The sequence below is a fragment of the Mastigoproctus giganteus genome, chromosome 13 (assembly GCF_048544385.1).
Source record: "Mastigoproctus giganteus isolate SK-2022 chromosome 13, ASM4854438v1, whole genome shotgun sequence".
Lineage (NCBI taxonomy): Eukaryota > Metazoa > Arthropoda > Arachnida > Uropygi > Thelyphonidae > Mastigoproctus > Mastigoproctus giganteus.
In genome coordinates this window covers 83,585,461-83,873,818 of record NC_143587.1, presented here as the reverse complement: position 1 = coordinate 83,873,818, position 288,358 = coordinate 83,585,461, and the positions used below count along the sequence as shown (strand labels likewise).

Sequence of the window (288,358 nt, the reverse complement as noted above, 5' to 3'; positions counted from 1 at the left end):
CAAAACTAGATAACAATTTATGTTCATTACCTCTACATAAACCAACCAGTATATTTACAAGATTAATTCTAAGCTGATCGCAAACCGAACAATCAAATAACACATGGTCCCAAGTCTCTAAAGACTGACAAACACAATACGGGTCAGACTCTATCCCTAGCTCGTACAACTTGCCCTTCAAAGATCCATGACCAGTTAATAAGTAAGAATTCTCTATTCTCAAATTAAACCACATGTTCTTCTTCTTCTTATAATCTATATTAAAAGTTACATCAGGAATAAACCTCCTGGTCACAGCTCCAGTTTTACACTGGAATTCCATCTTTCCTGCCAAATTTCTATTAGTTTTGATATAATATTCCTGTTAGATATCTTTCGATAGCAACTGGCCAACATTTCCTGGTAAAATAACAAAATTCCCTAAAAATTATAAACAAATCCAATGGAAGAGCACGCAATAACCTGTATTGCGTTCGTGGATACCGTTTTACACACCCGTAATATTGTTAATAACATAGATCTTTGTAATGAATTTAACTTAGGAATATTACTGTTAAATATTCCTAAATTTAACAGTAATTACTCGCAAAAACCAAACAGATGAAGCATATGACACAATAGGCAAAAATATAGCTTTGTAGTACAAGGAAAGAACTCTTCTATTCAATCCCCAGTCTTTTCTTGTAATTCTGACAATAGAGGCTGTAAAATGTTTAACCTTACTAGCTAAGTATTCTAAATGAGCAGTAAATGTAAATTTATCATCCAAAACAACTCCAAGATATTTAACCTGAGGAACAAGAGGTATCTGTTTATTATCAATAACTACCTTCGGTGGACGATTGTAATCAAGCTTACCTTTCGTAAGCGTCATCACTGTTTCAGAAGGAGAAATCTTGAGGCTTGTTATTCGAAGCCCAATGAACAAGACCGTTCACCACTATCCCAATTTTATGTTCATTTTGTTGTCTAGATTTACCCTCTACCGACAAAACCAAATCGTCCGCAAAAGCTATCTTATGACACTCAGACTTATCAAAGGCTAACTACAAGTTTAAAACCAAGTTTCAAAAAACCGGGCCCAACACTGATTCCTGAGGACATCCGCGGTTTATAACCCTCTCATATTTCAAATGCTGAGACCTTAATATGAATTTCCTGTCACTTAAATAACTTCTTATTATTTTATGTATCATATCCGGGCATTTTAATAATTTTAATGTTAATAGAACATTCTCTCAAACCAAACAGTATCGAATGCTCCTACAAAATCAACAAATATAGCCAATGCACTATGTGTATACATACTTGCTATTAGATTGCTTACTGAAATTCACTAAATCATTGATGGTGTCCTCAGTAGAGCAATCCCTTTTAAAACCATACTGAAACTTGAATTCGAAATTTCTATCCAAAAATAGATTCCAATCTTAATAGTATTAATTTCTCAAAAGCGTTACCTAAATTTGCTAATAATGAGATTGGGCGAAACCCGTTGGGATCAGTTAAAGGCTTTCCCGGTTTCTGAATCAACTTCAATAAAAGCAATCTTCAAAAATGAGGGAAAAATCCCTTCAAAGAAACATTTATTAAATACATTTAATAATATTCCTGTTAGATATTGTAATTTAAAGTAATTGTATTATTAAAGTCACAGAGTTGTGTGGCTTTAATAATACAATTACTTTCAATTTCATCCAACCCTGGGCTGTTATTTATATTTAACTTAGAGCACACAACCATTAACTCACTTAAATTAAACAAGTGTGTCGTTAGAACCCTGATAAGCTCTATTTCCCCCACCCCCTAACCATAGCCTGATACGTAGTATCTTATGCTTCACAGTCAGTTAAAAATAACTGATCAGTAATAGACTTCATAGTTGTATACCAATCACAGGATTCCATATCATCAGTTATGACAGTACTTATCAGATTATTAATATTAAATTTGTTTCTGCATATTTTAAATAATAAACCCCATGGATCATTATTCCCAACATACAACATTAAATCTTGCCATGCCTTGAGTTTATGAGAATAGATTGCCTTATGATACCTTTTCCTCGGGTTAAACATCTCTGATCTTAATATAGATAACTCATCAGGCCACCATGGTACATTGTATGCCCTATCTCTTCTCCTTCTTGCAGCAAAGCTCAAGGCATTATGCATAACTGATTGAAAAAATAAACTAACTCAAGTGCATTAAATTTATAGAAACTGAGTTTAACTTCATTTGTAATATTACTCCTAAATAAACTATCAAACCTATTCCAATTAATTTTCCTGAAATTAAACCTTGAGCACTCCTGCAAATGGGTCTCGACCAACTGTCCATCCATCAAATTAACATAAAACACAATTGACCTATGATCACTACTAGTAAAATTAGTAATTACATCCCAATGAAATAATCTCCTACTTAATTGGTAAGAAGCCAAGGTTATATCAATATTAGAGCTCCCATGAACATTATCAAAAGTGTATAGTTTGTCGGGTAAATTTAATATATTCAAATTCTGACCCAGAATAAATTCCTCCATTTGAACTCCCATAGTATCAGCTGTGTTACTATACAACATATTTAGCATCCATAGCTAGAAGAACATTCCCTCCAGCAATAAAATCCATAACACTTTCCAACAGGTGGATGAAACAATCGATACTCACACTTGGAGGACAATAAGCTGAGACTATATAAAAAGTTTTAGGCTTGACCCTCTTGGTATGAATCACATTGGCAGTTATTGGAAAACCTGTCAACCTATATGAGCCAGCAAATACTCCAACATAAGGCTCCTGAAAACACAATATATCGAAACTGTTTTCAATTAGGATTACCCTGGCCTCATCCATAACAATTCGAGCTCTCTGTCCATTTAGTTGTATACATTTCAAATATACTTCTGGAATATCATAGCTAACATTTACTGAATTCAAACTACTCATTACAGATACGCGTACTTGCAACCTCCATAGCTCTGAGAAACTCGGGACATTTGGGATCTCTAACAGAATGATCACTTATCTTTCCACGTCTTTTACAATTAATGCAATTTACTGGCTAATCCTTACTCTGGCAATCCTTGTAACAAGTTGGTGGTCATAATTCAATGATCACCCAGTGTAGTAGTTTACATCAGCTAATCTTAACTAGGCAGCAGTTTCTTTCATATATTAAGATATCACTGCTGCCGCCCAACAGGTAAAATATCTCTGATGACATATTGGGGGCTCAGATTAGTGATTATCTTAACACTGAAAATGCACTCGAACCACAGACTTTCCCTTACTTTATGAACACCGAATAAAAACAAATACTTATTAAAATCAGAAAATTTATTTAAATAAATTATATATATAAAACAAAAATAAAACTGACGTGATATCTGATTTAATTCCACAGACCTTGTTATGAGAAGTACATTGTGAATGGACCTTTCAATTTACCCCATCACTGCCTTCTTGTTAATGCCATTGCGGAAGATGAAGAACCTCTCGTTCAAATGTACGACAAAGGTAAATTTAAGTAGTCTGTATAGTTGAAAAATTATATTTATAAAGGTAACGTTTATTTTCTTATTGAAATAATTTTAAAATGCATTTCTGCAATCTCAGCGTAGCCCCATTAGTTCTGTAGATGTTTTTAATTCCAGAAGTCATAAAATTAAGTATTGAATGGAAATTAAACATACAGTACTTTCTTCAGAGAATGTCTTAGAATAGAATCAACAACATAATTCGATTATTTTGAATAAGTGCCAAGTAGATTAAGGCTATGAGGCCTCAATGATTTATATCTGAAAATTTTGTGTATTAATCTCTTTAACTGGTTTGCTGGAAGAAAAACCCGAATTTCTGGAGAAAACCGTGCACCTGTCTGTTGAGACCGGCTAAGTAGGCTACACAATGAACATGAATAAAACAAAGCCTACAAAAATTCCTTCCACCTTGAGAGATTCCAACCCAGGTCTTTCCTGCACGGTGTGAGGAGGCCAGCGATCGTAGGCAAATGTGACAAAATTAGGGTTTTTAACTTCAGAAACACTGGGTCCAGCAAAATAAAGACAAAATACATTGACACCTCATAGCCTTAACTGCTTTGAAGCAAAAGCCAACTCCCTTTTATCTTTAAAATAAATAATGCACTTGCACTGAAGAATATGCTTCGCTGATTTTTAATTTCAATATCGTTAAATGAGAAGAATTGCTTTATAGAAGTAATTGTAAATTAGAAATGCTTTCAGGAAATTTTATTAATACCAGCTTATTGTTGTGAATATACTATATACAGACATGGAAATTGCCCTTAACTTGCATCGTGAGGAATATTTTAATATAAAAGAAACACCATTGGTCTTCATGGCTCTACATAATCCTAGATTAAAGAGTAATCCTTTTGAAGATGGCTTCGGAATGGAATCTGACCTCCAATACAAATTCCACTTACAAGAGGTAAGAAATTAGAATATTTTAAATGTAGTTACCCTTCATTAGTGCTATAACCTTTTTTTAAAAAAATTTAAGCAACACACCTATTTTGTAACACATTTGCTGCATACAAATATAGCCGTTCAATGTACATGTACGCGAAATACGGGGGGGGTTACGAAAGTAATGCCTCCTACTTTTTAACTCAGAAATTTAAGTCCTAAAACTATGCCTTTTACATCAATTAATCCTCAATCATTAATAAACACGCTGTTATTTTTCCACAAAGTCACCCCCGGCGCCTCCGTAGCCAGGCGGGCTGGCGCAACACTGCGTAGCACACGCTTCTTGATTAGATCGGGGTTCGAGCCCGTGACCACTAAATACAGAGGATGCAGAAAGGTCAGGGAATGACCAGCGCATATCCCCGGAGCAATATGGCCTTGGTTGCTAATGCTCCTAAAAACCAAATAACAACATAACAACAACAACAACAAAGTCACCATCATTTTCTATTCACTCTCGCCATCTCTGAGTCAGACGCTGTATTCCATTTCTGTAAAAGTCCCTACTCTTGCTTCGGAAGGCTTCGCGAACAGTATGCTTAAGCTGGTCGTCGCCCGCAAAATGGGTTCCACGGAGTGCATCCTTCAGTGGGGCAAAGAGCTGATAGTCGGAAGGTGTAAAATCCGGGCTATGAGATGGGTGAGGAAGAACAGTGCATCCCAGTTTTGCATGGCCTCCATCGTGCGCAGACTGGTGTGGGGTCCTGCGTTGTCATGGAGAAGAAGAATCTCATTAAGGTTTAGAGTTACCTAATCGCATCCGTAGAGTTATCTCATTAAGGTAATTCTACGCATGCGGACTTTCAACTTTTTCAACGTTTCCACATATCGATCTGAGTTGATTGTGGTGCCACGCTCAAAGAAGCCCACAAGCAAGACCCTATCTTTGTTCCAAAATATTGTCGCCATGGCTTTACCGACACAATGCTGTCTTTTGAACTTCTTGCGAAGTGAATTTTGACGGTACTACTCCATCGACTGTCTGTTTTCGTTTCAGGGTCATAATGGTGGACCCAGGTTTCGTCACCTGTGACTATGCGTGAAAGAAAAATCTCTCCTTCACCACTCTTTGCTTGATACGTATATCTGTAACATCGACTATTTTGAACTATCCGTGTGCTGCACTCACGCGACCGATCACAGCGCCACTGAATATGGTGAAACTAGAGACCTCTTGTGACCATTAGCATTAGCATTAGCATTAGCATTAGCATTAGTAGAGGCATTTGATGCAAGAAAGCAAGCTTATGCAGCATCAGCCAAAAAAAAAAAAAAAAAAAGTAACATAAATAAATAAAAATAACCACTTCCACTTCACCCCTCTGTTCGTTCGAAATACCTGTCCAGCTGAGCCTTAAACTTATTTAGGCTATCAACTTCCACGACAAGGGATGGAAGTCTGTTCCACCCACCAACCACCCGCTGGCTAAAGGCAAATTTCCGCACATCTATCCTACATCTGTCTTTCCTCAATTTGAATTTATGCCCTCTCAGGTGATTTTTCTGAGCTAGAGGAAGAATCCCATCAGCATTGAGCATGCTCAAACCATTCAAGGCTTTGTACACCTCTATCAGATCACCCCGCTGGTGCCTAGTTTCCAGACACTGTAATTTGCAAAACTTAAGCCTTTCTTCGTAAGAGAACCCCTTTGTCCCATTCACCAATCTAGTTGCCCTTCTCTGTACTCGTTCCAGCAGCTCTACATCCTTCCTGAAATGAGGCCTCCAGGCCTGTATACAGTACTCTAGGTGTGGCCTGACCATTGCCTTATACAAGGGAATAATCACCTCCTTATCCCTGCTAGAAAAATTCCTATATATCATTGACAATACACCATGAGCTACTCTTGCAGCTCGTCTGCACTGCTCAGAGAACTTCATATCTGCCTGCACCACCACCCCCAGGTCCCTTTCATTCTCTACCACTGTCAGTGTAGTACCACAGAGTTGATACGTTGCTCTGGGGTTGCTGTTTCCCATATGTAGTACTTTACATTTGTCAATGTTAAACTTCATTTGCCACCTCGAAGCCCATCTGCTCAACCTTTCCAAATCCTGTTGCAGCAGCATAGTGTCAATAGTGTCCTTGACAACCCTGCCAACCTTCGTATCGTCTGCAAACTTGGACATTAAGCCTGATATACCATCATCAATATCATTTATAAATACAGAAAACAATAAAGGCCCCAATACTGAACCCTGAGGGACTCCACTAATAACATTAGTCCACGATGAGCAGTGTCCATTGATTACCACTCTCTGTCTTCTCCCCCTCAACCACCCCTTTATCCATAGCAGCAACTTGCCTCCAATGCCACACTGCTCCAATTTGTGCAGCAGTCTTCCATGTGCAACAGTATCAAAAGCCTTTCTAAGATCCAAGTATATAATATCAAAGTTATTCCCTGCATCCAGTTCTTTTGTGACTGCATCATAGTATCCAATCAAATTGGTCAGGCAAGACTTCCCCTTAACAAAACCATGCTGTGTCCTAGCTATAACTGAAGTCTTGTCTAGATGATCCTGCAGTGCTTCTTTCACCAGTGCCTCCATTAATTTTCCGGGAACAGAAGTTAAACTCACAGGTCTATAATTACTTGTGTCAGCCTTTGATCCCCCTTTGTGAATTGGGGTCACATTTGCACATCTCCAGTCAATGGGTACCTCCCCTGAGTCCAAGGAAGCTCTCATAATTATGGCTAAGGGTTTGCTTACCTCCTTTGCTGCCTCCTTTAATATAACTGGATAGATCCCATCCACCCCAGGTGCCTTTCTTGTGTTTATCTTCAACAATTTCTCCTCCACTTTGCTCTCAGTTATTACAAGATTCTCTAGCTTACTGCTAGAGTTGAATACACCTCTGGCATTCCCCTTGCTGAATAACTCATGTGTGAATGTCGATGCAAAATATTCATTTAGTTTGTTAGCTACCCGAGCAGGGTCATCAACAGTTGACCCATCGATCTCAAGTGGACCAATCTGATTCATCCCCTTCCTTCTAGAGTTTACATAAGTAAAGAACTCTTTGCTGTTTTTCTTCGCATCCCTTGCCAAGGATCTCTCGTAATCTGCCTTCGCCTGCCTAACCTCCTTTGTAACTTGGTTACAGATCAACTTGTATCTATCATAGGCGTCCGTGTCACGTGTTAATTTGTATGTATCCCATGCATTTTTCTTCTCTGCCATATGCCTCATTAGTTCATCTGACAACCATTTAGGCCTAAACCTTGAACAATATTTCTTAGTTGGTATGTAAAGCCTAGTAGCTTCCACGATAAGTTCTTTGAATGCTTCCCATTTTGAATTTGCTGTTGGCAATATCATCAGTTGATCCCACTGTATAGAATTTAAATACTGTCTCAGTCCATTGTAGTCGCCTTTACGAAAGCAATACCCCTTCCCTTTACCCCTAATGGTAGTTACCTCTTTGAGTAACTCCCACTTCAGCACACTGTGATCACTGCCACCAAGTGGTTCATTTATCTGCAGATTCTTAATGCATGAAGAATCACTACTGATAATCAAATCAAGAGTATTACTCCCTCTAGTTGCCTCCCGAACATGCTGATGTAGAAAACAATCATCCAATAAATCCACAAAAGCCTTGCTACTGTGTGAGTGACCAGCCCCCAAATTCCAGTCAATATCTGGGAAATTAAAATCCCCCATTATAAGACTCTCTGATTTACTGGCCCACTCTATTTCTCCGAACAGTTTCTTATTATACTCATCAGAGTCATTAGGCCTATAGCACACTCCTACTCTCAATTTTGATCTCCCAATGCTTATGTCACACCAAACTGACTCGACACTGCACTGTCCAGCGATGTCGACTGGCTTCACTTCCTTGGATTTTATGTGTTTTTTAACTAATAGCATAACCCCTCCTCCCTTCCTATCCTGTCTATCCTTTCTGTAGACATTGTACTCCCCAAATTCCAGTTCTGCATTTCTTATATCTGTGTGACACCACGTCTCTGAAATCCCCACAATATCTGCCTTTGATGTTTTGAGCAATACCTCAAATTCATCAAATTTATTTACTAAACTCCTAGCATTGGTGTACACACAAGTATACATGCACCTGTTCTTTTTCTTAGCTACCCTAACACAACCCATGTGTTTACTTGTACCCCAATGATTCCCAGCAGTCTCTGAAATATCCTGCATCTTATTTTCCAGGCTGCGGCTCATTCCAATAGAAGCAGTGCAAGAATCACTTTCACCTCTGCCAGTGGCTACTGTTAATCTATTAGTCCTTGTATCCCCCCAATCTAGCAGTTTTCCACTCAGTGACATGCGAAATGATCTACGGCGCCACATTTGAAAGTAAAAAATCATGGGGCATTACTTTCGTACCTGTCCTCGTAGGTAATTGCATACCCAATGATGGCATGCATTGCACATACTGCAGGGAAATCAATGCAGCCTTGCTTCATGGTCACGTAACCCTGACATAACCTATTCAACGAGTTTTTTTTTTTTTTTTAGTTCAATAGAGTTTCTGGTATGTTAAGAATATGTCGAAAGGATATTCTCAAGCAGTTGTAGCCAGATGGACAACCTTGAACATGAAGTTATCCACAAACCTTGAAAAAGGATCCCAGAATCAATGCGTGAATGCGAGCTGCAAAGCAACTAAGGCTATAAGGCGAAGTATATTATATATGAATATTGCCTGTATTCCTTAGTCGATTTAGTTTTTTTTTTTTTTTTTTCCTCACGATTTTGGCAAGGAGTGCATGGTTTCTCTCCGGTGAAACTTCAATTTTTCATTCTTCAGAGCAAGGGCCATACAACTTTTGTTTCTTTAAATTTAAGCAACAAATAACAAAATACATTTGTCATTTGTTGCCAAAATATTGCTATCTTACTTATCGTGAACCTACTTGGAAAAGAGAAAATGCTTTGCACTTCTGCAGTAAATATACAACTGGTATCACTTCATATTTTGTATCTTAAATATATTCATTTAACGGTGTTTTTTCTGTTTTGTAAAAGATTAAATATTTTATTCAGACACGCAAACACCTTCTGGAAGCACCCTATCCCACCAATTGTACCGATTACGTCAAGCGCAGGAAACTAACAGGATACGGACCGGTCTCATATGAGGTAAGGTTTATCCCCTCATTTTGGTACCCACACAGATTAATCAGTTTAATTAAAGGCGAAGATGGCTGAATTCCAGATTATCGGTACACAATGTCACCGCGTTGCGGGTATGGCTAAATTCTGGAGGGATTCAAGAAAAAGAAGTATGGGTTTTTTAATATACTTTCATTTTTGGCTAGTGTAAAAAGGTTATGTTAGTTTACGCCAGTAATTAGGGACGGATTCAAGCAAAAGAAGCTAATTCCTCCGGAGGTGTATCCATAATCTGGAGTGTAACAAATGTTCTTTTTTTCCTGGGGCCCCAGACCCCGCTAATATTAAGAGAACCTGATACTAGCAACTCATACAATAACTGCGAAACAAATCAAATAGTCAAGAAACAACTTCAATACAAAAAACAACTTGCCTCATCAGTTATCGCATGCCGGCTGGTACACTTCACGAACATACTGTGCAACGTTCTCTCAGTCACTCACTCCATTGGGGTTGAACACGGAATAATAAATGAAAAAAGACGAGGAAAAAGTGACAGCCGCAGAGCACAATAACCGAGAGCAACGGTGCAGCCTGACAACGCACAACAAACAAAGCATATGATAATTTCGCATTTCCCACTAAAATCAGAAAAGTCACAAATGAATATGCATCCAATCAAACAATCAGAATCGCACAATGAGGCAAATTACCAATAATCAGCCAATCATAGAACTTGACTGGACAATCACTCCGTTCTTCGGCTACCCCCGCAAAGTGGTGAATCGCGCGGTGGGGAGAGGTACCCATGTTCTGGAGTTCGGCCATACTTTGTTTTATGAATTATGACGTACAAGGAAGTCAGTAAATAAGCCACAGAGCAATAAAAAAAAAAGTATGAAGGATTGGCCTATACTTAAAAATTTAGTTTTCAGCATAACCGCCAAAATAATTATACACTTGTTCCATCGCTTTTTCAAATTCTAGTAATGTAATGCGTAGAAAGACATCGGTTGCTTTCTTAATCAGAGGCAGGGGGGGCTCAAAAGTTACCTACCTCTGCAATAAAAAACAACATAGCCTGTGGTTTTTTCTCAATATATATATATCCCTGGTATTCAGTACGTTTTCATTTTGGAGACAAAAGGAAATACCTGAAAGAAGAAATACCCGAGAGAAATACCCTGAGATTATCATCACTTCACAAATGGTGCTCCACGGTTCTTTTCAGATTGTTTGAGAGAAAATAATCACTAGTGTCCAAACACATCGCGAGCCTCCTCTCGCCTCTTATAGGTAATACATCTCACACCGTTAAAAACAGCAGTGAATTTATTAACATCATTAAGGACATTTCTATCCCTGACAACTCTGTCATGGCATCATTTGACGTGGTCTCTTTATTCACCTCGATTCCCGTCCAACAGGCCGTGCACTGCGCCAGAAGGCTCCTTGAGAGCGACTTAAGCCTCCAATCCAGGACGTCACTATCCACTGATGACATCTGTACCGCCCTCAACCTATGCCTCTCTAGCAGCATCTTCACCTTTGAAGACTCACTCTACAAACAAGTACATGGCACTGCTGTGGGTGCCCCTGTCAGTTCCGTAGTAACTAACATCGCCATGGAAGATCTAGAGGAGCAGATACACCAGAACCCACCTACACCTATTACAACGTGGTGTAGATGCGTCGACGATATTTTTACCATAATACCACGTGTTTCTGAAACGGTACTACTAGAACACCTCAACTCCCTATCCAATTTCATCAAGTTTACCGTAGAATCAGAGGTGAACGGTTCGCTCCCGTTTCTGGACGTACTAGTGCATCACGTAGGCCCACGTCTAGAAACCTCAGTATACCGCAAACCCATGTGGTGCGGTCAATTCACCAACTACGGGTCCGGCCACGCTCCAAGCCATCTCAATAGCACTGCCCGCACCCTGTTCTCCAGGGCCTGGAGCCATTCCAGCACCGACACAATTAGACGTAACGAGATCTCCCGTGTGAAGGCGGACCTAACCAGATGCGGTTATCCATCCCATGTACTAAACAGATGCTTGTTACAGGCAGAAGAACTTACATTCAACCCAAGACCTCCGAAGCAAGTCGGCATATCGTCCGCCTACATTCCGTACTATCCAGGAGTGTCAGGACGTATCTCGAAGATCCTTAGAAGTTACAACATCAAATGTGTACAATTACCCGGTAGGAACCTACGTTCACTTGTCTCCAGTGTGAAGACCCCTGTCACACCTGTCTTACGCAGCAATGTAGTGTACCGTATCACCTGTAAGGCCTGTAACAGTTGCTACGTAGGTGAGACATCGAGACGTCTCCAGGATCGCCTCACGGAACACGACAGAGCAATCCGGCTTGCCGAAACTGACCAGTCCGTGCTCGCAGAACATTTTTGGGCTACCAACCACGATCTTGACCCCAAGCGCGACTTTGAGATAGTGGACCACGCGCGACACTTTCGCCACCGCCTATGGCTAGAGTCACTAAACATAATAAACAACCCTAAGGCATTAAATCGCCAGAAAGGCATGCGTATACATCCCATCCTAGAGACAACCGTTTTACTGATGGATGATCACTGGCGTAAGGCAGCACACGTCCGTGCTACAACAATGACGCATGATTAACGTGCCACACTTTGCTTGTAGTGTATTCAAATTTTATATTAACTTATCAGTTGATAAAGGGACACGTGTTCCGAAAGCTACTGGTTTTTTGTACTTATATTTTATTTTATTTGTACTTTATTTGTTAATAAATATCTGGGTATAACTGTATATATCTGTATTTGAAAATAATCACTGGAGGGCAGATCTGCAATGAAAACCAAATGGAAAGCCATTGACATGGTTTGAAACGAGTGGTTTAACACCTGGAATTCTCTCTCTCTCTCTCTCTCTCTCTCTCTCTCTTTCAGAGCAGCAGCTGCTTTATGGAAATTGTGCAGGAGCATTGTTAGGAAGAAATAAGACACCGTGTAAATTTCCCTCTTTTTCTGTTCTTTCCTGGCCCCCTTAAATTTTTGGGAACAGCAGCATGCACATCTCCACTGATTGTTTTCTTATGAGGCATGCAGCGTCTCAGAAGTATTTCTTCCATATCTTAAAAATGGTGACTAGGATCTTCCCAACGAAGGTTTAGTCCTAAATCTTTTGGGCAATGGTAACCTAGGGTGTTTCCATTACCCCCCTGAATCCACCTTTCATCGCCAGTTCCACAAGACCTTTGTGGATCTGTATCATGTGTAAATTTTCCTCACAAATTTGAACCATTCACTGCTTCAGAAATAGGTGTGAGCATTCTTTGTACCCAGAGAAACTGGCCTTTCTCAAGGCCTAGTATTAAACGGATGATGAGTAGAGGGTGGTGAGTATTGACCTCTTAAAAATATTACTTTCTCTAGCAATCATAGACACTTTAATACGTCTGTCCTGCATAACTAGGTCTTCAAATTTTTGGCTCAATTCTGGAGTTATTTCCGTTGGTCATCCCGATAGGGAGGGGTCCTCTTCTGCGCGTTCCCGATCCTATTTAAACTGTTTAGACCAAAATTTTTATCTGTTATTCAGAAGTGACAGCCTAACCATATATAGCTGTCACGTGTCCATAACTTTTAGTATGTTCCCTCTCTTCTTTTGTCGACTGACGCCCCAATTTCATGACATCCGTGTTTTTCATTAGGTTCTTTAAATCTCTTCTATTGTTTAAAATTCTTCCATACTTCGCTGTGTTGAGCTGGACTTAGGCAAATAAGATGCAGATATTTGTAAGAATATGATAAAACTATTGTTTTTATATATCAAGCATATTTATAGAAGATGCATAATTTATTGACTGTTTCTCGTAGATCCTTTTCAACACCAGCATGATTGGTTAGAAAAATTGCCATCAAGCTGTTATTTAAACAGACAAACCAATAGAAATCCCTAAGGATAAATTCTAAGAACAGCCTTAAACATGTTTGTTGGAGACGGAGGTGAAAAAGGATAATTCTGAGCGCAAAAAACACTTTTTATCACTGTGCAAAAAATTAAAATCACACCGAGCTATGTTTTTTTGTGATCTAAGTACTAATTCCCCTCCCCCGTACTATACGTTAATTAGTCGGTGTTCGATTGAGGGTTAGATGATTTCTCCCTCTGAAATTCGTGGGTTTCATCCACAGAGCAAACAAATCGACCAATATACCGCGCTCCATGGTAAGTGGTAAGCAGAAAGTGGATTTTCCTATTCGCTAGTCAAATTGTCAATCTCTGTCGACATATCCCATTGATAGCCTATTTTCTAGATAAGAATATCCGACATACTTGAAAAGATTACCTTCATTGCTTGCCAAAGACAAATAACTTAACAATTAGCCAATAGAATATTTTTGGTAAACAAAATATAAATGATAAAAATTTATTTAAAAAAATATTTTGTTACACTCAAATATTCAAGTAACGTTCAAGCGATAAACATTTTAAAAGATTCTTTAAAAAATAATTTCATTTAATAGCTGATTTTAATGACATTATTTCTTGCAAACAGGACTGTCTCCAACGCTGCGAAAAGTCTACTCCGGTCAGCAGAGAAACAAGTGAGCATGAAAAAATCTCCAAAAACAGCACTTTTGAAAGTAAGCAAACCTCAACTATTATTTTTCTGATATTCATGAAAATAGATAACAAATATTATCTTACATTATTAATGTACACCCTGTACATCCAGTCTGCTCATTATATCACCTCATCCTCAGTGGGTGAGGTGAGGTGATATACGAGATCCTGTAATAATTCGACCATCCTTTCATCCTGTAATAATTCGACCATCCTCTTCATCCTTTAATGATTCAACCATTCTCCATGAAAGACATTCACACATGATTCTATATTCTTGGTGAAATCCACAAGAAGGTTTTGAGAGATGACTTTGTTTTTAAAACATTCCTGTTGGATGTTCAATACTTTTAGGAGGTCGAGCACTATCTTATGCGAAGACCACATAAGATGCTGTACCTTATGCGAATTCTATGTATTTCTCACAGTGCTGGAAGTGTCACTGATCAGATAGTAGTACTTTTCAATTATTCATACGGTTAAGATGATAATTTCAAAAAACTGATCCGTATTGAATAATTCGTACACTTTTCCAACTTTTAAATAAGGGCTTAGGGGGAATATATCCTTTGTTCCTGAATTAGAGGAAAATCTTAATCAGTTATGCAGAGTTAGTAAGGATTTTGGACTAAAGATGAATATGGCTAAAACAAAAGTAATAATGAACAAGAAAGGGATATAATGGATGAAGGAGCAGTAATTGAAAAGGTGGAGTCATATACTTATCTGGGACAAGTCATTAGCTGTAATAATGATAAATGGTTGTAAGTCAAAAGAAGAATAAATTTTGGATGGATAGCATTCAGGAAATATAGTCACATACTGAAGAGCAATATCCCAGTTTGTCTGAAACGGAAAATAATGAACCATTGTATACTCCCCACCATGACCTATGGAAGTGAAACTTGGGCACTCACCAAAAGAATGGAAGAGAAGCTGAGAACTATACAGCGAAGAATGGAACGAATTATATTGGGAATCAGACTGTTAGATAAGAAAAGAAACACATGGATTAGATAGAAAACTCAAGTAAAGGACATTCTTATCAAAACTAAAGAATAAAATAGTCTTGGGCAGAACACATAGCTCGAAGACATGATGACAGGTGGACTAAGAAAATAACAGAATGGTACCCAAGAGGAACTAAAAGAAAACCTGGAAGACAACGGCGGAGATGGATAGATGAAATTCATGAGTTTGTGGGTAGTAAATGGATGATCACTGCACAAAACAGAAGGAACTGGAAAGTTACTGGAGAGGCCTTCATCCTACAGTGGATTGAAAATGGCTGATGATGATCCTTTGTTCCAGAAAAGCTTTGGTGTAACAGTTTGAAAATGGAAAAAATATAATGATAATGATGAAGTCAGAAATGTTACACATTAATGACTCATTTACTTCCGATTTTTAAAAAAAGAGTATAAGGGAAGGCTTTTATACCAGGAAAGCTTTTTGGGTAATAGTTCAAAAAGGGAATGATGATTTCAAAATTGTTCCGCATTAACGGTTCATTCACTTTTCCGATTTTTGAAGAAGAGTATAAGAGAAGGGGATAAATATAAATATATATTGGTATTAACTGTCCCCAAGCGTGCACTCCTGACCATAAGTGTATTAAGTCTGTAGAAATGTGTGCTCACGGTCGATTTGAATGTTGTGAGGGATGAAAAACCGGGAATAGCTCAATCGGTATAATCATCGTGCATGGTTTTTTTTTTTTTTTTTTTTTGGAAACTCCGGTTTTTTCATCCAGCAAACAGGAAATCGACCACAGAATACAACCACGCAGTTTACAGGCATAATATATATGGCGCAATATGGTCTAAGTTGCTGATGCGCCTTAAACCCAGCAACAACCAGTGATATACTAAAACCGACCTATTAATATTCTGGCTTTCAGGAGGCCCAGATTTTCAAAGATTCTATGAGATGATAAAAGACTTCCTATGATAAAGTCATGCAAAATGTGCATAACGTCACACATAATTGTGGACATCTCAAATAGACATTTCGACTTTCCCCAATAAAGGTATTTGGTTACAATTAAGGGCAAATGGGGGGGATAGAGAGAGAGAGAGAGAGAGAGAGAGAGAGAGAGAGAGAGAGAGAGAGAGAGAGAGAGAGAGAGAGAGAGAGAGAGAGAACTATAAAGAAGTACGTCGGCATATTTCTCAGTAGTATCATTAGGTGTTGTCAGTACAATGAATGCCCATTTTTCCTGACAAAAAGTGCCATTGAGGAAATGGTGACTGCGTTTACCATTTCCTCAGAACTCAGAGCTTTAATGGGTGCATCAACGATATATGTCAATGTGTTTAGCTATTGGGTATTGTGGTCCACTTATAAGGATCCAACAAAACATTCCCACACCAGTGATGTGCGCTCCTATTCATAATGTGCTCGCTATACAGTATAACCAAAAATGAACTCGCTAACTGGGGTAACTACTTTTCACATAACTACTTATGAAAGTTATTTCACATAACTACTTGAGAAAGTTCCTCGAGAAAACTATCTAAAATCTAAAAGCAGGCTCTTGCGAGCCAGAAGTAATTACAATCCCTAGACCATGATATTACCACTGCTAACCTGTAGTCTTGAAAGTGCACTAAATTTCCTAGATCCATGTAGTTTTGTTGTTGTCGTAGAGTTTTAAGAGTAATAGCGACTAGGCCATATTACTCCGTATATACTGTCTGTAAATTGCGTGTGTTCTGTGTTCGATTTTCTGTTTGCTCGACGAAACAAACCCGAGTTTCTGGAAGGAAAAAACCATACTACTCTCGCCTGAGACAGACTAACTCAGCCACGTTGTGAAAAAGGCCCATAAAAATTCTTCACGTTATCGAAGGAACTCGAATTCAGGTCTTTTCCATCCGGTTGGGGAGGATGGCGATTCTACCAACTGTAATAAGCTTGATGAAAATGATAACTTGATTCAAGAAGTTTGAGAATCGTTGACGCCAAACAGCCTCTGCTTTCTGTGATCTTGGATCAAGCTGCAGTTGTCGTACACTCCTAAACGTCTATCGCTCTTCTAAATAAATGAATAATTTCCATTTTTGCTGCTCGAATTGGATACTAGGGGTGCTATATACTTAGTCTTCCTCTATTGGTAGCACCAGAGGAACCACAGCCAATATTTTCCAAAATTTATTCTCCCATGGAGTGAACTTCCACTTCCACCATATCACCTGTGACTGCTTCACGTTCTACAGTCAGTTTGCGAGTTCCTATAGACTTCTTTCCAACAACTGTGCAGAAAGAATTGACCATCTCTGTAGTAGCGCATTTAAGCAGTTTTACCTCTAAGGCACTGCGGCCCCTTCCACTGCAAAACTTCGTGTATTTGGGTGTACGTTTCAAGCTCTAGAGGCGGTTGCAATCGCTGTTCTCCCATACCGGGTCGGAAAGGCCTGAGTTAGAATGCCTTTAGTGGTGCGAAGAACTTTCATGGGCTTTATGAGCAATATGCCGAGTTAACCGGTCTTAGGCGAGAGTCGTAGTTTTCTCTCGAAAACTCTGATTTTTCGTAAGCGAACAACACACCGACTTAAGAATACATGCAATTATAGATACAATATACTGTTGCCTCATAGACTTCGTTACTTCGGCGCTTAACACACACCTAATATGTATATTTCAGCTTTTCAGGGAGCACCCAAAAGTGAGGGCTTCAGGCGCTTCCTGGGGTCCTCATCAAGTGAGGGCCTCAGTAAACGTGCCAATACATCTATGTTTTCTTGCCGATAGTGCCTGAGTTGCCAAAGGCTAACGCGTTAAATGCCAATTATTCATGTTTCAATGTCAGTTATGTATGTACGTTCAAATTCCATTAAGCATTTAAAATTTTATATCCAACAGATTTTGTTATCACGAAGGATGAATACAACAGATGTGTCAACAACTGTCGCCCAGACTGTATGTAAGTAATATTTTCTTAACTTCTCCATTCTCTGCATTTTATAATTGCTAATAAATTTTTGTTATTTCTATTTACATTTTGCCCAACACTGATTTACTTCACAGCCTTTTTTTTATTATCTTTATCTTAAGATCTCGTCATTTTATTCACGAAATGCGGGAAGGTCTGTTAACAAAACGAGAGGTAAGTAGTTTTAAGAATTATCTCTCCTAAAGCACTATACTCACTGGTCAAAAAATTAGAAATCTTTTGCAACCGGTGTCGATAATTAAACGTATAGTATGCAGTTATCAGCTGTCACATGGTATTATTAAAAGTTTCTTAGTACTAGATAAATACTATACACGTTCTTGGGGCTTCTTAGCCGATCGTCATGGGGAACACAAGTGATCCAATTTTCATATTTTCCAATTTCCATAAAAGTGTTATTGTTCGAGCAAGTTTAGCAGGATCGACAATTGAAAAAAACAGAGGAAATCACTGGTGTTTCGAAAGCAATCATCTCAAAAGTACACAATGAATGGAAAATGGAAGGAAAATGCAACTCTAAAAGGAAGAAATGAAGCATAAAGTCAATGTTCGAAGAAAAACACCGTAGAAATTTAAAACAAGTGACTCGAAAATCCAATTTAGGAAAGAAAGGTTCATTTCCAACCGAACTATTCCGTAGAGTTCAAGAATCTAGCATTTAATAGTCGTGTGCCCATAGTCGCTTCTTTCTTTAAAAATGGAAAGATTCGACTGCAGCTGAGCAGCTACGCCAAAACTGGACTGGAAACATAGAAAAGATCATGTGGTCTGACTTTCGATTTACGTTTTTTTTCGCATCGATAGCAGGATGAAAGTGTGGCCCGAACCTCGTGAAGCCATTCATTCAGACTGTCTCATATCTACTGTTCAAACGGATGTAGGTGGTAACACGATACTGGATACGTTCTGTTGGTTCGGACTGGGTCAGCTCATATTATTAGAAATTCATATTACCTCCAATGAATATCTTTCTGTTGTATCGGACCAACTTCACCCTGCAATGCTTCATTTTTATCCGAACTGCGACAGATTGTTTTCAAAACGACAGTGCAACTAGCCACTATGAAAAAATTGTATCTGAATGGTTCGGGGAACATTTCCAAGATTTCCGAGATCTATCCTGGCTGCCTAATTCTCCAGATCTGAATCCGATTGAGAATATCAGGGGCATGTTTGTAAAGGGAAGTTCGGTTTCGCAGTTTTCTTACCAAACACAACAGAACAGCTGACAGATATCTTGATGGAAGAATGGTAAAATCTAGAGACAGACTCCTTCAGGCACTCTAGTGGAATCCATGGCATGTGTATTGGCTGTGATTCGGTCAAAAGGTGACCCTACTAGACACTGATCAAGTGTATCTAATTTTTTGGCCAGTGAGTATACCTATTGTTTTCTGAGAAGGAATTTCTCTATCATGAATATAACAGATCGTAAGCTAATAGTATCAAAAAAAAATAAATAAATAGAATCATCAAAGAAAGACATAAAAACAATTGCCGCGACACCGGAGTTTAAAACATCCACTTTAAGCATTTTTCAAGAAAACTGAAAAACTGTTCCCTTACAAAAAATGCAGGTGAAATAATCCCTGACAATCCGATTCACGTTTTGATTTATTTCATAACTAGTACCAATGCAATACATAAAAAGGAATGTAGACATTTAAAGCTTTTGTATCTTTTCTTGATGATTCGGAAAAAGATAAAACTTGTGGAAATTTACTAATGTCTCGTTTATGCTATTGGGAAGAAAAATCTATTTTCTCTAATTTCACTGATGGCATTACTCTTAAATTATATAAATTTGAAGACTCCTTCATTTATAAGTGGTATTTATTTATATTTGAAAACATGAAAAATATAAACTGGTTAAATGTCTTACAGGCTAAGTGCTTACTTGATAAGAAATACGCCAAGACAGAGTAAGTACATTTCTGAATTTTTATACAGATTATTTATAAAAAGGTAATTTAAAGACAGAAAAATAAAAAAAAAATTGTAATTATCACTGATAAAAGATAATTAATTATTGTTGTAATTTAGAATTGATAACCATCTGTGATGGAATATTATTACTTCATTCACCAGAACTAAACCACTAGTTGAACACGTAGAACTTAAATTAAAATATACAGTGGTGGACAAAAAAAACAGCATCACCTTAAAAAAAGTAACATTTGTAGTGAAAGTATAAGATATTGTTTGATTACAGTCATTTTGCTTGTCGCAAAGGAAAGGTATTACGTCAGATAACGCTTCTATTGCATCAGACAGTAATTGCAGTGTATTGCATCAGCCGTTTTTATAAATACGGCGTTGGAAGGGTATACACACTCATTAGTATCCCGTTTTGCGGAGGTGTAAGCATGGCTCCGTATGTTCAGTTGACACCAAGAAAAAAAAGTGTAGCTGTTGCTCAGTCCCAGGAAGGGCTTTTTACGCGTGCTATCGCTGATAAAAATAGGCTGCCACCAGTCAACAGTATCCCGGGTGCTGAAATTAAAGCGTGAAACCGGTGATGTGAAGAGAAGACCTGGATCAGGCCGTAAGAGAGTAACTACGCCTTCCCAATATCAGCCCAAGAAGAAGCCTTTGTTGACCCAACAAATGAGGAATAAACGACTTGCTTGAGCTAAAACGCATCTTTCCTGAAGAATCGAAATTCAACCTGCATGACATGTAGAGATGTATAGTATCTTATGTAGGACAGCACCTGAACAAAAGTTCAACTCCGCCTTTGTACACTGTGATAATTACAGGGCACTGAAAAGGCCAGAAATGTGCGTAATTTTATGTTTGTGCAGTGTGTGTTGTTTAGTTGTTTCTGGCCGTTTTGTCACCAGGCAAGCGATCACCTGGAAAGCCTGCCCAGTGTCTGTCTACACCACGGGGAGGTAGGCCACAGCTACTCATGTAACCTTGGCCAACCTCAACAGTCACGCACTGAATGTCCAAAGAGAATTTGGAATCACTCAAAAGAACCCCCGTGCCAGCAAGCCGGCAACAGCGCGCGCGCGCGCGCGCACACACACACACACACACACACACACACACACACACTCCCCCAGGAGATAGGACAACAAAAGATGAATAAATTAGCATAAAGTAAAAAAATAATAATGAATAAATAAAAAATAGATGTCTTTATCCATGTCTTTGTCCACGTTTTTATCCAGTGCTGCCCAAAGTAGTCCACAAAGAGAAAGGTGTACAGTCAAACAGCAGTAGTAATGTCATCCAAAAATAAGAGATGCAAGGCAAGAACAAGTTCTAGATATAAATCTGTCCTGATAACCTGGAGTGGTATCAGAAATCACTGGCTGATGACGGTATCACTGAGCAGAGGAAGGATTTAGTTGTAGACGACAGACTAGGCAACAGGCTGTATTGTGATTTATGATGTGTTATCAATTTGATTTCTTGAATTAGTATTGAGGTTGAAAGTCTTGCGATTTAAAGCAACATTGCAGAAGGTTTGAAGGGCCTGGAAATTATTGATAGATATGAGTATCTCCTCACATCCAGGAGACGAGTTTGGAACTGTTGCCTTAAGAGCCACTCTTAGGTCCTCGTAAATGGAGCATTTAAAAGGATGTGAGGAGAGTTTTTCGATAGCCAACATCGACAGGAGATCGTATTAGAAAGTCTGAATTGGTAGAGTTTTGTGTTAAGAGAACCATGTCTAGTTAGTATGTAAGAGATAAACAGTGAGGGTGAGAACAATTTTCTGGTGGATGATGGAAGTAGTGCAGTTACGTTAGGAACGAATTTTTTTGTAATGGCTCCTTTTTCGGTAGAATTCCATCTATTCTGCCAGCTGTTGACTAGCAAATTCCAGGATCGGGTTCGTTCAGTTTTGGGATCAGCCTGAGGATTAACAACGATTGCCTGAAATTCCATAGAAATGCCTCTGTGGATGTAAAAACAAAGACCTCTAAACACAACATGCAGGTCAAACAGTATAGTGCATTCAAGAGTCTGTAGAGCTGGAGTTGATACTGTTCAGCAAATGTGAAGTAGGCCAAGGAGAGAGCAACGTTGAATTGTGGATAACTTAGTTTGTACAGTTCTGAGTGCAGTACGTCTAGACCAAAGACTGGCAGCATAGGTTGTAATTGGGATTATGGCATTATAAAATAGATGTAGGGTTTTGGTATTCAATCCCCAGTCTTCTGGTAATTCGGAGCAGCATTGCGGTAAAACTCATAATTTTGTGGAGAGATGTTGAATATGTGCAGTAAAGGAAAAGCGGCCGTCGATGATGACTCCTAAAAATTTGGTGCTTCGGACAAGTGGAAGTGATTCTTGTCATGTTTTACAACTGGTGGTCGGCCATAGTCTAATTTGTGTTTAAAACCATAACCTTCGATTTGGTTGGGGATAATTTAAATTTGTTCTTAGAGGACCAGGACGATAGTTGAAGGAGTACCTTATTGGGATAGAGTTCTAAATCAGATCTTGAGTTACCATTCACCAAAATGACAAGGTCATCTGCAAATGCAAGTTGTTGCACATTTTGAAATTCAGTCGTCCTAAGCAGCCATATATCAAGAACTAGGTTCCAAATCAAGGGACCCAAAATTGATCCTTGGGGAAAACCAGGGGAGACATATCTGTGAATCTGCATGCTTTTAGTGATGACGGTGATTTAATTACTTTGCGATCAGCAAAGTAATTTCTAACAAATTTATAAAGCTGAAGAGAGCAATGATTGTAATAAAGTTTAATGAGGACGCTCTCCCACCATAAGGTATCAAAAGCGCTCTCAAATTCCATAAAGATCGCCATAACGTACTTGGAAGTGAAGTTATCAATAAGGTGGTGGTTCTAATAAGGCTTTTTTGCATCCAAGCCCTTGCTTAAAACCATATTGAAGAGAGGATTTGGAGCTTGTAGCTCCCTGCAGTGTGGTTATTTTTTATTTTATTGGCGATTAGTCTCTCTAAGACTTTTCCAAGATGTAGAATCTGGCAATTGTCCAGTGGTTTACCAGGTTTATGTAAAATCTTAAGAATGGCGTGTTTCCTTGGTTTGGGAAACGTTCCAGTATTTATGCAGTTGTTGAATAATTTAAGTAGAACTTTGGGCCTGAGGTCATATAAATGTTTGATAAATATGTTATCAATCAAGTCATCACCAGGACATTTGTTTGACTGAATTTTATTCAGGATTGAAGTCAGTTCCTCTGCAGTGAATGGACTTGTTTCTTCTAAAGGAGGGCATTTTTGGTTACAATCTCGAATGGATAGATGGTATGAAGTGTCAATAGTGAGATCATTGCAGCAGTTGGTCCAAGATGGCATTTGTGGAGTCTGTTAATGAAAGAGTTTCCATACTGTTGGAGGTAATGGAGTTAAAATGTTGCCTAGGATCATTTTAGTTTTAGCAATTTTATAAATGACACCCCAAGGATTATTATTCCCAGATGTACGGAGAAAATTGTGCCAGGATTGCAATTTGCTTTCGTAAATCAATTTTACGTATTTTCTTTTGAGAGTTTTGTACTCATCATGTAATCTGTTAACTTCTTCTTGAGGCTAAGTACGCTATTTGCACTAAAAATTTCTCCTGGCTTTATGTACAAGTTTCCGAGTAGAAGAAAGTTCGTTGTTCCACCAGGGGGTGCAGTTAGTTTTAGCTTCTTTTTATGAGTAGATTTCTGAATTGCAGTAATGATAATGTTTTGAATCTGCAGTGCTAATTGTTCAGCGGTAAGAGAATTAAAATTTTCTAGGTTGTCTTCAGGCAAATCAGAGAGAACGGAACGATTAAAACGATCCCATTTTATGTTTCTAAGAGAGTAACGCCACTTCTCTGGTTTTTGATCGATACCAATTTCTCTATAAAGACAAATGAAATCAAAATTTGATTTTGATTACAAAAATTCTGGAACAGTCAGAAAACGCTCATCCTGCATAATACGAGGGAGCGACTCGTGGATGCAGTTAGCAATGTTTTGCTGAAAGGCATTGCAACCAACCCAAGCCTGTTTTAATGATATATGGACCAAACATGGTGGATATGTATGTTTGATCCATACATACCCACTAGTTCAGGGCCGACTCCAGGGATGCAGAAGTTAGGCACTTGCTACAAGCCATCTAAAATATGCGCCTCGTCACACTGCATATATATGCAGTGTTAAGATACGATATGAATTAAGAGCATTACAATATTTTGTCTCAAGCGCCACAAATGCTAGCGTCAGCCCTGCATTAGTTGGTGATGATTTGTGCCGTTTAGTGTCCCTAACAAATCAGATAATGTTTCTAATAGTTCCGCCAACTTGCAGTTTACACTACAGCGATACATGTAGTGCAATCTCGTGATAGCGAGATTTCACTACAATAGAGAGACAATGGTTGCCAGAGTATGTTGAGCTGTGTGTAGTCGCACTTGGGAACCCAATTCCCGCAGGCATTCTTGTGCTGCAATTTGTAAAGAATCGATAGTTTAGCCAGATCCACAAGTGATATCCAGCTCTCTGCCAACATCAACTGCAATACACCGATCTGCCCTAATGATATTGTCTGCCAAGGCAACACGCTTTTGTGTGACTTTGCACTACACAAGAGACATCCTGCCTAGTTGTTTTGCGATAATGATCTACCTATTCAGACACTCGTATTCAATTGTCGGTGCACACCTTTTCCACGGCCTGTGAATTTCTGCTAGAGAAACTGCTGTAAATATTTTAATAACGCTGCGTTGTGTTATCTTGGACACACTCACCACTGTAAACGTCATATATCTGCTACTGCATATCGCTCCTCTCCCACACCCACAACATGCTCTTGTGAAACAGAAGAAATTTACACCCATATCAGTATGCATTTACATTTAGACAATCGAGACTTCATTTTCATTTATTTACCCAAACTAAACTCTACTAAAAACAAATATTTGCTCTATATTAACATGACTATTTTTATATTTTCTGCAGATGTTTCGATTTAAAGATATCTTTGGTCTTTAAAAACATGGAACTTACAGAATATTCCTACAAACCAAAGTATGAGGTAAGTAAAACATTATTATTTCAATAATCATTTCATGATCTGGTTAGCAACTCCTTTTAAGGTGGAGAAACGCGGTAGCCAATTTGCTAAATACTAAACTGTTAATAATTTGTTTCCAGATAGCAGCACCTAACAGACAATTTGCTAAATGTTAACCAGATCGATTTAGCATTTTCAACCATTTGAATGGTTGCTTAGAAAATAGGTATTATGCACCAGGCGACTTGGCCATCAAGTCGCTTCGCGGAGGCGAATACAGCTTTCACAATTTCTTCCCAGTCCAAAAAATCTCAAAATCTGCGGTCGAAGGCAGAAACTGCACTATGGCCGAAAAGTATGGTAACGTTCCCTTACCTTATTTTATTTTCTATTTCTGTTTCAGGTATTATTCGGCTTATACATCAAAAAGCGACAACTGTCGTTCGATAAATTATTGACACAGAATAGTGTTCTTTCATTCTTATGTTACTTGCATGGGGAACGTTGTCCGAAAACTTTTATACACTGTATTACATTAAAATTGATTATCCAAATATGACAACATCACATTAGGTAATCAAAACTCAAGTCTAAAAGCTGCACTACTCCACAATGCAAACATGTATATAATCAGTGATCGCTGAATTGAGACTACCTAATATCAATGCTGATGGGATTCTTCCTCTAGCCCAGATTAATCGCCTGAGGGTACATAAATTCAAATTGAGGAAAGACTGTTGTACAGAAATTTGCTTTTAGCCAGCGGGTGGTTGATTGCTGGAACAAACTTTCATCTGTCGTCGTAGAAGTTTACAGCTTAAATAAATTCAAGGCAGAACTAGACAAACATCTGGAGCGAATGGATGGGTGAAGTAAAGTAAAGTAAAGTGAATTTAGTGTCAAACGGCACGAGAGGTTTCCTCATCTCCGCATTGCTTTCATTGTAGGTGTACCAGTTCACTGGTAAGGCCAGAGATTTAAAAGTGTATGGATATTGTATGAGTTTAGTGTTGTGTATCGTTGTTCTTCTGGCCATTTAGCCCCTAGACCCCTGCTGGAGCTCAACGTTACCCACACTTGGCCCCGTGGAGGCAGACCAGGTACACCAGTATTGAGAAATTATTTACTTTGGCAAGCCCTGCCACCTAGTTTCCATGGCTAAGGCCTATGATAAGGAAAAAAAAATGGATGTGTGAAATGGGAAGGGTATTTTTTTTATTAGTTAGTGCTAATACCATGTTGGTCCCTTGTTCAGACGACTATCAGCCGCTGTTTGCCTAGGCTGTTGTAGTTGGGTTTCAGGAGCATCAGTCACTGAGACTATATTGTTCCAATATGCTGTCTATAAATTGTGTGTTCTGTGGTCGATTTTGTTTGATAGATGAAAATTGCAGAACACAAAGGGGAGTGTTCTTCACTAGACAAACACTCTCTATGTGTTCTTCTAGTGCTTGCGGGAGTGTTCTTCTACTGAAGAATACTCCTGGACTGGTGTCCCCTGAAAGCACTGCCACAACTACTAACTGGGAAGAACCACCTACTTCGGCCTCTCTGCCTGGGAACCTCTCCAGAGGGACATCAAACAAGGCAATCTTCACTGCACTGGACTGACCTTTATGAACAAATTTAACCGACAGTCACCAGACTGACAAGTGGAAGACGACGCCAAATGGTGTCTCACCTGTGCACCCTCTCAGAGTCACTTTTATTTCCACTCCCACCTTCTCCTTTCGCTTGATGGGAATTACTACCCATTGTAGATAAGAAAAATAATATTCACAAAAAATAAGTATGCTATCCAGTATATCGTAAGACAAAATTAGTCTACTAACCATTAAATCGTTTGGACCAATGAAATAGTCGCAAAATTACCATACAGCCAAATCGCTAAATTGGAGAATGGGATGTACAGATACTTCTTGATGATCTCAATCGACTTCGCCTGGGCTTTTGACACCCTATGGTGCCCAAACGTTCTCGCCGACTTAGACAAGCTAACCTATCCAGCAACCTATATAGCATCTATCTAATAGAAAAATCAGAGTGAACGCCCCATTTTGGCAACTTACCAGAAAAGTCCATCACGGCTGCCCCCAGGACCCCATCCTGTGGCCGCTGTTATGGAAAATTGTAATGGATTACTTCTGGCCTTCGACCTGGGGGAGGTCCGGTCACAAGCTTTTACAGCCGACCTCATCCTGATGATGGCTGCAAACTCCAGGGTGCAGCTTGAGACTCTGGCACACAATTCACAACAGCAACTTCAAGTCTGGGCCAAAACGACCTTCTTAGTGTTTCACCAACTAAAAAACCAACTCCATCCTTGTTAAGGGAACATTGAATATTACCAGACATTCGCAGATCAAGTTTAGAAACAAATTTGTCAAACTCTCTGAACAATTAAAGTATCTTGGCATGATGCTTGACAAGAATCTATTCTTCCAGCCACATTTAAAATATATTAGAACCAAGATTAGGAGCTACACTGCCCTAAGTGTTGTTCTATCTCCCATCGGGATTTGGACTCAAACAAGTGAACCTTTTTGCTTTACTATAAAGCAATCTTCATACTGGCTATCGCATATGCAGCCGGTGTCTGGTATGCAAAGGCAACATCAGATGTTAATAGATGACTTCTGGACACCAGAAGTCTTCTTTATTACTCTCCATTTCTCGAGCTTGTAGCACAGTGACCACCCATTCCCTTCAGGTCTTGGAGGGGGGGGATATCGCCCTGGACCTGGAGGTGGTACATCAGAGGCTGCTCCACCACCTTTCTAAGGGTGCAACTAAGGAATGGTCTCGGTTTCACACTAGATCGAACTAATAACCTAAAAACAGAGAAGAAAACACTTGACTCCCATCTGCTGCAGGTGTGGCAGAGGTGCTGGACCGATTCAACCAAAGGTAAAATCAAGAAAACTCATCCCAGACATCTGTAAAGTTTATGCCAAACCTCCCCATGGTTTGCGCCAGGATTATACACCACCAACATCTTAATGGGACATGGAGCAATTAAGGCCAAGCTCTGTGCTCTAGGCATTTAAGATCCTACATGCTCCTGTGGAAGCCTAGAAAGCTGGCAGCACATTATGCATGATTGCCCACTCTATGATGACTTGCATTCGCGACTCACTGAAAATAGCAGGATAACAACAAAACTAGCTGACATCTCATACTTCGTGGGATATAAACTTACACAGCCACCGCTGTAATCTACAAATAATTTGTGATGTCAATCCACCTAACAAATAAGAAGACAAATCCTGATGTTTCTGTTAAGGGCACAAAACAAGGCCTCATGACTTGCCCACCTGGACAAGATTCTGAAGTCAAAGTATAGTTGATAGACCTGACATTACTGGATTGAACTCTGATTCAACTCGTATTCTAAGAACAGGAATATTTGAATGCCAACTTACGACCTGGACCTGGTTTTTTTAGTTCAGATGAAGAGGAGAAAAAAATGCTTTGACCTAGATCAGCAACAGTGCTGTCCTGCAGCGTTGCCGCCACAGTGCCTTAAGGCGATCTGAACTGGGAACCTTTTCCCAGCTCTCTGTTCATCCCATTCCCTTCGGCAGGAGAGCAGGTCCTTGCTTTCCCTACCCCCTGTTTCGCCTGGTGTGGCTTGTCCCCACTTACCGCCTCGGGGATGCTTACTCTATTGTCTGTCCCCCAGTCTTCAGTCCCTTCCCCCCACTCTAACTAAATCGACAGTGTACGACCCTAACTTAACGTGGCTAAATTACTAACTTGTGCCCAAATTTAACCTCACTCTCATCAAGCCATTTCGGCCTAATGTACACTGGTGTTCAAAGAAAGTGCATCACCTAGGAATTTCACATTTCTAACCCTTTATCGCGATGGTATGTTACATTAATGACTAGCATCACAAGTAGAAATATAAACAAAAGATATTTATTAATAGTTAAGTCAAAGCTAAGTAATATTTGACCAGTGCTCTCAAAATATTCCAAAATGAGCATTAGCAACCTTTATACAATAGTTTTGGTAAACACGACAATTATGACTGAAATATTATAAGCCTTCAATTTGCTTCAGTTTATCATTTTAAATGGAAAACAAAATGAAAAGTTCACCTGGTGCAAAGTAATATTTAGTTGAATCACCTCCAGCCCTGATGACAGCAGCACAGCATCGAGACATTGACAAGATCAATTTCTGAAGATAATCAACTGATAGTTTATGGTTCCAAACACGAATTATGGCTTCCTGAAGTTCACGAAGGGTCTTTGGTTTCTTTCTGGCAAATGCAGATTCCATACGCTGCCAACAGTTCTCTATAGGATTCAGGTCTCGGCTGTTTCCTGGCCAGTTAAAAGTTGTAATGGACCGTTTCCAACCATTTTTTCACCTGTAACAAATGTAAACATTACTGTCGAACCTCTAATGCAGAAATTAAGCTAAAGTAACTAGAGAAGTGCCTACTTACACTTTTCGCCCGATGACAAGGAGCAGAGTCGTCCTGAAAGATGCAGTTACTTGGCAGGTTGAAATGATCTCTAATGGTTTGCAGTAATTTGCCTTCCAATTTAGCCAGGTATCCATTGGCATTTATGGAACCTTTTATGAACTGCAGGTGATACGAAATGCACCCCCATGTCATTTGCCTGGTAGCGAATTTCACTGTAGACAGTCTGGATTATATTCTTCACTACGTTTACGGCGAATCATTTGTCTCCCATCAGAGCCATGCAGGTTGAATTTCTTCTCATCCGAGAAAATAACTGACCTCCACTGCGCGGGGGATCCATTTGACATGCTCCTTACACCAAATTAACCGGCCTTTTTCATTTTTTGTGTGAGGAGGGGCTTCTTCTTAGGACGACAGGCTATAAGTCCATTTTTGAACAGGCGTCTTCTTACTGTTACTGCACTTGCTACCATTCCTGTGTTCTTCCCATTCTCTTTTCAGCTCAGACGAAGAAGCTTTACGGTTTTTAAGGCAAAAGCGCTTCAAAACGCGGTCCTGTTTTGGCATAGAGACTAGTTTGTGCCAGGTTCCTTTCTTCCTATCAGCAGTATACTTGAGTTTGGAAAGAAAAATATACTCACTGTCGACTGATTACAAAACACTCTATAAGCAATATGACAGGAAGAACATCCTTCCGCACATAAAGCAACAATAGCACTCTTTCTTTGTGGTGTCAACTGCATGTAACTCGCCATCCTGACACAAGCAAGGAATAACTGCAACTCTTGCAGAGAATGCTTATACAGGGTGTCTCAAAAATATTGATATAAACGTTTAGGGGAGGTAGGTAACGTCTAAAGGAATGTGAATCGCATAGCAACCCATAACCGGAAATGTCACCGTAAGTCAGTAGACGGCGCTGTTCGTCAGTTCGCAAGAGGGAAAATTTCTGGTTTACTCATTCAAGCAGTAGCCGCCACACGAACATCATGCATCGATATACGAACTGTGAGCTGGCAGACATGCACCTAGTGTATGGATTAGCAGAGGGCAATGGACGAGCCGCTCAACGAATTTATGGAGAACGCTTCCCAGACAGACATGTACCGGACCACCATTTGTTTCCGTGTGTGCATCACAATTTGTGCGATGATGGGTCATTTAGAGGTAACAGGAGTAGTGTGGGCAGACCACGTTCAACACGAACTCCCGCCATGGAAGAAAGTGTGTTGAATGCCGTCCAGAATAATCCTACTACCAGCACACGTGCCGTTCTCTGCCTTAGGAGTGTCTCGTTGCAGTGTACAGCATGTCTGGCACGACGATTCCTTACTACCCTTTCATCTCCAAAGGGTTCAGTTACTGCTCCCCAAGATCATCCTGCACGTGTGGCTTTTGCTCAGTGGTTTCTCCAAGAAAGTGTTCAAGACTTGAATTTTCCAGCCTATATTTTGTTAACGAATGAGGCTTATTTCACTCAGGCTTATTCAATCAGCACAATGCTCATGTGTGGGCTCACGACAACCCACACGGTGTGTGCCTCCATGCAGCACAACATCGCTTCGCAATAAATGTGTGGGCAGGTATGGTCGGTGACTGCTTAGTTGGCCCATACCTGTTACCATCCCGCATGAACTCCGCAAAATATCGGATCTTTCTTGAACAAGTTCTAGCAGTTACTTGACGATGTTCCAGCAAATGTGAGACACATTTGGTTTCATCATGACGGGGCGCCTGCCCATTATGGAAGGTGTTCGTGACCATTTGAACAGGCGTTTTGGGCGTCGATGGACCCGTTTCCTGGCTCCCCCGCTCACCTGATTCATCGAGCCTTGATTTCTTTCTGTGGGGGACCCTCAAATCTATCCTGTATGAATCACCTGTGGAGATGGAAATGGATCTCATGGCGAGACTCGTCTGCCTGCTGCTGCTACTGTCAAAGAAACTCCAGATGTGTTTGACCGTGCCTGGCAATCCATGCTGCATTTGTGTTATGCATGCATCGCGTCTCATGGTGGAACCTTCGAGCATCTGTTGTAACATCATGAAATATATTCATCTCATACTCCATTGTTAACATTATGTCAAATAAATGTTTGCCACTAATTACTGTCTTGTGTCATTTCTTCTTCTTGTGCCTCTGCTACTACTACTTTCCCGTGACGTTTCCGGTTATGGGTTCCTATGCGAATCACATTTCTTTAGATGTTACCTACCTCCCCTAAACGTTTGTACCAATATTTTTGAGACACCCTGTATAGCTGAAAGTGATGCAATATACGTCATCACCAACGCACGTCAGTCTTATGTGATGCAATCTGTAAGAAATATTGCCATGTACTTACGTTATTCGGACAACAATTACAATGTTAAGGGGTGATGCACTTACTTTGACACCAGGGTAACTTCTAGCGTTTACCCAATTTTTTTTTTTTAATAGACCCTTGCCACTGAAATCCTTGGAAAGTAGGTGGCCGGGTCTGCCAGAGTACTCAAATAATCTATTGGGTTGCCTGACCAGCCTCAAGGCAAAGTGTGAGCAATGGGGGACTAAAACATCTGAGAGACAATACCCTCTACACTTTTGTAAAATCTCTAGCCTTCACAGAATTGTTACACAATGAGTACACAACATGGAGATGGGAAAACCCCTGGTGCCGTTAGACCCAAAACACTTTACTTTCCTTACTAATTGTACAACGTAAGACAACCCTGTAATCTATTCGAGACATAACTGGCTTAACTATTGAAATATGCAGCACAGTTCCTACTCTGGACGGACTGCACAAACCTAGGAATAGCTCAAAGCTCGACAAGCCTTCATGGTCGTTACGACCATGAAGGCTTGTCGAGAATCTCACAAAAATGATTCCATTTTAACATTTTCGATGAGCAAGTTTCATTTATTCTGCTATTCTCATCTGCCCCAATTGGATATACTGACAGAGGAGCTCATTTCTCTGTGTCCATTTCTACTGCAAAAGCCTCTGGTAATATCAAACTCATAAACATAGTTTTACTTGTTTGAGTTTGGAAGCTCCATTTATGCAATCACAATAATTTTCATTCCAATGCCAAAAGCACACTCGACAAGTTAAGTATAATGCTGAATACAAAAAATCGTGGAAGAATCTAGAGGACAACGAATATACTAGCATCGATCACTTCTTTAAAGAAAATCACATTCATTCGGAATCATATATTGATTTACTTCAAGCTGGTATTACTTGGCCAAGTCTTTCTGAACTGAGAACCTCATCAAAAATGGCATAACCCATTTAATCCTTTAGTGTTTAGCGTTTTAAAGTCTAACATGGACATTCAATTCATCACAGAATATTCTTGTGCTGCTTATATTGTCAAATTCATAAATAAGACCAATCGTGGGATTAGCAATTTACATAAAATTATTGAAATTATGAACGAGTATCCTAAGTTTGGCATCATTTAAATTACAAGAAAATTAAGCATTGACAGGCTCAACTCTGTTGAAATTACTAGTCAAGAGGCTGCATGGCATTTTCATCAACCAATGTCTGAAAGTTCAGTTGTTGTAATTTATAAACCAAAGGGTGACTTATCAAGCGACAGCGGAATAGAAAATCAAACGAAGAAATGGAACAAGAAAACAATGATGACTCTACCGAAATCTGGAAAGAGAATTGGTTTGATAAGTATGAGAAAAGGTTGAGGAACAAGTTCAAATGGGCCAGAATTGGTAACAACTTTGACTTTCCAATGATAAGTAGTGAGCTCACGCCCTCTGCTTACTCTACCAAATCAAAGTTAGTGACCGCACTGACATCATTTACCTCATTTCAAAGATGTTTTCACATAAAATATCTGTCATGCGTGTAGGTACACACAGGCTTATTTTATTCATTTTTTTTTTTTCACATAGGCTCTTGCCACTGAAATCTCCAGAAACTAGGTGGCAGAGCCTGCCAGAGTACTTATAAAGTCTATTGGGTACCAGACCTGCCTCCCCGTGCCAATAGCTAAAAGGTCAGAAGAACAACACTACACATTTACCACTCCCCACACTTTTTTTAAAATCTCTGGCTTGCATCAACAGTGTACTGTGACACACAGTGTATATGCCTATATGGTGGAAACCCCTGGTGCCGTTAGACAGCAAATATACTTTACAGAACAGATTGGGGGAAATTTGCCTTTAGCCAGAAGGTAGTTGATTGCTGGAACAAACTTCCATCTGTTGTGGAAGTTGATAGCTTCAATAAATTCAAGGAAGAACCAGACAAACTTTTAGGTTGAATGGATGGGTGAAATGAGGATTTTTTTTTTTTCTTGATTTTTTTTTGGAACAATGCTGTATAAGCTTGCTTTCTTGCATAATATGCCTCTACTAATGCTAATACTAAACCTGAGTTTCTGGGAGAAAAAAAACTATGCTGCTTCATCTGAGAATGACTCAGCCACATTGTGTCAAGTCCATAAAAATACCCCACATCATTGACGAGATTCAAAATGAGGTCCTTTCCACCTAGTGTGGGGACTGTGATTATACCAACTGTGCTACCCATGAGGACTTTGTCTAAGCACAGACTCCACTAGATATTTGAAGACATCCATAAGGATCTGCAGCAATGCTGCCCAATGTCAGAACAGATGATGGCTGTGTCCATATGCCTCATTTTTCATTCCAAAACATCCCACATGGATATTTTGGAAAGGGAAGTGAGGTGTAAGTGAATTGTTGAGGTCAGGCAAATCTGGAGGCCAATCATGGTGATATCTTTGTGTTCATCAGGCCCACACCTTGCCACTCCTGTACAGTGCAGACCCAATGACACTACACATTATCATCTTGGAAGATCCCGTTTCTGTCCAAGGGGGGGGGGCAACATGGCAGGATGCACATGGTCTCCTGCCAGTAGACCCCACTAATGAAACTGATTTGCTAGCAAAAACTAAGATCAGGGGTTAATTCTTGCCAGCAAAATACATCCCACATTAAGCAACCACTGCCACTTATCTGGCTAGTGGGCACCACACACGATGAGTCCACAGACCCTTGTTGCTTGCACTGCATGAAGCCTGGATGGGTCCAAGCATTTGGATGAGTCCAAATGCTTGGACCCATCACACCATAGCATTCACTATAAATGATCAGCAGTGAGAGTGTCCCCTGGGTAATCTTCTGTGGAACCCCATACATCTGTGCAGTGCATCATCACTTGAGATATTGTCCTTACATTCCCCATATCATATTGCAATATTCTTTTGCGCAGACAAGCAACAATATGTACCATTTCCAACATGGAAGTGACCAATGCATGAGCTCCCACAATCATGCCCTTTTGAAACTCCACAATCTTTACTATGCTCCATAACTGCTACTTTTATCATTTTGACTTGCACGATCAGATGATGCAAATTACCACTGCTTTAGTGCATGAAGTTATTCAGCATTTTATACTGTGAGCTACGTGGCATAGTCCATTAAGGATGGGGTAGTCACAATTCAGTGATCACTGAGTGTACTTCTAAAAGTTTGTGGTCCAAATATTCAGAGTTTATTTGAGGAGTCTGGTAGCAGGTTACTTTTCAAAATAGTCTTCTTTGGAGTCAATATACATTTGCAACTGATACCTTGGACCATAGCTGTGAATAAAATTTTCTCTTTGCGCAACTCCAAGAATGCATCCATTGGGTGTAATATCACTGCCAGTAGGAAAATGGCTGCCAGCCATGCATTTTTTCAAATTAGGAACAAGTGAAAGATGGACGGTGCTAGATCTGTAAAAACGCATGGAACAGTTGAAGATTTCAGGGTGCACTCGTGAAACGCAAGTTTGTTTTCCACTGAAAATAAATTTTCAGTGGAAAACTGAATGAGGTGATATAAATGAGAGAGATATATATATATATAAAAAAAAAAAGTCACCAGGAAAGGAATTCAGTGATTGAATAAACTAACCACTGATCAATTAAACTGGAACCTAATTTTTAAAAAGTTGACTTTATTGAATATTTGAGAATTTGTGCTGGTAAATATTAGAAATTATAAGAGTAGTTATTCAATACATGCTGTGTGAGAGCAATTATTAAGTAGTGCAAGCCTGACAATTTTATTTCATTTAAAATTCTTCCTTTTAAAGTACCGTGATAAAAGTAAAATGCTAAGGAAGCTATAAGTATTTAGTTTAAAGGAATACTATTAAACATCTAATAAAAGCAAAATTGCTGCTAGCATTTTGAAAATTAAGATTAATTAAGAATATGGTTTTTATTTGCAGGATATAGAGGTGTTTAGCTACATTGGGGGATACATTGGTGTTTGGCTTGGAATATCACTGGTTGCTGTCTGTGACTTTCTGGAATTAGTGACAATACTAGTTATACAAGTTTGCAGAAAGTCCAAAGGGCACAAATTTAAGTAATATGCATTTTCAATATATTTCCAAAGTAAATTATCAATCCTTAAAATAGCATATAAGTACTTAAGAAATGATGGTTAATTAATGAACTATTTTAATCAAATTTATAGAAGACTGTAAAAGGTTTCAAATCATTTGTGAAATAAAGCTATGTGGTATCAGGTATAATTTCTGCAATCAGCAAAAACAAAATACCAATTTCCCTGGAGTTTTACCTCCAAGATGCAATAAATTCACAACTACAAATTACAGTAAACTTCTCTAGTTTTAAAAAATAAAATAAAATACAGCAGTCATGATTGATACACGACTGCTCATAAAAACATAATACACATATATGTATTATGTTATTTAATATTACATGCCCTGTATATGAATTAACATGTATATTTCAGTTTACCCTGGAGCCTCAGGTTAATATGAAATCTTCCATAGCTTCAGCTAAATAAACATGCCACTCACACAGACAGTTATAGACAAAATGAAAATAAACTGATTTCCCCATAATGAATTTAAAATTTTAATGCTCACGAGCTAACTAGCATGCAGCAATCCAAATTGAAATCTAAACTTTACATATAGGCTGCTTATAAGTAAATCTTGAAATATATACACAGTAGAGCGTGGAATATCCAAACACCAATAATTCAAAACGTCACTAATCTGAACAAGCTAGCGTTTATTTATTTTTTTTATGCTGATTCCATAAAATAATTACAGTAAGCACCGGTTATTGTGATCAAATTTGCAAATTGAATTTTGATTCTATTAAACGGCAATTCTAATAAGTGAAAATTGGAGAAATATTATCCAAGGGCTATAAATATGAAGATATAAAGCACCAATTTACACTTTTATTACCTTACCAATTAACAAAAGTAAATGATACGTGAAAATTGGCAAACTGAATGCTGTCCAACTTAACTACTCTTGCTGAAAAGAGTGAGAGATCTGGCAATAAAGAAACAAAGTTTTAAAATGATGCAGCAGCAAAAAACAATTATTTTCGTTGAAGGCCTATACATGTGTGTTATTGTGGCTGAAAGTTCCATTTGTTTTGTTACCTATGAATAAAAATACCAAGTACAACTCAGTGGTTGTATTTCTAAACTTACTATTGTGGAGACTAAAAAAAAAGAAAAATTTAGTCTCTAGAACAGTATTTTTGATAAGTTCAAAAATACTAACTATCCCCGGTCCCAATTAGTTTGGATTATCAATGCTCTACTGTATATACACACACACACATATACATGTGCAACATTTCTCTGCATGCAAAACTAATTATTAAGTTATTATTCAGCCTATGGTGAGCTCTCTTTTTCTGGAAGATAGTAATTCCAACTTCATTGAGAATACCGAAATACAAACTAAAATAAAGTATCACCATGGTGGGAAGGGGTTGGAGATGTTTGGGCTATATCAAGTGGCAGCAAGAGAAAAAGGTACGTTTACCATACAGAAATTTCGCTCAGAACAAAATAACTAGCAGTCAATTTGTGTTGGTTTAATGATGGGTGCTAAATAAGTAGCCTTGAGAGCAATTTTTGGGCAATACAAGCCAAGCATTTGGAAAGGCTAGATATTAAAGGTGACCAGTACATTAGTGCCTTTTTTTTTTTTTTAGGTAACATCAGCACCTTTATATATTGTGTCAGGCCAGCATAGGTCTAAAAGTTCCATAACAGATCTGGTGTTAGAAATTCGAAAAAAAGTCTCCTTGTATAGTAGACTTATCATTACTTAAGAAATAAATCTAAGATCTAAACAGGTGAAATATTTACATTCCTCCAAGATATCAAATGCACTGGATGCTGCAAAGTAGTCAGAATCAAAAGGGAATACCAAATATTTTTGGGAAAAAAAAATAAAGTTTATCATAAGAAGTTGATAAAATGGATTAAATTAAGCACTGGGATGTGACTAAATAATGTGGGTATACAAATCAACCCATCTAAGCAAAAGAAGGCAGTATCACCGAATAATCAAGTTCTCAATAAGCCAATTAATAAAATCTACAAAGAGGGAATAGATTTCAAATAGATTAGTACTTTAAATTGGACAGATTTAGGTCACATTACATTACATTACTCCCCTACCTTTTTTTTAATGAAATAATAGCAATTGTCACTTTTATCAAACAGATTGCTTTTTTTGAGGGCTACTACTTGACTTTTTAATTATTTAAAAATCGCTGATAGTTGTTATATTTTTGTTTAAAATTAGTACACACTTGACCAGTGTTTATCTAATAAAACAGGCCTACGTGCTCTGGATTCATAATGCGAAAATTTATTTTTATTTTGTTACACAGAGCATTAAAAACTACGATAAATGAATTAGCTTTCGGCTGGGTGGCAGCCTTCATCAGATTAAAATACTTTGAATGGCAGTTGGAATAGAGATGCACTGCCAGGATGGTGCGTGAGGCACGTGGTTAATTGTTTGTTGATGTTTGTGGCTGTGACGTATGGTGGTGACGTGGCCAGCATTACTGCTTCTGTGATGGGGTTAAGTTGACAACCACTGTTCCTGTTCAACGAGGTATCCGAGCATTTTATACTTAACGATTCCAACCAGGTGCGCCTTAGGTAATGGTGGGACTTGTCCACAACCACGACATCGCGGTGTGGGTCGATGTCGTGGTGGGTTGTCCAGACATGCTCGGCAATAGCTGAGTGTTCTACATCCGCCAAACGGATTGCCCTTTTATGTTCTGAGAGGCGTTTCTCGAGTCGACGTCCAGTCTCTCCAAAGTAGCAGCTCGTGCAGTCACGGCAAGAGATGCGATAGACCAAACCACTCTACCCACCATGACATCGACCCACACCGCGATGTCGTAGTTGTGGACAAGTCCCACCATTACCTAAGGCGCACCTGGTTGGAATCGTTAAGTATAAAATGCTCGGATACCTCGTTGAACAGGAACAGTGGTTGTCAACTTAACCCCATCACAGAAGCAGTAATTCTGTCCATAGACAAACGCTGGCCACGTCACCACCATACGTCACAGCCACAAACATCAACAAACAATTAACCACGTGCCTCACGCACCATCCTGGCAGTGCATCTCTATTCCAACTGCCATTCAAAGTATTTTAATCTGATGAAGGCTGCCACCCAGCCGAAAGCTAATTCATTTATCGTAGTTTTTAATGCTCTGTGTAACAAAATAAAAATAAATTTTCGCAGTGTTTATCTAATTAATCTGGTTAATTTGTTCTTTACTTGGGTTTTGGAAATTGCTTAAAAACTAAAGTTGTAGTCTACTGTCATTGTTACTATATCAATATAAGAACAGCATAAACACAATTTAGTAATATTCTATGTAATCCCATATTACAACCCATGTTTAGTCTCCAGAGCTAAGTTCCGGTCACCCCTTCCCTTACATCATGCAGTATGACTGATGACTTTTGAGGTTATGATAGACATGGCGAGATCCAATCTTCCTTACATATTGAGGGTACGTCTCTAAAATGGTGTTCGCAAGTCAGTAAACCGGACCAAACCAATTTGTAACTCTTTAGGAGGCTTCTAGATCAGCTAGTGTATAAGCTTGCTACCTCTACTCTGCCAGATAGTGACTATTCAAAGTATTTTATTATTTTTTTTGGCGGGCTCCAGGGTTTCCCCTATTCGCTCCTATTTCCCCTATTGCCAGATAGTGACTGGAGGGAGTCCAAATAATGTGTATGCGGGGGACATTTTCAAGGCCACATTATGTCAAGGAGCTGGGTATATTCTTACCATGTGCACGCCATATCCAAAAATTTCATTACTTCATAAAGCATGTCCCCCCACTCCACTTTTTCTTATGTATTGAATACACCATGAATTGTCAAACTAATAGAGTAAGCTTATCTGCAAAGAGATCTAAACCTCCCAAATACTTCCTAGTTCATTTCACAAATATATATATGGTCTCAGTTCTAATCTCAACGCTGTCCATTTCCACTTGCAGTCTGCCAAACCCATGTACTTTTTCTGACAGAATCTCAGTTATCGGTTGATTCAACTACTGCTCATCTCAGTTGCCCAAATTATTTGCTGTATGATTCCTTTTGCCTCAAAGATGGTACTTGTGCATATGTCCATTCCGATATTCCCTGTCAGAGACTTGGTAATTTGGAATCTCCTCATTTCGATCTTCTCTGGCTTAAAATCTCTCTACTTCATTGTGTCAAATTCATCTGTTGTCTCTACCATTCTCCCAACTCCACTAATCACTTGGAGCTGTTTGACTTCCTCTCTTTGCAACTGGACTTTGTCCAATCCAACTTTACTAACAGTGAGGTAATTTTCCTTGGTGATTTTAATGTTCACAATTCCAGCTAGCTTCAGTTTTCTAGTCACACCAACCCAGGTGATCAAGATGCTGAGGCTTTTGCTATTACTAATGGCCTTGCACAGATTATTCATTTACCTACAAGAATACCACACAATCTTAACCATACAGCCAACATGTTTGACCTTTTTCTCACAAACAACCATTCTAAGTACAGGGTCGAAGCGAGTAGTCCTTTAGGCACTTCAGATCACAACTTGGTGATCGTCTCTTCCCAATGAAGCCTTTATGTCATGGCTTTTCCCAACCTCATGTTGTTTTGGATTACAAGAATGCAAAATGGGATGACCTGCAAGATTTATTTTCTTCTTATCCTTGGTCGGATTACTGTTTCCAAACTTCTGATATCAACATTTCCTCAACTGTGTCAGTGAATTTATTCTTGTAGGAATGGAATCCTTTATCCCACACTCCACTTTAAAATCTCATCCTTTATCTAAACCTTGGTTTTTCAATAAATGTGCTAAGGCTGTTCAACAGAAGAATGTTGCATATTGTAATTGGCTTGTTTCCAATTCTTCTCTTTCATTTTCTGCCTACACCAAAGCCCGCAACATTTGTAAAGCAGTTATTAATCAGTCCAAACTAGATTTTGAACAGGCTAAGAGTAGAAAACTTGCTTCTTGCCTTAATGGTAGCCGAGCATTCTGGTCTCTTGCCAAAGCTATTGGCCACAACTTTTGCCCATCTCTGCTACCACCTCTGTCAAAACCTGATGGTTCTGCTGTCACTTCAGCCAAGGATAAAACTCACCTGCTAGCATCCCATTTTTCTTCCAACTCATGTATTAATGATCTTGGTAAAATACCTCCCACCATTCCCAACACACTCCATTCGATGCCACCTGTGGTCTTCTGTCAAAAGGATGTCTGAAGGATTTTGACGAATCTTGATTCTAAGAAAGCTCCAGGTCCTGATGGTATTTCTCCACTTGTTCTCGAAACCTGTGCTCCTCAACTTACTCCTGTTCTTTGCCACCTTTTTTCACTATCTTATTCCAAAGGTGTTTTTCCTTCTTGGAAATTTGCTCATATCCAGCCAGTTCCTAAAAAGGGTGACAAATCCCTCCCATCCAATTATCGTCCCATTGGAATTACTTCTGCTCTTTCTAAAATAATGGAGAAATCAATTAACCGCCAACTCTTAAACCACCTAGAAACCTTCCATGTGATCAAAGATTGCCAGTATGGATTCTGCCAGTGTCGATCCACTGGTGATATTCTAGCTTATGTTACCCATTTATGAACAAATTCAACGGAAAAGTTCGGTGAAACACAAGCAGTTGCTCTTGATATCTCAAAGGCTTTCGATCGTGTTTGACATAAAGGTCTTCTAAACAAGCTTCCATCTTATGGTTTGCCAACTGTTTTTTGTAATTGGTTATCCAGTTTTCTCTCTGATCGCTCACTGAGGGTGATGGTAGATGGCTCTCTATCCTCTAACTTCTCCACTGATGCTGGTGTCCCCCAACGTTCAGTACTTTCCCCCATTCTTTCCTCTTGTTCATTAACTACCTTCTTCCATTGACTATAAATCCTATCCATAGTTTTGCCAATGATAGCACGAATCTTGCATTCCACTTTCCATTTTGAAAAACCCTGCCCTGTTTGTTTGTTTGTTTGTTTTTTGGTTTTTAGGAGCATTAGCAACTAAGGCCATATTGCTCCAGGATGTGCGATGGTCATTCCCTGACCTTTCCGCATCCTCCATATTTGGTGGTGACAGGCTTGAACCCCGGTCTAATCAAGAAGCGTGTACTATGTACTACTGCTCCTTCCCACCTGGCTACGGAGGCGCCTCCTGCCCTGCTCAATAAGCTTCAACTTCTCGAATATCCACTACCAATTCCTTAAATACCAATCTCCAGGTAATTCTCCAGTGGGGCAAAGACAACTTAGTTGATTTCAATCCTTCTAAAACTCAGTCTTGTCTTATATCTCGCAAAAAGGATTCTTCAGCTCCTATGCTTATCTTTATTGACACTCCGATTTCTAGGCAAGGTGATATATCTCTTTTGGGGATTACCCTGATATCTAATCTCTCTTGGCAAGCACATTACAAATATTGCTTCCTCTGCATCCAAAGTTTTCTCTTTCGCTGTCACTCTTCTTCCAAACAGCTGTTCACTCTGTATAAATCACAAATTCACCCTACCATGGAATATTGTTCCCACATCTGGGATGGTGTCCCCCAAAACCTTTCTCAGGCTTCCAGATTCCATTCAGAAGAGGGCAGTTAGGCTAATTAATGACTCGTCTATAACAGAGTCTCTCCACTTGCTGTCTCATAGATGTACTGTTTCTGCCACATGCCTTTTCTACAGATACTGCCATGGGTACTGTTCTTCTGAATTGCCTTCTATAATTCCCACTGTCTCTTTCAAATCAATCCGAATACATGCCGCTACCAGCGAACATCCATTTGCTGTTGAACTTCAAACTCAAAGAACCAACTTTTCATCTTCCTTGTTTATTCATTTAACTGCCATTTTATGGAACATACGTATTTCCTGAAAATTACAGTCTACTGAAGTTCAAGTCTAATGTCAACAAATATATTCTTTTGTCTTCTCAACTGCCAATCCAAGCACGGTACTAAGTACTATAGATTCTAATACTTTTGTTTGGGATTTTCATTAAAAAAAAAAAAAACATAGAAGAGGAGTACAGTTGGTAATCCATTAGTCTTGCCAGCATGAATGTCACTCTATTTGACTATTTCTATGCTTTATGAGTACTTTCAGTAATTCAAAATAATATTTTTTAAAATACTTTTAACATTTTTAATTTGAATATCTATTTGTCCATCCCTATGCTGGAAGTTAAACTTGCTATTGTTGAACATGCGTGTTGGAATCAACCACCCACTTCCTCATACAAACAATCTCGTAATGTAATTATATCATTTAGTACATAATATAACTTAAAATAGAATAGTGAGTACTGCTGTTGAATAATCCAATACAGTATACAATTGCTATACTCATATCTCAGTTTTGTGCAAAATTCTAAAATCAACTTTAGATTATAATCATGTCTGAGACTAGAGCAGCAAAGCAAAAGGCTCAAAGCAATGGGAATTCTTTGGCTTGGAAGAGAATTGCCAATGGCAGTTCTCTTATGAATGGGGGTTTTATGATGTATTCTGCTTGTTATCACTTCGCAAAAGCTAGCTTTAGTCAGACATGATAGAGCCAAAGAAGGGGAATGTCTTTGTGTGTGTTCATTGTAAAGAGCATGAGGAGGTGAAGTTGTTTTAATAAGGTTCCTTGCCTATTTCAATGATATCAGTTTTGCACTGAAGAGGGGTTTAGAAAGTGAAGGGAAGTTAAAGTGAAATGAAATGCTGTACTGGAGCTTAGAATGGAATTATATGAGGGCCTGAAGAACAAGGTTGATGCCCTCAAAGGAATAAAAGAGAGGGACCCATCAAGCACTCAGCTGTCAATGCTAGGGTTTACACTTGGACAACAGATAACATCCACATCAGAGATCTCAGTCCCCATAGGAGGTAGCAGTTGTTGGTAACTATTGTTAGGAAAATGGGAAATATATTATGTAAAAAGGATAGGTTGAATAGGACCTAGATATGTCTGCTAGGGGTTAAGGTTGATGTCCTAGAGCAGCTATCATCATTTAAGGGCAAAAAAGGTGTACACGTTGGTATTAGTTACATTAAGGTGATCTGAGGAAATGCTTAACAAGGACAGGGCAATGCTGAGAAAAAGTCAAGTTGGAAATAAATTTGAAAGTAACTACAAGTTTATGATTTTATACTTGGTATATAAGTAGACTATTTTTAGTACTTCCAAAAGTCTTATGTGCCAGTGGAAAAAAGAAGGGGAATAACAGAAGGAATTTTCACTGGAATAAATTATCTACCACAGTCAAAGCAGAGAATTTGGTCAATTTTACAGTGGCACTGGATAGCCACTTCTTTGTAATAAGTAAAGCATAAGTGGTTCAGAATTGTTTTTTTTTTTTTTTTTTGGCAGAGGTAGAAAGATCCCCTTTCTAGTATTCTTTAGCCACTGTAATACTAATATATGGTGATTTTTATATGTATTGTACATAAAATGCATTTATATTAGCAAGAACTTATGTACACTCTTCTCTCTCTCTCTCTCTCTCTCTCTCTCTCTCTCTCTCTCTCCCATTTTAAAATGTATACCTAGACCAAGTAACAAAAATAACATTTTCCTCGCTTAAATTTTCCTTACTTTTTTCTTTGTATTGCTTAGAGAAATATGAAGATTAGTGTGAATCTAAGCTCTAGTATAGCATTTCATTTCACTTTAACTTCCCTTTCTAAACTTTTCTAAACAATCTTCAGTGCAAAACTGATATCATCTGGAATAGGCAAGGAACGTTATTAAAACAACTTGTTAAATGAATTAAACAAACATAGTTAAATATAGGACCATCCTGAAAAAATTCTGCAAATTAGGTAAGAACGTATATGTGATTTATTAAGGGAAGTGCAATTCTTTACAAACAAAACAATAAAACTGCACTATGGCCACAAGTTGCACTGTTGCCTCACAATTACACTTCTCAAACACCATCTCACTTTCAGGAAATATTAAGTAATGAAGTGCCACTATGTAATACTTCAATGGTACTGTCATCTCTTCAGAGGATGAACAAACATTAAGTCTACCCAATAAACAACTGGACAGGATTAATGTCGCTCCATGTATGTTAGGAATGGCTAAACTACACAGGCAAAATAGATGGATGACAAGGAACATGTGCAATTATGCTGTGATGTAGACCTAAAAAAAAAAAAAAAAAAAAAAAAAATCCAACCCATTACCAACATTAAAACGTGACTAAAAATTTGTATGTGTAAATTCATCTAATCAAGAGTTACTCCAAAAGCCCACAATTCTTCCATAAAGTTTCAGCCTCAATCACTGACATTTGTACCGTACCTACCTGTACGAAAGAGGCAGGAAAGTCATATTTATACAGTGTACAAGTAACAGTGCTATGTTCTACGGCACTGTTACTTCTACACTGTATAGATAGAGCTTTCTGACTTTGATGATCTAGGAACATGCCCTATATTTTTATGTAATTATCATCATGCTTAATCACCTTGTGCTATCTTGGAAGTGTGAATACTTTCACAGTCAAATTCTTATTCTGCTTTTCAGCCACTGGTCCAATTGTTTCACTATTTTGCACATGCTTGTTTCCCTAACAGTTATATGTAACTGCTATGCTGATATTCACCTTTTTTGACACTGACATTTGACCTTGTTGGTTGTAACTTACAACTGAGAGGAGAGATGCTGATTAGCATATCTATCTTCTGTAGATATTATCTATGTGCCCCAGTAATCAACTGTTCTGCAGTCATTGACATCATGCCTTTTGAAACCACTTATAGATGTTTCAAATAAGTCTCCAATAATGTGAACTACCTTCGGCAGACATTCATGAAGGCAGTCTTTTTGATTACTGCTACAGAAATGTCACCTGTAGAGACGATGGTATTAGAATAATAAGAGACAGGAAAGTCATATCTATATGGTGTACAAGTAACGGTGCTATGTTCTACAGCATTGTTACTTCTACGCTGGTTAGATAGAGCTTTCTGAAAAATTGTTCCACAACCTGTTTTCAGAGAGCAGCCTTCTTTCTGAAAAAAATTGGGGCATCACTTTTGGAATGATCCATATTAAATTCTCATAATTACACTGGTATGCGTGATTTCTGCTGACTGGAAACTATAACAGTTTTCTTCCTTACCTGATGGGACTACTAAAAAAAAACTAAATGACTCTTTTCTGCAAATCAGTTTTCAAAAAAAAATATATATATCATATTCCTGATGTACTCATATCTAATAAGAAAAGCAGCGCTTTAGTGTTTTATTTGTTAATTTACCATTAACATGTCTTGTTGTTATAATTATTAACAATGTAGTTTCCCCCCCCACACACACACAATGTTGTCTTCAATCCTGATTCCTTTTGAAACCTATGAAAATTTTATGTCATGAAATTAAGGACAAATAACTGCAAATTTTACAATAAAACATATCATGCTTATTCTGGTGTTAGATCTGGCACCTGCCACTTCATTTGCTTAATACAGGGAAAATTAACTCACTCTCTCTCATTTCCTCCTAGGTTGTTGACTTGGTGCTTGTGCACAAAATTCTATACCATTTTGTGCTAAATGCAGCAGAGGTGTTTTTAAGTTGGCTCCAGCAGCTTAACTTAAGGGGATTAAAATCAAGTGCTTGGCAGATAATGTTTCATTTAAATTTAATTTCTGTAATTTTTAAATCTTATTTCAGCAATTTTGTGAAATTAATTTCTACAATATTTTGTAAATTTAATTCTTAACTTTTCTAAGGCATTTCTATTAAGTTAAATTCTTTTTTATTTCAGTAGCTTAATATTAACTTCACCAATGGCTAAAGTTTTGGCAACAATTCAATTTATGTAATAAATTGAAAATTTAAATTTTGTAATCTTTCTAAGTTCAAACTTTAACTAAATAATGGTTGCTACAAGATCCAGTTTCAATACATTGTCCATAGACACTGTGACTCAGAAGGAAATGTCTGTCGGCATTTTCAGTATGAGCCATGAGTTTGTCACTTGTATAGCCTGTGGCATGTATCCAAAGGTCTCTCCAGTAGACAAACCATGCTCAACTGAAAATTCTTTTCTTTGCACCCAATGTAAGGAACATACAATCTCAAATTAAAACTTGGTGCATTACAAGAAGAATTTGAGTCACTGGTCAAGCGGGTGCTTGCCCTAGAAACAAATGTAACTGATAGCTCATAAGGGACTCGAGTATCTGTGACCAGCCAAGTAATGTACTCCCGATTCAGTTGTCCCAGAACAGTATACTCAAATGCATACTGCTCTGGTTGAGGAAGATATAGTTTTATTAGAAGACTATTGTCAGGGAAATGGGTAACATTTTTTGAAATAAAGATAAGTAGACCAGAAACCAGAGTGTGTTTGCCAGGAGCAACAACTGATGATATTAGCAACAGATTGTCAGATTTTGGGAGGAGAGAAGTAAAGAGAGCATTATTATTCATGTGAGGACTAATGATATTAAATGAACACAACCTGATGATTTGTTGGTTAAATATAGGACCATGCTGAAAAAATTCCGTGAGTTAGGTCAGAATGTGCATGTGTCTGCAATTCTGCCAGACATGACAGGACCGATATGCTGAAAGCCTATTGGATTAACACAAGAACTAAGGGCCTCTCTGCAGGGCTATTAGGGAGAAATTTTATCAGCATGGTCCACACTTGTAGGTAGGAGGAATCTATTTTGTAGAGATCATTTTGTATTCATTTAAACAAAGGTGATGCCAGGGTTTTTGCCAATATTTTTGAGGATAAGTTCAGGGGAACTGCTAGTTGGGTGGATAGCATAATGTAGATATGCATTTATCTCATGATATCTGATATCATGTCAAAGTAATGTGTGCACACATCTCAAGAATTCTTGTTTGTTGCTGTAATGGCTGATGTTGGCAAGATGTTTTGAGGGTGTGAAGGTTTCAAATAATCAGAAGATAAAGCTAGGGAAACAAGCCTAAATAACTTCAAGGGGTGTGACAGGGTGGTAAACTATAGAAGAATAGTCAGTCTACAGTAATATCATAAGTGTTCTAATAAAATAGATGAACCCCTAGTTAGGAAAACTATGGTGGCATAATAGGGGTAACAGAAACATGGTGGCAGGCAGAAATTGGGGATGACAAGTTCCACTGTGGCATCTATAATGGAATTTAGGAAGAATAGGAAAAACAGAAGGGATGAGATGATGGGATCGTGTTCTTATCAAAAGCAGCAGCCCGAGTGCAAAAAGAGCTTTTGTATAGCACAAGGAGGATGAATGAATATGGAGCTGGCCAGCTTAATAGAGCAGAAAAAAGTGGAATGGGAAAGTTAAAAAAAAAGTACTGCAACCTACAACAGCTACAAGCTAGTCTGTAATAGTATCACATATAAGAATAAGTAGAGAAAGCACTAGCTAAGAGAGCAAAGAATGGGGACAAGGAATTTTTCTTGTATGTGAATATAAAGAAGAAAACAAATAAAATCTGACCCTTGTGTAATGGGTGTGAGAAATTCTCGGATAACCCAGCTGATGTATTGAATAGGTGCTTCGTTTTCAATCTTTACCAACAAACGATTCTTTATGGCGAGGCGAGGCAGTGTGGGTACACCTGAAACATAAGAAATTAGCAATTTTGAAATTACAGATGACTGTTTATTAGAAAGGCTTTTGAGCCTTCTAAGTTTATTAAAAGCTTTGGACTTCTGGAGTTGATGGCCTATACTCAGTAATTTTAAGGGAGGCAGCCAGAGAGTGTGTTGAACCATTCAGGTTAATTATGAAGGGCATCACTGGATTAAGGAGATATTCCTTTGGAGAAGTGGCAACCTATTGCCAATATATAAAGGCAGTTCTAAGAGTGAAGTCAGTAACTACAGACTGGTTAGTTTAATTTTAGTGGTAGGAAAAATCTTAGCAGCAATGATTAAGAGTGCAATCCAGGGACATTTAAATATAAATGGCATTCTGATTAATGCACAACGTGGTTTTGTTAAGGAAAAATCATGTTTAACTAACTTGGTAAGCTGTTTTGACACAGATACTCATGAGTTGAATATAGGGAACCATTTAAAAATATTTATTTGGATTTTAACAAGGCATCTGATTCAGTCCCTTGTGAGAGGTTGCTGTATAAGCTGGAACATATTAGGATTACTGGAAAGATTCTAAGGTGGATTACAGGGTGGCTGCAGGGCAGAAGGCTGTGATTAATGGATATTATTAAGATTGGTTATCAGAAATGGGACTCCTCACACGGATCAGTTCTCGGACCACTGTTTCTGATTTCCAGAAAAATATCAAAGAAGGGATAAAGGGCAGGATGACAAAATTTGTAGAGGATGTAAAGATTGGAAGATTGTTAATGATCAGTGCCAAGCAGTGCTCCTTCAGAATGACCTGAACAGGCTTCAAGAATGGTCATAAAAGTAAGTTTTAATGTAGCAAAATGCAAGGTCTTACACTTTGGGAATAGCAACATCAAAATAACTTGCTGTTATTTTGATGTTGCTATTTTTAAGAAAGGGATCTGAGAAGAAAGGGATCTGGGAGTTATGATACAGGCAGATATGAAGTTTTCTGAGCAGTGCGGTCAGGCCGATGGTATCCTCTCAATGATTTATCAAACAACATCCTGCACAGATATGGAAGTCATAATCCCGCTGTATAAGGCTACATTTGGAATATTGAGCCCAAGTATGGAGACAGCATCTGAAAAGGAGACTGAGCTTCTTGAAAGGGTCCAAAGATGGGTATCTCACATGTTGAGATTGGCAAAAGGGCAACTGTATGAGAAAGATTGATTATGTGGGCTACAGAGCTTGGGAACGAGGCAATGTACAGAGAACCAGATTGAGGTTTATAACACTCTGAGAGGGGTTAGAAAAATGAATGAAGGAAGAATTTTCACTGTTATAAAGAATTCCAGAACTAGGGAGTATAAATTCAAATTACAGGGGAAGAGGAGGAAAGTTTTCTTTTAGTTGAGGCTATCAGTTTGAAGAAATTCAAAGGTCAGCTGGTTAGTTTACTTTGTATTTTCATATCTACTTCCCCACCTTCCCACCCAATGCAGCAAAAACCTGTGGCTAATGTCAATACTAATACTCCAAGGAAGGATTTTATGTTCTCTACTGACATAAATGGCTTAATCAATGAGCTGAGTGGTATGATCAACTAGAATGGAGATTCTCCACAAACAGCACCATGACAAGCTACATAGGAATTCAGACTATGGTTGGTGTTTGAAAAGGGATTTATATAATGTGCACAAGCATTTTGAAAAAGTGCAAATTCATCAACATACAAAAACATGTATGAAATCAATAAATAAAATAGTGATTTAGTGCATATTACCATTTCTTTTTAATACTCTATACTGAAACTGTCTGATGAACATTTGATATATATATATATATATATTTTGCTACAGATAGTACATTTTTTATTTTTCATTTTGTGCAAAAAAATTGACATGATAGAGCAAAAGCAATTACAGATTGGAATTAGTACCTAAAAATTGTACAGGTTCACCTATTTACATTAAAAAAGCAGAAAATTTAAAATAATACAGGCAAACATTTTTAAAAATGCACGCCTGTATTATCAGTACATGTTTGCATAACTAAACCAATACTAGTTTAAAATTATAATGCGCTTCAAAACCAACACAATGCCAATGAAGTAAAGAACTTGTGAAAAATATATATATCTGAGTATGATATTCATATGCATTAAGGAAGTAGTAAATCACAATAAAAATGTCAATCAAATAACATTTTCAACAAATCATGATCTCTTCTCTTCTCTTCTCTGATAAAATATGAATTGAATAATTACCACTTTCATATGAGAAATAAGCAAGTAATCTGAAGTTAGATCTGAAAACAAATTAAACCCGCATATTACAGTATAACCATAAAGGATAGTGAATAAGACTATTATATAAAAAAAAAACATAGCCAAATAAATTATTATTAATAACAAACGACGGAAGAGGAGAAGAGAAGAGAGGAGAAAGACTAGTCTTGCTTATAAGATGTTTGAAATCAATGACTAATTTTTTATCATATGTTAATTCATAATTACCCTCTACTCTTCATTATAATAATATATAGATCTGACAGAACATCAGTTCTATTGGATTTATATTCAAGAATTAAGGAGAACTAAAAGCATGTTTGTAAAGAATAGCACTCTTAACACACAGTCAGCTAAATATGAATGTACACTAGTTATTCAAGCCCACCATTCACAGTAAACTGCTTTAGGAGAACAGCTGTAAACATTCATGTTTGTTATATCAAATTCCACAATGGGAAATGTTCCTATAAAAAGGACTATTTGTAAATAAATTTATTAAGAGTACACAGTATACAATTTTTTTTTTCCTTTTTTTTTACAATTGCTTGCAAATATTCCTATTATAGTTATCATGTACATTTCATGGAATATGTCATCCTCCTGTAACTTCCGCCATCTATACAGTACTTCAGATCTACACTCAAAAATCTGAAAATGGAGGGGGGGGGGGGAAACAGTTATAAAAAACTGTAAATGATATATACTTGTAGTACAGTTTTTATACACTAGTTATACAATGCTCTCAGCAGTTATTATATATTTTAAAATAAAATAACAGTAATAACTGGGCAATATTCTAGAATAGTACATATCAGTAAAAAAGAAAAAAAAAAGTACTAACCTATGCACGAAGTATAGGAATATTGTTTGTGTATCCTTTAGAAAATTCTAAATGGAAAGAAACTTTCCATTTTGGATCCCTCATTCACTATCACATAATCTCAGAATTTATTTGAATTTCCTGTTTCTTTAGAAGAAATTTCGGCAAAGGTAAAGAAAGCTTGCACGAGAAGCATGCAAAAGTTCGATTAAATTTACTGGTAAAAGTACTTTGCTGTAACGGCATTTGTATTGGTGCTCGCTCGGTAAACAGACAGTGGGTGTTATCAGTCAGGAGTAGAAATTGAATCCCATGGGAGATTGAAACCCTCCCGAAGTGGAGAGGGTAACCTGACCTTTTTTCTTTAGAATCACTGGTGGACTAGTGGATAAATTGTTTATTAAGAAAAAAAAAGGCAAAGGAAGCCCACATGAGAAGCATGGCAATTTTTGAAAAGGTTTACTGGTGAAACTATGTTACGAACATTTTTTACGACACCAGAACTTCCAATATGACTCTGTTCGTGATTCAATTAGTGGTTCTAAAGAAAAAAGGTCAGGTTATCCCCCCTCCACTTCAGGAGGGTTTCAAGCTACAGTGGGATTCAACTTCTACTCAAGACCAATAACACCCACCATCTGTTTACTGAGCGAGCAACAATACAAATGCCGTTACAGAAAAGTACTTTTACCAGTAAATTTCACTGAACTTGTGTGTGCACTTCTAGTGCAGGCTTTCTTTACTTAGGCGAAACTTCACATATTTCTTCTTTTCTAGATTCTTTCCACAATTTTCAGTCTTTAACAAAAACTTGGAAATAATGTAAATTATTAAATAAATCTTTTATTTAGTATTAGCAAATGATGAGAGGAAGAAAGCTTACTCAGCATCAGATGTGTGTGTGTGTGTGGGTGTGAGAGAGAGAGAGAGAGAGAGAAAAATGCCCTTACAATGCTTGCAGTAATGTGTGGCAGTAGTACTTTTCTTTAATAAGTAATGAAAGCCAGCTCTTCTCATTCAATAGCTGAAATTTGTTCCCTGATCCTAAGCTCTAAGTGGTTCATTAGTAAAATGAAAAATAAGCTAAAACCAAATACCACTCCTCTACTACAAGGTAGTAGGAGAAAAAAGTTTCCCATTCCAATTTCTGAATCTCGGGCTCAACAAAAACTATTAACACCACTACTGTAATAAAGATTCCCCTACCTATCACTATCCCAGATATTTTGAAATGCTTACAGTCACTGCAACTGATTACTGTCCTAACATCTACTACTGAATTAATCACTCACTTCCTTTGAACTTCATAAAAATCTCCACATATCATAAATTACTATATACTCATCACAAACATTTATCCATATTACATCTACATTGTGTACATAATTATTTATATTATTCATTTTTATCTACTGAAAAGCATAGTTTAAATGCAGGTAGGTGATAATATTGGTTTAAAACCAACACAACATTTCTTTGCAAGTAAATGGTTCATTACACTAGATTATATATCAAATAATAAACACAACTATCATACATTCCAACTTCTTTGTGGGTGTTCCTTAGTGGATACAGAATAAAATAAAACATATTATTCCAATGTTTTGGAGTTTGTAGGTTATAGGGTCTACAAACCTCAAACCATTGTACTATGTGACTGCAAACTTAATGTAATGATCAACCTTTTTAACCTGTAATCTAATGAAATGCTAAGAGTTAAATGTTTTTATTAATTAGTTTTTTTTGGAAAGTAAGTAAAAGTTTCTCTTTAATTGGAAATCCACTGAGGAAGACTTGCAAAGGGGTCAGTACATGTGGAGTTCTCTAAATTTAAATGTTAATTTTTTGGAATCTATAATCCAGTTTAATAAAACATTTTTAAACAACACAGCTAAAGTGTATCCTTTGCAAATTGTCCATTTCATTTAAGCCTTCATAAGTATTAACTAGTCATTCATGCTTCATACTTAATAAATAATGTGGTACAAGACATTTAATAACTGTATGGATTGTAATTATGTTCTAATTAAAAGTTTATAAAATATCAATATAAAAAGTACACTGATGGGAACAAAAAAAAAAAGGGCTGTCTGATCAAGAATATAACCCAACTTTGTTACATTATTTTTTTACTTGTAGTAGTAGTAGTAGTAGCACTTGATGCAAGAAAGCAGTGTAGGAGCTTATGCAGCATCAGCCAAAAAAAAAAAAAAAAAATCACACCATACCCTCCAATTGCCTGTCCAGTTCCTCCTTAAATTTATTTAACCTATCAACTTCCACAACGACAGATGGAAGTTTGTTCCAGCTATTAACAACCCGCTGGCTAAAGGCAAATTTCCGCACATCTATTCTACATCTATCCTTTCTTAATTTGAACTTATGTCCCCGTAGGTTCGTATTCTGAACAAGTGGGAGGATCCCATCAGAATTCAGCGTGCTCAACCCATTCAAGGCCTTATAGACCTCAATCAGATCACCGCGCAGGTGCCTAGTCTCCAGCCACTGCAATTTGCAGAACTTAAGCCTCTCTTGGTAAGAGGATCCCATCATTCCCCTCACCAATCGTGTTGCTCTTCTCTGTACACGCTCAAGCAAATCTACATCCTTCCTAAAATGAGGCCTCCAGACCTGTACGCAGTACTCAAGACGTGGCCTGACCATTGCCTTATACAGAGGGACAATCACCTCCTTTTCCCTGCTAGCAAAATTCCTATATATCATTGACAAAACCCCATGACCTGCCCTAGCAGCCTGTCTACATTGCTCAGAAAACTTCATATCTGACTGCACAATTACTCCCAGGTCTTTTTCATTTTCTACCACCTTAAGTGTAGTACCACACAGTTGGTACGTTTCTCTGGGGTTACTTCTACCCATATGCAGTACTTTGCATTTGTCAAGGTTAAACTTCAGTTGCCACTTCTTAGCCCATTTGCCCAAATTATCTAGATCCTGTTGCAGTAGCACACTGCCATTACTGTCATTAACAACCCTGCCAACCTTCGTGTCATCTGCAAACTTCGACATTAAGCCTGATATACCTTCATCAATATCATTGATAAATATACAAAACAACAGTGGCCCCAACACCGAACCCTGTGGGACTCCACTAATAACATTAGTCCACGAAGAGCAGCACCCATTGATTACCACCCTCTGTCTTCTCCCACTTAACCATCCTTTGATCCATTGCAGCAACTTACCCTTAATACCATTCTGCTCCAATTTGTACAGTAGTCTTCCATGCGCAACAGTGTCAAAAGCTTTCCTGAAATCCAAGTATATGATATCAAAATTATTTTTTGCATCCAGTTCCTTTGTGACCACATCATAATAACCAATCAAATTTGTCAGACAAGACTTTCCCTTAACAAACCCATGCTGTGTCTGAATTATTGCTGCAGTCTTGTCTAGATGATCCTGCAATGCATCTTTAACCAGTGACTCCATTATTTTACCCGGAACAGAAGTTAAACTAACTGGTCTGTAATTATTCGTGTCACCCTTCGAACCTCCTTTGTGAATTGGGGATACATTTGCACATCTCCAGTCCGTGGGAACCTCTCCTGAGTCCAAGGATGCTCTCATAATTATGGCTAAGGGTTTGCTTAGTTGCTTTGCCGCCTCCTTTAATATAACTGGATAGATCCCATCCGCCCCAGGTGCCTTTCTTATGTTTAACTTCAACAATTTCTCCTCCACTTTGCTCTCAGTTATTACAAAATCATTAAGCACACTGCTACAATTTGATAACCTTCTTCCATTTTCAAACTGTAATGATTCCTCACGTGTGAATGTAGATGCAAAATACTCATTCAGTTTGTTTGCTATCTGAGCAGGATCATCAACAGTCGAACCATCGATGTCAAGTGGACCAATCATATTCAGCCCCTTCCTTTTAGAGTTTATATAAGTAAAGAAATCCTTGCTGTTTTTCTTAGCATCTTTTGCCAAAGATTTCTCGTAATCCGCCTTTGCCTGCCGAACCTCCTTTGTGACCTGATTACAGACTAGCTTATATCTGCTACAGGCTTCTGCGTCGCCTGATAATTTATATGCATCCCATGCATTTTTCTTCTCTGTCACGAGTCTCATTAGTTCATTTGATAACCATTTAGGCCTAAACCTTGAACAATATTTCTTCATCGGTATGAAAAGTCTAGTAGCTTCCACGATTAATTCCTTGAATGCTTCCCACTTAGAATTTACTGTTTGGAACATCGTCAGTCGATCCCACTGTACAGAATTTAAAAACTGTCTGAGACCACTGTACTCCCCTTTACGGAAGCAGAAACCCTTTCCTTTACCCCTGACGGTAGTTACCTCTTTGAGTAAATCCCACTTCAGCACACTGTGATCACTGCCACCTAGTGGTTCCTTTATCTGCAAATTCTTAATACACGAATGATCACTGCTGATAACCAGATCAAGAGTATTACTTTCTCTGGTTGCCTCTCGAACATGCTGCTGCAGAAAACAATCATCCAATAAATCCACAAAAGTCTGACTAGTGTGTGAGTGACCAACCCACAAGTTCCAGTCAATATCTGGGAAGTTAAAATCCCCCATTATAAGACATTCTGATTTACTGACCCACTCTATTTCTCTGTACAATTGTTCATTGTACTCATTCGAGTCATTAGGCCTATAACACACTCCTACTCTTATTTTTGCTTTTGCAGTGCTTATGTCACACCAAACTGACTCAACAGTGCACTGTCCATCTATATCAACTGGATGCACTTCTCTTGATTTTATGTTTTTCTTAATTGTAGTTAAGTATCCTTGAGTTTTATCTTTATACAAATTGTACTCTTAGGAACATTTCTTGAAATACACAATGCATTTCAAGTTATCACAAATCTGTAACCAACCTCTTAACAGGGCTGCAAGGAATTTTTTTAGAACTATGCAAGCTATTTGAAATTTTTTTAAAGAAATTTTTAGAATGTGATTTATTTATTCTTAATTTGTATTACAACCTTTATGTCTTTAAAGAGTTAAAGCAATCTAACTAGGACTGTTAACTTATAGGTAGTTAATATAATACTGGGAGATTTTTTGTAGTTAAAAATAATAAATAAAATGACACGTGAACAATGAAACTAACTTTATTTACATAACTATTTATATCTCTAATTTTTATTGTTATAGTATTGTAAACTATTGTATTGTAATAATAATGAACTCTTAATACTAAGAGCTGAAAGGAGTGCAAAGGCAAGTCAAGGTCTAAAATGCCATCCCCGTCCCACTAAATCAGGCCTGGCCAAGCCGCAGCCCACCACATTATTTTTTATGGCCCGACTGATGATTTTTAATGGGAAATCATTCACTAGCTGCACTAGACACAATAAATAACAAGAAATATAATACTAGACCAGCTGTACTTTTAAAATCACCACCACTTATTCCCTTCTTTGAACTGGAAACTCTGCAAATGGAAGTAATTGATTTACAGCACAAAAATGAATTAAAACACATTCACACCACAACATCAAAAATCAACTTTTACATGTATCTGACAGCAGAAAAGTACACAAAATTAAGATTTTTTGCGGAAAAAATTATGAGCACCTTCGGATCCATATGTTTGTGAAACTTTCTTTTCAAAAATGAAATTTATTAAAAGTAAATCTCGAGATTCAATGAGAAATCTTTTTTTTTTTTTTTTATGAAAACCCCAAACACAAGAGGTATTAGAACCTATAGTACTTAGTACCGTGCTTGGGCTGGAAGTTGAGAAGACAAAAGAAGATATTTGTTGACATTAGTAGACTTGAACTTCTGTAGACTGTAATTTTCAGGAAATACGTATGAAGGATGGTTGTTCCAGAAAACAGCAGTTGAATGAATAAACGAGGAAGATGAAAAGTTGGTTCTGTGAGTTTGAAGTTGGACGGTAAATGGATGTTGGCTGGTGACGGTATGTGTTTGGACTGTTTTGAAAGAGAGCGGGAATTATAGAAGCCAATTCAGAAGAACAGTGCCCATGGAAGTATCTGTAGAAAAGGCATGCAGCAGAAAGAGTACATCTATGAGTTAGTGAATGGAGAGACTCTGTTAGAGAGGAGTCATTAATTAACCTAATTGCCCTCTTCTGAATGGAATCTAGAAGTCTGAAAGAGGTTTTGGCGCCACCGCCCCAGATGTGGGAACAATATTCCATGGTAGGGCGGATTTGTGATTTTTACAGAGTGAACAGCTGTTTGAAAGAAAAGTAATGCCGAGAGCGAAAGAGAAAACCAAGTTTTTTTAAAAGCAGAGCAAGCAATATTTGTAACGTGCTTGTGCCAAGACAGATTAGAAGTCAGGGTAATTCCCAAAAGAGATATCATTTTGCCTAGAAATCGGAGTGTCACCAAAGATAAGCATAGGAACTGAAGAATCCTTTTTGCGAGATATAAAACAAGGCTGAGTTTTAGAAGGATTGATATCAACTAAGTTGTCTTTGCCCCCACTGGAGAATTACCTGAAGATTGGTATTTAAGGAATTGGTAGCAGATATTTGAGAAGTTGAAGCTGATTGAGCAGTGTGAGGTTTCTCAAAATGGAAAGTGGAATGTAACGTGCTATCATTGGCAAAACTATTGATAGGATTTCCAGTCAATGGAAGAAGGTCATTAATATACAAGAGGAAAAGAGTGGGAGAAAGAAATGAACCTTGGAGGACATCAGCATTAGTGGAGAAGTTAGAAGACAGAGAGCCATCTACCATCACCCTCAGAGCGATCAGAGAGAAAACTGGATAACCAATTGCAAAAAACAGTTTGCAAACCATAAGATGGAAGCTTGTTTAGAAGACCTTTATGTCTTTTTTTTTTTTTTTTTTTTTGATTTGGTAGTTGTTGGCGCATCGGCTTCTGTGGCCATATTGCACCTCCCAAGGTTTTTGCAGTACTTTGATCCAAGCCCAAGGCGGGAATCGAACCCGCGACCTTTGGGTTGCCAGGCAGGTACTTTACCCACTCGGCTAGCCCGGTCGGCGACCTTTATGTCAAACACGATCGAAAGCCTTTGAGATGTCAAGAGCAACTGCTTGTGTTTCACCAAACGTTTCCATTGAATTGGTCCATAAATGGGTAACATAAGCCAGAATATCACCAGTGGATCAACATTGTCAGAATCCATTATGGCGATAGTTGATCGGACGGAAGGTTTCTAGGTAGTTTAAGAGTTGGCAGTTAACTGATTTCTCCATTACTTTAGAAAGAGTAGAAGTAATTGCAATGGGACGATAATTGGATGGGAAAAATTTGTCACCCTTTTTAGGAACTGGCTGGATATGAGCAAACTTCCAAGCAGAAGGAAAAACACCTTTGGAATAAGAAAGTGAAAAAAGGCGGCAAAGAACATGAGTAAGTTCAGGAGCACAGGTTTTGAGAACAAGTGGAGAAATACCATCAGGACCTGGAGCTTTCTTAGCATCAAGATTCATCAAAATCTTTTTGACATCCTTTTGACAGAAGACCACAGGAGGCATTGAATGGAGCGTGTTGGGAATGGTTTGAGGGGTTTTACCAAGATCAGTAATAGATAAGTTGGAAGAAAAATGGGATGCCAGCAGGTCAGCTTTATCCTTGGCTGAAGTGACAACAGAACCATCCGGTTTTGACAGAGGTGGGCAAAAGTTGTGGCCAATAGCTTTGGCAAGAGATCAGAATGCTCGGCTACCATTAGGACAAGAAGCAAGTTTTCTACTCTTAGGCTATCCAAAATCTAGTTTGGACTGATTAATAATGGCTTTACAATTGTTGCAAGCTTTGGTGTAGGCAGAAAATGAAAGAGAAGAATTGGAAACAAGCCAATTACAATATGCAATGTTCTTCTCTTGAACAGCCTTAGCACATTTATTCGAAAACCAAGGTTTAGATAAAGAACAAGATTTTAAAGTGGAGTGTGGAATAAAGGATTCCATACCTACAAGATTAATTTCACTAACACAATGAGATAAAGGCTCCATTGGAGAAGAGACAACTGCCAAGTTGTGATCTGAGATGCGTAAAGGACCGCTCACTTCAACTGTGTACTTAGAAGGGTTGTTTGTGAGAAAAAGATCAAGCATGTTGGCTATATGGTTAGGATTGTCCAGTATTCTTGTAGGTAAATGAATAATCTGTACAAGGTCATTAGTAATTGCAAAAGCCTCAGCATCTTGACCAGCTGGGTTGAGATGTGCAACTACCAATATTGATATTGAAGTAGATTTTTAAAAATTTGAGTGATCGCAAAGAAAAGCAAATGTCTCATTGATGTAGATATATAATAAAAATGAATGAATAAAATAAATTTTTATTGCATTTGATTTTTTATTTTAAATGATTGTTTTATTTTATGTGTGGCCCGCAGAAAATTTGTTGTTCATCAAGGTGGCCCGCAGAATGATTTGTGTTGGCCAGGCCTGCACTAAATGAGGACTTGGTAAAAAAATTTTTACCACTTCAAAGCCAGCGCTTGTATGTGGTTACTTCTAAAATTCCTGTAAGCACAGTCCTGAAGGGATGTATCTAGACTGAATTAATTCCATTAGAGGTGGCAACCATAAATCTAACCAGAACATTCCTGTTAAAACTATAATTATGATTTGTGTATATGGCCAATTAATATTATAGTTAATATATAATGTTTTACAAAAACACTTAATAACTGTATGGAATTGTAATTATGTTCAAACTAAAAGCTTATAAAATATCAATACAAAGAAGTATACTCATGAAAAAAGTCAGACTGCCTGATCCAGAATACAACTTATATTATATTCTATGGATTGACAATTAGATAAGTTATAGGATTTCTTAAAGTACTGATATGATTGGACTCAAGTTCAAATAGCAAAGCTTAGAAAACGGTACTCACCTTTTAAAGAGAAGGTGAGTACCATTTACTAAGCTTTGCTATTTGAACTTGATTCTATGGATTATTATTTCTGAGATACACATTTGTCTTCTGCACTGATCTCCAGGAGTGCATCAATACCATAGTTCAAGGGACACCTGTAATCTATTTTAACCTACAGAAAAATGGTACAAACAGGTGCCTTATATTTCATATATGAAAAGAAATAAAAGTTTAACAAAAATTCATATTGGTTTTTTGATTGTAAAAAGAAAATTCAAAAGAGTGTTCCTTTATATGGTTGGATATTTTCTTTATTGGACCATTTCATTTGGTTATCCTATAGAATAATATCACTGTCAAATGTTATATAATGCAATACGAGTTTTTAAATTTAAGTACATGTTTTATAAACCTAAATATTAACTGCACATACCTGTGAAAGGATTTATCTGGTTTTATTGATAATGATCCATCCACAACCGTATCCTGGCAGGCAATAAAAGGAGGAACATAAATAACACTTTGTTCCCAGTGTGTTTCACTACAAAAAAAAAAAAAAAAAAAAAAAAAAAAAATATATATATATATATATACACACACACACACACACACACTGCATCTAGGGTAAACCACCCAAACAGAAATAAAAAACAATAAGGGAGATTCTCTGTTTCTGTGATAATCAGCATGAAGTATGGCAATACCAATGTTAATAAGGCCTTGAGGTTATGTAAAATGGTCTAATAGTATAATTATACATTTAAAAAATTATAAATTCTATGCATAGCACACATTGATCATCGTTAACCTGACAGAGAACAAAAGGGATAAACTAATATGTAAATTAAGAGATAAGCAGATTTATCACGTTTAAGACAAATAATCATATGTAAACCATAATGTAGCCGAAAAAAGAAACTGAGGAGTGAATAAAGTATGATCTCTAAGGAGGACTGAAAGCGTGGAAAGTGGCAACCCCCGTGTGTTGGACATGGTAAAATATGCATTAATGTGCACGAAAGCCAATATGTGAATTGGTAAGTTCAGGCATAATGAAACTTATGCAACAACAACAAAGTTGTGAAAAAGACTGATGGAGTAGGAAAGACAGAACCTGAACTCCATGAAAGTGAATACAGGTAGTTCTCAACTTTACGAGTTAATTCATTCCTAGTGCGTATAATTCGCTTCAAAACGCATAATTAAATTATACGTTTTGAAGAGAATCGATTCCATTCAATGACAAGTGGATGTGTGCAATCATTTAGAACTGGCAGATTCAACTGTAAGAACAATTATAAAAAAATAAAGAATTAATTTTAGCAGCAGGAAACATGGCTGTTTCACTGCAAACAACTAAATCAGTTATCGCTAGGCCAGCTATTAAAATCGAAATGGAGATTGTTTGTTATTTGGTTTTTAGGAGCATTAGCAACTAAGGCCATATTGTTCCGAGGATATGCGGTGGTCATTCCTTGACCTTTCCGCATCCTCTGTATTTGGTGGTCATGGGCTCAAACCCCGGTCTAATCAAGAAGTGTATGCTACGCACTGCTGCTCCTACCCACCTCGCTACGGAGGCACCTCGAATTGGAGAGACTTCTAAATAATTTTATTGAAGTAATATACAATGCACAATTCCGTTAAGTTAAATATTATTAAATTTAGCCTACATGATGATCTGAAGAAGGTTCACCTTAAAAAAAAAAAAAATGTGGAACCATTTAAAGCTAGTAAGGGCTGGTTCGATAGATTTAAAATTCAGGGAGAAGCTGCAAGTGCAGATCAAGGAGATGCACTTTCAAAGAAGAACTTCTTAAAATTATTGAAGAGAGGTGTTATACTTCTCAACAAGTTTTTAACATAGATGAAACAAGACTTTTTTGGAAACGAATTCCTAAAAGAAGTTTTATATCGAAAGAAGAAAAAAACATGCTGGACTTCAAAGCGGCGAAGGATCGGTTGACTTTATTGTGGAGTGGTAATGCTGCTGGGGGAGAATTTAAAGTAAAACCCCTTTTAGTTTACGAGGAAGAGGGCCAATACAACCCAAAATCGACCAACGATACAAAAACTCGACAGCCCAGGGCCATCGGATTAATAAATTCATGATTTTAATTGGCATTTTAAGTTTAATTTTGACACGTAATCTAGTTACTTACCACATAATTATATACGTATGTAATGGAGAAGATTTTATATGTACAGATTTTTAATATTAAATATTAAAATCTTTCCACTACCGTTTATTATTTACGAGTCGCGGTAGTATAGACTGCAACTTACAAATATATATGTTACATTATGGGAATACGGCGCTCGCTTAGCGCTGATTCACTTAGCGCTCTGTTTTTCCAGAACGAATTATCAGCATTAAGCGGGAGTCACCTGTATACAGTAAGATAGAACAAAACAAAGAGATATATAAATGAACAGTCATACTGATATGTATGACTACTATAAACAATAAATAATGAATGAAATCACCGAATGAAATGTATGAAATGAATAATGAATGAAATGTATGAAAAAAACAATGACCAAAAACAAAACTAGGTTACTTGAAATACACTGTATGTTGCTAGCCGATGGGTACTAGTTTTCAAGACTGTAATACCAAGAAAGCAAAGTGTATACTATATACAATATATAGTATATAGGGCAGCCTATAAATTAGGTGGCAGTTTTTTGAAATTTATAATATTTATGTTATGAACCTTGTAAAATGATAATTTAGATATGGGATTGGGAAATTATAACCAGTTTGTAATACAAAGCCTTGATATATACATGTAGAACTTTTTATGCAAATGGATGCAATCCTGAGACATTGGGATAACACGATATTAAAATTACTAAGATCTATATTAAATATGGGTCTATATTAAAGATCTATATTAAATGGGGCTTAGAGGGGAACAGGTATCCTGTGTGTTATCAGACACTCAGCCTAAAACACTGATGGATCCAATATCTCTCTATTACAGAAGATTTAGGAGAAGTCCGGTTGGCCTGCCTCCCTAAAATCCACTCATGCACACCTTCTCGATCATAAGCCCTGTTACGTCACTTAGGTGGCAACGAACATGTAGAGTGGTTCTCTTCAAGACGCCTGGTCAGTGTGAAGAGGAAAAGACCAAACCCTCCAGCATATGACAGCACAACAAAACAAATGGCCCTCAGTCCCCAGCAGCTTTCACTCCCCCTCTTACGGCAGGGAGAGGTTCAGAGTGGAAGCAGAGGGTGCTAAGAATCTCTGGGTACGACCAGGCTGCCATGCACGGAAACTGAACTTAGCCTGTTATAACGTAAGGTCACTCATCGGTGAAGACAGGATATTAGAGCTGGAAAAGGAATTAGAAAATGTGAATTGGAATATCATCGGTTTGGCCTGAACAAGAAGAAGAAATGAATCACTTATAAGTTTATCAAGTGGAAATCTGCTGTACACCAATGGAAACAGTGAAAGGAGTGAAGGTGGAGTTGGGTTTCTGGTCCATAAAGATTTTAAAAACAACATTTTGGAATTCAAAAGCACATCACCAAGGGTGTCAAGACTAATACTCAAGATTTCTAAGAGATACAAGCTAAAGGTTATAATGATTTATGCACCAACATCGAGCCATGATGATGAAGAGGTTGAAGAAATGTACACCGAAATTGAGTCTACTAGATGAGCAGAAAACCCACTACACTATTATTATGGGGGACTTCAATGCTAAGGTTGGAAAAAGACAAAACAGCGCAGAAAGGGGAACTATAGGAAATTTTGGAATTGGTGAAAGAAATGAAAGAGGTGAAAGACTTGTGGAATTTGCAGAATCTCAAGGACTGTCGGTAATGAACACTTTTTTCAAGAAAAGGGTGAACAGAAAGTGGACATGGAAGAGTCCAAATGGATTAACAACTAATGAAATCGACTTCATCCTCACTAACAGAAGATATATTGTGAATGATGTTACCGTCCTGAATAAGGTAAATGTTGGAAGTGATTACAGAATGGTAAGATGTACTGTTGTTGTTGTTGTTGTTATTTGGTTTTTAGGAGCATTAGCAACTAAGGCCATATTGCTCCGGGATATGCGGTGGTCATTTCCTGAACTTTCCGCATCCTCCGTATTTGGTGGTGACGGGCTCGAACCCCGGTCTAATCAAGAAACATGTGCTACGCACTGCTGCTCCTTCCCACCTGGCTACGGAGGCGCCGGTAAGATGTACACTTGATATAGATGTAGGAAAGGAAAGGAAAAAACTGACTCGAGTAAATAATACAAATGTCTTTGGGATAACAGAAGAGGAGAAAAAGCAGTATGTACTGGAACTTAACAAGTTTTAGCTTCTGCAGACTGCTCAGGATCAAGATATCAAGGAGGAATATTACAACTTTCTGAAAGTGATAAAGCCCAAGAAACCTATAGGGAAAAAGAAATCCAAAGAAGAAAAAATTAGTCAAGAAACACTTGTCACAATGAACCGAAGATGACAAATGAAAAGCAAGAAAAACACTGACAGGGAGAAAATTGACTATACTGAGTTATGCAAAGAAAGAGACTCATTAGAAAGAGACCCATTAGAAAGAGACTCAGAGAAGACATAAGAAGATTTAACACAAGAAAAGTAGAACAAGCATTAAGGGAAAACAAAGGATTTAAATCAGCAGCCATGAGCAGTAATGTAATACAGAAAGACAAATGATACTGAAACTGAAGAATAGCAATTGTGTATTTATAAACAGCAGAGAGCGTATAATTCAAATAGCAGAAGACTACTATAGAGAATTATACAAGGAGTGAGGGAATGATGCCAGCAGTGAGGAAGATGGATTGCAAAGTAGCAACACATACGACATACCCGATATTCTTCCTGATGAGGTAGAACATGCATTGAAGAAAATGAAGAATCAAAGCCCCGGGGGAAGATGAAGTTATTGTAGAGTTGTTAAAATTGGGAGGAAGAGACATAACACAAAAACTGGCAAGGCTCTTCACAAAGTGCATTCGAAAAGGTGTGACGCCTAAGCAGTGGAATAATGCAATCATAGTTTTGCTGCATAAGAAAGGAGATAAATCAGAAATTGGAAATTATAGACCAATTAGCTTGTTATCCCACATCTACAAGTTGTTCACAAGGGTCATTACTAACAGATTAGAAAGAATACTTGATGAGAATCAATCGAAAGAGCAAGCTGGCTTTAGGACAGGATTCTCAACTATGGATCACCTTCACGTAATATCACAGCTAATGGAGAAAGCAAATGAATATAAAACACCATTATGCCTGGCATTTGTGGATTATGAAAAGGCATTTGACTCCATACAGCATAAGGCAATGTTTCGGGCACTGGAAAGACAAGGCAGAGATACCCAACATATTATGATTTTGAAGAAAATATACGAGCGTGCTACCTCCTTTATTAGACTAGACAAAGACAGTAAGAAATTTAAAATCGAGAAAGGAGTTCGACAAGGAGACACAATATCTCCGAAGCTGTTTACTGCTGCCCTTGCAGAAGCTTTCAGAAGACTAGACTGGTTTTAGAAAGGAGTCAACGTGAACAGAGAGTACCTAAACCATTTACGATTTGCAGATGACATTGTGGTCATGAGCCACAATCCCAAAGAATTAGAGGACTGTTATGCACAGTTAGTAAGGATTTTGGACTAAAGATGAATATGGCTAAAACAAAAGTAATGATGAACAAGTATGCCACAGAAAGGGAAATAATGATTGAAGGAGCAGTAATTGAAAAGGTGGAGTAATATACTTATCTGGGACAAGTTATTAGCTGTAATAATGAAAAATGGCTGGAAATCAAGAGAAGAATAAATTTTGGATGGATAGCATTCAGGAAATAAGTCACATACTGAAGAGCAATATCCCAGTTTGTCTGAAACGTAAAATAATGAACCAATGTATACTCCCCACCATGACTTATGGAAGTGAAACTTGGGCACTCACCAAAAGAATGGAAGAGAAGCTGAGAACTACACAGCGAAGAATTGAACGAAAATATATTGGGAATCAGACTGTTAGATAAGAAGAGAAACACATGGATTAGGCAGCAAACTCAAGTAAATTCTTATCAAAACTAAAGAACTAAAATGGTCTTGGGCAGGACACATAGCTTGAAGACATGATGACAGACGGATTAAAAAAATAACAGAATACCCAAGAGGAGCTAGAAGAAATCCTGGAAGACAAAGGCGGAGATGGATAGATGAAATTCATGAGTTTGTTGGTAGTAAATGGATGGCCAGTGCTCAAAACAGAAGGAACTGGAAAGTTGCTTGAGAGGCCTTCATCCTGCAGTGGATTGAAAATGGCTGATGATGATATTAAATAACATCATTAAAAGTAACATCATATTCAGCAACACACCAATTATTAATGCTATAAAAAACAACAATATAATACATATACAAACATTTGACTTTAAAAGTCTATTCACCAGAGCTGATCTTATTAATACCCTAAAACATTCTTAACATATAATACACCTACAGGTCATCAACCGTGACATAACTTACTGGAATACACTATCTATTCAGCCTATGTATTTTCAACAATTATGCATACGACAGGACTTCACTTTACGTATAAGTTAAAGGTCCCCCCCATGAAAAGTCTAGCATCATGTATAATTGCAAACTTATACCTATATTCAGCCATAAAAACATTTTCAGATGACCTATTCAGATGCCTGCATGAATTATGTGTCCTTAACTGTCCACACTTCATTAAAAATTTTGGCAACCTATATGTAGAAGAGCTTATTATTGCAGAAACGAACATCAGATAACATTGCTAATTACTTGGATTTAACAAATCAAAATCTTCATCACTACAAAAGATATAAATGTTTATAATTATTATAAATGTTTATAATAAAAGATGGATTCAATTTCGGTATATTCAGTCTTATTCATAAATATCTTGAATTTCTAGAGCTGCTAATATTGAATAGCTAAACAAAGACTGCACTATCTAATATGAATTTACTGCTCCATTAAGCCTCTATCACTCCAGTCCCTAAATGAACACAAAACCTAACATGGAGTCTATTAGACGCCATCCTTTAGGAGTGTTCATATGTGTGGTGAAACCCATGTTTAGTCTCTAGAGCAAAATTTCCGGCATCCCCCTTGCCCCATACTTCTCCTTCAACCCATGCACAGTACTAAGTACTATAGGTTTTGATACCTTTTCATGTTTGGTGTTTTCATATAAAAAAAAAAAAAAAAAATGTGTAGATGGAAGTTGATGAAAATTTATATTTGGGCACTTTTAGAAAGATTTATTGACCCATCCCAAATTCCCTTAAAAATCAGACAAACAGAAATCCACCAATTATTATTTTTTTCATATACAGCCACTCCCCAACTTACGTAAGAGTTGCGTTCTGCAGAACTCTACATAAGTCAAATTTTACGTAAGTTGGAATTTCCCTAAATGCTTATGCAGCACTCGCAACTACATGTGCTGAATTTGATTGAAGCAAAAAAGAAATGTTCAACGAACATGTAAACAGAATGATTTATTCAATTTTTTTTTATCTCATGCGCAGGAAAAATTACAAAAGTGTAGAAAATTTAAAAATTATAAAATTACAAAAAGAGAGGAGACAGACATAACATTAGCAAGTTTTACCTTTCGAGCATCATTGCCAGAATTAACTCTCCAGCTGATAAGCACACCGCTGTGGAGATTTAGAAGGGTTTTTTTCAACACATCACAAAATTTCTCTGCAGCTGCAGAATCGCCACTGGCGACTTCACCGCATACTTTAATGTTTTGGAAACCAGCAAGATGCTGGAACCTATTAAACGAACTGTTGCTTGCCACAAACTTGGCTTGGGGTTCGCCGTACTTATCCTTAATATCTTCATAAATACTTCTTGCTTTTGCTTGAATGGCCATTGGACTTGGGGCACTTGCTTCTGAATCTGATTTTCCATCCATATTATTAATAGCTTTTCGATCTTCAATATAGCAACTGAACACTGTTTTGCAATCACTGCTGCTCTTAAATGCATTGATCCTTTAACATGTTCTTTTATATGTGCACTGTCCTTTAAAACAGTATTCACTGTTGAAGCAGCGAGACCTAATTCTGTGCAATAATTACAAACTTTGTCCTGCTTCATACTTCTTAATTATCTTCATTTCTAAATCAATTTTGTTTCGTTTCCTAGCACTACCAGCACTTGAACTTTCCGTTGGTCCCTTTCCCTTCACCATTATAATAAATAAATAAATAGGAATGAAGAGAGGATTCTGAAAATTTATTTGTTTTTTATATGATTGAAGATTTCAGTGAAAGGGAACTCATTTCACCATGATACCGTAGCATAAAAACCCACACAAGTCCAGTTCTCGGTATTATCGCAAATGCAATAAGATCGAGTTTACTACCCGTTTATAACAGAAAAGCCCAATAAACCAGAAAGTGCAAATTGTTTTTATTATTTTATGGTAGTGACTTCCAGAAATGTGTTTTAGAAAAATATCACAAAGGCATTCAAAACTGATTCTTATAATGGAACATATGATAATGATGAAAGTGTAGTGCAATTTCCATTATAAAAATGACCTTTTAGAGAGATAAAGAGCTTAGTTATATAGAAAAATTTCAACTTCCAAGGTCTTGGAACAAATTACAAAAAAAAAAAAAAAAAAAAAAAAAACACAATGTGTTATTGGGTTCAACATTACAATATTTTCACGATACCTCCATTAATTCCTACAGGATGCAAAATACGTTTCCACATTAAGTTTGCACCGGCTGGCAAAAACTTATGTAAAGTAGAATTTCCGTAGGTCGAGTATTACATAAGCCAGGGAGTGCCTGTACAGTAAACTCCCATTATAATGATTTTAAAGGTGCAGCCCCAAAGTGCACTGTAAATAGCCCTATAAGCAGACCCCTCCACCTTTTGAGGCTATTTTTCATCAATATTTTGATAGACTTTTAGATTTTTTTGCAATTTAGATTGAAAATAATGAAAACCATATTAGTTTTTTTCCCCCCCATTAAATTAAAACAAAGATTTCATTAAATTAAACCAAGAATATCTTGAGTATTACTGCATATGATCAATGTGTATTAATACAATAATAATGCTGTTATTAATAAAATTTACTGATTCCACACTAAGCACAAAAGATACTATTAATTGTACCAGCAAACAATGTGGACAAATAATGTTTAATTTAAAAAAGCTGAGGACAGCATGCAAATGCAACAATGAATAGCTAAACACAGGGTTGTAAAGTTTCAAATTAGTTTAAATTCAATATGAAATAAACATCACTTCCACTCGGTACAATTTCTATAAAGTAAACAAAATTTCCCGTTCAACAATTTCTAGAATTTAGTCTCCATCATTCCTTTCCCAAAGCCAAAATTAAGAAGAAATAGGGATATCTGGGTTTATTTCCATCTTGAGGCAGCAAAAAAAGCAATATATGCAGGGAAGGTACTTAAACTAGAATGCTACCAGTCATTAAAATATGAATGGTACTTAGCAGGATCAACCATGGGACCAAAAGAAAAGAATGTTAAAAGCAGGATAGTACTATAAGGAGGACGGTCACAACCGGTTGTTGTTGTTATTGGATTTTAGGAGTATCAGTAACTAAGGCCATATTGCTCTGCATATACTGTCTGTAAATTGCATGTGTTCTGTGGGTGATTTTCTGTTTTTCTGGACGAAAAACCAGTGTTTCAAGGAAAAAAACCAAGCTACCCTTGCCTGAGGACCAACTAACTCAGCCAAGTTGTGAAAAAGGCCCACAAATACTCCTCTCATCATCATCGATGGAACTCTAACCTGGGTCTTTTCCACCCAGGTGCCTTCGTAGCCAGGTGGGCGGGAGCAGCAGTGTGTAGCACACGCTTCTTGATTAGACCAGGGTTCGAGCCCGTGACCACCAAATACGGAGGATGCGGAAAGCACCACCGCATATCCCTGGAGCAATATGGCCTTAGTTGCTAATGCTCCTAAAAAAAAACCAAATAATAATAATTTTTTCCATCCAGTGTGGGGAGTTACAACAGGAGTTTACATTATATATTACCCATATACTGTTTATTGTGACAAAACAGTGGACAATATGGCAGTTAAGCAGGAAAAAGAAGTATGTACAGTTCCCGCTTTACAAGTTTTTTTTTTTTGTTTTTTCTCTCAAGTATCAACTATCAACAAAATCGAAAATATGAACATTAAGCATTTGTAAATACCGCATTTCAAACCACGCACATAGCTATACAATACAGTGTATCCCACTTTATGATATTAATCCATTCCAGAGACACCATTGTATCGTGAAAATATCGTAATGTGAACCCAATAACACTTTTTTTTTTTTTTTTGGTAATTCGTTCCACACCTCGGAAGTTGAAATTTTCGCTATATAACTCTCTAAAAGGTCATTTTTATAGTGTAAATTGTATTAGTTACCAATTCAAATCATTAAAATGCACTACACTTTCATCGTTATCATTTGTTCCGTCATAAGAATCAATTTTGAATGCCTTTGTGATATTTTTCTAAAGCACATTTCTGGAGGTCACGAACCATAAAACAATTTGCACTTTCCGGTTTATTGGGCTTTTCTGTTAGTGCAAGCAATTATAAAGGGTAGTAAACTCAATGTTATTGCATATGCGAAAATACCGATAGCTGGAATTGTGTGGGTTTTTTTATGTTATTATGGTGAAATGTGTTTGCCCTTTGCTGAAATCTTCAATCGTATAAAAAACAAATTTTCAGAATCTTCTCTTTGTTCCTTTTTTTTTTTATTTATTTTAAGCTTGTAAACTTGTTACTCCACGCAAATCATGTTAGTTGCAATTTGTGCGTTCCGTTAAACAATGCTTATGCATGCTATTAAAATTAAAAAAAAAAAGAGATTATCTTAGAAACAAACACCTCTTGAAGCATTTCGGAAGAAGACTCCTCCTTGTGCAACAAACCAACGTGCGCGAAGCCAATAATGAGTGATCAACGAATGTGCATTTAGTCAGTGATGATGAAGAATAAACATTCTTCAACATTTGTAAGTCAAATAATTTCTTTATTATTATAATTTGCTTGATTTTACAGGCCATTTTTTTCCTTTTTTTGGATAAATCAATCACTGTTTAAACAAACTAATTAGCTAACTAATTTCATTGTTGATAATGTAACCCCTATTTTTAACATTAGGTCTATGGGAAATAAATTACCACTTTACGAGCATGTGCTAGGAACGAATTAACTTGTAAAGTTGGGAACTACCTGTACTCCGTGTTTAAGCACTGAACATATATTATTGTTATTATTTGGTTTTTAGGAGAATTAGCAACTAAGGCCATATTGCTCCGTGGATATGCAGTGGTCACTTCCTGACCTTTCCGCATCCTCCGTATTTCGTGGGCACGGGCTTGAACCCCGGTCTAATCAAGAAGTGTGTGCTACGCACTGCTGCTCCTGCCCACCTGGCTACGGAGGCACCCACTGAACATATGAAAATTGTTTCCAGAAATTTCAGAAACTTGATCAATTAGAACTTGATATGGGCTGGATCTTGGAATTTTATGGATGGTGATAGCAAAGGTCAAGAAAAATATTGCATTTCCTATACAATATAAATTGTATTGCATTTCCTATACTATACAATATAAATAAAATGTAACATATTGTATATTTACTTAAGTACAGTATATATTTTCTTATTTGTTGTTCAGTGCAATCAGTGCTGATTACATTGAACATTGAACAACAAATTTTAGGTCATATCTTGTTATGGGCATAAAAGTAAGTTTATTTTATAGATTTTGGGGTGCTAAACACAGAAATTGAGCGAGCTTAAAATGGCAGTCTGGCTCTTGTTTTCAAAAAAAGTAGTTTTTTTTATATTTATACAAGGTATTTTTTATTTATATGGTAGTAAGGTGTAGCTACGAACATACCTGTATCAAAACAAGGGACCTTTTAGCCTTTCGCTTGTATTCAGCTTTGGGAGCATCTCTTTTCACCATCCAACAATAATCAGCTAACATGGCGGCACTCCATTTGCTTTTGTATCTTTGTTCCATCACTGCGATGTTTTGTGGAAGTACTCAGCTTGTTCGTCACTGATGGTAACACAGTTTGGCAGGAAGAAATCCAGGTGTGAGTGCAAGAAATGAATCTTCAATGACTTGTTGCACCCCAGTTTTTCATAAGTAATGAGATCTTCCACAAGCTGCTTATAGTTGCCAGCTTTAACATTTCCTAGGAAACCAGTTGAAACATTTCGAAAGGCTTTTCCACACTGATTTCTCGCTATCAAAAAGGACACATTCGAACTGTTCGTCTCTGAAAAGTGCCTTATTTGTGGACCAATGAAAACACCTGCCTTAATCTTCTTTGTATTAAGTCTTAGGAATTTCTCTTGCAAATATGTGAATGCAGGACCATTCACTTCTAACACCTTCACAAAATTTTTCATGTGCCCCAGGCAGTTTGATGTGGAGTGGTGGAAGCAAAACTTTATTTGGATCTACCAGAGGTTCAAATGCTATCTTCTTCATTCCAGGTGTTAAATAATTTTTTGTTGAGACCAACTCCTCTTTTCTTGGTGAATATCCTTGGTATGACTGTCCCACTCACATAGAAAGCAATAATACTTAATGTAACCCATTTGTAGTTCTAATAAAATGGCGATTACCTTTAAATCACCACATCTGCTCATACTTCTGATAGTGTACACCTAAGAGGATGTTCTCCATGTTTGTGTATGTTTATTTTTTTGTGGACAGCATATGCAAGAGGTATTAAAGGCAGCATATTTCCATTGTGTAATAACACAGCCTTAAGGCTAAACTTAGAAGCCTCTATAAATAGTCGCTACTCTTCAGGAACATGCCTCGTGTTCATAAGACCATCAACATCCTTACAAACAGTGAGTTCAGCTTCTGTTTGATAAAATTTATCAGTCTTTATTTTGAGTATGAAATGTCACTTTCACAGATTAATCTAGAAGATTCCACTGTTGTAGCCTTGAGGCCAAAAGTTCTGCCTTATTCTTTGTCAGTTCAAGATCCCTGATCAGGTCATTATGCTCCCTTTCTGTGATCTTATGTGGTTCAGAACAATAAAGGTTTGGACAAAATGGTGGATCCCTTGGCGTAGACTGCTGCTGTCCTTCTATGGGTATATCAAGTTGATGTTCATCATTTTCATCAGAGTGTACAGAAAAACGGTCGGATGGATCAGGAATAGGTAGTACTTCACCGTGAGACATGGGATGAATTGCAGATGGCATATTTGGGTACGTCACTGTCCACTTTTTCTTCATTGTCATCCCTTTTCTAATAGGAGGCACCATACAGAAGTAACAGTCAATGAAGTGATTTGTTGGCTCCCTCCATATCATGGGCACTGCGAAAGGCAAAAACATCCCTTTCAATTTACCCATGCATTGAGTTTTAATGAACAGGTAATGTAGCATGTGTGGAGTCCAGTTCTTGTCCTGGTCGCCACCTTTATGAGTTATGATACAGGAAGATATGAAGTTTTCTGAGCAGTGTGAATAGGTGGCCAGGAAAGACCATGATATCCTATCAAACATTATCCTGTAGAGCTAGGGAGGTCATAATCCTACTGTATAAGGCAACTGTAAGACCACATTTGGAATACTGTTCAAAAATGGAGAGCTCATCTGAAAAAAAAAAAAAAAAAAAAAAGACATTGAACTTCTTGAAAGGGTCCAAAGATAGGCAACTCACACAGTAAGATCAGCAAAAGGGCAACCATATGAGGAAAGACTCCAATTATGTGGGCTACAACGGCTTGGCAACCAGGCATCTAAGAGGTGACCTGATTGAGGTTTATAAGGCTCTGAGGGGTTAGTAAAATTAATGAAGGGAGAATTTTCATTGTTATAAAGAATTTCAGAACTAGGAGTCATAAATTTAAAATACAGGGGAATAGGTTTAGATTAGATTATAGGAAGTCTTCTTTTAGAAGCAAGTAGTTGATAACTGGAACAAGTTGCCTTCACAGATAGAGGCTGACAGTTAATAAATTCAAAGGTCAACTAAATAGTTACCTATGTGAGGAGGAAACACATAATTTGTATTTTCTTATTTACTTGGGTAGATTTTTTTTTTTGCCAGTGCAGAAAAGCCTTTTAGCTTCTTTGCACTATATGGCAAATACTATTACTAATATACAGCCCATGCATATACAGTAAAAATAAAATTATTTCCTTTTCCATAATACAAGGTATGGCAATAAAGTTTGGGTTGAATTTGGGATGTGGCAAAAGATTGTCATTTGATCTCAAAATAATGGCTGACGAGTTGGATATGAATAAGGAGACTATTAATCAAATTCTGCACGAAGATTTAGGGTAATGGAAGGTCTGTGTCACACAGCTTCATGGATAAGCAGAAGCAATGAAGAACATCAACATGTGAAGATTTCATCCAGACTTGTCAAGACAATCCCAATTTCTCGACTATATTGTCACTGGAGATGAGTGTTTGTGTTCCAGTACAACTCAGAGACCAAGTGTCAGAGCATGCAGTGGACTTCAAAAATCTTCAATGCTGAATTCTGTGTATAGGTGCTTTAAAGACTATTAAAGCATATTTCCTGGGTGAGGCCGCAATTTTGAGAAAAAGGCAAATGGTTCGTGTTGCACAACAATGCCTCCACCCATTCTGCACTTGTGAAGATTCTGATGAAACATAGCATTGTACAGATCAACCATCCACCCTACTCTCCCAATCTAGGACCAGCAGACTTCTTTCTCTTTCCCAAGGTGAAAACTGCTCTCAAAGGAAAAAGATTTCAGAACATTGAGGACTTAAAGAAAACCATAACTACCAAACTGAACATCATCTCTTTGTACATCTTCACTGTCTCTTTTCAGAAACTTTCAGAATGGCGTAATAAGTGCAATCAATCAGGTGGCAATTACTTTGAATAAAATAAAACAATTTTTGAGCTCCTTCACTATGTTGTTTTTATTGCACCAGTCTAGGAACTTTACTGTCAAACTTGTATACCACTATGAATGGTATTTCACCAAAGTTCTGATATCAAGCATCTTTGAAAATACAACCTTTTTCACAAGAGGTAAGGAATAGTTTATGTCAATGTTGTTTACTCAAAAAAAAATGTATTGTAAGAAGAGCATGTCATTTATTATACAGGAGTATAAACAGTATAGAAAAGAATACCAGCCTGCATAAAATTGTGTGAATTTATTAGAGAATGAATCATGTGGAAAGTAAAATGGAGGGGAGGTTTCCTGATGTTTTAGGAGCTGTCTTACTTCCTTCTTCTGAGGCTTAGAGAAGACATTCCTTTAGAATTATCTAAGAATCAGAAGAAAGGATGCAAGACAGCTACCAAATTACCCCTTCCATTCTATTTTACCTTCTTTGTAATTCATTCTCTAATAAATCCACACAATAATTTATGCAGTCTGGTGTTTATCTATGTGATGCTGTTCACAAACAACAATCTAAAAGTCCTAAAAACATCCACTGAACAGTAAGCATGCTTTGTTTGTTGTTTGGTTTTTAGGAGCATTAGCAACTAAGGCCATATTGCTCCGGGAAATGCGGTGGTCATTCCCTGACCTTTCCTCCTCCTCCTCCGTATTTGGAGGTGACGGGCTCGAACCCCGGTCTAATCAAGAAGTGTGTGCTACGCACTGCTGCTCCTTCCCACCTGGCTACGGAGGCGCCTGTAAGCATGCTTTGTGAATCATTACCCCAAAATAAAGCATATCAAACTGATGGACATGGGCAACCATTAGACAACTGCTCTGTTGTCCCAATTATATCAACTTTCACAGGTTAGCATTTTTAAAGTTACATCAAACTAATGGTAAATGGTGACACTTAAACAAGATATTAATATAAAATTTAAATAAAATTCATAAATTATGTGATCCTTCATAAATGTTGGAGAGAAATATAATATATTTCTCTCCATAATGCCAGTGGTGTGTGATGTGCAGCTTGCTAGCCTACAAAAATATCTTGAATGGTCCATGAGCATTTCTGAGTTTGACACTCCTGGCCTAATTCTTCACATGTGACTCATGCGATGCTTAACTGAATAATCCACCATTAATTATCAATATATCACTAATCTTCTTCCTGAACAGCAATTAGACATTCCATGACTTAACAAATTTCTCAATATTGGAGGAGCATGTAAAAACTTATTTCTCGAGATTAAATCATCACTCACATATTTTTTTGTTAAATAGCCAATCTGCAAAATAAATTTTCTGACTCTTGGGAGGTTTTCAGATTCACCCATTTTCCTAAATACAGCTGAAAAATGGCTGGTACCAAAATAATGGATTGCTAGATATAGGAGATTTGATTCTATTTGTAAATTAAAAATAAATGAATATATGCAAAAGAAAAAGAAAATTCTAGATATTTTTATTTTTAAAAAAATTTTAATACATGCTAAATGATACTAATATTAAATGCCACATTACATCAAGAGATAATTACAAAAATACTGTAACCATACCATAACGTTATCAACTTTAAGATTATGGTGTGGTTACAGTATTTGTGGTCAAATTTCAAAAATGAGTGCCAAGCTTCCCACTCTATCAAAAAGGGAGTTTTTGATCTATCCTTACCTCTTTAATTGATAAATTTCAATATTTCCATATTAGCATCAGAGACTAATATGGAAAATAGATAGCATAGATAGAAATACTAATAGATAGCATAGGAAATCAATCTCATCTCTTTAGAGATGAGACTGATCTATCCACTTCTCAGTGGACTTCAAAATAAAGCTAGTATGGTTTCAATTTATGCTAAACCTTACATTTGATTTTCCTACCTTTTGAGTAGCTAATATATTTATTTTTAGGTGCACTTTGGAACATAGTAGAGAACATAATGCTGAAGGACCAGCAATATTGCACTAGCCATTTATTTGTCTGTAAGTCTAAACAACATCCTTCTGGTGTTTCAGGAAGCTGCCTTACTCCCTTCTTCTGACGCTTAGAGAAGCCAATTTCCTTCAGAATTTGCTAAGCATCAAAGGTGGGGAACAAGAAAGCTACAAAAATGTCAGAGGGCAAATCATCCCCCTCTATTTTAACCTTCTTTTTAATTCATTAATTTGCTACATTTGTCATCTGAAGCTTTAATTAACTGAGAAAATTCAATTTTTGTATACTAAGAACAACTATTGTGTTCATGTTTTTATCCAATAATATTTATTGATGATTATCTGATTCCACTATATATTAATACAGATAGGCACCTATAGTGATGTCTACTTAAACAATACAACAAACAGTTAACATCACTCTCTAGTTATTGTTTGAGAAATGATAGGTAACCTGCTATGTAACTTGAATTATGCAGCTGATATCAAAAGGCACATGATTTGTTATGAAATATACCTATTTATAATGTATAAGTACCGTTTTACATCATAAATAGGTATCCTGTGTATCAACAAAGTATGTGACCTTATGAGTTGTTTCATTTACCTTCATTTGATGTTTGACAGCTAGCCAGACATCAAATAACAGTATTAGATTAGCAATTGGTGGGCTAAAAAAAATTGCTTATTTCTTATTAAGTGCAATGAATTCTGCTTTCTTACCTCCCATAAGGTGATGTCGAAAGAATAATCTTATTAGGGAATTCAACAGAAAACCATATAACAAATCCATGAATCTCCGTGTGGCCAAAGCAATAACATCTAAAAGTGCCCTGTTCCAAAACAAGAGAGAAAAATATTTATAAAAAATTTTTTTTATAAATCACAAATAATAAAATAATAATCACAAATTTTATGAAATTAATTTCACAATTAGTATAATTGTTCAAAACTTCTAAGCTAAAAAAAATTTAGCTACTTATTGACTAAGCAAAAAGTCTAGAAATGTTTCCCAATTTCCTAATTACAGTAGAATGTCGGTTGTCCGGAAGTCAGTTATTCAGAATAATTCGAAAGGCTGATCTTTCTTCTTTATTAAGAGTAATACATAAGTTCTGGTTAATTCAAACTGAATTTTGATTATAATAAGCGAAAGATCGAGTTTACTACTTGTTTATAACAGATTGTACAAATTTGATTGTATAAAACTGAAAACTGCAAATTGGTTTTATTGTTTTATGGTTGTGGCCTCTATCTATGTGACCTTCAGAAATGTGCTTTAGAAAAATATCACAGAGGCTACTGGGTTTTCTCGGAAACCACGAGTGAATTTCAGATGGTTTAGCTCCAGATTCAATAAGAATAATATCGGCCCAAACCTGTGCGATTTATTATTTTTCTCAATTTTTTACAGTAAAATGTGAACGAAAATGCATACATATATATATATATATATATATATATATAATCTTTATTGGGTACAAAAGGATGTATACAATTTACCCATCACGGCAGGAATGCCAGGGGCTTCACATTGGCTGGTGGACAAAGGCCTTGAGGATGGGGGCCCACATCGAAGTTCGGATTTATCCCCCAGGGCCAACAATATAATAAGTTTCAGTTAAATTATTCACAAAAATATTATACAGTATTTTTGACATTATATACAATATTGTACAGACATCCTTTTTAAATTTATTATACTGCCACATTACTGTGCAGTTTGCCTGGTTGAGTTTGGGTCATCAAGGATCTCTCTCTGGTATTTGAGATCCTTGACAAATTTGTAGAGGTCGCCTTCGATTGCTTGGACTGTGATAAGCATCTGCTTGGGGAGAAAGCGGTCGCTAAGGGTTAGTCTATTATGGTTGGCTATAAGTGTTGGAGCTTACTTCAAGTGCGGGTTGAGGGATTCTCCAGCTGCACAGTTCCCATATGTTTGGCTCCGAGATTATTCCAGTGGTCATTTTGACAGTTAGGGCGAGGCATCTTTCCATTATAAGATTTGGCAGTCGGGCAAAGTTCAGTGCGGTTGCCATCGCAGTTGTTCTTTGCTGGGGTGGACGATGATGTTTATGTGTGTGATCCAACGAAGGAGCCAGTATTCGGAGGAGTACACACACTTGATATTCGTGGGGGCTGCATATGCCCATATTTCATAGTTTTAACAATGCAACAAAAAACAGAAATTATTAATAGAATTATAAATGGTGAAAATTTAAGAAATCTCTCCAAAGAGTTTAATGTGGACTTCAACAATTTATGACATCAAGAAAAATTCCAATCCTATAATGATAAAAGGATGATGTCGAAACCTGAAAATTCCTGAAGAGAGAAGTTTAGTGTCTGGCCCAATGTTGTGTGAAAAAGCATTGGATTTTAATCGAAAATTAATAGGTAATGAAGATTTTAAGGCAAGCACAGGTTGGCTGAAAAACTAAACTGAGACACGGTATGCATGAACTAGATATTCAAGGCGAGAAACTTTCTGCAGACGAATCGGCAGCAGAGTCCTTTGAAAAAGGAAGATTGCTTCGGTTATAGCAAATTAAATTATGAGAAAGAAAATGTTTATAATGTTGATGAGGCAGGCTTATTATGGAAAGCATTACTGAGAAAAACCCTAGCCACTAAAAGAGAAATGCCTGCACCAAGTTTTAAGATGAGAAAAAAGAGAGTTACAATTGCTATGTGTGCAAATGCAACTGGGATGCACAGATTGTCCGTGCTCATTATTGGTAAGTCAAAAAAAACCAAGAGCATTTAAAAATCTTTCTAATTTTCCTGTTTTGTATAAAAATGCCTCGATGGATGGTTCTGTTTTCCGAAATTGGTTTATAATTTTTTTTATTTAATTAATCTTATTTAATTGGTTTAATTTATTTAATCATACCAGATTATTTAATCTGGTATGATTAAATTTCAATAATAAGAAAAATTATCCGGAAAATTTGGCTATCTGGAAGAGGTCTGATATCAATTATTCCGGATAACTGATGCTCTACTGTATCTTATTAGAATGAGGATCTCGCAAAAAGGATTCTTCTGCTCCTATGCTTATCTTTGGTGACACTCCGATTTCTAGGCAAAATGATATATCTCTTTTGGGGATTACTTTGACTTGCTCTTGGCACAAGCACATTACAAATATTGCTTCCTCTGCATCTAAAAAACTTTGTTTTCTCTTTCGCTCTCAGCATTACTTTTCTTCCAAACAGCTATTCACTCTGTACAAATTGCAAATTCGCCCTACCATGGAATATTGTTCCCACATCTGGGGTGGTGCCCCCAAAACCTCTCTCAGGCTTCTTGATTCCGTTCAGAAGGGGGCAATTAGATTAATTAACGATTCATCTCTAACAGAGTCTCTCCACTCTGTCTCATAGATGTACTGTTTCCACTGCATGCCTCTTCTACAGATATTTCCATGGGCACTGTTCTTCTGAATTGGCTTCTATAATTCCTGCTCTCTCTTCCAAAACAGTCCAAACACATATCGCCACCAGCCAACATCCATTTACTGTCCAACTTCAAACTCACATAACCAACTTTTCATCTTCCTTGTTTATTCATTCAACTGCCGTTTTCTGGAACAACCTTCCTTCATACATATTTCCTGAAAATTACAGTCTACAGAAGTTCGAGTCCAACATCAACAAATATCTTCTTTCATCTTCTCAACCTCCAATGCAAGCATGGTACTAAGTACTATAGGTTCTAATATCTCTTGTGTTTGGGATTTACATAAATAAAAAAAAATAAAAATAATTAAAAAATTGCTGCAAACAGGTAATCTGAAAACATATCTCCCATTATGCTAAATCCATTAAAAATGACCAGTCAGGGATGTAAAAATAAATGTTGACATTACTAAATTCAATTTTTAACATTTGATAGTGCTATATTAACCTACCAAGAATAACAGCCATGCCACTCTTTTCATCTGCAAATAAAAGAGCTTATTGCGCATTTTCAGCCTAGTTATTCACAGTAAGAATCCAAATCCATATTAGAAGAGATAGCACTTTTTCTACAAACCAAATTTCAAACAAGTCTCACTCACTGCACTGCCAACTTATTTGTGACATGGTGAATACTAATTTATGATTGTTTTCGTGGTGAACTTTTGTACAGAATAATTTTTTAATGATTACCATATTAAATCAAACCACATTTTTTTTACCATATGCAAAATTGCTGCTAACTGTAGTAAGTTATATTTGTGAGGCTCTGCCACTATCTGTACAAACAATCTATAATTAAACAAACTAAACTGTGCAAAATTAATGAGTAAGAGCCAATGAACACCCAGAAAAGAACAGCACAAAACAACAGTTCAGAAGAAAGCAAAGCAACTCCCAAAATGTCAGACAAATCTGCCCCTCCACATTTTATGTTCTGTGCAATTCACTAATTCTCTAATAAATGCATATGATAATTTATATAGTTTGGTGTTCTTTTCTATGCAAAACTGTTTACAAACAACATTCAATAAAGAGTAAATATGTTTAATGAATCATTACCTCAAGGAATGTGCAACAAAAGCAACAATCAGGAAGGAACTTCACATGCACAACCTTAAACTCCACAAAGAAAAATAACAAAAAAAAAGTTTTGGTGAAACCACAGTAACTTCCTAAGAAACACAAAATCTAAGGAAGTGCATCCAATTGATTTGGTGGACAGTGTAATGTTGAGCCTGGTGTGACATAAGCACTTGTAAAGGAAAAATGAGAGTAGGTGTGTGTTATAGGCCTAATGAATCTGATGAGTATAACGAGCAATTGTGCAGAGAAATAGAGTGGGCCAGTAAATCAATGTCTTACAATAGGAGATTTTAACTTTCCAGATATTGACTGGAACTTGTGGATTGGTCACTCACACACTAGCAAGACTTTTGTGGATTGGTCACTCACATACTAGCAAGACTTTTGTGGATTTATTGGATGATTGTTTTCTACAGCAACATATTCAAGAGGCAACCAGAGGGAGTAATACACTTGATCTGATTATCAGCAGTGATTATTCATGCATTAAAAATTTGCAGATAAAGGAACCACTAGGTGGTAGTGGTCACAGTGTGCTGAGATGGGATTTACTTAAAGATGTAACTACTATCAGAGGTAAACAGAAGGATTTTTGCTTTTGTAAGTGACTACAGTGGTTTCAAACAGTTTTTAAATTCTATACAGTGGGACCAACTGATGATGTTACCAACAGCAAATTCTAAATGGGAAGCATTCAAGCATTCAATCTTGGAAGCTACAACACCTTTCATGTCAACTAAGAAATACTGTTCAAGGTTTAGGCCTAAATGGATGGCAGATGAGCTAATGAGACTCGTGGCAGAGAAAAAAAGAAAAAATGCATGGGACACAAATTATCAGTTGACAGACTAAGAAGACTATGGTAGATATAAGCTTATCTGTAATCAAATCACAAAGGACATTAGGCAAGTGAAGGCAGATTATGAGAAATATTTGGTAAAGAAGATTTGGCATCTAGAGTTTACATAAGTAAACTCTAGATGCCAAATTCTAGAGTTTACTTATGTAAACTCTAGAATTTGGGAAGGGATAAATCAGATTGATCCACTTGATATCAATGGTTCAATTACTGATGATCATGCTGAGGTAGCTGACAAACAATGAGTATTTTTCATCTACATTCACAAGAGAATGTTAATTCAGAGAGGGGAATGCAAGAAGTTTATCAAACTCTGGCAGGAAGCTAAATGATTTTGTAAAAACCGAGAGCAAAGTGGAGGAGAAATTGAAGTTGAACATAAGAAAGGCACCTGGGGTGGATGGGATCTATCCAGTTATATTAAAGGAGGGAGCAAAGCAAGTAAGCAAACCCTTACTTAGCCAAATTATGAAAGCTTCCTTGGACTCAAGGGAGGTTCCCATGGTCTGGAGATATGCAAATGTGTCCCCTTCAAAGGGGGTTCAAAGGGTGACAAGAGTAATTACAGACCTGTTAGTTTAACTTCTGTTCCAGGGAAAATAATGGAGTCACTCGTTAAAGAAGCACTGCAGGGTCATCTAGACAAGACTGCAGTTATAGTTCAGACACATTAAGGGTTTGTTAAGGGGAAGTCTTGTCTGACAAATTTGTTTGGATATTATGATGTGGCCACAAAGGAACTGGATGCAAAAAATAATTTTGATATCATATACTTGGATTTTAGGAAAGCTTTTGATACTGACTACTATACAAATTGGAGCAGTATGGCATTAAGGGCAAGTTGCTGCTATGGATAAGGGGATGATTGAGTTGGTTGGTTGGTTGGTTCTTGGGTTTTATTGGCGCATTAGCAACTAAGGCTATACTGCGCCACAACCAGGTGATATATAAAAATTTTTTGTTTCACTGACCTAATTACTTAGGTCACCATGTCAAAATATAAAACAACAAAGGTATAAAATGTAAAAAAGATAAATCAATATAGAAATAACAATAAGAAGTAAATATTAAATACAAGTAAAAACCTTTATTGATTTAAAAAAGCTAAAAATAGCAGACACATGGTCATTGTCGGATAAAATCTGACTGAGTGTATACGGCTCAGTCAGATGATTAAAAGCGGTAAAACGGATATTACTAAAATCTGGACAATCAATTAAAATGTGTCTGATAGTTAAAATTGTGCCACAGGACTCACACATAGGAGGGTCATCAGCCCTCAGCAAAAATGAATGAGTCAAATGACTATGTCCTATGCGGGTCCGGGCAAGAACAACTTCCTCCTTACGATTCCTGCGCAGACTAGACTGCCACGGTTCAACTACAGGCTTTATATGATACAATTTATTCGCAGTCTGTCTATTCTACGAATCCTGCCATTGGGAGTGTATCTTCATGTGTATTATTTGCCTGTAGTCTGTATAGGGGACTGATTGCCTGTAGTCTGTATAGGGGACTGATTGCCTGTAGTCTGTATAGGGGACTGACAGGCAGCGATTATTACTGGGAATTGCTGATTTGGCTGCGGTGTCAGCCAAATCATTTCCCCTAATCCCAATGTGGCTGGGAATCCAGCAGAAGTGGATATCATATTCACGTTCATGGAGAAAGCGAATCTTCTACTGAATACAAGACAGAACCGGATGAGGATTATATCTCACAGATATTAAAGCCTGTAACACACTGAGAGAGTCAGAATACAAAATGAACCGTTGGTATTGGCATTTACTAATTTGATCCAAGGCTAACTCTATATCGTGCAGCTCTGCAGTAAATATGCTGCATTCAGAGGGAATCTGCTCCAATGTAGTGGTGTCTGTAAAGACAGCAGCAGATCCCACATATGATTCTGACTTCGAACCGTCTGTGTAAACTGGCATGAAGTCAGAATGTTCAGCTCTGTGTGCTGAATAAAGCTGCAGGTAGACAGATGATGGAGTGTCCGACTTTCCCCAATTTCTAAGGGACAAGTCACATGCCAGGGTGGAAGGGGTTGCTTCGGTGTTTGGGCAACCTTGTCTACCTTGATATTAAGTTCTATGAGTAGCTCTTGGAGATGAATACCAAAAGGACGATTGGCAGTCTTACGGGTGTTGTACAAATTTTCCCATCGTGGCTCAAAAACGAATGGCCACGTAGGATGGTCTGGCAGGGATTTCAGTTTTACAGCGTACTTTAGAGACAACTGCTTACGTCGAAGCGATAACGGTGGTTCATTTGCTTCGACGTATAAACTCTGGACAGGAGATGTTCTATATGCTCCAGTAGCGATACGGAGAGCCTGATGATGGACAGGGTCCAGCCATCAAAGGGCACTGTCTCTGGCTAAAGAATATGCCTGGGACCCATAATCTAATTTGGATCGCACAGGTGCACGGTAAAGCCGTAGAAGGGTGCATCGGTCTGCACCCCAAGATGTAGAGGAGAGCGAGCAGAGAATATTAAGGCCTTTTGTGCACTTTGTGCGGAGTTGACGGATATGATCCAGAAAGGTCAGTTTTTTATCGAATATGAGTCCCAAGAATTTTGTGGCCGCTGCTACTGGAATAGCATTTTGTCCGAGCCTTAATTCAGGTTCAGGATGAAGATTACGCTTACGACAAAAGTGTAGGCAAACGGTCTTCTCCGGCGAGAACCTGAAGCCATTAGCAAGTGCCCAGGAGTTGAGGCGATCAATGCCTTTCTGCAGTTGTCTTTCAATAATCCTCATGTTGCATGACTGACAGAATATGATAGTCATCAACATAGAGGGCACTGTTTACAGTTGGAGGAAGTTTTTCTGTGATGGAATTTACTTTGATGGCAAAAAGCATGACACTTAATACTGATTCTTGTGGTACTCCCTCCTCTTGGCTGAAGGAACGAGAGAGTGAGGATCCCACACGAACTTGGAAAGATCGATTGGCTAAAAAGTTTTTAATAAAAATGGGGAGTTGCCCTCTAAGACCAAGACTATGCAGATCTTTTAAGGGGCCAAATCTCTAAGTTGTGTCATATGCTTTCTCCGTGTCAAAGAACACTGACACCAAGTGTTCGCGTTTTAGGAAAGCATCCCGGATGGATGTTTCCAATCTAATAAGATGGTCCAAAGTGGATCGGTTCCTTCGGAAGCTACACTGGATGTTGGAGAGAAGGTAATTTGATTCTAAGTACCATATTAAATGAGAATTAACCATTCTCTCCAGGATTTTGCACAGAAAGCTAGTCAGAGCAATAGGACGATAATTGGTAGTGACTTTTGGATCCTTTCCTGGCTTAGCAAAGGCAAGAACGATTGCCTTGCGCCAGGAATCTGGAAACTGCCCTTCAATAAAGATTCTGTTATATAGAAAGAGCAGATAATCCATAGATTTTGGTGAAAGGTGTTTAATCATTTCATAATGGATGCCATCTGGTCCAACAGCACTTGCTTTGGAAAAAGTGAGGGCTCTTTTCAGTTCCTGCATACTGAATGCCCCGTTGTAGGGATAGATGCTCTTAGACTTACAGTTGGATCTGCAATAGTGCATCCATTATAATCTAGGATTGAAGAAGGGTGGGATGTATATTTTCCCTTCATTTTCCAGATTTTATCCCAGACTACCTTAGAGTTGGCAGACTGGTTAATAGATGATGTAAAACGGATCCACGATTCCCTTTGACTCTGACGGCAGATATAGCGTGCTTTGGCTCGTGCGCGTTTAAAGGCTACAAGGTTGGTCGTGGTAGGATATCGTCGGAATACCCCCCACGCTTTGTTTTGAGCCTTTTTTGCTGCTGTGCATTGTGAATTCCACCAAGGTTTGGGAAATGGTGGAAACCGGGCAGATGTTTTTGGAACAGCATTCGCAGCTGCTTGGACGATAATTTCTGTGATGTACGTTACTGCATCATTGATAGGCTCTTGACCAATGGTGCTGAGATCAAAATTTGTCTGATGTTGGAAGGCAGACCAGTCAGCCTGATCAATCTTCCACCGTGGTAACCTGGAAGGAAGACATGGTCTCCCACTGTGTAACGAGGTTATCACAGGGAAGTGATCACTTCCGTATGGATTCTCCTCCACTTCCCAAGTGAGCGAAGGGAGTAGAGAAGGGGAGCAGATAGAGAGATCAATGGCAGAAAAGGTACGGGTAGGCATGTGGAAGAAGGTGTTTGTTTCAATATTTAGAAGGGAAAGGTCATTGTCATTTAGCATACGCTCTATGACTCGTCCCCTTCCGTTGATGTTAGCACTACCCCACAGGGTAGTATGTCCATTAAAATCCCCGAGAAGTAAGAAAGGGGGAGGCAACTGCGTTACAAGATCATCAAGGTCTTCCTGGGAGATGTCAGTCCCAGGTGGCAAATAAAAAGAGCACACAGTTAATAAAAATCCCACTGAAAGGCGAATTGCAACAGCCTCTATGCTGGTTGTAACTAGCAAGGGCTGAACTGGGGTCTGGTTGCCCACAAGGATAGCCACTCCTCCATGAGCAGAACCATCCGCAATTCTATCCTTTCGAAAAAATGTGATGTTATGCATGGTGGGATCATCATTTGCCTTTAGATAAGTCTCCTGCAAGCAAAAGCAAACTGGCTCGTGCTTTTGCAGGAGGGCCTTGATGTCATCAGTATTTCGCCGGAATCCACGACAATTCCATTGTAGGAATTTAGCCATTATTTTGGCTTGGTGGGTCCGTCAGACGGCTTCCGAGGGCTTACTTTTGTCAGTCTTGGATTTATCTTTTTTGGGAAAGAATGGACGCTGTCCGGTGTCCATTTCTTCCTCCACAAAGAGTTCCAAGACTGATTCATCTGGTACCTCCTTGTTCTCTACATCCATTGTTTCTAGTATCACGGATGACTCTTCTGAAGTTTTTGGCTTTTCTTTACCACTTGGTTTTGGTAGTGGTGGAGCACTAGGAGGTACGGATATAGGAGTGGCAGCTGACTGTGTTTTTTTGGTGGGCTTTTGTGAACTCAATAAATAGCGTGCAAATCGGGGTGAATGACTCTCTTGGTAGTATAGTCATCTCAGTTTGTGTACCGATAGTGCACTTAGCAGAAACCTTCTGGGCATATGAAGGTTCCCCGCTATTTATTGGTTGGATACGTTTTCTGGCCTCTGGGTAGGAAATATTCAGCTCTGTTTTCAGTTTCTGTATTTCTTTTTCATCCTTCCACCGCTGGCATGCTCTAGAGTAGGCGGGGTGCTCTTCTTGGCAATTGACACAGATCAGTTTTGGAGCTGAACATTCCTTGCTCTCGTGGTCTTTAACACCACATTGAACACAGGCAGGGTTACCACGACAAGATGTTTGTGAGTGGCCGTATTTTTGGCATCTAAAACACTGCAGTGGGTTTGGGATATAAATCCTCACTGGGCAGTTTAGATAGCCTGCCTTGATGGAACTTGGAGATCGTGGGGTGTTAAATGTTAGGATGAGAACTCGGGTAGGGACGAGATTCCCATCCTTTCTCACTGATATTCTTTTGACAGCCGTCACTCCTTGTTCTTTCAATTCAGAGCAGATCTCTTCTTCAGAAACATGAAGAAGGTCCCACGCTGAAATGACACCTTGTGAAAAGTTCAAAGTTTTGTGGGGGGTTATGACGATAGGTATTCCCCCTATCGATGTCGCTTTCGGGATTTTTTCCGCCTGTTTTATATTTATAGCTTCGACCAAAAGGTCGCCAGAACGCAGTCGTTTAATGGATTTTGGTGAACCTGCCAACCCTTCTAATCCTTTCTGGATAAAGAAGGGTGACATCTTTCCAATGGACTGCTCTCCGGTGGAATGGAGAATGAGGAAAAGCGGTGTCACTGATGGTGGTGCTGTATCCTCAGTCCTGGCTCTTTTTGCAGAGGTGTTATCTGCGTCATGATCTCAGTTAGGTAGGGGCCTTGTTGGGGCCCCAGAAGAAGAAGGATTTATAATACTCATAGGAGTAAGATAAAAATTTCCGATGCCCTAAGTACCTCACCCACCACGGAGCCCTACGAGGGGACGCCCACTCATGAACTAGCAGGTACTGCGTACACGAATGGGACGCCAAGTTAGCTTAGAGGCACCATACCCACGTTTCCAATAAGCCTTGATCCCGTCCCAGGACCAAAGGAAGGGAGACTTATTGGAACGCAGTTGACCCTAGCAGTAAGAACCACCCGCCGATTGATCCCAGTCGGGCCGGTCCGGGACCACCCGTCTTGTCGAAGCAGGGGCCAAAGTGGTGTATTAAGGCTGGGCCCCTCAACCACCAGGATCCCCCTTTCCGAAATCCACGGGTCGCAGCGCACGGCTACACACACCGGATTCCAACGATGTAACCCTGGAACCAAGTTATGGGCGTTTTAGATCCCAGTGATGCTAATCTGGAAGCCCAGCAGCATCACTAGGAGGTCCCCTCACCACGTACAGGTGGCCACGTCGAGGGGGGATGATTGAGTGAGAGAAGACAGAGTGGTAATCAATGGACACTGCTCTTCGTGGACTAATGTTATTAGTGGAGTTCCGCAGAGTCTGGTGTTGAGTCCCTTGTTGTTTTCTGAATTTGTCAATGATAGTGATGAAGGTACATCAGGGTTAATGTCCAAGTTTGCAGACAATACAAAGGTTGGCAGGGTTGTTAATGACAGTACACTACTGCAACAGGATCTAGAAAAGATGAGTAGATGAGCTGAGAGGTGGCAACTGAAGTTTAACATTGATAAATGTAAAGTACTCCATATGGGTAGCATGGCCCACTATGGCCTTAGATACCAATGAACCTAAAAAAATCCCCACACAAACAAACAAGTATATGGGTAGCAATAACCTCAGAGTTTGCTTTGGTTTGGGATTTATTGGCACATTAGCACTAAAGCTATAATGTGCCAAAACCAGGTCAGTAACCCCAGAGTAACATACCAACTGTGTGGTACTACTCGGGGTAGTGAAGGATGTAAAGGACCTAGGGGTAATTGTGCAGTAAGATGTGAAGTTTTCTGAGTAGTGCAGACAGGCTGCAAGAGTAGCTCATGGTACCTTGTCAATGATATACAGGAATTTTTCTAGCAGGAATAAGGTGATTGTCCCCTTGTATAAGGCAATGGTCAGACCACAGCTTCAGTACAGCATACAGGTCTGGAGGCCTCAATTTAGGATAGATGTAGAGCTGCTGGAATGAGAACAGAGAAGGGCAATGAGATTGGTGAATGGAGCAAAGGGTTGCTGTTTGGGATTCTTCCTCTTGCTCAGATTCTGCACCTAAGTGGGCATAAATTCAACTTGAGGAAAGATGGTTGTAGAATAGATGCGCAGAAATTTGCCTTTACCCAGCCGGTGATTGATTGCTGGAACAAAGTTCCATCTGTCGTGGAATTTGACAGGTTAAATAAGTTCAAGGCAGAACTAGACAAGCATTTGGAGTGAATGGATGTGTGAAATGGGAAAGTTTTTTTTTTTTTTTTTTTTTTTTCACTGATGCTACTATATAAGCTTGCTTTCTTGCATCATACACCTCTACTAATGCTAAATGTATATAAATATCTATATCATTGCCACATATACCACTTTTTTCCTTGTATGAAAATTTAAATTAACTAAAAAACTTTTTTTTCAAATGAATCTAGCTTTTTTTTAAAAAAAACATTCTACCTTTAGATAAAAATACATAGTGTTTTCCTTGATTTTTACAAAATGTTAACTTTTACACAAGAGGTTTTTATGTAACAAATAAAATATAATACTGGTGATATTAAGCAGAAACTGTTTTGCAGAATCAACTAAAGTGACAGTGGAAGAAATTAAAGCAATTAGGTGTAATATTAACCAAAAAAATTTATTTTCATTGATATAAAAATACATTAGTGAAACACTTGAACCGATTTTACAGAACATAAACATTTAACATTTGGTTTATATTAGAGAGAGCAATTCTAGGTTCATTATCCAGACCTAGCAAACAGGATCTTTTGTCTTTTTTTTTTCTTTTGTTTATCAACGTTAATGTTGAAAAGCTGAGTTTGCAGAAGTATCTAGTTGAAAATGTTAGTAAAGTATTAGCATTAGTAGAGGCATATGATGCAAGAAAGCAAGCTTATTTAGCATCAGCCAAAAAAAAAAAAAAAAACCTTCCCGTTTCGCCCATCCATTTACTTCAAACGTTTGTCTAGTTCAGCCTTGAATTTATTTAAGCTGTCAGCTTCCACAATAACAGATAGAAGTTTGTTCCAGCAATCAACCACTCGCTGACTAAAGGCAAATTTCTGCATATCTATTCTACAGCCATCTTTCCTCAATTTGAATTTATGCCCCCCTCAGGTGCAGAATCTGAGCAAAAGGAACAATCCCATCAGCATTGAGTTTGCTCAAACCATTCATGACCTTATACACTGCAATCAGATCACCTCGCAGGTGTCTAGTCTACAGATAGAGAGAGAGAGAGCAATATTGCACTCGTGTTTAAGTGCAGGAACATGAGTACGTGAGGTTGCCAAGCTTATGGAAATAATTTATTATTTGCCATTACAGAATTATATTTTTAAAGATTCTATAAAATTATAAATTTTTTTAAAAAATTATATTTTTATTAAAAATATAATTTTTAAATAAAAATTATTTAAAAATTATATTTTTAATAAAAATATAATTTTTTAATTTTTTAAAAAAATATATATTTTTAAATATTCTATATTATAATTTCAAAATTAGTAATGAGCTTGGAAAAATATGTGGCACACTAAGTTACAGCTTGGTGTACCGCATATTTGTCATATGTCTTTTGAAGTTTTTTGTTCTTTGCAACTGGTATGGCACACCAGTTGCAAAGCACTAGTCTAGGGTAATTAGGGTGGCCATGCCATAATTTGCAATACCCCCACCTGTTGTTTAGCTGCTAGAAAGTCCCTGCACAGCTTAGAGCTGTGCTTCAGGTCATTGTCTTGTTGTAATATAAAATTTCTTTCACAAAGTCAAAGTCCAGAAGATATTGATTACTGCAATCTGGTGATGTCACCCACTCCAGAAAACAGAAGCGACCCCAGATAATGATGGAACTACCATCGTGCTTGAATGCAAGCACTAAACAATGTGGCACCATTTTTAATTCAGTTCATCATCTCATGTAAACTATGCCTTGAATCCAAAAATTTCAAATTGGATTTATCCATCCACAGTATGTTTTACCACTCTTCAATTGTCTCTTTGCCCAAGCAACTGTTTCTTTTGATTTTCCAATTTTAATAAGGGTTTTTGGACAGCACGAACATGAAGTCCTTAAGACAAAGTTTTACAGTGGATGTAGACATGGGAGTTTCTCTGTTCCTATAAAACTCAGCTCGAATTTCAGGTGCAATAATTAGTCAAATACATTTAAAAAATCCATGTTACAGTCTTGTCTTGTGCTTCCATTGTTACACGTGGTTGTCCTGATCATGGTTTGTCCTTTAAACTACCCAGTCTCCTTGAATTGTTGAATAGTAGTTTGTACTCCTTTTTTGCCAATACCTCTCATGGAGCAACTTTATACTGAGTTATAATAGTATTTCTTTTTTCAACACTCAGTTCCTTATTTCTTGCCAAGTTTATCATGAAACACACAAAACTTACATGAAACACTCTTTCTGAATGACAGATGTTCAATTTTATAAGTTACAGCTCTTATTCCACAATTTATGTTATTGCAAAACATTCTAGAATCATCTACAATCTTCTATAATATTGAAACAATACTCCAACTTTCGAGAATATTCTAGTATCATCTACAACATTCTACCATATTCAGGAATCTTTTAAATTGTTATGCTACATTCAGGAGTCTTCTACACCTTTCTGTAATATTCTATAAATTTCTTAAATATTATTTAAGTTTTTTTTTATACATAATAAAAAATATTTTAATAAAAACTGGTAAACAAGTTGGTCCTATTTTAATAAAATCTTTGAAGGTTAATAAAAATAAAACATGATTCCAAACGTAGGTGGGAGTGTAAATGCTACATTAGGTTGTATGCCTCTGAAAAACATCAAACAAGTGAGATATTTCTTGGGGAGGGTAAACTTCTATCAGTTGATTTATTCTAAACTGCATTGACATCATAATCAATCATAATCCTCTCTCTTGATAATTCTCATGAAGACAGGAAAGAAATTTCAATGGGGGGAATCTGAAGAGGAAGCATTCAATTTGCTTGAACAGAAATTGGCGACTCCTCCTGACTGGACTGTGTTAAATAAACGAAAGAACCACAGACCAGACACAGTTGGTCGAAATTATTTAGAGAAATATCTTTTCTTAAGTTTAAGTCAAAATGGGTGCAGCAAGGTGTGTGTGTGTGTGTGTGTGTGTGTGTGTGTGTGTGTGTGTGTGTGTGTGTTGTTTACATGTGGTGACCAAAGCAACATTTTACTGGACATCTGTAGGAAGTAATCACTTGATAATTATGCAGTTTGTTTGCTGCTTGTTGTCTCCCCTCCCCTTTTTGCAAATGAACTCTGTGTTGTATGTATGAACAACAACTGGATTAATTTTAGAATGCTAGTGATAGTAGTCTTTTCAAAAAGTGTGCTTTGTTAAATTTTGCCTAATCCTTTTATTACTCAGTTAATGATGTAAGTTGTCACGTAAAATATTAAAAAAGTGCATAGTATGTAACAGTTTAAACTTCATTTAAATTTATACATTTTAATACCAATTTCAATACCAAAATGGTATTAAAAACTGCACTTTCTTCCCTAGCTAACATGCATACTTTAATTTCTGATGTACAAATCTAAATACACTGTCCTGTCAAAATGTTTGTTAATTTCTATACACACATCTCAAATTATCTTTGCCTGAGAAGGGTACACCGGTAAGACTGACAATAATCATGTACCCCCCCCCCTCAAAGGAGGTACATGATTATTTTCAGTTTGAGAAAGTCTTAAACTATGGGTTTAGTATTAGTTTATTTATATTTTAAATCTTATGAGTATTACTTTTTTTAAGCTCATACCTGCACACATTCCAGATCTTTTGGGGTAACCTGAGTGAGATCCATGTTTAAAAAACAGAATGGATGAGACTGCACCTGTACAGGATTTATGGACTTCAAATGAACGCAACCTTTAAGAAAAACAATTGCAATGTTAAATTCAACTTTTATACTTCTCTACAATGAAAAAGTTTACAATGTGATGGAACTAGTTGTAATTAGACTGAAACAATATCAGTTTGAAAATAGTTATATGACTAAAAATGCTATTAAAAATAAAGGAAATTATATATACATAACTGCCAACCTTTTAACTTTCAAAAAGCTGGAGATAAAATTAAATTTCCAGTGCAGCTATACAATTGTTCAGTATAGTATGCTTTTAAACATCAATTTTCCAACATTTTTATGTCTATGGATTTCAGTTTGTATTATCTGCTAGACATCACTGATTTTGATTGCTTCAAGAAAGATACTGAGGCAGACCTTGCACCTCATCAGATGCTGAATCAAAGTTTTATTTATAACAATGGCATTGCTGTTCAGACTTAACTGTCAAGAACATTTTCAAAAATGCATCAAAAAGAGATCTGAAATTATTTATTATTATTTTTTCCTTCTGATTGAATATTCTCTGCCACTCAGCACTGCTATGAGGAATTATTAAAATTAAGAGAATGTCTTGAGATAACTTCTTACATTTCATGCTTTCTTGTGCACTTCTTCAGTTCCCCAACCAAGTTATTATTTATTTATTTTGTTATTTGGTTTTTTTTTTAGGAGCATTAGCAACTAAGGCCATATTGCTCCAGGATATGCGGTGGTCATTCCCTGACCTTTCGCATCCTCCGTATTTGGTGGTGACGGGCTCGAACCCCGGTCTAATCAAGAAGCGTGTGCTACGCACTGCTGCTCCTTCCCACCTGGCTACGGAGGCGCCTCCCAACCAAGTACTACTTTTACATCAATTCTTAATTCTGTCATAATAAGCGTCTGGTAAGTGCTCACAATGAAAATGACAGAAATGATCAGCAAAATATTTACATTAGAACCTCATATCAGGCATGCTTGGGACCCAGCACATGCCAGTGCTGGGTCCCAAGCATGGGTCAGATTTTTTAAAATTCAGGAGTAATTCATAATTTTTTTTTTATTAGATAATACAGTTAGCTCTGATTTCTATAATCCCCAGAGAACAATAGCTGCCAGCATTAAGCCAAAAGGTTATTAACCAGTACTTGCCAGACTGGTCATGTGGATAACATACTTGCCCAAGAAATAATAGTCACAGGTCTCAATGCTGCCTTCAGAATGAAGGTTGCGACTCCATTTTTTTTTTTTTTTAATAGGTATAAAAATATAGGTTTTCTGAGGTATAAATAGCACAGTATTTCTGAAATTGAATCAACTTAAAAAGTAAATACAGATGACTGCATAATAATATGAAGTATGAAAATTTGGGTGTCTGAATATCGAACAAAATGAATGATATCATATATTGCAAATACATAGTAACAATGACACCTGCAGTCCAGCCAGCCTAATTCCCCTGTACTGTCAGCTGTCCTCTGAGAAGTAGTCAAAAATTGCCAAATTTTGGAAAATCCTGGATTTTCCATTATCTACTGTATTTCTTTAGTTTCAATGACATTCAGAATAACTGGAAATTTTTTTGTTTGCAAAACTGATTTGTGTAAATTTGGTTCAAAAAACTTGATGACAATTGGAAGATAAATTGGTTTTCCAAATAAAATTATATTTTAAGTCAAAGTTAAATAATATTTAACTTAACATTTCCAAAAACTTAGATTTGCAAGCTATTCAAAATTTGGAACTAGCAGTCATTTGGAAACACTTTGGAAATTTATAATAGAAAGTCAGCTGGCCACGAAACTAAGTTTGCAATTTATCAAATTTATTCTTAGTCATCAGCTTCTGCTATGAATGCATTAAATATTTGAAATTATAACACCTCAATGGATCATATCAGCATAAAATCACCTCAACAATACAACGTGTATTGTTGAGGCATACATCATTTTTTTTTTACCATATCTAAAGTTTTATCAAATCAACTTGTTTTGATATTCATAATAGATTATCTCTGTACTTGTCTCTTTTGATAAAGGTAATTGACAAAGAAGGTAGCCTTTTACTAATTTATTAATGGAGGTGGTGTTTTGGTTTATATTTCCAGACTATCTGAAATGAGAATTAGAAGCCTGAAAATTTACAATCTATTTTCTTCGAAAATAAATCTGTATTGCTTTCTAATTGAGAGAGGCTATTATTCCCGAGCCACAACATAATGCACTGCACTGGAAATGAAAACTTGCAGAATATATATATATATATATATATATATTTTTTTTTTTTGTCAAACTGTCAATTATAGCAAACTATTTTTATTAGCCTCCAAAGGCCACATACTGTGACAGTCTGCATTTTAAGTAGGCAAGGTTTGAAATGCTTTGATAAAGATACAGGAGAGCCTGGACTGACAGTTTAATTATGGTTTGACCATGATTCGGTGACTTGGACCAATTGGTTATAGTACTTGACCGGACCTATGGATGTCCCGCTCCAGGAGCATCCATCATAACTTGAGTTCAGTGGCATAGTATCTGGAAAATTTGGGTGTCTGAGTGAGCAAAATCAGCCCTGCATAGGGAAGGAGGGGGGGGGGGAAAGAGAGAGAGAAAATGTAGAATGTTCCAAGGTACAACATATCCTTTGCAGATAAGTTAGCAGATGACAGCCCACACTTTATTCTGTGATCAACAGCATGACTTTCATAGCCATTTCAGCAAGACAAGTTTACATCTAGTACAAAGATTATTTTTGTAAAAAAATAAAAAAAGTCAGGCTCAGCAAATCCCAACTCCTGGATGTGAATGAGATATGCAGATGAAATAGAGTAGTGTGGACTGGAAGAATTAAGAAATACAGAGTGATGTTTGTTTATTCTCTTCCAAAACAAACCAGTTTCATCTGAATTAAACACTTGTTCAGGTAGATATCCTTTATCCATAATTAGCTTCTTAATTCATACATAAAACTTTCTGCAGCCACAAAATCTGCCAACACAGAATAATGCATAAGCCTCACACTGTGGAGGTTAAAATGTTTTTCAAAATTTTTTAACCAGCTTTTGATGGATATAAAATCTGTGCCACCACTGCTTCCTCCAGATTCACTGGAGGAACTGTTAATATTTGAGTTTTTTTTTTAATGTTCAAGTACAATAAGTGACCACAACAGAAATTTGTTCTGTAACTGATCTTCAACCCAGAGATTCAACTTTTATATTATGTGCTATAGAGCACATCTTTGCTGCAATATGTGCACTCTCAGAAACACTGCATTGTATCTTTTCGTCGTATTTTTTAATGGATCAGACAGTTGATTCATTGATTTTGTAATGGTTTGCAACTAACACTAAGCTCTTTCCTTTTGAAACTTTATTTAATAAAGCTTGATAAAATCATGACCGTCTCTGATGTTTTAAAAATTCATATTTTAAAGAGTTGATTATGCAAATTTAAACTTCCTAACAGCAAACATGCTTCAATAAATCATAAATGTACACACTCTTATGACAAGTGCACAACATATACTGAGCAAGCGTCAGCTTCTGTGGCCTCGCCTGTAATTCTCTCCCCCAACTCCCTCTCTTGTCAAGCCCACCCCCAACATTAGCCGTGCCCACACTTTCAGTCGTAAGAAGAGGGATTACTATACTTAAAAATCAATGGCAACACATACTTGAAAGAGTTTGTTTATGCATGGGTACTGCACATACATCATTTCTACTACCCAGGTAGTATGAATGCATCGTTTAATTATATCTCATTGTGAATACCTTCACAATGAGTTGCCGAGGTATTATACTGCTTTGAATAAGTAATGCTTCACCAGTGGAGAAGACTAATGTTACTTATTCAAAGCAGTGCAATACCTCAGCAACTCATTGTGTGACGTGCTTAATAGCATAGATTGGAGTGTTAAAAAAAGAAATCATTTTAAAATTTGGTATCCCTAGTAGTATTGTCGCAACCATTCTGGAAAACTGTGTTTCGATTTTCAAACTGTTTGAGGAAATGAGACCCAGTCGGAAGCGTGCAAAATTAAGCCCATATGAAGATGTAGATGAAACCATTTTTAACTGGGTTAAGTTGATTCGAGACCAAAACATACCAACATCATGGCCATTAATAAAAGAAAAAGCTATGGTGTGCATACGCATAAAACATTCCAAGCCAGTTCTGGTTGGTTGGACAAATTTAAAAAGTGCCATGGCTTACTCGAAAAAGTTATTTCTGGTGAAAGTGGAGATGTAATCGAAGAAGACTGTACCCATTGGAAAGAAACAGTTTTGAAAAACAAAAATTATGGAGGACTACGAGCCCAAAGACATATTCAACGTTTATAAAACAGGTCTATTTTTTTTAAAATGTTTGCCAAACAAGACACTGGCCTGCAAAGGAAATAAATGTTTAGGTGGTAAAAATAGTAAAGAGAGAATTAGCCTTGGTTGGCACAAATATAGCTCGTAATAAAAAACTGGAACTTTAGGCAAAAGTAAACAACCCCAATATTTCAAAGGAATAAAATCATTAGAGTACGACTACAACTACAACAAAAATCTTGGATGACAAGTGAAATTTTTGAACAATGGATTTTAAATTTCAATAGAAAGATGATGAAAGAAAACAGAAAAATTGCACTGATTATCCACAACTGCCCTGTCCACCTTTACTCGGTAATTTCGAAACTTAAAAGTTGTGAAGCTTGCTTACTTCCCTTTGAATACTTCATCCAGACTGTAGCCAAAGGACCAAAGCATTATTAAGAATTTGAAAATGCACTATCAAAGGTGCATACTAAAAAAACATATAATGAGAATAGAAACCAACCAACCTACAGATTCTGTTATAAATTTGCAGATGTGCATATCAGAGCATATCAGAGTTGGTGAAAGTGTGGAGTCAAGATGTCGTGGAAGCAACGATTAAGAATTGTTTCATAAAAGCAGGTTTTGCTAAAATGCCAATTAATAGCAATGAGAGTGATGAACTACAAACAAGATATTGAGCAATCTTGGGAAGAACTGCAAGCGAGAGGTTTGATCACTAGAGAAACTGTTCTTGATGAATTTTTAGGAGTTGATAATGATCTCATAGTAGTTGAATATCTGAGTGACTCCAACATTTTGGACAGTATTCAAAGAACTAGCGACAATATCGACAATGAGTAGGATGAAAATGAGGACAACGAAGGGAATATTAAACCTTCCGAACATGAAATGTTGGCAGAATTGAAAACTTTGTGTCAAGGCCTTCAGTGTGAAGTAAATATATGCCAGAAAATATATTTGAATGTTTAAACAAATGCATACATTTTTATGATGCGATTTATTTTCCATCTTTTACTATATTTCTGAACACTGAATTACAGTATTTTTCATTATTGGAAGTCGTATTTCTTTATAATGAATTTTTTCAAGCAAACGATCAATTTCATTATATAGAGGTCCAACTATATATTATACACTTTTGCACACACATGCGAAGCCCAGGTATATTTTTCACTTAATGTTATAAATACATACAGACATGTGACTGCTTGACTAAGGCTATATGCAAGCAATGCCACTTAACATTGACTTTCAAATGCATATCATTAAATACGGTAAAACAGGCCTAACGTAGCTGAGTGGTCAGGGGCACGAGTGCAGTAGCACACGCTCTTTGAATGGACCGGTGTTCAAGCCCACGACTGCTAAATATAATTAGCATTTGTATTGATTGATTTACTGTAAACTCTACTGACCTAGTGGGCATGCCAGAGTGTAAAGAAGAACATTTTAAATCCTTAACTGAAAAAAAATATATTTACAAATAATAAAAATAATATAACTGACAAATAAAAAAAACTTGATTAAGAAAAACTGGAAGACAAACCCTATTAACAGAAAGCTGACTAAATAAAGAATTTACAGTTATGCATCTGTGGATCAGAACGACCAGAACCCTTGCTTTACATCTATCTGATGTTCTTTGATGCATTATTTTGTTCCATCAAAAGCATATATAAAGCAAGACTGGCCTTTTCACACCCCTCTGAGTGCGTGCATACATGCACACACAGGATTAAGATAATTATCATCGTTCTTCTCTTTCTTGATGATTCCCTCCTACTTCTGACTCTTGTTTTTTCTCTCTCTCAGTAATTCAGAATTATTATTATTATTTTTTTTTTTTTTTTTACAGCATAAGCCTCAAGCTTCCTTGCACCATATAACTAATAATAATAATAATAAATTTGTGGAAGAGACTTCCCTCCCTAGCACACAGCCAACCCCAATCTACATATATATTCACATGGCAGCAAGGAACTAAAATCAAGTTTGTCTTGTAAATAATACATTTCTAGAATCTCAAAATTTACAAATATGCTTACAATTTATACATAATGTACATTGTAATCAACTCTGTTTGTTTAATTCTTTGGATCTCTCTCTCTCTCAATTCAAAAAGTAAAGACAATTTGAATTTTTTTTATTACTGAGAGCATACCAGAATGAGATTTGCATATGAAGTTATGCACACTGAGAAAAAATTCATATATAATCTTGGGCTACAGTAACTAGAATATATTGTGTGAAGGACATTATTATTTCAATAAGCAGTTTTAGACCCAGCCAGTAGGCCTTCCACTAGCCTCAAAAGAAGGGTGTAAGGCAACTCCCAAAATACCATGTTAATAATAATCCCCCTTTTCTTCTCTCCCTTTCCAAATCAATTCACGTAAATTATCCTTCAGAATAAATATCCTCATGATTTTCAATGCAGTGCTGTGATTTTTCTTATAGCTATTCTTCTTATACAAGAGTTACAGTATGTTCAGCATATGTCATGTTGCCACAGCTTGAACATGTTGGCACTGCATTCCCATTACAGCACAGTTCAGCAATTCTGAATTTATGGTACGAGGCAATGAAATCCTATAGATTCACAAGCAAATGTTAGTACAATAAAGGGGGAAAAAAATTACACAAAGAAAGGTGAAAAGATTTTAAAGTGGCAGAATTAGTGTAGCCAATACACACCATTCACCATTGTCCAACAATAGTAGTAGTCGCATGTGATGCAAGTATATGAGCTTATGCAGCATCAGCCAAAAAAAAAAAAAAAAAAAAAAATCACACCATTCCCTCCAAATGCCTGTCCAGTTCCTCAATAAATTTATTTAACCTATCAACTTCCACAACGACAGATGGAAGTTTGTTCCGGCAATTAACCACCCGCTGGCTAAAGGCAAATTTCCACACATCTATTCTACATCTGTCTTTTCTTAATTTGAATTTATTAATACAGTTACATGTATTAATTAGTCCAAACTAGATTTTGAACAAGCTAAGAGTAGAAAACTTGCTTCTTGCCCTAATGGTAGCTGAGCATTCTGGTCTCTTGCCAAAGCTATTGGCCACAACTTTTGTCCATCTTTGCTCCCACCTCTATCAAAACCAGATGGTTCTGTTGTCACTTAAGCCAAGGATAAAGCTGACCTGCTAGCATCCCATTTTTCTTCTAACTCATGTATTAATGATCTTGGTAAAACACCTCCCACCATTCCCAAAATGCTCCATTCAATGCCTCCTGTGGTCTTCCGTCAAAAGGATGTCAGAAGGATTTTGATGAATCTTGATGCTAAGAAAGCACTAGGTCTTGATGGTATTTCTCCACTTATGCTCAAAACCTGTGGTCCTGAACTTACTACTGTTCTTTGCCACATTTCTTCACTTTCTTATTCCAAAGGTGTTTTTCCTTCTGCTTGGAAATTTGCTCATATCCAGCCAGTTCCTAAAAAGGGTGGCAAATCCCTCCCTTCCAATTATCGTCCCATTGAAATTACTTCTATTCATTCTAAAGTAATGGAGAAATCAATTAACTGCCAGCTCTTAAACTACCTTGAAACCTTGTGTCAGTATGGATTCCGTCAGTGTCGATCCACTGGTGATATTCTGACTTATTTTACCCATTTATGGACAAATTCAATGTAAAAGTTCAGTGAAACACAAGCAGTTGCTCTTGACATCTCAAAGGCTTTCCATCGTGTTTGACATAAAAGGTCTTCTAAACAAGCTTCCATCTTATGGTTTGCCAACTGTTTTTTGTAATTGGTTATCCAGTTTTCTCTGATCGCTCACTGAGGGTGATGGTAGATGATTCTCTGTCTTCTAACTTCTCCACTAATGCTAGTGTCTTCCAAGGCTCAGTTCTTTCCTCCACTCTTTTCCTCCTGTATATTAATGCCCTTCTTCCATTGATTGGAAATCCCATCCATAGTTTTGCCAATGATAGTACATTGCATTCCAATTTCCAGTTCGAGAAACCTTGCCTGCTCAATCAGCTTCAACTTCTCGAATATCCGTTACCAATTCCTTAAATGCCGATCTCCCTGTAATTCTCCAGTGGGGCAAAGACAACTTAGTTGATTTCAATCCTTCTAAAACTCAGTCCTGTCTTATCTCTCGCAAAAATGATTCTTCTGCTCCTACGTTTATCTTTGGTGACACTCCGATTTCTAGGCAAGATGATATGTCTCTTTTGGAGATTATCCTGCCTTCTAATCTCTCTTGGCACAAGCACATTACAAATATTGCTTCCACTGCATCTAAAAACCTTGGTTTTCTCTTTCGCTCTCGGTATTACTTTTCTTCCAAACAGCTGTTCACTGTGTACAAATCGCAAATCCGCCCTACTATAGAATATTGTTCCCACATCTAGGGCGATGCCCCTAAAACCTCTCTCTCAGGATTCTAGCTTCAATTCAGAAAAGGGCAGTTAGGTGTTAGGTTAACTAATGACTCCTCTCTAACAGAGTCTCTGCATTCACTAACTCATAAACGTACTGTTTCTGCTGCATGCCTTTTCTACAGATACTTCCATGGGCACTGTTCTTCTGAATTGGCTTTATAATTCCCGCTCTCTTTTTCAAAACAGTCCGAACGTGCCACCACCAGCCAACATCCATTTACTGTCCAACATCAAACTCACAGAACAAACTTTTTATCTTCCTTGTTTATTCATTCAACTGCCGTTTTATAGAAAAACCTTCCTTCGTACATTTTCCTGAAAATTACAGTCTACAGAAGTTCAAGTCTTATGTCAAGAAATATCTTCTTTTGTCTTCTCAACCTCCAACCCAAGCACGGTACTAAGTACTATAGGTTCTAATACCTATCATGTTTGGGGTTTTCATACAAAAATAAAAAATTGGCAAAAATCTGAATCCATACATTTCAAATGCAATAAAGTTGAATTTTCATATTAATGACTGAAAATAAAAAATTAAAAAAAATTCAACAAAATTTATGTATCAATATGCAAAAGGTAGCAATGCATTATCTAATGTATTGTATTCTGAACTTGTAATTTTTTTCAAAATTCTATAGAGTGCAATATTTCTTAAGGTACTCTTTCAAAAAAAAAAAAAAGGATTTTTACTTTTGTATTACAGCTTTGTCATTTTACGAGGGGGTACCAAAAAGTTCATACCTGGCTTAGATAAAACATTAGTAGGAAGATGCCGTTTTTAATATAAATTGTCTACATATTCAATAACTAACATGTAAAATTTCATTCCCATAGGTGATTGTACACCAGAGGTAGAGTGCAGAATCTGAGGAAGGACGCTATGGTTGACAAGTGGAGTATCGAGTAGTGATCAAGTTCCTGCATTTGCAAGGTAAGAAAGCTCAGGAAATTGACGAAGAAATGAAGGCTGTGTATGTGCAGAATTGTCCATCCCATGACACTGTAAAAAGTGGATACGGAAGTTGCAGTGCAGTCATACAAATGTCTTTGACGAGCCAAGAGAAGGAAGGCCATCAACATCCACAGACAGTTGGAAAAGTTGAGTTGAGCAGCTGGTGTTGAGTCACAGACGTGTGACAATTCATTTCACTGCAAATGCAGTGGGAATTAGTTATGGGTCTGCCCACAGCATTTTAAATGACCATTTGCACATGTCTAAGGTCTCCGCAGGATGGGTTCCAAGATTGCTGATGCCTCTGCAGAATCAATGTTCTCGCCAGCTGTTGGATTTGTGTAATGCTGATATTGAGAACTTTTTTGATCGGTTGGTGACAAATGCTGGGTGTACCAGTTATGATCCAAAGACTAAAGACATGTCAAAGCAGTGGAAGCACACCTCTTCCCAAAAAGGCAAAGACCACTCCATCTGCAAAGAAGGTGATTTTGTCCATGTTTCGGGATAGAAAAGGGGTTATCCTGACAGATTATCTACTCTGTGGTTCCACATTTACCGGAGAATACTACAGAAATCTTTTGAAAAAGTTACCCAATGCTAATGTGAAAAGGATGGAATGTTAACCAAAGGTGTCTGTCTTCTGTCAGACAATGAACCAGCTCACACAGCCATTGCCAACTTTGTTGCCCAGTGCTACTTCGAACTACTGCAGCACCCACCCTATTCTCCTGACCTAGCACCATCAGACTTCTTCATTTCAAGAAATGAAGAAACCATTGCATGGATGCTGCTTTGATTCATCTCTGGAAGTCATCATTGAAGTGGAATCGTGATTTCAGACAAAAAGTGCAGACCTCTATGATCAAGGCATTGAACAACTGATCCATAGATGGGAGAAATGTGTTACTATACATGAAGAGTACATAGAAAAGGATTAAAGTTCATGTGAAGTTTCACCTTTCTAGGGCTATTATTTCTAGGTACCCCTCGTATTTATACATTATTTTTAAGTCAATATTTTTAAAGTAAAATTAAGCAGAAACTTACTATTAAATACAGGCATACCTCGGTTAACGTTACCTCTGATAACGAAGCCTCGATATAACGAAGTCCGCAATTTCAAGCCCCATTTAACATAAAAAAATATTCCATTTTTGTTTAATCACCTGAAATCTAAACAAACTGAAGAAATTACGGAAACCTTTGGGGCTTCTCGTGGTTGGTTCGAGAAATTTAAAAAACGGGCCAGGATTCATAGTGTAAAATTAACAGGAGAAGCTGCAAATAAGTTTCCAGAAAAACTAAAGGAAATAATTAAACGTGAAAATTTTCCACCAAATTTGGTGTTCAATGTTGACGAAAGCGGTTTGTTCTGGAAACGGCTACCAACAAAAAGCTTCATTTCTATTGAAGAAAAATCAGCTGCTTGGTTCAAAACAGCCAAAGACCGTTTAACGTTACTCTTTGGATCAAATGCCTCTGGCGATTATAAATTAAAATTGTTATTAGTTTACCATTCAGAAAATCCGAGGGCGTTAAAAGGTAACATAAAAATGAATTTACCTGTAATATGGAAAGCAAATAGAAAAGCGTGGGTTACCAAGGAGTTATTTACTGATTGGTTTGTTAACCACTTTTGTCCTGGAGTAAAACAGTATTGTCATAAAAACAAATTTGAAGAAAAAGCTCTTTTGTTGTTAGACAATGCTCCGGGACATCCTACTGATCTTAACACGTTGGACACATGCATTCCTGTCAAAGTTGTGTTTCTTCCAGCAAACACAACTTCCCTGATTCAACCATTGGATCAGGGAGTAATAGCATCATTTAAAGCTTATTATCTGCGTCGAACTTTAAGCAATTTAACTGAACTAGAGGATAAAGAGGAAATGACAGTTAAAACTTTTTGGAAAAACTACACCATTAAAAACGCAATAGAAAGCATTGATAGTTCTTGGAAAGAAGTCACTAAGAAATGCTTAAATGGAGTTTGGCGCAAAATATGGCCAGAAGTTGTACTAGAAGAAGAAAATAACATCCAAGAATTAGAAATGAAGTTATCCAGATGGCTCAATCAAATAGGTTTCGAAAATGTCGATGAAGAGGATGTTAGAAATTTATTGAATTCAGAAGATGATGGTTTTTCAGTGGAAAATTTAGAAAGCCTTGTTAGCAACGAAGACAAAGATAGTGAAGGCGAAGTTAAAGAAGTACCTGCCGAAAAAGTGTTAACAACCAAAGATTTAAAAAGGTGCTTAAATGATATTGAAAACGTTTTAAATTTTTTTAGTGAAAATGATCCTGACTTAGGAAGAAGTGTTATAGTTAAGCGATCAGTGTTAAATGCAATAACTCCGTATAGGCAATTGTTAAATGAAAGGGGAAAAAAGCATAAACAATCAACTTTAACCTCATATTTTAAAATGTGATTTCACTTTGTATGTAAGTTGACTGTTTATTTAATAAAACTTTTCTTTGTTCGAAAAAAAGCTTTTCATTTTCTTTACGTAGGAACGTATCCCTATTCTGGCCATAGTATTTTTACCTCTGAAAACGAAGTTTCGCTTAACGAAGTAATTTCATGGAACGCATCCTATTCGTTAATCGAGGTATGCCTGTATAAGGAATGCCCAATAATAAGTTTTGAGGGCTTCATACATCTACACAAGTTTATTTTACAGAGGTGAAAGCTATATTTAAAATTAGCATTAGCAGAGGCATATGATGAAAGAAAGCAAGCTTATGCAGCATCAGTCAAAAAAAAAAAAAAAAAAAAAAACACTTCCATTTCACCCATCCATTCGTTCGAAATACCTGTCCAGCTGAGCCTTAAATTTATTTAGGCTATCAACTTCCACAACAAGAGATGGAAGTCTGTTCCACCAACCAACTACCCGCTGGCTAAAGGCAAATTTTCACACATCTATTCTACATCTGTCTTTCCTCAATTTGAATTTATGCCCTCTCAGGTGATTATTCTGAGCAAGAGGAAGAATCCCATCGGCATTGACCATGCTCAAACCATTCAAGGCTTTATACACCTCTATCAGATCACCTCACCGGTGCCTAATCTCCAGACTCTGTGTTCTGATAAAGTGGAAAGTCATATAGCAAGTTCAATCCTCTTCTCTGCACAGGCAGGCAATTCCATATTGCCTGACTGTGTGGAGAAGAGGACTGAACTGTGCTTCTGTTTCCATAACAGAGAAGCACAAAAGTAAAATGGTTTCTTGTTAAATAACCCATGTCTATCTATGAAGAAGGTTAGGAAAAATCCTAGGTCTTCTGTGTTTCCAAAAATTCAATCTGTGTTTTTGCACAGATTGAATTTTCATTTTCGGAATACAGGCAGACCTGCCTCAGTTAACGCGATTAATTCATTTCACGAGTGCATTGTGCAAAACAGAAATGCGTTAATTGAATATAATAATCAATAGGAAAAATTATAATTGGTCCATGACCTTCAGGAATGTCCATAAAGAATTTTAAAAATACCTTTTAAATTACTTTTTAACTGTATACCATGTAAAAGATAATGAAAATAATTATAGAATTAAATGTTTATTGCATAAAATACATAATGAGAAACTATTTGTTATGTAAATATTTGAACAGTGTTGGCTTTCTTTTTTTCATCAATCAATTTCCAATAGCCAACAACAATCTTCTCTAGGCCTTGGCAAAATAAATATCGCAGAGAACCTTTCATATCGCAAAGGTTTTCTGTGATATGAAAGATTTCATCTAGTTCTTTTACAGTTATCTCCAACATTTTCATCTGGCTCATTTAAAAATTAATTTTTTTTGCATTTAAAAATTAGAATTTTTGAATGCAAGTCTACATCGTGTTAGGTGTCAATTTGCATTGTGTAAAGTGGTATAATTTTTTTTCAAATAGCAGTACCTGATAAACACGTTAATCAAACTCACATTATGCGAGGCCTGGCTATATACCATTTAAGTTAAAGTATTAGTAGTGACAATAGAGGGCTATGATCATTTTTGTGGCCAAACTAACTTCAACTACATTGCATATTTTGGATTTCTATTCCTTAATGGGAATATCTGACTTCACTTGAATTCTTAAAAAAAAAAAAAAAAAAAAAGTGGTGGTAGATTTTTGCACATGTGTAAACCAAATCCCCAGTACACTACCACTAGATCAATGGATAGCCTGCCAGAATAACCTGAAGAATGGCAATTGAAATAGTACTGCAGACATGAATAATAAAGGATATGCAACAGAAGAATGAAAGTGGCTAAAATCTAATCAAAATGTAACAATATGCCAAAACCAAGTCAGAATACCATGGGTGGCAATATGAATGAATACTCCTTTGTTTAATAGTTCAAACCTTGCATTTAATTCTCCAGTCAGCCCTGTGATTCTGGAAAGTACAGCTACTGCAAAATTCCCTAATGACAGTTTTTTATTGGAATCTTATAAGGTCTCATGGTTGGTCAGAAGATGTTCCAACACTGACATTGAGTGGGCTACTTTTTTTTTCCCCCGAAAGATCATCACAACAGGATACAGCATGGAAAATAAACGTAGCACGGAAAGTTGTACATTTTTCAAGGCCATCACTTTCTCTTTTCCTCAATATTATGTTTTATGACAAACAATGCAAATAGGCATTCAGTATATTCAACACCATTATCTTCACTGAAACACTACATCTATTTTCTCATTTGCTTCTATGCACCACATGCTCATATGCTTATTTGTTTTCAAAATGTCTGATTACATCACATTTCCTGCACTTAAAACTAAAAAATCACATATGTTACACACAAAGCAAATGTGTTCCCTTTTCCCAGATTTTACAATACACAAAAAATCTTGGGCATATCTTTACAATTACATCATGCTTCTTTGGTATCTTATTTAAAAACACCGCTAAATAAAATTTAGCTTTGCACTACAAAGAAAAAATAGTTTAACATATAAAAAATATGTTTAAAAATAGTTTAATATCTAGCACCTTATTTTAATGTGCTACACATTTTTATACAAACACAGAATAACATACCTAACAGACAATTCATTAACAAGAGTTTTTTTTTTTGTTTTTGACTGGTGCAGCATAATAGAGACAATGAAATTTCATGCACAAATTTGGAAAATTCTGAAGTTAACTGCAACTTCTGTGAAAAAGATCAGAGGAAAACTGTTAAGCCTGCAAATATGTGTGTGTGTGAGAGAGAGAGAGAGAGAGAGAGAGAGAGACTCTCCTTGTAAATTCAGACAGTTGGCAACTACAGTTATGTAACTGAGTTGTTTTGACTGGTAAGTGGTGCTTGGATATTGAAGTATCTTGCAGCTACACTGGCAGGCAAGGGCAAAATATGTTAATTCACTGCTGGAAAAAGTAAGACAAAAAAAAAGATAAACAAATTAGTATTTTCTTCAAATTAATAACAATAAGAAATTTATGTTTATACCCTGGGATTTCCACATGTGGTTAGAGGAGTTTATTTAGAAGATAGAGAACATTACCAAGTGGTTAGGTGAGAACACAGTAGTATTCACACTTGCCCACATCAGAAAGGTAATGAAAACCTGAGTTGTGCCATTGCCCAACTTGTCACAAAAACTAAATATGAGTACTGTAATATGCATTTTCAACTTTGTAATAAATTCATTTCTGGTGCTGTAGCTATGCAGCTTGAACCTTTATGAAATTGAATATTGTCCGAAGTGACAATTTCTATTCTTTCCTTGTTATTCCACCTTGGACGGGTTTTGGTGCAAATGCATGTGCAACCATACACATTAAAATTTTTGCTACTCACTGATCAGAATGTGAAAATAACAAATTCAGTATTCTAATAAAATATATCATATACATCAAAATGTACTTTTAGTATTATTATTGGCAAAATTATTCAAGGAAGCAAAACTTATGCAACATCAGCAGGGGAGTGTGACTTTTTACTCACTTAATTTGCCCATTCCCTCTAATAAGCTGCCCAAACGTTCTCTAAATTTATTCAAACTATCCACCAAAACTATATGGAAGTTTATTTAAACAGTCAGTTATCTCTGGCCGAATGCAAATTCCCAAATATCTATTCTGCAACCATCATATATCAATTTGAATTTATAATACTATGTGTGTTAGTTGTCTGACAGCACCAGGGGTTCCCCCATCTCTGCTGTGTGTGTGTGTGTGTGTGTGTGTGTGTGTGTGTGTGAGAGAGAGAGAGAGAGATACTATGTGTATAATACTGTATGTGTGTGTGAGATCTTAAAAAGAATAAAGATGCCATCAGCATTTAGTTTACTTAGCCCTTTTAAAGTTTTATATACTTCAATTAGCTCACCATGCAAGCTCCTAGTTTACAGACACTGAAATTTATAGAACTCCAGCCTTCCTTGGTAAGAATATCCTTTGGTACCCCTAACTAATCTTACTGCTTTTCTGTGCATCCTTTCCAACAGACCTATATCCTTCCTAGAATAAAGTTTCTAAATCTGTATGCAGTTTTCCAGATGTAGCATAACCACTGTTTAATTAATGAGATACCCACCTGGCAAAATTTCTGTACATCACTGAAAGAACTTTGTGAGCTGTTCTAGCAACCTGTCTGTACTACTCAGAGAACTTCGTGTCAGACTGTACAATTACCCTAGGTCTTTCTTTTTTCCTTACCAACAACCTTGAGTTTATCTGGTATTACCTAAATGTTATAACTGCTACCTATATCAAGTACCATGCCTTTGTTAATGTTATAAACTCCAATTGCTATTTTTCAGACCATATACCTAAATTTATCTAGGTCTCAAAGTAGCATACCCATGTCATTAACCACCCTGCCCACTTTGTATCAGCAAATTTAGACAAACTTGAAATTGCTATTTCAATATCATTAATAAATATTACAAAACAAAAGTAAGGAGCCAACACCAAAGTATGTGGCACTCTGCTCATAACAGTAGTGCATGAAGACCAGTCATGCACTAATGTCTCTCTCCTTCCACTTAACTAGCCCTTTATCCATAATAGTAACTTTTCCCTAATACTGCACTGCTCCAACTTATACAAATAGAATAGAATTTGTAGAATAGTACAGAAAGAACAAAGGCTTTACTGACATAATTACATTATGTCAAAATTATTCTTTACATCCAGTTTCTCTGTAATAGCCTCATAAGTAGCTAATCACATTAGGAATGATCTACCTTTAACAAATCCATGCTGATTGCCTTGTGGCTACATGGCATTTTTTTTTATTTTAAAAAAATTAAAATTGCATTTTTAATTAATTGCAATTTTTTAATTATTGACTTCATTATTTTCCATGGCTTCACAAGGGTGAAGATGGTAAGTGCAGTCATATTTAAATGTCTGCATTTACCAACTTCACCCTTGTCAATAGGAAATACATTTGCACATCTAAATCTAGGGGAACTTACACTACGTCCAAAGATGCTCACAGCATTACAGCTTGACTACCTCTTTTGTTGTTTATTTTAATATAATTGGATTCTTCAGCCCAAAGTGCTTTGCTCACTCTTTTAGCTTCAACAATTTTTCTCTTCCAGCATCCTTTCAGTTATCATAAATCTATCCATTGATTAGTACCAGAGAGATATCTTCTAATCCAATCTCTAAAAACTTCATGTACGAATACAGATGCAAAATATTTATTGTGTTTGTCAGAAACTTGTACAGGTTATCAGTAATTATGCCAATGATAAAGTGGGCTAATGTGATTCATCCCTTCCTTCTAATATTAACATAAAGAATTCCTTTCACTCTTAGCCAAATATGCCCTAGCATGCCTAACCTCCCCCAAATAACTTAAATTACAAACAAATTTATACTTGTGTCCCTGACAATTCATAATCATCCCGTGCATTTTTTTTCTCTACCATTAGTGTCATAGTTCACCTCACATGCATTTTAATCAAAATCTTGAACAATACATTTGGCATTTCCATTTTTTAATATCAGTTTATTCCATTGAAAAGAATTAAAAAACTGTCTAAGACTGTTATAATCACCTTTATAAAAGTCAACTCTCTTCCTTTACCCTTGACCATACTTACGAGTACACCACCACATTCACTACCACCTAGTGGTTCCTTTATTTGAAAATATTTAATATACATGCACATATCAAAGTTCTGTTACTCGCTAACCAAACTGCAAAAAAAATTGTAGGATGACACTAAATTCAATATTCTAACAAAATATGTGTTCATTAAAAATATTTACAATTGTGAAATGATCAAAATTAAATTTTCTGTAAAGAACTTCACAGGGTTAAGGCAGAAACATACTATCACTCACATGCTCCCATTTTACTAAAGCACATTTCTGGAGGTCACTACCATAAAACAATAAAGACAATTTGCAGTTTTAGGTTTATTGGGCTTTTCTGTAAGAGAAACTCATTATAAGCGGGTAGTAAACTATCTTATCGCATTTGCGATAATACCAATAGCTGGAATCTGTGGGTTTTTACATTATTATGGTGAAATCTTCTCCCCTTTACTGAAATCTTCAGCAATATAAAAAAAAAACAAATTTTCAGAATCTCCTCTTCGTTCCTATTTTTTAAGCTTGTTACTCCGTATTTCACTTGTGCAATTTGCGCATGGCATGTTTCTTGTTATTGGTTGCTTATTTTAGCTGTTTTAAATTTTAGAATTGTAAAAAAAAAAAAAAAAAAAAAAATGACTTCAATTTTTTTTTTTTTTTGAAATTTCGGACTTATGTGAAAAAAAATTCACATAAGTCCAAAGTTACGTAAATTGGGCTTACGTAAGTCAGGGACTTACTGTACAGAAGTCTCCAATAGTGATAAGGTGGTGGTGATGGTCTTGAACTGAATTTGTGCTACCACAGTGATTTTTACACCCTGGATATTGATGGTGATGAGCTTGAAATAAATATCTTGAATAAAATCAGTTAACATTTTTCCTTTTTTTTTTTTTTCTTGGCAGTCTCATGAAAAATGACTGGCAAATCTGGTTTCACTTAAATGAAAAAAACAAAACAAAAAAAAAAAAAAAAACTATTCCTGACTTGATAACTGTCATACTGATCACACCCTTACTACACAGTTCCCACTGTTTTTCACATAAGGGTTAGACGAACCTTGAATATTCTTCACACCAGCCAGCTGTTTTTCTACTGCGCATAAATTTGTATGGTAGTATTTTTATAAACAAGAGTGGAACCTGGTAAGTATAGGACAGGTATACATTAGAACCCAAAAATTATACCCCTTTGCATACCACTGTTGTACTGCACTATATTTGACAGATTGTGTCTGTAACACTGTACAATTCTTTTTATTCTTTAGATACTATGAGGACTGCCAATGATATGTTTTCTGAATGTTGAACAAGTCACTCTATACTCTAGGGATTGTTTTGTGTGAACATCCCACCAGTACATCAGTGTCTGTGCTACTTGCACTGGCATACCTAGTGATGTCTATTACAATGTCTGCACTTAGTCATTTAGACCATGATTCTGGCCAATTCTTTTGCTGAATTGTGCATACACCATCCCCAAGTATCTGATTACCTGCTTTATATAGCCTGTTAAGCATATGTGACACTATCTCTAATGGAACAGTCAATTCCTTAGATCAGTGGCATACAACCTACAGCCTGTGTGGGCCAGATAAGGCCTGGGAATAATTTTTATATGACCCGCACGGAAAGTGAACTAAAACAGCATTTTAAAATTTTTAAATTATCAACCAAAATTTTCTCATTAAATGTTAAGTTTTGTTCAGTAAATGTTATTGTGTATTATACTTAATAAAGTTTTCGAATATTTTCAATTTTAGGTGTATCATTATATTTATTTAACACTGAACATGTTAAGGTTATTACCTTAACACTGAAAAGCAACGATCATTTCAGGTTGTAATTTTTCTAAAGTAAGCATTTAAAAGCAAGGTAAGGTATTTTTTTAAAAAAATAAGTCATATTTTTATAATTTTAATAAAATCTAAAAAATAAATCACAGACATAGATTTGTTGCACATAAAGGTACTGGGAATTTGCATTTTTTATATATATAGCCTGAAAATAAAAAAGTTAACATGAAAATAGAAACTTCCTGTTACATGTAACAACAAATGGAAAATGTAACGCAATTTTTTTTTTTCAAATCACCCAGTGGGGCCCGCAAAACAAATCTAACTTTGAATATGGCCCCTGTACATGGAAAAGGCTGGACACCACTGCCTTAGATGATGAAGTGTACCTAATAAACTAGCCACTGAGCACAAGTATTCACCCATGAGCATGTTGTGTAATTGAATCCATACACTGTTGCTAAAAGAAACACACAGCCTACTGTTACTTCCCCAACTTCTGGAAGCACAATACTATTATTAATAAAGACAAATCAAAGCAAGGAGGCCAGGCTTATTTGTAGTGGCATATTTTGGTCCTTGAGATTGTCACAGACATTCTCTCAGATATGCCAGACAAGCTGTACAGACTTGCTAGCTGGGAGTCTAAACACTGATGGAACTGATATTCAGGTGACACTCAAGTCAAGTGGACCCAATTTCGGCAAAGTCCAGATGGTCTGTGACAGCCAAATCCTCTGCTTGCACCTTCACGATGGTGGGACTTTAGTAATCCTGGGTATAACCCCATGCACAAGTACAAAGGGTACTAGGAAAGTTTTGCAATACAGCTTTGTTTATTTAATTTTTTCAAAGTAATTTCCTCTACATTCAATACACCTCTCCATCCTCCGAAACCAATCTTTAAACCAGTTCTGCCAAGTTTCACTAGGGAGTAAAGCACACTCGTTGTCCCAAGCCCGTAGAAGGTCCTCATCACTGGAAAACCGCCTCCCTTTTAGCTTCATTTTCACATGCGGGAACAGTGCAAAGTCGCAGGGAGCAAGGTCTGGACTGTAGGAAGGGTGCTCGAGAAGCTTCAGTCCTGTCGTGGTCAAATATTCGGTGCAGGCTTTGGCGCGGTGAGCTGGAGCATTTTCGTGATGGAGGTACCAGGTGTCCATTCTTGACTTTGGCCGCAGGTTCTTCATAGATCCAATGACTTTAGGCAGGCATTGTTCAGTATACCACTTAGCTGTGACTATCTTCTGCGTGTCCAAAACGACACGTTCCACAATTCCACTCGATTTGAAAAATACAGCTATCATTTTCTTCTTTACAGATCGGGATTTTCTGACAATTACGGGTGTGTCGTCATCATCAAAGACCCAAACTTTGTTTTGAGCCTTGGTCGGCAGATCGTAATAGTACAGCCAAGTCTCGTCACCTGTCACGATGTTGTTCACATACCGAGATTGTCCCTTATCAAACTTTTTTAACATCTCCCGGCACCAAGTCACACGTCGTGTCATCTGCTCTTCAGTCAGTTGATGTGGCACCCAGAGAGAACAAAGTTTCTTCACGTGCAAATGATCTTGCAGAATCGAACGAATTGCTGGTGCATTTAGGCCCAAAGTATCCTCTATCTGTTGGTAGGTCACTCGCCTGTTTTCGTCAAGCATTTTCCTCACAGCAGTAATGTTTTCCTCCGTAACTGACGTTCGTGGCCTTCCCGGCCTCTCAGAATCCTCCAGAGTGAAATTTCCCCTTTGGAATTCTCTATACCACCTGAATATCGTTGTACGATGTGGACAATCATCATCTAGTGCAAGAGTCATTTCTTCTAAGCACTGGTCTATGGTTAAACCACGCACGAAATTATACCGCAAAACTGTCCTTATCTCATTTCGTGACCACAATGCCATCGCAAGCACTTTACAGTCTCACTACTAATGAATAACTGAGCCCATCGACTTGACGCGGCGGCTACTATGCACGTATGAACATGTCTCAACATGCAGCAACAAGCAGCTTCCTGTGATTCATTGTTGCGTCATATTGCAAAACTTTCCTAGTACCCTTTGTACATGGTGGATGACAACACAGGTGTGAACCAATGTAAACAGGGGTCAAGGTGTGGCACCCACACCACATGGAGGAATGCCGTCCCTCTATGTTACCAGGCAGTACTAGGTAGTAGATGACTCTCATCAACCGGTGCAATACCACTTTTCTTATTGGAGGCTTGTAGTGATGGAACCCATGTTTAGTCTCTAGACCTAAGTTCCAGTTGACCCTTCCCTACCTCTTCCATCATGCAGTATGATTGATGACTTTTGAGGTTATAATGAACATCGTGGCAAGATCCAATATTCCTTACATTTCGAGGGTACAGCTCTAAAACAGTGTTCGCAGGCCAGCCACTAGATACTACATCAGACCGAACCTATTGGTAACTCTCTAGGAGGCTTCTGGATCAGCTAGTGTATAATCTTACTACCTCTACTCTGCCATATAGTGACTGGAGGGAGTCTGAGTTGTGTGTATGCGGGGGGGGGGGGGGGGGGGGCATTGTCGAGACCTCGTTATGTCGAGGATCTGGATATATTCTTACCATGTGTACGCCATATCCAAAAATTTCATTACTTCATACAGCATGTCCCACCAACTTTTTTCTTACTATTGAATACACCATGAATTGTCAATCTAATAGAGCAAGCTTATCTGCGAAAAGATCTAAACCTCCCAAGCACCTCCTAATTCATTTCACAAATATACGTGGTCTCAATTCTAATCTCAACAATGTCCATTTCCACTTGCAGCCTGCCAAACCCATGTACTTTTACTGACAGAATCTCAGTTATTGGTTGATTCAACTACAGCTCATCTCAGATGCCCAAATTATTCGCTGTATGATTCCTTTCACCTCAAAGGTGGTACTTGTGCATATGTCCGTTCTGATATTCCCTGTCACAAACTTAGCAATTTGGAATCTCCTCTCCTTGATCTTCTCTGGCTTAAAATCTCTCTATCTCACTGTGTAAAATTCATCTGTCTCTACCGTTCTCCCAACTCCACTAATCACTTGGAGCTCTTTGACTTCCTATCTTTGCAACTTGACTTTCTCCAGTCCAACTTTCCTAACAGTGAAGTAATTTTCCTTGGTGATTTTAATGTTCACAACTCCAGCTGGCTTCCGTTTTCTAGTCACACTGACCCAGCTGGTCGAGATGCTGAGACTTTTGCAATTACTAATGACCTTGCACAGATTGTTCATTTACCTACAAGAATACCAGACAATCCTAACTATACAGCCAACACATTGATCTTTTTCTCACAAACAACCCTTCTAAGTACATGGTCGAAGTGAGAGGTCCTTTAGGTACTTCAGATCACAACTTGGTGATTGTCACTTCTCCAATGGAGCCGTTCTCTCATGGCTATTCCCAACCTCCTGTTGTTTGGCATTACACGAATGCAAAGTGGGATGACCTGCGAGATTTCTTTTCTTCTTTTCCTTGGTCGGATTACTGTTTCAAAACTTCTGATGTCAACGTTTGCTCAGATCTTGTCAGCGAAATTATTCTTGCAGAAATGGAATCCTTCATCCCACGGTCCACTTTCGAATCTCGTTCTTTATCTAAACCTTGGTTTTCCAATAAATGTGCTAAAGCTGTTCAAGAGAAGAATGTTGCATATCGCAATTGACTTGTTTCTAATTCTTCAGTTTCATTTTCTGCCTACACCAAAGCTTGCAACAATTGTAAAGCAGTTATTAATCAGTCCAAACTAGAGTTTGAACAGGCTAAGAGTAGAAAACTTTCTTCTTGCCCTAATGGTAGCCGAGCATTCTGGTCTCTTGCCAAAGCTATTGGCTGCAACTTCTGCCCATCTCTGCTCCCACCTCTGTCCAAACCAGATGGTTCTGTTGTCACTTCAACCAAGGATAAAGCTGACCTGCTAGCATCCCATTTTTCTTCCAACTCATGTATTAATGATCTTGGTAAAACACCTCCCACCATTCCCAAAACGCTCCATTCAATGCCTCCTGTGGTCTTCCTTCAAAAGGATATCAGAAGGATTTTGACGAATCTTGATGTTAAGAAAGCTCCAGGTCCCAATGGTATTTCTCCACTTGTTCTCAAAGCCTGTGTTCCTAAACTTACTCCTATTCTTTGCCGCCTTTTTTCACTTTCTTATTCCAAAGGTGTTTTTCCTTCTGCTTGGAAATTTGCTCATATCCAGCCAATTCCTAAAAAGGGTGACAAATCCCTCCCATCCAATTATCGTCCCATTGCAATTACTTCTACTCTTTCTAAAGTAATGGAGAAATCAATTAACAGCCAACTCTTAAACTACCTAGAAACCTTCCGTCTGATCAACAATCGCCATTATGGATTCCGTCAGTGTCGATCCACTGGTGATATTCAACATACGTTACCCATTTATGGACTAATTCAATGGAAAGGTTGTTATTTGTTTGTTATTTGGTTTTTAGGAGCATTAGCAACTAAGGCCATATTGCTCCGGGGATATGCGGTGGTCATTCCCTGACCTTTCCGCATCCTCTGTATTTGGTGGTGACGGGCTTGAACCCCGGCCTAATCAAGAAGCGTGTGCTACGCACTGCTGCTCCTTCCCACCTGGCTACGGAGGCGCTCAATGGAAAGGTTCGGTGAAACACAAGCAGTTGCTCTTGACATCTCAAAGGCTTTCGATCGTGTTTGACATAAAGGTCTTCTAAACAAGCTTCCATCCTATGGTTTTGCCAACTGTTTTTTTGCAATTGGTTATCGAGTTTTCTCTCCGATCACTCACTGAGGGTGATGGTAGATGGCTCTCTGTCTTCTAACTTCTCCACTAATGCCGGTGTCCCCCAAGGTTCAGTTCTTTTCCCCACTCTTTTCCTCTTGTAATTTAATGACCTTCTTCCATTGACTGGAAATCCTATCCATAGTTTTGCCGATGATAACACATTGCATTCCACTTTCCATTTTGAGAAACCTTGCCCTGCTCAACCAGCTTCAACTTCTTGAAAATCTGCTACCAATTCCTTAAATGCTGATCTTCAGGTAATTCTCCAGTGGGACAAAGACAACTTAGTTGATTTCAACCCTTCTGAAACTCAGTCTTGTCTTATATCTCGCAAAAAGGATTCTTCCGCTCCTATGCTTATCTTTAGTGACACTCCGATTTCTAGGCAAAATGATATATCTCTTTTGGGGGATTACCCTGACTTCTAATCTCTCTTGGCACAAGCACATTACAAATATTGCTCCCTCTGCATCTAGAAAACTTGGTTTTCTCTTTCGCTCTCAGCATTACTTTTCTTCCAAACAGCTGCTGACTCAGTATAAATCACAAATCCGCCCTGCCATGGAATATTCTTCCCAAGTCTGGGGGTGGTGCCCCCAAAACATCTCTCTCAGGCTTCTTGATTCCATTCAGAAGAGGGCAGTTAGGTTAATTAATGATTCATCTCTAACAGAGTCTCTCCACTCGCTGTCTCATAGACGCACCGTTTCTGCTGCATGCCTCTTCTACAGATACTTCGATGGGCACTGTTCTTCTGAATTGGCTTCTATAATTCCCACTCTCTCTTTCAAAATAGTCCGAACACATGCCGCCACCAGCCGACATCCATTTACTGTCCAACTTCAAACTCACAGAACCAACTTTTAATCTTCCTCGTTTATTCATTCAACTGCCGTTTTTTGGAACAACCTTCATACGTATTTCCTGAAAATTAGAATCTTCAGAAGTTCAAGCCCAATGTCAACAAATATCTTCTTTCGTCTTCTCAACCTCCAAACCAAGCACGGTGTTTGGTGTTTACATAAAAAATAATAACTAGAGTTGATGGCGCTCAGGGCAAATAAAAAACTTGGCACCACTTGAAAATAAAAAACTGTTCTTTTGAAATTTTTGCATTTTTTAACCATAAAAAGGCATCCTCAAATTTGGCAGCCAGGGCATGTGCCCCTAGTTACACCACTACTTATTTGGCATCAGCCTTAAATTAAGTTAAAAAAAACCACCTGGTTTCATCCAGGTATCTGTCCAACATTTTCTTAAATCACATAAGCTTTCTAAGCTCTCTAAAATTAAATGGTAATTCACTATTTCTTTTTAGCCATTCATACAAAGGGTCATTAATGGTTTGTTCCAATCATCATCGATCATTTGGCTAAAAAAAAAAAAAAAAAAAAAGAGTTTTCTTATATTCAGTTTATTTACAACTCTTCTTCTTTAATTAAGCAAAAGATATCCCATTATTCAATTTACCCAAGCCTTTTAAAGCTTTAACTATCTTGACCAAGTTCCCACATAAATGTTGTCTTAAGACTTCCCATAAAGACAACCCATAAACGTTGTTTCAATTTGCAGCACATTTTCAAATGGATCCACATCCTTTAAATGGGAGTTCTGATAATACAACCCAACAAGAGTTAATATAACCCAACCAAGGCTTTATACAATGGAATAACTCTTTGTCCCTACCAGCAAAATTCCTACTGGAAGAACAATTACACCAAAGTAATTGTGCAGAAGAGGCTTTAAAAGTTTCTTCTGCCAACTCAAACTTCAATAATTATTTTACCTTCTTTATCCTGAAACTGAATTCAGCTAAAATGCAATACATTAACCTCTTACTAATATCAAAATTTTTGACAATTCTTGTCATAGGCCAACCCATAGGTGCATTTTTGGAATTTAAGTTTCTAAGAATCTTTTTAGATTCTAAACTTGCCTTAAAAACTCACACAGTAGCAAAAGAATAGGAAAAAAAAAACTTTTGGCTAATGGAGTAGCTAATGAATTAGTAAAAATTAAAAATATGAACATTACTTTAAAATACAAAAATATTTATATATTTTCTGGAATTATGTATTCTGCCTGTAATCTGAAACATATTTGCTTTCTGAACTTTATTCCTTAAGTGGGTCTGGAAACATTCTAAACTTTCTACCCATAATTGAAGAATTATACAAAAAACCAATGTCCAGACAACAGCCTCTTAATCCCCTGCCCACCTTGCACACTACTTTTTCAGCAGCAAGGTTAATTTCATGGCGAAAAAAATTACAGAAGAATTAAACCATGTTAACAGTTAGGACTTTGCTGAAACTGGGAATCTACCAACCTGTCTCCAGAACTAAACTTGATCTCGATGCAATCTAGTGGTCATAGGAAAAAAAACAATACAAGCAAATTAAAATTCTTCACATAAAAAATGTGAATTATGCTTTCTGTAAAGTTAATAATAATTAATCTTTTAAACTTTTAATTTCAACCTTGATTATCAGACTTCATATGTATAGACTCTGCTGATCTCTCTTCTGGAATCTTCCAGTTGATCTCATGTACTCAACTTTGGATTATTATTATCATCCTGGATTACTATTAACAAAATACAGAACCTTACATTTCCCAAATTGTACTTTAGCTGTCCTTTTTCAAGTCAACCAAACAATTTATTAGCTCTTGTTGAAGTAGCATAACTTGGTTATTATCATTTACCACCCTTCCAACCTTAGTGTCACAACAAATTTTGATATTAAAAATTTAATATCAATGTCATTAACATATAGCCAGCAAGGAATCTGGTATTTAACCCCCCCCCCCGTGCAATACTGCTCAATATACCACTCAGAAAAATTAACATTTATAACCATTCTTTGTCTTATCTTTTAATTAATGTTTTATCTGCCACAGTATCTTCCAATTAACTCTTGTCAAACACTGTTGAAAAATTAGACACCACCTTGATTGACATTTTTTCATTTGGTCAGGCTTGGCAAGAATTTCCAATTTATACAAAAGGGAATTCAGGTTGGGCAGTATCAAAAAAAAGTGTGACCAGTCTAAATATAATGTGCCAAAATTATTCTTTATACAGTTCTTTTATGACAACTTCACGATAACTTATCAGCTTAGTTAAATATTATTTCCCCTAGGTGAACAAGTTAAATGAGTAACAACCCGATTATGAAGTATGACTCCACAACATGAAAGATGCCAGATGGATGAATTAAAATGATGCTTTGCACTAAAATAATGCTGTGAACTAAAAAGATTTCCCATAATCCAAGGCATTCAGCACTAAACTCCTTTTTCGTCTTTACTATCGCACACCATCTGACATCTCTCATTGTGGAGTTACACTTCATAACTGGGTTGTCGTTCTTGTATCATTAGGGTACCAACTTGCCTGCTGATGAGGGGCCAACAAGCTTCAAAACTGTTCTGTCTAGGTGGTAGTATCTGCCAAGAATAAGTAGCATTAGTCTTCTCTACTGGTGAAGTATTGCTTATTCAAGGTAGTAAGAATAAGTAGCATTAGTCTTCTCTACTGGTGAAGTATTGCTTATTCAAGGTAGTAAGAATAAGTAGCATTAGTCTTCTCTACTGGTGAAGTATTGCTTATTCAAGATTGTACAATGTCAGGGCAACTCATTGTGAAGGCATTCAAAATATGAGATGTAACAAAAACTATGCTGTTTCACTACCTCAGTGATTCATTCCAAACTAAAATGATGCTTTGCACTAACTTGCTTCTCTAGTAGATTTTCCATAGTATGAGGCTTTCAGCCCTAAACCCCCTTTTAATATTATTTCCCTTTAATAAACCTACTGTGTGTTCCATAACATTCCTGAGGTTCCTTTAGGCCAATTGCACCAATCTGTCTACTAGAATTATTTTAAGTAACTTTAAATTTTCATAAATTTACCATACCTCTGCATCTAGGAAGATTAGAATTTTGTTATAGAAGTCAATGGTGAGCTGCATTTGGTGGGCCATCTAAAAACATTGAGCTTCCTGAAAGGGTCAAAAGACTGGCAACTGGTCTAGTAAGAATAGCAAAGGGATGCATAAGATGAGAAACTACACAGATATGAGCTACAATGCCTGAAAACTAGGCATTATGGGTTGGGGAGGACCTGATTGAGGTATACAAGATATTGGGGAAGGAAAAATGATGGAATTTTCACAATAGCAGGACACAAACTAGGACCAGCTTGCAGTTAACCAATTGAATAAACTGCTCATCTGAGTTGGAAAAAATTTTTGGGACAGCTGGAGTGATGCATTCTAGCAGTGGGAAGAATATGATGAGGGGATAGGGAATACAAGCTTTTTTTTTTTTTTTTTGACATCTCTCATTTTTCACTGTTTGAAACTTAAAACATACTTAAAACTTTGCTTTTTTCAATCACTATACTATAACAAAAAAGTACAATCAGCTGTTTTATCCTATACCGATTGCATGGGGTTGAGATTTCATCTCAAAGCCATAAAAGCCTCTTTAACACTCCAGATACTTTAAGGTCATGTCACATAGTAATATATATAATACAGTGCTAAATCTTATTTTAGAATCAAAGCAAATTGGTCCTTCAAACCAATTTATGATATGGGATAGTTCACTGATAATTAGCAACAGAGAACAACAATTTCTTATTTCACAGTTTTTACAAAGAGCAACTGACAATGCTTTCACTAATACTGAATTGTTCAGTGAATGCATTATGGCCAAAACAGCTACTTTTAGAATGTGATTTTTGCAAACACTGCAACTTTGATTAATCAGCATTTGACCATTAAAAAAAAAATTAATAAAATTAAGATTGTATGCTCAAGATACTAAACTTCTGAAGTTAGGATGTTTTGCACATTCTCTGCTAAACTTAGGAGTCAAAATGGCAGTTTACTCTGACATTTTAACATATTCATTGTAATTAAGACAAAATTATATACATTAAGTCCCCGATATACATAAGAGATACGTTCCAGGACTTCTTACGTAAGTAGAGTTTTATGTAACTCGACTAATAAAATATTGCTATTATATCCCTGATATGTCAAAATTACAAAAACCACATAACATCCCCAGAAGAATCAAGAAAAATAGTTATATATTTTTAAATTAATAAGTTATATATATTTGTTATATTTATTTTATATATTAGTTATATATATATATATATATATATATAGAAAAATAGTTATATATTTTTAATTAGTTCAATTAAAAACTTTATCTGGGAACAGTGGTGAAGTAGCTGGAGTGACACAAGAAAATAAAAGGAAGAAAAAACGCATGTTATTATGCTGTAAAAACTTATGTATTTCGTAGCCTTGGTTGTTACAGTTGACTTCATTGGTGCCGATCCCTTCACTGATTCTGTCTTTGTCCTTTATTATTGTGTTCACTGTTGACACTACAGATCTAAATTCCGCATGATGTTAATGTTTTATCACTTTCATACATCCTTATTATTTTAATTTTCTGATCCAAATAGATCGCTTTCCTTTTCTTGGTAGATTTACTAGTACCGCTGTCACTTAGTCGACACCATAATAATGGTCAAAATGAAATATTCTGTTAAGAACTTCACAGGGTTAAGGCAGAAACACTATTATCACCCCACGTGACCTCACATTTTATTAAAGCACATTTCTGGAGGTCACTACCATAAAACAACAAAGACAATTTGCAGTTTCTGGTTTATTGGGCTTTTCTGTTAGTGCAATTCATTATAAAAATGGGTAGTAAACTCAGTCTTATTGTATTTGTGATAATACCAATAACTGTAATTCTGTGGGTTTTTACGTTATTATGGTGAAATGTGTGTCTCCTTCACTAAAATCTTCAGTCATAAAAAAAACAAATTTTCAGAATCTTCTCTTCATTCCTATTTTTTTAAGTTTGTTATTCTGTATCTCACTTGTGCAATTTGTTCATTGCCATTGATTGCTTTTCTTTTTTTTTTTTATTCTGTTTTAAATTTTACAATAAAAAAAATAAAAATTTACGTAAGTCGAAGTTATGCAACGCGGGCTTACATAAGTCAGGGACTTATTGTATATATATATATATATATATATTTTTTTTTTATGTGGGATTAATGTTCTTTGACTTTATCTGTACTAAATCTCTCTCTCTCTCTCTCTCTCTCTCTCTCTCTCTCTCTCTCTCTCTCTCTCTCTCTCTCTCTCTCTCTCTCTCTCTCTCTCTCTCTCTCTCTCTCTCAACCTGAGAGAACTCACAGTATGCCCTAAATAGCAATGTAGCAAGCAAGTTGTGTTGTAAGCCTGTACTACATTTTCTTATTTTTAATGAATTTTAAAAAAATGTAAAGAGAAAGTCTGGAAATATAAAAACAAAACAAAAAATCCATTTACTAAATCAAATATTTGCAGAATCACTCCATCAGAAGCATAACCGAAATTAAAAAATACCCAAAGAATTTTAAGAAAGAGAATACAGTTAGAGTATTCAGATAATAATCAAAGGGCACAAACAAATAAAAGTAACAATATTTGAACATTATGAGAACAGCACTAACAAACACCACCACCTCTAAGCAACCAATCAGGATACAACAATCGCACTCCATATTCAAATTAGAACCAATAAATCATCTATGATTTGAAAATATATAGAGAAGACAAATTGGAAAAGAGGCAGTACTTCTAAGAAAGTATTGAAGACACCAATGGCAATGTCAAAGAAGCACAAGAAAAACATTTGAAAATAATGCAACCCTTAGAGCCCACAAGTCAGTTTATAATAGTAAGTGTGCCCATGAACACATCTTTTTGTGTGTGTGTGTGTGCGCGCATGTGTGTGTGTGTGAGAGATGCTTTCTATATCATTAGCATATCAAAAGTTAAGTTGTTAAAATATTTTGAACAAGCAGTTTCTCCAGCAAAAGCTTTTTTATACATTTGAGAAGTTAATCAATAAAAAAAAATTTGCCTAAAACAAATTATGCACCAACTAATGCTGATCATCAGAAAATAGAGAATCTGTATAACTATAGATTATACAAATATGTGTGTGCTTGCGCACGCCAATGGGTAACTGCAAGTACAAGTATATATCATATATTCCCTCCCACACACACACACACACTTCCAATTACCTATTAACACACCTAATATCATTTTTCTGGTGTTTTTAGATCTGAAGATATGGATGGACAAAATGATAACCATTTCTGACAATTGCGTGTGATGGAGTTCCTGTTCAAATCACGCAATCAGTTGCCCACATCTATCCACCAAAAACCCTGGTAGCTTATGGGACCAGACAATTGCTCAAAATAATGTCCAGAGGTGGCTCCAATGGTTTTGGGAAGTTGATTTTGATATAAAGGACAAACCAAGAGCCAGTACACCAAAGTCTGAACATACTGAAGATATGAATGGACAAAATGACAGCCATTTCTGGCAATGGTGTGTGATGGAGTTTCTGTTCAACTTGTGTATTCAGTCGGCCATATCTATCCATCGAAAATTCCTGGCAGTTTATGGGGATCAAACAACTGATTGAAGTAATGTCCAGAAATGGCTCCAATGGTTTTGGGAAGATGATTTGACATCAAAGACAAACCAAAAGCCAGAACACCAATTGCTGCCACAAACAGTGAACACAAAGAACTCAATGACAGCTCATTCAAAATGAAAGGTGTACAACCATCACACAAGTGATGGATGCTGTGAAAATGTCAAAAGGAAGTGCTTTGATCATCATCAACAGAGTGGGGGTACAGAAAAATCTGTTCTCGGGGGGATACCTAAGCTGTTCACACAAGAGATGATGGCTGCGAGGAAAAAGATCTGTGAAGATCTGGAGAGGTTTGGTGCTGGCAGTCCTGAGTGCTTTAAAGAGGTCACCGTGTGATGAAACATGGCTCATCCATTATACCCACAACCCAAATGACAATCCATGAAATGGGCACACCTGACATTACCTGTAAACAAAAAGCCAAAACTTCCCAAATCATTGACTTATGGCCACCTTCTTCTGGGATCAAAATGGCATAATTTTTATCAACTTCTTGTGAGATGGAACAACCATCAACAAAGAAAGATACTGCTTGTCCCTGAAAAAGCTTAATCAAGCTTTGAAAACCAAAATACCTAAATTGAATAAGCAGGACATGAAGTTTGATCAGGATAATGCAAGGCTGCACATAATACAGATGACACTGTCAAAGATAGCCCAGCTGGGATGGAGCATAATCCCTAACCTCTCCCCATCACATTTTTATGTTTTTTGGTAAACAGGCATACCTGCATCATAAGGTGTTTGAGAGTGATATGGAACTCATTTCTGACATTAAACATTTGTCTAAACATCAGAATCCTGATTTTTGCAAACACTGCCTACAAAGAACATTGGAGAAAATGCAGTGAGTGTAGTGGAACTTACGTTGAGTGATATTTTCAAAGTTGAAAAATGTATTTTATGTATGTGAAGTATGGTTACAATAGCTCAGATAATGAATGCATTACAGCTTACAGTGTGTTACTTATTGACCCACCCTTGTATATATATACATATTGTCTCTATCTCCACAACCATATATATGGCTGTGAAGAGACTGTTTAGTTAGCTAATGTCTATGGTCCTCTGGGTAGCAAATGTTGCAAGGCCAATCCACACAATACCACATAAAATACATAGAGGATTCTTAACTATGTATAAAATACTGTGTTAATAGCCGACTATTAACACAGTTAGTACATTAGTTGCCATAAAAACAGTTATAACGAAGCTGTAAACTCCACTTGCTTGTACTGGTGATAATACTAAAGTATAAAAAGAAACAACCAAATTAGAGTATAATTTTAATATTAAATATTATACTATAGGTTTTAATATTACTAATTGCTATATCTTATTTGGTTAACCAAAATTTTTCTACACAACTGTTATCATCTAATTACTAAAGAAGTGTATTAATGGGTCTTCCCATAATAAATATGTGAGGTATCATACATATATACTAAGCTAGTAACTATATGGCATACTAAATTAATTTACCGCTTCTTACTTACGTATGATTTATCCAGGTTTTCAGTTATGCTATGTTTCACTTCATTCATTCATGCAGGCCATTATCATCATGACACTTAGCATGTTTCTGGATATGCACACAACACCTGTAATACAGCTTAATTTAATAACTTTATCTGGAAATTTTTTTAACTTCAATTCCGATATCTGTATACCTATTCTAAAAATCCACTTCCAATTCTTATGATTCCACTCCTGTCCAATAATACAATATTCAAAAGTTTATTTAGAATAACAAGCACAGTGTAATGTTAGCTTTCATTCATTATTAAGAAATAGTTTCTTCTTGAGAAACAGTAAAATTTTCATGAGAAATGATTATTAATTTACGATTTTTTAAATAGTCACTTTTAACTCATCTCAGGCTCTAGTCTATCTTATTAATATCTGCATTATTCAATTTATTTTATTATGTCCTAATCAATTACTACAACTTACTTGAAACAAAATTATGCAAGAAAGCAGCAATTATTAATTTTTTAATAAGCATAAAAACTTCTGCAATTCCATGGCAAAGATATAGAGCAACGATTAAAAAAAAAAGGCAATCATTCCAACAAGCAAATCACAGTCTCTGTGGAATTTATTAATAAAAATATATGAACTCTAACTGTATACATACAGTAAAAAAAAGTTATGAATCAAAGTTATTAACCACTCTCTAGAGAAAAGCTTTTTAACATCACATCGACATTCTACAGATATCTTACAACTCCAATCAAATCTTAAAATACAATGCTCAAAATTTAGTTATGCAACATACAAGGAAAATATACATGCATGCATGCAATTCAAAAGCCAAATATATTCATAAAAACATGCAATCCAATAACCAAATAAATTTGCAAAGGAATGTAAACATGCCATCCAAAAGTCAAATATGTACATATTTATACAAACCAAATGCCAAATTCATTCATTCATTCATTCACACACACACACACACACTCTCTCTCTCTCTCTCTCTCTCTCTCTCTCTCTCTCTCTCTCTCTCAATCTACAAGCAAATTGGTAGTACAGTAGACTCCCGATTTAACCAGATTACAGATTAACCCAGGTATAAAAAAAAATATGATGGGAACATTTTTGTAAAATATTTTCCACCAAATGTGACAATGTTAGTTAATACAACCGATAGATCCAGGGGCGATTCAAAATGTTAAAGAAATTTGTAAAAAAAAACTTGCTACATTAATCAAGGAAGGTAATTCATTGTCATTTTGGAAACATATGATAGTATTGGGTGCAATTTATGAAATTTCAATGTTGTGGACAATGATCAGAAGCATGACATTACAAAAATCTTTTTGGAAAATATTACATGTATCTGCAAAAGATGAAGTTCATAGTGATGAGACTAATAATGATGTATTATACAATTTAAGACAGACTGAAGGTTTTGAAATTTTAAATGAAGCAGTTGTTGGGTAGTTTAATTGAGATAAAAGTTTAATCTGCTATGAAGTGTTATGTGGAAACAAAAGAGCATGGAGGGTTATGAATTTAGAAGAGCCAAAGACTTGGAGGACACTGAAGAAAATCTAAAAAATAAAATCTCACATCATACTGCTTTATCTCATGTGGAGGCTCTGCGTGACTATGCAGAGCAAGATGTTGCATAATTCATGTTCTGCTATTTGTAAGGTCAGTGAAGCAAAGGAACAAACTTCTTTACTTTCTCGATAAATAATAGAACATATGAATACATGTATGCATACAATTTGTGTGTGTGTGTGTGTGTTAATATATTAAATGTATATTGTTTATAATCTCAATTTTTCGCTTATTTTGCTGATTATCTAGAAAATCAATTATCTGGGAAAATTAACTTACTGAAGTCCTTCATTAATCAGGAGTCTACTGTATAATAAATGTTCTCTGCAGAATTCCATGTTTAGTTATTTAGTTGTAACATATTAAATTAGGAAAGCTTTTAGTAAATTTATTAGGAAGGCAGAATAACAGGTACCCAACTGGAGCCATATATATATATATATATATATATATATATATATATATATCACAACTTGTTTCTTCTAAAAATCCATAGTGATGTAACTACATAATTAATTCTCATAACTTTCATCAACTTAACTTGCAGAAGGTTTCATAATTTTATCAGAAAAACAACAGCAGATTGTTGGGAAAAACCTTTTTTTTTTTAAATCCAAAACTTTAAATTTTACTTGTAATATGCACATTTTATATTAAGATAAAATGTTTACTAGTACAGTATGCGTTTAAAAATTACCACAGCTAGGATTTGTTTTTATACAGATTATCTGTTAGACATCACTAACTGATTATGACTGCTTCAAGGAAAATACTGTAAAAGACTGTCCTCTTCAAAAATGCTATTTATTCATAACAATGAACTACTGACTAAACTTGGATTCAAGAGCATTTCCAAACTTTCATCAGTAAGACAAACTAAAACAAGTTTCACTTTTTTTTTTTTTCCCCGTCTACCCAAAAGCTTGGCTTGAGATAATTTTTTGTATTTCGATTTTTCTTCTTCACTTAGTTTCTCAACCAAGAATCAGTGTACACCAATTTTTTTTTGTCCTTTCATAATAGTATCTGATAATTTCTCAGAAATGATACTGCAAAACATCTATTGCTTCATTTATTTCTTTTCAATATTTTTTTAAATGAAACAGATGAGTCATATTTCTTTTCAATCTTTTTCTTTTCTCTCTAATTTTCAATGATACTGAGAAGTGCTGGAAATTGTTCCCCAAAAAATCCCAAACTTAATAATGATGCATTGCCATGCGATAAAACTGGAGCTACTTCTGCATTTATAAGAACATTTTTCAGGGGAATTATGCAAACATGTATTCACATGCAGTAATAATATAGTTCTTTATTAAAAGAAAAGAATCCACTTCTCTTGTTTCAAACTCCCGCCATGACCTTAGCAGTAACAATTCTAGGCTGCTCATTCATCTGGTAGTGTCAAAACTTTTTTTTTTTTTTTTTTTTTGTAACAGCATTGCTTTTCCACAATATCAAATCAGGTAGCAATCTGTACCCAATGATTTAATTTCTAGTTTAACATTATAAAACAGCGACAAAAATGGTTGGGTTTTTTTTAAATAAAGATTTATCTTATTCATTGTGAATAATTACTAACGAAAGAATGTAAGACTAGAAACTGGAACCAGTTTTGCTGTGGCTTTTCTGTCCTGTAGAAATGTCAATGTATAAATGAAAGGGAATGCATTATCAACTAACAAATGCAATATGACATCATTTGACAAAAATACATAGGTATTGTCTCACATAAGCAAAAATTACTTACACCTTGAGATAAATTACACTATGGAAAAAATTAAAGGAAAAAAAGGTTCAGGTTCTTGATGTTTTTCTATAAATATGGGAATATATACAGATTCCAAATTTGACAGTTTTTTTTTTTTTTTTTTTTTTTTTTACATAGCATCAATGATTTTTGCAGAAATGAAAGAAGTTTGTATATCAGATTCACTAAAAATGTTTAATTTAGTACAGAAGAGAGTATTAATCTTTGCTACAAGTAAACAATTAAATAAAAGTATAAAACCTCCTTTGTATTAATCAAAAAAATTTTTTAAAGGAGTACATTTGATCATCGCTATCTTTTGGGACTGGTGTGATCATCCCACATCAAGAACCAGATATAGCTACCCATCAGCCTTCAAGCCCATATTTACTGGTATTTTTTCTCCATTCATTGCATATACTGGTGGAATCTGTCTTGCTGCTCTTCACTAACGTCACCCAGATTTGGAGTGGAAAAAAAATATCCAGGTGAGAATGCATATAGCAAAACTTGACTGACATACCATTTATCTGTAATTTTCAATCAACTTATCAAGTAGTTCATTGTACTTTTCACTGTTAATATTATCAAAAAAAAAAAAAAAACTTTCACTTCAAGGCAGAACAAGTGTCAGGCATTTCACTCAGCATCAGCATTTTATCTTCCAGTTCTTGTGAAGCAAACATCTGCTTAACTTGTGAACCAATAAATATGACGCCTTTCACTTTTGCATCAAATAATTTTGGAAACAACAGATTATGTATGTTTTAAGATGCAACTTGAGGAGACAATGCTCTAACAAATCGTTTGATTAGTCCCAGCTTTTAATGGAATGGTGGAAGCATGACTGTTTATTGGAGCCAAGGGATTGTTTACTACATTGTGTGAAACAGACTGCAACTCTATTCTGGCAGTGTTCTCTTCTTACAAATACTGATCTAGTGGTCCGCTGCCCCAGAGGCAGATAAAGCAAGGGAACTTATTGAAACCACCTTGCCAACTTAAAAAGAACTCCAACATCTTGAGGTCCCCACAGACATTCCATTTATACTAGTTACACTTAACCTTCTCTAACACATGCTTAATATTTCCAGCCTTCTTTAATAGGAATAGAATGTGCAACAAGAATCAATGTGTGTCTACTTCCATTGTGAAGCAGCACAATGTTCAAACTTTTACTTAAACTGTCTACAAAAAGATACCACTCTTCTGATAATATGACTGATATATAAGATATATGGGAGTAAAGAAATTGGAATTATGACATACCAATTTCTTTATATGAGGAGCAACATTGAAAAGTTCGTGGCCTGAGTACAAAGGATTTATTTGAGCAGTCTGGTAACATGTTACTTTTCAACATAGTCCCTTTAGAGTCAATACACTTTTGCCACCAATGCTGAAATGCATTGATTCCAGCTGTGAAGAAAGTTTTCTCTTGCGCCTCCAGAAATGCATCCACTACAGCAATGATGTCACTGCTGATGGGAAAGTGGATAGCAGCCAGGATTTGTTAAGAAACAGATGAAAGTCCAATAATGCTAGATCTGTGAATGTTGGGAGGATGGTCCAAAATTCCAAAGCCACACTCATACAGTGCAGCCACGGCAACGACAAACTTGTGAGCATGTGGCACAAGACTCCTTTGCTGAGTTTTCCTTGCCAATTGTCTTCAATGTTTTCATGCAAATACTTCACAAGGTCTGTGTAATATGCCCCTGTGACTGTCCAGCCTTTCTGAAGGTAATCTACTAGCAACACTCCATCAGTAACCCAAAAAACTGATGCCATCTCTTTGCCTGTAGAAGGAATTGGACTTAGCTTTTGAGCTGTGTTTCTACTGTTTGGACTGCTCCTTTGTCTTTGGTAGAAAGTGATGACCCACATCTCATCCATGGTCATAAACTTTGCAAGGAAATTTGTTGGACCTGCTTGTAAACAATGCAAACATTTACTCGATTTGATAAATATTGTGCATGTTTTGATCTTCTGTCAACAACTTTGAGAACCATCATGCTGAACTTTAGAAACCCATTGTGCTAACACCTTTTTTCATAGTGAGAACCTGTATTATTATGTGGTACACACATTAAGATGAGATGCCCAATATGCTGGAATGTACCAAATTGTCACTTGTTGATCACTCATCACAAGATCACGCACGCTACCAACAAATCCTGAAGTGATGGACGGTGCAAGTCTCCCACAGTGTAAGTGATCTTCCAGGCTCTTCCTCCTCATTTAATTTCTGTTGCCAACTTCTTAACCATAGAATAGGAAAGGGTATCCTGGTATCCTCCTCAATGTTGTACTCATTAGTCTGTTTTTTCACAAATATTGGATGACTGTACATGATTGGATCACTCAGTGACTGATTTTGTCCATCTTTCCTCATTCACACAACTTTGTGAATTTCAGGATCTGAAATTTAAAAAAAGACATTGAAACTGCTTGAAACTTGGTGAGTTACTATTTGAAGTGTTATACATTATGTACAGACATTTTTAACACTGCCCTTTAATACTCCAACCATTATCTTTTCAAATGCCCCTCATAAATACCAATCAAATAAAAAACAACAGTACAGGGATTCTGCAACTGTGTAAAAACAGACATAAGCAATGATTCCTCCCCACTGTATTTTCTGTCAATTTGGGATTCAGAAGATTCACTTTTTTAAATGTCAGGAGTCCTGCAGTGGATTTGTTTAGGCCCCCAGTCCCTCACTAGGTCTTTGACTTCTTGCTGGTAGAAAAATATGGAGCTTTACTCAAACAGGTGTCTGAGGCATAATCCTGATCCTGTTCAGCAGATTTATTATCCAATTCTGAAGATACTTCTCTCGAAAATGGATTGGAAATTGGCAGGCCTTCACTGTGTGACACCTAAGCAATAGAGGATGGCATGTTGGATAAACTACAACTTTTTTGAGCTACAGAGTTTTTTACATTTTGATATATCCACCATATAAAAGTAGCAGTCTTGATGGTTTGTGGGCTCTCTCTCCATATTCAAGATTGGCAAAAGGCACATACTTACAGCTAGCATGAAATCATCCCTGTAATGTTCAACTGCAACTACCACAGCAGACATGAGGTGACAACTTGTCTTGACCACCAATAGACATTCCAAGATAGGCTTCATATGCACTGTAAAACTGATCCACCAACAATGCACCTGTTGAGACCTATATAGATAATATCCACAAACATAGCAGAATGAGTGGAGACAACTTATACATTCATTTGGTAGCCTTAGCAAACTGCAAAAAAAAAAAAAAAATTTTAAAAAATAAAAAATAAATAAATAAATGATATTTTATTTATTTATTTAGATATTATATAGATACTGCAGGCTCTTTTATATTAGTTTTGGTACACATTTATGTCATCAAAATTTCGCTGATCCCTCTCATCTTTGGTCTCTTTCTTGGGGGGGGGTATCTATTTAGTATCTATTCCAAAATTCGTTCGGTCCATCTATTATCAGTTCTTCTTGATATGGAACTGTCCATTTCAAGCACTTTGTTCTTTTGATGATGTCACAGACCTTGGTTTGTTGGCGAATCCATGTACATGTTTTTCGGTGTCTTTTGGTTATGTTCAAAATTCAGTGCTCATTATTTCTCCATGTGACCCCTCAGTCTTTAAAGCTTTGGCATTCAGTGCCCATGTTTCACAACCATGTTAGGACAGGGAGAATATATTGATTAAAAACTTTCGAATGAGACAGAGTGGCAAGTTTGTCTTGAAGACTATAAGCTTTTCAAATGGTTGCCATCCCAATTTTATGCACTGTTCAATTTCTATCATGTTTCCATTTGTTGAAATTTCTTGTCCAACATAAACATACCTTTCCACTTCTCTATACTTCTGATTCTTGTCAATCAGCCATGATTTTCTTTAGTCTTTTTTTCTTTTATGGTGCATTTCTTCAATGTTTTGCTGCAATTCTTCCAGATCATTGACAAAGAAAATGATATCATCTGCAAATTGTAAGTGATTCAGGTAATCTCCATTTATCTTGAGTAGTTTATTATCCCAATTTAGCTTACAAAAAATTTCTTCTAAACAGGCAGTCTGACACCTTTTTCTATGTTGATTTGAACTTTATCATTCACAACTTGTATTGATGCATCTAAGGATTTTCCCTTTACATATGTTGATTGGAAAATATTGACGTAGCTCCGTCTACACTTTGGTTGATTAGGGCATTGATTATTCCATGTTTTGTGACTGAATCAAATCCTTTTTCACAGTCTATGAATACTATACATAATGGAAGGTTGTATTCTTTGTGCCGCTCCATAACATTCTGCACTGTTTGGATCTGATCCATTGTGCTGAAGCTGCTTCTGAAACCTACTTGTTTTTTGGGTTGTGCTGCATCAAGTATTGTATCTATTCTTCTTGAAAGTGTTTTTGTAAAAACCTTGTAGACAACTGGCAACAGGCTTGTTAGTCAGTAGTTTTTTAAATCTGCCTTGTCATCTTTTTTTTTTTGCGCAGTAGGATGGCTTCTGTATTTTATCATGATACAGGTACTTTGTTAAGTAGAAGGCATATTGAAAATAGTCTGGCAAGAGCCTCTACATAACAGCTTGCCTCCAGCTTTCAACATTTCAACAGTGACTTTATCGGGGGCTGCTGTTTTGCCATTTTTCATTGATTTTATAGCATCTTCTACTTCTACCAAAATTTCTGGTACAGCTTCTGCATCTGGTGTTGGATCCAATTGTTGTCCTTTATCCTTATAAAAGATTTAAATAAAATTCTTCCACTCGTTTTAGTATTTGCTAATGAGTTTCTGTTGTTGCACCATTCTCAAGTTTCAAAGCAAACATTTGGCTCTTACGTGTAACCATTTTTTGTTTTGCTTTCTTTAGCACTTGATTTTCTTCTAGCATTCTTCTAACGATATTAATATTGAATTGCACTTACTTATGGTCTTGCCCATGTCTACATATTCTACCTTGTTTCTTATGTTATCATTTTGCTTCATTTCTCATCATTTTTTCAGCATGGCAATTGTTTTGTTTAATAATGGTTGGCTTTTCTTGCTTTACAATAGGTGCCAGGACACAGGCAATGTCTACAATAGTCTCAATGACTTTATCATGATTGGTTGAAGTATGTGTCAGGAAAGTCTTGCTGCATTTATATTAGTATTAGCAATGGCCATATGGTGCAAGGAAGCCTATGGCTTATTCTGCACTAGCCAAAAAAAAAAAAATAAATAAATAAATAAATAAAATAAATAATAATAATAATAAAATAAAATAACAAAAAATAAATAAAATAATAAGAATAAAAATAAAATAATAAGAATAAAAATAAAATAATAAGAAAAAAAATTTAATAAGAGAAAAGGAAATAGACAACCTATGCGTTTCCCTCCTCACATAGACAATTATCCAGATGACTTTCGAATTTTCCTAAACTGTCAGCCTCTACCATTCATGTAGGTAACTTATTCCAGTTAATTTATAACTCGCTGGCTAAAATACAACTTACTGCAATCCAGTCTAAACATATTCCTCCATAACTTAAAATTATGGCCCCTTGTTCTAGAATTATTTATAACTGAAAATTACATCCTTATTCATTTTGCTTATGCCTCTCAAAGTCTCCTCTCAGGTGCTTAGTTTCCAAGCTCTGCAACCCACATATTCAAAGTCTTTCCTCATATGGACGCTGTCTTGGCGATCTCACAAGGCAAATTACCCATCTTTGGACCCTTTTCAGAAGCACAATGGTTTTCTTTAGATGGGTCTCCATACATGAACACAGTATTCCAAGTGCGGTCTAACAATGGCTTTATATAATGAGATTATGATGTCCTTATCTCTACTAGCAATTGTTCAATAAATCATCAATAGGACACCATGGGTCTTCCTTGCAACCAGTCTACAATGCTCAAAGAACTTCATGTCTGACTGTATCATAATATCCAAGTCCCTTTCCTCCATTACTGCTTTAGTTCAACTATGCCAAGTGTATAAGTTATTTTTGGGTTACTGTTCCCCAGGGGCAATACCTTACACTTTGCTGGATTAAAGCATAGCTACAATTTTTCTGACCATCCCTGAAGTCTATCTTCATTCTGAAGAAGATCTGCTTGATGGTGATCATTAACTACTCTACCAATCTTTACATCATCTGCAAATTTAGATATCACGTCCTCTATCCCTTCATTGATGTCATTTATGAATGAGGTCCTAATACTGATCCTTGGGGAATCCTATATCTTACATCAATCCAATCTGAGGAATAACCATTTATCACAACTCTCTGGCTCCTGCACTGAAGCCATTAGATGGACAGCTGAATAGCTATCCATCTAAGGATTTTCCCTATGATTCCAACCTGTTCCAGCTTATAAAGTAACCGCTTATGTGGGACCGAGTCAAATCCTTTGCTGAAATCCAAATAAACAATGTTGAAATTATTCCCTAAGTCCAGCTCTTGAGTGAGCCTGTCAAAATAGTTAACCAGATTAGTTAAACATGATTTTCCCTTTACAAAATCATGCTGAGCATCCTTTAGAATTCCATTTCTATCTAAATGATCCTGAATTCCACACTTGTTCATTGCCCCCATGATTTTTCCTACTACTGAAGTTAGACTAACTGGCCGGTAATTTCCCACATCACTTTCAGACCAGCCCTTATGTATTGGAGATACATTGGCACTTTTCCAATCCAAAGGAATCACTCCCAAGTCCAGTGATGCTCTCATAAATAGCCTTAATGATTCAATGCACTCACTAGCCGCCTCCCTTAAGACTGTAGGGTATATGCTATCAACCCCAGGAGCCTTACTGGCCTGTAGGCTCGAAAGTTTTTTCATTAAATAAAAATATGAAATTTCAACATCATTAATTACATTTTTTTCAACTTCACTCCCATAATTTCTCATTGACATAAAGGGTTTTTCTTCTGTAAATATCAATGCTTTGATTTGATTTAGGTTTTTTTGGCGCATCAGCAACTGAGGCTATAATGCGGCAAATCCAGGTCATGTAAATATCAATGCAAAGAACTGTTGAGTTCATCTGCAACTTCAGCTGGAGTATCTAATACTATCCCACATCCATTACATAAGGGTCTGATCTCATTTGTCCTTCTCTTCTTTGCATTTATATATGTGAAGAATTCCTTATCCCCCCCCCCCCTTTGCTCTCTTTGCCAGCAAATTCTCATAATCTACCTTTGCTAGCCTAACCTTTTCTGTGGCACTATTACAGATCAATTTGTAGTTGTTATCAGCTTCAGTACTTTTTATTGCTCTGTAACTTTTATATTTGATAGTATAAACCAGAGCTATAATGCTCAATACATTCTATGTTGATATCAATATTTGTAAAAGAATAAGAGAAGTTTACCTCAATATGATACATAGAACACTTCCATATGATACTCTCCAGAAATTAAAACGAAAACAATTAAAAAATCGAAAATCTTACATTGCAGTAAGAAATAATTAATAATTAAAAATCAAATGAACACAATTTAAAATCAATTTAATGCAATTAAAATTGAAGTCAAATTAATTTAACGAAAAAAAATTGCAAAATGATTTTGCAAAAACAATTTTTCGCAAAATTGCAAAAGGAAGGAAAATATTTTCCAATTTTTTTTGTTAAATTAAATTTTGAATTAATTTGACTTAAGTGTTCTACATATCATATTGGAGTAGACTTCTCTTATTCTTTTACAAGTAACTTTGATATGTAACTAGATTTATATATTACATATAAATTTATTTACATATTACATAAATGTTTCAAAAATATAAAACCTTCAATTTCTGCCCAAAAATTGATTGTAGAGAAAAATCCATGACATAGTTAGTCAGTACATAAAATACATATCAAAAACAGTTAAATTTAAACAAACCTTTTTTGTTACACAGTGTTATTATTGATAACTCAACTAAACTTTAGTACAGTGTGGCCCTCTGCATGGCCGACGAACAGTTGAAGTGAAGGACATGATTGTTCCTCCTCTCCTCATGTCACATGATGTTTTACCAGGAAAGGCTACATGACGAACAGATGGTCACATGAAGGACATGAACTGAGAAAAATAGTTGCAATTAGAAGGAAAAAAAACACTTACAGGGAGGGTCGTGTTTTTAATCAGTGAAAAAAGGATTTAAGCAAAAGAAGTGTGGGTTTTTTAATAGACAAATTTCAGTGAAACAAGGTTAGGTTAGTTTATGCCACTAATTTGGGATGGATTCACAAAAAAGGAGAGAGAGAGAGAGAGTTTTTTAATAGGCTTTCATTTTAATTTATAAGTTCGTCCCTCCCTTCCACCCTTACTACTTTGTTTCCGGAGAAATGTCACTTGATGAGCAAAAGGTCATGTGTGTGGCTGCTCTCTTGTTCTCCGGAGTTGCAATCGGCTGATTTTTAGGAATGCATAATTTCTTTTAATGCATAATTTCTATAATATGCTTGCGAGTTTAGCAGAAAGTTCATTAGTTTTATTTGACGTGGTTCAGTGTGGATGTCCTCAGGATGACGCCATGAGTTTTTCTTTGGTTGCTTTAGCTTCTTCGTGTAGCTGCAGTGATTCCTTTGCTTCCCTGTATTTGTTCTCTGTTCAACCCTAATGGACTGAGCGATTGCAAAAATGTATCTTTTGCAAAACGATGGTTGTAAGAGTGTATTAGTAGTAGTAGCGATCGAGGTATGTGATGCAAGAAAGCGAATTCATGTAGCATCAGTCAAAAAAAAAACATCCTTCCTAAAATATTAATAAATATTTTAGGAATATTAAATAATAATAATAAATATACACATATACTACATGCATACCCCAAAGTTTACATTCTCCACCCACCCCCAGTGCAAACACTCTGGATTCAACACTGCCCGTGATCGCATACCTAAATGCAGTGATAGTACTTTCCATGTGATGCACAAGGAAACAAGCATATATGCTTAAGTAGCATCAGCAAAAAAAAAAAAAAAAAAAAAAATCAATTTCAAACACCAATTCCCTCTAAAAATTTGTCCGGTTCCTCCTTGAATTTATTTAAGCTATCAACTTCCAGAACGATAGATGGAAGTGTTCCAGCAATCAACTACTCACTGGCTAAAAGCAAATTTCCGCACATCTATCTATAACTGTCTTTCCTCAATTTGGTTTTATGCCCCCCCCCCCCCAGGTTCGTAATCTCAGCAAGAGGAAGGATCTCATCAGAATTGAGCTTGCTCAACCCATTCAAGGCCTTATATACCTCAATCAGATCACATTGCAGATGCCTAGTCTCCAGACGCTGAAATTTGTAATACTTAAGCATTCCTTCATAAGACCACACTTTCGTTCCGCTCACCAATCTTGTTGCCTTCTCTGTACTTGCTCAAGCAACTCTACATCCCTCCTAAAATGAGGCCTCCAGACCTGTATGTAGTACTCAAGGCCTTAAGTACCAAACTTAAGACAATGGAAAATGAAAAATTACCTCTGAGTAATACAGTCCAACACAAAGTACTCTGAGCAGTGCAGATAAGTTGCTAGGATAGTTCTTGAGATTCTCTCAATGACATATAGGGATTTTTCCGGCATGAACAAAGAGGTGATTATTGCATTGAATAATGGTTAGGGTGCTTATTGAGTACTGTATCCAGGTTTGAAAGTGTCATTTTAGGAAGGATGAAGATCTGTTCAAATAAACAGAAGTGCAGCAAAAAGCAACAAGATTAGAGACAAAACGATACCCTTACCAAGAAAGAGTTGAATTCTGTAAATGGTAATTTCATCATATGAAAATTAGGCATGTGTGAGGAGGACTTTTTTTTTTTTTTTTTTTGTAGTTGTTGGCGCATCGGCTTCTGTGGCCATAATACACCTCCCAAGATTTTTGCAGTATTTTGATCCAAGCCCGAGGCGGGATTCGAACCCACAACCTTTGGGTTGCTAGGTAGGCACTTTACCCACCCGGCTAGCCCGGTCAGCTTGTGAGGAGAACTGATTGAATTATTTAAAGCTTTAAATGGGCTGAGTAAACTAAATGCTGAGGACATCCTTACTACTCCTGAGAATTTTCCAATTTAAATTTATGACCAACAAGAGGACAAATTTAGGTTGAAAATGGATAGTTACAGGACAGGCATATGGAAATTTGCTTTCAGCAAAAGAATAATTGATTGTTGGAATAATACTTCCATCTTGTGTAGTGGAAGTGTGCTAGTCTGAATAAATTTACTACAATTCTGCCCAGACACAATAGGAGGGATTATATGCTGAAAGCCTTGTGGATTAACTCAAGACTTGAGGGAATCTGCAAGGCTCTGGGGGAAATATTTATCGATGTGGTCTGCATTTGTAAGCAGAAGGAAGCTATTTTGTAGAGATGATATTCATTTGAACAAAGATTTTTGCCAGTATCATTGAGGATACTTTAGGGGTTCAGAGAAACTGCTAGTTGGAGTAATTTAGATTAGTATTTCTCCGATAATATGGGTCAAAGTAATGCTTGCACTCACCTCAAGAATTCTTGTTTGTTGCCACAACAGACAATGTTGATAAGATATTCTGAGAGTAGCAGCATTTCAAATGAGGGAAAGATAAAGCTTGGGATACAAACCTAAATAACTTCAAGGGTTGTGTCAGGGTAGTAAATGATAGAAGATTACTTAGTCTTAACTGTGTCTACAGTAATGTCAGGAGTGTTGTCAATAAAATGGTTGAATTTGAACTCCTGGTTAGGACAGCTAATACTGACACAATAGGGCTAATAGAAACTTAGTGCCACCTGGAAATTTGGATAACGAATTCCACTATGGTATGTATAATGTATTTAGGAAAAATATGGAAGGTAAAAGGGGTGGAAGGGTCATGTTTCTTATCAACAGCAGTCTCAGCAAGAAAATCTGAAGTTGTGTCCACCACCATAGACTGTGTGGTGTGAGTTAGTTGGAAACAAAGGTTTAGTAATCTATTTTAGTTTAGTTTAGTTTGAGAGTGGCAGTAATCTATAAGCCAGAAGATTGTGAAGAATATGACAAGAGTCTTTACATGCAGATGGAATGGGCAAGAAAGCATGAATGTCTTATTATGAGCGATTTTAATCTGCCCCAGATTGATTGGAATGAGTGGGAGGGACACTCACCATGGAGAAAATTTTTTTAAATAAATTAGATAATTATTATTTGTACCAGCATGTTAGAGAAAGTACTAGGGATGAGAATATTCTTCTCCTCATCATTACTAATTATTCAGATGACATCACAGGGCTTAAAATACAGAAACCATTGTCAGGAAGTGATCATGCAATCATCAGCTGGAAGATGAAGAAAGATGTTGCAGTAATTAAAGGTAAAGGCATGGGTTTTACCTTTAGAAGAGGGGACTTGAACAGTTTAGATGCTGGCATCTATGAATTGCTGAGGAATGACAAATACATTTAAATTATAGAATACTATTAAAGCAAAAATCACAGAAGCCATGAACATATACACACTAAGTATATGTTCATACACATTAAGAAAATATTGCAGGAGGAGAATACCGAAATGGATGATTGTGGAACTAGCTGGTCAAATAGAGCATAAAAAGATAGCACTGGATAGAATCACGGAGCGATGAAAAGTACTGAGCCTACAACAGATACAAGTTGATCTGTAATAGACACAAATAAGCTTGGGAGGCCAGGCTGCATATGAGAAAGCACTGGCTAAGATAGCAAAGAATGGGGACAAGGAATTTTTTATGCATGTCAATACAATGAAGAAGGAAGCTAATCAGATTGGACCCTTGTGTGAATTTCCCACACTGGGTGTGAGAAATTCTTAGATAACCCATTTGACATTGTGGATGAACTGAATAAGTACTTTGCATCGGTCTTTACTGACAAAAGACTCTTAATACTGAGAAGAGGCTGAGCTATATGAAGTAATTTTTAGTAATTTCATAATTTCATAATTATGAAATTATGAAATAATTTCATAATTATAGATAATTGTAGATAATTGTTTATTAGAAAAACTTTTGAGCATAAAGGCAAGCAAGGCTCCTGGAGTTGATGGCATATACCCAGTAGCCTTGAAGAAGACCACAAGAAAGTGAATTGAACCACTGAGGTTAATTATGAGGGCATCTTCAGGACTCAGGAGAGATTCCTTTGGATTGGAGAAGTGCCAACATTATCACCAATAAAAGCAGTTCTAAGAGTGAAGTTGGTAACCACAGACCAGTTAGCCTGACTTCAGTGGTAGGAAAAATCTTAGAGGTAATGATTAAGAGTGCAATCCAGGAACATTTATTAGATAGTTATGGCATTCTGAAATATACACATGATTTTTTTAAGGGAAAATCACATTTAACCAACTTAGTTGGTTATTTGGACACAGTTACTCATGAGCTGGATGTAGAAAACAATTTTGACATAGTTTATTTGGATTTTAGCAAAGCATTTGACTCTGTCCATCATGAGAGGTTACTACATAAGCTTGAACAGCTGAAATTACTGGTAAGATTCTAAGATAGATTGCTGAGTGGCTGACTGCAGCAGAAGGGAGAGGGCTGTGAATAATGGATATTCTTCAGATTAATGTAATGTCAGGAGTGGGGCCCTTCAAGGATCGCTTCTTGGACCATTGTTGTTTGTCATTTTCATAAATGAGATTGAAGGAATAGAGGCGCAATGTCAAAATTTGAAAACAACAAAGATTGGTAGGGCCATTATTGATTAGTGCCAAGCAGCATGCCTTCAGGATGACTTGAACAGGCTTCAGGAATGGTCAGAAAAGTGGCAGCTAAGTTTTAATGAAGCAAAATGCAAGGTCTTACATTTGGAAAAATGCAACCCCAAAATAAATTACACACTTGGTGGAGCTGAATTAAAAACAGTACAGAAAGAACGGGATCTGGGAGTTACAATACAAGCAGATATGAAGTTTTCTGAGAAGTGTAAACAGGGTGCTAGGAAAGCCCATGGTATCCTATCAAACATTATTGTATAGAGATAGGGAGGTCATAATCCTACTGTATAAGTTCCTTGAGGCTGTTGCAGACATTCTCTCAGATAGGCCAGACAAGCTGCACTTGCTACCTGGGAGTCTAAAACACTGATGGAACTGATATTCGGGTGGCACTCAACTCAAGTGACCCAATTTCAGCGAAGTCCAGATGGTCTATGGCAGTCAAATCCTCTGCTTGCACCTTCACAATGGTGGGACTGTTAGTAAACCTGGGTATACCACCCCCATGTGCAAGCACACTGTGGGCTACCACCCAGATATGTGAACCAACGTAAGCAAGGGTCAAGGTGTGGCACCCACACAGAGGAATGCCGGCCCTCTGTGTTACTAGGCAATACTAGGTGGTAGATGACTCATCCACCAACCGGTGCAATACCACCACCACCACTTTGCTTATTGGAGGCCTGAAGTGGTGGTTGAAGTTCCGGTCAACCCCCCCCCCAACCCATCTCTTGATGATGAGGTTATGATGAACACCATGGTGAGATCCAAACTTTCTTACATTTCGAGGGTACAGCTCTAAACTGATGTTCATAGGCCAGACACTAGTTAGTACACCGGACCAAACCTAATGATAACTTTCTAGGAGGCTTTCAGATCAGCTAGGGTATAATCTTGCTGCCTCTACTCTACCAGACAGTAGGGGGGGGGAGCACTGTAGAGGCCATGTTATATCAAGGATATGGGAATATTCTTACCATGTGTACGCCATATCCAAAAATTTCATTACTTCATACAGCATTTCTTCCCCTACACTTTCTTACTATTGAATACACTATGAATTGTCAAACTAATAGAGCAAAAGTATCTGTGAAAAGATACAAACAACCTCTCTAAGTACACAGTCAAAGTGAGTGGTCTTTTAGGTACCTCAGATCACAACTTGGTGACCATCTCTTCTCCAATAGCGCCTTTATCTCATGGCTATTCCAAAGATCTTCTAAACCTCCCAAACACTTCCTAGTTCAATTCACAAATATACATGGTCTCAGTTCTAATCTCAATGATCTCCATTTCCAATTACAGTCTGCCAAACCCCATGTACTTTTTCTGACAGAATCTCAGTTATCAGCTGATTCTACCACTGCTCATCTCAGTTAGCCAAATTATTCACTGGATGATTCCTTTCGCCTCAAAGGTGGTACTTGTGCATATGTCCGATCCGATATTCCCTGTCAGAGATTTGGTAATTTGGAATCTTCTCTTTTCGATCTTCTCTGGCTTAAAATCTCTCTACTTTATTCTTTCAAATTCATCTGTTGTCTCTACCGTTCTCCCAACTCCACTAATCACTTGGAACTCTGACTTCCTCTCTTTGCAACCTGACTTTCTCCAGTCCAACTTACTTAACAGTGAGAGAATTTTCCTTGGTGATTTTAATGTTCACAACTCCAGCTGGCTTCCATTTTCTAGTCACACAGACCTAGCTGGTCGAGATGCTGAGGCTTTTTCAATTACTAATGACCTTGCACAGATCATTCATTTACCTAACAGAATACCAGACAATCCTAACCATACAGCCAACAGCGTTACTTTGCTTGGTCTTTTTCTCGCAAACAATCTCTCTATGTACACAGTCGAGGTGAGTGGTATTTTAGGTACCTCAGATCACAACTTGGTGATTGTCTCTTCTCCAATAGAGCCTTTATCTCATGGCTATTCCCAACCTCATGCTGTTTAGCATTACAAGAATGCAAATTGATATGACCTGCAAGATTCCTTTTCTTCTTTTCCTTGGTCGGATTACTGTTTCAAAACTTGATGTCAACATTTGCTCAGATCGTTTCAGTGAAATTATTATTGTAGGTATGGAAGCCTTTATCCCACACGCCACCTTAAAATCTCATCATTTATTTAAACCGTGGTTATCCAATAAATGTACTAAGACTGTTCAAGAGAAGAACGTTGCATATCAAAATTGGTTGCTTCCAATTCTTTAGTTTCATTTTCTGCCTACACCAAAGCTCGCAACAATTGTAAAGCAGTTATTAATCAGTCCAAACTAGATTTTGAACAGGCTAAGAGAAGAAAACTTGCTTTTTGCCCTAATGGTAGCCAAGCATTCTGGTCTCTTGCCAAAGCTATTGGCTATTATAAAGGAAGTAAGCAAACCCTTAGCCATAATTATGAGAGCATCCTTGGACTCTGAGGAAGTCCCCACAGACTGGAGATGTGAAAATGTATCTCCAATTCACAAAGGGGGACACAAGATTAGAGACCTATTAGTTTTTGACTCTGTTCCAGGGAAAATAATGGAGTTACTGGTTAAAGAAGCATTGCAGGATCATCTAGACAAGACAGAAGTAATAATTCAGATACAGCATGGGTTTGTCAAGGGGAAGTCTTGTCTGACCAACTGGATTGGATACTATGATATAGTCACAAATGAACTGGATGCAAAAAACAATTTTGATATCACATACTTGGATTTCAGGAAAGCTTTTGATACTGTTGCACATGGAAGACTATTATACAAATTGGAGAGGTATGGCATTAAGGGAAGTTGCTACAATGGATAAAAGGTTGGTTGAGTGGGAGAATACAGCGTGATGATCAATGGGTACTGCTCTACGTGGACTAATGTTATTAGTGGTGTCCCTTGGGGTTCAGTGTAGGGCCATTGTTGTTTTGTACACTTATCAATATTTATGAAGGTATATCAAGCTTAATGTCAAAGTTTGCAGATGATACAAAGGTTGGCAAAGTTGTTAATAACAGTAATGACAATATGCTGCTGCAACAGGATCTGTAAAAGTTGGGTTGATGGGCCAAGAAGTGGTAACCGAAGTTTAACATTGACAAATACAAAGTATTGCATATGGATAGCAGTAACCCCAGAGAAATGTACCAACTATGTTGTGTTGCACAGAGGGTAGTGAAGAATGAAAGAGACCTGAAGGTAATTGTGCAGTCAGTTATGAAGTTTTCTGAGCAGTGCAGATAGGCTGCCAGAGTAGGTCATGGGGTCTTGTCAATGATATACAGGAATTTTGTGAGCAGGGATACGGAGGTGATTACCTCCTTGTATAAAGCAATGGTCAGGCCATACCTTGTGTGCTGCATACAGGTCTGGAAGCCTCATTTTAGGAAGGATGTAGAGTTGCTAGAATGAGTACAGGGAAGGATAACAAGACTGGTGAAGGGAATAAAGGCTTAAGTTCTGCAAATTGCAGCTTCTGGAGACTAGGCATCTGCGAGGTGTTATGATTGAGGTGTATAAGACCTTGAATGGTTTGAGCAGACTCAATGCTGATGGGATTCTTCCTCTTGCTTAGATTACAACCTGAAGAGGCATAGATTCAAACTGAGGAAAGACAGTTGTAGAGCAGATGTGCGGAAGTTTGTCTTCAGCTAGCGGGTAGTTAATTGCTGGAACAAACGTCCATCTGTTGTTGTGGAAGTTGATAGCCTAAATAAATTTAAGGCAGAACCAGACAAACATTTCGAATGAATGGATCAGTGAAATGTGAATTTTTTTAAATTTTTTTTTGCTGATGCTGTATAACCTTGCTTTCTTGCATCATGTGCCTCTACTAATGCTAATACTTCCAACCCATGCACGGTACTAAGTACTATAGGTTCTAATACCTCTCGTGTTTAGGTTTTTCATTAAAAAAAAAAAAACTGTAAGACCACATTTGGAATACTGTGTTCAAATATGGAGACCTCATCTGAAAAAAGACATTGAGCTTCTTGAAAGGTACAAAGATGGACAACTTGCATGGTGAGATCAGGAAAAGTGCAACTATACTAGGAAAGATTTTGGATTATGTGGGCTACAAAGCACGTCAACCAGGCACCTTAGAGAGGACCTTCTTAAGGTTTATAAGGCTCTAAGAGGAGTTAATAAAATGAATGAAGGTGGAATTTTCAATGTTATAAAGAATTCCAGAATTAGGGATCATAAATTCAAATTACAGGGGAAGTGGTTTAGACTAGATTGTAGGAAGTTTTCGTTTAGCCAGCGAGTCTTGATTACTGGAACAAGTTGCCTCCACAGATAGTTGGAATGAGGCTGACAGTTTGAAGAAATTCAACCATCAACTGGATAATTAATGTGAAATGAATGAGTGCATAATTTGTATTTTCTTTTCTTTATTTTTTCGGTAGTGCAGCAAAAACCTGTGGCTTCCTTGCACTATATGGCAAATAGTCTTACTATGTTCAGTACACATTCCATTCAATGGAATAAGAAGATTTTCAAGATTGAAGCATGAAAGTAAGGGGACAATAATCAGCTTTATCTTAAGATGAAGATGTAACAAATATATATATATAAAAATATAGCAGAAGTGGAAATATGGATGGAGACATAAGTCAGCCAATAGGTTTGTCAAAAAGAAAAGAAGACTCAATTGCACTTTTAAAAAACTGTTATGAACTTTACTGTAAGCAGAAAATGAAGCAAGAGATCTGTATTCAAGACAAATGCTACATTCTTGTCTTTAACAGCTATGGCATATATATTAGAAAACTATGGTTTGGATACAGGATGAGAGCTTAGAATGGAATGAGGAATAAATCACTACAAGGATAATTTCATGACACCTGAGAAAACATTACAATTAGATTTAAATCTATAGTCCAGCCAATGAAAAAAGGAATAGAAATTGCAACAGATTTTCCCATTTTGCACTTTTTAATGCCAGTTTAGAGGTTGAGAATGATCATGGGGCAGAGGTTCTACTAAAGAAAGGACAATCATTAAGTTGTGATCTAGAGGAGAACAATTCCAGCTGGAACTGAAGAGTTACAACTCCAACATTTACAAATGTTAAAATAAAAAAGAAAATTAATTCTTTTCTTGAAAAAAAAAACTTGAGCTTCAAAGAAAGAAAGTCAAAAAGTTCTAACAGATGTGTAAAGCTAGAAGAACAACAGAAGCAATATATGAATCTAACAAAATGAGATAAAGAAATTTTTAATCAAAGGAGATGACATTATTAAAGACTTCCCCAGTTGGAAAAGGAAATTCCAAGTGGAGAAGTCTTTAATAATGAATATCAGAGCAGACAGGGCAGATATTACTTTAAAGTGGAAGAAATCACAGAGTAAATAATTCTGACAAATATGATGAATGTTGATTGAAGCAACAGAATCACATATAACTGAGATTCTGTCAGGTAAAGTGGGACTTGTATATTGCAGGTGGAAATGAACATTGAGATTGAAAGTGAGAACATGTATATTTGTGAAATGAATAAGAAAGTTTGACAGATTTAGTTCTTTTTACAGATAAGTTTGTGCTATTCATCATGAACAGTTTGCCTATTCATGATGCATTGATGTAGGCAAGGTGGAAAAGTAAGCTATGTTTTAATGTGCTGAAATTCAAGGTCTGACACTTGGAGAAAAGCAAATCCAAAATAACTTACACACACTGAAGGGATTGAATTAAAAATGGTAGAAGAAGAAAGGGATTTGGGAGTTATTATTCAGGTGAATACAAAGTTCTCCAAGGAGTGCCAACAGGTAGCAAGGAAGGTCCATGGTGTCCTATCAATAATTTATAAAAAACAATTACTTGTAGAGACAGGGAGGTTATTATCCCACTGGATAAGGGAATTGTAAAATTGCACTTGGAATACTACATTCAAGACTGAATCCTAAAAAAAAAAAAAAAAAAGAAAAAAAGACATTTAAGTGTCTTCAAAGCTCTCCAAAGATGGGCATTGTCTGATAAGATTGGCAAAAGGGTGCCCACATCAAGTAATGACTTTAAATATGTGAACTTGGCACAAAGAGGCCTAACTGAGAGGATGAAGTAAAATGAATGAGGATGAAAATTTTAGTCATAAATGATTTTAGAACCAGGAGCCATAAATTCAGATTGCAGGGGAAGAGGTTTAGAATGGATTGCAGGATGTTGCCTCAATGGATGATCAAAACTGATAGGTTTGGGAAATTCAAATTAGATCGATAAGCACCTTATAATAAAAAAAATGCCAAATAGAATTATATATTTTTTAATTAATTATAAAATTTTATTAAATTTTTTAGGTTGAGTGGTACAGCAAAAGCATTGGGCTTCCTTGCACCATATAGCTAATACTAATATTTCACCGCTTAACCAGGTAGTACGGTGGAGGAAGTCTTTCTGGCATCTTATTTACATCCATACTAAGCACCCTTCAATATGAACAATCAAGACATCATATTCTATGCTAATGATTTGAGGATACTTAACAGAATCAATCCAGAAGCAAAGGGAGTTGGATATCACCAATAAAAAACTTGCAGACTTCCATATGTATCTTATTTCCTTCAGGTCTCAAAGCAACCCAGCCAAATCTGCCTACATTGGTTTTCTCCTGAAAACAAGAACCCACATATGTAGAGGCAAACAACTATAGGCACCTTAATAGCTAATGTGCACCTGTTCCACACCAGATTGACTAGATGCTGGCAAAATTTCTCCCACTGCAATATATGGCCAAGAACAAACTCCTTCATGATCAAGATCCAGGGATTGTGGGCATTACATTCTTACATGAGGTGGCAAAGGAAGTAAGCAAACCCTTAGCCATAATTATGAGAGCATCCTTGGACTCACGGGAAGTCCCCACAGACTGGAAATGTGCAAATGTATCCCCAATTCACAAAGGGGATCTAAAGGTGACATGAGTAATTACAGACCAGCTAGTTTAACTTCTGTTCCTGGGAAAATAATGGAGTCACTGGTTAAAGATGCATTGCAGGATCATCTAGACAAGGTTGCCGTGATAATTCAGACAGCATGGGTCTGTTAAGGGATAGTGTTGTCTGACAAATTTGATTGGATAATATGATGTGGTTACAAAGAACTGGATGCAAAAAATACCATATACTTGGATTACAGTAAAGCTTTTGACACTGTTGTGCATGGAAGACTACTGTACAAATTGGAACAGTATGGTATTAAGGACAAGTAGTTATAGTGGATAAAAGGGTGGTTAAGTGGAAAAGACAGAGTGATAATCAATGGACTCTGCGCTTCATGGATTAATGTTATTAGTGGAGTCACCCAGGGTTCGGTGTTGGGTCCACTGTTGTTTTGTATATTTATCAATGATATTGATGAAGGTATATCAGACTTAATGTCAAAGTTTGCAGATGATACAAACGTTGGCAGGGTTGTTAATGACAGTAATGGCAGTGTGCTACTGCAACAGGATCTAGAAAAGTTGGGCAGATGCACTGAGAAGTGGCAACTGAAGTTTAAAATTGACAAATGCAAAGTACTGCATATATGGGTAAAAGTAACCCCAAAGAAATGTACCAACTGTGTGGTACTACACTTAGGTTGGTAGAAAATGAAAAAGACCTGGGAGTAATTGTGCAGTCAGATATAGGTTTTCTGAGCAATGCAGACAGGCTGCCAGAGCAGGTCATGGAGTATTGTCAATGATATACAGAAATTTTGCTAGTAGGGAAAAGGAGGTAATTATCCCTTTGTATGGTTAGGCCACACCTTGAGTCTGCATACAGGTCTGGAGGCTTTGTTTTAGGAAGGATATAGAGTTGCTTGAGCGTGTACAGAGAAGGGCAACAAGATTGGTGAGAGGAACGAAGGGGGTCCCCTCCTACCAAGAAAGGCTTAAGTTCTGCAAATTGCAGTAGCTGAAGAATAGGCACCTGCAAGGTGATCTAAATGAGGTGTATAAGGCCTTGAATGGATTGAGCATGCTGAATTTTAATGGAATTTTTCTGTTTGCTCAGATTACAAACCTGATGAAGCATAAATTCAAATTGAGGAAAGACAAGTTGTAGAATAAATGTGCAGAAATTTGCCTTTAGCCAGCGGGTAGCTGATTGTTGGATCAAGCTTCCATCTGTCCTTATGGTAGTTGATAGCTTAAATAAATTCAAGGAGGAACTGGACAAATGTTTAGAGGGAATGGATGTGTGAAATTGGTTTTTTTTTTTTTTTTTTGCTTATGCTACATAAGCTTGCTTTCTTGCATCACATGCCTCCTCTAATACAAGACTGTTTCTTTCCATCTACTTAGTTGCCAACCACTGTCTTTTAGAAAGTAACAGATTTGGGAATATTTATCAGAAAAATGCAGGGTTTTTTTTTTTTTTTTTTTTATTTTTGTTCCTTAAAATTACATTTCATGTAAATGAAATGTAATTTTAAGGAACTACACTTAGGTTGGTAGAAATATACAAAGTTATTTACCAGTGGAAAATTCTTTCAAAAATTAGTGCACCCAGAATGTTTTTTGGATCGCCTGACAAACACTGCCAAGTGATTACCATTACTTGACAAAAGATATATTGCAGACTTGTCTCCTTCAGAAATGCTAAGTCATAGTTTTATTTATAAAAATGGCCCCACTGCCAACATTTGGCTGTCAAGGACATTTCCAAAGTTTCATCAGAAAGAGATCTAAACTAGGTTTTTGTTATTTTCACCTAGCTGAATATCCTCTCACACTCAATACTGCTATGAGGAATTTTTAAAATATACAAACATGACTTGAGATAATTTGTGATATTTCAAGGTTTCCTTCTGCAACTGCCAATTACCTAACCAAGAAAAACTGTAAATTATTTAAATTTTTTTCTTTTCTTTCATAATAGCCTCTAGTTCGGTCAAAATGCTGAAGCTGATAGAACTGCTTCATTTATTTCTTTACCTTGAATGGTATTGAGAAGTATACTGTAAACATGCATAAAATATTTCAAATTTGAAAACAAAGCACTGCGAATTAATGAAATATGTCCTATCTCAGCATTTATAAGAACAATTTTTTTGGTAGAAAATTATTTAGAAGACTAAATGCACAAGGCATAATACGTTATGGGTTGAAATTAACTATATAATATTGGTGTAAATACACCATAGTTTACCCATAAGTTTAACTACATAAGTAGCGTTAAGTCATTGTTTGATTTTATCTTGACAAGACACCAGGTACTGCACTACTTCGAATAAACAATGCTTCTCTAATAGAGGACACTACTGTTATTTATTCTCAGTGGGCACCGTTTCGGAGTTTGTTGGCTCACTTATCGATGGCTCACTCATCGGTGGGCCTTGTTGGCTCACTCATCACAAAGATAAAATCAAACGATGACTTAACACTACTTATGTAGTTAAACTTATAGGTATTTACACCAATATTATATAGGTAAAAATTATATAACATGTAGTTACATGTAGCAAGTATTTCCCTCTTGTTTTATGATGTTACAGTGATAGGCATCTGGAAGTACAGATGCCTATGACTTAGTCATAATCATCCTGATTTAGTGTGTTATAGTAATCAATTTCCAAAGTGGAAGCAGTAGATTTAAGAACTGTTGGTCCAACAAATATACACACCACATTCTTGAACCTCAGTGGGACATATTTAACTGAATTATAAAATACTGGCATTTAAAAGGCATAAGAAAAAAAAGCAAAATATTTCATTCAAGCTAGAAGAAAGGAACATGAACAGCTTTTCCACATACATGAAGAGTTATCAATTGCTTCAACTGTTTAGAAATGCATGCACTGAAGTTTATGGGTCCTTGAGGCATTCATTAACTTGTCTTTTTTCAAAATTTCTTTTGGATTATGAAATGAATTTGGACATGAGTTAGCACCACTGACTAGTGATAGTGATTACTTGTTGCATTTTTCAATTTGTTAACTTTAAAATATGTTGATATTGCCTTTCTCAACATAGTTTTTTTTTGTTTTTTTTTTTTTTTAATTTTCGAATTTGACTAACCATAGTTTTACCCTTTTTTTTTTTTTTTTTTTTTGAAAAAGATTGAGGAAAAACTGTTAGGATGGCAAGCAAGAGAATGGGTAAAAAAGAAAAGTCTCCATCACAAAGCTGGAGAGTTAGTTATTCTCCATGGCATCAACTCCCCAATCATGATCAAAAAAGTATTTGCAGGAGAATATTGACTTTTGAAGTGTCCCATATACAAACTTCATAATCCCCTACTGAGCTAAAAACAACAGCCATGGCCCAGCACCACACTTAAGGAGACTAGCACTTTATTTGCTGGAAAAAAAAAAAAAAAAAAAAAAATTACCTTTTCAGCTAAAATACTTGTATGAATTATCTCAGAGCCATCTGGGAACTCTGCTCTTGGCAAACCACACAACTAAAACAGAGTGCTACTAATGATAATAACATGGAACAACAGATGTGCATTATTAGATCTAAAACAGATGCTTAGTTCAAGCCAAGGACTGGACTTATAGCTGCCTCCTCCTCCTCTTCAATACATAATCAGCATATAGATGTAATTAACTTAATTCAACAATATAAAGGAGCTGTCTCAATTGCAAAGCTACCATGAGTCCCCTGGAGATATACACATAACATGGAATGTTATTTATCTGGAAATGTAGATACTACTTTCAGTACCTGTCTCATGCTTGACCATGACTAGAAAAGATGGGTACAAAACTAAACCGATCCAGGTAGATTTTAACAACGAATGCATTTTGATTGTTGAATAAGATCACTGATGTTGCCATTGGTCAATGTGGATATTTAGTAAATGCATTCCTCCGGTATTGTGATTCTTACTTTACTGACATCTAATTGGGTAATCAGCGTATACTCAAAAAATTGCTATCTCTTTTATAAAATGTCTAATTATACTCTGTATTTATCTATTTATTTATCTATTACTAATGTCTATTTACTTTAGAATAATATGCATAGCAATTCTTATTTTATGCATTGCACTTATTATACAAGCCTGTAAATTATATGGAGTGATGCACAATGTCACTGTTAACGCACTGGCTGTAGGGACTTTTAGCTTTCCCCTTCTCTCATTTAGTATTTATTGAGTATTTATGTAATAAGTGGAGGTTGAGTTTTCTTTGAATTTTTTTCAGACAGGCCATATCGCAAAATTATGCAATGAAAAGCAAAGCCAGTCAACGGTTTCTTTTCCAAATCATTTAATTCAAAATATTCTCATAAGTTGGAAAAAATAACTGTCATTTACACATTGCATTCCCAAATTTCTTCCCCCCCTCCTCATTTTTATTTTTACCAAATTTCTTGTCAATACCTTCCCATCAAACCATTTCTGTTTCTTGGTCAATAACAAAATCATTATTTCAAACTGCTCACTCAGGAATCCTAAGCAAGATTCCCTGCTAATTCTGATACTAACAATACTTTTTTACCTTTTTATGTTACTTTGTATTACCTTTTTATGCATTTTATATGACAATACTTTTTTACCTTTCAATGTTATCTTAGTTCATTATGCCACTTTTCTAAAAGAATTCGTATCCTGGGTGAGTTTTTGGCTTGTCAACAAATGTTGCCATATCTTACATGCAGTACCCTTGTGTCCTATTATTTCAAGCAAGATCAACGTATCATCCTCCTCCTCTGTTAAATTTCTCAATGTCTGGCTCAATTATACCTCATTATTAAAACATCATACTAAATTTCTCAAAACATTATCTGTATTCACAATAAGAAAATTGTTATGTAATATATTCAATTTCATCTGTTTCTATTCAATCCATATTTCATTCTGTATTCTATTTGTATTCTATTCTGTATTCTCTATTCAATATTCATCTACATTCAATCTTATCAAATTGTTATGTAACATATTCAATCTCATCTGTTTTCTCTTGTGTGATATGCATCATGAACAGGGTCTACTAGTGCTCCAACCAATTTAAAAAAGATCACAGGTATAGAATTCTAAATTTGTAAATGCATTAACAACTCATTTAACACTATTTCTAAAATCATATTAAAAATATGATTTTAAGTGGTATACATATTAATTAAAATAAACTGTAGTACACCTCATTTATATATCAACCAGCTGCAATCCCTCTTATTCATCAGACCACTGCTGCAAAAGTTAAACTGATTCTCAAGATAACTTGATGATACAACCATTTCAATCTTTGGTATATACTTGGATATACCTGAATTCTCATTCTTCTAATTAGTTTTAAATAATCAAAAATTTTGCTTTAGATTTTTATTTGTGAGTCTATGCTACCAATTTTGAACTTAAAGACTAATTATAATCTTCAAAAACTTCTAAAGAAGTATTTAATTATAATAATTTAAACCTGTGTAAATATTTGTAATCTTAATCCTCTAGTAAGTATCCAGTACACTGCCTATACCAAAAAAAGAAAGACAATTTAAATATCTATTAAATTATGTTGCTGTGAATTTTAGTATTCCTTCACTATGGTATTCACTTTTGAACCGCATCATCAATTATTTTTTAATTGTAAAAGTATAGTCATAAAAAATTCATTATGATTCCATGCTTGTGTACAGAGGGTGACATACATCTGCTCTTGCGTGAATTTTCTGTAGTTTCGGCTTTGTTTTGATTCACTTCATGTTACTGGAATTGAAGCAGCCAGGATTTTTTTTTTTTTTAAACAAGACTGCTGTTAATAAATATAGTATTTGTTCATATTATCCAATACAGCATCAGAATAAACTAATAAAGTACACTATTTTGAACTATATCTTGCCTTTTATCTCAAAAATATTGAGAGCAATATGCAATGCAATAGCACACCTGCTCATGTGACTTTTTCTGTGTGCCCACTATGGGTTTAAAGATAAGGTAAAAATCATTTCCACATGATATGCATGTTAAAGAATTCAAGTGACTCTTTCTATAGTGATGAATTCTAAAAAGGAGCCCCTATGACCAGTTCACTTGTACCTGATCCATTAAAGCACTAAAGTGATAACTAATTATTGTATAAATTAATTCATTATCCATTTTACTTTAAAAAAGCTATCCTTGAATATATGGTTGTCCATCTTTCTTCAAGTTCTGCAGCTACAAAGATATGTCACTCAAGATGTCTTGATGAGGACACCCAACCACACAAATTTATGATATTAACCAAAATTAATTTTTTATCACAAACAGAATAACATATATAATTTTTTGGCCAACTTATAAGGATTTTAGTAGTCCTCAGCCACTTCAGCATTACAGTATGGCAGTAGATTGCAATGAATGTTTTAAGCAGTTTAGTGAAAAATTACATTGTGCATTATGCACATGAATGAATTTCATATATATGTGCTTATATATATACTGATATATATGAAATTCATTCATGTGCATAAGACACAATGTAAAGTTGCCAGATGTAAAGTTTGATAATGTAAAGTTTGAAATATTTCTCGCAGTCGCAACATTTTAATATTCCTGACTTAGTAAATTACTTACTGTTAGTTATGACTTTGAGTAATAATTAAAATTAAATAGCAATAATAAATAACTCATAAAACATCAAAATTACTAAAACTTGTAAAGTGTTTCTAAGCAAGCAAGCAAGCAAAAAAAAAAAAAAAAAACTTAAAATAAATATTCTAATTACTTACTATGAAGCTGTTTCTCTGCAGTTTCAGCTATAACAGAAGTGTCAACTTTGTAGTTTTCATAAACATTTTTCCAGAAATAGACTCTATTTAAAAAAATAAAATACAAATAAGATACAATCAATATTGTTATTCTGAGTATTGGAATAGATATTTTCATAATTTGAGAATGATGAAAATATCTGCCATTGCAACTGAGTGGATATTTTTATAAATCAGTTATAAATCAGTTAATCTCAAATTGTGGCACATGCCCCCCTCCCCCCTCCAGAACTCTTACTCCAGAAGCAAGACATAGCAGAGTTCTAGTGAAAGTTTAAGAACTTTAATCAATTTAGCACATGCGAAAACAACCCATAAACAACCATTGTGGGGAAAAGGAGCTTTTAACTCCATTTACCAAATTTAAAATCTCTACTTAAAAGGCACAGTAAGTTACGGTATGAACAGAATGGTTTCTCAAAAATATTGAGAGCAATGTGCAATGCAATAGCACAACTGCTCATGTGTGTGTGTGTGTGTGTCATGTTCCTGAATCCAGTTAGCAATCTTTTCACCCTTGTGGCATGGAACACTGTCTTGGTGATAGATGCCAGAGTTGCCTGGATACAATGACATAGTGAAGGGACTGTACTCGGTTTGCAACAATAGAAAGGTAGGCCAGGGTCAGCACTAGGGGTGCACAAGTGAGGCACTTGTCACAAGTGCTGTCTAAAACAGGCACTGCTAGATGCACTACTGCATATGCATTTTAAGATACAATATGAAATAGGCACTGTTACAGAGTTTGCCTCAGGTGCCATAAATGTTAGCACCAGCCTTCAGGTAGACACTGAGCCATAGATTAACAGTGATCAGAGGACCCAGGGCATGCCATGAAACTAGGCCCCAAACCATGACACCACTGCCTCAGTGCATCCGGGTGCCAAGGCCTCATGTTGCGTTCTTTAAATGAATAATAGAGTTAGAAACAGGATGTATTAGACAAGGCAACAAATTTCGGTAACACTGGTAGTCCAATGTTGGTGGTGAAATCCTCATGCAAGATGCAGTATCTTGGGTCTCACAGTGAGCATAAGTACCTGTGACAGCTCTCAACTGCCATATAGCCTATACAAGCTAATATTGGTCTTGCTATTCCTATCTTGTACTAGGTGATTATCTGGACCACTGCTGTGCACCTATGGTAAGTGTTGAGTGTCTTATCTTCTAACACTGCTGCTGCTGCTGTGTTAGAAGAAAAGACACACAACACTCACCACAGGCACTGGCTTCATATGGCTGTAATGTGCGACTTTTGGCTGGTTGTCAACTGCTGTTGAGCCAGCCACAGTAGACTTGTGACACCACAGAATGGAAGCACTTAGCCACGTTGGCCATTGTCAAGATACTGGTAACTGCATGCCTTGCACTCACAATCGTTCCACATTTGAAGTCAGAAGGATCTTGATGCTGACAAATTGGAGGAATTCACTGACTAAAAGATTAACAGTAGCCACAGGCAGAGGTGAAAGTGATTCTTGCATTGCTTCTATTGTAACAATGGCAGCTTAGAGAGCAAGTTGCTGGGGACTTCAAGAGCTGCTGGGAGTCATCATGGAACAAGTAAATTAAATACATGGGAAGTGTTAGGGTAATTAAGTGTAAGAACAAGTGCATGTATACTTGCATATACACTAATGCTAGAAGTATAGTAAATAAAATTGGTGAATTTGAAGTGCTGATAAAGACACTAAAGGATATTATTGGAATATCAGAAACATGGTGTTACACAGATATAAGCAATGCAGAATTGGAATTTGGGAAGTACAATGTGTACAGAAAGGGTAGGAAGGGAGGAGGGATTATGCTGTTAGTTAAGAAACAAAATCTAAGGAAGTGCATCCAGTTGACATGAGTGGACAGTGCAATGTTGAGTCTGTTTGGTGGGACATAAACACTCATAAACACTGGGAAAGGAAAAATTAGAGTAGGAGTATGTTATAGGCCTAATGACTCTGATGAGTACAACAAACAGTTGTGCACAGAAACAGAATGGGCAACCAACCAAAAGTCACACATTACAGCCACATGAAGCCAGTGCCTGTGGTGAGTGTTGTGTGTCTTTTCTTCTAACACAGCAGCAGCAGTGTTAGAAGATAAGACACTCAACACTTACCATAGGTGCACAGCAGTAGTCCAGATAATCAAAATGTCTTGTAATGGGGGATTTTAACTTTCCAGATATTGACTGGAACTTGTGGGTTGGTCATTCACATGCTAGCAAGGCTTTCATGGATTTATTGGAGGACTGTTTTCTACAGCAACATGTTCAAGGGGCAACCAGAGGGAGTAATACCATTGATCTGATTATCAGCAGTGATTATTCATGCATTAAGAAGTTGCAGATAAAGGAACCACCAGGTGACAGTGATCACAGTATACTGGGTGTGGGATTTACTTAAAGATGTAACTACCGTCAAGGGTAAAGGGAAGGGTTTTTGTTTTCATAAAGGTGACTACAGTGGTCTCAGACACTTTTTAAATTCTCTACAGTGGGATCAACTGATGATGTTACCAATGGTGAATTCTAAATGGGAAGCCTTCGTGGACTTAATCTTGGAGGCTACTAGGCTTTTCATACAAACTAAGAAATACTGTTCAAGGTTCAGGCCTAAATGGATGTCAGATGAATTAATGAGGCTCGTGGCAGAGAAGAAAAATGAATGGGATGAATGTAAATTATCAGGTGACACAGAAGCTTATGACAGATATAAGCTAGTCTATAATCAAGTCACAAAGGAGGTCAGGCAGGCAAAGGCAGATTATAAGAAATCTTTAGCAAATGATGCAAAGAAAAACAGCAAACAGTTCTTTACTTATGTAAACTCTAGAAAGAAGGGAAGGGGATGAATCAGATTGGTCCACTTAACATAGATGGTTCAACTATTGACGATTCTGCTCAAGTAGCTGATAAACTGAATGAGTATTTTGCATCTACATTCACACATGAGGAGTTATTCGAGCAGGGGAATGCCAGAAGTTTATCAAACTCTAACAGGAAACTAAGTGATTTTGTAATAACTGAGAGAAAAGTGGAGGAGAAATTGTTGAAGTTAAACATAAAAAAAGGCACCTGGGGCAAATGGAATCTATCCAGTTATAATGAAGGAGGCAGCAACAGAAGTAAGCAAACCCTTAGCCATAATTATGAGAGCATCCTTAGAGTCAGAAAAGGTCCCCATGGACTGGAAATGTGTAAAATATATCCCCAATTCACAAAGGGAGTTCAAAGGGTGACAAATAATTATATACCTGCTAGTTTAACTTTTGTTCCAGGGAAAATAATGGAGTCACTGGTTAAAGAGGTAATACAGGATCACCTAGACAAGACAGCAGTAATAGCTCAGACACAGCATGGGTTTGTTAAGGGGAAGTTTTGTCTGACCATCTGATTGGATACTATGATGTGGTCACAAAGGAACTGAATGCAAAAAATAATTTTGATATCATATACTTGGATTTCAGGAAAAGTTTTGATACTGTTGCACATGGAAGACAGCTGTACAAATTGTAGCAGTATGGCAAGTTACTGCAATGGATAAAAGGATGGGTGAGTGGGAGATGGCAGAGATTAGTAATAAATGGACACTGCTCTATGTGGACTAATGTTATTAGCGGATTCCCCCAGGTTTCGATGCTGGGTCCATTATTGTTTTGTGTATTTATCAATGATATTGATGAAGGTATATCAGGCTCAATGTCCAAGTTTTAAAATGATACAAAAGTTGGCAGGGTTGTTAATGACAGTAAAGACAGTATGCTACTGCAACAGGATCTAGAAAAGTTAGGCAGAAGGGCTGAGAAATGGAACTGAAGTTTAACATTGACAAATGCAAAGTAGTAGTAGTGGCATGTGATGCAAGAAAGCAAATGTATGAGCTTATGCAGCATCAGCCAAAAAAAAAAAAAAAAAAAAAAATATATCACACCATTCCCTCCAAATGCCTGTCCAGTTCCTCCTTAAATTTATTCAACCTATCAACTTCCACAACAACAGATGGAAGTTTGTTCCAGCAATTAACCACCCGCTGGCTAAAGGCAAATTTCCGCACATCTATTCTACATCTGTCCTTTCTTAATTTTAATTTATGCCCCCTTAGGTTCGTAATCTGAACAAGTGGAAGGATCCCATCAGAATTCAGCGTGCTGAACCCATTCAAGGCCTTATACACCTCAATTAGATCACCGCGCAGGTGCCTAGTCTCCAGCCATATTGGCTGGAGACTAGGCACCTCCATATTGGCAGCAGTAACTCAAGAGAAATGTACCAACTGTCTGGTACTACTATCAGGGAGGTGGAGAACGAAAGAGACCTGGGGGTAATCGTGTAGTCAGATATAAAATTCTCTGTGCAGTGCAGACGGGCTGCCAGAGAAGGTCATGGAGTTTTGTCAATTAATTCAACAACAGAGCCAAGGAGGTGATTATCCCTTTGTATACGGCAATGGTCTGGCCACACCTTGAGTACTGTATACAGGTCTGGAGGCCTCATTTTATGAAGGATGTAGAGTTGCTAGAATGAGTAGAGAATGGCAACAAGATTTGTGAGAGGAACAAAGGGGTGCACTTATGAAGAAAGACTTAGGTTCTGCAAGTTGCAGCATCTGGAAACTAGGCACTTGCGAAGTTATCTGATTGAGGTGTATAAGGCCTTGAATGGTTTGAGCAGGCTCAATACTGACAGGATACTTCTGCATGTTCAGATTAAGAACCCGAGGGAGCATAGATTCGAAGAAAAGACAGTTGTAGAATAGATGTGCAGAAGTTTGCCTTTAGCCAGCAGGTAGTTGATTGGTGGAACAGACTTCCATCTATTGTTGTGGAAGTTAATAGCTTAAATAAATTTAAGTCTGAACTAGATAAACATTTGGAGTGACCGAAAGGATGAAATGGGAAGGGTTTTTTTTTTTTTTTTGGATGATGCTGTATAAGCTTGCTTTCTTGCATCATATGCCTGAACTAATGCTTCCTCACAGAAACTAACTTAATTGCCACATGTGCAAGCTACAACTTATATATTTACCCCAGGGTATCACATCTGGTGAGTGTGGGCTTGGCACACCCAGGGTCCTGAGCTGGATATCATCATTCTTCTCTTTCTTGGTGGTTCCCTTTTGCGACTCTCTCTCTCTCTCTCTCTCTCAGGGTAATTCAGAATTTTTTTTTTTTTTTTTTGGGCTGGTGCAGCATAAGTCTCAGGCTTCCTTGCACTATGGCTAATATTAAATTGCAATATGGCTAATAATAAAAATCGACCATTCCCTACTTGCCTTCACTAACATCACAGACCAGTCCATTTCTACACAATGGAGTGTGGCCAATGAAAGCCAACTCGGTGTATTTAGTAATAACCCCAATGCTGTTATCTTGCACTCTGCTATTTTTGATATCTTCTTTTCTTAACTCCAAAGCCCTTCTAATAAGGATTGGATAAGGAATCTTATGTTATACGGGACTAAGAACCAGTACAAAAATTGGGATTTCCAAAAACTAGCAAAAATACACCATTTTTTTTTAACTATCGGAAACTTAATTTTTATAATAGTAATAACTAAATACTTTATTTTTATAATAGTGGTAACTTAAATAGTAATAATTGAACAAACGTCTTTCCTTACAAACCATGATACTTATACACCGATCAGCCAAAACATTATGACCAGGGAGTCATTATGCAAACCAAAGCAACTGCAGGTGAACTATGGCACATGTGCATGTCGGGACACTATAAAAAACATGATACTGAGCTCCGCTAATCAGTGTTACTCTTGTTCTTCAGATGGGAAAGGCAGCGGACTTAAGGAAGTTTGATAAAGGCCAAATTGTAATGGCCAGACGACTGGGTCAGAGCATATCCGAAATGACACGGCTGGTGGGGTGCTCACGGTCAGCCGTGGTTAGTATCTACCGAAAGTGGTCCGAGGAGGGTGACCCACGAACTGCCAGCGAGGTGTTGGATGACCACGGCTCATCGATGCTAGAGGTGAGCAAAGGCTCTCCCGGATGGTACATGGTAACAGAAGGGAGACTTCTGTAGTGCAACTCGCCGGTAATTGGAATGTTGGTGACAGGAATGTGTCACAATGCACAGTACATCAAACCCTGCTGAAAATGGGGCTGCGTAGCCACCAGCAACAGTGCCTACAATGGGCACACGAGCATCGAAACCGGACCTTGAGTGATTGGAAGAAGGTCGTCTGGTCTGATGAATCATATTTCCTGTTGCACCAGGTGGATGGCTGGGTACGTGTGCATCATTTACCTGGGGAAGTGATGGCACCTGGATACACTGTGGGATGAACACAAGCCGGTGGCGGCAGTGTTATGCTTTGGGTTATGTTCTGCTCGGATACCCTGGGTCTGGTCATCCATGTGCTGCACACTCTGATGTCTACCACCAACCTAAACATCATTGCTGACCAGGTATACCCTTTCGTGGCAATAGTCTTCCCCTCTGGCAGTTCCGTCTTTCAGCAGGATAATGTGCCATGCCACACCACCCGGATTGTTAGAGACTGGTTCGCGGAACATGAGGAAGACTTCCAGGTATTGCCCTGGCCTCCAAATTCCCCAGACATCAATCCCATCGAGCATCTGTGGTTTGTGTTGGAACAGCAATTCCGATCTGCGGCGTCTCAACCACGAACCTTACAGGAGTTAAAGGACCTGCTGGTTACGTGTGGTACCAGATTCCACAAGACACATTTACAAATTGCTTGTAACATCCATGCCTCGCCCAGTATGAGCTGTTTTGGCTGCACGTGGAGGACCAATATCATATTAGGTAGGTGGTCATAATCTTTTGGTTCAGTGTATATCAGATAATGTACATTCATTTAATTTTCTTCCTCTTCATCACTGCTAAGTACAATCAAAACATTTTGTCTATTGCAGAATATCACCTTCTGAACTTTCTTCTGCAGAATCTAGGTTTCGTGTATCTTCTTTTCTCTTTAAAAAATCAGTAATCTCGGTTTTTTGCTTTTGCTTGATAGATCTTTGTAAATTTCTTGCTATGGAGCTAAATATTTTTGAAGCTCCCTTTTGAACTTTGTGCTCCTTTTATTAGAAGGATCTGCATTCAAAAAATAAGATTCTACATAAATTTCTTGGCTAAGTTTATGCCCTCCCATATGATTTTAGTGTAAAATTTGGTACTTCAGAATTTAACTGCACTATAATCCTCTGTATTGATTTGGTTTGCCTCCGATGCCATTTCCACCAAATCCACTTCACCAGCCTCTTTTGCTTCCAATAAGTTGTGAACGTCTTCAGTAGTCATATCATCAAAACCTTCCCCTCCTACCGACTTAGCAAGTCCTGCTATCGGCACCGATTCCGTTTTCTGCCAGTTCAACCATATTTCCTGAATAAACTGACTCTTGCCATTCATTTTTCCAACATGCATTTAATGTTAATGGTTTTACTTCTATGAGCGAAAAAGCTATGATTCCGATACAGTCCACAATTGAAAAAAAGTCCATGCCTCTATCGCTTCAACAGATTTGGAATCAATTTTTTCCAAAATCCATTGTAATGATTTTCTGATGTAATGAGTTTTAAAGGTAGATAAAATGCCTTGATCTAATGGCTGAATTAAAGAAGTTGTATTAGGTGGTAGGAACATTACTTTAACATTTAGATGAATGAGATCGGGAGTAATGAGTTTCTGAAAATTTATTTATGTTTTTATATGATTGAATATTTCACAGGACAAAAACTCTAAAATACCAGGTTATGCGAGGTTGCCACATTCTCTAACCGTGTTAGAGCAAAAATGTGTTGTGCGAGGATTTCTGCAATTTATCAATCGTGTTAGAGCAAAACCATATTGTAGAAGTATCATGTTATACAGGGGTTGCCTGTATTTTATGCTGGCTGATAGCCCCCTCAAAAAACTTGAAATCATTAGCATATTCAAGGGTATAGAAAGTAATTTTACTTTCCAATTCAGTCTTACCTTTAATCCCTGTTCTCCCTCCTCTATACCCTCTACAATAATAGAATAATAAAAAAGTATATTTTGTTTATGCCCAGTCTTTGTAGCAATATGCAAATCTCGCACTAAACTATGATATAGTAACCTACATACTAGCTCGCATCACTATTCATACTATCTTACAGATTAACTGACATTATCAATATGCCTATATATCTATTACAAAGTCTCTGAGTAATTATTGTTCTTAAAAAATGAAATCTCCATCCTTCAACATCAGTAATTGGGGGTAGGGAGAAACCAATAAAATGTTGCACAACTGATGGATTATTGGATTTTCAGGACCATCCAATACCACATTATTGCATTTGTGATAGAAACACAATATGTTTTAACTTTTTTTTCCCAGCAAAACTCTACTCGCCTTTTAAAAACATTTGCTCTAAGAAAAAAAAAAAAAAAAAAAAAAAATTACATTTCATCAGTTCAAAAATATCTTACCCTAACTGCATTCAGTTTCAGCTGCACAGATATGGTAGAAATCAGGTTGCTAATATTAGTTTTTAGGTGCATCAGAAACTAAGGCCATCTATGCTATTATGTATTGTCTGTACAAATGTGTTCACATGCCAATTTGCATGTAGTGTGGGTTGAAAAATCCTATTCTCTTCATCTGGTTGGCTCACTGACTGAAAGGGGCCTTTAGAAATTCCTCCAGCCTGTGATAGGACTTGAACACTATCATAGAGGATGTAGAAATCAGAAATTCTGGAGTCATATCCCTGGATGTTATTCTTGCTCCTGCCTCATCAAACATAAAACTATTACAATTCTCATCTTAAACCATTCCAACTATGCAGAATTAGACTAATGATTCCCAATTCTTTGAGAAGTACATCTGCCTTTGCTATGAAACAGTACAAGAAATTATAACATTCTGGGTCATTGTTTACTTAACCAAATAAGCAGTACAAATTTGCTTTCTTTGCTCAAATACAAACATAAGTTTTCATGATTTCTTATAATTATTAAAAAAAGTTAAATTAAACTTTTTGCATATATCTGCTTTGAATGCATCACCTCTGTCTACAGCACACAGCAGCTGCATTTTAACTTTTATTAATAACACATTTTGTTTATGGGCTTTATTAGCCACTTTTTAATAATGAATGGGGTATGGATTGTAAAATTATCATACAAAATGGTCTTACTGGTGTAGATAATTGGTATCTCAGTAGAAAATCTTATACAAAAATGAAGTATAGTGCATTTACCTCTCAGCACAATATACTGTATTTATCAAAGAAATTAATAACCAAAAGTAAACAAAGAACAATTACAATTTTGGCCATTCAGCAACTAAGGCATTTTCAAAATATAAATTCATTGCCTAGGTATAAAGTCAATAAGGGGCTGAAACACTTTGAGATGTAAATGTAACAAAGAAAATATGAAATGACTTCAGAAACAAAATACAGTAAAATCTCGTTAATACAAACGCGGTTTATACAAAGTACTCGTTTATATGAAGCACAAACCATTCCCCTGTGAAAGGATAGGCTTTTCTATGTAAATATATTTGTTTATAACAAAATTTGGTTAATATGTATCCCAAAGTTCTTTTTCATCCCATGAGAAATAAATATTGTCATTTTGTATGTTTAATACAAATCTTGGCAGAACAATCCGATTATTGCCCCCAGCCACTTGGCTCCCTACTTCTCGAAGGATGGCACTGACTTGTTAGAAATTAGTTTTGTGTAAACAAAAGCAGTTTATGGTAGCTACAACGTCAAGTGCACTCTGAAACACATCTTTCTGAAGGAAGAGTTGTTAAATTAACAAAGGAATAAAAAGTTTTTCTAAGTTGTTTACATGCACTCCCTCACTCTCCACAGGAATAAGGTCAGTTGCAATTATTACCTCAGTTCATAGTCTTTTGCCATTGTATACAGCAATCTATTTTTTGTGCCATTTTATCTGAGCTGATGCCTTTTTTGGAACTTGTCTTTAAATTAATTTAAAATTTGTTTATATTAAATCTTATCTAGCAGTGTTATGGCGACAAAATGTAGACGGGCAAAATTAAGCCTGGAAATTAAACTAAAAATTATACAAGAGGCTGATAGGATGGAAAGAAGTAAAACGGACATTGCAAAGGAATACAACATCCCTTTACCTACTTTACCTACAATACTGAAAAACAGAAAAAGACTTGAAAAAGTGCATGACACTGGAGCAGTGATGAAAAACAGAAAAAGACTTGAAGAAGTGCATGACACTGGAACAGCAATGAAAAACAGGAAACAAATTCGTTGTGCAAAACACGAGGAAATTGAAACAAAACTTTGAGTGGTACCAACAAATGAGTGCATCTAATTTGCCAATATCAGGTCCGATTTTGCAAGAAAAGGCAAATTATCTAGCTCAGCAACATGGATTAGTGACTTCAAATGCAGCAGTGGCTGGCTGGCTCCAAAGATTTAAAGACAGGAATAACTTGGTTTCGCAAAATGCTTTGGGGTGAGTCTGGATTAGTCAACAAAGGAAAGGCTACAGACTGGTTGTGTTCTGTATGGTCCATCCTTGAAAAATATGCGGCAAAGGATATTTTTAATCTTGACGAGACAGGTTTATTTTATAATTTGCTGCCAAACAAAACATTTGCTGTTCGAGGAGAGTCTTGTCATGGTGGAAAATTAAGTAAACAAAGACTCACTGTTCTGTTATGCTGCAATTCAGATGGCAGTACAAAACTATGCCCACTTGTGATTGGTAAGTTTTCCAAGCCAAGATGTTTTAAAGCAGTTAACCAGCTTTGCTGTGATTATGAGGCCAATAGAAGTGCTTGGCTTACAGTCAAAATTTTTCAGTCTTGGTTATCAAAATTGGACAGAAGAATGGCTTCAAAAAAAAAAAATGAACATTTTGATGATTCTAGACCGTTGTACAGCACATTCAGCCAAGACACTTAAGTTGACAAATATATGGCTGTTGTTTTTAGCCCCCAATACCACCAGTTTAATGCAACCACTGGATCAAGGCATTATTTATAACCTCAAAAGAGCATATAGAGCCTGCTTGATAAGGCGAAGGTACTTGATCCACAACATAGGAGGAGGGAATAATTTGCAGCCAAATTGGAATGTCTTGGATGCTATCCATAATCTTGTTATTGCTTGGAAAGAGTGGCTTTGGAGAGAACATCATCAAAAAACATGGTCCAGCAGATGAACGTGATAGCAACAGCGAGGAATGGAGGAATTTGAAGGAGCACATAGATTTTGTTGGCAAATTTGAAAAGTTTGTGAAGTTGGATGATGAAGTTGCTACCACTGCAATGCCAACACCAGAGGAGCTGTGGGTACCAAATAAAATGTTTTTGTTACCAGCGAGAGTGAAGAAGCACACACACTGCCATCTAAAAGAGATGCCCAAAATGCATTGAACATAATAGAGAATGTGTTGGCCTGCAGTAATGTTGATAAAGAAACAACTATTGCATTTGATAATGTCTGTGCTGTGCTGTGCTGTAGTTAAAAATGCATATAGGACAAAAACTGTGCAAACAACATTGGATTCTTTCTTTAAATTAGATTAATTTATTAAAAAGTTAATGCTTTGTATGTCTCCTTTTACATTAAGATTGTAATTCTATTTACTGTGATACTAAAATATTGTATACATGTATATCAAAATATATACTGTACAATATTTTCATTTCCATTAATATTGCTTTTCTCTTAGTTTATCTTACAAATAAAATAAAATCTTTAAAAAAATGTTATTCCTATTACTGTACTGTTAGACAAGGCTTTTGTTTTTATTTTATTAATTTATTTTTGATATTATTATTATTTTTCTTAGATATACAATATATACCAAAAAAAACTGGTAAAATCTTAACACTTTTGGGGGACCTCATTACTACAAACCACGAAGATTTAGGTCCCTTGAACTTTGTATTAACGAGATTCCACTGTAGTAACAAATCATTCCCAAATATTATACATAAAATTCTTGTCCTAAAAACAAGCCTTTTAGGAATTCCTCCAGTCTCCAACAGAATTTTAATCAAGACCTCTCCAAACAAGTGAAAAGCAACCAGGGTCCAGTAAGCCATAAAAGCTGACACAGAAGTGCTAAAAATTCACCTCTTCTGGTGAAGTTATTCAGTTAAGAACAACATTAGTAATCCCAGGTTCATAGATAACAATATAATTTCTGAAGTGCCAAAGTCTCTCGCCGTCAGCTGGAAGAGGATAGAAACACCCAAAACAAAAAAATGGATTCAGAGAAGCATCTATTATCTAATTAATTCCTTATGTAGACACTTCTGTAAAAGTAGATTTTATTTGTACTGCTAATAACAGTGACTTGCTGCCTAGAGATCTCCACAGACATCTGCAACACCAGCCTCTGTCTTCTTCCTGGCATCACCACACTTGCTGTTAAAAGTTTGCAACAGCTACTTCTAGAGCAAAGTTTCCGGCATCCCCCCCCCCAATACTTCTCCTTCAACCCATGCACGGTACTAAGTACTATAGGTTTTGATACCTTTCATGTTTGGGGCTTTCATAAAAAAAAAAAAAATAAATAAATAACCACTAGCCACAGTGTTTCGGACAGCTGTAGCAATGTTCAGAACCTTTGTGCATGTCTATGTTATGCTTACCTTAAAAATGTACCCTTATTTGCAAGTTTTTACCTATGTAATTTTTCTTTCTTCTCACTGAGGAAGCAGGCAAGTATGTCATCTACAAAATGTCTGAATCACTATTCTAATAGTAATTCAGATATCTTGTAGATGACATACTATTCTATATTGATTGTTTCACCATACCTGCATGTTTTTCACTCAGATGTCTCCAAGATCCTTACCAAGCTGATTGCTATTGCCAATAACAGGAATAAAACTTGCTTTTATTTTTAAGTACTTGCACATAGAAAAAAATAAACAAAATAACTTAATTCTAATCTCCCCCCACCCCCAAATTTATAGAACACCCACAAAACTGTTTTTGTAAATATTTCGAGGTAAAATTTGTCAGAAGAGGATTTTATATATTGGACTTTGAAAGTTAAGCTTGACAGAGCTAAGTAGGCTGGTGAAGTAGCACACATTTCAGTTGCTGCGGTTCAAGCCGAAATGATTGCCAAATACAATAATGTCTATATTCTTTTTAAAATGACTAATTGTAAACTCCTCTGATTTACATGATCACACCAAAGTGTAAACAGAAGTGAGGGTTTTTTTTTTATTTTATTTTATTGGATGCAAGGCTGGTTAGCAATGCTTTGTTGCATGAGAGAGAGAGAGAGAACATTTAGTTATAGCTCAGCAGAAAAAGACAGCAACATCTGAGGGGGGGGAATAAAATGTTTAAGTCATATTTTAAGAAGTCACATGATTGGTTGTTCTGTGATTTACAGTACAGCTGAAGGGTTGGAAGTGGGAAATATATAAAACAAAAGAAATAAGATTTATTTCAGTCTGAAAATAACAGACTGAAATAAATCTTTTACCATCTCCTTACAGTACCTGAAATGAGTAATCACACCAGCATTAGGTACTAAAATACATAATTTAGTACATTGTGAGTTACTGCATGAAAACTTTTGTTTCCAAAATAAATAACAAAATTAATATATGGTTATCTTAATAACAGATATTAAGATAACCATATATTAATTAGATATTACTACCTCCATCCAAATTCTAGTGAAATGCAGATTCACCAATTTGTTTTAAGAAAATAAATCAAATCTATAATTTGATTTGGAAAGGTCACTACTCAGTAATACTATTAAGTTACTGTTACGAAAGCATACTTTTTCATGTGATAATATTTATATTAGATTTATTTGTAAGACGGGATAAAATTTTTACAAAACTTATCCTGAATCAACAACAATGTCTAAATTAAAATGCTGATATTTCTGAATTCCTTTCTGACTTCTGTAATTGGATCAGGAGTTTGTTTTGAAAATTTGCTATTATGTCACATTGTAAAACTTGACAGATGAACCTAAAGTCAAATTAACTTTCCAAAATGATAGCTATCCCAAGCAACAAAGTCTGAACTCATCAGTTCAATATACCATTAATCATAATCCCATTATGATATAACTTTTTAATTTGGATATTGACTATAGACAAAACTTTGTAAAACTTTTATCCTCACTTACTAATAAATCTAATTTAAATCTTATTCTGTGGAAAGATGCAATTTCTTCAATCTAACTTGATCACTATACTTTTAAAATTTAACACAATAAAACATACAATATGCACTAACTTATCTTCATATTCTTCATGATCTGTGAGTGGAGCCACAAACATCCTCACTTTTTCTGGAAAAAGGGTCCCTTCCTAGGAAGAAAAGTGGGGCACGTGTAAATTATATTTTTAATTTGTCATCCTTCTACTCACATCAAGCACAATTATCCTCTCTCAAAAAAAGATGAAAATGTGTTTGCAAGCATTCTACACTATAGACACATAATATCATATACAGGGTAGGCCAGGGAAACAGAAAATCTTCTAGGTAACAATGTGATGGGGAAGATTGCATCATCTGACATATTCTTGTCCACATTATGCCATTTACTAAACCTGAACAGTGAAATGGTGCACAACATGCTCTTTCTGCCAAGACATTTCACAAAAACAATGGCAGAGATGAGGCCAATAAACTTACATTTAAGCTTAACACATCTGCTACATATACACGATGAACAGTACCTCAAGTGCTGTGCCATAATGCACATATGCTCTCATGGTTAAGCAGTCAATATACAAGTGGGTATAAAAGTAAGGACATACGAAATGAACTGCTCAATTCTGTCAGCTCACTGAACTCTGGGCTATTGGTATCAATGATTCATTTTAGTTTTTGGTACACTATTTTATTTGTTTTATGCTTGTTTAGGTTAGTTTACATACACAGAATAAACTTTCAATAAAATTGAGTTTTGTTCTGATTTACAGCTTAGCTTTCAGCTATGAATTACAGGCTTTTACTTTTCAACCATTTCAACCATTATTTATGAATTTTCAGAATGTTGTTATTTCTCAACATTACAAAAATTACAGCATGTTGAATGCACTCTTTCTATATATTTGAGAGAGTATATTGAATGCACTCTCTCAAATATAGATGACAGCAAACTTGTTAAGTGTCAAGATTCTGTACTGTCCATTCATGAAATTAAAACATGCATATGTAATTTTGAAGAAACTGGTTCTACTCTCAAAAAAGAAGCTGCCAGAACCACTCTCATAGAGTCCAAAGTTCTGCACATTGGCATGTACTGTTATTGAACTTATCCAATAGGAATCTATGTCAGCTATTGCATCAAGGCTTAAATTTCCATCCTTACAAGGTACAGGTACTACAAGAATTAAAACCTCTATCTCCTTACCCATAAAAATTTTTGTCAAGTAATGCTAACTCAAATGGATCATGATGAAGACTTTATTCCAATCAATGGATGTCTGATGACGCTCACTTTCATCTAAATGGTTTTGTGAATAAACAACTTTTATTATTGGTCGGAAAAAGCCCTCACCAATTCCACTGGCAACCATCGCACAGTGACTGGGTAACAAATTCATCATCTCACAGCATCATTGACTCATATTTATTTGAAAATGGAAGGATACAACTGCGACATCAGGCTGCTATGCTAACATGATTGCAACTTTGGCTGATGAACTAGCTACTACGTTTCCTCAAGTTAATGAGACTAACAGTTTGTTTCAGCAAGATTCCACAGCATCTCAACCTGCCAGGGTGTCAATGGTATGCTATGACTGATTTTTTTCATAGCCACAACATCTCCAGAAATGGCAAAATTTCTTGGCCTCCAAGGCCCAAAGAGACCTTTCAGCATGTGACTTTTTTTTTTTTATTGGGGAGATTTAAAAAGCAAGGTGTATTCTCATTGCCCACACAATATTGAAGAGCTGAAAGAAAGAATTTGAGAATAACTTGTCAGATCTCCTTTGGAGATGCTATGCTGCCTAATGGGAAACAAGCATGGAAGATCAGAAGAATGCCTACACAGAGATGAATATCACCTCAACGATATCATTTTAAAAAAAAAAATAAATGGCATACTATGTACTTTGAGATGCATATCTGTAATTTGGCAAATATAAATTCTTTATTTAATTACTGTGTTTTTAAACTTGCCCATTTCCCTGCCTCGCCTTGTACATACCTGCCAAATTTGAAATTTAAAATTTTTTTTTGCATTCAAAAATACAGATCCACTTTTATGTCAGAATGCAAACTGATATTACAGACTTTACTTCAAAATTAATAATAATAATTAATGTGCATTATATGAAGCCACAAATAAAGTGTGTGAATTATGCAATGAAACTGTTTTAAAGTTATTTGTAGAATAAAACAAAAAAGTATTTTAAGTTATTAAAACTACTTAATTTTATTGTTTTGTTCAATTACAGAGTGTGTATTAGATACTGAAAATCTTTGCATTCTGGAAGAAAGCTCTACAAAGAGTGACATGTAGAAATGTCAAAGATGATTAATTAATGCCACTTTCATAAACAATGAAATTATTTGAAAGTTGAATTCTGCTTGTGTAACATCTAAATCTTATATATATCACCTATTGACAAAAAAATATTTTTTTCTGTCTTTTTGGCAGTTTACATTATGAGGATGTTTGCAACTGTAATTTCATTGCCCCGTGCACTATATTAATGTCACATCAGTACAACTGTAAACTTATTTCCTTTTTTCCAACTTTAAAATATAGGAATAACACAGCAGTATTCTTCAGTACAATAGCACTAAATGGGATGTAATCTCTATTATTTCTAGTACTGCTTTTCTTTGGTGGACTTCCATTTTAAATCTCCCATACCAAACACATCTTTGATCCTAATACTTGCTCAGATTACAAAGTGAAATTATTCTTGTAAGGATGAAATGCTTTCTTCTTCATTCCACTCCGAACTCATCTTTTAGCTAAACCATGGTTTCCTAAAAATGTGCTGAAGCTGTTCGAGATAAAAGACAAGTACATCAACACTTAGCTTTCCAATATGACCAGCTTCATTTTCTACATATGATAAATCTTGCAATAGTTTCAAACAGGTTACTCATGTTAGTAAATCCAAACTTGGTTTTGACGTGATACTCAAAAAATAGGAAACCTGCTTCTTGTCAAATGGCAGTAAAGCCTTCTGGTGTAGTATCAAAGCCTCTGGCTGCAACTTCTGTCCATCCATACATCCCAATGGCTCTTCTGCATAATCATCTAAAGATAAAGTTGACTTATCAGCATCTTACTTTTCTTTTAACTCTTACATTTATATCTTGATAAATTTCCTTTTACCATACCAATCAGGGTCCTGAATAATAATAATAATCACATCCCACCCCAATACCTTCTTTGGTTTTCCAACAGAAAGAGATTAGAAGAATCCTGAACAATCCTATCATCAGACCTCGGGTCCAGTGGGGTTTCTCCAAACATTCTTAAAACCCTAAGTTCCAGAGGTTAACTCCAGTTTTGCCTTTTTACATTCTCTTATTCTACTGCTCATACCTCAAACCCTTTCAAAGGTAATGAATTTCTCCATTATCTTGGAAGGGACTCAAGATATATCAACCAACTACTATTACATGATCTTGAAATTTTTCATCTTGCAAAAAATCACTAATATGAGTTCTGTCAGTGCCACTCCACTAGCAGTGATATTTGGCTTATATTACACATCTGTAAACAAATTTCTTGCGAAAGTTTTGAAATTCAAGAAGTTGCTATTTTATAATTACAGAAATACCAGTTGCTACCGGTATTTCTACCTTATGATTGTGTTTGACATAAAGGCCTTCTAAGTAAACTTACATTTATGGCCTACCTTATGATTTTTGCAAATGCGTGCTAGTTTCTTTCCTGACTGCTCACTGCATGTGATGGTACATGACTATCTTCTAATCTCTCAACTAATGCTAGAAATTTCCAAGGTTATGTTCTTTTGTGCACTCTTTTCCTCCTATATTAATGACCTTCTACAATCAACCAGAAATCCATAGTTTTGTTGATGACAGTACCGTATGTTCCACTTTCCAAAAATCTTGACCTTCAGAAAGAGCTACAACTTCTTGAATATCTGAAACCAGTTTCACTGTGATCGATTTTATTTTTATTTCATATATAATATCTTTGGTGAAGTTAATTTAAGAAAAATTTTAATACAAGATTTCAATCTGTAAAAAAAACATTTATGAGAAGTATGATAGCATACACCTTAACAGCATTAGTCAACAAGAAGTTTTTGGAAAGCAAACATATCCCAGATTTTTTTTTTTAATAAAAAAAAAATAAAATAACAGGTCAAATGTGGATGCAGTGCTGTATTAAACAGTAATATTAACAGAAAAAGAAGGATGGCTAGAGCTTCAAAGCAAAGGCGTTAACAACCATTCAATGATATGATTCTACTGAATACTCCAGTGGACAGGAATATCCAATGGCAAACTTAAAAAATAACTATGAAACAAGAAACATGGTTCACAATAGAAACTCAGATGTCAATAATTAATGCTTGGATTGATTATTAATGCCCATTCCTTCAAGCCTTGAAGGAATGGACAACATGTCTTTCTTTAACGGCAAACCCTCAGCATGTCTTCAGTTATATTACCAGATTATTTAAAAAAGATTCCAGACCATCTCAGAGAAATTTTATACTTGATTGATTTTTTTACACCAATGCTAAGTATCATGGAAAGCTCACAGAAAGGTCGTCATCTACCAGGACAATGTACTAGTGAAAGATGTTGAAATGGGAAAAGAGTGGCTATGGGCTTCAACTTCTTGAAAAGTTACCTTATTCACCATCAGACTTAACCTTTTTCCCACACAAGGCTGAAAATGATTTACTGGGACTTATGTTAACAAATTCATATGTTGTGGCTGTGGCTACAATAATGACTTTTTTTTTGTTTTTGGAAGACCTGGACAAAATTGTTTGAGGATGGGATTAAAAGCTCTGCAGGATATATGGGGAGGGAGGGAGAGAAAAGGGATAAGTAACAATTATTTTTCTTTCTTGAATCTGACTGTTAAACTTAAAAATTTTCTGTTACCACTAATAAATGTGCAATTATACTTTCTAAAAGGAATGCCTGTTAATTTTAAACATAACGTTAAGGTACTTTATAGCACAAGCTTCCCATCTGAGTGATCACTCCTTTCCTTGCTTTATCAATTTACAACAAATGAGGGTAAACCCTTTTTATAAGATAATTAATTGATACAACCCTATTATATCATGAGGTAGATTTAAGTAATTTATTATTAAAATGCTACAATTTGAATGACTAAAACACCTCAATGCCAAACATTTAATTCTGACTACATTTCAGGAACTCACTGTTTTCCACCTTCAGGTCCATGGGGTTAGAACATTGATTTGAAGTACAATTTTCAAAAATGCTTTATAAAATTCTCTTAATAATCTAATTATGTTAAATAAATAATTAAAGTTGTAGAAGTTACCAATAGGGCTGCTTGGTTTCAACTTTGGGTTACAGAATAATTCTTTTATGGGTAATTTGATAATATTTGACATTATGAGTCTTAATTATATTTTACAATATATAATATACAATATCCAATTTATAATAATTACAGCATTTTTCATAGCATTTTTACAACACCCAGTATATCGTAGTTAATTCATATAGCTTAATTGAAATACTTAGAGTTACTCTCCTATAATCTGCAATTATTGTAAATTGGATATTTTATGATATATGTATATATATATATATATCATAAAATATTGTAATTAAGACTCATCATAATAATGTCTGATATTATCAAATTACCCATAAAAGAATTATTCTGTAACCAAGCAACTATAACCCCAACGGTAACCGACAACTTTGATTATTTAACAAAATTAGATTATTAGGAGAATTTTGTAAGACCTTCTAGAAAATTATGGCACCCAAAACAATGGTCCAACCCACAGGATTGAAGATAGGAACAGCAAGTTCCAGAAACATAGCCAGAATTATTAAAGTGTTTGGCACCGAGGTGTTTCAATGTCAAATTGTAGCATTTCAATGATAAATTACTTAAATTACCATGTGATATAACAGTGTAGTCTCAATTAATTAAGTACCTCAAGAATTGCATATCTAACAAAGTTAAAGGAGCAATTTCCAGCCATATTCTAAGCTTTAAGTTAACAAAAAAAGAAAATTATCTCAGTGATGAACAATCACTTAGATCCCCTGTTTCAATTAATTAGAAACCCTCTCTAATTATAAAATATTATAATTTAAATACTGCAAACAATGTATTTAATCTCTCTTTGAGACTTTACATTATCAATATATTAATTAAAACAACATGCAAATCATGTTACAATAAATAATGATTAAATTAAATTATAACTGCCATAAATTTAATCAAAATATTTAATAATATTAAAATTTATTGTAATCTTTAGAAACTCTTTCATAAACAACTTTCAAAATGTTTTTAATTAAATGACTATAGGATTAAATTTACCCTAACTAAAACTTTTCTCCATCTGGCAAAGGAAATACCTTTTGATTAGATTTTAAAAGGTACTGAAGAGTCAACAAATAAAACTGTAGTTATTAAAGTAGAATATTCATGGATCCACTAACCTTTTCCAGATTTTTTAAACCTACTCTGTGTGGCTCAGCTCTACTGGTAGCAAACTGAACAAATCATTAATTACTGTAGAAGGATTATGCAATATTCAGACAGAGCTTTGAAGCAACATTTCCACTCCACACCATTAGAGCATATTATTCATTTCACGGGACTTTCCCAAGTGCCATTACATCCTAAGACTTAATGTCTAACCATTTTAGAAGTTGCCAAATAATCAACTATCAAATGCAACAAGCTGTTGGACGCTGAGGAATATATTTCTTTATGAAATTTTGAAGGTTTCTAAAAATGAAAACTTTGGTACATAATGTTTTTAAATATTAACGGCTACTTATTTTTAACTTGACTGCCCATCATTAAAGTAAAATTACTCTAACAATTTAAAGAAAAAAATTCAGCAATCAAATATGGTAAATCACTGTATATATGAGGTGTGGCAATACAAGTTCCTGGACTGGTGCTGTTGCAATCATGTTTAATGAATGTGAAAATAAACAGAAGTGGTACATTGTAGTTCAAACTTCTTCCAACAGATGGTGGTACAGATTGTCCAGTAGGCTGACAAGTAGCAAGTAACAACCAGTTAACGTTGTGTCATGATTTTGCAATGGAGAAACTAATGAATATCAAATTTTGCTTTTAACTGGGAAAATCTGCAACAGAAACATATGAAATGTTCAAAACTGTTTATTGGTAATGAATGGTATAAGCGGTTCAAAGACAAATGTGATGTGATAACCTAAGAAGTGGGCGTCCATCAACCTCTCTAAATGAGAACGGAGTTGTAAATATTAGCATTAGCATTAGTAGAGGCATTTGATGCAAGAAAGCAAGCTTATGCAGCATCAGCCAAAAAAATAAAAAATAAATAAAAATAAATAAATAAATAAAAAATAACCACTTCCACTTCACCCCTCTGTTCGTTCGAAATACCTGTCCAGCTGAGCCTTAAACTTATTTAGGCTATCAACTTCCATGACAAGGGATGGAAGTCTGTTCCACCAACCAACCACACACTGACTAAAGGCAAATTTCCGCACGTCTATCCTACATCTGTCTTTCCTCAATTGTGATTATTCTGAGCAAGAGGAAGAATCCCATCAGCATTGAGCATGCTCAAACCATTCAACGCTTTATACACCTCTATCAGATCACCTTGCTCGTGCCTAGTCTCCAGACAGTGTAATTTGAAAAACTTAAGCCTTTCTTCGTTAGAGCACCCCTTTGTTCCATTCACTAATCTTGTTGCCCTTCTCTGTACTCATTCCAGCAGCTCTACATCCTTCTTGAAATGAGGCCTCCAGACCTGTATACAGTACTCTAGGTGTGGCCTGACCACTGCCTTATACAAGGAAATAATCACCTCCTTATCCCTGCTAGTAAAATTCCTATATATCATTGTCAATACACCATGAGCTACTCTTGCAGCCCATCTGCACTGCTCAGAGAACTTCATATCTGCCTGCACAACCACCCCCCAGGTCCCTTTCATTCTCTACCACTGTCAGTGTAGTACCACAGAGTTGATACGTTGCTCTGGGGTTGCTGTTTCCCATATGTAGTATTTACATTTGTCAATGTTAAACTTCATTTGCCACCTCTCAGCCCATCTGCTCAACCTTTCCAGATCCTGTTGCAGCAGCATAGTGTCAGTAGTGTCCTTGACAACCCTGCTAACCTTCGTATCGTCTGCAAACTTGGACATTAAGCTTGATATACCATCATCAATATCATTTATAAATACAGAAAACAATAATGGACCCAATACTGAACCCTGAGGGACTCCACTAATAACATTAGTCCACGATGGGCAGTGTCTACTGATTACCATTCTCTGTCTTCTCCCCCTCAACCACCCCTTTATCCATAGCAGCAATTTGCCTCCAATGCCACACTGCTCCATTTGTGCAGCAGTCTTCCATGTAGCAACAGTATCAAAAGCCTTTCTAAGATCCAAGTATATAATATCAAAGTTATTCCCTGCATCCAGTTCTTTTGTGACTACATCATAATATCCAATCAAATTGGTCAGACAAGACTTCCCCTTAACAAAACCATGCTGTGTCTGAGCTATAACTGAAGTCTTGTCTAGATGATCCTGCAGTGCTTCTTTAACCAGTGCCTCCATTAATTTTCCAGGAACTGAAGTTAAACTCACAGGTCTATAATTACTTGTGTCGGCCTTTGATCCTCCTTTGTGAATTGGGGTCACATTTGCACATCTCCAGTCCATGGGTACCTCCCCTGAGTCCAAGGAAGCTCTCATAATTATGGCTAAGGGTTTGCTTAGCCATAATTATGAAGGGATCCTCTTATCAAGAGAGGCTTAAGTTCTGCAAATTGCAGAACTTAAGGCCTTGAATGGGTTCAGCACGCTGAATTCTGATGGGATCCTTCCACTTGTTCAGATTACGAACCTAAGGGGGCATAAATTCAAATTAAGAAAAGACAGATGTAGAATAGATGTGCGGAAATTTGCCTTTAGCCAGCGGGTGGTTAATTGCTGGAACAAACTTCCATCTGTCGTTGTGGAAGTTGATAGGTTGAATAAATTTAAGGAGGAACTGGACAGGCATTTGGAGGGTATGGTGTGATTTTTTTTTTTTTTTTTTTTTGGCTGATGCTGCATAAGCTCATACATTTGCTTTCTTGCATCACATGCCACTACTACTATTACTTACTTCCTTTGATGCCTCCTTTAATATAACTGGATAGATCCCACCCACCCCAGGTGCCTTTCTTGTGTTTATCTTCAACAATTTCTCCTCCACTTTACTCTCAGTTATTACAAGATTCTCTAGCTTACTGCCAGAGTTGAATACACCTCTGGCATTCCCCTCGCTGAATAACTCCTCATGTGTGAATGTTGATGCAAAATATTCATTTAGTTTGTTAGCTACCTGAGCAGGATCATCAACATTTGACCCATCGATATCAAGTGGACCAATCTGATTCATCCCCTTCCTTCTAGAATTTACATAAATAAAGAACTCTTTGCTGTTTTTCTTTGCATCCCTTGCCAAAGATTTCTCGTAATCTGCCTTTGCCTGCCTAACCTCCTTTGTAACTTGGTTACAGATCAACTTGTATCTATCATAGGCTTCTGTGTCACATGTTAATTTGTATGTATCCCAGGCATTTTTCTTCTCTGCCATATGTCTCATTGGTTCATCTGACATCCATTTAGGCCTAAACCTTGAACAATATTTCTTAGTTGGTATGTAAAGCCTAGTAGCTTCCAAGATAAGTTCTTTGAATGCTTCCCATTTTGAATTTGCTGTTGGTAACATCATCAGTTGGTCCCACTGTATAGAATTTAAATACTGTCTCAGTCCATCGTAGTCTCCTTTACGAAAGCAATAACCCTTCCCTTTACCCCTAATGGTAGTTACCTCTTTGAGTAAATCCCACTTCAGCACACTGTGATCACTGCCACCTAGTGGTTCATTTATCTGCAGATTCTTAATGCATGAAGAATCACTACTGATAATCAAATCAAGAGTATTACTCCCTCTAGTTGCCCTCCCGAATGTGCTGATGTAGAAAACAATCATCCAATAAATCCACAAAAGCCTTGCTAGTGTGTGAGTGACCAGCCCCCAAATTCCAGTCAATATCTGGGAAATTAAAATCCCCCATTATAAGACTCTGATTTACTGGCCCACTCTATTTCCCTGTACAGTTTCTTATTATACTCATCAGAGTCATTAGGCCTATAGCACACTCCTACTCTCAATTTTGATCTCCCAATGCTTATGTCACACCAAACTGACTCGACACTGCAATGTCCAGCGATGTCGACTGGCTTCACTTCCTTGGATTTTATGTATTTCTTAACTAATAGCATAACCCCTCCTCCCTTTCTATCCTGTCTGTAGACATTGTACTCCCCAAATTCCAGTTCTGCATTCCTTATATCTGTGTGACACCACGTCTCTGAAATCCCAACAATATCTGCCTTTGATGTTTTGAGCAATACCTCAAATTCATCAAATTTATTTACTAAACTCCTAGCACGTACATGCAAGTTGTGTACACGCAAGTATACATGCACCTGTTCTTTTTCTTAGCTACCCTAACACAACCCATATGTTTACTTGTACCCCAATGATTCCCAGCAGTCTCTGAAATATCCTGCATCTTATTTTCCAGGCTGCTGCTCATTCCAATAGAAGCAGTGCAAGAATCACTTTCACCTCTGCCAGTGGCTACTTAATCTATTAGTCCTTGTATCCTCCCCAGTCTAGCAGTTTTCCGACCCACCTAACACTGCCTCGATAGCATCAGCAAACATTCTTGCACCCTTTCTATTTAAGTGTATCCCATCCCTGTAGAAGCAGTCTCTCCTGTTAACAAGTACAGACCAGGCTGAAAAAAATTCTATCCCTTGAGCCTTGCACAATCTTTCCAGGGCTGAATTGATCGACAGGGCTCTCATCATATACTCCCTCCTATCGTGTCTGGGCAGAATTGCAGACACTTTCAATTTCAACCCTAATTCATGGCTTTTTTTCAACAGTGACCTGTACTTGTTAAGTAATTCGGCCGGTCTCCTACTCTTAATATCATTAGTGCCAACGTGTACAACTATATCACCTTCTGTGCTCTTAAATATTAGGGGAAACTGTGGTAAGCGATCATCTTTTGACCCTCACAATGATGGTTAATGAGTTGGTAGAAGATGATTTATCAAATTCTGCATGAAGATTTAGGGAAAAGAAAGGTCTGTACAAAATCTGTGCCATGCAGCCTTACAGATGGGAAGAAATAATGAAGTGTCATGTGAAGATTCCATCCAGACTTGTCAACACAATCCTAATTCCTCCACTGTACTGGCACTGGAGATGGGTGTTTCAGTATGACCCAGAGACAATGCATCGGAGCATGCAGTGGACTTCAGAACCATTACCAAAGCCCAAAAAGTTTCATTTACAGAAGTCCAGAATCAAGAAAATGCTGATCACGTTTTTCAACAAACTGTGTGAATCATAAGAAATGTGTACCTGAAGGGGAAAGAGTCTATGCTGCATTTTATATACAGGTGCTTCAGACTATTGAAGCACACCTCCCAGGTGATCTGCAATTTTGAGAGAAAAGGAACTGGTTTTTGTTGCACACAATGTTGCACACCCATTCCGCACTTGTTGTGAAGGCATTTCTGACAAAGCACAGGAAGACTTCTTCCTCTTGCCTAAGATGAAAATTGCCCTGAAAGAAAGGGATTTGAAGATGTTGAGAACATAAAGAAAAACATAACTGCTGAAAAGAACAGTGTCTCTTTGGTAAGTACATAATAAGTGCATTCAATCAAGTGGTGATTACTTTGAATAATAATAAAACCATTTTTCAGCTCCTTCACTTTGTGCCCTTTTTATTGCACCAGTCTGAGAACTTTATTGCCACATCTTGTATGTACCTCACAATGAAATAGTCACCAACTTTTTTGTAATGTTGGTTACATTTTTTCTCCTGGATTTTAATAAAAATTGAAATGCAAATGTATTTTGTAGTTCTTCTACAATCATTACAATAAATAAATAGTAATAATTCCTTATTTATATATTTAGTAAATTAATAATAAAATACAAGCTCTTCAAAAAAAGTAACCTTTTTATATGTGTGGCGCTTAAACAGACTACTCCTGCATAACTGCAATATTGTCCATTCATTCCACCAATCTGCGCATTACAACAATGTCCTATACTTCATACAACACATGAATAACTAAATGATATGTATGGAGGGGCCTAAAATATGATATATTTCTATCTATCCTATTTTAATGAAATGTTTCGTGCAATAACCAGTCTAAAAGAGCCAAACAAAATTTCAAAAGAAATCTGCTCCCAGGAAGTAGAGTTGACACAAACAGACGACTGGGTAAAGACAGACACACACAGTGAAGAAAATAGACACTTTGCACATATGCAAATGTACCTAAAAACAGCGGAGTAGAAGCACTATTTTCTGAAGCAAATTTTTTTCAATATCAATCAAACAAACTATTGAATGGGTTGTTGACAAATTTGGCGATGTGTCTCTCTCTCTCTCTCTCTCTCTCTCTTGCTGACTGCTCATGAACACAACTGACAGCTAATGTAATGTTATTCACACTGTACCTTTTTTTTTAATTTTTAGCTTAAACCTTGGAACACAATGCTGAAAACGCTTTCTCATGCTGTGGCAGATATACAAGAAAGCTTCCCAAATGCAATATATACTGCAAGTACCAAGTCCACAATCAAGAATTGCATACCTAACAAAGTTAGAGAAGCAATTTCCAGCCATATTCTAAGCTTTAAGTTTAACAAAAAAAAAAGTTCAACTTTTTTTTAAAATTGATTTACAGTTTGAAATAACAGTAACCGCACATCATAGTTCAATTAACATCACAAAAACAAACAATGCTTCTAGAACCTATGACCAAATTTCCCGTTGTCATCTATAACACTAGAAGTACATGACTTATGAAGTAGTTTCTACATTATTATTAGTTTTTTTATTTTTTCATTAAATTTCAATAAGTGTATTTTTTTTTTTTAATGCCAGTTTTACTGTACTTGGAATTTTAGTAATGAAACACTATAACTGTTCACTACGAATGACATTTTCTACCATCATGCATTTCTGCTATAGTACATTAAACTAATACCTCTCATTCCATTAGAGGTGTTACAAGAACTTAACCTGTAGTTACAGCACTTCTTTCTGTGAAAGATGAAGCACTATACCAAGAGTAAATTACTTTCTAAGAGAATAAAATAAACAATCACCTTTTTTAACCAGTGATCCCTCACATGCAAAACAGATGGAAGCATTGATTCAAAGAATAACATATAGCCCTACAAATCAAATTGAAAAATCAAATTATTATTAGTTTTACATGTTACAGAAAGTGAACAAGTTTATATTTTATGAGCAACACTCAAGTACAGGTTGGTCATGCATTGTGGCAACATACAAAGTGTGACATCAACTGCGCAAGAGTAGTTGATGTCCCACTTTGCATGTTGCTTTGCATGACTGAAAGTAATTAAAGTATAATAAACTGGCCTGAAAACAGACTGTAGGTTCATTTATTTACAGTCCACAATATATTGCATATTGTACTCTCATACAATATGCAATATATTGTGCAAGAGTGCACAAGCAAATAACTTTAAACAATATAGGAATTCATAAAACATAAAAATCATTATTTTAAGTGTCAATTTACTGTTGATTATGACTATGCATAAATATCATTAATCTTTATGATTTTTGTTATTATACCAGATGGAATGGCCACAGGTAATTAAGGGGTAGAATAGATTTCTCTACAATACTGATAAGGCATTTTTAATAAGTTACTTGATAATGCAACTGCTACAGCAAAGATGTGGGGAAAATTCATCATTTAGTGAAACTAGAACTGAGCTAATTTATTAATAGCATTGCAAGAACCATTTAAGAGGATTTCAGGGTTGGCCACAAAAATATCAATTGTTTTCAGCAATAAAGAATGAAAGGTGTCTTTCCAATTAACAAAGTATTCTTAAATGAAACAACTGACTATGGGCAGGTCTGGGTATTTTACACCCAATAACTATTTGCCATCCACCTAAATCCATAATCTGGGTTGTCACATTTTTAGTTCTATGTTTTGGAATATGAGGAACTTCAGAGAGAAATAAATCAACCATTCTACAATATTTCACCTAGATATGACTGGTTCTTACTGTACTTTAAAGAATGCCCACAACTTCTGGTTGTTGTTTTTTTTTTTTTAATTTGTTTTGCCCCCACCTATATGGGGGAGACATATAGAATCAAGCATTTATAATATGTAGCAGCACTTTTTTTAATATGCAGTATGCTTGACAAATCTTCTGATTAATGATTCAATTTGCACTGAAAAATTAAATCTGGAGTCATCCCAAAGATTTTTATAAAATCATGTAGGTGCAATTTAGTTGTAATTAAGATAAACTACATGCTGAAAAGGATAGGTCTCTTGTAATTTGAGGATGTTATTAGTTCAGGCAATTCAAACCTAAGCATCTCTGACACAGGCAAAAGGAAATTCTATAAATTTCCAGATACACAATGCTTGTAATGGCAGCTCCTTCAAAGAAGAAAAAATTTCCATACATTTTACAACTCATCATGCAAAAGGTCAAATTCTACCATGATTACAGTTTTTGCAATTATAATCTACTGCAGCACATCCATTTTCTGGCTGGTATGAACTTGAAGATATTCTCTATCACCTGAAAATAATTTTAGGTTTGCATCATATACCCCATTTCCTTAAAGTTTCCTCAATAATATTCACAAAGATCATTATACCACCTTTATTCAAACATATTCTGTCTCTACAGAATAGGTTCCTTCTATAACTTATAATGACAATTAAAAAAAAAAAAAAAAAAGCACAAAAAGTGAGTGATTTTAGTTTTTATCGCACAGGAGCAACTAAGGACTAAGGCCATGATGGATCATGCATTCAGATTTGTTTACATTCAAAGTGTTTAAAAAGGAAAAGAAAGCAGAAAGACAAATAAAATATGCACAAGATTAATAATACAAATTTGTTTAGTGAAACTGGTGCTGATATTGACTGTTGGTCAAAGCTGTTGCACACAATGAAAGCACTATTATTAATAAATAGAGCACTGAATAATATCATTGACATTGCCCTTTGAAAATGACCTGAAATTCTTTATTGAATCATCTATTTAAATCACTTAAGTTTACTTTAACTTTGGCAGTGTTTGTAGTTCTTTAATTCCAAAAGTAAAAATCTGGATCCAATGGATGGGAGGGAAACCAGAGAAAAAAATTAAAACAATGGCATTGAGAATAGGGATGACACACACACACACACACACACTTATAACAAGATCCAAGAGACCAAAGAATATTGCTCTTTATTACTATTATTCTTTATATCCATTATACGTTACTTTTGCTGTTACTAACTACATTTATCACACAGAGATATATATACAGTACTTATGAAAAAAAGAATAAAAACAACAATGAACCATAGCTCATGATTACACGATTAATTTATTAGATATATTTATGTACTATATAAATAATTCACAAGAAAAATAATTTCATTATTAAAAAAGTCTTGATATAATACATTGTTTTTTTTTTTTTTTTTTTTAATTTTCCAGTGTCATTTGTTTCAAACCTCTTTTAAGGTAAAATTTATGAGTGATGTCTTTCATTTTACTGAGATAAAATCGAAACTCAGAATCAATGTTACTGGTTTCATAAAACGAAGAAAGAATGTTTTCAAAGCAGTTTGTACCTCTGGGCTTAAACTACATTACTTTACCACAATCTTCTTCCTCACTGCTATCTTCAAAAGCCTCTTTTTCTCTAATAGCCTCAAGAATGTCCTCATCTGTTGGCATTTCAGCAGTCAAGGTTGTTCTCCAAGCTCCTAATCATTCACACGTGACAATCCAGTATCCAAGTTGTTTCTTCAACCACATCATTAATGGAATATTGTAATCATTTTCTTCAGTGGGCTTTAGACCTGTCTTATTAAAAGAGTTTTTGATGGTCTGTGATGTGACCTTATCCCATGCCCCACTCATGAATTGGACTGCATCAAGAACTGAAATTTTTCCTTTCTTTCAATGGATTCTACAGTTTCCAATATTAAAAGTTTTCTAAAATGGCATTTAAAGCTCACACCTTGATCCATAGGTTACAGAAGAGAAGTTAGTTTGGTGGTAAAAATACAAGTTTGATGTTGGTTAGACTGAGAAGAATGGGATGTAAAAGTCTTTCATTTTTTTTTTTTTTTTTTTTTTTTGAGTTCTTTGTCCCAGTTACACACTTCAAAAATGGATATCATCCAGGTGTTTTTGTTAGCTTTGGTATATTACTGGAAAATTTTTAATGTTTTTAAAACATCCTGGAATTAGTAATAGGCAAATCCAAGAATCTTGGATTTGCCTGTTAAACTTGTGGGTCATGCAGGGAGACAATCTATTGTTTAAAACACATGGGCTTCATCATCATTAAAAATGTCACTTTGACAGAAACCTTTTCTTATATCTAGCTACACATGTTCAATCCAGTCATTACTCACTTCTTCATTCACACCACCAGATTAGCCACTTATCTTACCATAAACAATATTATTTATTTTTTTGAATCTGCCAAACTACCCATTTATAACAAACGAAATCTGCTTATCCAAGTTGATGAGCCAATTTTTCAGCTTATAGTTTCAGTAGAAGGCCACCAATAGGAATACAATTTCTTTTTAATGTAAACCAGTTACACACTTCAACAATGGATGTCATCCAGGTGTTTTTGTTAGCTTTGGTATATTACTGGAAAATTTTTAATGTTTTTAAAACATCCTGGAACTAGTAATAGGCAAATCCAAGAATCTTGGATTTGCTGTTACTAAGAGTCTTTTTGCAGTTCCACTCATATTTGAACATATATGAGCAGTCAGTCACTCTCTGTGCACTTTTCACCTTTAAACTTGTGGGTCATGCAGGGAGGCAATCTATTGTTTAAAACACATGGGCTTCATCATCATTAAAAATGTCACTTTGACAGAAACCTTTTCTTATATCTGGCTACACATGTTCAATCCAGTCATTACTCACTTCTTCATTCACACCACCAGATTAGCCACTTATCTTACCATAAACAATATTATTTATTTTTTTGAATCTGCCAAGCTACCCATTTATAACAAACGAAATCTGCTTATCCAAGTTGATGAGCCAATTTTTCAGCTTGTAGTTTCAGTAGAAGGCTACTAATAGGAATACAATTTCTTTTTAATGTAAACCAACTCAAAACCAACTCAACTTATCCAGTTCACTTTTATCACATCTACACAACTTTTTCACGATGATGTTTTTTAAAAAGCACTAGTAATTCTTTCCTGATTTATCCAAATGATTGATACAGTTGATGAGTTTGGTCTTAATATTTTGCAAATGGATGCATTGCTTGTTCCATTCTCTTAAGTCACAAATAATTCACTTTCCTCACTGATTACCAAAAATTTTTCTTATCTCCCCTGCCATTTCAAGGTTAAAAAAAAAAAAAAAAAACTGAATTCAATGCAGCACAACAAAACCTAAACTACAGAAGCAAAATTATTTTTAAAAATTCCAAGTGTTTCTCTCAAGTTTTAAAAATACACATCATACACAAAGATTAAATTTGCACTCAATTTTTCGTTTCGAATTAACCTGAAGGCTGAATGTTTCAGGCTGATACAGAAAAATTTCATTGGTTAATTTGTCAGTAATTTCTCTCCCTAGGTCTTCTGAGAATCCATAACAATAGGGAAGAGATACAGTACAAAAGAGGATTAACAGATTGGGAAAAGAACAAAAAGCTAAATGTGGATGTGCACCCATAGCATGGGACATGCTCTATTCACACGAGGTAGTGAGTAACAGAATTATCCTGCCTCCCCACCACTACAGGTAACCATCAGAACCCTCCATAGGCCTTCAGCACTCCCGTCACACAGGGTGTTCAGGAATTTCCACTATGTCACTGGAAAGAGGACCATGCTCTTTGTGGTAGTGTAATGCACTAAAAAATATTCTGAGAATCATTAAAAGGATTATACATAAATTGCTAATGGCAGGGATTTGGAAAGCAATAAGGAAGAAATATCATAAACAGGCAAAGCAATAATAGATCTTAGTCCCTTGTACAGCCACACTGCCATATGAGGGACTAGGCTTATTGTAATAGCTTAAAGATTTGCTCATTATGCCTGGTAAAGCTCTAACTACTGTGATTGCTTTAACCATGAAATGTAACTCAAAAAATATGTCATTTCCAATCAACCCTTCTCTGTTTTCTCACAATAGTCGAACTCTTGTTATAACCATGCTCATTACAAATGAGTTTGAGTGGATATACAAGATGATCAAAAGGTTCAAAGCCTAACCTCAAATCTTGATATTGTGACATTGTAGCAAGTTCAAACTTGTCCTGGCATGTTTTGCTGACATATCTGAAGATATGTAAGGGACAAATCCCGTTTAATTGCAGTCAGTGTGAATTATCATGCATTGAATAGGTGTTATATGTGCATTGTCTGATTTTAAAATGAGATATTTTACCAGACAGTGAATTTGCAGCAAATTTTGTTTCAAATGAGGGAAAAGTGCAAAAGAAACCCATAAATATCAATAATAGCTTTTGGAGAAGATGCTATGTGTCATTCATGCACTTTTTCAGTGATTCATAAAATTTGAGGGCTGCCTGACAATGAAAGATGTTCCTTGGCCTGGCTGCCCTTTGATTTCAAAAACCAATGATTCAATGTTTGTGATCTGATCACTAATTATCCATGAAGTTGCTAGTGAAAGTGGTAATGCTTGAGACATAAAAATTGATTTAATACAAGATTTGAGAATGCAATGCTGCTCAGCCAAGTATGTGTCCCACATCTTTTTATTATTATTAGCCACATGGTGCAAGGAAGCCTGAAGCTTATGCTGCACCAGTCAAAAAAAAAAAAAAACATTTCTGAATTACCCTGTGAGAGAGAGAGAAACAAGAGTCAGAAGTAGAAAGGAATCACCAAAAGAAAGAGAAGAATGATGATATCCAACTCAGGACACTGGGTGTGCCAAGCCCATACTCACCAGATGTGAGCCCACTGATAATCACAGAGAATGGCAAGTTCTTGCATGTGAAGACCGTCATCAACATCCTGCTGCTGCTGACCCACACTCTGCTTCTTCCATCATTACCCATGATTCATCTGGTAATGAATTATGGGTTAATAGCTATGAATCAAAAACAAAGGAGTCCTCTCAAAGAAAAGACTTCATCTTCTCCAAGGCACAAAATAAAGCAAGACAATCTCAATCAAATTTGAAGATCATGTTCATCATATATACATATATATTTTTTAACTCAGAAGGCATTGTTCAGTATAAATTTGCCCTGTATGGTCAAAAAATGAACCAGGAATACTAAAAAACCAGTTCTATAATGATTGTGCAATGCTGTTCAGAGAAACAGCCAGAAAAGTGGGCATCTGTATCACGACAATGCCCTTGCTCACTTGGCACTTTCCATTCATGAATTTCTTATGAAGTACTTCATCACCATGTTTCTCCAACTACCACACTCACTGGATTAAGATCCCTGTGATTTTTTTTTTTTTTTTTTTTCCCCAAGTTGATAGCTCACTTGAAAGGTCACAGGCAACAACAGGAGATTGACCACAGATACTATTTGCAATTCCAAAAGAATTGCTGGTCAGAAATACTTCAAAAAAGTAACAATGATCTCCTAATTACAAACTTAAAAATAGCTTCTGCGACATTGATTTGGCCTATATGCTTCAAGGGAAATCCATCTGAATAGTTAGTTAAGTTTCACAATTCCCCATATATTAGTTCAGTCCCCAAACTTTTTGATCACACCACATATATGTTTAGCTTCTGCAACATTGATTTGGCATATATGCTTCAAGGGAAATCCATCTGAATAGCTAGTTAAGTTTTGCAATTTCCCATATATTAGTTCAGTCCCCAAACTTTTTGATCACACCACATATATGTTTATCTTCCACCCCAAATAGAGCAGCTTTATAGTTTTAGGGCAATTCTTCCTGGACTTTCAGAATTTTTTTTCTCTGCTTTATATATTATGCCAAATATTGTAACATTTTCTAATACTAACAGAAGAGAACTGCTTCATTTTTATTACATATTTATATTAACTTTTCACTTAACGTAAAGGTTAGTGCAATTGCATCATGTTTTTTCGTAAGTGAATTACCAAATTGGTAAAATAGCATTGTTTTTATCATATCTCATATTGTGAATACCTTCACAGTGAGTTGTCTGATATTACACTACCTCGAATAAGTAACACTTCACCAGTTTTAGTGAAGAAGGACTATTGTTACTTATTCTCTGTGCATACCACCACCACCCAGATGGCTGTTTCAAGGCTATTTGGCCTATCATCGGTGGGTGGGTGGGTGGGTGGGTGGGTGGGTAGGTAGGCATGATGGTGTTGCAATAGTGACAATCCAGTTATGAAGTATAACTCCACTAAATGAGAGAAGATTTCAGTTTAAACTGTGTATAGCAGTTTAAACTGAGAGTTTGGCAGGCTATAGCCTCAACCAATATGAGATATGATAAAAAAAAATGTCATTTTACCAATTTGGTAATTCACTTACAAAAAAACATGATGCAATTTGTGCTAACCTTTTTTGTTAAGTGAATCTTTACATTGGTTGAGGGTATAGCCCGGCCAAATTCTTTCAGTTTAAAATGTTATACACCACCTGGTTTTCTCATATTGTGGAGTTATACCTCATAATTGGGTTGTCACTATTGTAACACCAAGGTACCAAACCCACCCACCGATGACAGGCCAAATAGCCTTGAAACAGCTGTCTGGATGGTGGTATCCACCGAGAATAAGTAACAATAGTCTTCTCCACTGGTGAAGCGTTACTTATTCGAGGTAGTGCAATATCAGAAAACTCATTGTGAAGGTATTCACAATATGAGATATGATAAAAACAATGCCATTTTTCCAATTTGGTAATTCACTTATGAAAAAACATGATGCAATTGCACTAACCTTTTCATTAAGTGAATCTTTACATAGGTTGAGGCTATAGCCCTGCCAAACTCATTCAGATGAAATTTTCATTAAAATATCAAAGTATAATACTCACCATCCATTCACTGATTATTATATCAACCTTTTCTGGAAGTATAACTTCCTATGTAAAAGAAAAATATTACAGTATGAAAACTAATAAAATAAACAAATGATAACTACTCTCAATAATTAATGTGTCAAATTCATTTTTTTGACAGATTTTTAAATCTGTGAAAGATATGAAAGCATATGTTTTCATTTAATTTACTATGACTTTAATTTTATATAGGTGCATGATAGTTTTATTCTGTGAAAATCTTTATAAACATTTAAGTTGTGGGAAAGTGAATTCATGTTTTACATGAAAGGGGAGAAAAACATCTAAAATACCCTCTTCTGTCTCACAGTCAACCTAATCTTCAAGTATTTATCTGACTGTGATCTGTGAAAACTGAAATTTCAGGGATGAGGGTCTAATAACTTTAGTCATCTTCCTACTTGTAGTATCTGCCAAGAGATACTAAAAGAATGGTGCTATTATACTGGACTAGGAAGTTATGGCCTGACAAACCTGCTTCAGTGAACTTACTTTTTGTTATAAAGAAATGGTAATAATTGCTACATTCTATACCAGCCAAAAGAATGACAGGCTGATATTAAAGTTAAATACAATTAATACATGTGGGATGAAATGCACCACTGAAAGCCAAGAGAAAGTTGCATCACATTTACAATCATTTCTGAGAATTAATCATAATGTGAGAATTGGAAAAGACTGTTAGGACCCTCCGTAAACTGCAAAAGGAAGACAATTAGCAAAAGAAAGAAAGAAAGAAGAATTAACAACCTTCATGCTATATGGAATTCATATTACTGAATGTTCCAACACATAAACAGAACAGTTGAAGACTAGAAAGCATTCATATGAAAAGGATCATACAGAAATAGGTGTTGTACTCTATAGTCTGTCAGAATGGAAATCCATTGATAAAAAAAAAAAAAAAAAAAAAAGACTTATTTATGCAAGATTTATAATGAAGTACAGAAAGCTCTCCATCACTGCTGCTTATGAATTCACAAATAAAGTAGAAGATATGTTAAATCACATTCCTGTATACAATATAAGCTCTTCATAACAAAATGTGAAAATAAATGCGAAATCTTTTTATGGGATCCAAGTGCTAAAATTATCAGTAATACACCTGGTCGTCGACTTACGACCACAAAAAAAAAATAATAATAATAAATTAATTAATCGATGACGGGAGGCCTGAAGACAGCACCAGGCACATACACCCAGTCACTCTCTCTCACATACACCCAGTCGCTTTCAAGTATCTGTTGCGTGTGGTGTATTAATTAAAATTCTACTGAAATACGCATAAAATGTTTAGTAAAAGGAAAATGACTTCATCTACATATACGCCAGCTAAAAAGTCAAGGAAAACTATTGATTTAGAGTGTAAAATGAAAATTATCCAGCAGTATGAAGGCGGAAAGAAAGTGAATACGATAGCATGTGACTTGAAGTTATCACATTCCACGGTATTGACGATACTTAAGGACAAAGAAAGAATTCGGGAAGCTGTGAAAGGTTCTGCACTTATTAAGTCTACAATTTTAACCAAACAACGACAGGAACCCATCCATGAAATGGAGAAATTGTTGTTTATGTGGATGGAAGATTTAATACAAAAAAATACACCCATGAGCCTTCACACAGTGCAAGCAAAGGCTAGAAGTTTGTTTCAGTTTAAAATCACGCGCCGGAGACGATTACACAGAAGATTTTCAGGCTAGTACGGGGTGGTTGAAGCGTTTTTAAAAAAAGATTTTCTTTGCATAATGTCTCTATAAATAAACATTTCCTACCTCAACCCAAGAACATGGCCCTGACGATGCACAACCCAGCACAAGCAAAGATTGAAAATTGATTTTGTAAATTTCATTTGTATTAATTTTTACATTAATTTTAGATTGCATTTTTGTGTTTACAGTACATTATGTACAATATAATTATAGATTGTAGTTTTGTTTTTTTATAAACAGTATGAATAATAAACCAATTAAAATGTAGAGAACGTTTGAATTTAACCTCATAGAGAGAGAGAGATAGCCTAGGCGTAGAAACAAAGGTATATTCAGTATCAGTAATAAGTAAAAGATAAAAACATTACTGTATTTAAAATGAAAAATAAAAGATCATAAAAATAAATCATAAAGATGATAAAAAGATTAGAAAGGTTAAAAAATACCGTTAATAAATATATGGCCGACATACGACCAGATCGACTTACGACCTGTCAGTCAGAACGGAAGTCGGTCGTAAGTCGACGACCAACTGTACTAGCTATTTTAAATTCATATGGTTATGTGGGTTCTTTGACCCATCAAAGAACCCACATAACCATGTAACCCATTGCTCTCCGAATTATCTGATAAATAGAGGTACCATCTCCCCATACTAAAAGTCAATCAAAATGACCTGGCAATAATACTTATCTCTTCTGGATGTAACAGATACTGGGCAAGCTATCATTCTCTTATTAAGAAAAGCAAGGAGAGAGCAATTCTAACATTTAACTCAAACATAACAGATGATCAGTGGCCCTCAAAAAAATATATATAATAATAAAATTAAAAATATTTTTACTGGAGAGAGAAATTCAGCCAACCAGTGTTTACTATGAATGGAATTATGACACAAAAAGAAGTTTCAATTTCAAGGTTAGGTAATACATGATTCAAAACAAGAGGAGGGCTAATAAAAAATAATATAAAAAACAAGTATTCAAAAATATACCTTAATTCTGATAAAATATAAGGTGCAACATAAAATGCCTCATTTTAAAAAAAGGTAAAGGACACCACACCTTATATTTTATTGGAATTAAGGTATATTTTTGAAAAACTTGTTTTTTATATTATTTTTTATGAATAGAAATTATCATACATTTTTTTTTATAAATAAAGTATGACTGAAAATTTATGTGAAAAAAGATTTTCACCAACAAAATATCTTTACACAATGCAAGGATAGACAATAAAATCTTGCATGCTTTATATGTATGTATTACATGCATACAACCATGTAAAGCAGGTAGTGATATGAGGCATGTAATAGCTGCACGGTGGACCACGCGATGGATTAGCGCAAATTTAATTGGAAACATTATTACGTCAAAAGAGACTGTTTACAAAATTACACCCTTCTAACACAGATAAGAAGTGGGGAAAAGGTCCAAAAATCCAGTTAGCCGATATATGACATGCAATGGATGCACAGTGCACTGCTTGATAGATTTAGCTCAAATTTTGATAGAATGCATTGTCCCACAAATTAGGAATATGTACAAAGTTTTAGCCTTCTATCTCTATTAGAAGTGACTGAAAAAGCGATCAGAGATTTGATGACAGTGGCAGTGACGTAATATAAGGTATATAAAAAATTAAGTAGGAACTTGTGTATTTTACACAATACACAGCCAAATAGGTACCATGAAAGTACAAAGTTATACATGCTGCATACTTCAAATCCACTATACACACACAAAGTTTTCCCATTTACATTCTCCTCCCAGAGTATAAATAAAAAAATTGCAAGACTAGAGCAAATATTCAGTAATAATAACCTGATAAGAGAGAACAACAAAGAGAAATTGCCACTGGTAGATAGATTTTTTCATGGAAAAACTTTAATTTTACAGTAAAAAAAAAAATTCTATAGGCATGTTTCCATTCTAATTGAGTCAGTTTGGTGTCACATAAGCACTGGAACAGCAAAAATGAGAGAAGGAGCGTGTTATAGGCCAAATGACTCTGATGCATATAACAAAAAATTGTAGAGAGAAATAGTGGGCCAGTAAATCAGAATGTCTTATAACAGGCAATTTTAACATCCCAGATATTGACTGGAACTTATGGGTTAGTAACTTGCACACTAGCAAGAATTTTGGGGATTTATTGAATGATTGTTTTCTACAGCAGCATGTTTGAGAGGCAACCAGAGCAAGTAACACTCTTGTTCTAATTATCAGCAGTGATTATTCGTGCAGTAAGAATTCGCAGATAAAGGAACCACTAGGTGGCAGTGATAATGTACTGATGTGGAATTTACATGTAACTAATATCAGGGGTAAAGGGAAGGGTTTTTGCTTTTGTAAAGGTGCCTGACTATAGTGGTCTTAGGCAGTTTTTAACTTCTATATGGTGGGATTTACCAACCAGTTACGTCACCAACAGCAAATTCTAAATGGTAAGCAATCAAGGAATTAATCTTTGAAGCTACCAGGCTTTTCATACCAACTAAGAAACACTGTTCAATATTTATGCCTAAATGGATATCAGATGAACTAATGGGACTCGTAGCAGAGAAGAAAAATGCAAGTGATGCATATAAATTATCAGATGACACAGAAGCCTATGTTAGATATAAGCTAGTCTGTAATCAAGTCAATAAGGAGGTTAGGCAAGCAAAGGCAGATTATGAGAAATCTTTTGGCAAAGAAAAACAGAAAAAAAACTTCTTTGCTTATAAAAACTCTAGAAGGAAGGGAATGAATCAGGTTGGTCCACTTGATATCAATGGTTCAACTGTTGATTTGGTTTGGTTATTTGTTTTTTTTTTTTTTTTTTTTTTTAGGAGCATTAGCAACTGAGGCCATATTGCTCTGGGGATATGCGGTGGTCATTCCCTGACCTTTCCGGATCCTCCGTATTTGGTGGTCACGGGCTCGAATCCCGGTCTAATCAAGAAGCATGTGCTATGCACTACTGCTCCTGCCTACCTGGCTACGGAGGCGCCGGTTCAACTTGATGATTCTGCTCAGATAGCTAACAAACTGAACGAGTACTTTGCATCTGAATTCACAAGAGAAATTCTGTAAGGAAGTGGAGGACTGAAGCTTATTAAATTCTAACAGGGAGCTTAATGATTTTGTAATAACTGAGAGCAAAGTGGAGGAGAAATTGAAGTTAAACATAAGAAAGGTACAGTGGGAATTAGTTATGGGTATGCCCACAGCATTTTACATGACCATCTGCTAATGTCTGAGGCCTCTGCACAATGGGTTCCAAGATTGCTGATGCCTTTGCAGAAGCAATGTTCTCACCAACTGTTGGATTTGTGTAATGCAAATGTTAAGAACTTTTTTGATCGGTTGGTGACAAATGATGAATGCTGAGTGTAAATTGAAGAATCCACTGCTTGGATGCCGCTTTGATTCAGGAAGTCATCAACGAAGTGAAATCATGATTGTGTGTGAAATCAATCAAGGCATTAAAGAACTGATCCATAAATAGGAGAAATGTTACTATACATGGAGAGTACATAGAAAAGGATTGAACTTCCTGTGAAGTTACCTTTCTAGGACTATTATTTCTAGGTAAGGGTACAAACTTTTTGATACTTCCTCGTATTAAAGGAGGCAGCAAAGCAAGTAACCAAACCCTTAGCCATAATTATGAGAACATCCTTGGACACAGGAAGGTCCTCATGGACTGGAGATGCAAATGTATCCTCAATTCACAAAGGGGATCAAAGGGTGACACGAGCAATTAGTTTAAGACCTGTTAGTTTAACTTCTGTTCAGGAGAAAATAATGGACTCTTTAAAGAAGCATTGCAGGATCATCTACACAAGACAGCAGTAATAATTCAGACACAGCATGGGTTTGTTAAGGGGAAGTCTTCTCTGACTAATCTTATTGGATATTATGATGTGCTTACAAAGGAACTGGATGCAAAAAATATTTTGATATCACATACAGTACTCTCGATTTTCTGGGAGAGATGATAAAAAAAAAAAAAATTCCCGGATAATCGATTTCCCAGTTAATCCAAAAATACAGCATATCCCCGACATACATAAGAGATACTTTCCAGGACTTCTTATGTAACTCAGGAATAACTAATAAAATATTGCTACCATATCCCTGATATGCCAAAATTACCAAAACCACATATCCTCAGAAGAATGAAGAAAAATAGTTATATATTTTTAATTAGTTCAATTAAAAACTTTATCTGGGGACAGCGGTGAAGTAACCAGAGTGGCACATAAGAAAAGCAAACATAAAACGGAAAAAAAAAAAAAAAAACGCATGATTTTGTAATGTAAAAGTTGATACGTGTTTTGTATCTTTTGTTGTTATAGTTGACTTCATTGGTACCGATACCTTCACCGCTTCTCGTATTTTGTCTTTCTCCTTTATTATCGTGTTCATCATTGCCACTGACAAATCTGAATTCCCCGCGATACTTGTTAATATTTGTTCCATTTTCATATACCCTTATTATTTTAATTTTCTGACCGAACTTGATTGCTTTCCTTTTCTTGATAGATTTACTAGTACCACTGTCACTTATTCTCTTAGTTGGCACCATGATAACGGTCAAAATTAAATTTTCTGAAAAGAACTTCACAGGATTAAGGCAAAAACTCACTATTATCACCCCCATATGAGCTCACATTTTACTAAAGCTTTACACACTTTACATTTCTAGAGGTCACTACCATCCAAAGGCTATCCTGGAATGGATACCTCATAGAAGGAGAAGACGACCACCTAGGAGGGCATGGACAGATGAGGTATGAGAGTGCATGACAGCCGAGGCTTAACCAACCAAGACATCTTGAACTGCACTTTATGGTGGGAAAAAATTCCTACCAAAAAATAACTTGTGGGCTGAGGAAACCCATTGTAAATGGAAACACTCCTCTTGAAAAAGAAGATTACCATAAAACAATAAAAACAATTGGCACTTTCCGGGTTACTGCAAATCATTATAAACTGTTTCTGTTACTACAATTCATTATAAACTGTTTCTGTTACTACAATTCATTATAATCGGGTAGTAAACTCGATTTTATTGCATTTGCGATAATACCAATAGCTGGAATTCTGTGGGTTTTTAAGTTACAGTATTATAGTGAAATGAGTGTCCCTTTCACTGAAATCTTCAATCATATAAAAAATATATAAATAATGTAACGCAAGTCAGGGACTTACTATATCAGAAAATGTTCAGCAAACTACATAAAAAGTATGGCGATAGATAAAAAACAAAACTTACCACATACTACTTACGTGTCCGATACAATGCTTTCCTTTATTTTTTAAATGTCTATTTTAAATTAATAGCTTCCCTTTATTTTTTAGTGTCACATATGGTTTGGTCACCAACATTATAATGGTTCATTAGAGATTTAACGAATGCACAGTTTTCAAACTTTTGAATAATTTCAAGTTTTTGTTTAATTGAAAGAACAACTCTTGGGTTTGCCCATCATTTTCGCGTTTTCTGAACAAAAAAAAATAAAAAATAATAATAATAATAAAAATTCCAATATCCCTGACATAAATAACGAAACAAAATGCCTTTTGTTGTGCTGACTGAACACAACAATCGACACAACGCACTAAAACAAACTAAACATTTGGTCTCTTTTTCTTTTTTGAGAAGCGGATGTTGAAGACAGTGGGGGTTGCAAGATAATAGGTACACTAATCTCCCAATGACGACTTATAACGTTGCTTCTTGTTCCTTATTTACGACTTGCAAAACATCTGTTTATACCTATTCCAGTTATTACTTGATTTTATGATTTCTGGTTGATTTTTTTTTTTTTTTTTAATTTGGAGTCTTGAAGTGTCCCAGTTAATCCGATCCCGGTAAATCGAGAGTCTGCTGTATTTGGATTTCAAGAAAGCTTTTCATACTGTTACACATGGAAGACTATTAAACAAATTGGAGCAATGTGGCTTTAAGGGATTGCTGCAATGGATAAAAGGATGGGTGAATGAGAGAAGACAGAGTGGTAATAAATGAACACTGCTCTTCATGGAGTAATATTATTAGTGAAGTCCCCTATGGTGCAGTGTTGGGCCCATTGTTGTTTTGTATATTCATTAACGATATTGATGAAGGTATATCAGGCTTAATGTGCAAGTTTGTGGATGATAGAAAGGCTGGCAGGGTTGTTAATGACAGTATGATACCCAAACCAATCTAGAAAAGTTGGGCAGATGGGCTGAGAAAAGGCAACTGAAGTTTTTTTTTTTTTTTTTTTTTTTAAAGAAAACCAGGTATTAGAACTTATAGTACTTAGTACCATGCTTGGGTTGGAAGTTGAGAAGATGAAAGAAGTTTTTGTTGCATTAGACTTGAACTTCTGTAGACTGTAATTTTCAGGAACGTATGAAGGAAGGTTGTTCCAGAAAATAGCAGTTGAATGAATAAACGAGGAAAGGAAAAGTTGGTTCTATGATTTTGAAATTGGACAGTAAATGGATGTTGGTTGGTGGCAGCACATGTCTGGACTGTTTTGAAAGAGAGAGTGGGAATTATAGAAGCCAATTCAGAAGAATAGTGCCTATAGAAGTAACTAAGGTCCTTGAGGTTGTCACAGACACTCTATCAGATATGCCAGACAAGCTGTACTTGCTACCTGGGAGTCTAAAACGCTGATGGCACTGATATTCGGGTGACACTCAAGTCAAGTGGACCCAATTTCAGCGAAGTCCGGACGGTCTGTGACAGCCAAATCCTCTGCTTGCACCTTCATGAGGGTGGAACTGTTAGTAATCCTGGGTATAACCTCCATGCACAAGTACATAGTGGGTGACCACCCAGGTGTGAACCAACGTAAGCAGGGATCGAGGTGTGGGCCGCACACCACATGGAGGAACGCTGCCCCTCTATGTTACCAGGCGGTACTAGGTTGTAGATGACTCTCATCAACCGGTGAAATACCACCACTTTGCTTATTGGAGGCTTGAAGTGGTGGAATCTATGTTTAGCCTCTAGAGCTAAGTTCCGGTCAACCCTTCCCTCTCTCTTCCATCATGCAGTATGATTGATGACTTTTGAGGTTATGATGAACGTCGTGGTGAGATCCAATATTCCTTACATTTCGAGGGTACAGCTCTAAAACGGTGTTCGCAGGCCGGCCGCTAGTTAGTACACCGGACCGAACCTATTAGTAACTCTCTAGGAGGCTTCCGGATCAGCTAGTGTATAATCTTGCTACCTCTACTCTGCCAGATAGTGACTTGAGGGAGTCCGAGTAGTGTGTATGCAGGGAGCATTGTCGAGGCCACGTTATGTCAAGGATCAGGGTATATACTTACCACATGTACGCTATATCCAAAAATTTCATTACTTCATACAGTATGTCCCACCCACTTTTTTTTACTATTGAATACACCATGAATTGTCAAACTAATAGAGCAAGCTTATCTGCGAAAAGATCTAAACCTTCCAAGCACTTCCTAATTCATTTCACAAATATACGTGGTCTCAATTCTAATCTCAACGATGTCCATTTCCATTAGCAGTCTGCCAAACCCCATGCACTTTTTCTGACAGAATCTCAGTTATCGGTTGATTCGACTACTGCTCATTTCAGATGCCCAAATTATTCGTTGTATGATTTCTTTCGCCTCAAAGGTGGTACTTGTGCATATATCCGTTCTGATATTCCCTCTCAGAGACTTGGCAATTTGGAATCTCCTCTCTTTGATCTTCTCTGGCTCATTGTGTCAAATTCATCTATTGTCTCTACCGTTCTCCCAACTCCACTAATCAACTTGGAGCTCTTTGACTTGCTCTCTTTGCAACTTGACTTGCTACAGTCCAACTTTCCTAACAGTGAGCTAATTTTTCTTGGTGATTTTAATGTTCACAACTCCAGCTGGCTTCCGTTTTCTAGTAACACCGACCCAGCAGGTCGAGATGCTGAGGCTTTTCCAATTACTAATGACTTGGCACAGATTGTTCATTTACCTACAACAATACCGGACAATCCAAACCAAGAGGCAATATGCTTGATGTTTTTCTCACAAACAACCCTTCTAAGTACACGGTCGAAGTGAGAGGTCCTTTAGGCACTTCAGATCACAACTTGGTGATTGTCTCTTCTCCAATGGAACCTTTATCTCATGGCTATTCCCAACCTCGTGTTGTTTGGCATTAGAGGAATGCAAAATGGGATGACCTGCAAGACTTCTTTTCTTCTTTTCCTTGGTCGGATTACTGTTTCAAAACTTCTGATGTTTGCTCAGATCGTGTCATTGAAATCATTCTTGCAGGAATGGAATCCTTTATCACACACTCCACTTTAAAATCTCGTCCTTTATCTAAGCCTTGGTTTTCCAATAAATTTGCTAAGGCTGTTCAAGAGAAGAATGTTGCATATCGTAATTGGCTTGTTTCTAATTCTTCAAAAGTTTCATTTTCTGCCTACACCAAAGCTCGCAACAATTGTAAATCCGTTATTAACCAGTCCAAACTAGAGTTTGAACAGGCTAAGAGCAGAAAACTTGCTTCTTGCCCTAATGGTAGCAGAGCATTCTGGTCTCTTGCCAAAGCTATTGGCCGCAACTTTTGCCCATCTCTGCTCCCACCTCTGTCCAAACCAGATGGTTTTGTTGTCACTGCAGCCAACATAAAGCTGACCTGCTAGCATCCCATTTTTCTTTCAACTCATGCATTAACGATCTTGGTAAAACACCTCCCACTATTCCCAACACGCTCCATTCAATGCCTCCTGTGGTCTTTTGTCAAAAGGATGTCAGAACGATTTTGACGAATCTTGATGCTAAGAAAGCTCCAGGTCCCGATGGTATTTCTCCACTTGTTCTCAAAACCTGTGCTCCTGAACTTACTCCTATTCTTTGCGCTTTTTTCACTTTCTTATTCCAAAGGTGTGTTTCCTTCTGCTTGGAAATTTGCTCATATCCAGCCAGTTTCTAAAAAGGGTGAGAAATCCCTCCCATACAATTATCATCCCATTGCAATTACTTCTACTCTTCCTAAAGTAATGGAGAAATCAATTAACCGCCAAATTTTAAACTACCTAGAAACCTTCCGTCTGATCAACGATCGCCAGAATGGATTCCGTCAGTGTCGATCCACTGGTGATATTCTGGCTTATGTTACCCATTTATGGACTAATTCAATGGAAAGGTTCGGTGAAACACAAATAGTTGCTCTTGAAATCTCAAAGGCTTTCGATTGTGTTTGGCATAAAGGTCTTCTAAACAAGCTTCCATCTTATGGTTTGCCAACTGTTTTTAGTAATTGGTTATCCAATTTTCTCTCTGATCGCTCACTGAAGGTGATGGTAGATGGCTCTCTGTCTTCTAACTTCTCCACTAATGCCGGTGTCCCCCAAGGTTCAGTTCTTTCCCCCACTCTTTTCCTCTTGTATATTAATGACCTTCTTCCATTGACTGGAAATCCTATCCATAGTTTTGCCGATGATAGCACATTGCATTCCACTTTCCATTTTGAGAAACCAGCTTCAACTTCTCGAAAATCTGCTACCAATTCCTTAAATTGCCGATCTTCAGGTAATTCTCCAGTGGGGCAAAGACAACTTAGTTGATTTCAACCCTTCTAAAACTCATTCTTGTCTTATATCTCGAAAAAAATGATTCTTCTGCTCCTATGCTTATCTTTAGTGACACTCCGATTTTTAGGCAAAATGATATATCTCTTTTGGAGATTACCCTGACTTCTAATCTCTCTTGGCACAAGCACATTACAAATATTGCTTCTTCTGCATCTAAAAAACTTGGTTTTCTCTTTCGCTCTCGCCGTTACTTTTCTTCCAAACAGCTGCTCACTCTGTATAAATCGCAAATCCACTCTGCCATGGAATATTGTTCCCACATCTGGGGTGGTGCCCCCAAAACCTCTCTCAGGCTTCTTGATTCCATTCAGAAGAGGGCAGTTAGGTTAATTAATGATTCATCTCTAACAGAGTCTCTGCACTCACTGTCTCATAGACGTACTGTTTCTGCTGCATGCCTCTTCTACAGACACTTCCATGGGCACTGTTCTTCTGAATTAGCTTCTATAATTCCTGCTCTCTCTTTCGAAACAGTCCGAACGAACACGTGCCACCACCAGCCAACATCCATTTACTGTCCAACTTCAAAACTCACGGAACCAACTTTTCATCTTCCTCGTTTATTCATTCAACTGCCATTTTCTGGAACAACCTTCCTTCATACGTATTTCCTGAAAATTACAGTCTACAGAAGTTCATGTCCAATGTCAACAAATATTTTCGTATATACATATATATATATATATATACGAAGATCCAGGTAATTTGCTATAATACTATATATATAAATGTACAGGCTGGCCTCGATTAACGTGAATAATTTGTCCTTCGAGCACATCACGCAAAACGGAAACGCGTTAATCAAATATAATAGTCAATAGGAAAAATTATAATTGGTCCTTGACCTTCTGGAATGTCTATAAAGAATTTTAAAAATACCTTTGAAGTAATTTTTTAACTGTATACAATGTAAAATATAATGAAAATAATTATGGAATTAAATGTTTATTGCATAAAACAGTGGTTCCCAAACTGTGCGCCGCGGAATATTTTAAATGTTTGAGGGAAACACAGTGATACTCAACATCTGTCGGACACTGGGCGAACTACTAGCTGGAGGTAGTGCACAGTTTCAACATTTCTTATTAAGTTGTTTGGACCTAACTACTAAACGGAACTGTTGGGTATTTCTTTTAGTCTGGGTGTGCTGTGAGAAAATTACTGAGACACTAAGGGTGCTGTGAACCGAGAAAGTTTGGGAACCTCTGACATAAAATACACAATGAAGAAATGACCGTTGCGGAAATATTTGAACAGCGTTGACTTTCTCTTTTCATCACTCAATTTCCGATAGCCGACAATCTTCTCTGAGCCCTGGCGAAATAAATATCGAAGAGAACCTCAAACATTTTGTTTGAGGTTCTCTGCGATACGAAAGATTTCATCAAGTTCTTTTACTATTATCTCCTTCGCGGTAACATTTTCATCTGGCTCATTTAAAAATTTGAATTTTTAAATGCAAGTCTGCATCGACTTTATTAGCGGGAGACAAACGAGTAACACGTCTTCTTCCGATGGTTGATGGAACACACAATGGCGGGCAGCAGGCAAACGTTTGTTTATTGCCCGTCCGACGTGCGGTAAGCTTAACGCACGATTCAAATCTTTTTCAACTATCTCATAAAAAAAAAAAAGATCGCGTTAACTGGAAATTTGCATTGTGTAAAGTGGTATAATTTTTTCAAATAGTGGTAACTGAAACACGCGTTAATCGAACTCACGTTATGCAAGGCCTGGCTGTACATAATAAAAGAGAAGCATTTAATTTCAATGTAGTCTGCCTTACAAACTGGATCTCTAATATATCGAAATCAGTGCTTGCAAATATCATTTTATCCCAATGCCTCAGGATTGCTTCCATTTGCAATAAAAATATATAGTAGACTTTCAGAATAACAGCACCTTCGGGAATTCAAGGTGTCATTATTTCGATTTTTCAGTTATCTAGAAAGTTCATTTTTAATATATTTAATGCAGAAATAATGAGGCTAAATAAGAAATAGAGAGATTCAGAATGCAATGTTATATTCTGCCATTAATACACTCCTGCATACTCCCTATTCTATTTTCTTTATTATACAGTATCAAATTTAGTCTGTGTGGTAGCACAGTGGTATAGTCACCACCCTCCCAACACAGGATGGTAAAAAAAAAGCGCATTTAGAATCCAACTGATGACGCGAGGAACTTTTATAGACTTTTTTCACTCCCTGGCTGAGTTAGTCAGTCTCAGGATATAGATAGCAAGGTTTCCCCCCCCCCACCAGAAACTGGGATTTTTTGCCCAACAAAACAGGCAAACCAACCAGAAAACACATGCAATTTACAGACACAATACACATGGGTATATGAATTAACTTTCTGGGTGACCCTAATGAAAGTTTGGATTATATCAAATTTGTCACTAAGCTTTAATGTTGTTTGTCTTTTCTTCTCTGTATGAGATTTATTAACTTTAGGAAGCATAGTGGAGGGGTTCTTAATTTTAAATAAATGTAAAACAGCGGTATACTCTGTGATAGCAGCACAGAATTCGCTTTCAAAATGGCAAACATAAACAACCCCAGGGGCTTACATCTGGTGAGTATGGACTTGGCACACCCAGGGTCTTCACAGCTGGATATCATCATTCTTCATCTCTTTCTTGATGATTCCTTTCTACTTCTGACTGCTGTTGTTCTCTCTCTCTCTCTCTCTCTCTCTCTCTCTCTCTCTCTCTCTCTCTCTCTCTCTCTCTCTCTCAGGAATTTTGTTTGGCTGGTGCAGGCTTCCTGCACTAGCCAAACAAACCTCAAGCTTCCTTGCACCATATGGCACCATACTGTATTTCATTATGACCAGATGATGATAATTAAATACAGTAATCGTGTGACTCGCCGTTTTCTTTTTTCGGCACTACAAGACATCAGTGCTCTATGTAAACATCCAATCTCAATGTTATTTTTTTATGAAAACCCCAAACACGAGAGGTATTAGAACCTATAGTACTTAGTACTGTGCTTGGGTTGGAGGTTGAGAAGATGAAAGAAGATATTTGTTGACATTAGACTAGAACTTCTGTAGACTGTAATTTCCAGGAAATACGTATGAAGGAAGGTTGTTCCAGAAAATGGCAGTTCAATGTGCCGTTAGCTCAAAAGTTCCGTTATTTGGGGTGCCATTATTTCAAGAGTATATTGTACAACCCAGGCAGCAAACGTAATAGCATTGTACAATAAGTTGAAATACCACTTCAGGAAGGCAATAAATATAAATAATTTCAAAAAATTATTTCCAGAACCCATTGCTCCAATATAATTACCATAATTTACAGATTTAGAGCCATGCATATTATGTACATAGGATGCACTTTGCTTTCTTGGTGAGATATGGCTTAGAAAACTTGTACCCACCGGCTGAAAATTATAGTGCATCATTTATTTTATTTTATTTTTATAATAACACCGTTCATACTTAAGTTCACGCTAAGGTGACATGCAATTTCAGCTCAGAGTCCTACTACAGGAATGGGTTTGTGATTCTGGGCTTATCCAAGCTACAACTTATATTTTGCATCATCTTTAAGCTGTCCTACATTCTTTGTTCTTATTTCTCCGAAATTATTAGGGTAATCCGAGGATGTAGGAGAAACTACTACTTATTTGTACTACTATATTTTCGCCTTCATGGAAGGCACTTTACCACTTCCATCACATAGGGGTCACCACATGCACATTAACTCTCACTAGAAGAATTTACATTTCTTTCATGACAACTACTGTTGTTACTACATTTGGGTCGCGTCTTGGATACAGCAGATATGCCTTACATTTATTCATATTTTAATTAATAAGTTACATTCTCTGTCAGGTCAATGATGTTCAATATGTGCTTGCATTATTACTTTATATTATCTTTCTTTTGATTCTAAATTTTTAATTATCTTTTATGGTTTAGAATCAAATTATTTAAACTCTAAATTTATTACTATTATTATTTTATACAATTTAGCAGATATTGATCATTACAGAAAGAGAGAATTCCTTGTCGTTTTTTGCCTTCAGTCTGGGTGGTTGGCCCAGATGAAGTCACTTAGATTGTGGGTAAATAGTGATAAGTTTTGTATATATTTTAATTTATATTCTCTTCTTTCCCCCTTTTTTTTGTATATTTTTCTTCCTTCTACTAACCTTACATTATGCCTTGTGTTTTCTATAAATCTACCTTGGTATTATGATTGTCTTCAATATTAATTATTGGTACAACATATTATATACACATTGTGGTCATAATGCATTATTGCTGTTGCAAGTGCATTGGCCCACAAGTAATAGTTACAGTTTGTTGGTTACAATTTATTAACGTTACTTTCCATATGACTCATATATATATATATATATATATATATATAATTTAATATATTATGAAATATTTGAATAGATGTAAAAGGTATGTCAGATCAGATTAATTCCATCAATTGTAGATTGAACATTACATCAGCCTGTAATCTAATTGGTATTATATAGGTATTCAAAGTGTATTAAAACATTGGCATAAAAGTATTCAGCAGGCAATACGGCCAAAGGAGTCTTTATAGGTTCTTTTGGCCTTATGGCACGCTGAGTACTTTTATGCCAATAGTAGTAGTGGCATGTGATGGAAGAAAGCAAGTGCATGAGCTTACGCAGCATAAGCCAAAAAAAAAAAAAAAAAAAATTTACAAAACAATTCCCTCTAAATATTTGTCCAGTTCCTCCTTAAATTTATTTAGCCTATCAACCTCCACAACGACAGTTGGAAGTTTGTTCCAGCAATTAACCACCCGCTGGCTAAAGGCAAATTTCCACACATCTATTCTACATCTGTCTTTCCTCAATTTGAATTTATGCCCCCTTAGGTTCGTAATCTGAACAAGTGGAAGAATCCCATCAGAATTCAGCATGCTCAACCCATTCAAGGCCTTATACAACTCAATCAGATCACTTCGCAGGTGCCTAGTCTCCAGCTGCTTCAATTTGCAGAACTTAAGCCTCTCTTGGTAAGAGGATCCCTTCATTCCCCTCACCAATCTTGTTGACCTTCTCTCACACGCTCAAGCAAATCTACATCCTTCCTAAAATGAGGCCTGCAGACTGTATGCAGTACTCAAGGTGTGGTCTGACCACTGCCTTATACAAAGAGGTAATCACCTCCGTATCCCTGCTCACAAAATTACTGTATATCATTGACAAAACCCCATGACCTGCCCTGGCAGCCTGTTTACATTGCTCAGAAAACTTCATATCTGACTGCATAATTACTCCCAGGTCCTTTTCATTTTCAACCGCACAGTTGGTACGTTTCTCTGCGATTACTTCTACTTATATGCAGTACTTTGCATTTGTCAATGTTAAACTTCAGTTGCCACTTCTCAGTGCATCTGCCCAATTTTCTAGATCCTGTTGCAGTAGCACACTGCCATTACTATCCCTGCCAACCTTTGTATCACCGCAAACTTCGACACCAAGCCTGATATACCTTCATCAATATCATTGATAAATATACAAAACAACAGTGGACCCAACACCGAACCCTGTGGGGCTCCACTAATAATATTAGTCCACGAAGAGCAGCACCCATTGATTACCACCCTCTGTCTTCTCCCACACAATCATCCTTTTATCCATTGTAGCAACTTACCCTTAATACCATTCTGCTCCAATTTGTACAGTAGTCTTCCATGTGCAACAGTGTCAAAAGCTTTCCTGAAATCCAAGTATATGATATCAAAATTATTTTTTGTATCCAGTTCCTTTGTAACCACATCATAATATCCAATCAAATTTGTCAGACAAGACTTTCCCTTAACAAATCCATGCTATGTCTGAATTACTGCTGTAGTCTTGTCTAGATGATCCTGCAATACATCTTTAACCAGTGACTACATTATTTTCTCCGGAACACAAGTTAAACTAACAGGTCTGTAATTATTTGTGTCACCCTTTGAACCCTCTTTGTGAATTGAGGATACATTTGCACATCTCCAGTCCATGGAGACCTCCCCTGTGTGTAAGGATGCTCTCATAATTATGGCTAAGGGTTTGCTTACCTCCCTTGCTGCTTCCTTCATTATATCTGGATAGATTCCATCCACCCCAGGTGCTTTCCTTATGTTTAACTTCAACAATTTCTCCTCCACTTTGCTCGCAGTTATTATAAAATCATTAAGCACCCTGCTACAATTTGATAACCTTCTGGCATTTTCAAACCTTAAGAACTCCTTAATGCCATCAATTGTGGATTGAACATTACATCAGCCTGTAATCTAATTGGTACTATATAGGTATTCAAAGTGTATTAAAACATTGGCATAAAAGTACTCAGTAGGCCATGCGGCCAAAGGAGTCTTTATAGTTTCTTTTGGCTGAGTAATATAATTGGTTTTATAGGTTCAGTAATGTTTTAATACACTTTGAATGAATATATATATATATATATATATATATATCTGTATCTTTTGGTTGTGAATCACTTTTAAGAGTTTGGTAAAAGTGGGATAAAAATATAAGGACAAATGTATATAGACAAAAGGATAAAACATATGAGATAATTATAATTGTGTGGGAAGGGAAAAGGAATATATGAAAGATATATAATTATGTGGGGCGGAAAAAAAAAATGGTTATTACTGTTACTGAGTGTTTACCCTTAACTTATATTAGATGGTAGAGCGAGAAAGAAAAGAGGGGTAACTAAGAATAAGTGCCAAAGTATGTATTCCTGTGGAGGAGAAAGAATTGGGTGATTGTATATTTTGGTTAATTTAGTATTTTGTATTTTTTTTTTTTTATGTGAACCCCAAACACGACAGGTATTAGAACCTATAGTACTTAGCACCGTGCTTGGGTTGAAGGTTGAGAAGACAAAAGAAGATATTTGTTGACATTGGACTTGAACTTCTGTAGATTGTAATTTTCAGGAAACACATATGAAGGAAAACGTTCCAGAAAACGGCAGTTGAATGAATGAATGAGGAAGATGAAGTTGGTTCTGTGGGTTTGAAGTTGGACAGTAAATGGATGTTGGCTGGTGGCAGCACGTGTTCGGACTGTTTTGAAAGAGAGAGCGGGAATTATAGAAGCCAATTCAGAAGAACAGTTCCCATGGAAGTATCTGTAGAAGAGGCATGCAGCAGAAACGGTGCGTCTATGAGAAAGTGAGTGGAGAGAGACTGTTACAGATGAATCATTAATTAACCTAACTGACCTCTTTTGAATGGAATCAAGAAGCCTGAGAGAGGTTTTGGGGGCACCACTCCAGATGTGGGAACAATATTCCATGGCAGGGTGGATTTGTGATTTATACAGAGTGAGCAGCTGTTTGGAAGAAAAGTAACGCTGAGAGCGAAAGAGAAAACCAAGTTTTTTAGATGCAGAGGAAGCAATATTTGTAATGTGCTTGTGCCAAGAGAGATTAGAAGTCAGGATAATCCCCAAAAGAGATATATCATTTTGCCTAGAAATCTGAGTGTCACTAAAGATAAGCATAGGAGCAGAAGAATCCTTTTTGCGAGATATAAGACAAGACTGAGTTTCAGAAGGGTTGAAATCAACTAAGTTGTCTTTGCCCCACTTGAGAATTAAATGAAGATCGGCATTTAAGGAATTGGTAGCAGATTTTCAAGAAGTTGAAGCTGATTGAGCAGGACAAGGTTTCTCAAAATGGAAAGTGGAATGCAATGTGCTATCATCGGCAAAACTATGGATAGGATTTCCAGTCAATGGAAGAAGGTCATTAATATAGAAGATGAAAAGAGGGGGGAAAGAACTGAACCTTGGGGAACACCGGCATTAGTGGAGAAGTTAGAAGACAGAGAGCCATCTATCATCACCCTCAGTAAGCGATCAGAGAGAAAACTGGATAACCAATTACTAAAAACAGTTGGCAAACCATAGGATGGTTTTTTTTTTTTTTTTTTTTTTGATTTGGTAGTTGTTGGCGCATCGGCTTCTGTGGCCATATTGCACCTCCCAAGGTTTTTGCAGTACTTTGATCCAAGCCCGAGGCGGGAATCGAACCCGCGAACTTTGGGTTGCCAGGCAGGTACTTTACCCACTCAGCTAGCCCGGTCGGCCCATAGGATGGAAGCTTGGTTGGAAGACCTTTATGCCAAACACGATCAAAAGCCTTTGAGATGTCAAGAGCAATTACTTGTGTCTCACCGGACCTTTCCATTGAATTAGTCCATGAATGGGTAACATAAGCCAGAATATCACCAGTGGATCGACACTGACGGAATCCATACTGGCAAGCGTTGATCAGACGGAAGGTTTCTAGGTAGTTTAAGAGTTGGCGGTTAATTGATTTCTCCATTACTTTAGAAACAGAAGAAGTAATTGCAATGGGATGATAATTGTATGGGAGGGATTTCTCACCCTTTTTAGGAACTGGCTGGATATGAGCAAATTTCCAAGCAGAAGGAAAAACACCTTTGGAATAAGAAAGTGAAAAAAGGTGCAAAGAATAGGAGTAAGTTCAGGAGCACAGGTTTTGAGAACAAGTGGAGAAATACCATTGGGACCTGGAGCTTTCTTAGCATCAAGATTCGTCAAAATCGTTCTGACATCCTTTTGACGGAAGACCACAGGAGGCATTGAATGGAGCGTGTTGGGAAAGGTGGGAGGTGTTTTACCAAGATCATTAATACATGAGCTGGAAGAAAAATGGGATGCTAGCAGGTCAGCTTTATCCTTGGCTGAAGTGACTAGCAGTAGTAGTAGTAGGGGCATGTGATGAAAGAAAGCAAACGTACGAGCTTATGCAGCATCAGCCAAAAAAAAAAAAAAAAATCACACCATTCCCTCCAAATGCCTGTCCAGTTCCTCCTTAAATTTATTCAACCTATCAACTTTCACAATGACAGATGGAAGTTTGTTCCAGCAATTAACCACCCGCTGGCTAAAGGCAAATTTCCGCACATCTATCCTACATCTGTCTTTTCTTAATTTGAATTTATGCCCGCTTAGGTTCGTAATCTGAACAAGTGGAAGGATCCCATCAGAATTCAGCGTGCTCAACCCATTCAAGGCCTTATATACCTCAATCAGATCACCGCACAGGTGCCTAGTCTCCAGCCACTGCAATTTGCAGAACTTAAGCCTCTCTTGGTAAGAGGATCCCTTCATTCCCCTCACCAATCTTGTTGCCCTTCTCTGTACACGCTCAAGTAAATCTACATCCTTCCTAAAATGAGGTCTCCAGACCGGTACGCAGTACTCAAGGCGTGACCTGACCATTGCCTTATACAGAGGGATAATCACCTCTTTTTCCCTGCTAGCAAAATTCCTATATATCATTGACAAAACCCCATGACCTGCCCTGGCAGCCTGTCTGCATTGCTCAGAGAACTTCATATCTAACTGCACAATTACTCCCAGGTCTTTTTCATTTTCTACCACCTTAAGTGTAGTACCACACAGTTGGTACGTTTCACTGGGGTTACTTCTACCCATATGCAGTACTTTGCATTTGTCAATGTTAAACTTCAGTTGCCACTTCTTAGCCGATCTGCCCAAATTATCTAGATCCCGTTGCAGTAGCACACTGCCAATACTGTCATTAACAACCCTGCCAACCTTTGTATCATCTGCAAACTTCAACATTAAACCTGACATACCTTCGTCAATATCATTGATAAATATACAAAACATCAGTGGACCTAACACCGAACCCTGTGGGACTCCACTAATAACATTAGTCCAAGAAGAGCAGCACCCATTGATTACCACCCTCTGTCTTCTCCCACTTAACCATCCTTTTATCCATTGTAGCAACTTACCCTTAATACCATTCTGCTCCAATTTGTACAATAGTCTTCCATGCGCAAGAGTGTCAAAAGCTTTCCTGAAATACAAATATATGATATCAAAATTGTTTTTTTGCATCCAGTTCCTTTGTAACCACATCATAATATCCTATCAAATTTGTCAGACAAGACTTTCCCTTAACAAACCCATGCTGTGTCTGAATTATTGCTGCAGTCTTGTCTGATGATCCTGCAATGCATCTTTAACCAGCGACTCCATTATTTTACCAGGAACAGAAGTTAAACTAACTGGTCTGTAATTACCCGTGTCACCCTTCGATCCCCCTTTGTGAATTGGGGATACATTTGCACATCTCCAGTTCGTGGGAACCTCCCTTGAGTCCAAGGATGCTCTCATAATTATGGCTAAGGGTTTGCTTAGTTGCTTTGCCGCCTCCTTTAATATAACTGGATAGATCCCATCCACCCCAGGTGCTTTTCTTACGTTTAACTTCAACAATTTCTCTTCCACTTTGCTCTCAGTTATTACAAGATCATTAAGCACTCTGCTAAAGATGGGCAAATGATGGCCCACTCTGCAGAGATGGGCAAAAGTTGCGGCCAATAGCTTTGGCAAGAGACCAGAATGTTCGGCTACCATTAGGGCAAGAAGAAAGTTTTCTACTCTTAGCCTGTTCAAACTCTAGTCTGGACTGATTAATAACTGCTTTACAATTGTTGCGAGCTTTGGTATAGGCAGAAAATGAAACTGAAGAATTAGAAACAAGCCAATTACGATATGCAACATTCTTCTCTTGAACAGCCTTAGCACATTTATTGGAAAACCAAGGTTTAGATAAAGGACTGTTGGATAAAGGATTCCATTCCTGCAAGAATAATTTCACTGACACGATCAGAGCAAACGTTGACATCAGAAGTTTTGAAACAGTAATCCGACCAAGGAAAAGAAGAAAAGAAGTCTCGCAGGTCATCCCATTTTGCATTCTTGTAATGCCAAACAACACGAGGTTGGGAATAGCCATGAGATAAAGGTTCCATTGGAGAAGAGACAATCACCAAGTTGTGATCTGAAGTGACTAAAGGACCTCTCCCTTCGACCGTGTACTTAGAAGGGTTGTTTGTGAGAAAAAGATCAAGCGTATTGGCTGTATGATTTGGATTGTCCGGTATTCTTGTAGGTAAATGAACAATCTGTGCTAGGTCATTAGTAATTGCAAAAGCCTCAGCATCTCGACCTGCTGGGTCGGTGTGACTAGAAAATGGAAGCCAGCTGAAGTTGTGAACATTAAAATCACCAAGGAAAATTACCTCACTGTTAGGAAAGTTGGACTGGAGAAAGTCAAGTTGCAAAGAGAGGAAGTCAAAGAGCTCCAAGTGATTAGTGGAGTTGGGAGAACGTTAGAGACAACAGATGAATTTGACACAATGAGGTAGAGAGATTTTAAGCCAGAGAAGGTCAAAGAGAGCAGATTCCAAATTGCCAAGTCTCTGACAGGGAATATCAGAATGGACATATGCACAAGTACCACCTTTGAGGCGAAAGGAATCATACAGCTAATAATTTGGGCATCTGAGATGAGCAGTGGTTGAATCAACCGATAACTGAGATTCTGTCAGAAAAAGTACATGAGGTTTGGCAGACTGCAAGTGGAAATGGACATTGTTGAGATTACACTTGAGACCACTTATATTTGTGAAATGAATTAGGAAGTGCTTGGGAGGTTTAGATCTTTTCGCAGATAAGCTTGCTCTATTAGTTTGACAATTCATGGTGTATTCAATAGTAAGAAAAAGTGGGTGGGAAATGCTTTACGAAGTAATGAAATTTTTGGATATGGTATACACGTTGTAAGAATATACCCAGATCCTTGACATAACGTGGCCTCGACAATGTTCATATATTATTGCTCATATATTTTTAGATAGTTATAATTGGGTGGGAAGGGAAAGGAATATATGAGAGGTTTATAATTATGTAAAGAAGAAAGAATTGTGTGATTGTATATTTTTGATTAATTTAGTACATCGTATTTTCGTATGATTTTTAATAGTACAATAAACTTTGTTATAGTGATAAAGAAAATGTCTCTTATTCAGGAGAAATACACACAGCCCTACAGAAAATTACCGAAGCTTATCCTGGAAGGGGAAATAAAGAAAATCCTCATTTCCCAGAATCTTGTGAGGAAAAGAAATTATTGCAGTCAGGTAGCTTGTGGGCTTGGAGGAGGTGAGGATCCCAGTTGTTTAAACTGAAACATAATAACAACTACCATAGCGGTTCCAAGGTAAATAGGAGTATTAGAAATTAATAAAGAATAAAATAGACAAAAATAAAACAAAACCCCAGTTCCTGCACTTCCATCTGTTGTTGTGGAATTTGACAGCTTAAATAAATTCAAGGACGAACTGGACAAACTTTTGGAGCGAATGGTTGTGTGAAATGAACTTTTTTTTTTTTTTTTTTTTGGCTGATGCTGAATAAGCTTGCTTTCTTGCATCATTTGCCTCTACTAATGCTGTTTTACTTTTTTTTTTTATAGCTGTAATTTACCCATATACAGGAACTCCTTGACTTACGTAATACTCAACTTTCGATTTTACGTTTTTGCCGGCCAGTGCAAACTTAAAAAAAAAAATCACGGAAATCTATTTTGCATCATGTAGGAAAAAATAGAGGTATCGTGAAAATATCGTAATGTGAACCCAATAACACATTGTCTGGGTTTTTTTTTTTTTTTTTTTTACCCCCCCTCTTGTAATTTGTTCCAAGTCCTTGGAAGTTGAAAATTTCGCTATATTACTACGCTATTTATCCCTCTAAAAGGTCATATTTATAATGGAAATTGCACTACACTTTCGTCGTTATCATATGTTCCCATTTTGAGAATCAATTTTGAACGCCTTTGTGATATTTTTCTAAAGCACGTTTCTGGAGGTCACGACCATAAAACAACAAAAACAATTTGCACTTTCCAGTTTATTGGGCTTTTCTGTTAGTGCATCTAATTATAAACGGGTAGTAATAACTCGACCTTATTGCATTTGTGATAATACCGATAACTGCAATTCTGTGGGTTTTTACGCTATTATGGAGAAATGTGTTCCCTTCACTAAAATCTTCAATCATATAAAAAACAAATTTTCAGAAACTTCTCTTCATTCCTATTTATGTATTACAATGAAGGGAAAGTGACCAATGAAAAGTGCAAGTAAACGAAACAAAATTGATTTAGAAATGAAGATGATTAATTAAGAAGCAGGACAGAGTTTGTCATCTATTGCAAGGAAATTAGGTCTCGCTGCTTCAACAGCGAATACTATTTTAAAGGACAGTCAAAGGATCAACAGAGATCACAAAAAAAAGTGTTCAGGTGCTATATCAAAGATGAAACAGCTGTTAATAATATGGATGGAAAATCAGATTCAGAAGCGAGTGTCACAGAGTCTAATGACCATTCAAGCAAAAGCAACAGGTATTTATAAAGATATTAAGGATAAATACGACGAACCCCAATGCAAGTTTGTGGCAAGCAACGGGTGTTTTAATAGGTTCAAGCATCGCACTGGTTTCCACCATGTTAAAGTATGCAGTGAAGTCACCAGTGCTGATTCTGCAGCTGCAGATAAATTTTGTGATGTGTTGGAAAAATTATTGATGAAGGCGGCTACTGAACAAAGTTTTTAACATTGACGAAACTGCTCTGTATTGCAAAAAAATGCCAGATCGAACGTACATTGCCAAAGAGGAAAATACAATGCTAGGTTTCAAGGCATCGAAAGCTAGGGCCACACTCTTGGGGCTAATGCAGCAGGAGATTACAGATTAAAACCACTGCTTTTGTACCATTCTGGAAATCCTTGTGCATTTAAGGGTATCAATAAAGCCACCCTACCTGTGCATTTCCGATCGTACCAGAGAGCATGGATAATAATATCTCTCTTTGAGGAGTGGTTTAAATGCTGCTTCATTCCTGAGGTTGAAAAATATTGTAAAGATAACAACGTTCCTTTCATGATTTTGCTTCTATTAGATAATGTTCCTAGACATCCTACGCATCTAGATGATATCAATTTGGATGTGAGAGTCATATTTCTACCGCCAAACATGACTTCACTCATTGAACCTATGGATCAAGGTGTTATTTTAAATTTAAAAGCATACTATTTATGCACAACATTTGCTCGGGCATTGTCTGCAGTAGACAGTGAGAAAAATTATGTTCAGAGACTTTTGGAAATCTTACAATATTTACCATGCCATCTTAAACATTAATAAGGCCTGGGTGGAAATTACTAAAAGTTGTTTAAATGGCACATGGAAGAAAATATGCCCACAGCACATAAAAGGCTTCGAAGGATTTGAAAAAGAAGAATCATATGAAGAGGTTACAGATAAGATTGTAAAGGTTGCACAGCTACTTCAGTTGGAGGTTGATGCCAAAGACGTGGAGGAGTTAATAGAGGAAGAAGAGAAGGAATTATCTAAAGAAGGACTTATTGACTTGCAGGCAGCAATAGTGAAAGAAGAAAATGCTGACAAAGCTCAAGATGAACCAAATGAGGAGCCGAGACACTTCGTCACCAGAGAGATGGCAATGGCATTTCGCGGAATTGCATCAGTGATGGCGAGGTTTGAGAAGATGGATCCTGACAGTGAACGATTCTTAAAAGTTAACAGAGGTGTGAATGGTATATGCTTGCTTGCTACAAAGAAATCTACGATGAAAAGAAAAAAAGCCACCATCCAGTTATCCATTAATATGTTCTTTCGTAAGGTTGAGCAGCAGACCCCTTCTAAATCTCCACAGCCTCAACCTCCGCAGCAGTGTACTTATCAGCTGAAGACGTAGATTCTGGCAAAAATGCTCGAGAGGTAAAACTTACTGATGTTATGCCCATCTCCTCTCTTTTTTTGTAATTTTATAATTTTAAAATTTTTTAAATTGCACACTTTTGTAATTTTTCCTGTGAATGAGATAAAATTGAATAAATACAATAAATAATTCTATTTACATGTTTGTCGAACATTTCTTTTTTGATTCAATCAATTCAGCAAGCACAGTTGTGAGTGCCGCACAAGCATGGGGGAAATTCCGACTTGCGTAGCATTCCACGGAATGCAACCCTTACGTAAGTCTGGGAGTTCCTGTACTGTAATCTAAAAGTATATGGATATCCATCTGATATTGATGAAATAGGCCCAACCTGCCATACACAAAGCAGATCCAGCTATAATTAAGCAATAAACACAAATATTAGCAGTGAACTGTATAAGTCACGGTGAGGAGTTTAAAATTTCAAGATTTTATTCTTAGATGCCATAACAGACATGTTTCTTCTCTTACTACTACTACTACTACTACACTTAATTATAGGTGTAGTTAGTATTAGAAAAACTAATAGCTATAACACTCATTTAAAAAAATCTGTCAAACAATTCCACCCAAAACCAAACTTGGGAATCGCTGCCCAAACACAAATGAAGGCAGTAATCCAGACAGTATTCAGGATCAATCTCATAAGGACTGTATCTAGTGGTATCATTTATTTATTATAACATAGTATAATTAAGTTTTGTTCAGAAGTGTCTGAACAGTAACATCATGCTAGTCAAATCTCTCTTTTTTTTTAAACCTCCTAAGAAGCCCATAATAAAGCATCCTGTCAGTGAGTGGCGGGAAATAAAAAAATCTAAGGAACTTTAATCGTCTGTACACAGTTGGGAAAAAAAAGTATGTAAATATTAATCAACCTTGCATTAAAAAAATTGTTTTACCATTTATTCATTGTAAAACTAATAGCAATGGAAAATTTTAAACTTAAAATACCTCAGCTTTCCCTTCTAAAACCACAATTCTATCCTTCATATTATTAGCAGCAATGACTTTCTTTGCCTCTTCTGCAATTGTACTAGCTTCAATTGCATACACTGTACAAAACAAAACAAAAAAAAAAAAAAAGTGAACAAATTAAATTCTATTTAGACATACGGATATTACACTACATATATTCTTCAGAAACTCAACAGCACACATACAGACAGACACACACTTCTGCTAAAACAAAGGAAAAAAATTTTAGCTAATAACTACTCATTAATAACTAATTCAGAAATTTATTTGACACTTTGTTATTAACTAAAAATTTAACCATACAGAGAGAAATATGTACCTTGAGTCCAAATAAAGCACGATCACCTTTAGACCGATTTGCTTTATTCAGTTGACATTAAATAATTTTCTCCTAAAGAAGACAATTATTTAATGTCAACTGAATAAAGCAAATTGGTTTAAATTTGCATGCTAATATTAAATAATTTTCTCCTAAAGAAGAAAATTATTTAATATTAGCATAACTAATTTATACAATGATACAAATTTATATATGGTTAGGTAAGCTAAGGCAGATTATGAGAGGTCTTTTTTTTTTTTTTAATAGTTGTTGGCGCACCAGCTTCTGTGGCCATAATGCACCTCCCAAGGTTTTTTTGCAGTACTTTGATCCACGCCCGAGGCGGGATTCGAACCCACGACCTTTGGGTTGCCAGGCAGGCACTTTACCCACCCGGCTAGCCCGGTCGGCATGAGAGGTCTGTGGGAAAAAAAATTACAAGAGCAACCAAGACTTCCTTACTTATGTTAACAGTATAAGGAAAGGGTTGAATCACATTGATTCACTTGATGTTGATGATTCTGCACAGGTTGCTAACAAACTGAATAAGAATTTTGCAACTACATTCATGCACGAGGCATTCTTTAGGGAAGGGAATGCCAAAAATTCATCAAAATCTAACAGGAAGCTAAATGGTTTTGTGATAACTAAGAGTAAAGTGGAAGAGAAAATGTTGAAGTGAAAAAATTGAACAATAATTAAACAAATAAAGAGTTAACAGAAGCTTATAATGCCGAAGTTCATGACAAGAAATATGTATTTAGTCAAAGCTTAATAAAGAGACAGCACTCACCTCAATAAATCTGTTGTGGTTACATGAATTAGGGAAGAGTAGTGTGAGAAATCATTGATTGAACTAAAATCAGAGTTTAAAAATCACGATTAGGAAAGCGTAATTTAAAAAAGCATAATTTAAAAAACTTAGCCTAGAGGAGGGGGAGGTGCACCATATCATCCTCTAGTTGTCAATTACAATACTGTATAAATAAAATATCTTAGGATTAAAATTAAAAAAGGAATAATTTTAATTTTTAATCCTAAGATATTTTATTTATACAGTATTGTAATTGACAACTAGAGGACGATATGGTGCACCTTCCCCTCCTCTAGGCTAAGTTTTTTAAATTACGCTTTCCTAATCGTGATTTTTAAACTGATTTTAGTTCAATCAATGATTTCTCACACTACTCTTCCCTAATTCAAATAACCACAACGGATTATTTTGTTGAGTGCCGTCTCTTTATTAAGCTTTGACTAAGTACATATTTCTAATTAAACAAATTTAACAATAAAAAGATGCCTCAAATGGAAATCATTTATTCAATTATATTAAGAGAGATACCAAGGAGGCAAGCCAATGCTTAATCATAATCATGAGAGCCTCTTTGAATTCAGGAGAATTCCCTATGGACTGCAGATGACTGGAGGGCGATCAAAAGGTGACAAAAGTAATTACAGACCTGTTAGCTTAAACTTCTGTTCCAGGGCAATAATGGAGTCTCTGGTTAAAGAAGTAATGCAGTACCATCTAGACAGGAATGCAACTATACTGCAGTCACAGCATGAATTTGTTAAGGGATGATTTTGTCTGACCAATCTGATTGGATACTATGCAGTAACAAAGGAACTGGATGCAAAACAATTTTGTTATCATATACTTCTGATACTGCTGCACATAAAATACTGCCATGCTGGATTGGAGCAAAGTGGAAGCATTAAGGGCAAGTTACTGCTCTAAATAAAGGATGGTTGAGCGGGAGAAGACAGAATGGTTATTAATGGATACCACTCTTCATGACTAATGTTATAGTAATAGTGGCATTTGATGCAAGAAAAGCAAGCATATGAGCTAATGTAGCATCAACAAAAAAAAAAAAAAAAAAAATTCACACAACCATTCCCTCTAAAAGTTTGTCCAGTTCCTCCTTGAATTTATTTAAGCTATCAACTTCCACAACGACAGATGGAAGTTTGTTCCAACAATTAACCACCCGCTGGCTAAAGGCTGCACATATATTCTACAACTGTCTTTCCTCAATTTGAATTTATGCCCACTCAGGTTCGTAATCTGAGCAAGTGGAAGAATCCCATCAGAATTCAGCATGCTCAATCCATTCAAGTATACACCTCAATCAAATCACTTAGCAGGTGCCTAGTCTCCAGCTGCTGCAATTTGCAAAACTTAAGCCTCTCTTGGTAAGAGGATCCCTTCATTCCCCTCACCAATCTTGTTACCCTTCTCTGTACATGCTCAAGCAAATCTACATCCTTCCTAAAATGAGGCCTCCAGACCTGTATGCAGTACTCAAGGCATGGCTTGCCTTATATAAAGGGGTAACCACCTCCTTTTCCCTGCTAGCAAAATTCCTGTATATCATTGACAAAACCCCATGACCTACCCTTGCAGCCTGTCTACATTGCTCAGAAAACTTCATATCTGACTGCACAATTACTCCCAGGTCTTTTTCATTTTCTACAACCCTATTTCTACAACCACATTTTGAGGTAATCAAACAATTGAGATAATCACATTGAGGTAATCAAACAATACTTTGAGGTTTTCAAAGTAAACAAAACAAGTAATCTCGTTAAATTTAAAAATTAACATAAATATCAAAAATTAAAAGTTATATACAAGATCAAAGAAAATAATTGAGGATAATCCCCAACCTAAAAAAAAAAAAAAGGCCTATGCCAGTACCATTTAACCAACATAATGTTCATAACTTTATACAAGCATTTTAGCCCAGAAGCAGGCACAAACCTCATAAATAGGTTAAATGTGACATACAGTAAGTCTTCTCTGTGAATGTGCACTGCAGGTGATGGTGGCAGTTTCCATATATTAAGGATTAAATCATGCGAAGCACTGTATTATCTTTACATGAAGAATTTCATGCAAGACTGTTATCCAATGCTTATTGTAACCAGGAAACAGCTGAGATTTAAATCCCAACAGAAAACTGGTAATATGTTATAAAACAGAAAACTGCTACAAAGACACTAACAAGCAAGAACCATCATTCATATCTGGTACCATGAATTAGCAATAATAACATCAAGAATGGGGCTTAGAGGGTATCAGGCATTCTGTGTATCATCAGACACTCAGTCTAAAACACTGATGGATCCAATATCTTTCTATTTCAGAAGATTTAGGAGAAGTCCAGTTGGCCTGCCTCCCTAAAATCACTCATGCACACCTTCTCAATAGTAAACCCTGTTATGTCACTTAGGTGGCAATGAACATGTAGAGTGGTTCTCTTCAAGACACCTGGTCAGCGTGAAGAGGAAAAGACCAAACCCTCCAGTACATGACAGCACGACAAAACAAATGGCCCTGAGTCCCCAGCAGCTTGAACTCCCCCTCTTACTGCAATGAGAGGATCAGAGTGGAAGCAGATGGTGCTAAGAATACCTGGGTATGACCAGGCTGCCGTGCACAGAAACTGAACTTGGCCTGTTACAACATAAGATTGCTCATCGGTGAAAATAGGATATTAGAACTGGAAAAGGAATTAGAAAATGTAAATTGGAATATCATCAGTTTGGCTGAAACAAGAAGAAGAAATGAATCACTTAAGTTTATCAAGTGGAAATATGCTGTACACCAATGGAAACAGTGAAAGGAGCGAAGGTGGAGTTGGCTTTCTGGTCCATAAAGATATAAAAAACAACATTTTGGAATTCAAAAGTACATCACCAAGGGTGCCCCTTCTTGGAATTTCTAAGAGGTACAAGCCAAAGGTTATAATGATTTATGCACCAACATCGAGCCATAATGATGAAGAGGTCGAAGAAATGTACACCAAAATTGAGAGTCTGGATGAGCAGAAAACCCATTATGGGGGACTCAATGCTAAGGTTGGAAAGAGATAAAAACAGGGCAGAAAGGGGAACTATAGGAAATTTTGGAATTGGTGAAAGAAACGAAAGGAGTGAAAGACTTGTGGAATTTGCAGAATCTCGAGAAACGTCAGTAATGAACACTTTTTTCAAAAAAAGGGTGAACATGAACGAGCCCAAATGGATTAACAACTAATGAAACTGACTTCATCCTCACTAACAGAAGATATATTGTGAATGATGTTACTGTCCTGAACAATGTTAGAAGTGATCAGAGAATGGTAAGATGAATACTTGATACAGACGTAAGAAAAGAAAGGAAAAAAACTGACTTGAGTAAATAATACGAATGTCTTTGAGATAACAGAAGTGTAGAAAAAGCAGTATGTACTGGAACTTAAGAACTTCTGCAGACTGTTCAGGACCAAGATATCGACGTGGAATACTACAACTTTCTGAAAGTGATAAAGCCCAAGAAACCTATAAGTAAAATGAAATCCAAAGAAGAAAAAATTAGTCAAGAAACACTTGTCATGATGAACCGAAGACGACAAATGAAGAGCAAGATAAACACTGACAAGGACAAAATTGGGTATACTGAGTTATGCAAAGCCATTAGAAAGAGACTCAGAGAGGACATAAGAAGATTTAACACAAGAAAAGTAAAACAAGCATTAAGGGAAAACAAAGGACTTAAATCAGTAGATATGAGCAGTAATCCAGAAAGACAAATGATACTGAAATTGAAGAATAGAGATGGTGTACTTATAAATAGCAGAGAAGACATAATTCAAATAGCAGATGACTACTATAGAGAATTATACAAGGAGCAAGGAAATGATGCCTGGATGCACTGTGGATACATCTTCCCCAGCAATGGGGAAGATGGATCAGAAATTGGTAACACATATGACATACCCAATATCCTTCCTGATGAGGTAGAACATGCTTTGAAGAAAATGAAGAATCAGAAAGCCCAGGGGGGGAAGATGAAGTTACTGTAGAGTTGTTAAAATTGGGAGGAAGAGACATGACACAGAAACTGGCAAGACTCTTCAAAAAATGCATTAGAAAAGGCATGAAGCCTAAAAAGTGGAATAATGCAATCATAGTTTTGCTGCATACTGGTCTATAATTTCCAATCAGAAATTGGAAATTACAGACCAATTAGCTTGTTATCATACATCCACAAGTTGATCACAAGGGTCATTACTAGCAGATCAGAAAGAATACTTGATGAGAATCAACCAAAAGAGCAAGCTGGTTTTTAGGATAGGATTCTCAATTATGGATCACCTTCACGTAATATCACAGCTAATGGAGAAAGCAAATGAATATAAAACACCATTATGCCTGGCATTTGTGGATTACGAAAAGGCATTTGACTTCATACAGCATAAGGCAATGTTTTGGGCACTGGAAAGACAAAGCACAGATACACCATATATTATGATTTTGAAGAAAATATATGAGAACACTACCTCCTTTATTAGACTAGACAAAGACCGTAGCAAATTTAAAATTAAGAAAGAAGTTTAACAAGGAGACACAATATCTCCGAAGTTGTTTACTGCTGCCCTTGAGGAAGCTTTCAGAAGATTAGATTGGTTGCAGAAAGGAATCAATGTGAATGGAGAGTACCTAAAACATTTACGATTTGCAGATGACATTATGATCATAATGCCATGATCTCAAAGAATTAGAGGGAAATCTTAATCAGTTAAGTAGAGTTAGTAAGGATTTCGGACTAAAGATAAATATGGTAAAACAAAAGTAATGATGAACAAGTATGCCACAGAAAGGGATATAATCATTGAAGGAGCAGTAACTGAAAAAGTGGATTCATATACTTATCTGGGTCAAGTCATTAGCTGTAATAATGATAAATGGCTGGAAGTCAAGAGAAGAATAAATTTTGGATGGATATCATTCAGGAAATATAATCAAATACTGAGGAGCAATATCCCAATTTATCTGACATGTAAAATACTGAACCAATGTATACTCCCCACCATGACTTATGGAAGCGAAACTTGGGCACTCACCAAAAGAATGGAAGAGAGGCTGAAAACTACACAGCGAAGAAGGGAACAAATTATATTAGGAATCAGACTGTTAGATAAAAAGAGAAACACGTGGATTAGTTAAAGTATTAGGACTCAAGTAAAGGACATTCTTATCAAAACTAAAGTACTAAAATAGTCTTGGGCAGGACACATAGCTTGAAGACATGATGACAGATGGACTAAGAAAATAACAGAATGGTACCCAAGAGGAGCTAGTAGAAAACCTGGAAAACAACGACGGAGATGGACAGATGAAATTCACGAGTTTGTAGGTAGTATATGGATGTACATTGCACAAAACAGAAGAACTGGAAAGTTGCTGGAGAGGCCTTCATCCTGCAGTGGATTGAAAATGGCTGATGATCACCATCAAGAATATGTAGTAATCATGCTCCACAGTGCAAGGTAATGCTCAGGATAGTGTACCAACAAAATACTTACCTTTTATAAAAGATCTGCACTTTTACCTCAGAATACGGATCAACATGGTCATGTGTAATTCTGCAATTTTTTTAAAAATAAATGTTTAAATCAATTGGTTTTGTAATTTCCATTATCAATAGAATGCAATATTTAAACCCTTTTGATCAGTTTATAATAAAATTCGGTCTACAGAAACAATTATTCCAGTTTTAACATATTGTTTGGCAAAAAATTTATAATTACGCAATTTATATGGCTACTACTCTAAATCAAAGAGAATCAAAAAAAAGAGCTTAAAACATAAGTTATTTCTTATATTATCAATACCTTTTTTTGCTCCAGCTTGCACACAAAAGATACTAAGTATTCCTGAAATAAAAATTAAAAAGAAATGTTTCATCAAAAATAAATTACTTCTCCTGTTCTTCAAAATTAAAAATGCAAAAATACAAATTTTTTTTTTGTTGTTGTTAATGATTCCAAACATAAGTTATTGAAATTTGCAAGAGTAACATTTAACTGCTGTACTTACTGTAATGAGCAGCAATACTTGTATTTTAACTTATGTTAAAATAATTTATCCTAGAATTTAACAACTGCACCACTTATGTTAAAATAATTTATCCTAGAATTCAACAACTGCACCACTGCACAGCAGGAAGAAAATATTTTATATATGTAGATAATATATATATATATATATATATATGAGTATCTAAGGCTTATGGTCACTTCCCTCAATTTCTCTAGCAAACAGAAATAAGTTTAAACTCAAAAAACTGTTAACACAAGTATGTCTATTATTAAGCATAATGCTCAAAGTTTTGCAAGTATTCAGAGTAGATACAGATATAATTCAATCTAATTTGTTTTGTTCACTTCTTTGCAAACATTATTCTGGAAATACAGTCCATTCCGGTTATTGGGACACATCGGGACACATAGTGCATTTTGGCCCGATTAAGCAGCTGCCCCAATTATCCGAAGTTTCACATAAATAGGTTCACTGTACAATCAAATCACGTTACGACGAACTCGACATAGTAAAGTACCATTCACTATACGATGTGCAGTAATCACCGGTCATTGCAATCACGTTTGTGAATTGAATTTTAATTCTATTAAACAGCAATTATAATTAGCAAAAATAGGAGGAATATTATCCACAGGCTATAAAAGCAAAGATATATTAAGCACAAATTTACCCTTTATTACCTTACCAATTAAAAAAATTGGTAAGGTACGTGATAATTGGAATAATACGTGATAATTGGAATAATTAATACGTACTGTAATACGTACATACGAACTAGTTGACATTTCTGTTCACTGACATTTGTGGGTGGGGATTAAAATTTAAAACAGTAAAAAGATAAGCAATCAATAGCAAAGAACACGGCACACACAAATTGCAAGTAACACAATATGTGCAAGTGAGAACCGAGTAACGAGTTACAAAGCTTTAAAAATACGAATGAAGAGAAGATCTTAAAATTAATTTTTTTATATGATTGAAGATTTCATGGAAGTGTAAACACATTTCACCATAATAACTCACAGAATTCCAGCTGTCGGCATTATCACAAATTCAGTAAGATCAAGTTTACTGTCCGTTTCACTAACAGAAAAGCCCAATAAACAGATGACTGCTAATTGTTTTATGGTTGTGACCTCCAGAATTGACCGAACCACATGGTACCATCGGAGACAATCGTAGGGTAATCTCCAGTGCTGCGGTCTCCTGCCCCGATTAAATGGCATGCTGTCCCAATTAAGCGAAGTAAACCCTGGCTATTTTCTCGATTGGTTTCTGTTTTTTAAGATTTGCCCCAAATAAACGGCTGCCCCGATTAACCAATGGCCCAAATAACTGGAATCCACTGTATATGTGTATTAGAACTGAAAACAGGCAATAATATAACCTAATAAATTAAACTTTTGAAATGTTTTTCCAGCCATTGTTTCAACTATGGCAGTAAAAGAAGCCATAGTTTCAACTATAGTTTATTTTACTGGGAAAAACTTTGTTTTTTATATTACATAGCCTAGACCAAATCTCAAAGATTCCAATTCAAAATCTTAAAATGTTGTTTTGAAAACAAGTTTATATTTGTTATGGGCATTGGTTTACTAGTTCTTTAGCAAGTTATTCCATTTTTTTCTCATGTCTAGCAGATTTCAAAGCATTCATTGTGTTAACTCTACGATGGTTATATTGCCAGAAAATAAGTGTCAAATACTTCCAAAATGCATTTGCTGCAATTTAGGTGTCAAATAGTTCCATAATGCATTTGTTGCATAAGATGCATTTGTATTTAGGTAAAGTTTTAAATAATGATTCATTATTCCTGCATATTTTGTTAATTTCATTTTTTATTATTAATAGACAAGTTGGTTTTATGAAGCTCGGAATCTTTGCTACGTGGCTAGTGAACTAATGTTAATCAGATTTTTCCAAAATTTGCAATGATAACACTTCTTTATGAATTTTTTATGTGTAATTTTTGAGCTTCAATAAAAGTTTAGTGTACTGCACTTTTGTCTACATTATGATATCTAGAATCCACTTGCACAATTGCTCCATTGGAAAGAAAAAGAAATCCAGGCAGTTCGACAGAGAGAGAGGTGTGTATTACAGTTAAGATATGTAATGATGATAATAGTAACATTAATTATTTTGCCCTTCTTTTTAAGTAACTCACCTCAAGGTGGATTACTTAAAAAGATTAGAAAGACATAGCAACTAGTCAGCCATTGGGGGTATAATTAATGTCAAAGTCCTATAGAGAAGGAAACTGATAGAATAATTTCATGTTTTATTTAAAAAAAGAAATCATATGCTCTGGCAAATAAGTTAGTTTACTGTACTGTAATATGATCTTTAAGATAAGATCATATTACAGTAAAGTAAGATTACATTACCATTACAGTAAGGTCATATTACAGTAATAAGAAAAGTGGAAGAGAGAGGGAAAGGAGTACACCTGAATGGACTACACCAGACCTTTGCATATGCAAATGACATATGCCTGGTCAGTGATGGTATACAGAGCTTCATTTCTAATTTAATAGTGTTGAAAAAAAGAAGCTAATCTTATTGGCCTAAAAATAAACAACAATAAAACAAAATACCTTAAACTTAGTAGAAATAAGAATAATGAGGACCCCAACAACAACAACATTGAAAATCAAACAGTCGAGAAAAAGTGTCAAGCTTCAAGTACTTGGGAAGCATTGAATGATTTCAACAATATCACAAAAGAAATTAATTCCAGGATTCAGAGTGTAAAATATGCTTTTACGCAATTCAAAAAAAATCCTACCTTCAAAACCTGAAAATAAAGATTTACAGAACAATAATATTACCTACTGTAACCTATAGACGTGAAACCTGGCCACTCCCAAAACAATCAGAAAACAGATTATAATAATTCAAAAATAGAATTATAAGAACAATCTTTGGACTAAAACAATATGAAATCCCTAGAGAGTTACAAAACAATGAACTAAAGGAGAAATATAGAAGTGAAAGTATAATTCAAATCATAAAAGGTTAGAAAATTGGTGGACTGGACATGCTATAAATACTGATGACAGAAGACACATCCATCAAATGCTCATAGGAATCCCAACTGGGAAAAGCTGGCAGACCACCCCTGAGATGGGAGGATGATATAAAGAAAGATATTAGCGTAACTTTTGGAGGAGAGGTGAATGGTAGAGAGCTTGCACATAATAGAGTTGTGGAATTTAGCTGTTGAGGTGGTCAAGGACATTTGCGGCCCAAGCACCATGGAGTAAGTAAGTAATATGACCTTTGAACTGAATATTTTGTAAAATAAACAAAAATTATTCTCCTTACCTGTTCCAGTTCCTACATCAGCTACAACTTTCTTATAAAAATACTTATAATTTGATAATATAGCCTTTCTGTATGTATTTGTTCTAGTATAGTCTTCAATCATTGCTTTGTGAATTGAAAGATCAGCATAAAACCTGTAAAAATATTCTTAATTTAATATTCACTTTATTAAACAGCAAAGAATGATAAATAAAAATTCATTCAACTTACTATACCACAAATAAATTTAAAAGAAATGTTTGAATGCAATGTATACCAGATATACAATGACAAATTTTAGAATGAATACAAAACCATAATAACCACAGGGTCTTTAATCATTGTCAATAATTCCCACAGAAGTTCACAAGGATTGTAAAAGCAACTCCTTCAACCAAATAGAATAACAATCCTACAGTAATAGTTAGAATCCTTTCCAAAATAACAATCCTACATTAATAGTCAGTTGATTAAATTTTTTCTATCTTCTTAAATATAGTCAAACTTTTACTGCTTTCTAATCGCTTTAGATACTAAGTAGTATCTAAAGTGATTTTTTATTGTTTATGCAAAGTAATTGCACAGAAGCCTGTCTTGTTCCCCATCACAAGTTTGTAATTAGAGTGAACAGTATCAATTGATGCAAAATTTCCACATTATTACATTTCAAATTATGCATTTGATTATAGTTTAAAGTCGTGTGTTACTCTCCTACTAATTCTATAAATATCTGCAGTCTTACAAGATTTGTTCATGTAAGGTTTGTTATTGTATTCACATAAGAAATATGAAACTCAATATTCTCTCAAGATGGATGCTATCTTGCAGGAAGGAACATACATAATTTCAAATTTTGCATGGTGTGAAGCACACTAAATTTGAAATAAATCTGAAAATGGAAGTAACTAGCGATATCGAATATATATGTTTTAATATTTTGACGTTAAAAACATTTTTACTGGCATTATTCCAAAAAATTTGTAACAAAAGACCATCATGCGAAAAGCTGAAGATGTGACATCATCTTCAGCTTCCACCAGAAGCAAATTACTGTAACTTGTATTATTGGAATCATACTTGTATGATGGCAACAATAATTTATCTTCTACTGGACCAAATTTAATGAAATTTTGCACAGAGCTTCGTCTTAGCTCTATACTAGAAGAAAAATTTTCAAATCTCTGAAAATTGCAGTAGTTTTTCCAGGATAGTGGAAAATATGAACACGTGATCAAGGAAATTTTCTCATGTAATAAACAGGATAATGTGGACACATAACATATCAATGGAAAGCTAAGGAAATTAGAAATAGAAATATTAAGGTTTTAAGATACAAAAAAAAAAAAAAAAAAAAAAAAAAAAAAAAAAACTTTCGGAAACTGGAAAATGCATTAATTCGAAAACGCATCTGGTTTCAAGTCACCTGGTGTTTTCAGATTGAATGTAATTTTTTTCTTTACAATTAAACTCTGAGGCTGGAAAAGAGTTCTGCACATTTATGAAAACATTCTTCAACTTGGAGATGCCATCAGATCTTTCAATACTATACGTAATGGAACAACTATAGACAGTGTATTTAGTCGTGAACTAAAATTTCTTCAATGTAAAAATTATATATCCTACTTTAGTCAATCACACACCAATACTTTCAGTAACCGATATGTAATTATTATTAATAAAATAAAAACACTTATATTATTATCCATGAATTTTATTAATATCTGAAAATTAAAATGTTTTTAAAGCCTGTCGATGACTTAAATGTAAACATGTTAAATATGCTAGCAGCAGGACACATTACAGAATTTTTTTTTTTTAAATATTTACATACACAATAAGCAAAAATATGTGGCTGTGCACATTTGAAATTTCTCAAGTGCATATATTTTCACTTATTTAAACTGGAAAATGGAGGAGACTAATAACATGTTTATTAACTTATCCAAAACTATTTTTTTAATTTAACAGAATTTTTTTTTTGAAAATAAAAGGTGTAAGAACCAGTTATTTTTAAATATTTAAATTTTTATTAAAAAATAAAAACTTAAATGCAATAAGTATTTCAATCCAATAAGTAAAATTGAAATACTGATACTGTCCATGAAGAATTCAAAAAACCCAAAAAGTTTTCCAAACACCAGTGTAGAGCACCTGACAGGCACCTTGCCACTGTGTTTGCAACAAGAAGCAGTAGGACACCACCACTGCAAGAGTAAATTAATTAATTCAGAAAAATTTCTCAAATTTTCTGAATAAAATTGAAGGAGTAATTATGCAGTAAAGAATTTAAAATAATGTCATAAGTTATGTTTCTTATGTACAATTATTGTTTTCCAGGAGGTATTTGTATTAACAAATAATGCAAGGAATCAAACTTATAATAGTATCAGCCAAAAAAATAAAAAAATAAAAACCACCACATCTATCCATTATCTCTGATAATTTATCTAATAATTGTGTACAATTAAAGTTTTCCACAATATATTAGTATTAGCAAATGATGCAAGGAAGCAAGCTTATAACAGCAACCGGAGAATACCACAGAAATCTTTTTAAAAAGTTCTGCGATGCTTTGAAGGTGAAAAAGGCACGGAATGTTAACCAAAGGTGTCCATCTTCTGTCAGTTAATGCACCAGCTCACGGCCGTTGCCACCACCAATTTTGCTGCCCAGTGTGGCTTTGAACTACTGCAGCACCCACCGTATTCTCCTGACTCAGCACCATCAGACTTCTTGTTTCGAGAAATGAAGAAACCATTGCATGGATGCCGCTTTCATTCGTCTCAGGAAGTCATCAATGAGACGAATGAAAGCGGCATCGTCTCAGGAAGTCATCAATGAAGTGGAATCGTGGTTTCAGGCAAAAAGTGTGGACTTCTCTGATCAAGGCATTAAACAACTGATCACAGATGGAAGAAATGTGTTACTATACATGGAGAGTACATAGAAAAGGATTAAAGTTCCTGTGAAGTTTCACCTTTCTAGGACTATTATTTCTAGGTAAGGGTATGAATTTTTTGATACCTCCTTGTATGTCTCCTCCATTTTTTCCCAATTTATTTGCAAAGCAAACTAGATAAATTTCATGAAATGAGTTTTGGATGTTTCATTTCAACGATATAAAAAAGGAGATATAACCATTAATGTGAAGGACTGGCATATTATTTTGAAACTTGGTTTTTACTGTAATGATATATTTTACTAGATCGTATGTATAGCTTAGCTTAACATAAGCTAACATAAGTTATTACATTACAGCACATAAGGACTCCTTAAAAAAAAATCAAGAGTGATATATTTTATAAAACAAAAATTACAATGGATTTAAAAACTTTTAATACAATAAGATATGATTTTTAAAATTCATACATACTTGAAATATACTGAATCATCACATGTACTTGACTCATCAAGGGTGTCAGATATATCTTTATGTCTAGAATAAAACATTTTATACAATTATCAAATATGTCAAATAAGCCTTATTTAGAAAAAAAAAAAAATTTTTGTATAAGTTTGAAGCTGCAACAAGTTTTTAAAAAATATCAGTATAATAAAACTCCAGCTTTATTATACTATAGAAAAACTAGATAATATTATCACAATTTCTCTAATTAATTAATTTCTGTTTATTAGCCCATGGTCACAAGTTCCTACAATGCAGAGCGGCAACAGCTGCAGACATGCCAGTGGTTGCAGGTTTGTCCAAAAAGGCATTCTGGACAACGTGCCAGAGCAGTGTGGCCATATTGAGAAGTACCATCTATACAGTACAGAAAACATGCTAACAATGCTGAGCTTGCCCCAGGACTACTGATGCAACAGCTATAGGGGCTTACAGTAAAGCATAAAGAGGCACATTTACAATACAATACAATACAATTAATAGGAAAGACAAAATTATTGACACCTGTAGTTTAACTGAGACAGTAAATCAGAATGTCTTATAATGGAGATTTTAACTTCGCAGATATTGACTGGAACTTGTGAGTTTATCACTCTCACACTAGCAAGACTTTTGTGGATTTATTGGATGACTGTTTTCTACATCAGCAGCATGTTCAAGAGGCAACCAGAGGGAGTAATACTCTTGATCTGATTATCAGTAGTGATTATCCATGCATTAAGAATTTGCAGATAAAGGAATCACTAGGTGGCAGTGATCACAGTGTACTCACGTGGAATTTACTTAAAGATGTAACTACCAAAGAGAAGGGTTTTTGCTTTTAAAAGTAACTACAGTGGTCTCAGACAGTTTTTAAATTCTATACAGTGGGACCAACTGACGATGTTACCAATGGAAAATTGTAACTGGGAAACATTCAAGGAATTAATCTTGAAAGCTACGAGGATTTTCATACCAACTAAGAAATACTGTTCAAGGTTTAGGCCTAAATGGATGTCAGATGAACTAATAAGACTCAAAGCATGGATGAAAAATGCAAGGGATCCATAAATTATCAGGCAACACAGAAGACCATGGTAGATATAAGCTAGTTTATAAGAGGATCAAAGGATGACACGAGTAACTACAGACCTGTTAGTTTGACTTCTGTTCCAGGGAAATTAATGGAGTCACTGGTTAAAGAAGCATCATGAAAGATGCAGGATCATCTAGACAAGGCTGAGGTTTTGTTCAGACATGGGTTTGTTAAGGGGAAGTCTTGTCTGGCAAATTTAATTGGATACTATGATGTGGTCACAAAGGAACTGGATGCAAAAAATAATACTGATATCATATACTTGGATTTCAGGAAAGCCTTTGATACTGTTGCACAGTACAAATTGGAGAAGTATGGCTTTAAGGGTAAGTTGCTACAATGGATAAAAGGATGGCTGAGTGGGATAAGACAGAGTGGTAATCGATGGACATTGCTCTTCGTGGGCTAATGTTATTAGTGAAGTCCATCAGGGTTGGGCCCATTGTTGTTTTGCATATTTATCAATGATATTGATGAAGGTATATCAGAAATTTGAAGATGACACAAAGGTTGGCAGGGTTATTAATGACAGTATGCTATTTCATGTCATTAAGGATCTAGAAAATTTGGGCAGATGGGCTGAGAAGTGGTAACTGAAATTTAACATTGAAAATGCAAAGTACTGCACATGGGTAGCAGTAACCCCAGAGAAATGTGCAAACTATGTGGTACCTACAGGGTGGTGGAGAATGAAAAAGACATGGGAGTAATTGTGCAGTCAGATATGAAGTTTTCTGAGCAATGCAGACAGGTACCGGAGCAGGTCATGGGATCTTGTCAATGATATACAGGAATTTTGCTAGCAGGGATAAGGAGGTGATTATCCCTTTGTATAAGGCAATGGTCAGGCCACACCTTGAGTACTGTATACCGGTCTAGAGGCTTCATTTTAAGAAAGATATAGAGTTGCTAGAACGTGTACAGAGGTGGGCAACGAGATTGGTGAGGAGAACAAAGGGGTGCTATTACCAAGAAAGGGTTCAGTTCCACAAATTGCAGCATCTGGATACTAGGCAACTGCAAGGTGATCTGATTGAGGTGTTTAAGGCCTTGAGTGGTTTGAGCAGGCTCAATACTGATGGCATTCTTCCTCTTGCTCAGATTATGAACCTGAAGGTGCATAAACTCAAATTGAGAAAAGACAGTTGTAGAATAGATAGTTGTAGAAATTTGCCTTTAGACAGCAGGTAGTTGATTACTGGAACAAACTTCCATCTGTTGTTGTGGAAATTGATAGCTTAAATAAATTCAAGGAAAAAGTGGACAAACTTTTAAAGTAAATAGATGGGTAAAATGGGAAGGTTTTTTTTTTTTTTGGCTGTGCTGTGTAAGTTTGCTTTCTTGCATCACATGCCTCTACTAATGCTAACTTATGTTGTTCATTGCAAAACTGGCCAGTGCAATACTGAGCTGGTTTGGTGTAACATAAGCAATGAGAAAGAAAAAATGAGTTGAGAGCAGGAGTGTGTTATAGGCCTAATGACTCTGATGAGTACAATAAACAACTGTACAGAGAAATAAATTTAATGAAGATCTAGACAAACTGTTACAAGGGATGAACAATGGATATGGGAAGTGTCAGTTTTTTTTTTTTTTTTTTTTGCTGATGCTATATAAGCTTGCTTTATAGCATCATTTGCCACTAATACCAAATACTGTTAACTGTGAATTGGAGGGATCTTAACCGAGTTGAATTCTGAGAAACTGAAAAGTCATCCTGACTTGAATTAAATTCTTTTATCTTATTAAATTTTTTTTTTTTTTTTTATGTAAACCCCAAACACTAGAGGTATTAGAACCTATAGTACTTAGTACTGTACTTGGGGTGGGGGTTGAGAAGACAAAAGAAGATATTTGTTGACATTGGACTTGAACTTCGGTAGACTGTAATTTTCAGGAAATACGTATGAAGGAAGGTTGTTCCAGAAAATGGCAGTTGAATGAATGAATGAGGAAGATGAAGTTGGTTCTGTGAGTTTGAAGTTGGACAGTAAATGGATGTTGGCTGGTGGTTGCACGTGTTCGGACTATTTTGAAAGAGAGAGCAGGAATTATAGAAGCCAGTTCTGAAGAACAATGCCAATGGAAGTATCTGCAGAAGAGGCATGCAGCAGAAACAGTACGTCTATGAGACAACGAGTGGAGAGACTCTGTTAGAGATGAATCATTAATTAACTAACTGCCCTCATCTGAATGGAATCAAGAAGTCTGAGAGAGGTTTTGGGGCACCACCCCAGATGTGGGAACAATATTCCATGGTAGGGCGGATTTGCGATTTATACAGAGTGAGCAGCTGTTTGGAAGAAAAGTAACGCCGAGAGCTAAAGAGAAAACCAAGTTTTTTAGATGCAGAGGAAGCAATATTTGTAATGTGCTTGTGCCAAGAGAGAGATTAAAAGTCAGGGTAATCCCCAAGAGAGATATATAATTTTGCCTAGAAATTGGAGCGTCATCAAAATAAGCATAGGAGCAGAAGAATCCTTTTTGCGAGATATAAGACAAGATTGAGTTTTAAATCAACTAAGTTGTCTTTGCCCCACTGGAGAATTACATGAAGATCGGCATTTAAGGAATTGGCAGCAGATTTTCAAGAAGTTGAAGCTGGTTGAGCAGGGCAAGGTTTCTCAAAATGGAAAGTGGAACGCAATGTGCTATCATCGGCAAAACTATGGATAGGATTTCCATTCATTGGAAGAAGGTCATTAAATTACAAGAGGAAAACAGTGGGGAAAAGAACTGAACCTTGGGGGACACCGGCATTAGTGGAGAAGTTAGAAGACAGAGAGCCATCTACCATCACCCCCAGTGAGTGATCACAGAGAAAACTGGATAACCAATTGCAAAAAACAGTTGACAAACCATAAGATGGAAGCTTGTTCAGAAGACTTATGCCAAACAAGGTCGAAAGCATTTGAGATGTCAAGAGCAACTAATTGTGTTTCACCGAACCTTTCGATTGAATTAGTCCATAAATGGGTAACATAAGCCAGAATATCACCAGTGGATTGACACTGACGGAATCCATACTGGCGATCGTTGATCAGGCGCAAGGTTTCTAGGTAGTTTAAGAGTTGGCGGTTAATTGATTTCTCCATTACTTTAGAAAGAGTAGAAGTAATTGCAATGGGACGATAACTGGATGGGAGGGATTTGTCACCCTTTTTAGGAAATCGCTGGATATGAGCAAATTTTCAAGCAGAAGGAAAAACACCTTTGGAATAAGAAAGGGAAAAAAGGTGGCAAAGAATAGAAGTAAGTTCAGGAGCACAGGTTTTCAGAACAAGTGGAGGAATATCATCGGGACCGGGAGCTTTCTTAGCATCAAGATTCGTCAAGATTCATCTGACATCCTTTTGACGGAAGACCACAGGAGCCGTTGACTGGAGTGTGTTGGGAATGGTGAGTTATTGTTATTTAGTTTTTTTTTTTTTTTTTAAGGAGCTTTAGCAACTAAGGCCATATTGCTCTGGGGATATGCGGTGGTCATTCCCTGACCTTTCCGCATCCTCCGTATTTGGTGGTCACGGGCTTGAATGCCGGCCTAATCAAGAAGTGTGCACTTTTTATTTACATGAGTAGGAAGAAAAATGGGATGCTAGCAGGTCAGCTTTACCTTGGCTGAAGTGACAATAGAACCATCTGGTTTGGACAGAGGTGGGAGCAGAGATGGGCAAAAGTTGCGGCCAATAGCCTTGGTGAGAGACCAGAATGCTCGGCTACCATTAGGGCAAGAAGCAAGTTTTCTACTCTTAGCCTGTTCAAACTCTAGTTTGGACTGATTAATAACTGCTTTACAATTGTTCCAAGCTTTGGTGTAGGCAGAAAATGAAACTGAAGAATCGGAAACAAGCCAATTACGATATGCAATGTTCTTTTTGCATTCTTGTAATGCCAAACAACAAGAGGTTGGGAATAGCCACGAGATAAAGGCTCCATTAAAGAAGAGACAATCACCAAGTTGTGATCCGAAGTGCCTAAAGGACCTCTGACTTCGACCGTGTACTTAGAAGGGTTTTGTGAGAAAAGATCAAGCGTGTTGGCTGTATGGTTAGGATTGTTTGGTATTCTTGTAGGTAAATGAACAATCTGTGCAAGTTCATTAGTAATTGCAAAAGCCTCAGCATCTCGACCAGCTGGGTCAGTGTGACTAGAAAACGGAAGCCAGCTGGAGTTGTGAACATTAAAATCACCAAAAAAATTACCTCACTGTTAGGAAAGTTGGACTAGAGAAAGTCAAGTTGCAAAGAGAGGAAGTCAAAGAGCTCCAATTGATTAGTGGAGTTGGGAGAATGGTAGAGACAACAGATGAATTTGACACAATGAGGTAGAGAGATTTTAAGCCAGAGAAGATCAAAGAGAGGGGATTCCAAATTGCCAAGTCTGTGACAGGGAATATCAGAATGGACATATACACAAGTACCACCTTTGGGCCGAAAGGAATCATACAGCGAATAATTTGGACATCTGAGATGAGCAGTAGTTGAATCAACCGATAACTGAGATTCTGTCAGAAAAAGTACATGGGGTCTGACAGACTGAGAGTGGAAATGGACATCGTTGAGATTAGAATTGGACCAGGTATGTGAAATGAATTAGGAAGTGTTTACTATATATAGTACTAATTTATTTTTTTTTTTTTTCATTCAGTTTATTTGAAGTAGTGGAATGATGAGGCAACTCAGGAGAAAGGTGGAGCGTACTCCCAGTTATTACAGAAAATTTTTTTCATCCTTTCCATTTCTAATACAAGAAGCCTCTAACTTATGAATTTATTTTGTTCTAAAGCTTACTTGTAAGTCAGTTCAGAATTATAAACACATTTTTCCATAGAAAGAATGTTACATATGACAGTTAGGTCCCTAGAGCCTAGTAATACCTATTTAATTTGGAATGTTGCTAAGCTATCACTTATTTACAATGAAAAAAAAAAAAAACCTGATATTGTTGCAGTAAACAAACTGAATTAGAATGGACATATCACTTTTTATTTTCCTATGAATGCTGGTCAACAAGCTGAAAATTTCATCACAAAATTTCTTAAAGCTCCAATCTTTGAAATAACAATAATTAATTTATGTCAGGGGATTGCCTGTTGCTATTCAAGAACAAGGTTCTACATCAGCATGTTCGGGAGGCAACTAGAGGGAGTAATACTCTTGATTTGATTATCAGTAGTGATTCTTCATGCATTAAGAATCTGCAGATAAATGAACCACTTGGTGGCAGTGATCACAGTGTGCTGAAGTGGGAGTTACTCAAAGAGGTAACTACCATTAGGGGTAAAGGGAAGGGGTATTGCTTTCGTAAAGGCGACTACAATGGACTGAGACAGTATTTAAATTCTATACAGTGGGATCAACTGATGATATTGCCAACAGCAAATTCAAAATGGGAAGCATTCAAAGAACTTATCGTGGAAGCTACTAGGCTTTACATACCAACTAAGAAATATTGTTCAAGGTTTAGGCCTAAATGGTTGTCAGATGAACTAATGAGGCATATGGCAGAGAAGAAAAATGCATGGGATACATACAAATTAACACGTGACACGGACGCCTATGATAGATACAAGTTGATCTGTAACCAAGTTACAAAGGAGGTTAGGCAGGCGAAGGCAGATTACGAGAGATCCTTGGCAAGGGATGCGAAGAAAAACAGCAAAGAGTTCTTTACTTATGAAAACTCTAGAAGGAAGGGGATGAATCAGATTGGTCCACTTGAGATCGATGGGTCAACTGTTGATACCCTGCTCGGGTAGCTAACAAACTAAATGAATATTTTGCATCGACATTCACACATGAGGAGTTATTCAGCGAGGGGAATGCCAGAGGTGTATTCAACTCTAGCAGTAAGCTAGAGAATCTTGTAATAACTGAGAGCAAAGTGGAGGAGAAATTGTTGAAGATAAACACAAGAAAGGCACCTGGGGTGGATGGGATCTATCCAGTTATATTAAAGGAGGCAGCAAAGGAGGTAAGCAAACCCTTAGCCATAATTATGAGAGCTTCCTTGGACTCAGGGGAGGTACCCATTGACTGGAGATGTGCAAATGTGACCCCAATTCACAAAGGGGGATCAAAGGCTGACACAAGTAATTATAGACCTGTGAGTTTAACTTCTGTTCCCGGAAAATTAATGGAGGCACTGGTGAAAGAAGCACTGCAGGATCATCTAGACAAGACTTCAGTTATAGCTAGGACACAGCATGGTTTTGTTAAGGGCAGGTCTTGCCTGACCAATTTGATTGGATACTATGATGCAGTCACAAAAGAACTGGATGCAGGGAATAACTTTGATATTATATACTTGGATCTTAGAAAGGCTTTTGATACTGTTGCACATGGAAGACTGCTGCACAAATTGGAGCAGTGTGGCATTGGAGGCAAGTTGCTGCTATGGATAAAGGGGTGGTTGAGGGGGAGAAGACAGAGAGTGGTAATCAATGGACACTGCTCATCGTGGACTAATGTTATTAGTGGAGTCCCTCAGGGTTCAGTATTGGGGCCTTTATTGTTTTCTGTATTTATAAATGATATTGATGATGGTATATCAGGCTTAATGTCCAAGTTTGCAGACGATACGAAGGTTGGCAGGGTTGTCAAGGACACTACTGACACTATGCTGCTGCAACAGGATTTGGAAAGGTTGAGCAGATGGGCTTCGAGGTGGCAAATGAAGTTTAACATTGACAAATGTAAAGTACTACATATGGGAAACAGCAACCCCAGAGCAACGTATCAACTCTGTGGTACTACACTGACAGTGGTAGAGAATGAAAGGGACCTGGGGGTGGTGGTGCAGGCAGATATGAAGTTCTCTGAGCAGTGCAGACGAGCTGCAAGAGTAGCTCATGGTGTATTGTCAATGATATATAGGAATTTTTCTAGCAGGGATAAGGAGGTGATTATTCCCTTGTATAAGGCAATGGTCAGGCCACACCTAGAGTACTGTATACAGGCCTGGAGGCCTCATTTCAGGAAGGATGTAGAGCTGCTGGAACGAGTACAGAGAAGGGCAACTAGATTGGTGAATGGGACAAAGGGGTTCTCTTACGAAGAAAGGCTTAAGTTTTGCAAATTACAGTGTCTGGAAACTAGGCACCAGCGGGGTGATCTGATAGAGGTGTACAAAGCCTTGAATGGTTTGAGCATGCTCAATGCTGATGGGATTCTTCCTCTAGCTCAGAAAAATTACCTGAGAGGGCATAAATTCAAATTGAGGAAAGACAGATGTAGGATAGATGTGCGGAAATTTGCCTTTAGCCAGCGGGTGGTTGGTGGGTGGAACAGACTTCCATCCCTTGTCGTGGAAGTTGATAGCCTAAATAAGTTTAAGGCTCAGCTGGACAGGTATTTCGAACGAACAGAGGGGTGAAGTGGAAGTGGTTATTTTTATTTATTTATGTTACTTTTTTTTTTTTTTTTTTTTTTTGGCTGATGCTGCATAAGCTTGCTTTCTTGCATCAAATGCCTCTACTAATGCTAATGCTAAGGTTAGCAACCCACTTAATTATCAATCCAGTTACTCAGTGAGTTTCACAGTTATTAAAGCATTAAGCTAACATAATGCATTCACTAAACAACAGTAAAACAATCTAGTGACCACTAGAGCGACGGTCAAGGTAAATAAAGGAAACAAATATAATTTTATTTAGAATGTTTGTTCAAAGATTACTATAGAATGTTTAGATGTTTGTTTAAAGATTACTACAAAGTACTGTGAATATTACACTGTGCAAATGGCAGTCCCCCCCCCCTTATCCTGATATAGGCCAAATAACTAGGCTTTTACTGCATCAAGTTTTTTGTATTCTAAATAAGCAACATGTGTAAAAATGTCAAAATGAATAATTAACGCTACTTACAAAACACTAAAATTAAAATTCTTTATTAAAATAAATCACCATAATCAAATAATGATATTAGTCAAAACATATTCCAATTATTTCTTTGCCTACTGAACAATTTAAAAGGAATAGCAATCACATTCTTTGTTGATTTCAGGTAATCGAAAGAAAGTCTGTTTTATTTATTTATTTTTTTTTTTTAATGTAATGAAACAAGGGAGTAAAAATTATATATGCATTCTGAATGCTGTTTGTTTGGAGATTTTTTAGGCACAGTGGCATCTATGGCCATAGTGCGCCAGCATTCTGAATGCAACAGAATATCAACAAATTGCATCTGTATACATGCAGATTCTCTTAAAACCCTGATCGATACTGTCATCTGCATCTGTCAACTGTGTTTATAATAGTAGCCATTTTTATATTAATAATAACTTTGTAAATCTGTGTATCAGGGAATACCATTACAATCTGATATGTAGGTTTACATAAGCCAAAACTGACGAAATTCTCATTAGAACAAGAAATTTAAATCCAGAAGTTGATAAAACTAAATCAAATAACACATATATAAAGAGAGAATATTACTCAAAGAAAAAAAAATAAGGAATAATAAGTTCATTTTCTTAAGTTTTGTTAATAATTTTTATAATTTAATTTTAACTTTTTTTTTTTTTTTTTTTTTTTTTTTACAAAACTCTGATTTCATTTAACTGACAATAATCCTGCTGAAGCTTGGCAATAAAGTAAAATAGGAAAAATTTATTATTTAAAAGAATTTATATACATATTTTTTCAGTTTTTACAAAATTCTTCCAAAATAATTCACTCCAGGTTATATGCATATGACCCAGAAATCCATTTTCAAAAGAATTAATATCAAAGACCAACTGTTTTTCATTAAAAAACTGAAATGAACTCTAGTTATATTGAACATAATGATCTCAATTTCATTTTGTTCTTTTGGACAAAACAGGAAAAACACACAATCTACATTACTGTAACAAAGAATAAGGATATACAAAAGAATTTTAAATATTCTATCATACTTCAGAGTTCCATCTGCTACTAACCCATTTTGCAACAACACTGTCTTCTATTATGGTAATGAGAATGAAAGAAAATAATCCTATAAAGTAGGAAGTGGACGTCACAATACAGTGTCCAAGTGAATCAGCCATTTGTTCAAAGCTCAGGCACTGCTGTTGTTGTTATTGGTTTGTATTTTATTGGCACATTAGCATCTCAGGCTATAATGCGCCAAGACCACCAGGCACTGCTGTGATAGCTGTTACAAGACTGACATCTCACTAAGAAAACAGAGGAATTGATTAACAAATAGGAAACATGTGCTTAACAAACTGAATTCCGACAGCTAACTTTCAGCTACCATTACTTAGTTACATTACATCAGTCAGAATACTATTTGCATTTGTGGCGAGCAGACATGTTTCGTGGTGCTCTTCATAATGATTACAAATTTGAGATTAGAGGGGTTTAGTGGATTTGATTGGGATTAGAGGTTGAATTTCTTTTAAATAGTTTATTTAATATATTGTAACGTTTATTTTGATATAAGCTTTTTTCCTGTAATAGTTTGTAAATTTAAAAAATTATATATCACAAAAATTAAAAGTTGCTCTCTGTGTTATTTAGTGGATTTAACAATGGTTGTGACAAGTGTACCTTAAATACTTTGTCAGAGGATATCATGACTCATACAGAAATAGCTGATGCCGATTTCCAGATGAATCATGATTTCATTCTTTGCAGAACCAGTAGCATGTATTCAAAGGTTGACCTAGTTGATAATCATAGCTAACCTGGCAATTCTTTTCTTTGTCACCATTGTACACAGTGTACTTATCTAAAGTTAAAATTTGGTGCACTGCTAGAACAATTTGAGTCACTGAAAAAACAGGTGCTTCCCCTAGAGAATAATGTAACTGGGAGCTACCACCAAATACAGAGGATGTGGAAAGGTCAGGGAATGACCACCGCATATCCCCGGAGCAATATGGCCTTAGTTGCTAATGCTCCTAAAAACCAAATAACAAAAAAAAAAAAAAAACTGGGAACTCGTCATCACTACTCTAGTAATCTACTATGTGATGCACTCCCGATTCGGGGTCCCAGAGCAGAATAAACAAGTGCAAACTGCTCTGGTTCAGGACTTTTCTATTAGGAGACTCCATTGTCAGGGAAACAGGGAATATTTTTTTGTAATAAGGATAGGTGGACTAGAACCAGGGTATGTCTACAGGGAGCAATTAATAATCTCACCAACAAACTGTCAAATTTTAAGGGGGACTAAGAGAATATTATTATTCATGTGGGGACTAATGATATTAAGCATACATGATCTGACAATTTGTTAGACATATAGAACCATGGTGAAGAAATGGCATGAGTTAGGTCACAATGTCTATGTGTCTGCAATTCTGCAGACACAATAAGAGGGATTATATGCTAAAAACCTCTTGGATTAACTCAAGACTTGAAGGACTGTGCAAAGCTTTTGGAGGGAAATTTTTTATCAGCTTGGCCCACACTTGCAGGTAGAAGGAATCTGCTATTTTGTAGAAATGGTATACATTTAAACAAAGGTGGTGCAGGGGTTTTTATTGAGAATACCTTAAAGGTTCAGAGAAACTGCTAGTTTGGGGGGGGGGGGGGGGGGTACAAGGACAATATAGATACGCATTTATCTGATAATATTTGGTCAAAGTAATGGTTGCACATACCTCGAGAGTTCTTGTTTGTTACCGCAACAGATATTAGCAATATGTTCTGAGGGCAGAAACGTTTCAAATGAGCGGGTAGCTAATGCCAGGGAAACAAGCTTAAATAACTTCAAGGGGTGTGTCAGGGTAGATAACTATACAAGAACACTAAGTCTTAATTGTTTGTACAGTAATATCAGAAGTGTCGTCAATAAAATGAGCGAATTCGAACTGCTGGTTAGGACAAGTAATGCTGACATAATAGGGCTTACGGAAATGTGGTGCCACTCGGAGATAGATGATGGGTTTCAGTATGGTACAATGTATTTAGAAAGGATAGGGCAGATAGAAGGGGTAATGGGATCATGCTTCTCATCAAAAGCAGCCTGATCGTAACAAAAGCTTTCCCAGATTAAAGTACTTCATATGCCAGTATAGAATCTGTATGGTGTGAGATAGTTGGAAGCAAAGGTATCCAGATGTATCAATTTTGAGAACTGAAGCCTTTCTTGGTAAGAGCACCCCTTTGTTCCCCTCAAATTTTATTGCTCTTCTCTGTACTCATTCCATCAGCTCTACATCCTTCCTAAAATGATGCCTCTATACCTGTATGCAGTACTCAAGGTGTGGCCTGACCATTATTACCTCCTAATCCCTGATAGCAAAATTCCTATATAAATAAATAAATAAATAAATTTTCTGTTTATACTCCGGCACGACAACCAAGTCAGTAGAGTTTACAATAAATCGTCAATACAAATATTTATCGTATTTTATATATCATTCTCCACTACCCACAGTTGGTATTTTGCAAACACATACAACAATATCACCTTTTGTGCTCTGGAAAGATATCTGCTCTTCTTCTTCATCAGCCATTTTCAATCCACTGCAGGATGAAGGCCTCTCCAGCAACTTTCCAGTTCCTTCTGTTTTGAGCACTGGCCATCCATTTACTACTCAAAAACTCATGAATTTCATCTATCCATCTCCGCCTTTGTCTTCCAGGTTTTCTTCTAGCTCCTCTTGGGTACCATTCTGTTATTTTCTTAGTCCATCTGTCATCATGTCTTCGAGCTATGTGTCCTGCCCAAGACCATTTTAGTTCTTTAGTTTTGATAAGAATGTTCTTTACTTGAGTTTGCTGCCTAATCCATGTGTTTCTCTTCTTATCTAACAGTCTGATTCCCAATATAATTTGTTCCATTCTTCGCTGTGTAGTTCTTAGCTTCTCTTCCATTCTTTTGGTGAGTGCCCAAGTTTCACTTCCATAAGTCATGGTGGGGAGTATACACTGATTCATTATTTTACGTTTCAGACAAACTGGGATATTGCTCTTCAGTATGTGACTATATTTCCTGAATGCTATCCATCCAAAATTTATTCTTCTCTTTACTTCCAGCCATTTATCATTATTACAGCTAATAACTTGTCCCAGATAAGTATATGACTCCACCTTTTCAATTACTGCTCCTTCAATCATTATTTCCCTTTCCGTGGCATATTTGTTCATCATTACTTTTGTTTTAGCCATATTCATCTTTAGTCCAAAATCCTTACTAACTGTGCATAACTGATTAAGATTTTCCTGTAATTCTTTGGGATCGTGGCTTATGACCACAATGTCATCTGCAAATCGTAAATGGTTTAGGTACTCTCCGTTCACACTGACTCCTTTCTGCGACCAGTCTAATCTTCTGAAAGCTTCCTCAAGGGCAGCAGTAAACAGCTTCGGAGATATTGTGTCTCCTTGTCGAACTCCTTTCTCGATTTTAAATTTGCTACTGTCTTTGTCTAGTCTAATAAAGGATGTAGCACTCTCATATATTTTTTTCAAAATCATAATATATGAAGTATCTATGCCTTGTCTTTCCAGTGCCCGAAACATTACCTTATGCTGTATGGAGTCAAATGCCTTTTCATAATCCACAAATGCCAGGCATAATGGTGTTTTATATTCATTTGCTTTCTCCATTAGCTGTGATATTACGTGAAGGTGATCCATAGTTGAGAATCCTGTCTAAAGCCAGCTTGCTCTTTCGGTTGATTCTCATCAAGTATTCTTTCTAGTCTGTTAGTAATGACCCTTGTGAACAACTTGTAGATATGGGATAACAAGCTAATTGGTCTATAATTTCCAATTTCTGATTTATCTCCTTTCTTATGCAGCAAAACTATGATTGCATTATTCCACTGCTTAGGCATCACACCTTTTCTAATGCACTTTGTGAAGAGTCTTGCCAATTTTTGTGTTATGTCTCTTCCTCCCAATTTTAACAACTCTACAGTAACTTCATCTTCCCCCGGGGCTTTCCGATTCTTCATTTTCTTCAATGCATGTTCTACCTCATCAGGAAGAATATCGGGTATGTCGTATGTGTTGCTACTTAGCAATCCATCTTCCCCACTGCTGGTATCATTCCCTCGCTCCTTGTATAATTCTCTATAGTAGTCTTCTGCTATTTGAATTATGCCTTCTCTGCTCTTTATAAGTACACCATCGCTATTCTTCAGTTTCAGTATCATTTGTCTTTCTGTATTACTGCTCATGGCTGCTGATTTAAATCCTTTGTTTTCCCTTAATGCTTTTTCTACTTTTCTTGTGTTAAATCTTCTTATGTCCTCTCTGAGTCTCTTTCTAATGGCTTTGCATAACTCAGTATATTCAATTTTCTCCCTGTCAGTGTTTTTCTTGCTCTTCATTTGTCGTCTTTGGTTCATCATGACAAGTGTTTCTTGATTAATCTTTTCTTCTTTGGATTTCTGTTTCCCTACAGGTTTCTTGGGCTTTATCACTTTCAGAAAGTTGTAATATTCCTCGTCGATATCTTGGTCCTGAGCAGTCTGCAGAAGCTCAAACTTGTTCTTAAGTTCCAGTACATACTGCTTTTTCTCCTCCTCTGTTATTTCAAAGACCTTTGTATTATTTACTCGGGTCAGTTTTTTCCTTTTCTTTCCTACATCTATATCAAGTGTACATCTTACCATTCTGTGATCACTTCCAACATTTACCTTATTCAGGACGGTAACATCATTCACAATATATCTTCTGTTAGTGAGGATGAAGTCAATTTCATTAGTTGTTAATCCATTTGGACTCTTCCATGTCCACTTTCTGTTCACCCTTTTCTTGAAAAAAGTGTTCATTACTGACATTCCTTGAGATTCTGCAAATTCCACCAGTCTTTCACCTCTTATTTCTTTCACCAATTCCAAAATTTCCTATAGTTCCTCTTTCTGTGCTGTTTTGCCTTTTTCCAACCTTAGCATTGAAGTCCCCCATAATAATAGTGTAGTGGGTTTTCTGCTCATCTAAAAGACTCTCAATTTCAGTGTACATTTCTTACACTGAATGGCTCGATGTTGGTGCATAAATCATTATAATCTTTAGCTTGTACCTCTTAGAAATCTTGAGTATTAGTCTTGACACCCTTGGTGATGTGCTTTTGAATTCCAAAATGTTGTTTTTAAAATCTTTATGGACCAGAAACCCAACTCCACCTTCACTCCTTTCATTGTTTCCATTGGTGTACAGCAGATTTCCACTTGATAAACTTATAAGTGATTCATTTTTTCTTCTTGTTTCAGCCAAACCGATGATATTCCAATTCACATTTTCTAATTCCTTTTCCAGCTCTAATATCCATCAACTTTTGCCCCTGACAAGGATGCACATTCTGGTTTGAGATTGCCACTGTGTTACCTGATGACCAAACGCAAGCTCTGACATTGATGTGGGCAGCTGATAGCTTGATGGGCTCCACAATTTAAATCCTTCACCCTGTTCTACAAACTCTCATAAAGGTCTATAACAACGTGGAGTTGGTGTCTAATATCCTCAGAGTCTTTACATTGAGCACACACAAAGGCAATATCGTGTCCAATATCCCTTGGCAATATCATGTCCAATTCCTGATACCTCTGCAAACATCAAACAACCAGTACATTTTATAAGGCTGTGATGCAGAGGACAACCCCCCCTCAGTCCTCCCCCAAATCATGGCACTCTCAATACCTATCATAAATACAAAGGCAGAAAACCTTCGTATTTATGAATCAGAAGGGGATGGATCAGATTGGTCCACTTGATATCAATGGTTCGACTGTTCATGATCCTGCTCAGATAGCAAACAAACTGAATGAGTATTTTACATCTACATTCACACATGAGGAATTATTAAGGTTTGAAAATGGCAGAAGGTTATCAAATTGTAGCAGGATACTTAATGATTTTGTAATAACTGAGAGCAAAGTGGAGGGGAAATTGTTGAAGTTAAACATAAGAAAAGCACCTGGGGTGGATGGGATCTATCCAGTTATATTAAAGGAGGCGGCAAAGCAACTAAGCAAACCCTTAGCCATAATATGAGAGCATCCTTGGACTCAGGGGAGGTTCCCACGGACTGGAGATGTGCAAATGTATCCCCAATTCACAAAGGGGGATCGAAGGGTGACACGAGTAATTACAGACCAGTTAGTTTAACTTCTGTTCCGGGTAAAATAATAGAGTCACTGGTTAAAGATGCATTGCAGGATCATCTAGACAAGACTGCAGCAATAATTCAGACACAGCATGGGTTTGTTAAGGATAAAAGGATGGTTAAGTGGGAGAAGACAGAGGGTGGTAATCAATGGGTGCTGCTCTTCGTGGACTAATGTTATTAGTGGAGTCCCACAGGGTTCGGTTGTTGTTCGGTTTAACGACACAAGGGCTACCAAGGCCAAATTGTGTCTCTTCGTCGTTAATTGACAAAAAGCGTATTGTTAGAGAGATTAAATTATATGCTTCTGTACAAACCAATATGTTTTAGATATAATAAAAAAAGTTCTTCAATATTTGCTTCATTTCCTAAGATGCGAGATAAATCAGGTGATATATTCAATGTAGAGAGTGACTGAAAAGTGTTTGACCGGATGGTTGAATGTAAGGGACAATCAACCAGGAAATGACGGACTGTAAGTTGCATCTGACAGGATGAGCACTGTGGTGGGCTTTCACCCAATAATAGGAAGAGATGAGTATGGTGAGTGTGTCCAATTCTGAGTCTTGCCAATACCACTTCCTCTCGTCTGTTTCTTCGCAAGCCAGACAGCCACAGCTTTGGATCTTCTTTTATCTGGTAAAGTTTATTAGTGTCACATTTCCAGGTCTCTGACCATTTATCGTAGCAGGCTTTGCGTATGACAGACTTAAAATCAGAGGATGTTGTGAGAGAGCGGATTGAGGATGTTTAGCGGCAAAGTCAGCACTTTCATTTCCCGGAATGCCTGAATGGCCAGGGATCCAGCAAAAACTGATTGCCTGATTGGACACACTGCAAGCGAATAGCTGGGAATGAATCTGTTTCAATGTAGAGTGAGAATTGGAGGAATTCTTCCTTATGGCAGAGACAGCACTAAGAGAATCTGTGTAAATTATGGCAGATGAGATGGAAAGCTCAATTATCTTACTAAGTGCTAACTTAATGGCATATAATTCAGCTGTGAAGACGCTGCAAGCAAGCAGTAGTGTGGCTAAACTTGTACATAAAGGAAAAACTGCCACAGTACCTACCATACTCTCAGTTTTTGAACCATCCGTATAAATTTTACAGGCATGGTTGTTCATAGCATGAGCTGAATGTAACTGTCTTATATATATATATATTGCGGGATGGTATATTTTTCCCCCACTGGAGGAAGTGTGTATCTTGAGAGACAGACATAAGTCCAAGGAGCAACAGGTGTAGTTGTGTCTTGGAAGATTTCATTTAAATTGACATTCCAAGTCTGAACAAGCTCTTTGATCCTGAGAGAGGCGGGTCTATTTTCATTTGGCTTGCTCTCATAGAAGGCTTCCCAACGAGTATTATAGAGATACTCCCAACCTGGGTGCGATGGTAGACTCTGGATCTTAGCAGCGTAGTGAAGCAGTAGTGTTTTTCTACGCAGGTGTAATGGGGGATCATGAGCTTCAATACATAGACTTTGGATCGGAGAAGTCCTGAAAGCTCCCAGCGCAGTCCTCAGAGCACTGTAATGGATCCTATTTAGCCGTTTTAAAGTAGTGCTCCTGGCAGAGTCATACACTGGACAACCATAATCTAACCGTGAATGGATTAAACTTCTATAGAGATGCAGCAAAGTACACCGATCAGCTCCCCATGACATAGATGAGACCGAGCAAAGTATATTCAAATGCTTTAAGCAAGAAATTCACAAATAAGTGATGTGAGCTTGGAAATTTAGTTTGCGGTCTAATATTAGTCCAAGAAATTTAACGGTATTAACAAGCGGGATTGGAGTATTGTGTATTTGTAGCTCAGGTTCGGGATGGAGAGCTCGCTTCTTGCAAAAGTGAGTGACAGTGCATTTCTTTTCTGACAGTCTGTAACCATTCCGTGAAGTCCAGGATTCTATTTTGGTTATGGCAAGTTGTAGATGCCGTTCAATGGTATTCATACTTTGAGATTGACAGGAAATGGTAAGATCATCTGCATACATATAAGTTTGAACAGTTTTTGGGATATCTCGTGTCATGCTGCTAGCTCGGATTGAAAACAGTGTTGGACTGAGTACTGATCCCTGCGGAACTCCCTCTTCCTGAATGTGAGATGTAGAGAGGACGTTTTTGTATCAGACTTGAAAAGAGCGCAATTGCAGGAAATTCTGAATTATTTCTGGCAAATGACCCCTAAGCCCCAGATGGTAAAGGTCCATAATAATACCATGCTGCCATGTAGTATCAAATGCCTTTTCAAGATCTAAATTGACCATGACTAGATGTTGTTTCATGACAAAGGCATTTCAGATACGAGACTTGGCTTTAATGAGCACATCTAGGGTTGATCTATTTTTTCGAAAGCCATACTGGTGATCTGGAAGGAGATTTTCTGACTCCAGGATGTAAGTGAGCCTAGTATGAACCATTCTTTCGAAAATTTTTCCCATGCAGCTCGTAAGAGATATTGGCCTGTAGTTTTCAACACAGGAAGGATTTTTTCCTGGTTTTGGTAAGGCAATAATGAACGAATGGCGCTATGAAGTTGGATAGGCATTTTCAGAGAAGATCCGATTGTAAAAAATTAATAGGATTCTCAAGTCTTCTCCAAGTAAATGTTTTAACATAATGTAATGAACTCCATCTGGACCTGCAGCACTATTGGAAGATCTGTTTAATGATTCTTGAAGTTCTATTAACGTAAACGGTTGGTTGTACGGGAATGAGCGGCGCGTGTAGAAGTTAATTTTATACCGTTCTGCACCTGCTTTGATGTTCTGGAAGGTGGAGGCGTAGGTGGCAGAAGCTGATATTTTTGCAAATGATTCTGGTAATGCATTTGCAACACAGGGTTCAGTGTTGGGTCCACTTCTGTTTTGTATATTTATCAATGATATTTATAAAGGTATATCAGGCTTAATGTCGAAGTTTGCAGATGATACAAAGGTTGGCAGGGTTGTTAATGACAGTAATGGCAGTGTGCTACTGCAACAGGATCTAGATAATTTGGGCAGATGGGCTAAGAAGTGGCAACTGAAGTTTAACCTTGACAAATGCAAAGTACTGCATATGGGTAGAAGTAACCCCAGAGAAATGTACCAACTGTGTGGTACTACACTTAAGGTGGTAGAAAATGGAAAAGACGACCTGGGAGTAATTGTGCAGTCAGATATGAAATTTTCTGAGCAATGCAGACAGGCTGCAAGGGCAGGTCATGGGGTTTTGTCAATGATATGTAGGAATTTTGCTAGCAGGGAAAAGGAGGTGATTGTCCCTCTATATAAGGCAATGGTCAGGCCACGCCTTGAGTACTGCGTACAGGTCTGGAGGCCTCTTTTTAGGAAGGATGTAGATTTACTTGAGCGTGTACAGAAGAAGGGCAACAAGATTGGTGAGGGGAATGAAGGAATCCTCTTACCAAGAGAGGCTTAAGTTCTGCAAATTGCAGTGGCTGGAGACTAGGCACCTGCGCAGTGATCTGATTGAGGTGTATAAGGCCTTGAATGGGTTGAGCACTCTGAATTCTGATGAGATCCTTCCACTTGTTCAGATTACGAACCTAAGGGGGCACAAATTCAAATTAAGAAAAGACAGATGTAGAATAGATGTGCGGAAATTTGCCTTTAGCCAGCAGGTGGTTAATTGCTGGAACAAGCTTCCATCTGTCGTTGTGGAGGTTGATAGGTTGAATAAATTTAAGGAGGAACTGGACAGGCATTTAGAGGGAATGGTGTGATTTTTTTTTTTTTTTTTTTTGCTGATGCTGCATAAGCTCATACACTTGCTTTCTTGCATCACATGCCACTACTACTACTACTACCTGTTTACTGCTAAATATAACTGCCTCTACAAAAATATACTTAATGAATACAGTTTATATAATTTTAGTAATAAAGCTATATACATACCTTGAAGATAGTTTATAACTGTCCTTTGTCATGAGTTCTTTACTTGATGAGTTATTGCAATTGATGCTTTCCATATTGAAATCAGACTCAGACTTACTGGCTCTATATCCACTATGATTTGCCTCACTTCGGCTTTCAACTTTTTGTCTTTTACATTTCTTATAACTTTGGATTGAAGAACGATCCATCATCTGGAACCTGTTTACAAATTCTATTACATATAAAGCATTTCAGAAAATACAAGTATTTTGGTGTCCAAACTGGACTGGAATGAAACAGGATAAAAGTCAAAACATGTCCCCTGAAAGCTCAGAAAAGCAAAAAAAAAATGATTTCTAAACAAACAGTTCAGATAATTAATTCTCTTAATTAAAGTAATAATTATACCGTCATTGCAGTTACATGAATGAGAAAATTCTGGGAGGTACTAATTTCCATTCTGAATACAGCAGAATTCAAGTTTCGCAATACTAGTTATCCAAAATTTCTTCACATCTATTTTTGCCCATAATTTCACTCAAGAAACTAACAATAATATTCAGCTATGAAAAAAAAAAAAAAAAAAATTGCGTGTGTACCCTGTATGCACGAAAGATTTTTTTATGTGTAAACATCTTTTATGACATGTAATAAATTTCAAACAGCTAGAACCAAAATCATGAATGATGTAATTTATGCTCACGCCTGCTACTTACTCTACCGAATCAATCTTGGTGATAAATAGGATACACACACCCACTGCATACTCTACTGAATCAACGTTTGGAAGGGGTTAGGCCAATAGCCTAATTAACCATTTGATTGTAGCCATTTGTTGAATACCATTGATTACAACAATACAAGTATTTATACTGTTACAATCATACTATCATGTTACTCTGTCATGCTTTGTCAAAAATTACACATGCAGAGCTAACAAGATCTACAAGAAGACGACAGTACCCACGCATAATTCACTATTGAAACTATGACTTGGCTCGGGATCTCAACAAGTACTAGTGTGAGATGGTAACGCTGCACATTCCATTTTGCAATGAGGAAACAGACATACTGTCAGAGACGAAATATGCCAAGATCTACTACGACAACGAAGAGCTCATACTAGATTGAAAATTGTATGAATCGGACTTGGACATTTGCAAAACGATTGGAATATGCAAGACGATGTGTCAAGACAACGGTGACAGTGACCCTGATGAAGCATGTAGTAACAACCTGCATAGTCTTGTAACGCGATTGCGAAAAGACCCCTTTCGAAACTTTTACAAACATCCAAACAGCAAGATGAATGAGGATCTAAAGCTTGCCACACTCAACCAACTCAGCACAATTGCAAAGAAACATGAAACCTTGATGACCAACAAGGACTTCTGCAACTTAATGAGAATGGCCAATGACAAGCAAATGATTTTACTCATACATGTAATTTTGAGTCTGTAGTCTCCCAATCACGAACCAGTTCAAATATTCTTGACTGGCTGAGCTGGTTGGGGAAAACGTTTATAATTAGCCTCTTGGTGGAAATATACAACTGTTTCAGTAATACAGGATGGGTACTGTAATGCCTACATTACATGCACTTCAATTGATAAGGCTGAAGCAGTTCAAAACACACCCAAGATCATCTCCCATGATCTCCTCTCCCGACTCTATTCTTTCTTCCTTTCCCAAGATGCTTTGTGCTGATCAAACCATGTTATTCATTTTTTATTTTAAATTTTGCTTTACTTTAAATGCTTCACTTTACTTTAAATTTTGCAAGATATCCATTTCTCTGGTTGCCAAAAGGTTTCTGCCACAGGTGGCAATGGTTAGCCCAAAGTCACCCAAGTGGTATGCCCCGAATCATAAACATTTTTCTGCAACCAGTTGGTTTATGCTAGCTCTGAGCACATCCAATATCACCTCCCATGATCCTTTGTGTAATCTCCTCTCCAGACTCCGTTTTTCTTTTTTTTATGAAAACCCCAAACACGAGAGGTATTAGAACCTACAGTACTTAGTACCATGCTTGGGTTGGAGGTTGAAAAGGCGAAAGAAGATATTTGTTGACATCAGACTTGAACTTCTGTAGACTGTAATTTTCAGGAAATACGTATGAAGGAAGATTGTTCCAGAAAACGGCAGTTGAATGAATAAAAGAGGAAGATGAAAAGTTAGTTCTATGAGTCTGCAGTTGGACAGTAAACGGATATTGCTAGTGGCAGCACATGTTCGGACTGTTTTGAAAGAGAGAGCGGGAATTATAGAAGCCAATTCAGAAGAAGAGTGCCCATGGAAGTATCTGTAGAAAAGGCATGCAGCAGAAACAGTACGTCTATGAGACAGTGAGTGGAGAGACTCTGATAGAGATGAATCATTAATTAACCTAACTGCCCTCTTCTGAATGGAATCTAGAAGCCTGAGAGAGGTTGTGGGGGTGCCGCCCCCAGATCTGGGAACAACATTCCATGGTAGGGTGGATTTGCAATTTGTACAGAGTGCACAGCGGAAGAAGAGAAACAACGAGAACGAAAGAGAAAAACTAGTTTTTTATTTGCAGAGAAAGCAATATTTGTAATGTGCTTGCGCCAAGAGAGATTAGAAGTCAAGTTAATCTCCAAAAGAGATATATCATTTTGCTGAGAAATCTGAGTATCACCAAAGATAAGCATAGGAGCAGAAGAATCCTTTTTGCAAGATATAAGAAAAGACTTTGAGAAACCTTGCCCTGATTGAGCAGGGCAAGGTTTCTCAAAATGTGCTATCATCAGCAAAACTGTGGATAGGATTTCCAGTCAATGGAAGGTCATTAATATACAAGAGGAAAAGAGTGGGGGGAAAGAAATAAACCTTGGGGGACACCAGCATTAGTGGTGAAGTTAGAAGACAGAGAGCCATGAGGATGGAAGCATCATCCTCAGTGAGCAATCAGAGAGAAAACTGGACAACCAATAATAGTTAGCAAACCATAAAATGAAAGCTTGTTTAAAAGACCTTTATGCCAAACATAATCGAAAGCCTTTGAGATATCAAAGGCTTTCGATTGTGTTTGGCATAAAGGTCTTTTTGGTGAAACACAACTGCTTGTGTTTCACGAAACTTTTCCATAAATGGTAATAAAGCCAGAATATCACCAGTGGATCGACGCTGATGGAATCCATACTGGTGATCGTTGGTTAGACGGAAGGTTTCTAGGTAGTTTAAGAGTTGGCGGTTAATTGATTTCTCCATTACTTTAGAAAGAGTACAAATAATTGCAATGGGAGGGATTTGTCACCCTTTTTAGAACTGGCTGGATATGAGCAAATTTCCAAGCAGAAGGAAAAACACCTTTGGAATAAGAAAGTGAAAAAAAGGCAGCAAAGAACAGGAGTAAGGTCAGTAGCACATGTTTTGAGAACAAGTGGAGAAATACCATCAGGACCAGGAGCTTTCTTACCATCAAGATTCGTCAAAATTCTTCTGACATCCTTTTGACGGAAGACCACAGGATGCATTGAATGGAGCATGTTGGGAATGGTGGGAGGTGTTTTACCAAGATCATTAATACAGGAGTTGGAAGAAAAATGGGATGCTAGCAAGTCAGCTTTATCCTTGGCTGAAGTTACAAAAGAACCATCTGGTTTTGACAGAGATGGGAGCAGAGATGGGCAAAAGTTGCGGCCAATAGCTTTGACAAGAGACCAGAATGCTCAGCTACCATTAGGGCAAGAAGCAAGTTTTCTACTCTTAGTCTGCTCAAAATCTGGTTTGGACTGATTAATAACTGCTTTACAGTTGTTGCAAGCTTTAGTGTAGGCAGAAAATGAAACTAAAGAATTGGAAACAAGCCAATTACAATATGCAATGTTCTTCTCTTGAACTGCCTTAGCACATTTATTGGAAAACCAAGGTTTAGATAAAGGACAAGATTTTAAAGTGGACTGTGGAATAAAGGATTCCATTCCTACAAGAATAATTTCACAGACACGATCTGAGCAAACATTGACATCAGAAGTTTTGAAAGAGTAATCCGACCAAGGAAAAGAAATCTTGCAGGTCATCCCATTTTGCATTCTTGTAAAGCCAAACAACATGAGGTTGGGAATAGCCACGAGATAAAGGATCCATTGGAGAAGAGACAATCACCAAGTTGTGACCTGAGGTGCCTAAAGGACCACTCATTTCAGCCATGTACTTAGAAGGGTTGTTTGTGAGAAAAGATCAAGCATGTTGGCTGTATGGTTAGGACTGTTTGGTATTCTTGTAGGTAAATGAACAATCTGTGCAAGGTAATTAGTAATTGCAAAAGCCTCATCATCTCGACCAGCTGGGTCAGTGTGACTAGCAAACAGAAGCCAGATGGAGTTGTGAACATTAAAATCACCAAGGAAAATTACCTCACTGTTAGGAAAGTTGGACTGGAGAAAGTCAAGTTGCAAAGAGAGGAAGTCAAAGAGCTCTAAGTGATTAGTGAGTTGGGAGAACGGTAGTGACAAACAGATGAATCTGACACAATGAGGTAGAGAGATTTTAAGCCACAGAAGATCGAAAAGAGGAGATTCCAAATTACCAAGTCTCTGAGAGGATATACTAGAATCGACATATGCACAAGTACCACCTTTGAGGTGAAAAGAATCATACAGCAAATAATTTGGGCAATTGAGATGAGCAATAGTTCAATCAACCGATAACTGAGATTCTGTCAGAAAAAGTACATGGGGTTTGGCAAACTGCAAGTGGAATGGACATCGTTGAGATCAGAATTCAGACCACGTGTATTTGTGAAATGAACTAGGAAGTGTTTGGGAGGTTTAGATCTTTTTGCAGATAAGCTTACTCTATTAATTTGACAATTCATGGTGTATTCAATAATAGGAAAAAGTGGGGGGGGGGGGGTGACATGCCATATGAAGTAATGAAATTTTTGGATATAACGTACACATGGTAAGAATATATCCAGATCCTTGACATTACATGGCCTAGACAATGCCCTCCGCATACACACTACTCAGACTCCCTCCAGTCACTATCAAGATTATACACTAGTGATCCGGAAGCCTCCTAAAGAGTTACCAATAGGTTCGGTCCGGTGTACTAACTAGCGGCCGGCCTGCGAACACCATTTTAGAGCTGCACCCTCGAAATGTAAGGAAGATTGGATCTCGCCATGATGTTCATCATAACCTCAAATGTCATCAGTCATACTGCATGATGGAAGAGATGGGGAAGGGTTGAACAGAACTTAGCTCTGGAGACTAAACATGGGTTCCACCACTTCAAGTCTCCAATAAGCAAAGTGGTGGTATTGCACCGATTGATGAGTCATCTACCACCTCTTTGTTATAAAATGGAAATGATGTCAAATGATGTCATTTACATGTCACAAAATCATGAAAATTGATTTTACTACCGTCCGAAATTTAGTAGGTGCCGCCAAAGATGTAGCAGCACCTACTAAACTTCTGAGGCAGCTACATCACAGGATTATCCTATAAGGACAAAAAACTTGGCTCAGTGAATAGTGCCCTTTATATCAAGGGCCATCCAAGTGAAGGCATCCTACACATCAAAAAACTATTACATGAATATAATAAAAATTATAATTCCACTTATATAAAATTATGAATGAAGCAAAGAAGAAATACATTTCATCTATTGCAGTGCTGCATAATATTAACCACAATTGATAAAATGTATAAAACTTTAACTGGGAAGGGGGGGGGGCTACTTTTTTTTTTTTTTTTTTTTGTTAGTTGTTGGAGCATTGGCTTCTGTGGCCATAATGCACTTCCCAAAGTTTTTGCACTACTCTGATCCAAGGCGGAATTCGAACCCGTGGCCTTTGGGTTGCCAGACAGGTACTTTACCCACCTGGCTAGCAAGGGGGACTACAGATTCACTATTTCATAATACAGCAAAGCCTGTCTGCTAAATCTAATTATCTATTACACTCAAAAGAAATACATTCAGTTCACTGTAGCTGCCAGAATGTTATGAAAAAAGTGTTATTTTCAAATATAAAACAATGTCACAATGATGAATTTTATTGTATTTAATGGGTAGCAAAGAAGAGGTTAAAATGTTGCCCTGTCATACAAGTAGCAACAGAAATGGTGAATGAAGCTTATGCAGAGACTGAAGAACTCTTCAGTACTCTCGTTCAGATAACTTCCTACTAATGTCTGACATGCTCAGCAGGCTAGTGATAGCTGGTGGGGCGCCTCCGTAGCCAGGTGGGAAGGAGCAGCAGTGCGTAGCACACGCTTCTTGATTAGACCGGGGTTCGAGCCCGTCACCACCAAATACGGAGGATGCGGAAAGGTCATTCAGGGAATAACCACCGCACATCCCGGAGCAATATGGCCTTAGTTGCTAATGCTCCTAAAAACCAAATAACAAACAAACAACGATAGCTGGTGATGAAAATCCTAACTCACTGTCAGTGAAAATATTTGTTTAACCATGGTAAATACCAACAAACTGAGGCAGCTACATCACGGGATCATCCTGTAAGTACAAAAAACTTGGCTCGGTAGACAGTGCCCATTATATCAAAGGCCATCCAAGTGAAGGTTTACTGTAACTGAAAAAAAAAAAAAAAAAAGGTAATAATTAATTTGTATGACTAAATAAAGACGCAGATGATCCAGGTTATTCACTTTTTGACAAATGAGTGAAAGAGTCATCAACAAATACTAACCGAAATCATGCAGAAATTAAATATTAAAGGAGGGAACAGTAAAACATTTGACACCCTTCAAATTACTATAAAATGGGCTTAATTACAAGAATTCAATGAAATTCAATTTTTTAAGAAAATAAAACATTGAATTCAGCAAAAAAAGTTTTTCAATCAGAAAAACACCTGCAATTATTTTAAATCTGGATAAGCAAGTATGGTGCATGATGTGTAAATAATAAATGCAAATTACAGTAATTTCTGTTCATTAATTATTTCCTTCTTTTACACCATTGAGAGATTACACTGTACAATGGGTTATCTGAAAAAAAAAAAAAAAAACTACTCACCCAAAGAACTTCTGGTACAAACTGCTTCAGATAACCAAAACTGTATTCTACTGAGGAATTTATCTTTATAACTCTAATTCAGAATGTATCCACAGGCACTACAAATTAAATGCAGAATTGTTAAAAACTGTTTTGTTAGAACAATTACATTAAAATACACTCAGTTTCCTCATTCACTTTTTTGTAAGTAATTATAAATGTGAAGGGATGGGAAGGGAAAGGAAATGGGCAATTATCTGTATGTCCAACCAAGTGATTTTAATGCATTATCATAGGCAGTGCATACCTATAATATGTTTAATCCATCAGAAATCACACAAAGATGAAATTCATTCCAAATAAAAATAGTTTACAAAAATAAATATTTCCAGTTTCACTCTAACTTTAAAAGTTTCTTTCAAAAACAGAGGGAGTGGGCTAACAGTATTCAAATGCACTGAAAATTAGCTACTTTTGAAAAATACAATTTAGAAATGCCTGGAAAATGATCTCTTCTCTGAGTCCACATATATAACTTTTTTTTATTTTTTTTTTAATTAGGCTTAGTGAAGTGCATGATATTTTTACATATCTAGCATCAGTTTCCAAAGTACTGATTGACCCAGATCAATGAGCAGTTTCATTGGAAAAATATATTATTATTATTATTAGTCATATGGTGCAAGGAAGAGCCCTGAGGCTTATGCTACACCAACCAAAAAAAAATTTTTGAGTTACCCTGTGAGTGAGAGAGAGAGAGAAGCAGAAGGGAATCACCAGAGAAAGAGAAGAATAATGATATCCATCTCAGGACCCTAGTGTGCCAAGCCCATACTCACCAGATGTGAGCCCCCGGGGTTAACATATATATGGACTACACAGATCTTTAGATGTCAATTTCAAATCCTTAAATTTTTCTTCCCAGGGACTCACATCTGTTGATGTGGGTCCCTGGGGAGAAAAATTAAAGGATTGGCATACCCAGGGTCCTGAGCTGGATATCAATCATTCTTCTCTTTCTTGGCAATTCCTTTCTACTTCTGACTTAGAGAGAGGGGGAGAGAGAGAGAGAGAGAGTAATTCAGAAATTTTTTTTTTTTTGGCTGGTGCAGCATAAGCCTCAAGCTTTCTTGCACCATATGGCTAATAATAAAATAATGTCTAGTTCATCCAACCTACATGAATATAATTATTATTTATTATTATGATTGTTGTTTATACATTTATATTTATATAGTTATTTGAATATATTTACATCCTTGTTATTTCATCATTTAATTATTTGATTATAAATTACTTCAACACATTCATCATCATACCTTTAAAAAAATCATCCTCACAAATTGTGCTGTGTGCAGTTTTTTCCTAATTAAATCACAATGGCATACAATCACAATATTTAGAAAATTTACCCATTATACGTTGGCCAGAATAAGGTGTGGGCACTACATCATTTGTACCACTTGGTCAAATGTATTGCGATTGGTTTAACAAAAAGAAAATGTCAATTCTGTTTGATATACCCATGATATGGAAGGAACCAAGTGATCACAATAGTGACTGTTACTTTTGTAATGTGAATAACTAGATTCACAGTGAAGAATAAGCACAAAATGATTGCTTATCCAAACCCGCAAACAGCAATGACACCAATTCCTCACAATAACAGCAATACCAAAATGCTGTTGCCAATTTCAGTACCACTAGAATCTTTAGAAGACGAAATTGAATATAATGAAGGTGCAATTGGCAGAAACTTGATCAGGGCCTCACATCTGGTGAGTATGGGCTTGGCACACCCAGGGTCCTAAGCTGGATATCATCATTCTTCTCTCCCTCTCAGGAGGACTCAAATTTTTTTTTGGCTGGTGAAGCATAAGCCTCAGGCCTCCTTGCACCATAAGGCTAATAACTTCAGCTAGTGCCAAATACATACTCAATGAAGAGACATCAGAGTTGGAGCTGTTTACCCAAGATAAGTTAAATACCTCATCAGCAATTTAGCTCTCTCCAAAGATGAAGCCAAACTTCTGACCTCGAGAATAAAGCAGAAACACTTCATTATGAATGTCAAAGTGTCTCACTATTGAAAAAGAAATCAAGTTTTGGCAACATTCTTTACAGTAAACAGTCTGCTCTACTACTGCCGTCATATCAATGGAGTTTAGGGAATTGCCAGTACACATTACATCTGAATGGTGACTTTTTGTCAACTCTTCACAGCAAAGTTGAAAAGCTGTTCTCTTACATGATGGGAAATTAATGCCATCCATCCCCATTGCCTACACTTCATGTAGAAAAGACATACCACATCATGAAGATACTACTCAGAGCAATTCAATATAGCACTCATCAATGGAATATCTGCAATGACCTCAAAGTCAGTGGTATGTTAATGTACATGCAAGGAGCATTCACAAAATATTGTTGTTTCCTATACCTATGGGACAGCAATTCTACCATAAACCATTATATGAGACATGACTAGCCTCAAAGAGGAACACTAGCCAACAGTAAGTGGCGTACAGTATAATCCATTAGTCAATTGAATGAAGATTTCCTTCCACCTCTTCACATTAAAATTGACCTAATGAAGAGTTTGTAAAAGTGATGGGTAAGATTAATTCAAAAGGATTTCATTACTTAAGTTAGAAATTTCCAAAAATCAGCCATAATATCTTTTTTTTTTTGCCAAAAAAGTGCAAAAGAGAGAGAATCTTTGTGGGGCCTCAAACCAGAGAGTTTCTAAAGGATGACAGCTTTGAAAAAAATACCTCCATAGAACTAAAAGCATGGCAGGTCTTTCAAATGGCTTTGTGGAAACTTTTTGGGTAACCACAGTTCTCCCACATACAAAGATTGAATTCAGAAACTCAATGCATATAAAGAAATTAAATCTTGTATGTCACTGAAACTTCATTTTTTGCATTTGCATTTAGATTTCATTTGCAAAAATCTGGAAATAGTGAGTGGTAAACTGGGGAGAAACAATTCCATCAAAACATTAATTCAATGGAAAATCACTACCAAGGTTTCTGGAATTAATGCATGTTGACAGAATTCTGCTGGACGTTGTACAATGAAATTCCAGACAAAGTGTACCAAAGGATATCATCCACACTACATTTTTACATTTCAAAATTGTATTTCACTTTCACTAGCATACTATATTATTTTAACAGTGTACTGGGTTTAAACTGTAAAAGGTAATAAAAACGTAATTGCAACTAGTCTCACATGTTTCTCAATGAATTCATTTTAATTAATGAGCAGTCATATTATGAAAAGTACATGTGATAGAAAAAACCAAGAACATACAAAGACCAGTACGAAAGTACTGCCTCCTAAATTTCTGCTTGCAAATGCAATGCCATAGATCATTTTGCATGTCACTGAGTGGTCACTAGAGGTCTCTAGTTTCATCATACTGAGCGGTGCTGTGATCAGTCTCGTGAGTGGCTGCAAGAGTAACTCATGTGTCTTGTCAATGATATACAAGAATTTTGCTAACAGGGATAAGGAGGTGATTGTCCCCTTGTATAAGGCAATGGTCAGGCCACACCTTGAGTACTGCATACAGGTCTGGAAGCCTCATTTTAGGAAGGATGTAAAGGTACTGGAACGAGTACGGTACTGATCACAGCACCGCTCAGTACGAATGCTGAGCGGTGCTTTGATCAGTCTCGTGAGTGGCTGCAAGAGTAACTCATGTGTCTTGTCAATGATATACAAGAATTTTGCTAACAGGGATAAGGAGGTGATTGTCCCCTTGTATAAGGCAATGGTCAGGCCACACCTTGAGTACTGCATACAGGTCTGGAAGCCTCATTTTAGGAAGGATGTAAAGCTGCTGGAACGAGTACGGAGAAGGGCAATGAGATTGGCGAGTGGAACAAAGGGTTGTTGTTACCAAGAAAGGCTTAAGTTCTGCAAATTGCAGTCTGGAGACTAGGCACCTGCGAGGTGATCTAATTGAGGTGTATAAGGCCTTGAATGGTTTGAGAATGCTCAATGCTGATAGGATTCTTCCTCTTGCTCAGATTACTGAAACATAAATTCAAATTGAGGAAAGACATGACTCGATTAAAATAGATGTGCAGAAAGTTGCCTATAGCCAGCAGGTGGTTGATAGTTGGAACAAACTTTCATCTGTTCTAGTGGAGGTTAACAACTTAAATAAGTTCAAAGCAAAACTAGACAAAACATTTGGAGTGAATGGATGGGTAAAATGGGAAAGTTTTTTTTTTGCTGATGCTATATAAGCTCTTTCTTGCACTATGCCTCTACTAATGCTAATAGATAGGCAAAAATTTGCTGCCAATACCTTTGAGACCAGAATGCTCAACTACTGTTTGCATAAGAAGCAAGTTTTGTACTCTTAGCCTGTTCAAAATCTAGTTTTGACTGATTAATAACTGCTTTACAACTGATACAAAATTTAGTTTGGGCAGAACATCCATTTACTATCCTACTTCACAATCACAGAACCAACTTTTCTTCTTCCTCATTTATCCCTTCAATTTTCTGTTTCCTGGACCAACCTCCCTTCACGTGTATTTCCTGAAAATTACAATCTACAGAAATTCGAATCTAATGTAAGCAAGTACCTTCTTTCATCTTCTTAACTTTCACCCCACGCATGGTACTAAGTACTATAGATTTTAATACCTTTCATGTTTAGGGTTTCAATAAAAAAAAAAAAAAAAAAAGAAAAAAAAAAAAAAAGAAAAAAAAAAAAGAAAACCAAGATTTAGATAGATGACAAGATTTTAAGGTATGGTGTAGAATAAAGGATTTCATCCCAACAACAATTTCACTGACACAATCTGAGCAAACATTGACATCACAAGATTTGAAACAGTAATGCAACCATGGAAAAAAAAGAATATAAATCCCACAGATCATTCCATTTTACACCTCTTGTAATGCCAAAACAACACAAGGCTGAGAATGGCTATAAGAGGTGACCTAATTGAGGTGTATAAGGCCTTGAATGGTTTGAAAAGGCTCAATGACTTCTCAATTGAGAAGGCACCATTGGAGAAGAAACCATCATTAAGTAGTGATCTGAGGTGCCCAGCCAACCACACCTCTACCATGTATTTTGAAGTGTTCATTTGAAAAAGAAGATCAAGAGTGTTGGGTATGTGGTTAGAATTGTCTGGTATTCTGGTAGGTAAATGGACAATCTATGTAAGGTCATTAGTAATTTCAAAAGCCTCATCATCTCAACAAGCTAGGTCCATGTGAGTAGAAAACAGAAACCAGCTGGAGTTGTGAGCATTAAAATCACCAAGGAAAGCAACCTCACTGTTAGGAAAGTTGGACTGCAGAAAGTAAAGTTTCAAAGAAAGGAAGTCAAAGAGTTCCAAGTGATTAGTCGATTGGGAGAATGATAGATGGCAACAAATGAATCTGACAATGGGAAAGAGAAATTTTAAGCCAGAGAAGATCAAAATGAGGAGAATCCAAATTACTGTCTCCAATTGGAAATATCAGAGCAGACATATGCACAAATACCACCTTTAAAGTGAAAGGAATCATACAGTGAATAATTAGGACAACAGAGATAAGCAGTGGCTGAGGCAACCAATAACTGAGATTCTGTCAGAAAAAGTATGTAGGGCTTTGACAGACTGCAGGCAGAAATGGACATCAAGATCAGAACTCAGGCCATGTATAATTGTGAAATGAATGAGATGGTTTTTGGGAGGTTTCGATCTTTTTGCAGTTAACATTTTTCTATTAGTTTGACTATTCGTGATGTATTCAGTAGTAAAGTAAAAGTAGAGGGGGTGTGGGACATACTGTATGAAGTAATTAAATTTTTGGATACAACATACACACAGCAAGAATATACCCAGCTCCTTGCCATAATGTGGCCTTGACAATGCCCCCCACATACACACTACGCAGACTCCCTGGCTTCAACAATGTCCCCCATATACACACACTACACTTGTGTTACCTGCAGTCACTATCCAGCAGAGCAGAGGCAGTGAAATTATACACTAGCTGATCTGGATGCCTCCTAGACAGTTACCAAGAGGTTTGGTCCAGTTGACTATCTACACTGGCCTGCAAACACTGATTTAGAGCTGTACACTCAAAATGCAAAGAAGATTGGATCTTGCATCATAACCTCAAAAGATATCAATCATACTGCAGGTGGAAGAGACAGTGGGAACCAGAGCTTTGCTCTGGAGAATAATCATGGGTTTCGCCACTTCAAACCTCCAATAAGCAAAATGGTGGTATTGCACTGGTTGATGAGCATCATCTACCACCTAGTGTCGATGAGGTACTTAAGAGATGAGGTTTTTTTTTGTATAATACACCCCACAGTCCTCCCCCCCATATGGAATGGGCCCCCAGAGAATATTGCTTCACCCATTGGTATGGCAAGACTTCCTGTGGGTGGAGCTAGTCTTAAAAATGAGATGCTGAGAGCTCTTTGCTGGACTGGCCCACCTTCCCATGGTGTGGATGAGTACTCGAAAGCAGTTTTCCAGGTGATTGCTGCTTCTGGGTAGCCAAGTGACCAGAACAACACAACAACATAACACCCTATACACACAACACAACACTAAATGGTCCACTGACTACTGTCAGTGGACCATTTAAATGGTCCACTAAATGGTCTACTGTCAGTGGACCATTTAGTGTTGTTTGTGAATCACTAAATGGTCCACTGATAGTAGTCAGTGGACCATTTAGTGTTTCACAGTGACACAATACAAAGCTGAACTGATGTTTTAAGAGCCACCCCTTTCAATATCACATATGCATGTCTGTGTCCACCACCTAATATTGCCTGGTAACACAGAGTGGGCAGCATTCCTCTGTGTGGGGTGAATGCTGCACTTCAACTCCTGCTTACATTGGTTCACACCCGAGTGATCACCTTCAGCATTTCAGAACTTCACAGAAGGAATATATGCAGGGTTACCAGCAGTCCCACCATCATGAAGGTGCAGGAAGAGGATTTGGTTGTCACAGAATGACCAGAATCCACCAAAATTCACTCACAAGTCCCACCTAAACTCAGTTTACCCAGCATTTTAGACTTCCAGGTAGCCAGCCCTAGCTTGTGATACCTGAGAGAATGCCAGATCAGCCTCAAGGACCAAGAGAGGCAGTAAGGAGAATCACTCACAAAATATAATTATGTGGTCTCAGTTCAAATCTCAATGGTGTTTGTTTGCAGCTACAATCTGGCAGGCCCAAATTAGTTTTTCAAACAGAATCCTAATTATCAGTTGCCTCAACCACTACTCGCTTGCCCTTATTATATATTTATTCTATGATTCTATTTGCTTCAAATAGTGGTAATTGTGTATATGACTGCTCTGATATTCCTTCCCAGAGACCCTCTAATTTGGAATCTCCTATTATTGATCTCCCCCATTCTGTAATATTCATCTGATACCTCTATCATTCTCCCAACTCCACTAATTACTTGCAAATCTTTGAATTCCTTTCTTTGAAACTTTAGTTTCTTAAGTTTAATTTTTCTTGGTGATTTGAATGTTTACAACTCTAGTTGCTTTAATTTTTCTATTTACATAGACCCTGCTGCAATTACTAATGATCCTGCACACCTTGTTCATTTACTTAACAGAATACCAGATAATCCCAACCACACACCAAACACACTCCTTTCTTCAACAACTTAGCAATGGGCATAATCGAAATGGTCAATTACATGCAAATTAGGTTACAATAAATATTTTGCCTAATATGAGAGAAGGCTATACCTTAATCAATTATATAATCAATAGGAAATAATCAAGTATTGATCATTCAGTTATGCCCATCAATATAAGAGAGCAGAAGTCTGTTACAGGCAAACTAACTGTGAAGAGTATAATGAACAACTACATATAAAAATATGCTGAGCCAGGTCAATGTCTTATCATAAGGGATTTTAACTTTCCAGACAATGAGTAGAATACTTTTGGTTGCTTGCTCGGTAGTAAAACATTTTACAATTTGCTGGATGACTATTTTCTACACCAACTTGTTAGCAATACTCTTGATCTGGTTATCAGTAGACACATTTTATGCTTTAAGAATTTCCAAGTAATGGAACCTTTAGGTGGCAGTGTTCATAATTACTAATATGAGATTTATTCAAAGAAATAACTACTGTCAAGGGTAAGAGCAAGGAGATTTTGTTGTCATAATTAAAATGGTTCACATATATCTTAAACTTTTCAGTTGAATATTTTTAACTGATGTTGTTACAAAGTAAATGACAAATAGGAAGTGTTTGTCCAGGGAGGTAATCACAGATGTCAATAAGCATTTTATACCAACTAAGAGATATTATTCAATATATAAACCAAAACAGATGTCAGATGAACTAATGAGCTTAGCAGCACAAACTAAAAATATTTTAATGTAAATTTCGCAAACACGGCTTTTCTTCCTTTAAAGAAAGGAAAGACTTTTTTGCAAAATTTATGTTAAACTTTAATTTATTACAGTAATCATTTTGCATTGATTTTATATATTCTTTTTTATATTTGTTTTAATTTCTGGAGGGCATCATATGGAAGCATTCTAACCCCGGGGGCTCACATCTGGTGAGTATGGGCTTGGCACACCCAGGGTCCTGAGCTGAATATCATCATTCTTCTCTTTCTTGGTGATTCCCTTCTACTTTTCTCGCTCTCTCTCTCAGGGTAATTCGGGATTTTTTTTTTTTTTTTTTTTTTTTTTTGGCTGGTGCAGCATAAGCCTCAGGCTTCCTTGCACCATATAGCTAATAATAATAATAAAAATAAAATAAAATACATACTATATTGAGGTAAATTTCTCTTATTCTTCTACAAATATTGAAATACAACTTAGAATGTATTAAGCATTGTAGCTCTGTTTTATACTATAAAAAATATATATATAAACTAGTCTGTAATCAAGTTACTCTATGTTAAACAAGCAAAGGCAGATTAAGCTAAGAATGAAACGAAATGTAGCAAGGAATTCTTTGTATATATTAAACACTAGAAGGAAAGTCACATTGGTCCACTCGATATAGATAGCATAACTATCGATGATTCTGTATAGATTGTTAATAAACTGAATAAATATACTGTATCTACAGGGCTGGCAGAAATCTATCTAATATAGCTTGAGTTACTGATGTACAAGTTAGTACAAGAGCATCATATTAGTATGCAGCAAATTGCAAAATAGCTGAAAATGGCATCGTTTTAAGTGTATCTCGTATTGTGAATACCTTCACAATGAGTTGCCATGATATTGCACTACCTCAAATAAGTAATGCTTCACCAATGGAGAAGACTATTTTTGCACTAACTTGTACATCAATTAAACTTTCATGCAGCCTGAGGCATAAGCCCAAAATGCATTTAGCTTGAGTTACTTATTTGTAATTAGTAAAAATCAAAGCAGACCTGTTTCTGATAGAATTTATCCAATTTCAAAGGCTATTCAATAAACCAGGAGGGGTGGCCAACTTAATTTGTGATTGGATCTACTTTTTTTCTTCAAAATGTGCCGTGATCCACCATCTCAAGAATTTCATGGCACATGGTTAAAAAAGTTAATCAACACATATTGGGCGCCTCCGTAGCCAGGTGGGAAGGAGCAGCAGTGCGTAGCACACGCTTCTTGATTAGACCGGGGTTCGAGCCCGTCACCACCAAATACGGAGGATGCGGAAAGGTCATTCAGGGAATGACCACCGCATATCCCGGAGCAATATGGCCTTAGTTGCTAATGCTCCTAAAAACCAAATAACAAACAAAACATCAACACATTAAAAAATGTTTATAAATTTTAAAATTAAATACAATTCAGAATTCTTATTTTAAATTCATATGTATTTAATTTTTTAATTTAAGTGAAGTTTGTGTCTTTTCATCTGCCAAGCTTTCAAAATATGGGATATACTGTGATAAGGCCAACCGTACAGAATTTTCTGTATGCAAGTCCGTAAGAGTAGAGGGATTTTTTGTCTTTGTTTCAAACACGAAAAGGCCTATTCACATAGATATGTGGAACTAAACAGCAATTTAAAAGTTCACTACATTTTTTTACATTTGGGTACTTTTCTCGGCAAACATATTTCCAAAAGTCTTTTTCTGATGATCTGGCTTATAGCAAGATATCGTTTCGCAATGTAATAACTTCATTTTGAAGTAATATTTTCTGCATGTGAAAAATTTCAGCGATTTTTTTCTTCAATTTGTTTCATATCTAAGTCGACATTAAATGGATAAGAAATATATTGAACAACCACAACTTTCTCAATTTCAGAAACATTTATGTTTATTAAATTCAAAAACACGATATTTTTGCAAATGATCTTGCATATTTGCAAAATGATTGAATTTTTTGTCTTTGAGATTCTTAGCCATTGCCAAAAATTTATATTTATATGCAGAAATACTACTAATCATGTCACCCACTTTTTATTTTTTCCTTGTAATTCCAAATTCAGATCACTTAATTTACTGATAAAATCAGCCAAAAAAGCTAGATCATACCCCCCTGTACCTTGTAGCTGCTGATAATCATCTCTCCTTTGATCAACAAATTTTTTAATTTCATTCAGCAAATTTCGAAATCTCAGTAGAAACTTACTCCGACTCAGCCACCTCACATCTGTGTGTAATATCAGATCTAGTTAATTTTCATCGAGTAGCATTTTGAAAACTCTCCTTTGAAGAAATTGTCCTCTGATGGAATTCACAATTTTGAAAACTATGTCCATAACACTTTTAGTATTTAATCTTTTGTTAGCTAACACTTGTTGGTGGATGATACAGTCGTAACTCAAAAAATCTGAGAATTCATCATCCTTCTGCACAATGTGATGAATCTGTTAAGATGCCCTGTCATTGATTTAGCTCAATCTGTTGTTATTGATACTAGCTTAAATAGTGGTAATTTAATCCATCTGTTGTTACTGATAACAGCTTAAATAGTGGTAATTTAATTTTTTCAATAAAAATTTTGAATGCATTAAATATATCAAGGCCTCTATAGTTATTTCTTTTAACGAAACCATGCCCAGCAATTCTTTAGTGGTAGGATCGTCAAAAACCGATTAGGAATAAAAATGAGCAATTGAGCTGTATCACTGACGTCTGTAGATTCATCCAGTTGTAAAGAAAAGGACAATTTTATTAGCAATATGAGCATGCAATTGTTCGCTCACATTTTTACTAATTTTTTCGATACGTCGCATCACAGTATTTCGAGATAATTGCAGATCTTGAAGAGCGCTTATAATTTCATTTTTGTTCTTAAAATTTTCAAAAAGAGAATCTGCTATTTCTAAAAATGAGTCTTTGATGAATTGGCCATCAGAAAATGGTTTGCATTTTTTTGCAAGAAGGTGACTCACTTTAAATGATGCTACTCACTTTAAATGATGCCATATTGCTCCGGGGATATGCGGTGGTCATTCCCTGACCTTTCCGCATCCTCCGCATTTGTTGGTCACGGGCTCAAACCCCGCTCTAATCAAGAAGTGTGCTACGCACTACTGCTCCTGCCCACCTGGCTATGGAGGCACCGATGCTACAGTTAGTGCTTTAGATTGTAAATTAGGTGTCATGAAGAAATTTTGTTGCACGAATAATCTGGATTTAAGTTCTTTTAATTTATTTTTTCTAAGTTCACTATTAGGTGGAAAATACGATTCATATTTACCATGGAGTGCGTTGAAGTGCCTTTCTAAATTTCCTTTTTTTGGGTATAGTTATGGAAGCATTGCAAATCAAAAAACAACATTTTTCTTTTATCATTACAAAAAAGTATTCTAGTTCCTACTCTTGATGAAAATTATACATTTTACTCTTTTTCGCAGTATTCATTTTAAATCAGTGTATTAAATTAGTGTATAAGTACCGTCCAGTTATTTATATTAAGTAAGCTAAATAAGAATTTGACAGATACATTATGCTCTCCACAATGTAACTGTGTGAATTTTCACTAAACAAGCCTAGTGGCTGTGCGGCAACAAGAGTAGTCGCATGTTTCAATGGATAAAAGAAATATTTAAAATTTGTCGTGATCGACCAAAATTAAAGCCGCGATCGACTTGTTGGCCACCCCTGCAATAAACAATCATAATTTTTCAAGAACAACCTTACTGCTTGCTATTTCTAGCTAGGCTGTGGAATTTAAGACCAAGCCAAGCTGCATCTCATAACAACTGTGTTTGAATCGTGCACACGGTGTAACCTTGGCTGTCAGTAAAATTCATGCTGGTTAAGTTTTGCTTACATAACAATGGATGTGACACACGAAAAACAGTATGCTGTTCTCAAATTTTGTTTCCATCTCAAGAAGACATCAGCTGAAGCATATGAAACGTTAAAAGAGGCTTATGGTGAACCTATGCTTCCATCAAGCACAGCTCACAGAATGTTTAAAGATAGACATGAATTCAACCACAAAAATTGTGTCCTGGAGCTCCAACCACTGCTATCACCACAAAAACAATAAACAGTGCTTCAGTATTCATGAGAAAAGAGCATCATGTATCAGTAGGAAGCACGTAGGATATTCTCCATAACCATTTGCATATGAAACGTGTTTGTGAATGCTAGGTTCCAAGACTACTAACACCTGAGCAACAGCAAGTTTGCATAGAGGTTTGTCAGGAGCTGCAACATATAGTTACTGAAGATGGCAAGGTTCTGCACAAGGTCATAATGGTGGATAACACATGGCTTCATCATTTTGATCCTGAGAATAAACAACACATCCCTGTTCGGACGTTTACAAACATTAAAAATAGCAAAAGTTGTGGCTTTTGCAGGAAAGGTTATGGTCATCTCTTTTTTTGACATTCAAGGAACTGTTTATCAGCATATTGTGCCACATCATACAATTGTTACGGGACCTTATTACAGATCTGTACTGCACATAGGTGGGTGGATGCAGCATTATGACAATGTTTGAACTCACATTGCTCATACTGTCATTGAGTACTTTTTTTTTTTTTTTTTTATGTGAACCCCAAACACGAGAGGTATTAGAACCTATAGTACTTAGTACCGTGCTTGGGTTTGAGGTTAAGAAGACGAAAGAAGATATTTGTTGACATTGGACTTGAACTTCTGTAGAATGTAATTTTCAGGAAATACGTATGAAGGAAGATTGTTCCAGAAAACGGCAGTTGAATGAATAAATGAAGAAGATGAAAAGTTGGTTCTGTGGGTTTGAAGTTGGACAGTAAATGGATGTTGGCTGGTGGCGGCACGTGTTCGGACTGTTTTGAAAGAGAGAGCAGGAATTATAGAAGCCAATTCAGAAGAACAGTGCCCATGGAAGTATCTGTAGAAGAGGCATGCAGCAGAAACAGTGCGTCTATGAGAAAGTGAGTGGAGAGACTCTGTTAGAGATGAATCATTAATTAACCTAACTGCCCTCTTCTGAATGGAATCAAGAAGCCGGAGAGAGGTTTTGGGGGCACCACCCCAGATATGGGAACAATATTCCATGGCAGGACGAATTTGCGATTTATACAGAGTGAGCAGCTGTTTGGAAGAAAAGTAACGCCGAGAGCGAAAGAGAAAACCAAGTTTTTTAGATGCAGAGGAAGCAATATTTGTAATGTGCTTGTGCCAAGAGAGATTAGAAGTCAGGGTAATCCCCAAAAGAGATATATCATTTTGCCTAGAAATCGGAGTGTCACCAAAGATAAGTATAGGAGCAGAAGAATCCTTTTTGCGAGATATAAGACAAGACAGTTTTAGAAGGGTTGAAATCAACTAAGTTGTCTTTGCCCCACTGGAGAATTACCTGAAGATCGGCATTTAAGGAATTGGTAGCAGATTTTCGAGAAGTTGAAGCTGATTGAGCAGGACAAGGTTTCTCAAAATGGAAAGTTGAATGCAATGTGCTATCATCGGCAAAACTATGGATAGGATTTTCAGTCAATGGAAGAAGGTCATTGATATATAAGAGGAAAAGAGTGGGGAAAAGAACTGAACCTTGGGGTACACCGGCATTAGTGGAGAAGTTAGAAGACAGAGAGCCATCTACCATCACCCTCAGTGAGCGATCAGAGAGAAAACTGGATAACCAATTACAAAAACAGTTGGCACACCATAAGATGGAAGCTTGTTCAGAAGACCTTTATGCCAAACACGATCAAAAGCCTTTGAGATGTCAAGAGCAACTACTTGTGTTTCACCAAACCTTTCCATTGAATTAGTCCATAAATGGGTAACATAAGCCAGAATATCTCCAGTGGATCGACACTGACAGAATCCTACTGGTGATCGTTGATCAGACGGAAGGTTTCTAGGTAGTTTAAGAGTTGGCGGTTAATTGATTTCTCCATTACTTTAGAAAGAGTAGAAGTAATTGCAATGGGATGATAATTGGATGGGAGGGATTTGTCACCCTTTTTAGGAACTGGCTGGATATGAGCAAATTTCCAAGCAGAAGGAAAAACACCTTTGGAATAAGAAATTGAAAAAAGGCAGCAAAGAATAGGAGTAAGTTCAGGAGCACAGGTTTTGAGAACAAGTGGAGAAATACCATCAGGACCTGGAGCTTTCTTAGCATCAAGATTCATCAAAATCCTTCTGATATCCTTTTGAAAGAAGACCACAGGAGGCATTGAATGGAGCATGTTGGGAATGGTGGGAGGTGTTTTACCAAGATCATTAATACATGAGCTGGAAGAAAAATGGGATGCTAGCAGGTCAGCTTTATCCTTGGCTGAAGTGGCAAAAGAACCATCTGGTTTGGACAGAGGTGGGAGCAAAGATGGGCAAAAGTTGCGGCCAATAGCTTTGGCAAGAGACCAGAATGTTCGGCTACCATTAGGGCAAGAAGCAAGTTTTCTACTCTTAGCCTGTTCAAACTCTAGTTTGGACTGGTTAATAACTGCTTTACAACGATTGCGAGCTTTGGTGTAGGCAGAAAATGAAACTGAAGAATTAGAAACAAGCCAATTACGATATGCAACATTCTTCTCTTGGACAGCCTTAGCACATTTATTGGAAAACCAAGGTTTAGATAAAGGACGAGATTTTAAAGTGGAGTGTGGGATAAAGGATTCCATTCCTGCAAGAATAATTTCACTGACACGATCTGAGCAAACGTTGACATCAGAAGTTTTGAAACAGTAATCCGACCAAGGAAAAGAAGAAAAGAAGTCTCGCAGGTCATCCCATTTTGCATTCTTGTAATGCCAAACAACACGTGGTTGGGAATAGCCATGAGATAAAGGTTCCATTGGAGAAGAGACAATCACCAAGTTGGGATCTGAAGTGCCTAAAGGACCTCTCACTTCGACCGTGTACTTAGAATGGCTATTTGTGAGAAAAAGATCAAGCGTATTGGCTGTATGATTAGGATTGTCCAGTATTCTTGTAGGTAAATGAACAATCTGTGCTAGGTCATTAGTAATTGCAAAAGCCTCAGCATCTCGACCTACTGGGTCGGTGTGACTAGAAAACGGAAGCCAGCTGGAGTTGTGAACATTAAAATCACCAAGGAAAATTACTTCACTGTTAGGAAAGTTGGACTGGAGAAAGTCAAGTTGCAAAGAGAGGAAGTCAAAGAGCTCCAAGTGATTAGTGGAGTTGGGAGAACGGTAGAGACAACAGATGAATTTGACACAATGAGGTAGAGAGATTTTAAGCCAGAGAAGATCAAAGAGAGGAGATTCCAAATTGCCAAGTCTCTGACAGGGAATATCAGAATGGACATATGCACAAGTATCACCTTTGAGGCGAAAGGAATCATACAGCGAATAATTTGGGCATCTGAGATGAGCAGTAGATGAATCAACCGATAACTGAGATTCTGTCAGAAAAAGTACATGGGGTTTGGCAGACTGCAAGTGGAAATGGACATCGTTGAGATTAGAATTGAGACCACGTATATTTGTGAAATGAATTAGGAAGTCCTTGGGAGGTTTAGATCTTTTCGCAGATAAGCTTGCTCTATTAGTTTGACAATTCATGGTGAATTCAATAGTAAGAAAAAGTAGGTGGGACATGCTGTATGAAGTAATGAAATTTTTGGATATGGCGTACATGTGGTAAGAATATACCCAGATCCTTGACATAACGTGGCCTCGACAATGCTCCCCGCATACACACTACTCGGACTCCCTCCAGTCACTATCTGGCAGAGTAGAGGCAGCAAGATTATACACTAGCTGATCCGGAAGCTTCCTAGAAAGTTACCAATAGGTTCAGTCCGGTGTACTAACTAGCGGCCGGCCTGCAAACACCGTTTTAGAGCTGTACCCTCGAAATGTAAGGAATATTGGATCTCGCCACGACGTTCATCATAACCTCAAAAGTCATCAATCATACTGCATGATGGAAGAGATAGGGAAAGGTTGACCGGAACTTAGCTCTAGAGACTAAACATGAGTTCCACCATTTCAAGCCTCCAATAAGCAAAGTGGTGGTATTTCACCGGTTGATGACAGTCATCTACCACCTAGTACTGCCTGGTAACATAGAGGGGCGGCGTTCCTCCATGTGGTGTGGGCGCCACACCTCGACCCCTGCTTACGTTGGTTCACACCTGGGTGGTCACCCACCATGTACTTGTGCATGGAGGTTATACCCAGGATTACTAACAGTCCCACCATCGTGAAGGTGCAAGCAGAGGATTTGGCTGTCACAGACCGTCCGGACTTCGCCGAAATTGGGTCCACTTGACTTGAGTGTCACCCGAATATCAGTTCCATCAGCGTTTTAGACTCCCAGATAGCAAGTACAGCTTGTCTGGCATATCTGAGAGAATGTCTGTGACAACCTCAAGGACTTAACCACTAGTAATGTCAAATGTGTTCCTCATTTGCCCTAACATCCCTGGTCCTGCAATTTTTTTTTTTATTTCCAAAGTTAAAAGAGCTGCGAGGAAAACAATTCCAATCATCAGGTGTAAAAAGGCAATTATCAAATACATATCAAAAATGGCTTCTGCCGTGTTTTTGAAGAATGATGGAAACATTGGAGTAAGTGTATTTCATCAAATGGGGGACTACTTTGAAAAGGACCATCAAAATATGGATGATTAATAAAGGTATGGTGTAAAAAAATATATATATATATTATCATTCTTTATTGAACAGTCCTCATATATTAAAAGCAGTGGCAAATTCAAGTTCTTCCTTGAATCAACCACCCACTGGATGAAGACAAACTTCCACACATCTATCATCATGGCATCATATACTTAGATTTCAGTAAATTACTTGATACTGTACCACATATATTAGTTATATAAATTGAAGCAATGCAGCATTAGGGACAAGTTACAGATATCGATAAGGTAAGAGGCAAAGAGTGCTTATAAATGGCCCCTACTCTTCATAGTCTAATGTGATTAGTGGAATACCACAGGGGTCAGTGAGTCCCTTACTGTTTTTAATATTTATTAATGATAATGAGTAGGTATTTCAAGTTTGATGTCTAAGTGTGCTAATGATACAAAGGTGAGCAAGTGGCTAATGATAGCAATCAGGTTATGCTTCTTCAAGAAGATCTAGATAAACTCATGAATTGGCTGAAAAGTGGCAACTGAAATTTAACATTAATGAATGCAAAGGGCTGCATTAGATAGGAGTAAACCCAGCATAACATACCATTTAGGTAGTAAACTCCAGGTAGTTCATAAGGGAAAAAAACCTTGGGGTAATTGTACAGTCTGACATGATATTCTCTAAGCAATGCAAACAGGTTGCTAGGAGAGCCCATGGGATTCTGTCAATGATATAGAGAAACTTTGCCAGCAGAGACATATCCTACATCCAAAATACTAAAAACACATTCAGAAACCTCATTTTAGGAAGGATATAGATTTGTTGGAAAGTGTGCAGAGAAGAGCAATAAGATTAGTTGGCGTTACAAAAGGAAATCCAAACTAAGAAAGAGTGGAGTGTGTAAATTACAATCTCTGGAACTAAGCATTTGCATGGTGACCTACTTGAAGTTTATAAGACTTCAAAACAGTTAAATACCAATGCTATCTTTACTCTATCTCAAATGACAGCTGAGGGGAGGAGAGAGTCATACATTTAAGCTGAAAAAAAAGACAGGTGTAGGAAAGATGCAGATTTTTTTTTTTTTTTTTTTTGAAAACTCCAAAAGGTATTAGAATGTATAGTATTTTTCACCATGCATGGGTTAGAGGCTAAAAGACAGAAGATAAATGCTTATACTCTAGGAAGAAAACGTATGGTCAGAAGAGTTCACGAGAGAAGATAGAGAGAACACTAAGGTATTCAGCAATCTCATATAAGGGCTCTAACCACGGTCACTCAAAGCACATGTACTTCTAAACCCTCATGCTCTTGATCACTCAACTACGGTGGCCTACTTGTTGGCATTACTTGAATTTCTGTAGATTGTGATGTTTGTGAAATACGGGTGAAGGAAGGTTGACTTAGAGAACAGAGGGAAAGGATAAATGAGAAAAAGTTAGGTCTAAGAGCCTGGAGTTGGACAGTGAAACAATGTTAACTGGAAGAGAGCAATAGAATTACTGATGTCAAATCATTTAAGAACCCCACCTGAATGAGTTTGCATTTCTAATTTTTGACTCCTAGGTAGCAACCCAAGTTGTCATGCCTAAAACAATGTCTGTAACAAGAGGCTCAAGGACGAAATTTGCATTCGGCAAAAGGGTAACAACTTCCATTTCCGTATCATTGTGTATCTAGTTAGTCTGAATAAATTTAATTGACAAATTATTGAGGAATAAGCAAATGGAACTTTTTTTTTTGCTGGTGCTATTAAGCTTTGCTTCCTTGATCACAGATTACTACACATTTGAGTACTTTAGAACCTTCTACCAATATTTATTTATCCCTCCCAATGTCAAGGACCCTGAGCCAGTGAACGGTCTGACCTGATCTAGTAAGTGCAGTCAGACTGAAATTATTATGAAATAAAATGAACTGATCTGTGTGGTGGGGGGGATAGATGAAGACTGTAAAAACAACTGATTATTAAGACTAACCACCACAGTGGGACATTTTTGGAGAGAAAAAAAAACCATCGTATCACCCTGAATGTCAAAATCATCAAAGATTTGTATAATTATTAAAATCACAGGTGGCCCAGAAGTATATGAATTTGTACTGATGTCAACTCATTTAAGAATCCCACCTGAAAGTTCTAACTTCTATATCACCAGCAGATATAGAAGGTAGAACTTTCATACCTTCCTTGTGATTCCTGAGTAGGATGTGCAGTGGCAACACAAATTCTCAAACCATTTCCATTTAACACATGGATGCAGGCAATCCATCCTCCTTATCCATGATCCTCTGACTGTGGGACACATGCTATAGCCTTCCTTGGTCTCTGGTATTTATTGTTAACTTATCACTGTTAGGAATATGCTGAAGAAAGAATCACCTTTGAAGGTCACAGTTCAATTTTATCACTTTTATAATTTTTTTATTTTATGAGTTTTATAAATAATTATAAACAGAATTTTTGTATAATTTCAATAAATTATTTTGATCTACGGGTTAGTGCAATTGCATCATTTTTATACATAGAAAACTGACCAGAGTAAGTAAATGGCATTGTTTTACTTATATCTCACATTGTGCAAACCTTCACAAAGGGTTGCCATGATATTGCACTACCTCAAATAAGTAATGCTTCACCAATGGACAAGACTATTGTTACTTATTCGAGGTAGTGCAATATTATGGCAACTCATGAAGGTTTTCACAATATGAGATATAATTAAAACAATGCCATTTACCTACTTTGGATACTAGGCGTAGTATGCGACATATAAAAACAATGCAATTGTACTAACCTGTATGTCAGTAAACTCCCACATAGCTTGAGGCTCTTGCCCAAGAATGCTTTTTACTCTTAATTACTGCAACCATCAGGCATCTCTCATATTTTGGAGTTATACTTCATAACTGAGTCATCAAGAATACAACACCAGGGTACCTGCCTATCCACGGAAGAGGGGCCAAAAGCTTTGAAATGGTGCCATCTGGGTGGTGGTATCCGCCAAAAATAAGTAACAATAGTCATCTCCATTGGTGAAGTGTTACTTATTCTAGGTAGTGCAATAAGCTGGATATCATCATTCTTCTCTTTCTTGGCGATTTCCCTCCCCCCCCTCTCTCTCTCTCGGGGTAACTTAAATTTTTTTTGGCTGGTGCAACATAAGCCTCAGGCTTCCTTGCACCATATGGCTAATAATAATAATAATAATAATAATATCATAGCAACTTGTGAAGGTTTACACAATATGATATAATTAAAATGCCATTTACCTACTTTGGGTAGTTTGCTACGTATAAAATTGATGCTATTACACTAACCCAAACGTCAATAAACTCCCACATAGCTTAAGGCTCATGCCCAAGAATGCTTTTTAGTCTAAAGTATTTCGATCATAAAATATAGCCTTTGATATACCTTGTTGTATACATTATTATGAAGCTGCACACAGTTATGAAAGGCGCCTCCGTAGCCAGGTGGGAAGGAGCAGCAGTGCGTAGCACACGCTTCTTGATTAGACCGGGGTTCGAGCCCGTCACCACCAAATACGGAGGATGCGGAAAGGTCATTCAGGGAATGACCACCGCATATCCCGGAGCAATATGGCCTTAGTTGCTAATGCTCCTAAAAACCAAACAACAACAACAACAACAGTTATGAAGTGATATTAAAGTTGCATTATTTACTTACTGCCCTTCAGTTTCGATCTTTTAAAATATGTGAATACTTGTACAAGGAGTAATCAATAAGTATTTACCTTACCTAGAAATATTTGAGTCAGGGATTTCATATCTTCTCATAAAGTAACATATATTTGTTACTTTATGAGAAGATATGATCTTGCATAAAGACGTGAATGTTCATTCACGTCTTTATGCAAGACGTGAATGAACATTATTTTTAATGTTCATTCAACTCTTGCTCAGTGATATGCTAGAGAAGATCGAGTTTCAATCTGTTATAAAATTTCTTCATTTAAAAGGCAAAAAAGCAAAATAAATCCATGAGGGGATGAAAGCTGTATGTGGGGAGGACCGAAAAAGGACCATCAGACCAAAAAATTGGAAAAGACTACTCAGGTGTGAGCAAAGCAGTGTGCAAGATGACCCAAGAGAAGGAAGGGTCAACTCAGCCACAGAGCCTGCCATTGTGACTAAAGTGGAACAGTTAGTCCTTGAACATAGATGTATGACTATAAATTTTATAGCAAATGAAGTGAACATTATAGGTCTGTTCACACAATAATGCATGAGCTCCTGCACATACCTAAGGTGGGATTGGGGCAACTAAGACATATGAACTTTATGAAGATGAAATGTTGGCAGATTTTGAAATTTTGTCAAGGCTTTCACTGCGTAAAAAATGTTCTAAAATATAAATGGCATACAGACAATAATTAAAAAAAAAAAAAAAAAAAAAACTGTATGCATTATATCACCAATCTCCAAAAAACCAGCACAAATTAAGGATTATTGCTAAAGAACTTGATGTGGAAACTATTAAGATCGGTTGTGTATTCGAGCTACGATGAGCAATTGTGGGTTAAGGGAATTATCCTGAATTGTACAAACATTTTGAATCAAAAGATAGATATTCTGGATTATTAAATCGACTTTTAAATCTGGAATTTCTTAACCATTTAGCACTAATCATCGATTTCCTGCAGGAGCTTTCTTACCGTTCAGAAACTTTACAGATTCACTATGGTAAAAGCAGATAAATTAATTATTCGAACTATCAATGCTATTGCTAATTTGAAAAATTCTGAAGGAAATTATGAAGCTAAAATTGAGAGCATGTTGAAGTGGAAAGAATTTGAAGGAATCAAAATCGAAAGTAAGAACACATTTAAAAAATTACCTCGTGACAAGTTATTAAATGCATTGTTTTTATCCCTTAAAGGATAAATTATTAATGCAACAGAGTGATTTTAAATTAAATAAAGAAAATAATGATACCATTGACGATGAGGAATTGAAAGAAATTTTAAACATATGCTACTGGAAATCATGGAATATGAAAGAACTTTCATCTCTGTGGCAAGACTGAAAACCGAATAAGAAATTTGTCTGATAAAATATGAAATAAAAATTATTGATTATAGAGATTTTGTTGAAGACAGTTTATCTTTAAAATTGAGTGAAATTCCCTTTTCAATTAAATCCAGAAATATCTTTGAAACCATTGTGATTAGCAGTGCTGAAGCTGAGCGAGCTTTCAACGCAATGAATAATATTATGTGAATGAATGAATGAATGAATAATGTTGACAATTAAACACATTGCAGATTATGATGATCATACATCTAAATGGAAAACCACTGCTTCATTTGATCTGGATCATTATGTCAAATCATTCCTCTGTAATCATCACTCAGCTATTGAGCAAAGCAGAAGATCGACAACAAATATTAATAAAGAAGTAAATTCTATATGGCAATTTTTAGAATAAATTTTCTTGAATATTTGTGTAATAATTTTTTTTCATGTAATCTGATTTTTGTGTACTTTTCTAGAATAGTTTATTTTTTATGTAATATTTTTTATATTGTGGAATATTTTGTAATATTTTTTATATTATTTGTGATATGGAAAATATTTCATGTTATTTTTTTATTCCCAATATTAAAATTTTATCATGAAAAAAAAAAAAAAAAAAAATGTATTCATTATATTTCCCTGGTTGTAAAAAAAAGAATAAAAAAGTCGAGTGTCTGCTAACACGCATGGTAGATGGTGTTATGGGAAACATCCTTCACATTTCTTTTAGATATTTTGATTTGTATATATTGATAATGAAATATAAAAAGCTTTTGTATTGTAAATACTTTATTGATCATTCACAAATTTCCATAATTTCTGGAAGACAATATACAATGGATTTATGATAACTAAAGTAAAAGACGTATACTTGCTACTGCAACATATCTAAATGTCTCTGAAAACAGCATCAATTGAGGTACCCGATCTTAGTTGAAACGACATACACAGTTGTTCAGGGCACTTAACAATGGAATGTTGGGTACCCAAAAAGCTGCATATGCAAAAATGCGAGACAAAAAAAGAAATTAAGAAATTTTTGTATTGTTCAGTCATATGACAAATACTTGCAATCATACTTACTGCACAGGAAGTATGATTGTGACATCATACTATTCAAAAATTCTAAAAAGTTAGAACTTAAGATATCGTACTGGTCACGAAAAATGCATCATGTGCTCTAATCATACTACTAGTGAGTGCTCCACGCAGACTAGTGGTGTGAACATGGGAAGCGCCTTTGGCAAATGCCACTTCAATGACCAATCAAATTTACTCGTTAGGTACCCCCCAAGGATGTTTCACATCAAAAAGTCGGCAAAAGTGCGAGCCCAATTTTAAAATATTCACAACTCACCATTGGATATATCACTATGATTAAGAAACAGAACACATGAGCAAACAATGGAAACATTCAAAGTTAAATTGTCTGCCAAACAAGGTCATGTTATCATCCTTGCAGATTACCTCCCAAAATCCAAAGCTATCCAAAGATGTTTCCCTCCTAACTGACAATGCTCCTGCTCATAGGGCTGCTCTCACAGTAGACTATGCAATAAGGTATATGACAAATACTTGCAATCATGCTTACTGCAGGAAGTATGATTGTGACGTCATACTATTCAAAAATTCTAAAAAGTTAGAACTCAAGATATCGTACTGGTCACGAAAAATGCATTATGTGCTCTAATCAAACTACTAGTTTGTTGCATGGCTTTGAATATCTGCAGCAGCCACCTTATTCACCTGACCTCTCACCTTCAGGCTCCTCTCTCTTCCTTAAACTGAGAAAATCATTATGGGGATGCAGATTTCAGACTGATGAGGAGGTAATTAATAAATCAGAATCTTGGTTTTCTGCTGAACGTAAGTTCAATTCAAGAGATCTCAAAAAGCTTATCCACAGATAGGAAAAATGTGTAGCTCTAGAAGGCAGCTACACAGAGAAAGATAAAACTGCCAGCCAAGTTTCAAATCCCTAACTCATATTTCTAAGGCAAGGGTGAATACGTATTCACTGCTCCTCATAAACAAGGTATTAACACACAGTTTAAACTCCCTGAAAATTTCAAGTGCTATATTTTTTTAAGGGCATCCAATTTTAGCTCCATTTTTTTTATTTTTTTTTTTTTTTTTAAATTTGCTGCTAGTTAACAATCTTGGGAGGAGGGTCTTATAACAATAATATTACAAAAGCTAGAAGGACTAACCATAAAGACCACGTAAAGCAACAAGGGTTTACTGAACAGTTGTTTAGAGAGTACCAGAAGCAATTAAAATCCAAATGAAAAATTGCTAGGGAAAGCACTGACAATTATATACAACATTATCTCTCCACACATTAAAAAAGTTTTCCTCCTAGTGACATTTGTTCGAACCAATGGGAGAAGAGGGTGGGGTAATTACGTCACTACAAATGCGCAGGAAAATAATTATATTGTCGTCTTCCACTGAAAGACAACTGCCTCCATAACGTTCACCAACCTCATGCATGTGCTTCACTCTGTAATACATGACCACACATGGCATCATTTGATGTTCATTGTAATATCAGCTGGTGAAGGGCCCACATATAGTTTGTGCATTAGTAAATAGTTTAGTGTTTGTAAATATTTTCGAATGGCATATTTTAGTTAAATATTTTAGTCCTGCTCTTTCGGATGCAATAATATTCTTCGTGCATTACTGAACCTGAAGCAAAAGGCCTTTTTTTTTTTTTTTTTTTATGAAAACCCCAAGCATGAAAGGTATCAAAACCATGGTACTAAGTACTATACATGGGTTGAAGGAGAAGTATGTGGTGGGGGGGGATGCTGGAAACTTACTAAGTGACCTAGGTAAACACAGGTAAATAATGGTAAATAATTACATAGTGATATTTATTCCACCTTGAGAATGCCATATGGTGGGGTAGCCAATGGGAGAAGAGGGATGTGGGTCATGTGGTACAGGGGGGGAGGACAATTATGTCACTACAAATGCACAGGTAAATAATTACACGGGTCATTTCCTGATTAGATATCGATCATAGTGGCATAGTGTTTGGGTAAGGTGCCACCTATGGTTTTCCACATCTGTGGCATTAGTACTTTTGTGATGAATACAGAACCCCTGTAAAAGCCAGAAAAGTGTTGTTTGTTGCATGTGTAATTTAGTGTTGGGTTCTGCTGTTTGTGCTGGCTTCTTGGCCACAGGGCCCCTAGTGGGACTCTTTGTTGCCCACCACCACTGGCAGGTGTCAGGTTGTCCACAGTACTCTGGCTACTCTCCATCAGGAGTCACCTGAGCTTCCTGATGAAATAAAAAAAAAGCATGAATGAGGGAAAGATGGGAGTAAAAAGGGGGAGGAAGAACATCAGTTCATTTTGACAGGTGTGTCTTTAATATAGAAAATATTTTACTTACTCTGTCATACCTCTATATAACCTTGCATGTTTTGTTTAAAAATAATAATAAGGGTATATTAAATAAAGAAATCTGAAGTAGTGGCTAAATCAACAAAGGCTAACAAAATATTGGTGTTATTCTGATAAAGGGACAGAAGGATTATGCTTTTAAATGAAGAATGGTACTTCTGTCTGGTCAGGTATGACATAAGTGATGGGAAAGCAAGAATGACATTGGGGTGGGGCTACAGACTAAATAAGTGTACTGTGGTGTGTGCATTTATGTTCATATGAATATATATATATATAATGGTGGTACTAGATAAGGCCTAAATGCATTTACTGCTAGCTAATAATTAGAGCTCAATGATTTCCCAGAACACTGCTTTAGCCTCTCCTTCAGAAAATCCTTGATATATATATCAAATCAAATGTATATTATCATGCATTATGTGCATTATGGTCATAACTGAAACTTCATTTTTTAAATGTTTACTCAAATTCCTATAAATTAATATATTCTAATAACAGTTAACAGAAATAATTAGAATACACCTTAAATCCTAATTAAACGTTTAATTATAAATATTGATGTTAACAGACTAAGCGCAATAGGCTGCACCGTCTGTTAAATCCCCCCCCTCCCTATCTCAATCCCTATATACACACACCTCGAGAAATACCTGTATATGAACAATGTAACGTGATCCTCATTCAACCAATGACAGATGTCTCAAGCCGAAAACCGGGAACAATTAACTACAATGAGACATTTAATATGTCCAAAAAAAAGGAAAATTCTATCAATATAATAATCACTAGAAAGGGAAAACATACAAGTACCGTATACAAGTCAGCCGTACCACGCAGAAGTATCCAAAAAATGCCAATATATAACCGCCACAGTAAAATAAGCAGACAACGCTTCGAAAAGGGCCAAATACAACAGCCACCGCGAAACAAGCAGACTAAATTTCCTAGAACTAAGCGCCAAAGCCAAATAAAGGAAAAATCAAAATATTTATCTACAGTGAAGGCATCGAATCCAATGGAATAATAAAAAATTATACCAAAAATATATCAAATGATAAAAAAACGAAATCGAATAACAAAAAAAACACACACACATATATATAATATTTAGACATGTATTAAAGCATCCATACTCACTAAGGGCGTAAAACACGAAAATCTAGCCAATACTCGCAGGGCAGAAAGACTTTTTAAAGAAAGAACGTCCAAACACACATTTATTCAATACAATGATAAAAACAAAAACACGTTGCTTTCAATGTGTTGACGCAAAGCTCATCTCAGACCATCATGCCATTCGATTAACTGATCTCCCCTCGTTCCTTTCTGGAGAACTTTAAATGGACAGAAAGAAAATCCTATCCATTTTTCATGCAAAATTTTTATCTATTTTCCAAATATTAAAATTGGAAGCATGAAATAAAATGAATAACTTAAAAAAAAAGAGTTAATTATTTATATGCATATAAGTTAGTGCAAATGTATCACGTCTGATACGCAATAAATTATTCATATTAAAACTGCACAAATCTCAAAAACATTTAAGCTATTATGAATGAAAATATAGCCAACGTATTTGTACAATAAACTAACTCCACTTTCTTAGGAACACCTAACCTTTTCAGAAATGGAGCACTTCTTCAGTAACAACAAAACGTGTTCCATGAGATAAAATGAAATAAATGATGCCAGATTATACTGTGCCACATAAAACAGCGGCTAGGTACTTCGTGATATTGCAACTATGCAATTCGGTACGACAATGGGCAAGATGGGAGACAGTGGCATAACTACAATGTAGGCAGGCAAGGCAATTGCCTCCGGTCCCCGGCCCTTTAGGAGTCCGGCGTCTTTGGCTGCCTCCTGTTTTTGTAATTTTCATTAATTAAGTAGGGGCCCGAACATGTTTTTTGCCTCCGGGCCCGAAAAAAGTAGCTACGCTAGTGATGCAAGATATAAGAGACTCTAAACCTGGATGGTAGGAGGCACACGCACCGGTATAAGTATCCCGGAAACCGCATACCTTCTATGACTTTCGATCCGACTGTGTATCGGATATATCGAGATTTATCCAATAAGGAAATAGTACACATCCAATGGCGATCCGGTGGTTGGAAACAGCTTGTTGAAGAGGCAGCGAATGGAGGCTACATCGATGATCATAGAATTTCCGTAAGCGCAACTCGTTATAGATTGCCACGGATGGGGCATTGCAGCAGACTGTACGACAGGTTCCACTCATGTCAGTAAAAAAACAAGAAGGTAGGATCACAGTGCGTTCAGCAACACCAATCCTGGGCAGTAAAAGATTGGAAAAACGTTGACTGGCTGTTTAAAGCTGATACAGATATGGCGAAAACACTATGAGTCTACCAAGATTCTTACATGCGTAGTCCTTGCGAGTAGCACTTGGTTATAATCACTGTCCTCCCACTCCAGATGGAAAAGGCTTGGATTCAAATCCCTTCAATAAGCGAGAAGCTTTTATGTTTTTTTTTTTTTTTTTTCTTTTTTTCACTCCTAGCGAAGTTAGGTTAGGCCAGCAAGGTCTTTTTCATCCAGCAGGAAATTGAGACAGTTTATGGACATAATATACATTGGTGGATGAACTTGTTCTTTGGTAACTCTAATATTACTTTCTAATATTAATTATTTTCCTCTTATTATTATTATTATTATTATTATTATTATTATTATTATTATTATTAGCCATATGGTACAAGGAAGCCTGAGGCTTATGCTGC

At 36.6% G+C, this 288,358-nt stretch overlaps 1 protein-coding gene across 2 annotated transcripts; it reads right to left on the bottom strand.

Moving 5' to 3' along the window:
- Positions 1-51,112: 51,112 nt before the first annotated feature.
- LOC150076227 (protein arginine N-methyltransferase 6-like) lies at positions 51,113-286,914 on the bottom strand. Of its 2 annotated transcripts, XM_090387157.1 has the most exons (15): positions 286,752-286,914; positions 260,175-260,272; positions 253,182-253,379; positions 233,117-233,179; positions 229,765-229,898; positions 226,230-226,271; positions 219,225-219,325; positions 192,267-192,314; positions 184,336-184,404; positions 171,163-171,236; positions 156,886-156,968; positions 93,794-93,903; positions 78,112-78,221; positions 60,912-61,019; positions 51,113-51,465 (listed from the first exon to the last, which is right to left on the bottom strand). In XM_090387157.1, exons 3-15 carry the CDS (start codon positions 253,370-253,372, stop codon positions 51,387-51,389), a joined length of 1,212 nt encoding a protein of 403 aa, XP_090243283.1. In that variant the 5' UTR covers positions 253,373-253,379; positions 260,175-260,272; positions 286,752-286,914; the 3' UTR covers positions 51,113-51,386. The 2 variants fall into 2 exon arrangements, with proteins under 2 accessions (XP_090243283.1, XP_090243282.1); XM_090387156.1 differs by lacking the exon at positions 260,175-260,272.
- Between the last annotated feature and the right edge of the window lie 1,444 nt (positions 286,915-288,358).

Excerpts from the sequence above, each read along its gene's own strand:
- LOC150076227 (XM_090387157.1), bottom strand. The coding sequence starts at position 253,372 with ATGATGGATCGTTCTTCAATCCAAAGTTATAAGAAATGTAAAAGACAA. Across the intron at positions 226,272-229,764 it reads TGATGTAGGAACTGGAACAG|GAATACTTAGTATCTTTTGT; the intron begins GTAAGGAGAATA and ends TTTTTATTTCAG. Across the intron at positions 184,405-192,266 it reads TAATAATCAGTGAATGGATG|GGCTATATGTTATTCTTTGA; the intron begins GTGAGTATTATA and ends TTTGATTTGTAG.